This window comes from Scyliorhinus canicula, chromosome 7, assembly GCF_902713615.1.
Source record: "Scyliorhinus canicula chromosome 7, sScyCan1.1, whole genome shotgun sequence".
NCBI lineage: Eukaryota > Metazoa > Chordata > Chondrichthyes > Carcharhiniformes > Scyliorhinidae > Scyliorhinus > Scyliorhinus canicula.
The window spans coordinates 198,233,731-198,522,088 of NC_052152.1; the positions used below are offsets into that span (position 1 = coordinate 198,233,731).

At 50.2% G+C, this 288,358-nt stretch overlaps 1 protein-coding gene across 4 annotated transcripts; it reads right to left on the minus strand.

Moving 5' to 3' along the window:
- Positions 1-736: 736 nt before the first annotated feature.
- LOC119969688 (protein CBFA2T2-like) lies at positions 737-162,823 on the minus strand. Of its 4 annotated transcripts, none has more exons than XM_038803671.1 (11): positions 162,758-162,823; positions 46,917-47,060; positions 43,818-44,047; positions 37,236-37,325; positions 24,118-24,296; positions 19,695-19,921; positions 17,164-17,252; positions 14,662-14,851; positions 10,218-10,283; positions 6,227-6,417; positions 737-2,193 (listed from the first exon to the last, which is right to left on the minus strand). In XM_038803671.1, the coding sequence occupies exons 1-11, from the start codon at positions 162,783-162,785 to the stop codon at positions 1,921-1,923; spliced, it is 1,707 nt and encodes a 568-aa protein (XP_038659599.1). In that variant the 5' UTR covers positions 162,786-162,823; the 3' UTR covers positions 737-1,920. The 4 variants fall into 4 exon arrangements, with proteins under 4 accessions (XP_038659599.1, XP_038659600.1, XP_038659601.1 ...); XM_038803672.1 differs by lacking the exon at positions 162,758-162,823 and adding an exon at positions 104,701-104,970; XM_038803673.1 differs by lacking the exon at positions 162,758-162,823 and adding an exon at positions 56,143-56,155.
- Between the last annotated feature and the right edge of the window lie 125,535 nt (positions 162,824-288,358).

The following is a 288,358-nucleotide window of genomic DNA, read 5'->3' on the forward strand; positions in this document are numbered from 1 at the left end:
TGGTTGGGCGTTGCTGGACCATTCAGAAAGCAAGGAGGAGCTGTGTGTCTGCAGAGACACGAAACTTAAGTTTATAAATAGAAAAGTCCCACAATCAGACAATTGGAATTAGGCAGCATTAAATAAATTACACATGGCACTGAGGGAAAAAAACCAAGATGTGATCTTATGGAGTGCGACTCATGCATAGCAACAATGGAACTTGGAAAAGATTCCCAGGACACTTCAATTCCGAGTAGCAGATGAGGGCAGCAAGAGTTGCTTCGGAACAATCTAGAATATTCCATATGAACTGAGTTAACATTTCTTGGACTGGAGCTTTTCTTTCCCAAGTAAGCAAAACAAAAGCCTCCGGGTTTGAAGATTAATAGTTTGAATTATGGTTTCACATAAGCTGGACACCGTCTATCTCCCTTCATCCCATTTCCCAAATCTAAACAGAAATGGGCATCACTGTTTAAGGTGATGTGTTGTTAATTCTGCATTAATCTCATCATTGGCAGTCGGCTATGAGTTGGCCTCAACCAACATCATCAGACTCTTTGCTGAAGAGAAGGGGTGGGGGATCTGAAGAGTGGAGGGAGGGATCTTTTGGCGAACTTGAATAATTGAGGCGTCACCAATGTCCGAGGAACAATTGTTCTTAATCTCAGGCCTTGTGCTTCCTTTCGATCTTTGGGATCAGCAACTGCCCCCCCCCCCCCCCCCCCCCCCCCCCCCCCCCCCCCCCCCCCTGCCCCTACTAGCCCCCTAATTCATATGTACCAGAAGGTAGGTGTTATTTTTAGTTTGCCAAGGGAAACATTCTTTGGCCCAAGACGTTAACTTTGTCAGGTACTTGTCTAGCTCCGCCTTTAACCAGAGTGGAGATAACCAGATACGATGCGGACATCCAAATATCTAAACCCCTTGCGATGACACATTTTACCACTTCAGCTGTTAAAAAGTTATTTTTTAAATTAGATTGCGAAGCAACAACTGTGTGTCTGGAGCTGGCCATTGTTAGCGCACAACATGGGCTGGTCACTTCACCTTCAGGAGATCACAAGGGAGGTGCTGAATTACTTCACGAGAGGTCAGTCAGTACAAAATGTACAAAGAGCAGTTTTACACGCAAAGACCACCCCTTTCCCACCCTCCTTTTTCCCCCCATCAGAACACTGCCAGAACAGTCGCCTACAACGGCTTGGCCCTTGCGGGAGGAATGTAGTAGCACGAGGGAAGAGCAATCAGTGTTCAAATCTCTTGTGGGCACCTGGTAAGAGAGAGGAAGACAGGTGATTTCCTTTCATGCACTCGATACCAATCTGAAGGGAATGCGCAGGTCAAGAAACATTCCTTCGCCTCCCCTGCTCCCCGTTTTCAACACCAGCAAGGAGAAATCACGTTCCTTTGACATTTCTTTTTGAAGTCGAAAGTTCTAATCTCTTGAAAGAGTTCCATTTTTATCAAGAGGTAAAAAGAGTGTTTTGAATATGTAGAATTTGATTAGATACCCCACATCCATTTTGATTGCACAGGCAAATGTTTATCGTTTTTTTTTGGACTGCGGGGGGGGGGGGGGAAAGAGGTGTACAGGAGGCTTTTACTGTCCAGCTTCAAAATGTTCCTGCGACCAACACGTAAAATGGCATTATTTCTGGTGAATTGATTCAGCAGTCTGCCCCCTGCTTTGCCAGGAGTCTTGCTGTAGTTTATTTGTGATCCGCTGGCTTACATTACAGTCGAAGCACTCAAGAGGGTTCGATAAATCTTAAGCTTTATTTGTTCCCCCTCTTGGTCGGATATCAATTTCTTTTTTTTTAAATAAAAAAAAAATGTATCTTTGAAAGCAGAGGCCTCCATCTGATATCGAACCCTGCGGCCAGGACGGGAGCTTTGATTCCAGTGTCTCTGTCGGTGTGTGGGTCAGAGGTCACGTTACTGCACACTGGCATCCGGGGTAGCTGGGGTGGCGGATCTGGACGTCACGGTGGACGGGGGCACCTTCTCCAGAGCCGGGCTCTTCTCGCCTTTGGCAGCCTTCGGGACCGAGCCTCCTGCAGGCAAGGCCTTGGCCTGGGTCTGCAGGCTCTGTCCGCAGATGCGGTGGTGCTTCTCCCAGTCTTTGTGCTGGCAGAAGGAGCCGCAGTAACGGGCTGCATTGCAGCCGCTGCAGGTCTCGCTGGCTTTGCGTCCACAGTTCCAGCAGCTCTAAGAAGAGAAGAGAGAGATCAGGCCTGGGGTTAAAGGTCAAACTTTCTTTTCTCTTGAGAAACAAAACGCACCCGTCTCTAAACCACAAATATGGTCCTCCATCTACCTGCAGGACACACTATGCACTATATACCAGATCCACTGTAACAACTACCAAAGCTCCTACAACAGCAGCTGCAGAACTCAATACCTCCACCACCTAGAAGGACGAGGGAGGCAGGCAAATGGAAACACCACCAACTGCAAGTTCCCCACGCACTCGCTCATCATCCGGACTTGGAAATAGATCACCATTGTTGCTGGGTCAAAATCCTGGAACTCCCTCCCGAACAGCATAGTTGGTGTACCTACACTAAATGAACTGCATCGGTTCAAGAAGGAAGCTCATCGGAACTTCCATCAGTGCAGTCAGGCTGGACAATAAAACGTGGCCTTGCCAGCAACACTCACATTCCACTTCAGTTGAGGCCTAGAGTTGTAGTGTAATGGAGATCATCATAGACTAGCCAGGCCAGGGGCACAGTGGCTGGGGGTGGTTCAGTACACAGACGTTTCATGCCTGTATGGTTCAATTCTACATTGGGTAGTGTCACGGGAGTGTCCCTTTAAGAAAGGTTTCGTCTTATCACATGGCTTCAGTGATGTCATTTTGTGGGTGGAGCTGGGCTCTGGCTCTGTGAGGCGTTTTGGTTTTGCTTTCAATTTGACTGCTGTGGACTACAGATAGGAGCAAGAATTGTTTTGGCCCGCGTCTCTATTTTCATTTTGAATATCTGTTCCAGTAAAAATCACCTTGGTGGTGGCTTTGGAGATATAATTGCTTTTCGGAAGGAGTTTGAATCTACTGGCCGAAAACCGGATCAGAATCTTAGGCACTAAGACCACTCTTAGTCAAGTGAGAATGCAGTGTGCTGGGCCACGCCTTTGAATAGGGGTTTTTGGTTTGGTGGATTTTGCTTTTGAATTGGAACAGTTAAGGGGGAATTCATGAAGTGTAATGCATAGATTACTGTAGCTGGCTGGTGTCTTTATGTTTGTAATTGGTAAAAATTTTTGTGGTGCGTTTGTGTATATATGTATATATATATATATATATATATATATATGCTAAGTTCTGAGAATAAAGCTTGTTTTGATTAAAGTGTCTAGGAAGACTGTTGAATCACACCTGAAGGGAAGGTTCTTGTGCTCATCCTAGTCAAATTCTACATAAAGGTTGTAGGTCAGATGAACTCCAAAATATACTTTGGAGTTTCTAAAGCCTGGCCCATAACTGTAGAGAATGCAGTACTTGATCCACTGGACCAAAGAACAAACAAAGAACAAAGAAAAGTACAGCACAGGAACAGGCCCTTCGGCCCTCCAAGCCTACGCCGACCATGCTGCCTGTCCAAACTAAAATATTCTACACTTCCGGGGTCCGTATCCCTCTATTCCCATCCCATTCATATATTGGTCAAGATGCCCCTTAAACGTCACTATCGTCCCAACTTCCACCACCTCCTCCGGCAATGCTCCCCTACTGAAACTTCTACCACCTGGCCGGGCTCATTCCCCAATACCAGATCCAGTACAGCCCCTTCCCTAGTTGGACTATCTACATATTGCTTTATGAAGCCCTCCTGGATGCTCCTTACAAACTCTACCCCGTCCAAGCCCCGAGTACTAAGTGAGTCCCAGTCAATATTGGGGAAGTTAAAGTCTCCCATCACAACAACCCTGTTGCTTTTACTCCTTTCCAAAATCTGTCGACCTATCTGCTCCTCTATTTCCTGTTGGCTGTTGGGAGGCCTGTAGTAAATCCCCAACATTGTGACTGCACCCTTCTCATTCCTGATCTCTACCCATATAGCCTCGCTGCCCTCGGAGGTGTCCTCCCGTAGTACAGCTGTGATATTCTCCCGAACCAGTAACGCAACTCCGCCACCCCTTTTACCTCCCCCTCTATCCCGCCTGAAACATCTAAATCCTGGAATATTTAGCTGCCAATCCTGTCCTTCCCTCAACCAGGTCTCTGTAATGGCAACAACATCATAGTTCCAAGTACTAATCCAAGCTCTTAAGTTCATCTGCCTTACCTGTTATACTTCCTGCATTAAAATATATGCACTTCAGGCCACCAGACCTGCTGTTTTCAGCAACATCTGCCTGTCTGCTCTTCCTCAGAGCCATACTGGCCCTATTCCCTAGTTCCTCAGAGCCATACTGGCCCTATCCCCTAGTTCCTCAGAGCCATACTGGCCCTATTCCCTAGTTCCTCAGAGCCATACTGGCCCTATCCCCTAGTTCCTCAGAGCCATACTGGCCCTATTCCCTAGTTCTTCAGAGCCATACTGGCCCTATTCCCTAGTTCTCCCTGAATGTTTTGACCTTCTGACCTATTGCTCCGGTGCCCACCCCGCTGCCATACTAGATTAAACCCTCACGTGTGACACTAGCAAACCTCGCAGCCAGGATATTTATGCCTCTCCAGTTTAGATGCAACCTGCCCTTCTTATACAGGTCACACCTGCCCCGGAAGAGCTCGCAGTGGTCCAGATAACGGAAACCCTCCCTCCTACACCAGCTGTTTAGCCACGTGTTTAGCTGCTCTATCTTCCTATTTCTAGCCTCACTGGCACGTGGCACAGGGAGTAATCCCGAGATTACAACCCCAGAGGTCCTGTCTTTTAACTTTCTGCCTAGCTCCCTGAACTCCTGCTGCAGGACCTCATTCCCCTTCCTGCCTATGTCGTTAGTACCAATATGTACCACAACCTCTGCCTGTTTGCCCTCCCCCTTCAGGGTGCCCGCTACCTGTTCTGAGACATCCTGGACCCTGGCACCAGGGAGGCAACATACCATCCTGGAGTCTCTTTCACGTCCACAGAAGCGCCCATCTGTGCCCCTGACTATAGAGTCCCCCATGACTATTGCTCTTCTGCGCTTTGACCCTCCCTGCTGAACATTAGAGCCAACTGTGGTGCCACTGCTCTGGCTGCTGCTGTTTTCCCCTGATTGGATACTGTCGGGGGCAATAGCCTAAGGGGTATACCTGTTCAAGAGGGGGACAACCACAGGGGATTCCTGCACCGACTGCCTGCCCCTTCTGGTGGTCACCCATTTCTCTGCCAGCACCTTGGGTGTGACCACATTTATATAACTGCTATCTATGACGCTTTCCGCCACCTGCATGCTCCTAAGTGCATCTAACTGCTGCTCCAAACGAACCATGCGGTCTGTGAGGAGCTCCAGTTGGGTGCACTTTCTGCAGATGAAGCCATCTGGGACGCTGGAGGCCTCCCGGACCTGCCACATCTCACAGTCAGAGCACTGCAACCCTCTAATTAACAGTGTGTTAACTAATTAGTAAATTAAATTTAAATTTAAAAAAAAGTTACTGTTAACTATATGATTCCTGGCACTAGATTTCTACTATAAATGTAAAAGCTAAATACAGTACTCTCCGATCTCTGGCTTAGATACCCCTCTAAATTATGATCAAGTAATTAATTAATTATGTTTAATTAGTTTAACAATGTTTAATTTTTAAATTTAGTGCAGATTCCCTATCAGCCAATCAGGTCACAGCTTTCCTGTGACATCACTTTGCATTCGCTCCCCCCCCCCCCCCCCCCAGTTGGATCATTCACAATAGCAGAATATCTATCATTTACCTGTTCCCAAGCTGCTCCCTGGCTCTCACTCCCAAAAATGAAGGCCGCTGGAACCTGGGGGTAAGATTTTATATCACCTACCATCCCAGGGTGCTCCCTGGTTTTCTCTCTGCTTCCAGGAATGCACTCTGGATCTCTCCCTGCTGATTACCAGTTACAAAGCCAAACGAAGGAAACAAAAACAAAAAGGAAAACAGCACCTCCTCCCACTCCGCGCCGAATTACCACCATGCCCAAATTACCAAGTTCCAATTCCCACTCTGGCTGTGTCTCCTTCACCTGCGCAATCAGCCTTTTGTTAAAAGAGGGGTCATTAATGCTTCAGCGCGCCAAAGCTTGCGCGGTCCGAGGATATGGATGAAAAGGGAGCCTACCTCACTGGTGTCTTCCTGCTCATTGATGACGGTGAATGCGTCTTCGGCTGCTTGCCGTTTGGCGTCCGCTATCTTCTGCTCCATCTTGGCCCTCTCTGCCGTTATCATCTCGTAGGCTTTCTGCTCGGCCTCCGTCACTGCCTTCTGCAGCTGCGACACAGCCTGACGCTTGACCTCGTTCACTGCCTCCTCTATTTGCCAGTGAGAAACAGAAATACCGCTGAGAGACGGCAAGACACCAACCGGATACTCAAAACTACGAGAGGGTTTTGATAAGAGTGGATGGGGAGCAACTGTTCCTCCGGCTGGAGAGTTGATTCTTAATGGATGCAAGTGCAAGGCAATTGTCTCATAGAATACAGAGGGGGAGATGAAGAGATTCTTTTTTGGAGCATCGGGGGCAGGAGCAGGCCATTCGGCCCCTCGAGCAAGAACAGGGATTTGTTACAGTCTGCTTGCACTGCCCGAAAACGAGGTGGGAACAAATTCATGATAACTTTGATGAACATGCATGGATTACTCCTGTGCATTGCAATGTTCCTCACGTCATCAAAAGCTTGCGTGAGGCTTTGCCGATCTCCACATCAGCAGAGGTTGATAAAATGATACTTCACTTGACGCAGACAACTTGCATTTATATAGCGCCACTAGCCTAAACACGCGGGTCCCAAGGTGTTTCACGGAGGTACCCTGAGGGAAAGGGTCAGGCAGATTTATAGTCACTGAATTAAATGGACTGAAAGATTAGCCTTAGACAAAGTGGATGTTTGACTCTACACTTGGAACCTCACTCAAATGGACACAATTAGCAGGGTACATCCCGAGCATTGGGTTAATTTAATTCCATTTAAACCTCGCAAGTGTTAGAATCAGAAGAGAAATAAATAAATGACAGGTGCATGGCACCATTGTTATGTAATTGTCACTTGCAGATGGCACTGCCACACTCACGCACACAGACATGTTGCACACACTGACACACACATACATGTCACACACAAACATGTCATACAGACAGACACACATCACATACACAGTCTCACATACACAGACACATCACACACAGACATGCACACACACCTCACATACACACACAGGCATGCACACGGGCACGCATACACACCTCACACACACACACACACAATTGAAATGCCCTGTAGGTGCCAAGGGGCCAGGGCAGAGTCACACTTGGTTCCGCTCTCAGTTGGCAGATGGTGCATCTTCTGTGGGTGACGGTTTTCTTCTCTCTACCCTCTGCTCTTTTTCTCCTCGCCTCCTACCGCCCCCGCAAAATGGAACGCTGTGCCGAGCAGAAAATGCCAAATCCTGCTACCCAACCCACCAGCTGTCGAGCGAGCCAAACGCCAAAAGGAAATATCAAACTGCAAACTTACATTAACTTTTCTTTCCTCCTGCTGCCTTTCCCTCTTCCTGTGTTTGGTTCCCAGTTCTTGCTTCCTAATACCACATACCTTCCTTGAACTTAGACCACCTCTTTTCCCAGTGGGAGAGAGAGCTGTATAATGGGCTCCCAATGCACTGTCACCCACTTCACATCAAACCCCCCCCCCCCAAGGATAATTTCACCTCCAATGGATCGAGTGACAACTATGCCGACGTACCATTGCCTGGCGATACACAGGAGGAACCCAATTTATTTCTCACACACACACCAGTAAATGTGGTTTGTAAACACAGCACCTTCAGGCCAACCCTCAAACTCTGAAGTGCGTAATGCATCGAATTACTCAGAATGTAACAGGCCATTCAGCCCAGTTAGTCCGTGCTGGAAGTTGTGCTCCTCACAAGCCTCCTCTCACCCCTCCTTTATCAAGTTAACCTACCTCCTTTTCTATTGTGCATTTATCCAGCTTTCTCTTCAACGTATCCATTCTATTCTTCTCAACTCTCCGGATAAAGATGTTTCTCCTGAATTCCCTTTTGGATTTAATAGTGACTATGTTGTATTCATGGCTCTGGCTTTGCTTTTTCCTTTACATGGAAACATCTTCTCTATGATCCAAAGATGTGCGGGTTAGGTGCATTGGCCATGCTAAATTGCCCGTAGTGTCCTAAAAAGTAAGGTTAAGGGGGGTTGTTGGGTTACTGGTATAGGGTGGATACGTGGGTTTGAGTAGGGTGATCACGGCTCGGCACAACATCGAGGGCCGAAGGGCCTGTTCTGTGCTGTACTGTTCTATGTTCTATGTTCTATGTCTGCCCTACCAAACACTTTCAGAATCTTCAAGACCTCTATCCGGTCAGCACTCAGTTTTTCTTGTTTCTTGAAAAAAAAAGAGCCCCAGCCTTCAATCTTTCCTGGTCAACATCGGGTGCTGCGCCCGAAAAACAGCTCACCACGCGCAGCCCGGTGTGGCCGATAGAAGCCGGGAGGCCAGCTCGCAATGCCTCGCATGATCTAACGCGATCTCACGAGACGTCGCGATGTAAATTTCGGCCATGGTGGGCGGGATCACTTATTTTAGCAAATCTGCACATTAGAGCGAGATAGCTAATCCCACTTTAATGTGCAGATACCCGAGGTACCCGAGGTGTGCGATCTATTCCCTTTGCCTTAGAAACATTGGGTGAGCGGCGTTCAGTGCTGATCTCCACAAACGATCTCTCTTCTGCGCTTTGACCCTCCCTGCTGAACATCAGAGCCAGCCGTGGTACCACTGCTCTGGCTGCTGCTGTTTTCCCCTGATTGGATACTGTCGGGGGGGGAATAGCCTAAGGGGTATACCTGTTCGAGAGGGGGACAACCACAGGGGATTCCTGCACTGACTGCCTGCCTCTTCTGGTGGTCACCCATCTCTCTGCCAGCACCTTGGGTGTGACCACATTTATATAACTGCTACCTATGGCGCTTTCTGCCACCTGTATGCTCCGAAGTGCATCCAACTGCTCTAACCAAGGCGTCGTGAGGGTCTCCCAGGGGATCAGAGGGTCCCAGGTGCATACACTGTTGGTGCTACCCTGGTGCCCAGGTGACAGCCTGGCACTGCCTTAGTGCCTTGGGGCTGTCGGGGGTCACTTCGGGGGCTTTTAGAGAATGGAATGCCATTTAAAAATGGCGCGTGGAGCTCCTCGGTACACAAAACGGGGCTGTGTGTGGCCTCGGCCGCGCATGAGGCAAAACGTTTTCTCTCTGAGTGTTAAGAGTCTTTGGGCCTGAATAGGTGGTGGCAGCAAAGTCTTGGAATATCTTTGAGGCAGGGGTGGATAGATTCTCGGTAAGCAAGGGAGTGAAGGGTTATTATCAGGTGGAGGCAGTTTTGAGCTATGATCTGATAAATGGTGCAGCAGATTTGAAGGGCTGAATGGCCTAACCCTCCTCCTTGCTCGCATACTCAACAAGTTCTTAACAGTACAGCTATGCCAAGAGGCTCAATAACGTAATGTGGGCCTCGTCCACTGGAGTATCACTCATTGGGAAAGAGATTCAAGCACTGCCCAATATATTGTTCAAAGGAAAGGGAACTAAGGGTGGGATTTTCGGTCCCCCCCCCCGCCCGGAAGGTGCGGAGGATTCAGGGGCTAGGCTGGCGCCGCCGGGTCAACCGGCGCCGAAGGGCCTCCGCCGGCCGGCGCGAGTTGGCGCATGCACGGGAACGCCAGCGTGTACTGGCGTCATCCCAGCGCATGCGCAGGGGAAGTTCTTATCGGCGCCAGCCATGGCGGACTGTTACAGCGGGTGGCGCGGAGAGAAAGAGTGCCCCACGGCACAGGTCTACCCGCGGATCGGTGGGCCCCGATTGTGAGCCAGGCCACCAAGTCCCCCCCCCCCCCCTTCTGAATTGGGCATTCTGAATTCTCCCTCAGTGTACCCGAACAGGCGCCGGAATGTGGCGACTCGGGAATTTTCACAGTTACTGCATTGCAGTGTTAACGTGAGCCTACTGTGACGCTAATAAAGATTATTATTGCGTGCCCCGCACTTGCCGCTGCAGGAGAACATCCCTTGGGGGTTAGATTCAGCCTGGCTTACCTGCCTTTTTCCAGATCTCATCTGGAACATAGCCCGTTGGTCTGTGAGTGATCTCTCTTTGAAGCTCTGCGGAGATAGAATTAAACTTCAAGTAAATCTGTTATCCCTTTTCTCCGCAAGACACACTCAAGCCCCCCTACACAAAAGCAGGATACTCGGTCAAGGAAAGCCGCCACTAAACCATTCCCTTTCCAGTGAAGAGGAATGGCCCCAGCTCCTCCATCCCTTCAGGTCACCTATTCAGAACCCAACCGTACAATTCATTTCACTCAATGAAAGGGAACCTGGATCTGCGTCTGAAGTGCTCCAACCTGCAAAGCTGAGCACCAGATGCCGAAAAGTGGGATTCTTTCGGCCGACTGAGCCACGATGGGCTGAATGGCCTCTTGCTGTGCCGCAATTTTCTACGGTTCTAAATAGAGAAAAGGTTGATGCAGAATTGATGTGTCCCTGGTGGCACGGTGGTTAGCACTGCTGCCTGACAGTGCCAGGGACCCGGGTTCAATTCCAGCCTCGGGTGACTGCGTTAAGAGTTTGTACGCTCTCCCCGTGCTGGCGTGGGTTTCCTCCGAGTGCTCTGGTTTCCTCCCACGGTCCAAAGATGTGTGGGTTAGGTGGATAGGCCAGGGATGTGCAGGTTCGATAATGGGGTTAGGGCAGGGTGGACGGGTGGTTGAGCGAGTGCTCTTTTGAAGGGTTGGAGCAGACTCGATGGGCCGAATGGCCTCCTTCCGCACTGTGGGGATTTTATGGTGAATTCACGGCAATGGTTTATCCCATGTACTGCAAGGGTATTAAAGGCTACGCAACTAAAATGGGTAATTGAGTTAGGACATCAGCCATGACCTAATTAAATAGCGGAACAGGATCAAAACCCGATGGCCTCCTCCTGTTTCTATTACCTCAGGATAGGTGCTGCACTCCTATTGGAATTCCAGAGGGAGGCCTTTGGAATAGCAACAGGGACTTTCTTGCATCAGCAACCTGACTTTTCCAGGATTCCTAACCTTTCAACCTTAACAAGGCCAATGGAATTGCGGGAAGCCATGCTGACAGCATTGCCAAAGGAACAGGCTCCTTCCACTGCAAGGCCCTGGTTGCCATGGTGGCTAGGCCCTGCTCGCAGCCTGATGGTTCAGGTAGAGAACTCCAGCTGTATCACATGGGCCCCATGGTAGAGGGGGTGATCCAGACCCAGGGAGTGGACTCCTGCCTGAAGAGTTAAAAGTATCTCCTTTAGAAAAATTAAAGGGCAGGTTGATCCCTCACACAGGGGACCGCAAGGACATGGAAATGACTGTGATGCAGTGGTTAGCACATGTTGCCTCAAGGTGCCGAGGTCCCAGTTCAATCCCGGCCCTGGGTCATGTGGAGTTTGCACATTCTCCCCGTATTGTGTGGGTTTCACTCCCACAGCCCAAAGATATGTAGGCTAGATGGATTGGCCACGCTAAATTGCCCCTTAATTGGAAAAAATTAATTGGGAACTCTAAATTTATAAAAAGGAAATGACTGTGCGGGGTGGAGCTGTCAACTCTGGCCTCTGGGATATATTCCTAAATGTATCAACTGCTCCGCCCTACACTCCTGCCATTGGCTGCCGAACAAGATTGTGGCAATCCCATCTTCTCTCAATCAATTGGAAAGCAAGCTCATTACTTGATTGACTGACAATCAAAAGAATTGACAAACAGCCTTTAATCTCCATTAAAAAATTTTTTTTAGAGTACTCAATTCATTTAGCATGGCCAATCCGCCTAGCCTGCACGCACGGCTAAATCGCTGGCTTTGAAAGCAGACCAAGGCAGGCCAGCAGCACGGTTCAATTCCCGTACCAGCCTCCCCGAACAGGCGCCGGAATGTGGCGACTAGGGGCTTTTCACAGCAACTTCATTTGAAGCCTACTCGTGACAATAAGCGATTTCCATTTCATTTCATTTCATATTTGGGCTGTCGCTGTGGGAGTGCAAACTCCACACGGATAGTGACCCAGGGCCGGGATCGAACCTGGGACCTCAGCGCTGTGAGGCTGCAGTGCTAACCACTGCGCCATCATGCTGCCCTTATGTCCGCCATTTTTGTAACAAGTAAACAAATAGTTCAGAGAAAATGCTCTCGGAAGTGGCCGTTGACCATCCTGTGACATTATTTCGAAGAAGGGCAGGGGAGTTCCTCTCCGCGTCTGGATTAACATTGGTCCCTCGTTCCAGACCACAAAGAGAGTCTGATGATTTGCTCATTACCACGTTGACGTTTGTGGGAGCTTGCTGTGCACAAATTGGCTGCCATGTTTCCTACTTTACAACTTTGAAAATGACTGGCTTTGAAGTGCTTGGGACTATCCTGCGGTCATGAAAGGCTCTATACAAATGCAGACCTGTCTTTCTTTAGTTCAGGGCAGGCTGGGCTGCTGGGTAAAAGCAGCGAGTCAAACAGACACAGCAAGGGTTCCAATTTTGCGCCAAGTGAGCCTATTTCAGCCGGGGTGGCAATAGCAGTACAACAATCGGTCTCAGAGACTGTGGCCGGCAAGGTCACTGGTTGGGCAGCAGACCCTCTACCCGATTATTCTTCACCTGAACTGGGCTAGGAGAGGCCGAGAAGACTGTAGACTGGAACTGAAAAGGCTGCGGTTTTCCAGCACCAAGATTAGAGTTGGATAAAACGTATGAAGAAATTTAAAGAGGGTTGAAAGAAAATGGGTAAGACAGGTAGACGCCAAGCCTAGCCCTGATCTGCAGGTATGCAGACTTACAGAATACACAGTACATAGAACATACAGTGCAGAAGGAGGCCATCCGGCCCATCGAGTCTGCACCGACCCACTCAAGCCCTCACTTCCACCCTATCCCCGTAACCCAATAACCCCTCCTAACCTTTTTGGACACTAAGGGCAATTTATCATGGCCAATCCACCTAACCTGCACGTCTTTGGACTGTGGGAGGAAACCGGAGCACCCGGAGGAAACCCACGCAGACGCGGGGAGAACGTGCAGACTCCACACAGACAGTGACCCAGCGGGGAATCGAACCTGGGGCCGTGGCGCTGTGAAGCCGCAGTGTTATCCACTTGTGTTACTGTGCAGAAGTTTTGTTTGCACGTCAGGCCCCACGCTCCTGATCTATGGGCATCTGGCGGGGAGAAGGGCGGGTAAGGAGGAGGAGGACCTCATGAACCTGCTGCTGTTGGCCAAACTCGCCATCAACCGGTCCGAGAACCTCAGGCAACCGAGCTGTCGTCCAATCAGACTGCCTCCCCGTCTTCTGCGGCTACATTGGCCGGCTGAATGTCCCTGGAGAGGGAGCATGCAGTGTCCACTGACACCATCGAGGCCTCCCTGGGCACCGCAGGGCCTGCTGTGCCAAATTGACCCTTTTAAAACATCAAACCAAAGTGTGATTAAGTTTAATTTGATTAAGTTTAATTTGCTCTTTGTTTTTGTTTCTGGCAGTATCCCTTTAAGGGGCTGCCCCTTTTAATTTGCCCCTCAGTTTGTTTAGTTTAGTTGATTTGGTTCAGTCGAAATAGTTGGAGCTGACATTTACACAATGCGCTGAATGACCTTTTCATAGAATAAGAGCATTAAAGCCAAAGGAGCAGGATTGTTTGGGCAATTTATTATGGCCAATCCACCTAACCTGTATGTCTTTGGACTGTGGGAGGAAACCGGAGCACCCGGAGGAAACCCACGCACACACGGGGAGAAGTGCAGACAGTGACCTAGGCCGGGAATCGAACCTGGGACCCTGGAGATGTGAGGCAGCAGTTCTAACCACTGTGCCACCATGCCATCAGTTGATCCTCAGCCACAACATAGAAAATCGAACATACAGTGCAGAAGGAGGCCTTTTGGCCCATCGAGTCAGCACCGACCCACTTAAGCCCTCACTTCCACCCTATCCCCGTAACCCAATAATCCTTCCTAACCTTTTTGGTCACTAAGGGCAATTTATCATGGCCAATCCACTTAACCTGCATGTCTTTGGACTGTGGGAGGAAACCGGAGGAAACCCACGCACACACGGGGAGAACGTGCAGACTCCGCATAGACAGTGACCCAGCGGGTATCAAACCTGGAACCCTGGCGCTGTGAAGCCACAGTGTTATCCACTTGTGCTACCATCCTGCCCAATACTACACTGTCAATCCATGCTCCACTCCGGGGCATTTTGACTTCTGTGCGATAGTGTAAAATGGCCGATTTGGCAACCTGCTTTCCATTTAATCACCCATTTTACATCCGCTGTGATGTCCATTTCCGCTGATTTCACCGCCATCCATTTCACGCCATCTCGCACGGTGCAAATGGCCGCCTTTCATTTTCAGTACCTCTTTCCCTTTCTATCTTACACTACTAGTACCCCTACTACTACCTCTGCAGCAATTTAGTTAAATCCTCGTTAAAGCAGCCAATGAGGGCAGTGCAGCCTCTGCCCTACTCACCGGACTGAATGGTGTCCGTGCTCCCTGGACTGAGTCGGAGATGGCCGCTACCTCCCTTTCGCACATCCTCGGTGTCATTGTAACGTCTCATCCAGTAGTTCAGCTCCTCCCGGTCAGCCTCTTGGCACCTGCAGAGGACCGACAGCGAGCGGCGAGTCTTCTCCACCATGTCCATGATGCAATTCAGGAGCTGCAAGTAAAGCAAACGTTTTTGGTCTCTATCTGATATGGCTCCACTGCGGACAACAAAGGTACTGGCGGGATTGTGCTAAAACCCAACTCGCGTCAACAGTTTTGCCCCAGCCTGCTGACTGGAGACAGAAATATTGGCGGAGAAAGAAAATCTCGCTGCCGGCAAGTGTAGGCTAGGCCACATTGTTTCCCAACATCAGCGAGCGAGTAAACGCTAGGCAGGCAGTACTATCCCAGGATTCACTGCTTCAGGGAAAGCTTCCGGGGCGGGATTCTCCCATTTGGCGGCAGAGGGTCCACGCTGTCGGAAACGCATGGGCAGCTGGGAGTACCGATTCTGGCCCCTACAGGGGACCAGCACGGCGGTTCACGCCGCTCCAGCCTCCCATCCCAGTGCAAACTGCGCGCCGCGGGATTCGCGCATGCAGAGTGGCGCCGGCGCCAGCCTGTGCGGTGGCTTCCCTCAACACGCCGGCTCCGACGCAACATGGCACGGGAGTTCAGGGGTCGCTGCGGAATAGAATAGGCCCGAGGAGCGAGAGGCCGGCCCGCCGATCAGTGGGCCCCGATCGCGGGCCAGACCCCATCAGAGTCGGAGCACCCCCCCCCCCCCCCCCCCCCCCCCAACCACAGGCCGCCCCCCCCCCCCCCCCCCCCCACCACAGCCGCCCCCTCCACCCTGCACGCAGAGTTCCTGCCGGCTGCGACCAGGTGTGGGCGCCGCTGGTGGGACATTTTGGAGCGGCCGCTCGGCCCATCCCGGGGAATCGCGTGCCGGTGTCGGGGCGGCGTGGCCCGGTTGCAGGGATTCTCCGGCCCGGCCCCGGGCTGGGACAATCCCACCCCTAATCTTTCTGGATTTAGACAAGGCTCTCACTGTTACAATGTATGCAGAGTTTAAAATAAAATATTTGAAAAAAGTAGAATTTTTAAAAATCAAACTGAGTTTTAAATGAATTCAAAGTCCACCAGCTGCCATGGTGGGTTCTCTAATCAATGGGCAGGATTTTCCCAGCCCGGGGACGGGCCGGAGAATCCCCGCAACCGGGCCAAGCCGCCCAGTCGCTGGCACGCGTGAAGCGGAGAATCGGTGCCATTGGCGCCGGTGCGTTTGGATGGCCGAGCCCACTCTAAAAAGGCAGAGTCCCACCGTCGCCGTCCACACCTGGTCGCAGCCGGCGGGAACTCTGCGTGCAGGGTCGGCAGGGGGGCAGGGGAACTCTGACCCCTGGGGGGGGGGGGGTCCTACGATGTGGCCTGCCTGGCCCGCGATTGGGGCCCACCGATCAGCAGGCCGGCCTCTCGCTCCCCGGGCCTATTTTCTTCCGCGCCGGCCCCTGAACTCCTGCGCTACGCTGCGTCGGGCCGGCACATTGAGGGTGGCCACCGCGCATCCCACAGTGCACAGTTCACGCCGGGATCGGAGGCTGGAGCAGCGTGAACCGCTCCAGTGGTGTGCTGGCCCCCTGTAGGGGCCAGAATCGGTACTCCCAGCCACGGAGTTTCCAACGACGTGGACACTCTGCCGCTAAATGAGAGAATCCCGCCCCATGTTTCCAGGGCATCAGCCCGGATCTCTCGATTACCAATCCAGTGGGGTCACTGCCATCATCTCCCCCTAGTGAGCAGGGGACCCGTAGGGCAAGTTGATAAAGTGGCTATGAAAGCATTGGTGTTCCATGGGTTCATTCATGGGATAGAAGGGCACAGACATTGTACTGAACCAGCCCGTGCTTGCAAAGCTCAGAACATAGCGCCCTAATGTTAGAGAAAATTCTGCAATTGGGCAGCATTTGCTGAACAATCCTGAGTGTGCCCAGAATTACACTAACATCCAATGTAAGATTATCAGTCAGGCTCACAATGCACCTTACTGATGCTTGTTAGAAGCCAGGGCTCGGTCCTCTGCAGGCAAATGGACTATGCCCAGACATTGCACCTTGGGGGTGAGGCCACCTAATGTGGAAAGGAGACTCACGAGGGAGATATCACCAGCACTCCTGCCTGAGGCTCAAACAGGGTTATCTGCCACTCCTTCCCTTTGCCCCTGAACCCCTCCTGTCAGCCTCAAAATGGAGATTGGGTGGGAAGCAGACCTTATAAGCAGCCTGAACTGGGGTGAGGGCCGACGGCTCACCCTTGACCACCACATGTAAAATTACAGACAGGTTGGGGGCAGGCCAGAGGAGGGGCGAGAGGAAGGGCTCCTGGGGAATTTTCAAAGTTCCCTGCCTGCAAACCCTCCAGTGGGGATCTGGGAATCTCAACTCCCTGTATCAGTGAGAACGACAAGGAGGAGTCAGCACCTACATGATCCAAATGTTTCCATTCCTCAGCCCACTCCCGGTCTGTCAGTCGATGGTCGATCATCTCTTCCTGATATACTCCACGGGATCCTCCTGTGCAAATAAAGGAAGGAAAGAAAAATGAATGGCCTGGAAGTTGCATGTTGCATATATTCTTGTGTATGAAGGTCGTGTCAATCCTTTGAACTCTTTAAAAAAAATCTCTTTCCAAAGCTACACCCAATGTTCCGTGTATAATATGAGACGTCTGGGACGTTAAACGGTGGCCACCAAAAGCCCGGGAAAATCAACACAAGGACTGTGCCTACATTCTGTCTGAATTCAAAGTGGACACGTCACTTCGCCATGATAGGAGAACAGTTTGCAAGTGTGACCCTGCACTGACGAGAACTCTCAATACCATAGTGAAATTTCACCAGCAAAATACACCTTTTCCACGGTTGCTTCCCAACTCTTGTATGTCTAAAATGATAAGACAACTCTTAACTAGATCCCAAGTCAACTGATGGGCAGTAAAACTATAATGGCAATCCTTGATAATAGGTTTATTTACAGAATGCAACATTACAAATTTCTGCCTTCTACCTACTACCCAATAGTCTCTATTTATTAGTGCTCTTTGTACTTAAAACAATGCCCATCATCATATAATTAACAGCCACAAGACTGTTCTGTGCACCCCATATGATTCCATGCCTGCGACTGGTCACGCATGTGTACCTCCCCGGTAGCACGCACGCACGCACGCACGCACACACCCCCACCCCCAAACCTGGCTGATCCACATTTTCTCTCTCTCTTTCAAGCTAAGGGCATTGATGTCAAGTAGAACGCCCAATCCTCTCAGCCGTGACTTTGTTTTGTAGCATTCTTGCCTTTTAGTCAGAGGGTCGGGGGTTCTAGCCCCATTCCAAAGACCTGAGCACAAATGTTTATCTAAGCTGACCCTCTTGTTGCAGTAGTGATGGACTACTGCACTGTTGGAAGTTGCCTTTTTGGTGTTAAACCAAGGCATTGTCCCATCCCATCCAAAAACATTTGCTGTAGCTCAGCAGCAACATATTTGTCTCGGAGTCAGAAGGTTGTGGGTTCAACTCCCACCTGAGAGACTACAGCACAAAGTAGAGGCACTGTCAATGGGCTAGTAATCCAGAAACTCGGGGAAATGCTCTGGAATTCAAGCCACGACAGATGGTGCAATTTGAATGAAATTAAAATCTGGAATTAGAATTCTAATGATGACCATGAAACCATTGTTGATTGTTGTAACAACCTATCTAGTTCACTAATGTCCTTCAGGGAAGGAAATCGGTCATCCTTACCTGGTCTGGCCCACCTGTGACTCCAGACCCACAGCGATGTGGTTGACTCTTAAATGCCCCCTGTAATGACCGAGCAAGCCACTCAGTTCGAGGGCAATTAGGGATGGGCAATAAATGAATGAAATGAAAATGAAATGAAAATCGCTTATTGTCACAAGTAGGCTTCAAATGAAGTTACTGTGAAAAGCCCCTAGTCGCCACATTCCGCCGCCTGTTCGGGGAGGCTGGGACGGGAATTGAACCGTGCTGCTGGCCTGCCTTGGTCGGCTTTCAAAGCCAGCGATTTAGCCCAGTGAGCTAAACCAGCCGCTAAACGCTGGCCCAGTTGGCGATGTCCACATCACCATGAATTAATAGAAAAAACCAAAAGTCTAGGCTGACACCCGAGAGCAGTACTAAGAGAATGCAGTGCTGTCATTCAGATAAGACATTAAACAGAGCTCCTATCTGCCATCTTAGAAATGAAAGTATATTTGAAATGTACTTCATTGGACATAAAGTATTTGATGAGAGTCTGGATCGCTATATAAATGCAAGTCTTTCTGAGAGCAAACTATGCACCACATCATAGAAGAATGTGTAATCCACAGACTCAGTGTAGGCCTATCTGCTTTTGACACACAGCAGGACCAGAAGAAACTGCTTGGCTTAGGGATTTCGTATTCGTCAAATAAATAAAAGGTTAATGTTGTGTTCTGCTGCTTCGGATAACACAGGCTGCTACTTGATGCAGTCTCAACTAAAGGATGCTCCAGACTCTGAAATGAGTTCAACGTGTTTATTGAACTATGAACACAGTTCTCAAACGAGTTTGACTCTCTGCTAATCTAACTGTAGTAACTCAGTCTAACTGTACCAGCTTGCTCTAAGCCACGTGCTGGGGTGTGATGCTGCTGATCAACCCTGTCTGACTCTCTAGATGTCTGTCTGTGGAAAGAGGCAGGGTGTGAGTGCCTCATCCCTTTTATAGTGTTTATGTCGTGCCCCCTTGTGGTGATGCCACCTCTGAGTGTCCTGACTGCCCATTGGTTGTGTCCTATTCTGAGTGTTCAATGGTATCATAACAGTTAACTGACCCACAAAGCCAACCGTCTTTCTGTCTCCAATTGGCAAAATCATGCCACACCTTCCCTCTATGAAGACACAGCCCTGAATAATAACGGACATCACCATTGATCCCACTGCAACCTTTACCCTGTGCCAAATTACTCACCGTGATGCCTGTGTCGATCTCGGTATTCGGGGAGTCTTTGGGGGTCTCTGTACAGGTGGTTCATGGCCACGTCATCCAGGCTGTAGTGCTGTAGTGGAGGCGGCGTTGGGTGCAGCTGCCCGTTTGGTGGGTGAGGTAAGCCAATGTTCGGACTGTGTCGCTGGGCAGGGCTAATAGTGCACACCCGCTTTGCTGGAGGGTCTCGCTCAAAGCCGTTCTCTTTATTCCTGAGGAGAGGGGGGGAGATAACTTCAGACTCAATCAAAGCTTCTAAGGGGAAAAATCCCGAACGTGCAGGCTTAAAAATGAAATTGATGTATTGCTGAAAGGAGGGTCGATTTGCCGATTTCTCATCTTGCAGGCACCGTGATAAATGCAAGAATGCCAAATTTCAAACAATCACAACTATTTATACTACAGGGGAAAAGGGTGCTGATTGGTCGGCAAGTCGTCTCTGATTGGCTGAGGCGTTGCCATGGAAAAAGCAACGGGAATCTATTGGCTCCCAAGCTCTTGGGCAATTCAGAAAAAGTGCAAGGTTTGAATATATTCCTTTTGTTTGTGGAGAACGGGCTCCTGTGAACGGATGAAATTTGAAACGTTTGACATCTGACACTCTTGTATTCGTCCTGATGGGTGCAAGGTGAAAATATTTGGCAGCATGTTTCTCTTCTTGACCATACTGAGGTTTGGAATTATCAAGCGACTTTTTAAATTGATTTTATTTATGCCATCAAGATAGATACTGACCAGAGCACCAGGTAAAACTTTAGAATCGTGGCTTGGGATCCACCTGAAAAGGCCCAGGTTTCACGTTTCATCTGAAAGAACACACGTCCAACAATGCACCACTGAGCACTACACTGAAGTGTCAGCTTAGATTCTCTTCTCAATTCTCGAAACATTGAACACACGATCTTCTGGCTCAAAAGGTGAGAATACTACCGCTGAGCCACGGTCGATATGGTGGCGGCACGGTGGCACAGTGGTTAGCACTGCTGCCTCACAGTGCCTGGGACCTGGGTTCGATTCCGACCTCGGGCGAATGTCTGAGGAGTTTGCAAATTCTCCCCATGTCTGCGTGGGTTTCCTCCGGGTGCTCCGGTTTCCTCCCACAATCCAAAGATGTGCCGGTTAGGTGGATTGGATATGCTAAATGTTCCTGGGTGGGGTTGTAAGGATGGGTGGGGGATGGGGTCCAGCTTGGGGGTGCTCTTCCAGAGGGTCGGTACGGATCCCGAATGGCCTCTTTCTGCACTGTAGGGATTCTATGATACATTTGTAAAAAATAAATTTAGTTTACCCAATTCATTTTTCCAATTGAGGGGCAATTTAGCGTGGCCGATCCACCTACCCAGCACATCTTTGGGTTGTGGGGGTTGAAACCCACGCAGACACGGGGAGAATGTGCAAACCCCACATGGACAGTGACCCAGAGCCGGGATTCGAATCTGGGTCCTTGGTGCCGAGAGACAGCAGTGCTAACCACTGCGCCACTGTGCTGCCAACTCATTAACTAATTGTACAGCCAACCCATACATGACTGTTGTCAATACTAAATGTTTTTTGCAATTATGATACTATTTTCCGAGGTCAGCGAGCCATTGGAATCGCAGGGAAAATTGGTCTCAACTGGCTCACAAATTGTCCCATCGTCAAATTGAATTCCCGTGTTGCCCCCAACCCCCCAACTTAATTCTGGACAGTTTTCCTGACACCGTGAATCCGACTTGTTTGACCACTCCCATCTGATTCTCCCAGCAACCCCCCCCCCTTTGTCATGTCCGCTCCGGCAGGTTGGGCTAAATTTCCCAAGGCCCCTGTTATCTCTCAGATGGGCCAATAATATCCCATTGCACTATTTCAAAGATAGGGGAGTTGCCCCTGTGACCCTGGCCAATGAGATCACATAAAACCCACCAGATCCGATTTATAGAAATCCAGATTTTATATTTGATGGGGAGGGCATCAGCACAGTGCTGATGCGTTTGCAACTTGAGGTCTGTAAATGTTTTTTGTAAGTATGATGTGATATTTACTCCTCAAGCCCAAAATGTACATCAGTGCAACTCCAATAGTTACTGTTATGATTAAGATAGTCTGCCCAATTTCGGCAAGCTTCTGGTATTTCTGTTTACGCGTTAGTCATCCCATTGGAATGCCAATCTCTCCCGCATCATCCCCCTGCCTCCCACTCCATCCCTTGCTGGCACATGGCTAAATCTGCTTGGAATAGATCCAAACCCACTTCATTCTCTCACCACTTGAAGCAGTGGCAGGAGTTACACTAACAGATCATCCAAGGTCTCATTGGAGTGGCTTCACAAAAAGGATCTTTGCAGGATCACTGCAAAGCACACAACACTCCAGAAACTCGCCAAGGCTCCTCAGGCAGTACCTACCAAACCCACTACCATCTAGAAGATGTGGAGATGCCAGCGTTGGACTGGGGTGAGCACAGTAAGAGGTCTTACTACACCAGGTTAAAGTCCCAACAGGTTTGTTTCAAACACTAGCTTTCGGAGCGCAGCTCCTTCCTCAGGTGAATGGAAGGAGCAGTGCTCCGAAAGCTAGTGTTTGAAACAAACCTGTTGGACTTTAACCTGGTGTTGTAAGACTTCTTACTGTGCCCATCTAGAAGGACAAGGGCAGCGGATACCTGGGAACCCCACCACCTGGAGTTCCCCTCCAAGTCACTCACTTGAAAATTAATGAAGCAACATTTATTGATTTAGGTTTTTCTTTTTTAAAAACATTCTGGACCTTTGCTATTAGTGATAATCCAAGGGACAGCACGGTGGCGCAGTGGGTTAGCCCTGCTGCCTCACGGCGCCGAGGTCCCAGGTTCGATGCCGGCTCTGGGTCACTGTCCGTGTGGAGTTTGCACATTCTCCCCGTGTTTGCGTGGGTTTCACCCCCACAGGCCAAAGATGTGCAGGATAGGTGGATTGGCCATGCTAAATTGCCCCTTAATTGGAAAAATGAATTGGATACACCAGAACAGGCGCCGGAATGTGGTGACTAGGGACTTTTCACAGTAATTTCATTGAAGCCTACTTGTGACAATAAGCGATTATTATTGTTAATTTTTTTTATTTAAAAAAAAGTGATAATCCACGATAGTGAATGTTTATGAGAGAGAGAGCGAGATGCCCTTGGTTCATAGAAAGGAGCAATATAAATGAAAGCCTTCCTCTCTTTTTACGGGAAAATGCAACAGAAATGATGAGAAATTTGTTCATTATTACAGAACCTATCTTACTGCCATAGAATAGAATCACGGAATGGTTACAGTGCAGGAGGAGGTCATTTGGCCCATTAAACCCATGCTAGCTCTCTGCAAGAGCAGTTTAACTAGCCCCCGATACTTCCCCAGGGCACTGACGATTTAATTTCCCTCATGTGCTCATCTAACTTTTGAAAGTCATAAATGCGTCTGTCTCCATCATTGCTCACTGTCAGTGCATGCTAGATCCTAATCACTCACTGCTTAAAGAAACCATTCCTCATGTCGCCTCTGGCTTTTTACCAATCATCTTAAACCCGTACTCTCTCACTTTGCTACTTCCGTCAATGAGAGCAATTTCTCTCCATCCATTTTGTTTAGTCCCTTCACAATTTTGCACACCTCTATCAAACCTCCGCGCATTCTCCTCCTCTCGGAGGACAGCCGCAGCTTCTCTGATCTACCCTCGTAATCTGGAGCCCCTCGTCCCTCCAGCCACTCTTGTGAATCTTTTCTGCACCCTCTTGAAAGCCTTCAAACCTTTCTGAAAGTGTGGTGCCCAGGACTGGAGGATTGGGCAATGTACTCCAGTTGAGGTCGAACCATTGTCTGATAAAGCCCATTGCGGAGGTTTCATGAATAATTGTGCCACAGTAGAAGGCACGGTGGCGCAGTGGTTAGCACTGCTGCCTAATGGCGCCGGGTTTGGTCCCAGCCCGTGTGGAGTTTGCACATTCTCCCCCTGTCTGCGTGGGTCTCACCCCCACAATCCAAAGATGTGCAGTGTAAGGTCACACTAAACTGCCCCTTAATTGGAAAAAAATAATTGGGTACTCTAAATTTAAAACAAAACTTTTGCTGCCCTTTAAAACCTTGCACATTTGTTACCATTCCGCTCTGAGCGTCACACTTACTCCCCGTCACATTTTAAACGGTCACACTCCTGGAATTAAAAATGAAACGAAAATTGCTTATTGTCACGAGTAGGCTTCAAATGCAGTTACTGTGAAAAGCCCCTAGTCGCCACATTCCGGTGCCTGTTCGGGGGGGCTGGTACGGGAATCGAACCGTGCTGCTGGCCTGCCTTGGTCTGCTTTAAAAGCCAGCTATTTAGCCCTGTGCTGAACCAGCCCCCTGGCCCACTGCTCACAGTCGGATCTGCGGGGGATGGAGTAGCTTTTGTAGGTCGGGTTGTACCTTTCTGGGCTGCTTCGCTTTCCATTCTCGTTGACCTCCAGCAGGTCTGTTGAGTTGACGGGGGATGTGGCGTTGGCATTCAGCAGCAGGTGCTCATGCTGTGCCAGATACTGAGCCGGTGTTTGTTTCGCAGAGCGGGCACAGTGTAGCAGCTCCCTCTGCAGCAAGGGCAGGTTGGCCTGTGAAAACAAAAATCGCATGAGACCTCGTCACCATTTCCAAATATTCCGTTATTTCGACTGTTATCAACCACAACAACATGCACGGTGGCACAGTGGTTAGCACTGCATCCTCACATCGCTAGGGACCTGGGTTCAATTCCGGCCTCAGATGACTGTCTGTCTGGAGTTTGCACGTTCTCACCCTATCTGCGTGGGTTTCCTCCGGGTGCTCCGGTTTCCTCCCACAATCCAGAGATGTGTTGGTTAGGTGGATTGGCCAGGATAAATTGCCCCTTAAAGAGTCCAAAAATTGGATAGGTTAGGTTGGGTTCTGGGGATAGAGTGGGGAAAGTGGGCCTGGAGAGTGGGCCTGTTTCAGAGGGTCGATGGAGACTCGATGGGCCGAATGGCCTCCTTCTACACTGCAGCGATTCTATACATCATCTTTAACACAGTAAAATGATCCAAGGTACATCACCAAACACTGAACCACTTAAAGAAATACTAGGACTGGTGGTCACGGAGGCAGGTTTTAGAGAGCTTGTTGAAGGAGGGACTGCAGGTAGAGAGCTGAAGAGTTTTTGGGAACAAATTTCACAGCATAAGACCCGTGGCAACTGAAGGTGGAATAATGACTGAAGGAGATATATCAGAGGCCAGAATCAGAGATCCTAGAGGGCTGTAGGGCTGGAGGAGGTTATAAGAATAGAGAGGGATGGGGCCATTGAGGGATTTGAACACAAGGACGAGAATTTTCAAATTTGTCAAACTAGGAGCCAATGTAGAGTCACGAACAGAGGTCGAATGAATAAATGTGAATTTCAACTCAGAGGAAAGCAACATCTTCAGGTGAGGATTTAACATACTTTCTCCCTATTTTTGTATTTCTCTCGTGTCTTATCCTAATTGCACAGAATGTAGCTAGTGTATGTGGTGGGATAGTCTGGTGGTTACGTTTCTGGACAATAACCCAGTGTCTCGTGCAAATAATTCAAATCCCACTGTAGAAGTCGGATATCATGGAATTGTCATTGAAAACCCCCAACGTCCAGCGGCATGTGGCGTGGTGGTTAGCACTGGGACTGCAGAGCTGAGGACCCGGGTTCGAATCCCAGCCCTGGCTCACTGTCCCTGTGGAATTTGCACATTCTCCCTGTGTCTGCGTGGGTTTCGCCCCCACAACCCAAAGATGTGCGGGTTAGGTGGATTGGTCACACTAAATTGCCCCTTAACTGGGTACTCTAAATTTATTTATTCTAAACCTGCCATTCTTACCCGGTCTGGCCTATATGTGACTCCAGTCCCACACCAATGTGTTTGAATCTTAAATGCCCTTTTACATGGCCTAACAAGCCATAGCAAAGTGTTGCCAGAGGTTGAAGAAGGTCCACCACCACATTCCTAAAGTTATCTCAGGATGTGCAATCAATACATCGCTGGCTAGGCCACAGCTATAATATTATGCCCAGTTCTGGTCACCACACTTTAGGAAGGATGTGAAAGTCCTGGATAGCGGTTAGCACCTGCCACTTCACAGTGCCAGGGCCCCGGGTTCAATTCCAGCCTCGAGTGACTTTATGGAGTTTGCATATACTCCTCATGTCTGCATGGATTCCCTACGGGTGCTCCGGTTTCTTCCCACAGTCCAGGTGGGAGGACCCCTGGTGGATTGGCCATGCTAAATTGCCCCTCAAGTGTCCAAAGACGTACAGGTTAGGTGGGGGTCATAGGGATGGGGCAGGGGAGTGGGCCGAGGTAAGGTGATCTTTTGGAGAGTCAGTGCAGACTCGATGGGCCGAATGGCCTCCTTCTGCCCTGTACAGATTCTATGGAAAGCTGCAGAGGAGATTTACCAGAAATGGTTTCCAAGGCATTAGGGATTTGAGCAACCTGGAGCTTGCTGCCTACCAGTTGATGCAGCAATGATCAATAATTTCAAAAGAAAATTGAATGTGGAATTGAGCGAAGTGAAGTTGCAATACTCCTGGGATAGGGCAGTTCAATGGGACAGGTTGCATTGCTCTGCAGAAAGCCACCATAGGCTCACTGGTGTTCAATATGATCCCAGTTTTTGCCTCCGATGTTATATCTGGAAGTTAATTCCATGTACTAATTTCGCTATGTATGAAAAATCTCCTGCAGCCGCTCCTGGATTTACCCAGTTTTGGCTCAAAATTTGGAAACTAAATTTAAATCACTTTTCAGGAGCTGCAGCCGAGTGGCTTACCCCTAGAGCTGGAAGGCTGTGGGTCCCAGGTCCCATTTCAAAGACTTGGGTCTCTCAGGGGCTGGTTTAGCACACTGGGCTCAATCGCTGGCTTTTAAAGCAGGCCAACAGCACGGTTCAATTCCCGTACCAGCCCCCCCGAACAGGCGCCGGAATGTGGTGACTAGGGGTTTTTCACAATAACTTCATTGAAGCCTACTCGTGACAATAAGTCGTTTTTCATTTTCATTTTTTCATCCAAGCTGACATCCCAGTTACAGTACTGAGAATATGCACCGCTGTCGGAGGCGCTGTCTTTCAGGTGCAGCGTTAAAGTGACGCCGAACCGCCCTCTCGGGAGGACCCAAAAGATTCACGGCACTATTCCGAGGAGGAGCCTGGGAGCTGCTGCCAGCGTGCTGGCCAATATTTACCCCTCAACCAGTATCAATGAAACAGATTATCTGTTGCATCGTCATTTTGCTGCTTGTGGAATTTTGCCGTGTACAAATTGGCTGCTGCACTTCTGACATTACGGCACTTTTATTATCATAGAATTTACAGTGCAGAAGGAGGCCATTCGGCCCATTGTGTCCACACCGGCTCCTGGAAAGAGCACCCTACCCAAGGTCAACACATCCACCCTAACCCCACAACCCAGCAACCCCACCCAACACCAAGGGCAATTTTGGACACTAAGGGGCAATTTATCCTGGCCAATCCACCTAACCTGCACATCTTTGGACTGTGGGAGGAAACCGGAGCACCCGGAGGAAACCCACGCACACACGGGGAGGATGTGCAGACTCCGCACAGACAGTGACCCAAGCCGGAATCGAACCTGGGACCCTGGAGCTGTGAAGCAATTGTGCTATCCACAATGCTACCGTGCTGCTCTTAAAGTACTTCACTGGCTGCAAGTTATTTGAGGTTAAGAAAGGTGCCATACAAATGCAAGTCTTTCTTCCGTTCTTTTAGGCTTCCGAATTAATCACACCCATAATATCACCTGCCACATATCTCAGCAAGAAATTAGGAAAGCTAAAACAAGGTAATTTTTTTTTATTGTGAGGGGAATCGATTACAAAAAGTAGGGCATTGCCGAGTCCACATCTGGAGCACTGTGTCGAGTATTGGTCCTTATTTAAAAGAAAGGGCGTAAATGCTTCGGAAGCAGTTCAGAGAAGGTTTACCAGACCAATATCAGCAATGGGCGGGTTGTCTGAGGAGAAGGTTGGACAGGTTAGGTTCAGCATCCACTCGAGTTTAAAAGTGCAAGAGGCAATTTGATCAAACCCATTAAGGTCCTGAGGGGTATTGACAGGTGGGTGTGGGGAGAACGTTTCCTCATGTGGGAGAATCTAGAACTGGGGGGTGGGGGGCACCGTTTAAAAATAAGGGGGTCGCTCAATGAAGCCGGAAATTAGGAGAATTCTTTTCTCTCAGAGGGTTTTGAGTCTCTGGCATCATCTTCCTCAAAAAGGCAGTGGAAGCAGAGCCTTTGAATATTTTTAAGGCAGAGCTAGATAGATTCTCGGTTAACAAGGGGGAGGGGTGAAAGGTTATCGGGGGTCGGCAGGGTAGTGGGTTGGAGTTTACAATTAAATCGGCCGTGATCGTGCTGAATGCTGGAGCGGGCTTGAGGGGCCGAGTGGCCTCCTCCTGCCCGTAATCAGTGTGTTCGATATGGTCACCTTTCAGATTGCCTCTTCCTGAACCGGCAATGTGTGACATTATCCAACAACACTAAATTCCAGCTACGAGTCAGCCAACACGATAGCACAGTAATATTTTTTTTGGACCACAGCCTGTGTTGCCAAAGGTAGCCAGAAGAAAAAAAGAAAGATCTGGCTCGCTCGTGTCTTGTGATGACAGCGAAATCTGAAACACTAACACACTCCCAGTAACAAACCAATCGAGTGTGATAATGTGCAATAAAAATATCTTCCATTTCCTAGGCAACGGGGACCTAGTTCCCACCGCTGACTCATTAGGAAGGTTTGGGCTGCATTACATAGAATTCAATAGCGTGTGAAATGCAGAAGCCGCCCATTCGGCCCCCGTTTTTGTAGTCAAGCTTTTGGTCGCATGTCCTAACGTCGCCTTATGTGGGGGCAGCACGGTGGCTAGCACTGCTGCCTCAGGGCACCGAGGAGCCGGGTTCGATCCCAGCCCCGGGTCACTGTCCGTGTGGAGTTTGCATATTCTCCCTGTGTCTGTGTGGGGAAACCCAAAAAGATGTGCAGGGTAGGTGCATTGGCCATGCTAAATTGCCCCTTAATTGGGGAAAAAGAACAATCAGATACTCTAAATTTATTTTTTTTAAGCTCCTGTAGCTTGGCTTCTAACTTTGTTGATATTGGGACATTTCATCACATTAAAGGCGCTATATAAATGCAAGTAGTTATTCTGGCTCTACATTGGCCCTCTCTCACCCCTCTTCGTCTCACCCTAACAGAATATCCTTCTATTCTTTTCTCCCTCATATACTTATCCAGCTTGCCCTTAAATGCACCTATACTGTTCATCGCGACTACTCCCAGTGATAGCGACGTCCACATTCTCACCACTCTCTGGGTAAAGAGGTTTCTCCACAATTCCCTACTGAATGATTCAGTTTACTCAAGCGACTGCCATCGCACAGTGGGATCTTGGACTGCTGCACAGCGGAGCATCCGCTGCTGTGCCTGATCTTCCGTAGCACGGAGCCCTCCTCGCGCCTCGGTGGGCAAATGGAGTCTTACACGACGAGAAGCCTTACTTGACCTCAGGGCTGCAGTGAGCTCAGCAGGGGATGCTGCCACTGATTTCAATGCCCCCATACCAAAAAGAAGGGGTTAAAAAAAACACAAAGGCCTCTGCCGCAGAGGAGAATCTAATGGCTCTCTGTGCATGTATGACTGCTTTTTAAAAACGCGATTCAGTCGAGGGGGAATCTCTTGGGGGCTGGTGGGGGTTAACGGTAAATACAGCCCCCGGGGAGGAGGGGGGGGCATGCAGGACACTGCCCCCTGGCACAGGTTGGCACTTACAGATTGCCGAAAGGAGGGGGGGGCGTTAGGGCCATGGGGGGGGGGGGGGGGGGGGAGGTGCAGGCACAGGGCAGGGGGGAGCGGACATTGAGGGGGTGGGGAAATGCCATTGATATTTCTGTGGTGGATTAAGCCCATTGTTTGGGGGTGGGTGGAGTGGTGATTGAGGGGGGGGGGGGGATGTAGTATGCAGGAGAGAGATCCTCATGTTTGATGGTGGGGGGGGGGGGAAAAGAGAGAAAGTGCAGTTTTGATCAAGGCGTCCTTTAAAGATGGCTTCCGATCTCTATGGAGCCATCCTTGCCGTCTCTATATAATAATATAATCATCTTTATTGTCACAAGTAGGCTTACATTAACACCGCAATGAAGTTACTGTGAAAAGCCCCGAGTCGCCACATTCCGGCACCTGTTCGGGTACACGGAGGGAGAATTCAGAATGTCCAATTCACCTAACAGCACGTCTTTCGGGACTTTTGGGAGGAAACCAGACAGAGCAGGCTCGATGGGCTGAATGGCCTACGCCTGTTCCTATGCTAGGAGTTGATGGTGCAGAGAATGTCAGGGTGGGAGTGAGATAAAAACACACGCACACATAAACTTAACTCAAAATCCTATTTTAACAGCCAGACACACAGACACACAGTTGCAAATAACTGCACTCCGGTGAAAACTCCTTTCTCGTTGGCGAGATCCGAGACAATTAAAGCTGCGTATTGTCGATCAGAATGGGCCGCAAAGTCTTACTGGTGCTAATGTCAGCAGTGGACCCAGTAATTGAAATGGTTTCCATTATCTTTGCAGCGAGCAATTTGCCATACTGCAGATTGGAATGGGAGTCGGAGGGTTACATTAATGTAATGAAAGGCTGGCTGAAGTGAAGGCTGTTACAGCTGCTTCCCTTCATTGAGGATTCAGCTCAAATATCCAAACACATATGCTCCCTGTCATTTACTTTTCCCTCAGAGGGCGGATGCTATAGCATTGAGCGAAAAAAAAAAAAAATCCCGTTCGAATGATTGCCACTAAGTGATATGGTGCCCATATGGTGTGCGATACAAAAAAAAAGGGTTTGCAGCATGGCTTCACACTCATGCTCTGCAACAGACAACAGCCCCTACCATCCCCCCCACCCCCCTCCCCAACCCTAACACCACCGCCACTCCTCCCCTCACACCCCCTCCTCAGGAGAGCAACTCCCATGATAAACACCACTCGGTCAAGACGGCATCGAATTGCTAGACTGCAGGAATAACAGAGCATCCCCTGGCTAAGTAAATTCGAAGGCACTCGAAATAACGTCGTAAACACAAGGAATCGGAACAGCAAAGGGTAAAACGAGGCGGGTTTCTGAACGGTGAAGGAATAAAAGGTTACGGCGAGCGGGCGGGTCAGTTGAGCCGAGTCCACAAAAAGATCGGCCACGACCTTATTGAAATGCGGAGCAGGCCCCAGGGGCCAGATGGCCCACCCCTTCCTGCTCCTAGTTCTCATGAAATTGGTGGAAATATCTGGAAGCTTCTGAAGAGAGATTAGCGTTTTCAATCGATGGTGGGTTTTGAATCAAAGGTTTCTCTTTCTGACAGGTACATTATCGATTATCATCATTTTCCATACGTATTATAAAATAAGAGAATAGGAACAGGAGTAGACAATATGCCCCCCCCCCCTCCTAAGCCTTCTCCCCTGTTCAGTCAGATCATGGCCAGTCGTCTTCCTCACCTCCATTTTCCCACCCTATTCCCTGATCACCAGATTCCCTTAAGGGTCCAAGAATCGATTGATCTCAGTCTTGGATATAATCAAAGTTCTGAGCAGCCACTCTCGAGGAAGGGAATGCCAGTGGTTCACAAATCCCAGTGACTATTTTTTTCCCCATATCTCGGTCCAAAACGGCTGGCCCTTATTTTGAGGATGTGATACCCCGAGCCACAAGAAACCGGATTTCCAACAAATAGAAATGCGACGGCTGAGGATTTACCAGCCGTTAAGGGTCATTTGGGTTCCAAACTCGTTTCTAGAAGCTGCGAACGATTGCCCCTCAGGTTCCAGGTGTGTGGTGCGTTGCTGAGGGAGAGGCATAACCAGCACAATTGCAAGGCCTGAGCTCTTTGAGAAGGGCTACAGAGAAGTTCGTGCCAACGTGGGCTCAACAATTCTGGGTGGATGCATATTCCTAGATGTTTCATCGCCTTCAAACACCTAGAGTGGGCAAACAAGCTATCCTTACCCGCTCCGATACTTCCATCGAACAAAAAAAATACTCGAAAAGAAAATGAAACAAAAATACACATTTCTAAGGTTTTGCTGCTGGGTGCAGCTCACAGTGGTGTCCAGGGGATTAATCTTCAATTCTTGGTCACTCTGGGTCAATACAGAAAGATTGGCAACTCTAAACCCCACGGAGTCAATTCAAAGGCCCTGAGATTGAGCATAGCCAATCGTCAGTGCGATTTTTGAAAGAGGGGCTGAGAGGTGGAGGCCTGTATTGCACAGAAGGCTGAGAAGCAAAATGAAAGTCGAGGGGGAGAAATAGCAAATTTTCCTATCCCCCGTTCCTGCTATATGTTACAGACTGACTGCTGGGCTACTGATGAAGTGGCCAATTTTTTTTCCGACTGACCCTGGACAATGTGGCAGCAAATTGCGGAGGACTCCAATCCTCTCCTTGTGATGAATGTAGGAATTTCAGATGTATTTTGTTATCTGTATTTGGTGCTGTAGAGTTAAAAGCCTGGGTTGGTTGGTGTGTGTGTGTGTGTGTGTGTGTGTGTGTGTTGGGGGGGGGGGGGGGGTCTGCTGCTTAAGTGCTTTTAAAAATCCTGGTTTGCTAAACAGCTGGGCTTTTTAGAGCCAGATGTGCAATTAAAGCATCGTAAAAGTTTGGACGAATGGACTTTTATTTAGATTAAGAGGATTCCCTGGGGAACAGATAATTAGAGACACAGGGCGCGATTCGGTGGACTATGAGTTAAAGTCTGCTGAATGGCGTGTTTTGCAGGGTGTTTCCCGGCACCACCAGTGCCACAAAACACCCCACCACTATTCAACAGCACTTTTGCCATTTTTAATTGGCCTCCGGGTGATTCTCTGCCGAGGCCACATTTAAAGGGATTTCCTGCTGGCGAGTGGAAAGGCTCCTTCCGCCTCCGCTATTTTTGAACCCCCAACCTTGGAAGGTCCCCGGGAACCCCTCCCCTGCCCCGCCCCCCACTACCTGGCAAGGCTTCCCTGGGCCCGATCCCTGGAACTGCCAACCTGGCACCTGGCCAGCACCAGCCTGGCAGTGTCCATGACACCCTGCCATGCCACCTGGAAGTTCCAGGGTCGCACCGCCAGAGTACCAGGCTGGCAGAGCCAATGTGTCCGCTTCTGAGAGAATCGGGGCGACACCCTGCTGAGGTTTCTGAAATAATACAGCCACAGATTGTACATTATTCTGACCGGGTGTCCAGTCTTTTTCAACAGTGTCAAAAGGTCTCTCTTTCTCAAAGTGGAGTGTTCAAGATCTCTCTGTACAGCAAGTATTCCCCGAGTGCTAACTGCATTTAAAAGTGGATTGGAAGCGGATGGAGCAGTTTTGTGCAGGGGCACCAGTTTGGCAGCCCTGGTCACGGCTCCCCTACCGCTTTCGTCGGCCAGGCACTCCACCAGCCCGGTAGCGGGGGCGGCCCTGCGGATATGGGGCCAGTGGAGGAGGCATAGAACATAGAACAGTACAGCACAGAACAGGCCCTTCGGCCCTCGATGTTGTGCCGAGCCATGATCACCCTACTCAAACCCACGTATCCACCCTATACCCGTAACCCAACAACCCCCCCTTAACCTTACTTTTATTAGGACACTACGGGCAATTTAGCATGGCCAATCCACCTAACCCGCACATCTTTGGACTGTGGGAGGAAACCGGAGCACCCGGAGGAAACCCACGCACACAGGGGGAGGACGTGCAGACTCCACACAGACAGTGACCCAGCCGGGAATCGAACCTGGGACCCTGGAGCTGTGAAGCATTTATGCTAACCACCATGCTACCCTGCTGCCCTGTAGGGGAGGTGGGTGCGTCTGTCTGGGCTCCAATATGTGATAACCATCGATTTGCCCCCGGGAACATGGATGGAGGGTTCCAAACATGGTGGCTGGAGGGGGTGAGGAGGGTGGGCGATAAGTTCCCGGAGGGGAGCTTTGCGAGTCTGAGGGATTTGGAGGAGAAATTTGGGCTGGTAAGTGGAAATGACTTTTGGTACTTACAGATGCGGGACTTTGTCCGCAGACAGGTCCCATCCTTCCCACGCCTCCCGCCAATAGGGATCCAGGACAGAATAGTCTCTAGAGGAGAAGGAGGAGAGGGTAGAGTCTCGGATATTTATAAGGTGCTCATGAAGGGGGAAGAGTCCCAGACGGTGGAACTGAAACTCAAATGGGAGGAGGAGCTTGGCAGGGAGATGGAGGACAGGCTGTGGGCGGAAGCCCTGAGTAGGGTAAACTCAACCGCAACATGTGCCAGGCTCGGCCTGATTCAATTTAAGGTCGTTCACCGGGCCCACATGACGGTAGCTCGGATGAGCAAATTCTTTGGGGTAGAGGATAGCCCGGCAGCGAATACTGCTGGCATGGAGGACTCAAAACCCCCAAAGACCGAACTATGGCTTTCGGACATGTCATGGAAAAAAATCAAATTCGCCTTGGGGGGTTCGCCCGAAGATGGCAAGCATTCATCGACTTCTCCGCGGGAGAGTGAGCGTCAGCAGGGAGGAGTGGGGTGGGGGGGGGGGGGGGAGATTAGAGTAGAGTAGGAGGGATAAATAGGCGGGTAGCGTCAGTGGGTGAGGAGCGGGTATGTGCATTATAGTCTGGTTGAAATGTTGGTTTTTGGTTTATTGGTTGTTGTTTGCATATTTCTGTAATCTGTAACTGTTTACGATGCCAAAAAATACCTCAATAAAATTGTTTGTTAAAAAAAAAGTGGATTGGAGATGATTTTGTTGTTTGAGTGGAAATAAAGATAGCAGTTAAGGGTTATTGTGTCAAATGTATTGATTAGCATTATTTAAGGGGTAATTTTAAGCTATTTTCTTGTGTGATGTTAGAGATATTTTAATACGGTGTTAGTGATACAAGTTTGTTTTAATAAACCACATCCCTATTTTGTGTGAATCACTCCTGGAGCGAAGAATGTTTTCCTCACAGTCTTACAAAATTAAAATTAAATATTGGGGCTTCTCTCCGGTATCCTAGCCACTGACGGGATCTGGTCCAGGATCGTAATACCCGCAATCCGCAGGGGGAGCTCCTCTCAATTGTCACGTCGTGATATCAATTAGATTGAGCTCAGTGGACTCGTGCTTCATTAGATGTGCGGCTTGGGAGCTCCTGGGTAGAGTGGCTCAATGTCACACTGGCCAGCCCATCTAACCCATTGCACTGCTCAGCCTGTTGCGTGGAACGCGGACATTTAGGCAGATTGGCGGCCTTTAATGCATCATTTCCACCCAGGAGGGACTAATCAGATAGCCCCCAGAGAGAGCAAATCCTCCAACAGCTCTACTTATGCAGTAGTGAGAGTCACTGCCATACATTCATTTTCTGAGATCAACATATTAGACATGTTAAAGACTTAAGACCACGAAGAGCCTAATCCCCCAGTGGTTCCATTAAAAAGGAGCTCTGGCTGTCACAGTAGATCTCATACAATTGCCACTCCACATCACACTTTGCATCCACTGCCACAGCCACTGATGAACAAAAACGTCTGCCATTATAATGACCTTAATGTGAATTACAGCTCTGCAAAGGGAGGTCATTATTAACTTATATATAAATCTTTATTTTTAATTACTCTTTTTTTTTTAAATTTAGAGTACCCAGTTCATTTTTTTCCAATTGAGGTGCAATTTAGCATGATCAACCCACCTAGCCTGCACATCTTTTGGGTTGTGGGGGCGAAACCCACGCAAACACGGGGAGAATGTGCAAACTCCACACGGACAGTGACCCAGAGCCGGGATCGAACCTGGGACCTCGGCGCCGTGAGGCAGCAGTGCTAACCCACTGTGCCACCGTGCTGCCCTTTACATATAAATCTTAACATCCGTATGTCCAGACATCACACATTCCAACAGTTGTAACAGAATGTTGCTGAAACAAAAATGAGAAAGAAAGCCAATAACTAACCTGAAGATCAAAATTTACAGTTGAAATTGTCATTTGATGAATCTCAGCAGTGAACAGGCAGGAGGAGTTAGTTGGACTTGCCTGTTTAAGGCCCACAGCCTTGGGACAGCTTAGGGTTACCAGTTAAACATCCAACCTACTGAACAGCTGTGTAATAACACTGGATGCTGCAAATCTCTTTGCCCTTCCTCATTATTCTGCTTTACGTCTTCAAACCGGTGGATGGAGTCAACACGGAAAAAAAAGGTATTTTTTTTTGTGGAAAGAGAGCTGAGTAACAAGGGAGTACTAAGATACCAGTAAGCATTGGGTTTTCCTGCATAATTTATGTGGAAATTCAGGAAACCTCACTGTCCCTTTAAAAGAGAAGTTCCCTTCCTAAAGAGATCTCAAAAATGGAAATTGCCTCAAGATAAAATTGTTATCCCTCCAGGATTGGTCCAGCATCTCCAGGAATTAAAGATTAACTTTGCAGGGGAAAAAAACCAAAAGGAGACATTTTCTTCCATTCTGTTTGAGTACTTTCGTTTAATTAGTTATAAAATCATCAGAAAAGGGTTGAATTTGAATCAAAAAACAATTTTTGACAGTCAAAAATTGTCCAAGTGGGTAATGAAGATTCTGCAGGTTTTCCAATTGTGTGGGAACATGGGGCGGGATTCTCCGTTTTGCCGGCATCCGGGGGTTTCCCGACGGTGTGGGCCCATTGACCGGCCGGCGTAACGGAGAATCCCGCCAGCGGGTCGAGGCAGAAAAGTGGCGGGGCGGGGAATCCAGCCCATGGATGGATGCGCGAGGTGTGAGCAGGGAGACAGAGCAGTTAGGAGGCAAGAGGTCCGGTGATAAAACCTCCTGTAATACGCCTGGAGATGCCAGCCCTCCTTCACTCAGCCCCAGCCCCACACGCACTAGCTACCTGTGCATGAGTATCACGCAAAGAGCAGGAAACACAGTAGAAAATAATGTTTTTAATCAGTCTGGCCAACATGTCAAATCCAGGGTATCCAATTGGGTAATAATTATGGGAGTTCATAATGGTGCTTAAGTATTTTCTTTATAAATTTAGAGTTCCCAATTATTTTTTTTCCCAATCAGGGGGCAATTTAGCGTGCCCAATCCACCTGCCATGCACATATTTTTGGATTGTGGGGGTGAGACCCACGCAGTCATGGGGAGAAAGTGCAAATTCCACATGGAGAGTGACCCGGGCCCGGGATCGAACCCGGGGCCTTGGCGCCGTGAGGCAGCAGTTCTAACCGTGCCGCCCTCCATAGTCCTTATGTTGAGTGACAAATGACGATAGAAACAGAAAATGTTGGCAATACTCAGTAGGTCAGACAGCATCTGTGGAGAGAAATCCAAGGGTCATGGACCTGAAATTCTGCTGCGCATTTCCAGCATTTTCTGTTGTTATTTCAGATTTCCAGCATCTGCCCTTTTTTGCTTTAGTATCAATGACATGTCGGATTCCCCATTCCCTCCCCCTCACCAAAAATATTGGGCTCTCACAAGACAATGGACGTTAAACAGGAGGAGACTGAATTACCTTTAGAAATGGAATTACAAAGGGACGCAGTGGAAAGTTTGTTGCCTCTTGCAGCTTGGAGTGGAACTCTTCAATGGTCACAGTTGAGTTCTGGAAGGGTAGGTAAAAAAAAAAAATGTTTTAATGTCAGCCGGGTGTTTGCATGTGAAGCCATATCATCAGGTCAGGGAGGATTCACATTTTGGTGCAAAGCTCCCAATATCACCTCTCCCACTAAAGGACAATTTTATGTCCATCGAGAATTGGTGGCCTGGTTGACCTCAACATTTGGGATTCTGAGCTATCAGACAACGGGATGCACCTGCGAAATCAGCACTTTGAACCCAAACCGACAGGCAAGCCTTCAAAAACCAACCAGGTTAACGTTTGAAGTCTGTATGGAGAAGCTTTTAGGGGCTATTTTTAGTTCCAGATATGAAGAGTTGGGGGTGTTGTGTTACCGTTAAAGCAGCCCATAATCAGAAGCTGCAAAACGCCACTGAAATCGCTCGATTAATATAAAGGCAGCTGAAGAACCAATTTCCTTGTGTAGTGAAAGGTAATGCGAAACACTGAATCTTGGCGGGAGCATTTAACATTTATGTCAAATAACGATGAACTGGTTAACAATTCACAAAAAAATTTTTTAAACCTTGCCTGCGTTAACATAAGGGGTTGATACTGGCTGACCAGTTTTTTGGCTGTGACTGTTCCCCAGACGCGAGAGAATTCTTGCATAGTTATTTCTGGATCAGTTAAAAGTTCAATCAACCGAGGCCATATCTAAATTTATTTCAGAGCAATAATCCCATCATGTTAAAATCAACTAGGTTTAAGCTAGTTGATTGAAAATTTGGTGGAAAGAGAGACAATGAGGGGGTAGGCAATCAACCAGAAACCTTGCTTGACAATACATTAGAATCTGTGATGATTACTGTGGTTATGATTGTCAATGTGTCCAATGTATCTGGGGATGCAACAAGTGTAGCACATGCAGGATTAGCATCGATACATTGCTCCAACATTAAGCAAAAACAGATGGATAACTTATACCTTATGTAACGTTTTCGGAGGAGATATAAAACAACTGTCTCAAAAACGCAGTCTTTTCATTGCACCAAAATGCATCCGTTTCACATAAATTGCATCTGGGTACAATAAAAATGGACACAATTTAGATTTTGTGCTCACCGAAATGTCATCGCTCAAAGTGGAGCATTTTCCACAATCTTTATAGTTAGGGTCAGGACCAAGCATTCCGCATCTGCCTCAGTAAAGCCTAGAAGCTCTCTCTAACAACCCTGCCTTGGAAATGAAAATGAAAATCGCCTATTGTCACAAGTAGGCTTCAAATGAAGTTACTGTGAAAGGCCCCTAGTCGCCACATTCCGGCACCTGTTCGGGGAGGCTGGTACAGGCCTTAGCCCCCATCTCAGAATGTGACATTATACAATTGCACCATTCATTATCTTCTTTTCATTCGTTCATGGGATGTGGGTATTGCTGACAAGGCTAGCAGCTATTGCCCATCCTTAATTGCCCTTGAATGAGCTGCCTTCTTGAACTGCTGCAGTCCATGGGCTGGATTCTCTCACAATGGGACCAAGTCCACACGCCGGCGTAAAAATAGTGGTTTTTACTCTAGACATTCCTGCAAAAAAGGTGGAGCTAACTCAATGCCCTGTAGGGGGCCAGCAGGGACCCGGAGTAACTCAATACCCTGTAGGGGGCCAGCAGGGACCCGGAGTAATTCACGCAGCTGCAGATAAGGGCCCCGCACTTGCCGTTTTAAATCTGCGCATGTGCAAGGCAGCGGCATCCAGCGGCCAGGGCGAGCACCATGGTGGGACCCAGACCGTGGAGGCAGACTGAAAAATTAGACCCCCCCGCCCTCCGATCGGCCGCGCACCCAAGGATCTGACCACGCGGATCTTAACCCTGGTCGCTTATAAGGCCGCCCCCGGTGTCCGATCCCCCCCGCCCCCCCCACCAGGGCGGCCACGGACTGAGTCCGCGGCTGCCACGCCAGCATCCTGACCGACAATACCAAGTTAGTTCCACGCCGTCGGGAACTTGGCCGGTCGGAGGATCGCTGGGCTGGCCTCTGTCAAAGGGCCTCCAGCCGCGCGGCGTACTCCGCGATCACGCCGATTTTTGGATGCCGGAGAATCGACGGGCCGGCGCCGGGCCCGATTTCGGCTTGTAAAGTGGATTCTCCGCAGCCCCCTGCCGAAATTGCATTCGGCGATATAGTTCCAAGTCAGGATGTTGAGCGACTTGGAAGGGAAGCTGAAGCTGGTGCTGTTCCCATGCATCTGCTGCCCTCGTCTTTCTAGGTGGTGGAGATCACAGTTTGGAAGGTGCTGTCTAAGCAGTCTTGGCGAGTGGCTGCAGTGCATCTTGCAGCTGGTACACCCAGCTGCCACTGTTCGCTGGGGGAGGAGGGAGTGAATGTTTGCAGAGGGAGTGCCATTCAAGCGGGCTGCTTTGTTCTGGATGGTGTCAAGCTTCCCGAGTGTTGCTGGAGGTGCACTCACTGAGGCAAGTGGAGAGTTTGCCATCACACTCCTGACTTGAACCATGTAGATGGTGGACAGGCTTTGGGGTGTCAAGAGGGAGTTACGCAGGGCAGCACGGTGGCACAGTGGTTAGCACTGCAGTCTCACGCCACCGAGGTCCCAGGTTCGATCCCGGCTCTGGGTCACTGTCCGTGTGGAGTTTGCACATTCTCCCCGTGTTTGCGTGGGTTTCATCCCCACAACCCAAAGATGTGCACGGTACGTGGATTGAACAAGCTAAATTGCCCCTTAAATTGGAAAAAATGAATTGGGCACTCTAAAATTTATTTTTTTAAAAAGGGAGTTATGCTCCACAGAATGTTGAACCGCTGACCTGCTCTTGTAACCACAGTACTTAGAAGGGTGGTCCACTTAATTTTCTGGTCAATGGTAGTCCCCAGGACAGTGATAGCGGGGAAGCACAGACTGATGGCACTGTCGTGACAGTGTTGCTATTGATCTCATGGAGCAGTAATTGGCCAGGTTGGATTGGTCCTCGCTTTTGTGGCCAGGACATACCTGGGCAATTTTCCACGTTGTCAAGTAGATGCCAATTTTGTTCTGGAACAGCTTGGCTAGGGCATGGCTAGTTCTGGAGTACAAACCTTCAGCCCTATTGCCAGAATATTATCACGGCCCATAGCCGTTGCAGTATTCAGTGCTTTCAGCCATTTCTTGATATGACATGCACTCTCTCCATTGCGTCCCGAGTGTGCAGCCAAAATTGTGGTCTTGCCAAATACAGATTCACTATTCTATCTGTTTACTCCCAGATGTTAGTAAGGAGGACTTTGCAGTTCAAGGGCAATTAGGGATGGGTGACAAATGTTGGCCTTGCCCACGGTGCCCACTTTCCTCAAAGAATAAAGTCAAAAAACAGGGATGGGGTTGCCTAGGTCGATGCCAGATGTTCTGCCTGGTGGTTTGATCAAACTGAGTGGCTTCCTCAGCCCATTCAGAACCCAGTTAAGATTCAACCACATTGCTACAGATATGGAGTTACCTGTGGGCCACACCAGGTGGTGACAGCAGATTTCCTTCCGAAAGCTGCATTAGCGAACCAGATGGGTTTTACCACAATCAGCTCATTGGACTAACTTTTAACTCCAGGATTTTGAATTTAAACTTCTACCAGCTGCCATGATGAGACTTGAACCCATGTCTCCCCACAGCATTTTCCTGGGCCTTCTAGATTACTAGTTTATTGACATGACCACTATGCCACCACTTTCCTCAGCTGGGATAAGTTACCCCAGTGTTAGTATGTGCTAAATTTGTTCCCCATGAGAAGCACTTGACTCTTTTCAGATTGGGCCTTTATAGTCAGCACAGAGGGAAGACTTTGGTGTAATAATTGGTCCCTGTTGCACTGGTCCTTCAGACTTAAGACACAAGGAAGACCAATCCAGCAGTGCAATGGTCTGCACCCAATCTGTGCAGGCATTGGTCTCAACGCCAAATATGTGGGTCCATTTGTTTGACAACTGCAACAGGCATTCAGGGTGTCCACCCGAAACAGCTATTAGGCCCCTGGGACAGCTTGATGAATGGGCCTAACTCCCATGGAAGAAAATTGAGCCGTGAACAGAACAAATGCTTTTTTATCTTGAACACCGGAACATTCTCCAAATTTGCAGATGACACTAAGCTGGATGGCAGTGTGTGCTGTGAGGAGGATGCAGCAGGGTGACTGGGACAGGCTGGCTGAGTAGGCAAATGCAATATAATGTGGGTAAATGGGAGGTAGTCGACTGGTGGCAAAAACAGGAAGGCAGATTTTTATCTGAATGGTGGCTGTTGAGGAAAAAGGGAAATGCAGCAAGATCTGGGTGTCATGGTGGAACAGGTGTAGCAGGCGGTGAGGAAAGCTAATGGTATACTGGCCTTCATAGCGAGAGGATTTGAGTATAGGAGTAGGGATGTCTTGCTGCAGTTATACAGGGCCTTGGTGAGGCCACACCTTGAGTATTGTGTGCAGTTTTTGTCTCCTAGTTTGAGGAAGGACATTCTTGCTAATGCAGAGATTAAATTAAATAAGAATAGTTGCTTGGTAGTACAGAACTTGAGCATTGCTGGAAAAAAAAGAGACATGCAGTCAAAGCTTTTCATTGCCTGCTCATCAGGCTATAGGGAAAGAACCAGGGAATGGTTGTCCCTCAAATAACCAAAAACTCGGGGGCAGCCATTCCTTGGTGCATTGTCCATGGCAACACCTCTATACCAATTAGCACTCTTATTACCATGTGTGGTAAATTGTTGCTCACTTTAGAATTGGTATCCTTGCGGATATGTCCAGTTGAATGCAAGATGAAAAGCTTTGACAGCATGTCTAATTTTTCAGCAATAATCAAACAAAATAAGGTTCTAAGTGTCCATTGGTGAAGTCACTATGAGAAAATATCTCCGATTAATAAAAATCCACTCACTACATTTAAATTTCTTCAACCACTTAATCCCTTATAGCAGCAAGCGTTTTTAATTCAATACCCCACATCAAAGACTTCATAACCGCATGGAGCTGTCAATAAAACTATAAACTGACAAGCATCTGAATGTGCCAATGATAGTTTGCAAAATCTGTCATGTAGCACAATTCCTATAATGAAACCCCTCGGTCTTATGTCAAAAGATAGAGTCAAATAGAAAGCAATCTTTTTGTAACCTCCTGAATGTTTATTTTTCAATTTAAGGGCCAGGAGGTTTAAATCCCTTGACAACTCTAATGAGTTTCTCCACTTTATGTATATCCATGTGTATTTTTAGCAATGCAAAGGGATAATTGACCGAACCTAGAATCATAGAATTTACAGTGCAGAAGCAGGCTATTCGGTCCATCAGGTCTGTACCGGCCCTTACAAAGAGCACCACTGAAGCCCACAAATGTACCCTACCCCCGTAACCCAGTAACCCCACTTATCATTTTTTGGACACTAAAGGGACAATTTAGCATGGCCAATCCACCTAACCCGCACATCTTTGGGCTGTGGGAGGAAACCCACGCAGACACGGGGAGAACGTGCAGACTCCGCACAGACAGTGACCCAGTCGGAAATCGAACCTGGGACCCTGGAGCTGTGAAGCAACAATGCTACCATGCTGCCCCTGTCCCAAAGGCCAGCTGACCTCTCCTAAGTGTGTACCTGGACCGATCTAAAAGGGTACCCTACCTCTCCAAAGAACCCTACTAATTTAGTTTTTCTACTGATAAGTCTAAAGTGCACAGGTCGTGTTTTTGACATGCCGCTAGTGAAAGACGAATCTGACCGACTCCACTTTATTGCGCAGCTGCCTCGGGGAACGCCGGATGTGCAACCTACAATACACCCCCATTCCTTCTGCCGAAAATGGTGGGCACTGGGTTCGGAAACGGCACTTCCAGAATCGGGCCTCCAGCGCCATTTTGGATAAGGCAGACACCCTCTCCGTCCTTGAGAAAATTCAGGCCAGACTGTTTTAAGAATCTAGAAGCAGAGGTCACTGTTATGACGTTATGTTGAAGGGATTTGGGAGGGAGAATGAGAGAATCCCTTTTTACACGAGAGGCCCATGAGGTTGTGGAATGCACTCCTGGAGTTAGTCATTCGAGCGGAGAGCGTGCCAACCTGCAAGAGAAGGCGAGTTAAGTGATTGGAGGAAAGAGGGTGGAGAGCAATATCGAGTTAGAACTGCTGCATGTGATGGAGGGAAACCTGAAGTGAATGGCCTGCTGTTGTGTTTTAGCTTCAATAACTCCATACCAAGCGGTTTCTTTTTAAGACAAAAGGATCACAGAAAGCAGGGGAACAAATTCAGATGACCAAACTCAAATTCCATCTTTCAAGTTAACATTGAAACCTGTGTCCAACACAGGTGCTTAGTTTTTGTCAGGCAAGGGCTCTAAGTGGGACTCAAGGTGCTTTAATGGAATTAGGGCACAGAGGTCAGTCATGCCCACAGAGAACAGCGGAACAGGCACAAAAGGGGCCGACTCTTATATTCCTATTGCCTGTCGCGCTCCGTGCCTCACCCCACCCTTCCCACAATCCCCAAAGCAGATCTTACTCACCACCAGCGCCAGGACGAGGCTACGCACGCGCTCCCCAATCTCCGGCGAGATGTCGTTGCCGAACTGTTGCAGGGTGGTCAGGAAACGCTTCAACTTGCTGAGCTGGCGGGCGCCGCAGGTGGCAGGCAACTGCTGGCTGGCGAGGGAGGACGAAGGACCATTGGTGAATCGCTGCGGTGGGGATGGCATACCGTTCAGGGCAGGTGGAGAGTGGTCAACGCCATTAGGCACTGCAGCAAGGAGAGGGGGGGCGGGGGGGGGGGGGGGGGGGGGGGGAAGACAGAAAGCTCAAACCTGTTAAGATTCGCATTTCCATTTGGGCGTTTAATTAACCCATCAAAAGAATAGCAAAATGGTTCAGCACTTTGGGGATCCTGTGATGTCTCAGCCGGCGAGAGAAAAGACTTGCACGTATTTGCCACCCTTCACCATCTCAGAGGACTGTAAAGTTGGATCACAGAATGGTTGCAGCACAAAAGGGACACGATTCGGCCTGACCTATCTGGGCTGGCTCTCCAAAGGTGCAATACACCTAGTGCCACTTCCTTCGCCTTTTCATCAACCTGGTCAGCTCCGGGTGGTGGCCACCTACCCATCAGGTTGAGCGCCATTTCTGTGCAACCTGAGTTTTGGAGGCGGAGGGGTTTTTCGTAGCTTGAAATTTCACTCCAACAACAGCTGGAGTGCTGTGTTCAATTCCGAGCACCATACTTTGGGAAAGGTCATGAGGCCTTGGCACGAGAAATGGGACTACGGGTGAGGGACTTTAGACTGGAGAAACTGGTTCTGCTTGGGGCACAGAAGATTAAGAGGAGATTTGATAGACGTGCTTGTTAGGTGAAATGGGACATTCTGAATTCTCCCTCAGTGTACTCGAACAGGCGCCGGAGTGTGGCGACTAGGGGATTTTCACAGTAACTTCATTGCATTGTTAATGTAAGCCTACTTGTGACACTAATAAAGATTATTGTTATTATAACTTGCCGTTATTAGCCACGGCAAAGAATACAAGAGCAGGGAGGTCATGCTGGAACCGTATAAAATGCTGGTTAGCCCACAACTGGAGTACGCGTGCAGTACTGGTCACCCCATCATCGGAAGGATGTGATTGCACAGGAGAGGGTGCAGAGGAGATTTACCAGGATGCAGCCTGGGTGGAGGGTCTGAGCTATCAGGAAAGACTGAATAGGCTACGGGCAGCACGGTGACGCAGTGGGTTAGCACCGCTGCCTCACGGCGCCGAGGTCCCAGGTTCGATCCCGGCTCTGGGTCACTGTCTGTGTGGAGTTTGCACATTCTCCCCGAGTTTGCGTGGGTTTCGCCCCCACAACCCGAAGATGTGCAGGTTAGGTGGATTGGCCACGCTAAATTGAGCCTTAATTAGAAAATAAATAATTGGGTACTCTAAATTTTAAAAAAAAGATTGAATAGACTGGGGCTGTTTTCCCTGGAGCAGCAACGGTCGAGACCGGAGCTGATAAAGGTGTATAAAATAATGAGGGGCATAGATATGGTGGATAGGAAGGCACTCCTTCCATTAGTAGAGGGGCCAATAACTAGGGGGGGCATAGATGTACGGTATGAAGTAGAAGGACAGGGGGGAGTGGAGAACCTTTTTCGCCCAGAGGCTGGTGGGAATGTGGGACTCACTGCCCGTGAGGATGGTCAAGTCAGAAACTCTCGTAACATTTTAAAAATATTTAGATAATCACTTGTGCTGCTGTAACCTTCAGGGCTATGGGCCAAACGCTGGAAAGTGGGATTAGTGCAGTCAGATTTTTGTTAACCTGCATGGACACGATGGGCCGAATGGCCTCTTCCTGTGCTATACACATCCATCAATCTACTTGAAGGTAGTTGGGAAAGAGTAGGGGAATAGGACAAGTTGACCGCTCCACCAAAGAGTCACCACAGACTTGATGGGCCAAATGGCCTCCATCTGTGCTATCCCATAGTATGATCAATGTCTCCGTGTTCCTGGTTCAGGCATGGAGACAAAATATTAGTCAGGATTCCCACAATTGTCCTTGCAGAAACCTTGGGAGATATCAGAATCTCAGATTCTCACTCAATAGCAATGGCAAGTTTTCAATGAGACGATAAGTTATGAGGGAGAGAAAGTAACTATTTAAAAGAAGATATCTTGAACGCAATTGAAGTTTTCAAGATTATTTAAGGGAGGAGATAAAACTAAATGACCCACATATAAAATGGATAACTTAAAATTAAGAGTAGGAATGCAGGTGCCACTATTTCCTTTAGGGTTGTCAACCCTCCAGAATTGGCCTGGATTCATCAGGAATTAACAATCAATCCCCAGGAGGCTGCTGCGGAGCAACAGAAGCACAGCAAAAGGCCATTCAGCCCCTCCAGCCTGTTCCTCCATTCAGTGAGATCATGGCGAATGTGTGACCTAACTTCACCATCCCGTGATTCCTTTAGCTAAGGGAAGTCTATCAATCACAGATTCGAATTTAACAATTGATCCGGCTTCATTCAGTGTTCGCAGGGAAGAGTTCCAAATGGAGGACCACCATCACCGCCAGAATATTGGTCAGCGATGTTGAAAAGGAGGAGAGAAAAACCAAAAAAGAAACCTCATCGCTGACTGCTCCTTCACCAGGAAAACATTTACCCTGGAGTGAATGAAGGGGGATTTTGCCAAATTGGGTTTAAACGTTGGATGGAATTCTTTGGCCGTCGGGATTCTATTTTCCCGCTTGCAGTGCACCCCCGCCTGCAGGTTTCCTGGTGACTTGGGGTGGTACAATGGGAAATCCCATCGACAAGTGGCGGGAATGTAGAATCTTCCCGCCAGCGATCATCGACCGCCGAGAAACACGCAGCCGACCGACTCCGGAATCCCGCCCGTCGTCGATTATGGAGACAATTCAACAGCGGAACTACAAATTGGCCGCAAGTTATGAAGATTTGCTCTTGCCAAGTCTTCTGAGATCACTGCCCTATCGACTTGAACCTGTTCTGTCTTATCAAGCGTTTTAACAAAGCACGCGGATTAACGACGCAAAAGGTAGACAGATCCCAGAGCAGCTTTTAAGTTACGTTGCTGAGACGCTGGCCGTAACAAATGAAACCTACGTGATGTTGGGATGAAGGACGTCGGTCGTGGGCCCCCCTGGTTCCCCAAGGGCGGTGGAGGCATGGTCGGCGGGGTGGCCCTGGATTGTGCCTTCACGTCCACTGGTGACCCAGGCATGACGGAACGCTTCTTTTCTCCGTTGACTGTTTAAAAACAGAACAAAAGATTGTTTTTTTTTCCATAGCATGCCACTTTAGACATCAACATTTTAAATGGGAAAACCACAGAGACACCAAAGATCAGTTTGACCCATCCAGTTATTCTCTTTACCCCTCCCTCTGGATAAAAATGAATTTCGCCTGAAGGCATTCATTCTTCCAGGAACTATGAATCAATGGTATCAGTCACCTTCATCTGGCGTGACCGATGGCTATTTGACTTCAGGAAGCATCAAAGAAAGCCTGATCCTGTCCATACTTGGCATCCACACACATCCTGCTCCACACTGCTGGATAACAATCAGGAGCAGCAACCCGGGCTGATGTCCCTCTTTCAGGGAAGCGGAGCCCCCATGGGTCAGATTTTCACTGCTCCACTCAACTGAGATGAACTCATCGAGTGAAGATCATAACGTGCACGTCGAAACGTTTTTGGGCTTTATGGCTCAGGCAAAGAAAGTTTGTGGATTGTGTTGAAGTCCCACTCCAGGGGACTCGAGCGCAAAATCTAGGCTGATGCCCCAGTGAAGTGGGCGGGGGAAGCACATCACTGTCGGAGATGCCATCTTTTGGCTGACATTGTAAATCGAGGGGACAATCTCCCTTCTCAAGTGGATGTAAAAGATTCAGGCGTGGAGCTGTTGGGCCGAACAGCCTCCTCCTCTGCTGGAAGTGGTACGTTTTGATACTATTTTGAAAACAGCACAAGAGAACTATCCCTGGTATCCCGTCCAATATTAATTTCTCAACCCACGAAAGAGATGAAGTGGTCATTGTGACTTTGTCCACCGTACCCAAAATAGCTGCCCAATTTCCCACACAACAACAGCAAGTCAAAAAGTGTGTCATTGGATGTGAAGCACTCAGGACTTCCTGAAGTTGTGAAAGGCACCTCATCAACACAAGTGGTTTTTTTAACCTGATGTAACAGGGGATAGGATGCAGGGAAAAGCCCTTAAGCAACATTATCATTGGGTTGGTTGTTACAGATACTATCAATGACGCCTGCGCAATGTCGGGGTAAAGGAGGTAGTTCTGGCCTCACCTCGGCTCCTGGGGGGTGATGGAAACAGGGATTGCATCAACTTGGAAGGGCCTTGTTTTACTGGGTATCGAGCACCAGAGTGTGGCAAGTTTCAAAACTCCACTCGGAAACGATTCTCCAGTTTCAGTCTGACGAGGACGACAACAAGGACTTGCGTTTATATTGCACGTTTAAAGTAGTAAAACATCATGCTTTTCAGAAGCATCAGGAATCAAACGTTGACACCAAGCCACTTCAGGACATATTTTTATTCGTTCATGGGATGTGGGCGTCGCTGGGTGGGCCAGCATTTATTGCCCATCCCTAATTGCCCGGAGCCGAGTGACTCATTTGGCCATTTCAGAGGGCAGGTTAACCACCTTGCTTTGGGTCTGGAGTCACATGTAGGTCAGACCCGGTCAGGGTGGTAGATTTCCTTTCCTAAAGGACATGAGTGAACCAGATGGTTGTTTTTAAAAACAATAACCGGCAATGGTTTCATGGTCATCATTAGACTTTTAATTCCAGATTTTTACTGAATTAAATTTTCAACATCTACCCGGGTGGGATTTGAACCCAAGTCCCCGAGCCGCTGGATTACTAGCCCAGTGACAATACCACCACATCATTGCCTCCCCAAAAGCCGAGTCATGAAATGTTATGAAGAAGGAAAGCGAAGTGGAGAAGCAGAGAGGATTAGGGGTAGAATTTCAGAGCGAGAGCCCAGGTCACCAAAGATGGCAGAATTAAAATTGCGGCAAAATTGGAGGAGCACAGGGATTTCTAGAGGCTTGCAAGGAAGGGTGGCACGGCGGCGCAGTGGTTAGCACTGTTGCCTCATGGCACCAAGGACCCGGGTTCGATCCCGGGTCACTGTCCGCGTGGAGTTTGCACATTCTCCCCGTGTCTGTGTGGGTCTTACCCCCACAACCCAATGATGTGCAGGGTAGGTGGATTGACCATGCTAAATTACCCACGAATTGGAACAAAAAAAAAATCGGATACTCTAAATTCATATTACAAAAAGAGGGTTGTAAGTCCAAAGGAGATTACCGAGTTGGGGCGAGGTGAGGCAACGGAGGGATTTGAAAGCGAGGAGGAGAATTTTAAAACTGGAGGCGTGGCTGGGCAGGAAGCCAACGCAAGTCAGCGAGCACAGTGGCGATGGGTGAACAGGGCGTGGGGCGAGATAGGCTGTGGCAGCAGGGTAAATGGCAGGTTGGCCAAGGGGCTATTGGAATGGTCAAGTCGAGAGGTCATAATGGCATTGTAGAAGGTTCGACAGCAGAGGAGCCACATTGGAGGAAAGGGGAAAGAAGACGGCAAAGTACCTCCCAACACGGATGGTTTTATTCACTTCTTTTGATTTCTAGCTTTGCAAGTACTATAGCCAATGTGAAAATTGAATGGCATTCAATTTTATTCCTCCAAAATACTTTCGGATGTTATACTGCGTTAACTGGCGCTACATAAATGCAGGTTATTGTTATTGCTTCGTTCACAAACAATTTCTCTTTTTAAACTGCGGGTTGATTGGGGTGCGAGTTAATCTATGAAAGAACACATGGACCTTCCCTTCAAATGGAAGATTTCCCCCATTTGAAGATACTGGTTATAAAGAGCTCATCTCATCTTTAATGTACGCCAGCTGCTGCCAATTGAAATGAGGAAAATAATTTTCCCCCCTTAGCTACAAGAGCAGGAATATTGAAAATTTGCTTAATGCAGTTTAAATTTCTCTGGCGGATTCCTCAGAGCCTCCGAGGCCATTCCTGTGATGGATGGCAGTAATCTGCGAGGGACTCATTACTTATTCCGTATTGTGGGCACCGCATGTGAAAACGTGTGGAACGGGTCCAGGGAGTCCCCCGACATCAAACCAGCTCCCACTGACTGACAGCAGCTCAGGTTCAAGCCTTTATTACATTGCTGAGGGAAGGCAGAATCCAAATCGATAAAGAGAGAGCGATTCCTCACTCGGCTCTTAATTAGAAAGTTGGGGCGGATGATACCTCCCAAACCGTGGAGAATAGGGAGCTTTTCTTTGTTCAAAGTGAGAGACATAAATGTTGAATTGAATTCTTATTGTATTGGGTATCACCAGGTGATTTTTCACAGTAACTTCACTGCAGTGGAAATGTAAGCCGACTTGTGACACTGACAAAGATTATTATTAAATATATTTTCTAAACCAAATCAAGTAACACTCAGGGCAGGGGCACAACATCCACATAAACAATTGCTTGGCAGACAGAATTTGAATCTTGTTTGAAAGATGTTGTCGAAGCTTCTTGTCGTGCGCTCAGGAGGACAAACACAAGAATGTCAAATTTCAAACTGTCACAACAATTTATACTACAGGAGAAGAGGGTGCTAATTGGTTGGCAAGTCAACTCTGATTGGCCAATGTGATACCATGGAGAAAGCAACAGGGATAGGCTCCCCAAGCTCCCGGGTAATTTTTTGAAAGTCCTAATTCCAATTGTTGCAGAGATCGCAATACCTTGGCCAATCAGAGGTGATTGGCTCCTGTTTAGCTCCAGCCTGCAGTTCTCATTGGACTGAGGTACTGACGCTTGTCCATGCATTAACGTGCGCTCTATGTTTCCTGGTTTAACATCAGCACCACCATCACATCTCTCTCCTCTTTCTTCTGCTCCTCCTCTCTCTCTCTCTCCCTCTCCCTCTTCTCCACACACAAGCATGCGCAAACATACATGAACACACGCACACACATGAATTTGGGCTCTTTCTGAGACATTGTATGTCCTGGGACATGTTACCTCATCTTGGTGCAGTAACGGGTGTGTCTAGGTGCTCTTTACACTGGTTATTATGAGATCAGTAATCCAGAAACCTAGGGGGCGATTCTCCGAGCCCCGCGCCAGGCTGGAGAATTGGAGCAAACGCGCCATGACGCCCCGACGCCGGAGCGCGATTCTCCGAGGTGCACTTTGATGCGGGAGCTGGTTTGATGTTGGGGGGACTCCCTGGACTCGTTCCGCACGTTTTCACGTGCGGTGCCCACAAAACGGAATAAGTAATGAGTCCCTCGCAGATTAATGCCATCCATCACTGATTCTCCCTGGCCCGGATGGGCCGAGCGGTCGCTCCGACACGACAGAGTCCCATCGGCGCTGTTCATCCCTGGTCGCTGTCGGCGGGAACGCTCGGGGGGTGGGGGGCGCGCGGCCTGTTTGGGGGGGGGCCTCCGATGGTGTCTGGCCCGTGATCGGGGCCCACCGATCGGAGGGGCCGGCCTCTCTCCTCTCCTACCCCCCCCCCCTCCCCCCCCCCCCGAGCCTACTTTCCGCGTGGCCGGCCCCTGAACATCTACCCCATGTTGGGTCGGGGCCGGCGTGTGTAAGAAGTTCCCCGCGCACGTGCAGGATGGCGCGGCCCAACTGTGCATGCACAGAATTGAGCTGGCCCAACAGTGCATGCGCGGGTTGGTGTGGCGCCCATTTGGTGCCGCGTATGGAGGCTGGGGTGACGTGAACCGCTCCAGCACCGTGCTGGCCCCCTGTGGGGGCCTTAATAGGTCGTGCCCGGGCCCTGCTCGCGCTGTTGTGAAACGCAACGGCGTTCACGACGTGTAAAGCCGGTTCAGAAAGAGGTCCCACTAACACCATCGCAGGGTACCCAACGAGTGCCGGCCATGCCAATGACAAAACATCCCAAGATTCAGCCCAGAATTCTCTGGTCGATCACACTGGCGGCATTCCCTGGTCCCGCTGGCAGCACATTCCCGCCGCAGGTTTCCCAGCGATCAGGGGGTGGCTAGTGGGAATCGCCATGGACAGGGGCGGGACCAGGGAATCCCGGCGCCAGTGAAACGCGCGCCGCCTCCCGTCGCCGAGCAACTCATTTTGAAGTCCCAACCATTCCACCCTAATTTTATTCGGAAAAACCCCGTGAGCATCAAATACTTCCAGGTTGGGTTGAAGGTAACATTAGATGTAGAAATGAAGAATAACCATTCTCTCTATTCTGCCCGAATTCATTGCCCTAGCCTCACACTCAATAGTTTCTCCCTGCTTCCCACTTTGGCATTTTTCAATCTCTCTGCCTCACATTAGAGATTGTCAATAATGGGCATTTCTTTTTAAAAGACAAAAACATGATCAAGTGGGATCTGGGGAGGAGGAGAAAGGAAGTTAACAAAAGGAGATCATATTAGATTGCATCAAACGGTGCTGGACAAGTAACTCAGGAATCACAGGTTGGGGTTTGCCAAGATCCTCTGGGTCCCACCGTTTGAAAGTGGATGTTGCTTGTGAACTACCCAGCACACAATGCCAAAACACCAGGGGACCCAGCACACAATGCCAAAACACCAGGGGACCCAGCACACAATGCCAAAACACCAGGGGACCCAGCACACAATGCCAAAACACCAGGGGACCCAGCACACAATGCCAAAACACCAGGGGGCCCAGCACACAATGCCAAAACACCAGGGGGCCCAGCACACAATGCCAAAACACCAGGGGACCCAGCACACAATGCCAAAACACCAGGGGACCCAGCACACAATGCCAAAACACCAGGGGACCCAGCACACAATGCCGAAACACCAGAGGACCCAGCACACAATGCCAAAACACTAGGGGACCCAGCACACAATGCCAAAACACCAGGGGACCCAGCACACAATGTCAAAACACTAGGGGACCCAGCACACAATGCCAAAACACCAGGGGACCCAGCACACAATGCCAAAACACTAGGGGACCCAGCACACAATGCCAAAACACCAGGGGACCCAGCACACAATGCCAAAACACCAGGACACCCAGCACACAATGCCAAAACACCAGGACACCCAGCACACAATGCCAAAACACCAGGACACCCAGCACACAATGCCAAAACACCAGGGGACCCAGCACACAATGCCAAAACACCAGGGGACCCAGCACACAATGCCAAAACACCAGGGGACCCAGCACACAATGCCAAAACACCAGGACACCCAGCACACAATGCCAAAACACCAGGACACCCAGCACACAATGCCAAAACACCAGGACACCCAGCACACAATGCCAAAACACCAGGGGACCCAGCACACAATGCCAAAACACCAGGACACCCAGCACACAATGCCAAAACACCAGGGGACCCAGCACACAATGCCAAAACACCAGGGGACCCAGCACACAATGCCAAAACACCAGGGGACCCAGCACACAATGCCAAAACACCAGGGGACCCAGCACACAATGCCAAAACACCAGGGGACCCAGCACACAATGCCGAAACACCAGGGGATCCAGCACACAATGCCAAAACACCAGGGGACCCAGCACACAATGCCAAAACACCAGGGGACCCAGCACACAATGCCAAAACACCGGGGGACCCAGCACACAATGCCAAAACACCAGGGGACCCAGCACACAATGCCAAAACACCAGGAGAACCACGACACAATGCCAAAACACCAGGACACCCAGCACACAATGCCAAAACGCCGGGGGACCCAGCACACAATGCCAAAACACCAGGAGACCCAGCACACAATGCCAAAACACCAGGACACCCAGCACACAATGCCAAAACACCAGGAGACCCCGCACACAATGCCAAAACACCAGGGGACCCAGCACACAATGCCGAAACACCAGGGGACCCAGCACACAATGCCAAAACACCAGGGGACCCAGCACACAATGCCAAAACATCAGGGGACCCAGCACACAATGCCAAAACACCAGGACACCCAGCACACAATGCCAAAACACCAGGACACCCAGCACACAATGCCAAAACACCAGGAGAACCACGACACAATGCCGAAACACCAGGGGACCCAGCACACAATGCCAAAAGAAGATTAATGATCTACTTAGGCCAGGAATGACCTCCTTAGGCCAAGCATGCTGATAGGTCTGGTCCAGGTCCAGGTTAAAGGTAATATAGTCTGATTCCCGGATGCATAGGGCATCTATCGCAGCGCGGATGCACCCGTGTGCAGACGTTTGCGAGATCCCACCCAGGTCCCCACTCGAGCCCTGGAATGAGCCCGGGCCATAAATGTTCAGGTGACCATCACCTTGATGGCCACCGAGAGTGGGTGTCCTCCTCCAAATCCCCGCGGTGTCAGGTGAGCCACAGGTATGTGGTGGGGACGGTAATCTGCCTAAGAAGCTGGTGTACAGGCGTGTTCTGGAGATGGGGGTGAGCGAGGGAACTGAGCGTTTGCTGGGACCTTAGCTACAGGTGAGGTGGGGCCTGGGTGAAAAACACTTCCTGGCCGGGGGCAGGGTGGATGGGAGCAGGGATGCAGTGGACAGGGAGGATACGGAGAAGACAGCTCATGGTCCCGAGGGGTGGGCTACCTGATAGCGTCATTGGAGAGGTCCATGCCCACAACCCAATAGATAAGCAGGTAGGTGGATGGGCCTCGCTGAATTACCCCTCAATTGGAAACAATGAATTGGAAATGTTTAAAAAATAGTCGCCAGCTTTCTGCAAAACCTGATCCAGTCACTCCAGGTCCTTGGGGGAATGGAAGCTGGTACCTCTACCCAAACTGGTCTACATCTGACACTAGGCCCACACTCTGTGGCTGAAACTTAACAGCACCCAGGACAATGAGGGGTGGATATCACCCCCATCCCAAGGACCACCTAAGTAATTTAAAAAAACAGTTCCTAGAAGTGAGTGTGAATGTGTGCCTGTGTGAGAGAGCCCATGGCTGGGAGTTCCAGCCCAGAGGGGGAGGGAGGGGACGGGAGGGGGGGGTGGAAAATCCTGGCCCATGTACGCGAGAGTGCACACGTGTGTGTGTAAGTGCATGCATGACAGTGCGTGTGGAAGACAGCGTTCAGGTTCACGTGTGTGCATTAGAGCTCTGGCTACAAAATAGCACAAGCTGACCAAAGCAGAGAATGAAATGAAATGAAAATCGCTTATTAGAACATAGAACATAGAACAGTACAGCACAGAACAGGCCCTTCGGGCCTCGATGTTGTGCCGAGCAATGATCACCCTACTTAAACCCACGTAACCCGTATACCCGTAACCCAACAATCCCCCCATTAACCTTACACTACGGGCAATTTAGCATGGCCAATCCACCTAACCCGCACATCTTTGGACTGTGGGAGGAAACCGGAGCACCCGGAGGAAACCCACGCAGACACGGGGAGGACGTGCAGACTCCACACAGACAGTAACCCAGCTGGGAATCGAACCTGGGACCCTGGAGCTGTGAAGCATTGATGCTAACCACCATGCTACCGTGAGGCCTTATTGTCACGAGTAAGCTTCAATGGAGTTACTGTGAAAAGCCCCTAGTCGCCACATTCCGGCGCCTGTTCGGGGAGGCTGTTACGGGAATTGAACCGTGCTGCTGGCCTGCTTGGTCTGCTTTCAAAGCCAGCGATTTAGCCCTGAGCTAAACAGCCCCTGTCAAAATCATTGAATTTGCAGTGCAGAAGGAGGCCATTCGGCCAATCGTATCTGCACCGGCCCTTGTAAACAGCACCCCACTTAAGTCCACACCCCCACCCTATCCCCATAACCCAGTAACCCGACCTACCCTTACACCAAGGGGGCAATGTAGCATGGCCAATCCACCTAACCTGCACATCTTTGGGCTTGTGGGAGGAAACCGGAGCACCCGGAGGAAACCCACGCAGACACGGGGAGAACGTGCAGACTCCGCACAGTGACCCAATCCGGGAATCAAACCTGGGACCCTGGAGCTGTGAAGCAACTGTGCTAACCACTGTGCTAACATGCCGCCCCTTTCAAACTCACCTGGAATACTGACTGTGCCACTAGTTGGCATGGTGGAAGACGGTTGTGCTGATTTGCAAGGTGAAAGTGTATAGAAAGAGGATAAATAATGGCCAACTTCCAACTTACAGCCCCATACGAGACACCATTGAGCAACCAACATGAAGGAATCAGTGACTCAGACCATCCCCCACCTTTCATAAATGCCTCTGAATATCAGGGCCAAGTCAAACTTCAGAAACTAGCTGTGCCTGGCAGTGAGTAACGGTAGACGGCTTACTGAACAATACGAACCAGGCAGATTCCAACTTCAATCAATGGCTTGGACTCAGCAACTGAGCTCAGCTGGGCAAATGGTGTAAATACTCATGGGTTGAGAGTGGGTGTTAACAGTTATTTAATTGGGTGATCATTATATTCAGGTGGTGGGTATTAATTGATGACTCACCTGAACATACAGGGAGCAAGTTGAATGTTGGGTATTTGGTTGGAGGTGTTCAATATGCAATATGTATCTCTGCAAATTGAAGCTCGGAAGCGAATATAATCTGAGCTCTAGTGCTATCCTTCACTGCTTGGATATGAGTTTTGACATGGTGGGGAGGAGAAACCAGTCAGGTGTCTACGGTTGGTGATCTGGCCAGGACAAAGGGTTTGGTGACCAACTTGTTTCCCACACATTCATGGGGCAGGATTTTGCCTTTTGGCTCAATACTCTGGCATGTCCGGGATAATTGGGAGCTGGCTCCTGACAGTGATTGCCCCTTGACCTGCTCAATTATTGGCCAGGCCGTCGCTTCCCATCCAATTAAAGATGGTGGGCAGCCTCTTGATGCTGGGGGAGGGGGTCAATAGAAAGGCTGATTGGAAGGAGCTGTGACCTGCTCTTCCAGTTACGAGACACAGAGGGCTCCACCTTGAGGCAGCCTCTCGGCACTTTGCAAATCGTTGCACCATAAAATGGCCACAGCTGCTGGGCCACCATTGTGGAGCCTCACCACAGGGAGGCCTGTAGTGGAAGACATGCCACGTAAATGGGGAGGGCCTCAAACTCAGCCTTCCTCGTTCCTCGGCCTGGCACGGAGAGGCTGCTCCTGGGAGCAGGCCGCCTCCCTGACATCTTGTGGGCACTTAGGCCAACTGCAAAATGGCCTGTAATAAGTGGACTCTTGATAATCTAAATAAGGGCAGGTAGCCCTTCTTCCCGATCCCACGCCCAAGGAAATGAGCCCGGGGGGTGGAATGGTGTTGGCAAACAGTGCATGCAGGCCGGTAGTGTAAAATTACATGCTCGTCCACCTAGCTTCTTCTCCCCGTATCGACAAGGAAATTCAACCCATAAAAGCAGGCACTCACTAAAACACATTCATCTGGAATCTCATGTATGCACCCGTAACACAAACATACTCTTGTTCAGACGCCTTCACACGCACTCAAACACACTGGCTCTCTCGCACACAGGAAAATCCGGCAACGAAATGCGCTGGCCTGAGAATTCACTGTCCAACGACTAATCTTTGCTGGCTGCCTATAATCCCTTCAACACAATTGAATCTAAACCCCCCCCCCCCCCCCCCCCCCAGAGGGGGTTTCAACTCCCGCGCCACAAAGAAAAGCAGCAGGCATCTTAATCACCAGAACCAGCTGTGACCACAACATTCCAACTGCTGGCTTTCACAGAATCTCTTCACTATTTCATTACTGGCAGTCAGCGCGTATCACGCAATCGCCTAACCCACATCAGAGCTGGGCACCTCACTCAGCCAGTCTGAGTTAAGCGAGACTTTGCACCAATTACAGATTAGATCGATCAAAGCCCACCTGTAGAATTTTCCAGACGCGATTACCGCCCGGCATTTCTGGCTCGTTGTTTCGTGACTGGCGTCACGCCACACAGGGAGCGGGTTGAGCGGGCTGATCTCGGCCACACCACAGTCGACCTCAAAACGCCTCTAGGTCAAGGAAGGCAAATAAATAGCCAGGACCCGACCCTGACGCAAGTTGCTGTCTCACGACTCTTGCTGGAATGAGAGCATTCGTAGCCGTCGACTCAAGAGAACGATGCAGGAGGTTCTTCATACTGCCGCAACTTGGCTCGCTCACTCCAGTGAGATCCAAGATGGCTGCCGGTGCCCACTGAACCGCCATCAAGGGTTGAGTTGAAGAATATTAGAATGGTGGTAGAAAAATCTCAAATGAGGCTAAAATATGGCCCTCGGGTACATCCATAATGTACTCTCATGTTAATTGTAAGTGGCTTCTCTCCCGGTGTGAAGCCTGATCTGGCCTCGTGTGCCATGGTGGAGATATGGTGCAGTCTCTATCTTATGATCCCCACTCGCTGAAGTGAAGATGTTTCCCACTGCGAATGCAGCCTGAAAGTTGCCCCATTAAAGTGTTAAACTAGGGCAGCACGGTGGCGCAGTGGGTTAGCCCTGGGACCTCGGCGCCGAGGTCCCAGGTTCGATCCTAGCTCTGGGTCACTGTCTGTCTGGAGATTGCACGTTCTCCCAGTGATTGCATGGGTTTCGCCCCCCACAATCCAAAGATGTGCCGGGTAGGTGGATTGGCTGCGCTAAATTACCCCTCAATTGGAAAAAATGAATTGGTATTCTAAATTTTAAAAAAAAGTGTTAAACTATAAGAGCAGGTTTCATACACTGGGCTTTGTATTCCCTTAAGGTTGTGGGGTGATAGGGCAGCACGGTAGCGCAGTGGTTAGCACTGCTGCCTCAAGGCACCGAGGTCCCAGGTTCGATCCCGGCTCTGGGTCACTGTCTGTGTGGAGTTTGCACATTCTCCCCGTGTTTGCGTGGGTCTCGCCCCCACAACCCAAAGGTGTGCAGGGTAGGTTTAGCTGGTTTAGCTCACTGGGCTAAATCGCTGGCTTTTAAAGCAGACCAAGCAGGCCAGCAGCACGGTTCGATTCCCGTACCAGCCGCGCCGGAATGTGGCGACTAGGGGCTTTTCACAGTAACTTCCTTGAAGCCTACTCGTGACAATAAGCGATTTTCATTTTCAGGTGAATTGGCCACACTAAAACTGCTCAGGTTGAACTGGAATTCCTACAGTGCAAAAGGAGCCCATTGGGCCCATCGAATCCGCACTGACCCTCTACACTCTACCCTGGCCCACCCCCCCCCCCCCCCCCCCCCCCCCGCACCTATCCCCTCCTGACATGCACATCTTTGGACCTTGAGAGGAAACCGGAGCTCCCAGAGGAAACCCACGCAGACACAGGGAGAACGTGCAAACTCCACGCGGACAGCAAAGGCCGGAATTGAACCCGGGTCATTGGCCCTGTGAGGGAGCCGTGCTAACCACTAATCTTCGCGAGGTTTTTGTTAGGTCAAAGGGTATTACAGGTGATAGAACCCAAGGCAAGCAAATGGAATTAAGATACTAATCCACCATGACGTGACTGAATAGGTGGAACAGTATTCAAGGGGTTGAATGGCCTCCTCCTGTTTCAATAAGCACACAGTATGTATTGTGCTTTTAAATTATTTTAAGTGGACATTTAATGTTATTAAAGGCATTATATAAATGCCTTTATCTGTAGAACAATCTGGTTTGAATTGTCCAAGTGGCTCAGGTTTAACAGGAAATCCCCCAAAACCACCCAGATCACAGACTGCGCCCAGGTCTGTGACTCATCACCAATTTTGCCACAAGCGGTCCATCCTGAATGAAATGGGTTTCTGCGATGCTACATCAAGGCCTCACGGTAGCATGGTGGTTAGCATCAATGCTTCACAGCTCCAGGGTCCCAGGTTCGATTCCCGGCTGGGTCACTGTCTGTGTGGAGTCTGCACGTCCTCCCCGTGTGTGAGTGGGTTTCCTCCGGGTGCTCCGGTTTCCTCCCACAGTCCAAAGATGTGCGGGTTAGGTGGCTTGGCCATGCTAAATTGCCCGTAGTGTAAGGTTAATGGGGGGATTGTTGGGTTACGGGTATACGGGTTACGTGGGTTTAAGTAGGGTGATCATTGCTCGGCACAACATCGAGGGCCGAAGGGCCTGTTCTGTGCTGTACTGTTCTATCTATCTATCAACCACATGTTGTAATTAGTTTATTCACCCCATGGGAATTTGTCATCTACCCCTTGGGGGTCCACCCAATGCACAGAGGGCACCCCCAGGTTAGAAGTGTCACAGAATAATACAGTACAGTACAGTGCAGTACTCTTATTTATTGACTACAGCTCCGCCTTCACAATAATCCCAGCCAAGCTCATATCAAAGCTCCAAAACCTAGGACTTGGCTCTCCACTCTGCAACTGGATTCTCGATTTCCTGACCAACAGACCACAATCAGTAAGAATGAACAACAACACCTCCTCCTCAATAGTCCTCAATACCGGGGCCCCCCAAGGCTGCGTACCGAGCCCCCTACTCTATTCCCTGTACACACACGACTGCATGGCAAAACTTGGTTCCAACTCCATCTACAAGTTGCTGACGATACGACCATAGTGGGCCGGATCTCGAATAATGACGAGTCGGAATACGGGAGGGAGATAGAGAACCCAGTGGAGTGGTGTAACGACAACAATCTCTCCCTCAATGCCAGCAAAACTAAAGAGCTGGTCATTGACTTCAGGAAGCAAAGTACTGTGCACACCCCTGTCAGCATCAACGGGGCCCAGGTGGAGATGGTTAGCAGTTGCAAATTCCTAGGGGTGCACATCACCAAATATCTGTCCTGGTCCACTCACGTCGACGCTACCACCGAGAGAGCACAACAAGCCCGCTGTTTAGCCCACTGTGCTAAACCAGCCAAACTGTGTTAAACACCCTGGCACTGTCTCCTGTGGGGCAAAGCCAAGGGCAGTGCCAGGTTTGTTTACATTGAGGAGGTTCAGGGTGCAGGAGGTTCCCCGGGGTGGGGAAGACCTATGTCCGTTGGGTGGGGGGGGGGGGAGTCAGGGGAATAAGAGGGACTGTAGGAGGGAGGGGGGTTCCGTAGGATATTCGTTTATTTTTTATTAATTTCAGATCGGGATGCCCTTTTCTTCCAGGGGCTGGTGGGACCATCCCCACTCCAGCAGGATGCCATGGGACCCTCCCCGCCCAGCAGGATGCCATGGGACCCTCCCCGCCCAGCAGGATGCCATGGGACCCTCCCCATCCAGCCAGCAGGATGCCATGGGACCCTCCCCGCCCAGCAGGATGCCATGAGACCCTCCCCGCCCAGCAGGATGCCATGGGACCCTCCCCGCCCAGCAGGATGCCATGGGACCCTCCCCACCCAGCAGGATGCCATGGGACCCTCCCCGCCCAGTCAGCAGGACGCCATGGGACCCTCCCCGCCCAGCAGGATGCCATGGGACCCTCCCCGCCCAGCCAGCAGGACGCCATGGGACCCTCCCCGCCCAGCAGGATGCCATGGGACCCCCCACCCAGCCAGCAGGACATGGGACCCTCCCCACCCAGCCAGCAGGATGCCATGGGACCCTCCCCGCCCAGCAGGACGCCATGGGACCCTCCCCGCCCAGCAGGATGCCATGGGACCCTCCCCATCCAGCCAGCAGGATGCCATGGGACCCTCCCCACCCAGCAGGATGCCATGGGACCCTCCCCGCCCAGCAGGACGCCATGGAACCCTCCCCGCCCAGCTAGCAGGATGCCATGGGACCCTCCCCATCCAGCCAGCAGGATGCCATGGGACCCTCCCCGCCCAGCCAGCAGGATACCATGGGACCCTCCCCGCCCAGCCAGCAGGATGCCATGGGACCCTCCCCGCCCAGCCAGCAGGATGCCATGGGACCCTCCCCATCCAGCCAGCAGGACGCCATGGGACCCTCCCCATCCAGCCAGCAGGACGCCATGTGACCCTCCCCGCCCAGCCAGCAGGACGCCATGGGACCCTCCCCATCCAGCCAGCAGGACATGGTACCCTCTCCGCCCAGCCAGCAGGATGCCATGTGACCCTCCCCGCCCAGCAGGACGCCATGGGACCCTCCCCGTCCAGCAGGACGCCATGGGACCCTCCCCGTCCAGCAGGACGCCATGGGACCCTCCCCATCCAGCCAGCAGGTGCCATGGGACCCTCCCCGCCCAGCCAGCAGGATGCCATGGGACCCTCCCCACCCAGCCAGCAGGGTACCGCGGGAGCCTCCCCGCCCACCCAGCAGGATGCCATGGGACCCTCCCCACCCAGCAGGATGCCATGGGACCCTTCCCGTCCAGCAGGATGCCATTGGACCCTCCCCGCCCAGCAGGATGCCATGGGTCCCTCCCCTGCCCAGCCAGCAGGATGCCATGGGACCCTCCCCGCCCAGCAGGATGCCATGGGACCCTCCCCACCCAGCCAGCAGGACGCCATGGGACCCTCCCCGCCCAGCAGGATGCCATGGGACCCTCCCCGCCCACCCAGCAGGGTACCGCGGGACCCTCCCCACCCAGCAGGACGCCATGGGACCCTCCCCGCCCAGCAGGATGCCATGGGACCCTCCCCGCCCAGCAGGATGCCATGGGACCCTCCCCTGCCCAGCCAGCAGGATGCCATGGGACCCTCCCCGCCCAGCCAGCAGGATGCCATGGGACCCTCCCCATCCAGCCAGCAGGACGCCATGGGACCCTCCCCGCCCAGCCAGCAGGATGCCGTGGGACCCTCCCCGCCCAGCCAGCAGGATGCCATGGGACCCTCCCAACCCAGCAGGATGCCATGGGACCCTCCCAACCCAGCAGGATGCCATGGGACCCTCCCCACCCAGCAGGATGCCATGGGACCCTCCCCACCCAGCAGGATGCCGTGGGACCCTTCCCGCCCAGCAGGACGCCATGGGACCCTCCCCGCCCAGCCAGCAGGATGCCATGGGACCCTCCCCACCCAGCCAGCAGGATGCCGTGGGACCCTCCCCGCCCAGCCAGCAGGATGCCATGGGACCCTCCCAACCCAGCAGGATGCCATGGGACCCTCCCAACCCAGCAGGATGCCATGGGACCCTCCCCACCCAGCAGGATGCCATGGGACCCTCCCCACCCAGCAGGATGCCATGGGACCCTTCCCGTCCAGCAGGACGCCATGGGACCCTCCCCGCCCAGCCAGCAGGATGCCATGGGACCCTCCCCACCCAGCCAGCAGGACATGGGACCCTCTCCGCCCAGCCAGCAGGTGCCATGGGACCCTCCCCGCCCAGCCAGCAGGATGCCATGGGACCCTCCCCGCCCAGCCAGCAGGATACCATGGGACCCTCCCCGCCCAGCCAGCAGGATGCCATGGGACCCTCCCCGCCCAGCCAGCAGGATGCCATGGGACCCTCCCCATCCAGCCAGCAGGACGCCATGGGACCCTCCCCATCCAGCCAGCAGGACGCCATGTGACCCTCCCCGCCCAGCCAGCAGGACGCCATGGGACCCTCCCCATCCAGCCAGCAGGACATGGGACCCTCTCCGCCCAGCCAGCAGGATGCCATGTGACCCTCCCCGCCCAGCAGGACGCCATGGGACCCTCCCCGTCCAGCAGGACGCCATGGGACCCTCCCCGTCCAGCAGGATGCCATGGGACCCTCCCCATCCAGCCAGCAGGTGCCATGGGACCCTCCCCGCCCAGCCAGCAGGATGCCATGGGACCCTCCCCACCCAGCCAGCAGGGTACCGCGGGAGCCTCCCCGCCCACCCAGCAGGATGCCATGGGACCCTCCCCACCCAGCAGGATGCCATGGGACCCTTCCCGTCCAGCAGGATGCCATTGGACCCTCCCCGCCCAGCAGGATGCCATGGGTCCCTCCCCTGCCCAGCCAGCAGGATGCCATGGGACCCTCCCCGCCCAGCAGGATGCCATGGGACCCTCCCCACCCAGCCAGCAGGACGCCATGGGACCCTCCCCGTCCAGCAGGATGCCATGGGACCCTCCCCGCCCACCCAGCAGGGTACCGCGGGACCCTCCCCACCCAGCAGGACGCCATGGGACCCTCCCCGCCCAGCAGGATGCCATGGGACCCTCCCCGCCCAGCAGGATGCCATGGGACCCTCCCCGCCCAGCCAGCAGGATGCCATGGGACCCTCCCCGCCCAGCCAGCAGGATGCCATGGGACCCTCCCCATCCAGCCAGCAGGACGCCATGGGACCCTCCCCGCCCAGCCAGCAGGATGCCGTGGGACCCTCCCCGCCCAGCCAGCAGGATGCCATGGGACCCTCCCAACCCAGCAAGATGCCATGGGACCCTCCCAACCCAGCAGGATGCCATGGGACCCTCCCCACCCAGCAGGATGCCATGGGACCCTCCCCACCCAGCAGGATGCCGTGGGACCCTTCCCGTCCAGCAGGACGCCATGGGTCCCTCCCCGCCCAGCCAGCAGGATGCCATGGGACCCTCCCCACCCAGCCAGCAGGATGCCGTGGGACCCTCCCCGCCCAGCCAGCAGGATGCCATGGGACCCTCCCAACCCAGCAGGATGCCATGGGACCCTCCCAACCCAGCAGGATGCCATGGGACCCTCCCCACCCAGCAGGATGCCATGGGACCCTCCCCACCCAGCAGGATGCCATGGGACCCTTCCCGTCCAGCAGGACGCCATGGGACCCTCCCCGCCCAGCCAGCAGGATGCCATGGGACCCTCCCCACCCAGCCAGCAGGACATGGGACCCTCTCCGCCCAGCCAGCAGGTGCCATGGGACCCTCCCCGCCCAGCCAGCAGGGTACCGCGGGACCCTCCCCACCCAGCCAGCAGGACATGGGACCCTCTCCGCCCAGCCAGCAGGATGCCATGTGACCCTCCCCGCCCAGCCAGCAGGATGCCATGGGACCCTCCCCGCCCAGCAGGATGCCATGGGACCCTCCCCGCCCAGCCAGCAGGATGCCATGGGACCCGCCTGCTATATTTCTTTTGACTTATGTTTCAAACAACAGGGCAGGAAAACCCGGAAATCCTGACGGCTGGCTCTATCCCACATTTCCCACCTAGGTTAACACATTGGGCTGGATTCTCCTGCCCCACCCACTGCAACATCACCGCGGGAGGGAGGCGGACCGTGTAAAGGTGCATTGGCATCAGGCGGGAAATTCCAGTCACTGGCCGGGCTCGGCTGGAGAATCCCGCCCAGAGTCAAAAAAATGAGAAATTCCGCCCTCAAAGTGGAGCTGATGGGTGAGACGGTGCGCTTCAACCAATTCCCCAGCACTACTGCTGTTTGGAATCACTCCCCCTGCCCTCTTTCCCACAGGACACCGTGGAATCTCAGGACCGCCTTAAACGAAGCGGACATCCCGACCAGGGAACTGCCACATCAACGTAGCTCGTCTGCGGGGTAATGTCCCGGATGAGGCATGCGGCCTAATGTAGGATGGGACTGAGGCCTCAAGCATGGGTGGGGTGCATGCCTCCTCTTCCAGATCCCAGAACTGGCCCCCGGATGAGGCATGCGGCCTAATGTAGGATGGGACTGAGGCCTCAAGCATGGGTGGGGTGCATGCCTCCTCTTCCAGATCCCAGAACTGGCCCAACTGAGCTTCTATTCTTTGCGCATGTCAAAGTGGCAGCTTCTGATGACCAGGAGCGGGCGGCGGTAAAATTGTAAACTGTTAAAAAAGGTTTCCTGCTAAATTGCAAACAAGTGCCTGTTGGCGGCAAATTGTGGGGAGCTCTGAAGAGTCGAATTATCAAAGATGGCTGCTCTAAGCTGGCGGAGAGGACTGGAGAGAGAGATAATGGAATTAAGCCATTAGGATGTGACGGCTGAAGAAATATAGGAACTAATTTCAGTTTGCAGCTCAGGCACACAGATAAGTTCTTTTGCAAACGATTAGCTAAATATACTCAACGAAAGCGGAACGAAGAAGAAGAAATAATAGAGTGCATGCCTATGTGAGAGGTCGTTCCAGGTCAGACTCGAATCCATATGAATGCAAGGCGAAAATTACTCTGCTTCGTTGAGCTTTCCAGATGACAGTCAAGATGAAATGTGGCCCATTAAATAATTCACACTTTAACCGGTTCCAAATTATGAAACGCTTCATTATTGATACAGCAGCTTTTGTGAGGGGTGGTTAGTAGGCAAATGGTGACAGACAGGCAAGTGAAGGAACAAGGTTATGCTGACTTCACGTTTATCTATGAAGTGACAAAAAGTCTCCCCAAGGATTTCTTTCCCTGTCTGAAAAGCGTCTGTTTCTTCGCTGCCATATCACAGCACGAGCAAGTGGGCATGCTTCATGCAAGAATACCAGCAACTGAAGGCTGATTGCCTGACCTAATAGGGGTTTTAAAAAGCACGCCAGGGTCTGAATGGCACGGGACCCCAACTCTCAAGAAGCTCTTGCCAGTCTGCAGTGGGCATCTCGGACATCTGCTAAAGCCCAGGGGTTAAAATAATAATAATCTTTATTAGTGTCACAAGTAGGCTGACGTTAACACTACAATGAAGTTCCTGTGAAAATCCCCCAGTCCCCCACACTCCCACGACTGTTCGGGTACACGGAGGGAGAATTCAGAATGTCCAAATCGCATAACAAGCATGTCTTTCGGGAGTGGTGGGAGGAAACCGGAGCACCCGGAGGAAACCCACGCAGACACAGGGAGAACGTGCAGACTCGGCACAGAGAGTGACCCAGCCGGGAATCGAACCCAGGTCCCTGGGGCTGTGAAGCAACAGTGCTAGCCACTGTGCTACCGCGCCACCCCAGGGGCATGCACTGAAATATGAGGTATAGAATTCCACTCTTACTTTAACCTCATTCTTGTTGGGTGTTGGATATTCAGGTCACTGGGTTACTAGTGCAGTACAATATCCACGGCATTACCACGGGGTTGACCACTTACACAATCATTCAGCCCATCGTGCCTGTGGCAGCTCCTCAAAAGTGCTATCCAAGTAGTCCCGTGCCCACTGCTCTATTCCACATTCCTGCACATTTTTCCTTTCAGGAATTTATCTAACTCTCTTTTTGAAAGTTATCAATGATTCCTCTTTTCGTCACTCCTTTCAGACAGTGGATTCAAATCATAACGCCTCTCTTTGTAGAATTAATTTGCCTCATCTCGCCCCCTGACATTTTGCCAATTACCTTAAATCTGTCACCCGATCCTATCATCCACGACAAAGTTTCTCCTTATTGAACACCCAATTACCTTCTCTATTGTAAGAACACATCCAGCTTCTCTAATCTCTCTATAGCATGAGAATCTCTCAGCCCTTCTCTTTAATGCTATTATACAATGGGCTAAATGCTTTCCTTCATAGGAACAGGCGGAGGTCAGACGTCCCCTTGAGCCTGTTTCGCCATTTCACTTGGTCACGGCTGAACTTCTACCTCATAGATCATAGAATGTACAGTGTAGAAGGAGGCCACTCGGCCCATCGAGTCCGCACCGGCTCCCGGAAAGAGCACCCCACCCAAGGTCAACACCTCCACCATATCCCCATAACCCAGTAACCCCACCCAACACTAAGGGCAATTTTGGACACTGAGGGCAATTTAGCATGGCCAATCCACCTAACCTGCACATCTTTGGACTGTGAGAGGAAACCGGAGCACCCGGAGGAAACCCACGCACACACGGGGAAGACGTGCAGACTCCGCACAGACAGTGACCCAGGCCGGAATCGAACCTGGGACCCTAGAGCTGTGAAGCATTTGTGCTATCCACAATGCTACCATGCTGCCCCAATGTTACCGTGCTGCCTCAATTGCTATCTTCCTGCACTATACCCGAGTTTCATTCGTCCATGGAAACGTATCAATCTCTACTTTGAACTCACTCAATGTCTGAGCTCCATAGTCCTCTGGGGTCGTGAATTCCAAAGATTTACCCTCTGACGACCATGAATGGCTTTTAGTCCATAGAATGAAGATTGAATGCGTCCTACACCTGTGGTCTGACCCAACCAGGTCAGGGCTTTTTTGTTGCCTAGACCCCAAGCTCTGCAATTCACTCCCTAAACACATGAATTAGGAGCAGGGGGAGGCCATCCGGCCCATCGAGTCTGTACTGGCCCTTGGAAAGATCATCCCATTTAAACCCATGCCTCCACCCTATCCCCGTAACCCCACCTAATTTTGGACACTAAGGGCAATTTATCATGGCCAATCCACCTAACCTGCACATCTTTGGACTGTGGGAGGAAACCCACGCAAGACACGGGGAGAACGTGCAGACTCCGCACAGACAGTAACCCAAGCCTGGAATCGAGCCAGGGACCCTGAAGCTGTGAAGCAACTGTGCTAACCACTGTGCTACCGTGCTGCCCATGGCTGATCTGATTGTAACTTCAATCCCACACCCCTGCCTACCACCGATAACCTTTCACCCCTTTATTAATCAAGAATCTACCTAGTTCTGCCTTGAAAATATTCAAAGCCTCGGCTTCCGCTGCCTTTTTGAGGAAGAGAGTTCAAGAGACTCACGGCCCTCTGAGAAAAACAAATTCTCCCCATTTCTGTCTTAAATGAGCGACCCCTTATTCTTTTTTTAAATTTAGAGTTCCCAATTATTTTTTTTCCAATTAAGGAGCAATTTAGCATGGCCAATCCACTTAACCTGCCCATCTTTGGATTGTGGGGGTGAAACCCACGCAGACACGGGGAGAATGTGCAAACTCCACACGGACAGTGACCCAGGGCTGGGATCTTACCTGGGACCTCGGCGCCGTGAGGCAGCAGTGCTAACCATTGCGCAGCCGTGCTGCCCTGCAACCCCTTATCTTTAAACAGTGAACCCGAGTTCTAGATTCTCCGACATGAGGAAACATCCACCGTGTCAAGACGCGCCAGGATATTAAAGGTTTCGAACAAGTCGCCTCGTACTCTTCTAAACTCCAATGGACGTAAGCCTAACCTGTCCAATCTTTCCTCGGAAGACAACTCGCCAATTCCTGGAATTAAGTCTCGGCAGCTCTCTATCTCTCCTCCTTTAAGAAGCTCCATAAAATCGACCTGTTTGTCACCTGTCCTAACATCTCCTTCTTTGGCCCAGTGTTTTATTTTTTTTGTTTGGTATCACCACCCTCCCCCAACCCTGTCCTGTGAAATGCCTGGATTTATTCGGCAAAAAGTGCTACATAAATGCAAGTGATTGGTGAAGAAAGAAGTTTACACTGGTGGCTTTACTCTGAGCCACTTTGGGAAGCAAGCATGCTTTCTTTACCTCAATTTTGGTTAGTGTTCCTGCCCTGTTTTTGCATTGAAGGAGGCCCTCCATGCTGCGAGACAAGTGCTCTGCCTCTCCCACGCTGCTGGAGCAGAGGATCCTGAGCCACACAGAAAATATAAACTAAAATCCAGCCATGGAGGAAAGGCGGAACCAAACGCCAACCGAAGCGAGCCACTGAGGAACCCATTAATCTGCAAACAGCGTCCCACATTTCAGCCGCTTTTCCTCAAGAGGCACATCAAGTGCACCAGGTGATTTGAATCAAATCCATTTCCTGTTTCAGAGTGTGCCAGCACACAGCTGTGGGCCAACACAGGTGACTCACACAATAACCTGTCAGGGCCAATACTGTAGCACATTTACCCACCTACGCTTCAAAACATTTCCTGCTTTCTCTAATCAGGAGAATAACAAAATTGGTGGAGATTCTTTCCCCGCTCTTCCCCATCCCATTGCACTGGTCTCGGCAGTAGGCCTCTGGCCTGGAATTGCACACACACCTATCAGGATCTAGCTAAACAGTTAGCCTAAACCATCTTCTGTATGTACTTGGACTGCTGGCTCTTTTGGAGGTATTGTGGTACAATGGATATAATATAATAATAATCTTTATTAGTGTCACAAGTAGGCTTACATTAACACTGCAATGAAGTTACTGTGAAAAGCGCCTAGTCGCAACACTCCGGCGCCTGTTCGGGTACACAGAGAGAATTCAGAATGTCCAATTCACCTAACAGCACGTCTTTCGGGACTTGTGGGAGGAAACCGGAGCACTCGGAGGAAACCCACACAGACACGGGGAGAACGTGCAGACTCCGCACAGGCAGTGACCCAAGGCCGGAATCGAACTCGGAACCCTGAAGCAACAGTGCTAACCACTGTGCTACCGTGCCACCCAGGCTTCCCTGCCTCTGAGCCAGAGGTTCCAGGTTCTCGTCCTACTCCAGGGCCTGATGGCCAATCAATGAGTGTTCATACCACAGCCAAAAGAGGTTGAGTATCAACTTGTAAATTCCTGGGCAGCACGGTGGCGCAGTGGGTTAGCCCTGCTGCCTCACGGCGCCGAGGTCCCAGGTTCGATCCCGGCTCTGGGTCACTGTCCGTGTGGAGTTTGCACGTTCTCCCCGTGCTTGCGTGGGTTTCGCCCCCACAACCCAAAGATGTGCAGGCTAGGTGAATTGGCCACGCTAAATTGCCCCTTAATTGGAAAAAATGAATTGGGTACTCTAAATTTTTTTTTTAAAACTTTTAAATTCCTTCCAACCAGCCGATGGCAGATGGAATGAGTTGGAGAGATCCCTGGTCAGCCATTTGATGGAAAGGAAGTTGCAGCCTCTACCGTCACTATCCATACCTCCAGAATACAACGGGGCTGTAAAAGTGAAGGTCGCCATAGCAACTCTGACTCCTTGAGCAAACTATAACACACCACCACTGCATAACCTTTTCAACACAGCACGCAGATTAAAAACAATGTAAGTCTCATGTGATCAAAGGTATGCAAAGTTCCCCCCCCCCCCCCCCCCCCCCCCCCGTGTATATTGTTTCATTTAGGGTTGATGCACTTGGTCATAGCTTTAGATCCTTCTGACAGCTACCCTGGACTTCTACTCTACTCCTTGAATGTGCTTCATCACCTCATGACCTGGTGTAACTCAGGTGGGCTTAAATAATTCCGTGGTGCTAATCCCAGCCAATATGTATCCCCCAAAAAACACAGAATACCTGGGATCTTACTGTGTGCGAATTGGTTGCTGCATTTTCCACATTACAACAAATATATCCTGAAGTTGAAAAATAAGTTATAGCATTCTTTTTTTTTTAAAGGCTCATGAGGTGTGGGCGTTGCTGGCTAGGCCAGCATTTACAGCCATCCCCAATTGCCCCTCAAGATGGTGGTGATGATCCCTGTGGTGTAGGTACACCCACTGTGCTGTTAGAGAGGGTGTTCCAGGATTTTGACCCAGTGACAGAGAAGGAACAGCGATGTTTCCAAGGCGGGTCTTGGAGGAGCACTTGGACATGATGATGTTCCCATGTCCTTGTGCTCCCTTCTAGATGGTAGGGATCGTGAGTTTGCAAGGTGCTGTCAAAGGAGCCCTGGTGAGTTGCGGCAGTGCATCTTGGAGGTGGTACACACGGCTGCCATCAATAAAGCTGGAGGAAGGGAATGTTTTACAGTCGTGGGTGGGTTGCCAATCAAACGGCTGCTTTGTCCTGGAGGGTGTTGAGATTCTTGAGTGTCGTTTGAGCTGCACTCATCCAGGCAAGTGGGGAGTATTCCATTACACTCCTGACTTGCGCCTTGTAGACGGTAGATAGGATTTGGGGGGGTGAGTTACTCACCGCAGAATTCCCAGTCTCTGACCTGCTCTGGTAGCCACAGTATTAATATGGCTAGTCCAGTTCAGTTTCTGGTCAATGCTGACCCCAGGATGTTGATAGTGGGGGGCTGCAGCGATGGTAATGCCACTGAATGTCTTGGGGAGAGGGTTAGATTCTCTCTTGCTGGAGATGATCCACCTTGTCTGACGTAAACAGTACTTGCTATTTATCAGCCCAAGCCTTGAAATGCAATTCTTTCTCTTTTTAAAAATTGTATCGGTGGTGAGATTCCAAATACACAGACAGATCTCTCCTTCCCAACTTGAAGTCCTGCACAAATAATCCTGGCATTGATCTAAAACAGGGACAGAGTTTTTAACACCAGACTCCTGGGTCTGTGGTGACTGCAGAAATGTGAACTTGGAACAGTTTGAACTCCCCTGCAGCTCGAAGGAAGTGGATGGACCGGCCACTACGTCATTTCCCACCCGAGGAGGCAAGCGGATGTTTTTGGCCAAGGCCTCTACTGATGCTGTGCCGTAACTGGCCAGAAGGTGGAGCATAAGAGTGGCTTTCCTCCAGGATTTCCCTTGGAAGACCCCAGTTCCTGATGCAACCCCTGTCAAAAACCCAAAAATGTGTGTTTGCCGAGCCTGATTTGCAGTGTGAAGGCCTTTGGCGTAAGCGTCAGCTGGATGGGGCTCAGCTTCTCTGTCTGGTTGTGTATCATGTCCCACGCCAGGGACTTCAGCACATCAGCCAGGCTGGCACTCCACTGCGGTACTGAGGGAGTGCTGCACTGTTGGATGTACCATCTTTTGGATGGGATGTTAAACAGAGGCCCCATCTCCACTCATGGAATTTGCAGTGCGGAAGGAGGCCATTCGGCCCATCATGTCTGCACCGGCCCTTGGAAAGTGCACCCTACTCAAGCCCACACCTCCACCCTATCCCGCAACCCAGTAACCCAAATTAACCTTTTTGGGTGCTAAGGGTAATTTATCACGGCCAATCCACCTAACCTGCGCATCTTTGGACTGTGGGAGGAAACCGGAGCACCCACAGGAAACCCACGCACACACGGGGAGGACGTGCAGACTCCGCACAGATAGTGACCCAAGCCGGGAATCGAACCTGGGACCCTGGAGTTGCGAAGCAACTGTGCTAACCACTATGTTACTGTGCTGCCCACGGTAATTCTTAAAGTGAAGGTGAAATGACACGCATTCGAGGAAGAACACAGGTCAGTTCTCCTTAGTCTCCTGGTGAATATTCATCTCTCATGCAACATGGCTGAAGGAAAGCACAGTTTATCTGATCATTATCTGATTACTGCTTGTGGGACCTTTCTGTGCACAAACTGGCTGCCACATGTCCTACATGACAACAGTGACTGCATTTCAAAAAGATGGGTCAGCCCAACGTGGGGAACTGCATTATATAAATACAACATTCTTTCTTACTTGCACTGCCGTCTGGCTGTCAGTGTATCCCTGGCATCAGTTCAAAGAATTTGTCCCATTTTCCTTAAGGCCCTCTTGATGAAATTTAAACATCAAGAGCAAAAGATGTCAACTTGTGGTGCCCAAATCCCGTGTCTCTCAATGCGGAAGGGGCAAAGCAATCCCCTCTCAAGGGTTTAAACCAAGACAACTTGTATACCACAGGGACAGCGCAGGAATGGTTATGCAACTGGTGCAGGTGTGTCGACTGCCAAAAGCGAACATCTCCCTACCCCCACCTCTCTCTCTCTCTCTCACACACACACACAAACACAGGCTGCAGTTCACATGTTGGCACGTCTCCAGGATACGACAGCTGTGAATAAGGTTGGCACAAGCGTTCAATACAATAACAACTTGCCTGGATAAAAACTCCCTCTCATCTCGCTCTCTCGCTCTCTCTCACTCGTACACGCAGTCTGCCGTTTACCAATTGCTGGCGGGTATCCAAGTCAGGGCATCTGTGAGTTAATATTGGCACAGAAACCCACCCTGCTTCCCCCTACCCCCTAATAAAACAGGTCCAATAAAAGCCTCTCATTAACTTAATAGATTACAAAACCCAAACACTAACTAACATGCAATACAAACATACCGATGCATTCCACGCTTGCAAGTTGTGAGCAATGATCAAATACAATATTAAACCGGGGGGGGAGAGAGAGAGAGAGATATATAGCGTCTTGTCAATTTACACTCACTTGAATTATGCTACTGCAGAAAGTCGAATTTACCCCCCAGTGAATCAGATTGTTGAGGGACTGCAATGATGCTGTCATTTGGGCAGATGCAGCAGACATTCTGCACAAGCAACCTCACAACGAAGTGAATGACTGGTTAATCTGGTGGGGTTTATGGGTGGCATGTATGTTTTCAAGCTGCAGTTGGATATTGCATGTGGGGGGCTCAAAGGATATTGGGGGGGGGGAAAGCGGGATTTGGCGACTGAGTTAAATGATCAGCCATGATGATCATGAATGGTGGGGCAGGCTTGAAGGGCTGAATGGCCTCCTCCTGCTCCTATTTTTTATGTTCCTGCATGGTTCAGGGGAGAATGTTGGGGAAGGACAGTTTCCTTCTCTTGGGAGGTCTTTGATATGTATCAGGGTTAGTGGCACAGGCAGAGTGGGGCTTTGGTTTCAGGAACCATCGCCCATGAGAACAATGGCACACTCGGTCAAACCCTGATGTCAAGGGCAGTCTCTCACCTCACTCCTGGATTCCATGCTCATCTGCCCACGTGTGGACCAAGACAGCAATGATGACTGGCAGAACCCAAAAGGAGAGACTTAACCTTGACTCCTGCTGAATTGGAGAAGCGTCCTGAATTCCCAGTGCTCCCGAGTACGTGCGAGTGGGTTGTCTATCTCCAGACAGGCCACAAATGTTAGAAGATCTTTCCCAGCCTCTTACCTCTTCACTTAGTAAGATGGCAGAGAGGAGAGGCACTGTGCATCGCCAACTTCAGCTTGAGTGTCTTCAGTGGGTAGAATGTTCACCTCTGAGTCAGAAGGCTCTGGGTTCAAGGTTAACTGCTTTATGGTGTGGGCAGAGCATTATCATGGTAAATTGGGTTAGTAACAAGCCTAATTTAAAAAATAAATTAAATTTAGCGTACCCAATTATTTTTTTCCAATTTTAAGGGGCAATTTAGCGTGGCCAATCCACCTAACCTGCACATCTTTTGGGTTGTGGGGGTGAAACCCACGCAGGCACGGGGAGAACGTGCAAACTCCACACAGACAGTGACCCAGGGCCGGGATTCGAACCCGGGTCCTCAGGGCCGTAGGCAGGTAACAAGCCTAATTGACCTTTGATTACTGATTTAAATACAGTGGGTGGGCCTGGTTGAGCACAGGGCTAAACGGCTGGCTTTTAAAGCAGGCCAAGGCAGGCCCAGTAGCACGGTTCCCGTACCAGCCTCCCCGAACAGGCGCCGGAATGTGGCGACTAGGGGCTTTTCACAGTGACTTCATTTGAAGCCTACTTGTGACAATAAGCGATTTTCATTTTCATTTCACACACTCCCCATATTATGGGGGTGTGATTGGTCATCTTCACAGGAAATGAGCAGGCAAAAATACGCAGAACTACATCACAGAGTTAACACACAACAATTTGTATGGGACTAGCACCTTTGATGCAGCAAAGGCATTTCACAGGAATGATGATCAAACAGAATTTCGGTGCCGGACCGCAGGAGGAGATTTGAGGACAAGTGAACAAATCTAAATTTGAAAGTCAAGTAGCAAGTAAACAACGCATACATACACTGAGAGAGGCAGCAGTAAAGGGAATCAGAGAGCAAGTAACCCGCTGTAGAACAGAAACAAATGACAATGCACATCACAGATAAGGCCAGCAGCCGTCCCACATCTCAGATAACTCCCCAGCTTAATACCCACACAGTGATGACCTGGGGTGCCAATGGATATTTTTGTCGAAGGGGTGACTGTGATTTCCATGCCTATTTATTTATCGGGCATTTAAGCGGCATACCTGCGCATGTAATGCCACACAATAGTCATTCAGGGGGTTAAGACTCCCCACACTGCACTCCCTACCAACCATCGCCACTTTACCAAGTTCCCGATAACACCTTACTGTGGAAGGGTGGGGCGAGAGTGGCAGAAGCCAGTATATGTCTTTTTGATGAAGACTGACATTAAGCCCCCATTCCTCTGTTCTGCCTCAAGGTAATTGCGATCTGGGTGGGCGGGGGAGAGGTTTGGGGATGTGCCTGATCGACAGGTCTGTGGTCTCTTTTCTTCTGTGCGCATTTTGAGATTCTCTGGAAGAAGTGCTGGCTGATTCTGCCATGGGGCATTGTGCCAGCCACCAAGATTCCCAAGAGTCCCCAATTCAGGCTGGCGCTATGGAGGAAGCGACAGAATGGAAGGGTCAGCCATTGACCCCAATTTGCTCGAAGCCCAGGTACCTGTGTTTCAGCAGGCCACAGCGGTTTGTGTTTGAGGTAGCGGTTGCCAAGATTCTGATCCAGTGACCATAAAGGCACGGCCGATACCTGTCCCAATCCGGGATGGCGTGTGTGTGTGACTTGGGGGTGCTGGTGTCTGCCTGCACTCTGCTGCTATCACCAGATTGTGTGGTGGAGGTCGTAAGAGTTGGAGTGGGGAGGAAAATTGATTGATCATACCGGCGGAGCGGAGAGGAGGAAATGAGAGGAGGGAAGCAAGCCACAGTGGCATTCGTTCAAAGATCTGCATGCTGTGCCTACAAGGTGTGGCGGGTGACATTCTCTTGGCGTGGACTGTAAAAAACGTTACCGAGGGATGTGGCTGAGTTGAGTGCTTGATGTCAAAGTAGGAAAATATTGCCGACACTCCAGATATTAAAGGCAGATCACAGAGATAGTTTAATCTGGAATAAAAACTCAACTAGCATCCCTTTATTTTCCGATTCTTCATCAAATTGCGAACTCTTCATGTGTGATGTCTACATGGACAGAGTGACAGCATCCCGCAGCCAAACCCAATCCTCGTCTCTCTCCAAGTCCAAATACATGCAATGTCCAACAAAGCTTACGGTGAGCTGCAACGATAACAAAAGAATCTCCACCCAACTGCTGAACACAGGAGAACAGACTGGGGGCGGCATGGTGGCACAGTGGTTAGCACTGATGCCTTACAGCGCCAAGGAACCGGATTCCATTCCGGCCTTGGGTCACTGTCTGTGTGGAGTCTGCACGTTCTCCCCGTGTCTGCGTGGGTTTCCTCCGGGTGCTCCGGTTTCCTCCCACAGTCCAAAGATGTGCGGGTTAGGTGGGGTAACTGGGATAGGTAGGCGCTCTTTCAGAGGGTCGGTGCAGATTCAATGGGCCAAATAGCCTCTTTCTGCGCCGTAGCAATTCTATGGAAGTCACAGCGAGAGGACTGAGAAGCTTTCAGGCAGGTAATACACACGTCAGTAGTTTGCAGACCATTCCCCCTCCACAACTTAACCAATTTTCCTCCTTCCTCTCCCTGGTCCCCCGCTGAAGGTGATTTCTCCTTGCTGTGGTGCAGTCTCAGTGATATTCAGCATCGTGCCCGAGTGCTGATACTTCATCCACAAACAGTGAGCCTTCTCTGCACCTTTCTTTGTTCTTTACATCCACTTCACAGCAGGAAGCAGAAGCACAAATCCTTTGCTGATAATTCCCCCTCTTGTAATCAGCCACACTGTAGCCAATTTGAACACCTCCGTGCAGTCAGGGGAGATGAGAAAACGCAGTCCAGGTCAACTCCATGTAATCATACAAACGTAGGAAGCAACATTTTACCTGCACTGGCTCTGAATGAGCTATCGCGTTAAACCACGCCTCTATTCTTTCCCCGCTGCTCTGAAAAAAAATATCTTTTTTAAGCGTGTGTTTACTTTAGAAAGTTTCTATTGAACCTACTTCCATTCTGACAATGCATTCCAGTTCATAACTCGCTCTATGGGGAAGAAATTTTTATTTCCCCTTGGTATTTTTTCCAATGATCATTACTCTATATCCTTAACCCTCCTGCTACTCCTTATGCACCTCATCAAATCGCCTCAATTAAATCTCGTCTTAACCTTCTGCCTCGCTAAGGAGAACAATCGCAGCTTCTCGGGTCTCTCTACATAAGTGAAGTTCCTCCTTGCCAGTACCATGTTGGTAAAGCTCCTCTACTGCACCCACTCCAAAGGCCTTGGCATTCTTCCGAAAGTGTGGTCCCCAGAATTAGACACAGTACACCAGCTGGGACCCAACCAGTGATTTATGAAGCTTTTGCACTCTATTTATAAAGTCCAAGTTTTGTATGCTTCAATACATCAAACAAATGAATGATATACTCCTGGAGGAAATTTGTATAAGAGTTGTTCTTCCATAATGCTATCAGGGATAATCTTCCTCTGGACTTTTTTTTAAATTTAGAGTACCCAATCATTTTTTAAAAATTCAGGGCAATTTAGTGTGGCCAATCCACCTAACATAGAATCATAGAATTTACAGTGCAGAAGGAGGCCATTCGGCCCATTGAGTCTGCACTGGCTCTTGGAAAGAGCACCCTATCCCCATAACCCAGCAACCCCACCCAACACTAAGGGCAATTTTGGACACTAAGGGCAATTTATCATGGCCAATCCACCTAACCCGCACATCTTTGGACTGTGGGAGGAAACCGGAGCACCCGGAGGAAACCCACGCACACACGGGGAGGACGTGCAGACTCCGCACAGACAGTGACCCAAGCTGGAATCGAACCTGGGACCCTGGAGCTGTGAAGCAATTGTGCTAACCACAATGCTACCGTGCTGCCCCACGGTTGTGTGTGTGGGTGTGGGTTGTGGGTGTGAAACCCACGCAGACACGGGGAGAATGTGCAAACTCACATGGACAGTGGCCCGGAGCCGGGATTGAACCTGGGTCGTCAGCGTTGTAGGAAGCAGTGCTAACCACTGTGCCACCGTGCTGTCCTCTCCTCTCTGTATATAAAGGGGGCTAATGTAACAGTTAACTGTGTACTTATCCATGGCACATGCTTACTTGAACTTTGTTGCTAATCTCTTGTACATGTTTGCAGTTTAAAAACATAAGTAAACTGCCCTGTGGTGAAGCTTATAGCCACTTGATGAATTCTTTTTGAGATCATACAAAGGTGGCAGAGTTGATAAAAAAGAATTCAGGAGATTGATGACACACAGGGACCCCTACTGACCAGAGCTTTAAACTACACGTGACAGTTGACATGGAAGAATTGAATGGGAAAACGTTAATAATAATAATATAATGGAAAAAGCATGACATAAAATGTTAATTACAAGAAGCAAAGGTTTGGACAATTTCTGCAAGATTTTTAATAACTCAGGTTAATGTTCACAGTTCATTTACAGCTACGTGTGATGACAGTTAATCATTTTGTAAAATAGTGTCATGATCGCACTGTCTCGATGCATTTTATGACGGTGGGACAAGTTAAACAGAAAAGCGTTAAATACTTCACAGAAAGGTTCTGATTTACAAAAAAAAAGACTTATCAGCAGCTGGCAGTTCTGGGCCTATCGCTAAAGAGGCTCAGGGTGGCATTGAGAGGGCGGCATTGCTCTGAGTAATTTACTGGAAGCTTTAAACAGGACCTCAACCCTCCCTACCCTCCAGTCCTAGAATCCTCTGAGATCCCTGCACCCCTCCAATTTTGTACTATTGGTCACCCCCCCCCCATTTTAATCCCTCCAGTACTGGCACCGGTTGCCTCGGTCCCTAGTTCTGGAATTCCCTCCCGAAACCTCTCCCCACCTCTACCTCTCTCTCCACCTTTTAGGCATTCCTTAAGACCCACGTCGTTGACCCGGGCTTTTGTGGCTCGATATCTGGTCTGGCAATCGCTCCTGCGAGGCGCCTTTTTGGACATCAAGGGCGATATGTGAATGCAACTTGTCACTGTTGGCAAACTGACCCAGTGGTGCCTAACGATAAAGTGGGAAAGTTCAGCAGCATCGAGATTGGGAAGTGACAAATCACAAAAAGGAGGGCCAGGTTCTAAAAGGGTTTTGAGGGTTAATGCTTCAATGTCTTTTTTCTTTTAAATATATACAAAATCCAGCCCAGGTGGCTCACCAGAATGTTTGTGTTGTCAACACACCAGTTAGATGGGTGTCTCAGCAGACCTTCCAATTCTCGCCTGTCTCACGTGTACATCTTGTTCTCTTTTTCTCACACCGTTCGCACTCCCTCTCCCTCTCTCTCTCTCTCTCCCTGAGAGCTTCTCTTGCGTCCAAACTGTCTCGGAGCTGCAGCGACCTTCACTTTGCCAACTGTAACTCTTGCACACAGCTGTCAAACCGCCCTGGGCAGAGGTAAGAGCCTGTGCCCGATAAGCCTGCCCAACAGATTCGTCACAACATTCGTGTTCCAGCTCAAACTGAACCAACGGCTTTGACTGTATAAATGTTTGCCTTTAATATGAGGGGAAGGTCTGAGGGAAAGGGTGGGGGATGGGGGGTTGGGGGGGGGGGGGGGGGGTGCGTTGGTGGAAGATGACAGGAATGACTGCAGATGTCACTGTTGGCAATATGCCCATGAAATTAGTGTTGCTAATTCTTTTATATTTCAATTACCCAAACTGCTAAGATTATTTCAAACGAGCAAGCTTCAGTCAATGAACAGCTTCTTTGCATAATGAGCTCTGTTTGTACGAAGAGGTTTTTAATTTTTCTTCTTAAAAAGGGGAGAGAGAAAACGGCGACGGATAATAAAAGGGGCAAAAGCTGTTTTTGTCAGTCAGCTCTTACCCAAGTGTTCTTACGTGAACTGAATGAACAGCACCACCCCCCCCCCCCCCCCCCCCCTCCTCCTCTCAGCCAGGTCGGTGCAGGGTAAGGTTTCCATTACATTGCCCCAACAATGCATCAGAATCAACCTCAGAAATGCAATGTGATGTGACATTTACCCTTCCCACATCAGTCACTGTCAAGGTCTCTCTGAACAGTGCATTGGCCAATCCGATGGTAAGCACTGGGCAATTACATGCCATCAGTTCACTTCCCTGGGCAATGGTTTTTTTCAATCTATCTAAAATTGGTTTCACTTATTGGAACTTGTGAGATGGCAGTGACAGCAAGCTTGCAATCCATCAGTCTGGGCTCAATCCAAAACTGGGGGGGGGAGAAAAAAAAACCAATGCACTTATCAGCTGTACCAGCCCAATCAGCAATTCTTCGAGGCAGGACTAGCTCACTTATCAGTGGCACACAAACTGTACCACCAGCGGGAACTGATATCGAAGCAGAAAAGATTCAGCCTAAGTCCAAGAGACTGGAACATGCAACATTTGCTTCAGTCAGGGGTTGATTAGGGAGAATGTACGGAAACAGGCCCTTCAGCCCATCTGGTCCATGCCTGTGTCACTGTCCAGCACACACTCCTCCCACCCATCTCACTGTATCAGCGTAACCTTCTATTCCTTCATCCAATTCCCCATGAAGTTACATCGATACTACCTGCCCCAGCTGCTCCCTGCAGTAGTGACTTCCACATTCTCGCCGTTCTTTGGGTAAAGACGTTTCTCCTGGATAAATCCCTACTGGATTGATTTGTGATTATCTTATGCCCCGCCACCTTGCGTCTCTTTCCCCTCAAAATATATTGAGCATAATCAGGATTGCGAGAACAGTATTCACCTAAGGGCAGCCACCAGAGAAATCACCCATCAGGAAAACCTGTGAACTTGAGGTCATCCAAAATCCTTGTTTGCCCCAGCCCAGTTCCCCCATCGACCCCGTGCTCACTGAGCTACACTGAAAGCTGGTCAAGCAACGTCTTGATTTAAAAATCCTCATCCTGGTTTTCAAATTTCTCCATGGCCTCTTCCCTTTTCCCTCGGTGATTATCTCCAGCCCCCTAGCCCTCTGGGATATCTAATTCTGCCCCCCCCACCCCCCCCCCCCCCCCCCCCCCCCCCCTCTGCATCTCTGATTTTCTTTTTTTTTAAATCGCTGGTGGCCATGTCTCAGTGGCCCCGGCCTCATACTTTGGAATTCCTTCCCTAGACCCAAAAGCATTCCACAAAACCTACTTCTTCAGCCAAGCCCTTGGTCACCTACACACATATCTCCTCATGTGGCTCAGGGTCCAATTCTGTTTTGGGCTGCTTGTAGGTTTAAGGAGGCAGCTGACCACTGTTGAGTTAAGCACACTGAGATAACACGGGCTGCAACTGGATGCAGCTGTAACTGAAATAGACTCCAGACCTTGAAGTTAGATCAATTTGATTTATTGAACCTGCCACACAGTTAGCTCAGTTCTCTGTGAGTTCGACTCTCGGCTAACCTAAGTGTGATTGCTCTTAGCCACACGCTGTATGCGTTACGTGACATATACACCAGACTCACTCTGTAGATGTCCCCAGTGGAAAGAGGTGGAGTGTGAGTGCCTTGTGCCTTTCATAGTGGGAAACCACCCCCAAGTGTTCTGCCTGCTGATTGGTTCTGTCCTGTCCTCTGTGTTCATTAGCTGCCCGTCTGTATCTCATTAAGTGCATGTCTGCATATCATGACAACCGCCATCTTCTCAAGAGCAATTAGGGATGACAAGGTCAACAAATGCTGGCCTAGCCAGCGACACTCACACCCGGTGAAGGAAGAAGAAAATTCTCCCATGGAGCACACTACAACGCCTTATTAGACAAAAGGCACTGTGTAAATATGTTGCCGTTGTTTTTTTTGGCGAGCACCTCCCCCCCCCCCCCCCCCCCCCCCCCCAACGCCCTCTCCACCCTGTCCCGTTTGTGCATTGGATCCTGCTTCAATGTAGTAATTAACCCTATAATTAGCTCTGCTTTCAACATAGCTCGAAGAAATCCTCAGTCAGTGTGGAGGATGCCATTTGGCTGCTCGCCAGTTCAGTGTCTGTTCCTGGGAACAATGCCAGACGATGTTAACATTGCACCGCGTGCTGTGGATGTGGGTCCCAGTGAGTGCCGTCCATTGCAAACAATGGAACAAATGGAGACTGGGTAAAGTACGACGTGAGAGTAGGAAAGAGAGAGAGAGTGAGAGAGAGAGAGAGAGAGGGGGAGGGAGAGAAAGAGGAATTTGCAGATCAATCTACCTTTCACCTTATTTCTCAAGGGATCTTTAGTTGGTGTCGTTCTGACACTGCGTGACGCTGCCAGGAATCCTCGGGAAAAGGAAGCATTGCACTATTGGAAAATGCCTATGCAGCCATCAAGTGAGAACAGGATTGGATGTGAATGGAATATGGTCCCCTGTGATGGATCAGTCTTCTGCCACTCACCATAGCACATGGAAATTAGCCATGTGGACATGTTACCAGAGGGTGCCTATGAAACGGAGACTGATCCTAGATTCTCCACTGCTACAACTTGGCCCATGTGCTTCCCTGGACTGGTTTTCACTGCCTGTTGGGTGGAGAGTGGAATTTCCCTGGGGATTGTTTGTCTCTTATTTGCCCTGGGTTGCTCTCTGTGGTATTGTTTGCGTTTCGCAAGAGATGATGTGACTGTGGGTGTAAGAAGTATCCAATCACACCGCAGCAACTATTGTGGATGTGGGTCAGGCTTCCTGGAGGGTCTTGACCTTTCCTGTTGGGCAGTTTTGCATTTTCCCTTCAGTGCTGGCAAGCGACTCCAGAGGACGAGGAGACCTGCCCGCCTTCCATTTGTAGATTATGTCGGTTACTCTCAGGAACTCTGCCTTTCCATAGGAACTGCTGGGCAAGAAGAAAATAAACCCGAAGTGCACCTCGTTCACCTTCTATCGGTCTGGGAGTCGCATGACACAATCATAATGGAGTTGTCTGAATTCTCACAGCAATGAATCTATCAACTGAGTCTGCAACAGAGTCGAACACGGGGTGAGGAGGACGGCAGTGTTAGAGAGAGCTTCGGGACACTGAGGTTTGAAGTGATCAGTTCTACCTCACAAACGGAATTACTCAAATACTATTGTGTTAGGTACACTGGTATAACACTGGCTGCAACTGGATGCAGCTTAGATCAAAAAGATACTCCAAACCTTGAAGTTAGTTCAATCAGGTTTATTGAACTAATATCACAGGTAGCACAGTTATCTGTGAGTTCGACTCTCTGCTAGCCTAAGTGTGGTTACGCTGTCTGACTGAACCAGGCTAGCTCTGAGCCATGTGGTGGAGGTGTGAGATTGTAATAACACCCTTGACTGACTCTCTAGATCAGTGGTTCTCAACCGGGGTCCATTACCGGGGGTCCACACAAAAAGAAATCCTGAATTGGGGGGTCCACGGTGATATTTTAGTGGTCCATAGAGCACTGGAGAGATTATAATCTATCTAATTTACCTTGAGGGCTGAAGGTGCATTTGCTGTGGCCCTAATTGTCCCACTAATCTCCGTTGGGATTCATAAACTTATGGGTGAAGAGAATATACCTTGCTTTGCCTGGAACGCAGTTTTCATATGTTTAATAAAGTTCATAGTTCGATTCAAACTATTTTTCTTTCAGATTTTTCATCCTAACTCAAGTTATGAATAACATTTCTTTACAGGAGACCCTCATTGAATTACAAAGTGATGAAATATTGCACGCAAAATTCAAAGATGGGAAGCATAATATATGGAAAACAAATGACACTGCTAAAAAGTACCCACTACTCTGGGATAAAGCACAGCTCTACGTTATAGCTTTTCCATCATCTTACCTTGTTGAATCAGGATTTAGTCGTGTTTTTCACTTATTATCAAAAGCTCGTAATAGACTCGACATTGTGAAAAAGGGTGATCTTCGACTATCATTGACCTCGATGGAGCCGAATATAAAAAAACTCGCTGAGCAGCATCAACCACAGGGATCTCATTGAATAAATCTGCATTTATGGGGGTCCACAAAAAAAAATTAAGAGGAAAAGGGGTCCATGGGTTAAAAAAGGTTGAGAACCACTGCTCTAGATGGTCATCAGTGGAAAGAGGAGGAATGTCAGTGCCTCGTGTCTTTTATAGTCAGATCCCACCCCTGAGTGTGCTGCCTGCTTATTGGTCATGTCCTGTTCTCTGTGTCCATTAGCTGCTTGTCTGTGCCTGCCTGTATAGCCTTATGTGTGTGTCTGCATATCATGAAAAATACCACGTCCAAAAATCTTAGTCTGAACGGTTGCTAGGGACAAACACCTTCAGGACATTCAGGCCGAATGCGGAAGTGGGGAGAATTGGAGCACTGGAGAGAGGGCCGGAAGACCTGTGGCCTTTTCTGATCCTCCACCTTTCGCAGGACGAGTCAACGAGGCGCCCTGCCTTCAGGAGGAGGAGGTAGACACCTGGGTCATGGTTAAACATGTAGAACACATTCTTCGTGAAGTGGTGTGCCAAAATATTTTGGCACAGGTGCGGACGGCTGCTCAGCTTTATTGTTCCCGATGAACTCACTCACACAAACAAACCAACCAATCCCTAATTTTTTTTTTATCATGAGGGCAATTCCCACCAGTCAGCGTGAGTTGACACACAAGACGTGAAAGCAGAGATCCGGTCAGGACATCTAATGAAAAACATGTTTGTTCTGAACTACACATGTGTCTCCTTGGCTACACACAGCAACCAGAATTCATCATACCCATTGGTGATGCAATATTAGGCCGCTTTGAGTTATTTTTTAATAAAATTCATCCATCATATATGGGCGTTGAAGAGTAGTGGCTGCCAATATATGCACTGCAGGATCCCACAACCAGCAACAGCACGATGACCACCTCATTTGTTTCAGTAAATGTTGGCGAGGGGATATATATTGGTCAGGGCTCTGGGAGATCTCTTTCAAATAATGCCGCGGGGTCTTCCACATTCATCCGAGAGGACGGACTAGGCCTCAGCTGAACACCTCATCCCTCAGCACTGGGGCATTGCAGTGTCAGCTTGGATTATATATTTAAGTCTCTGGAATGGGCCTTAAAGCTTCAACTTTTATCATTAGAATGCTTTGTGCAGTTGTGTCAAATACCGCAGCACATTATTTTGGGGGAGAAGCCAGCCTGGTATAATCTCAACACTACGTTAGCGAACAAATAAATTTCATCTGAACACCCCCCCAGCATTTGTGCGATACAGTTCCAGTATCCTTTAGCCGTCAATCCAAAAACTGAACTTTTGAATCTCACTGACACTTTCGCCTAGGAAGTCAATTTGTTTGTCCGCACTTGTTTACCGTGCAATCTTTTGGGGTGTCGAAAGGATACTTTTCTGGGGACCCTATATTTATTATTCATGGGGCGGCACAGTGGCGCAGTGGTTAGCACTGCTCCCTCACAGCATTGAGGACCCGGGTTCGATCCCGGCCCTGGGTCACTGTCCATGTGGAGTTTGCACATTCTCCCCGTGTTTGCGTGGGTCCCACCCCTACAACCCAAAGGTGTGCAGGGTAGGTGGATTGGCCAGGCTAAATTGCCCCTTAATTGGAAAACAATAATTGGCTATACATATTTATTATTCAGTGATACATCTTGGGCTGGATTCTCCGCTGCCGGGATTCTCCGTTGCGCCTGCAGCGCACCCACGCCCGAGGATTTCCTGATGGCGTGGGGCTGGCCACAATGGGAAACCCCATTGGCCGGCTGGCGGGATGGAGAATCCCGCGGGTGAAGGGTCCTCGACCTGTAATATTCCCAAAGTGTCATTTCCTCACTTGTTACTCCTGCTGCGAACCATGCCACCTGTGCGCATCTCATTCTGTCCTTTTATTACCGTTTAGCTCAGGCATTGTCAAGCTCAGGGGCCCGACCCGCGGGTGGGACGCGGCTGGGTGTAGGGAGGGTCGCGGAGCTGCGCGCAACAGCCGCAACAGCCGGCTTTTAACTATGCCGGCTGCAAGCGGCCTTCAAAAAGGCCACAACCGTATGAAAAAAATTTGGCCGCACTGCGCATGCGCACCGATCATCAGGCACGCATGCGCAGTGCGGCCGAATTTTGTTCATACGGTCGCAGCCTTTTTTTTTTACAAATTCGGGGGGACCAAAATCATTTCCTCCATTTTTGTCAGTAACAAACAGGGTAAGAGAAAATGGTGGGTTGCGCAGGTCAGCCGGCATGGGCCGCTAAGGCCGGCCGGCGTGGATCGCGAATGTCGGCCGGCGTGGATCGCGAATGTCGGCCGGCGTGGGTCGCGAATGTCGGCTGACGTGGATCGCGAATGTCGGCCGGCGTGGGTCGCGAATGTCGGCCGGCGTGGATCGCGAATGTCGGCCGGCGTGGGTCGCGAATGTCGGCCGGCGTGGATCGCGAATGTCGGCCGGCGTGGGTCGCGAATGTTGGCTGACGTGGGTCGCGAAGGTGGCCGGATGGGTCCTGAAGGTTGGCCCGTTGGTAAAAATGGGTCCCCCAGAAAGAAAGTTTGAAAAACACTGGTTTAACTCAACTATTGGCACAATGTGCCATTTGGGGGCGGGTTTTTCTTTACTTTCTTTCAAAAGAATATAAGAAATAGGACAGCAGTAGGTCACTTGGGCTCTTGGGCCTGCTCCACTATCCAGTAAGATCATGGCAGATCTTTGACCTCACGTTCCCTGTCCCTTGATTCCCTACGTGTCCAGAAATCTGTTCATCTCAGTTTTGTATAGAATCAATGACTGAGCCTCCATAGCACTGAGGGATAGAGAATTCCAAAGACCCACTACCTCCCCCCCCCCCCCCCCCCCCCCCCCCCGAGTAAAGAAATGTCTTATCGTCTGAGTCCTAAATCGCCGACCCTGTATTCTGAGACTGTGACCTCGAGCTCTGGGCTCCCCAGCAAGGGGGGGGGGGGGGATATATTCCCCCTGTCAGGCCCCTTTTAAGAATGTTATGTGTTTCAATGACGTCAATCAAATCTCATTCTTCTAAACTCGAGGGAATGTGGGCCAAGGCGACTCGATCTCTCTTCATTTCTCCTTCAATGGGATAATTCTCTAACCTTTACTGTCAGGGCAGGGAATAACATGGGAACCATGGTAACGGTGTACACCATCATGAGGGCAATTTTCACCAGTCACTGCGCATGGAAACTTTGGAAGCAAAAATAGAAAAACTGTCCATTTAAGGCTTCGGTCCGATTTGAACTCCAGGGAATTTGGATTATTATTTTTTTTAAATAAATAAATCTTGGTGTACATAGAACAGTACAGCACAGAACAGGCCCTTCGGCCCTCGATGTTGTGCCGAGCAATGATCACCCTATACCAGTAACCCAACACCCCCCCCCCACCCCACCCCCCACAACCCCCCCCCCCCCCCCCCCCCCACCATGTCGTCAGTGTACTCCCAAGTTTCCTTCAGTTCTGGCTGTGTCAATTGCCCTGCAGCCCTCATGTTTCCTCCTGTGGGAGGAACCGGATCTAAGGGTCACGGTTGAAAAATAAGGGGTCGCTCATTTAAGACAGGGATGACGAGAATTGTTTTCCTCTCAGAGGGTTGAGAGTCTTTGGAACTCTTTTGCACAAAAGACAGTGGCAGCAGAGTCTTTGAATATTTTTAAGGCAGGGGTAGATGGATCCTTGATAATCAAAGGGGGTGAAAGGTTATCTGGAGTCAGGAGGAATCTCAAGTGGAGGTTGCACTCAGATTAGCCATGATCTTATTGAATGGCGAAGCAAATGGCCTACTCCAGCTCCAAATTCATACGTATATGTTCAGTGCAGGCTGATGCAAGAACAGTCCGAGCTTGCAGACTATGCAACTGCAGAGGCGTCACCCCCAAGCTCAATTCTGTCATCACCTACACACATACATCCATTGGTAGGGACCACGGCCGGGATTCTCCCCTACCCGGCGGGGCGGGGGGTCCCGGCGTGTTGGAGTGGCGTGAACCATTCCGGCGTTGGTGGCCCCAAAGGTGCGGAATTCTCCGCACCTTTAGGGGCCAAGCCCTCACATTGAGGGGCCAGGCCCACGCCGGAGTGGTTCCTGCTCCGCCGGCTGGCGTGAACGGCCTTTGGCACCACGCCAGCCGGGGCCGAAAGGACTTCGCCGGCCGGCGTAAGTCCACACATGCGCCAGAGCGTCAGCGGCTTCTGCGTCATACCCGCGCAAGCGCAGGGGAGGGGGTCTCTTCCGCCTCCACCATGGTGAAGACCATGGCGAAGGCGGAAGAAAAAGAGTGCCCCCATGGCACAGGTCTGCCCGCCGGGGTCAGATTTCCCCGTGCCCCCCCCCCCCAGGGCCCCGGAGCCCGCCCGTGCTGCCAATCCCGCCAGTAAAAGAGGTGGTTTAATCCACGCCAGCGGGAGAGGCTAGTCAGCGGCGGGGCTTCGGCCCATCACGGGCCGGAGAATCGCCGCCGGGGGCCCGCCAACCGGCGGGCCACGATTCCCGCCCCGCCAAATCTCAGGGGGCGGAGAATTCGGGACACGGCGGGGGCGGGATTGACGCTGACCCCGGGCGATTCTCCGACCTGGCGGGGGGTCGGAGAATCCCACCCCGCAACTGGGATCAGGATGTAATCCTAACTGTGTTTCGTCTCCGTGGCCGGGGTACACGGAAGCCGGTGGTGACGTGGTTTGCCTTCTGCTGTCTATCGCAACACAGGCAGGGGGAAAATCTCTGGCCCTCGTCATTCGGCTACACACCACCGTTGTCAACAAAGTCACTGAGGACGTATCGGGTAAAATATAAAATCGGAGAATGAAGCAACACAGGAAGCCATTCAGCCCTCCAGCCAGAGCTAGCTCTTTCGAGAAGAGCTGTTACTTCACTGTCGCTGGGGCAAAACCCTGGAAACCCCTCCCTAACAGCACAGTGGGTGCACCTACACCTCCGGGACTGCAGCGGTTCAAGAAGGCAGCTCGCCCACTACCTTCTGAAGGGCGACTAGGGATGAGCAATAAATGCTGGCCTAACCAGCCACGCCCACCTCCTGTAAGTGAATTTTTAAAAAATCCAATTAGTTCCATCCACCTGCCCTTTTCCCACAATGTTGCAAATCTTTCTTTTTCAGACCTTTATCAATTCATTTCGGGAACTTCCTACTAATTCTGCTTCACTGCCCTTTCAGGCAGTGCACTTCAGATCACAACAACTCGCTGTTAAATAAAATCTTTGCATCTCCCCTTGATTGTCAATTATTTGAGATCTGTGTTCGCTGGTTGCCAACTTTCTTACCAGTGGAAGCAATTACTCCCCCTCCTACTCTTATCAAGATGTTACACAATTTATTTGAATGTCTTATTAATAAATTAAAATATTGCCTTGAAGTGATGCGGTGAGATCGTGAGAGCTAATGTGTGATGAGTGATACTGGCTGAAATCCCCCTCCATCATTTTAGTTACGAAGTGAAAACAAAACAGCTGAAACCTCTGGCTAAAATAAAAGAGCAATTTCTGATGAATGCGTTAGTCGCTTGCATCAATCATCAGACACATCATCCCAGGGCCTCAAAGTGATAAAGACCAAGTGTCCAAAGGTGGTCTTGTGGGCTAAATATTCAGAAACCAATTCAAGTGCTGCTCTAGTCGGAGACTCCCTTCCCCAATGCACACTGCCTGGCTTTGGAATGAGTCTCCAGTGGCTGGTGTTTCGATGCAGAACGCCAAAGCAGATGCTCCTGTTCTTGGGGATTCAATTCTGCTCTCTTCATCTCCATCTATGGAAGGCAGTGGAGGTGAAGTACTATTTTAACAGTCTAACAAACAAACCCGCCTCTTGGCCAAGCCAATAATGATCAAGACAAAACTGTCACCTTCTACAGCACCACACCACCGGACCCCCCGCCGCCTCATGTTTGTAGCTTCCATTCTCTTCTCCTCGGACTCTGATATACTCCTGGAGATCCCCCTTCCTCCTGCCCCTGATCTATTGGACATCCCCCTTCCTCCTGCCCCTGATCTATTGGACATCCCCCTTCCTCCTGCCCCTGATCTATTGGACATCCCCCTTCCTCCTGCCCCTGATCTATTGGACATCCCCCTTCCTCCTGCCCCTGATCTATTGGACATCCCCCTTCCTCCTGCCCCTGATCTACGGGAGATCCCCCTTCCTCCTGCCCCTGATCTACTGGAGATCCCCCTTCCTCCTGCCCCTGATCTACTGGGGATATTCTTCTTGCAGCTGAACCATTAGCCATCACAAATTTACTGCTGCAAAATGCGCTTCATAATCATTCCTCAATTTCAAAAATCACCTCCAACAATTACCTATATGTACGCAGACATCCACAAATATCATATACATACTTGCACTTGTACAGACACACTTGAATATGTACATACACGAATATGCACACACACACACAATATTGTACGCACACGGATGTGTCCACACACACAATATTGTACGCACATGGATGTGTACACACACAAATATGTACACACAAAAAGGGCGTGATTCAGCTAATTGGGAACAAAGTCTCATAGGAACATGTTTACCCACGTTTCCCATTACTCACAGTGCTGAGAAACACATGGTTATACAACGCGATTCACATTGTATAAAGGACCTCAGTGGGGAACGAGCGGCCGAGGCATTTTTAAATCGTACCCCGATCTCCGAGGCCCCCGAAGCAATTCCTGACCCCACCCCCACCAGACCAATTTTTAAAAAAATAAATAGAGTACCCAATTTATTTTTTCCAATGAAGGGGCAATTTAGTGTGGCCAACCCACCTAACCTGCACATCTTTGGGTTGTGTGGGCGAAACCCACGCAGACACGGGGAGAATGTGCAAACTCCACACGGACAGTGACCTAGAGCCGGGATCGAACCTGGGACCTTGGCACCGTGAGGCAGCCGTGCTAATTACTGCGCCAACGTGCTGCCTCCGCACCCCAGACCAATATGTATATGTACGTACACACACTTTCCAATCTGTATACACACTCACCAATATGTATATACACACACTCCATTATCTATATATACACACACATGCTCTCCAATGTTTACACACACAAACACACTCCCCAATATGTATATATACACACACACTCCAATGTGTATATACACATACATACACACACACTCTCTCCAATATGTATACTGTATATACATACTCTCCAATATGTATATACACACTATCCAATATATATGTACACATACACACAGACTCTCTCCAATATGTATACATACACTCTCTCCAATATGTACACACTCTCACACATGTGCACATACACTCGTACATGCGCACACACACTTGCACATGCGCACACACTCGCACACTTCCAATCTTTCCAGTTCATAAGGACTATTTTGGGAAAGATTTATTACTGCCCCCACTTTACCCCGACAAATTAGATTTAAAAAGCATTTATTTAAAAGATGAATTTAGAGTACCCAATTCTTTTGTTTTCCAATAAAAAGGGCAATAAACATGGCCAATCCACCTAGCCTGCACTTCTTTTCGGTGTGCGGGTGGGACCCACGCAGACACAGGGAGAGTGACCCGGGGCCGGGATCGAACCCGGGTCCTCGGTGCCGTGAGGCCGCAGTGCTGACCACTGCGCCACCGTGCCGCCCAGATAAAAAAATATTGAAGCATGACAAAAAATTGGTTAAGTCAGGGCAGCACGCGGTGCAGTGGCTAGCACTGGGGCTGCGGCGCTGAGGACCCGGGTTCGAATCCTGGCCCTGGGTCACTGTCCGTGTGGAATTTGCACGTTCTTCCCGTGTCTGCGTGGGTTTCACCCCCACAACCCAAAGATGCGCAGAGTAGATGAAATTGCCACGTTATATTGCCCCTTAATCGGAGCAAGATAATAATTGGGTACTCTTAAAAAAAAATTTAAATTTAGTTAAGTCAAAAAATCTGTTTCTCCAACAACAGGCTCCCAGATATTGCATTTACGATATCAAAGATATAAGTGGCAGCACGGTGGCGCAGTGGGTTAGTCCGGCTGCCTCATGGCACCGAAGTCCCAGGTTCGATCCCGGCTCTGGGTCACTGTCCGTGTGGAGTTTGCACATTCTCCCCGTGTCTGCGTGGGTTTCGCCCCCACAACCCAAAGGCTAGGTGAATTGGCCACGCTAAATTGCCCCTTAATTGGAAAAAAAAATGAATTGGGTACTCTAAATTTTAAAAAAGAAATCAAAGATATAAGATCTTTTCCAGAGTAATAATGCCCCCTTTATTGTTCTCTGCTCCCCCTCCCCCCCCCCCCACCCCATCACCCTCCCCCCCTCCCATTTCCACTTTGCAGTTTAATATTGCTCACAAATTCCGCATTAATAATGGACGCGTGACAGTGAAAAAAATAAACATTTCTGAATGTCCCTGCTGCCCGGCATTGGAGCGAGCGACAGATGGTAAACAAGACCATACTTTACATTGAAAATGCAAATAGCAGCTCAACGCCTAAACAAAAACAGGACATCCTCACTCGCAATCTGTCGTGCTGCAATCACACTCAACGCAACAGCACACCTTCTGTCAATCAGCACGGCCTCACCTCACAGACACTGCCATAAATTTAATATATTCGACAATATTCTATTCTGCACAGCCGGTTCTGCCCAAACATTCCGTGTGATGTTCCCAAAACCCCCCCACCCCCAATATCTCCTGGAGACACTCACTGCCTTGGTGTGGAGCAGTTCCACCGGGGACTACCCGGTGCCTTCTGCAAATGGCTATTCGTCACCGAGTGCTGCTGGGTGGTCCCACCCCTGGAGAGGCCATGGACAAGAGACATTGGGTTGATGCTGGTCCCCATACATACAGGCGCTAACTCGCGCACAATATCTAGGGTGACACTCCCAGTGCCAGCGCTGAAGGAGGGCCGCACTGCCGCAGGTGTAATCTTTCAACAGCAACAACTTAGATTTAAATAGCACCTACAGTGTAATAAAACATCCCAAGGTGTTTTACTGGAGCATTATAAAACAAAGTCTAACACTGAGCCCCATAAGGGGATATTAAGGCAGACGAGCAAAAACTTGTTCAAAAGTGTAGATTTTAGGAAGTCTCTTAAAGGAAGAGAGTGAGGTAATAATAATAATCTCTATTATTGTCACAAGTATGTTTACATTAACACCGCAATGAAGTTACTGTGAAAAGCCCCTAGTCGCCACATTCCGGCGCCTGTTCGGGTACACAGAGGGAGAATTCAGAATGCCCAATTCACCTAACAAGCACATCTTTCGGGACTTGTGGGAGGAAACCGGAGCCCCCGGAGGAAACCCACGCAGACACGGGGAGAACGTGCAGACTCCGCACAGTGACCCAAGCCGGGAATCGAACCTGGGTCTCTGGCGCTGTGAAGCAACAGAGCTAACCACTGTGCTGCTGAGCCGCCCGTAGAGAAGCAGAGAGGTGTAGGGAGGGGATTCCTGTGCCTAGGCAGCTGAAAGAACAAGCACCAATGGTGGAGGGGCTAAAACTGGGCATGCACAAGTGGCCAGAATTTGAGGAGTGCAGAAACCTCCAAGGGGTGTGCGGCTGGAGGAGATTACAGAGATAGGGAGGGGCGAGGCGATCGAGAGATTTGAAAACAAGTGTGAGAATTTTAAAATCAAGATGTTGCTTGAGTGGGAGCCAGTGTCAGTCAGTGAGAACAAGGCTGATAGAGGAACAGAACCTGCAGCGAGTTAAGACATGGGCCGCAGAGTTTTGGATGACCTCATGTTTACAGGCAGTAGGTCTAGAGGCAATCGGGTGATGAATGGCGGCTTCGGTAGCAGATGCGCGGAGACAGGAGTGAGGTTAGACAATGTGACAGAGGCGGAAATAGGCAGTCTTAATGATGCCGTGAATAGGAGGGTGCACGCTCACGTCAGGGTCAAATGTGACACCAGGAATGAAACGTTTAAATAATAATAATCTTTATTAGTGTCACAAGTCGGCTTACTTTAACACTCCAATGAACCCGGACAGCACGGTGACGCAGTGGTTAGCACTGCTGCCTCTCGGCGCCGAGGTCCCAGGTTCGATCCCGGCCCTGGGTCACTGTCTGTGTGGAGTTTGTAGACTGGGACTGTTTAGCACTGGGGCTGTTTAGCACAGGGCTAAATTGCTGGCTTTGAAAGCAGACCAAGGCAGGCCAGCAGCACGGTTCAATTCTCGTATCAGCCTCCCCGAACAGGCGCCGGAATGTGGCGACTAGGGGCTTTTCACAGTAACTTCATTTGAAGCCTACTTCTGACAATAAGCGATTTTCATATTTCATTTAATTCTCCCCGTGTCTGCGTGGGTTTCGCCCCCACAACCCAAAAATGTGCAGGGTAGGTGGGTTGGCCACACTAAATCCCCTCAATTGGAAAAATGAATTGGGTACTCCAAGTTTATTTTTAAAAACACTGCAATAAAATTACTGTGAAAAACCCCTAGTCGCCACACTCCGGCGCCTATTTGGGTACACTGAGGGAGAATTCAGAACGTGCAGTTGGGGCTGTTCTAGTCAATAGAAATCAGGAAGGAAGCACCGGGTGATGTTCGCCTTCTGGACGTCTGGGGCCCGTGATTACATCTTTACTGCTTTCCCAGCTGAGATGTGCTATCAGAACACTGATCACTGAGTGCACTTGGAAGCCTTTCTGAGTGTATAACCGAGACAAACAAAAACCAATGGATTAGGTGCTGATGTCCCACTTAAGGGACTTGAGCACAAAATCTAGGCGTGGACGAAGAGTCACCCAGACTGGAAACGTTCGCTCCCTTTTCCCTCCACAGAGGCCGTCAGACCAGCTGAGATGATCCAGTATTTTCTGTTCTTGTTTCAGAGTCCAGCATCCCCAGTAATCGGCTTTGAACAAAATCTACGCTGTTGTCCAGTGCAGTGCAAAGAGAATGACACACCGTCGGCGGCACTCTCTCTCAGATCTTATACGGAGAGCAGCCTTGCTTTCGCAGATGGAGGGAAAAGATCCTCTGGCACTATTTCAGAGATGAACTGGAGGGTATCTCGGCCAATATTTATCTGTCAACCAACATTGTTAAAACAGATTAGCTAATCGTGATCACACTGCCGTTTGTGGGAGCTGGTTAATCGTGATCACACTGCCGTTTGTGGGAGCTGGTTAATCGTGATCACACTGCCGTTTGTGAGAGCTGGTTAATCGTGATCACACTGCCGTTTGTGAGAGCTGGTTAATCGTGATCACACTGCCGTTTGTGGGAGCTGGTTAATCGTGATCACACTGCCGTTTGTGAGAGCTGGTTAATCGTGATCACACTGCCGTTTGTGAGAGCTGGTTAATCGTGATCACACTGCCGTTTGTGAGAGCTGGTTAATCGTGATCACACTGCTGTTTGTGGGAGCTGGTTAATCGTGATCACACTGCCGTTTGTGAGAGCTGGTTAATCGTGATCACACTGCTGTTTGTGGGAGCTGGTTAATTGTGATCATACTGCTGTTTGTGAGAGCTGGTTAATCGTGATCACACTGCCGTTTGTGAGAGCTGGTTAATCGTGATCACACTGCCGTTTGTGAGAGCTAGTTAATCGTGATCACACTGCCGTTTGTGAGAGCTGGTTAATCGTGATCACACTGCTGTTTCTGAGAGCTGGTTAATCGTGATCACACTGCCGTTTGTGAGAGCTGGTTAATCGTGATCACACTGCTGTTTGTGAGAGCTGGTTAATCGTGATCACACTGCCGTTTGTGGGAGCTGGTTAATCGTGATCACACTGCCGTTTGTGAGAGCTGGTTAATCGTGATCACACTGCTGTTTGTGAGAGCTGGTTAATTGTGATCATACTGCTGTTTGTGAGAGCTGGTTAATCGTGATCACACTGCCGTTTGTGAGAGCTGGTTAATCGTGATCACACTGCCGTTTGTTGGAGCTGGTTATTCGTGATCACACTGCTGTTTGTGAGAGCTGGTTAATCGTGATCACACTGCTGTTTGTGAGAGCTGGTTAATCGTGATCACACTGCTGTTTCTGAGAGCTGGTTAATCGTGATCACACTGTTGTTTCTGAGAGCTGGTTGAGCTGAAACTGGCTGCCATTTTTCCTACATTGGAACAGTGACTGAATTTGAAAAGAACTTCCTTGGCTGGAGAGCGCTTTCTGACTTCCTCAGGTTGAAGAAGGCGCCATACAAATGCACGTTAGGGGTGACGGGAACCCTGAATAAATGTTCCCTCGCTGATCCAGTGAAATGTACAGTAAGAAGTCTTACAACACCAGGTTAAAGTCCAACATGTCCGTTTCAAACACTAGCTTTCGGAGCGCTGCTCCTTCCTCAGCTGAATGGAAGGAGCAGTGCTCCGAAAGCTAGTCTTTGAAACGAACGTGTTGGACTTTAACCTGGTGTTGTAAGACTTCTTACTGTGCTCACCCCAGTCCAACGCCGACATCTCCACACAAGTGAAATGTAACCTAAAGTAGCTCTTCTATACCATGCACCACCCACCCACATCCCCACCAAAATCCACCTGCTCACTGAAGTCAACTATTCCAACACTAGGGCAGCATGGTGGCGCAGTGGGTTAGCACTGCTGCCTTATGGCGCCGAGGTCCCAGGTTCAATCCCGGCTCTGCGTCACTGTCTGTGTGGAGATTGCACATTCTCCCCATTCTCTCCACAACCCAAAGATGTGCAGGGTAGGTGGATTGGCCATGCTAAATTGCCCCTTAATTGGAAAAAATGAATTGGGTACTCTAAATTTATAAAAAAAGCAAAACAAACTATCCCAGCACTGACTAGTTAGCTAACCTTCCAGCTCTATGTTTACAATGCCAGCCATGGCTCAGTTGGGAGCACTCTCACCTCGGACTCCCTGGCTCCAGGTTTAAGTCCTACACCGGGACTTACACTCAAAGGTCAATCTCCCTCTCCAGTGCAGTGCTGAAGGAGCGCGGCACGGTTGGAGGTGCCGGGGTTCCAAAGAGATGTTAAACCACGGCACCGTTTATCTACTGGGTGGGAGTACAAGATCCCATGTCATTGTTTCAAAGAAGAGCGGCGTAGTTATCCCCGATGTCTTGGCCCAATATTTATCCCTCAATCACCATCACCAAAAACAGATTATCTGGTTATTAGCTCATTGCTGTTCATAGGATCCTGTCATGCACAAGGTTGGTGCTGCATTTCCTACATGTTAAAAAAAAACCTTAATTGTCTGGAAAGCACTTTGAGATGGTTGGCGGTCATGAAAAGCACTATATAAGTGCAGGTCTTTCTTACATCGCACTGACGGTGGACGGAGGTATTTGGCATGACTTAACGGAAATGGAAGAGTCCCGTGTCGAGCGTGTTTAGCCGGAGGTTTCCTCATAAGGGACCTGGGCCTGATGTCCAGCATGGGCAAAATGTCACCTGGGCACCTTGGCAAAGCCTGGCAACCTGCCATGTTAGCAGTGCTGTCTGGGAACCCTGACAGTGCCAGGGTGGCACATGGGTGGCACTGCCAGGGTGACAGGCTGGCAGCACCAGTACCCAAGTGGCATTAGGGATGCCAGGGTATCACCCTGCCCAGAGTCGGTGGAGACCAGCGCTAAACGGCCCTCGCTTGAGGACTCTGATGCAAGTGGGTTAGTTCCCTTGGTAACTCCAGTGAGAGCCTATTCAAGTGAGCCTGACTGCACAATTAAATATGAAAATTTTTCGCACCCTCAACCCAAAGATGTGCAGGGTAGGTGGACTGGCCACGCTAAATTGCCCCTTAATTGGGTACTCTAACAAAAAAAAATATGAAAATTGAGGTCCCGCAATCACGACGCGCCACGAGAAGCCTCATCGCGCCCCGAATTGAACACGATGAGGCCGGTAGATCGCGGCCAATGTTTCACTCCTGTTTGTGAGTCTGTTTATCACCAAACATTGGGCGGGATTCTCCAGCCGCGTCCGCCCGGTGACCGGAGAATCCCGCCGGAGGTCAATGGACTTCTCTGTTGTCCGCGTCCCGCCCGTGGCGTTCTTGCAGCTGGTGAGATGGAATAATCCAGCTCAACGTATCTCAAAACTAACGGGCGGATATCAATGAAAATTGGTGCACAAGCAGGGTGTGATCCAAGGGAGGACTGATAGTGTTTGGCAAATACGTAAGTCCAGATTCAGATCCTGGATAGTTTTTAAAGGGCGTTGTCTACTTTGGGAGATGGGGCGAATTTACTTTTTCCTTTAAGAATTTGCGGAACTATATTTGGTTTAGAATGTTGTTGAATATTTTAGGGTGTTGGGGTTGTCTCAGCTGCTGTGGTGTAATTTGGCACGACTGTCAAAATTTGAGCAGAGTTTTCAGAGCAGGTTGTTGCATGTGGATTCACCTGAAGCCTCCTCAAGGAGACAAAGATAAAAAGGCAGGAAAAAACCTCGAGGAAGAGGTGCATAACTGTAAGAATATTTGAGCTGACATGGTGAGCTCCACTGAGTGCCGTCTCCACTTGTTTTCTTTCTGCGACTCATGGAAAAAGCAGAAGATGCAAGTTAGTTGGTGGTCAAGCTTTTGTTGTATTGAGCTCTTGTCAGACCCCATTCAGAGTATGGCATTCAGTTCTAGAAAACGCGCCTCAGAAAGAATGTACTGGTCTTATTTAAGGAAAGATGTATTCTCATTGGAGACAGCACAGAGGAGGTTTACCAGGATGATCCCGGGTATGGAAGGACTGCCATTTGTGTAAAGATTAAACAGGTTGGCTCTGTATGTTTTGGAGTTCAGAAGAATGAGAGGTGATATGATTGAAGCACACAGGATTCTTAGGGGGTTAGACAGGGTCGATTTTGGGAGGATGTTTCCACTCATGGGAGAGTCTAGGACATAGTCGCAGAATAAGGTGGTGCTCATTTAAGATGGATTTGAGGGAGAATTTCTTCTCTGAGTGGTGAATATTTGGAATTCTTCATCCCAGGAAGCTGTGGAAGTCGAGTCCTTGAACATTCTCACGGCCTAGATCAATAGGTCTTTAATCCGTGGGGGAATTGAGGGTTATGAAGAGAAGGCAGGAAAGTCGACTTAGTGAGTGTTAGATCAGCCATGACCTTATTAAATGGTGGAGCAGGCTCGAAGGGCTGAATGGTCCACTCCTGTTCCTATTTCTTATGGTCTTATGGAACAGATTCACCAGGATGATACCGGGTGTTAAAGAATTGAACTATCAGGGCAGGTTACACAAACTTGCCTTCTACCCTCTTGACTATGGAAGACTGAGGGCTGATCAGTTTAAAATGATAAAGGGATTTGATAAAGTAGATACTGGGTAAGTATTTCCTTTTATGGGAAATTTCAGTACGCGAACGATCCTGCTGGCAGGAGTGGCCGGGTGGATAGGTTCTTGGTAAACAAGGATGTGATATAGTATCGGAGGTTCGCGGGGTTGAAAATTGAGGTTACTATCAGGTTAGCCAGGACCTTATCAGCTGACAGAGCAGGTTCGAGGGGCTGAATGGCCTCCTCCTTCTCCTGGTTTGTATTTTTGTGTAACAACACAGACTTCTCTTCAGCAAAATAAAGAGAGAAAATATTAAAATGTTAAGGAAAGTAAACATGAAAAGTAATAGAGTAAAATGGCAACATCTGGAAAAAGTAAATAGATTTTATTAAAAGTACACTTGGCGTGCCTAGCATCCTGCCCAGAGATGTTGCAATCGTGGCTGGCATGTTCTCTACTGGACAATCAAACATCCAGGAAAATATTTCCATGGCTTCCATCAATCTTGCTTACTTCCCTTGCAGAACACAGCAATAAAAGGCAAAATGCAGCGAGGAGGGAGCATTCTTTCAGCTGTCACTCACAGGTGAGGCACTTTTACTCCTACATCTGGCAGGCATGCCTGTCATTAACCACCACTCAAGAATAGTCTTATCCAGATGACATGCTGGACAGATATGGGCTTGGACTTGGAAAGAAAGGCTCGCATTTACAGAGCAATGCCAGAGCACTTCTCAGCAAATTAATCATTTCTGAGTTATTTAGGTAAATCAGAGAATTCTACGGCACTCAAGGAGGTCACCGTGCCTGCAATGTGTCTTTTAAAAAGTAATTATTCAAGTGGTTCCACGCCCTTGTTTTTAGATTATCATAGATTTTACAGTGCAGAAGGAGGCCATTCGGCCCATCGAGTCTGCACCGACCCTTGAAAAGATCACCCAACCTAAGCCCACACCTCCACCCTATCCCTGTAACCCAGTAACCCCAACTAACCTTTTCAGACACTAGGGACAATTTAGCGTGGCCAATCCACCTAACCTGCACACTTTGGACTGTGCAGGAAACCGGAGCACCTGGAGGAAACCCACACAGACATGGGGAGAACGCACAGGCTCCGCACTAGACAGTGACCCAAGCCGGGAATCGAACCTGGGACCCTGGAGGTGTGAAGAAACTGTGCTAACCACTGTGCTACCGATTATGTGACTCCAGTCCCTCACCAACGTGATCAACACTTAACTGCTCTCTGAAGTGGCAAATTGCAGTAATGGAGTCCAAAACTGGGTTTTAATATAAGATAGGGATTAATAGAAAAGTTGCAAATAATTCCATTGCAAATTTGGAAGGTACTTTTGATTTACTTGAGAGTGGTTATAATGCAGAACTCATCAGCACAAGGAGTAATTGGTATTAACAGTGTATATCTGCCTTGGAAAGCACAGGAAGGAGAATGAGATAGAAGGCTATTACGACAGGGTTAAAGTTGGAGGAGGTTTATGTGCAGTATAAACACCAGCATGGGCAATCTGGGCCGAATGGCCTGTTTCTGTGCTGTACATTCAATGCAACCCCATGCACCAGGGTTACACAAAGGCAGCCACATTCTCAGGGCGGGTATGGATGGGCAATAGACGTTGCCGGTGCCCACATCCTGAGAATGAATTAAACAAAAACTTTGGCGTTTAAGGGCATTAACGGAGATTATTCCATTTCACGAGTCATGAAGATTATAGTCATACAGAGAAGTGTGCACCAACTCTTGCCAACTCATTTAATCAGAGCGTTATGGCTTGCAGGGTCATTGAAACATAGAAAATAGGAGCAGAAGGAGGCCATTCAGCCCCTCGAGCCTGCCCCGCCATTCATTATGATCATAGCTGATCAACTCGATAGCCTGATCCCGCTTTCTTCCCATGTCCTTTGATTCCCTTCGCCCCAAGTGGCTTTGCCCCAAGGGGCTGTTTAGCACAGGGCTAAATCGCTGGCTTTTAAAGCAGACCAAGGCAGGCCAGCAGCACGGCTCGATTCCCATAACAGCCTCCCCGAACAGGCGCCGGAATGTGGTGACTAGGGGCTTTTCACAGTAACTTCATTTGAAGCCTACTTGTGACAATAAGCCATTTTCATTTTCATTCAAGTGCTATATCTCACAGCTTTTTGAAAACATTCAATGTTTTGGTCTCAACTACTTCCTCTGGTAACAAATTCCACAGGATCACCGCTCTCTGGGTGAAAATAATTCGCCTCATCTCTGCCCTAAATGGTCTACCCCGTACCCTCAGACTGTGACATCCGGTTCTGGACACACCCACCGTAGGGAACATTCTTCTTGCGTCTACTCTTGTTAGAATTTTACATGTTTCTATGTAAGGCTCGAGTGATCTGATGTGATGCTCAAGGATGGATTTGGCCTGAAGGTGGTGAACAAGGAGCTATGGTAATGGTGACATAGAAGGATCACTTAACCAGCTACTTTTTTTTTTTTTAAATTTAGATTAGCCAATTATTTTTTCCAATTAAGGGGCAATTTAGCGTGGCCAATCCACCTACTCTGCACATTTTTGGGTTGTGGGGGCGAAACCCACGCAGACACGGGGAGAATGTGCAAACTCCACACGGACAGTGACCCAGAGCCGGGATCGAACCTGGGACCTCAGCGCCGTGAGGCGGTTGTGCTAACCACTAGGCCACCGTGCTGCCCCTTAACCAGCAACTTGATGTTCCTTGCAACACTGGAGCCTTCTTGCCACACTCCTCCAAGGCATCCTTACCAACAATGCCATATGGGTTGAAAATTATACAGGTACAACTACACTAGAACACTGTGGCATATATTGCAGAATCCTTTCTGACTTAACACAACAAGAATTTGTCCCCAAAAGCCCCCAATGGTCCTGTCAATGCCAACACTGTTAAGGACATTTGTCCCGTTATAATGCTCTTCTGCTGTTATCTGAGAAAGATCATTAACCCTGGCACCAAGCTTCATCATCCACTTGTCAACTCCTTCTTGAAGGGCTGGATCATGGCAAGTTCCAGCAAATCTGGTCTTGGCTGTGGAGAATGTTTCCATGTTAGCCACGCACGTTTGGAAAGATTTTCATTGGTTCATTCAAGAGGTCGAAGGCAAGAGCTTGCAAAGCAACATGGGACAGTGACGTATTGACCTCTTTGCACTGGGAAAGCCTCACAACATCACAAAACCTTCTGGGCATATCTCACTGCTGGTGTTCTTGAAATGAATTCTTCAGCTGAAGAAGATGCCTGGTGGACAGCAGCCTGACCACTGCTCTGGAGAAGATGTGTCCAAAGAAACTCCAGGCTGACAATCCAATTCAGAACTGTCAGAGTGCCCCTCTTTCAGATAAGGCCCTCAGCCAACATCAATAAAAACAGAACATCTGAGCACGATCACATTGTGGTTCATGGAAGCTTGCTGTGCACAAAAAGGATTCTGCCTTTCCGACATGATATTAGTGATAACACTTCGAAAAGGAGTTTGCTACGAAGCGCTATGGGCCATGCCGAGGTGATTGAAAGCTGCTTTGTGGTTGTTACATCGAAGATTCCCCCTCTTGTCCACTGCACATCCCAACCCAGAATCAACAGCATCGGGGGGCACCGAAGCCAAGGCTTTAGAAATGTGTTTTTGGGTTAATCATAGTATCATAGAATTTACAGTGCAGAAGGAGGCCATTCGGCCCATCGAGTCTGCACCGGCTCTTGGAAAGAGCACCCCACCCAAGGTCCACACCTCCACCTTATCCCCATAACCCAGTTACCCCACCCAACACTAAGGGCAATTTTGACACTGAGGGCAATTTATCATGGCCTATCCACCTAACCTGCACATCTTTGGACTTGTGGGAGGAAACCGGAGCACCCGGAGGAAACCCACGCACACACGGGGAGGATGTGCAGACTCCACACAGACAGTGACCCAAGCCGGGAATCGAACCTGGGACCCTGGAGCTGTGAAGCAATTGTGCTAACTGCAATGCTACCGTGCTGCCTGCCCACAATGCTACCGTGCTGCCCGCTCAATCCAGCTGCAATCCAGCTCAATCGATAAGAGGAGAACGTCTTCCACTCCCAAGGGTTGTCAGGATCTCAAATGCTGTCCTTGAAGAGCTGGTGGAAGATGACGCCGTAAATAATTTTAAACGGGAGTCGGACAAGCAAAGACGATGAGGAACTTCAGGGCTACGGATAAAAAGTGCAGACGTGGGACCGAATGCAACTTCTACCTTCAAGGTGCCACCATAGGTACAACAGAGTGAATGGCCTCTTCCGCTGCTGTACGTTTCTAAGAAGTGCAGATAGGTAATTTAGACATTCTGAATTCTCCCTCCGTGTACCCAAACAGGTGCCGGAATGTGGCGACTAGGGGATTTTCACAGTAACGTCATTGCAGTGTTAATGTGAGCCTACTTGTGACAATAATTCAGATTATTACTATGATGATGATCCTAGTTACAGTTGGGTGCATGCAGAGAGTTCCAGAATCCAGAACCCACCCCTGTACGGAAGAGGAATTGGAGTGCGATGCAACAGGGAGATCTCAGGCAGGGGTAGGAAAATCAAACAGGAAAGAAAAGCCCGTTCAGCCCATTGCCTCAGACTACCCCTACCACAATCAGTGTCACCGGCCTCTTAATGTCACACCGCTCAGAATGTGTGCTCTGCACAGAAGCCAACTCTGGAGGGGCAGAATTTGAAGGGGAGGTTCAAGTGGACATTGACACCGCCACCCCTTCACTGCCGTATCAATCTGCAACTATTTAAAAGAGAAAGTGAAATCCATGAATTGTGATACATTCCGTACGGTGGAACGTAGCACATTTTACTACCCCCCCCCACACCTCCAATAATCTCTTATCCTCCACTGAAGCAAAAGGTAGTCGTGAAAGGGGAGGAATAAGCCACTGTTTGACTATCTGGAGGGTTGCGGAGACAGTGGGGAGGTTTGACACACACAGAAGGCAGCTCCTTCTACCGCGCACTAAGCTCTCTGCACAATCACCTCGAGTTCAGCTCCTTCAGGCAGGGAGGGAGCTGCAGGGGGAAAAAAATCAAATCCTCACTCGGATCAAGCTTTCTTCTCCCCCCCCCCCCCCCCCCTCCCCCTTTGCATGTACCAAGTGATTAGAATACAGAGAGATTTAATTAGCATTCACAATACAGAGCTATACACACACACAAAAACAGCCCAGCAACAATGAATCATGTTGAATACTCTCACTGACAACCCTCCCCTTCCTTCCACCTTTACACACAAATTTGAGGCAACTCCTAATTCTGCGTCGTTATTATTCAAAGGCACCGGTGAGAATTATGCAATTTCTCTTGTGTCTAAAATCATTTCCCCACAGGCACAAGATAGTGCAGATTCCAGCAGCAAGCCCGCAAGACTTGAAAGCTTACCTTTTCCCCCCACCAGTCCGTCCAGGATTAGCTGCCTTGAAATGACAAGATATTCCCCTGAATATCTAGAGGTCTACGGATAGAGAGATAGTTCTTGTTCCTCATTGCCAGCAGCTTGCATTGCTCAATGCGGTCTTGTTGCCAGTTCCTCTCCTTTCTCCCTTACATATGCTGAGCATGTGTTCAGCCTCACATCTGTGAGCCATTGAGGAGCAAACAGCAGCCTTTTTTTTTATAATTCCTCTTTTCTTTACCACCCCCCCAACCCTTGCCCCCTCCTCCTTCCCTGTAAATATTAGGAAGCTTGGACCATGCAGTGCAGATGGAGCCCAGATGGATCCTGCCTGTAGACCAGTTTCATATACTCCAGTCTGCCTCGTCACAAATACAGATCATTCCAAGCCCTCGTTGACAAGTGATGTCACTAAACACATGCCCCCTTCCATAATACCTCGGCCAATCAGCCCTGGGAGTCTAGACGCTGATCCCCTTTAACATGTTAACCTCATTTACAGACAGCATCTTTCTCCTGGCTGCTTGTGAAGCTGGCTCAGCAACAAGAAAAAAAATGAATGAATTGCTCAAGTACTTTCTATTCTGTCTTGAGCGTTAAGAGTTCGCTTCGGGGCCCTTTGGCTAAGGAGATGAGCGTGAAAAGGCAGCACTTGGTGGCGCAGTGGTTAGCACTGCTGCCTCATGCCGCCGAGGTCCCGGGTTCGATCCCGGCTCTGGGTCACTGCCCGTGTGGAGTTTGCACATTCTCCCCGTGTTTGCGTGGGTTTCGCCCCCACAACACAAACGCTAAATTGCCCCTTAATTGTAAAAAATGAATTGGGTACTCTTAAAAAAAAATTTTAAAAGATGAGTGTGAGGTCAGGTGTAATGCCTTGGATCTGGCTATGTCTCTCTTGTGGGGACCATGAATTGGATTCAATTTGAATTGGTTTTTGGAGCAGGCAAGGAGCTGGATTAGGGGTTCGCCTCTGATCCACACTCTGAGCTCTGGCTTTCTAACTCTGATAAAGTAATAAAAAAAGTGAGTTTCCTTTGGAAAGCTACAATCCGCCCAGTCCAGCCGACTCCCTTAACAGCGGGCTCCAGGTTTTTGTAAGTATTTAGGCTTTGCAGATTTTCGCACCACCTTTAAAATATTAACGATAATTTACAGACTTTCCTTTTGGACAAGCAGCTAAGTGCCCCTGTGCTTAATGAGTAGCGAGCCGAAAAGGTTAAGGCAATCCCAGGCGCAATCCTGGCCTGCACCGAGTCAACAGCGTCAGCCAGAGCGATGAGGGAGGTACCACACTCAACCTCAATAACCGCCTGGACAATGACAGGAAGGGCACAGGAACTCTAAAGAAAATTGCTCAATGTCTCTGCACCCTGTGACATGGCCTTAAGGTTGGATGCACTGAAGGACATGTCCCAGTCCACAGGCCATTCAGCCTAACCAGCCCATACTGGTGTTCATGCTGTGCTCGAGTCTCCTCCTGTCTTTCCTCATCTAACTCTTTCAACCTTACCTTAGGGCAGGCAGTGGTATTGTTGCTGGACTAGTAATCCAGAGACCCAGAGTCATCCTCTGGGGACCCGAATTCGAATCCCACTTTGGCAGATGGTGAAACTTGAATTCAATAAAAATCTGGGATTTGAAGTCTAACGGTGACTGTGAAAACCATTGTCGATTGTCGTAAAAACCCGTCTGGTTCATGAATGTCCATTTAGGGAAGGAAATCTGTTGTCCTTACCTGGTCTGGCCCACATGTGACTCCAAACCCACAGCAATGTGGTGACTCTTAATTGCCCTCAGGGATGGGCAATAAACCCAGCGACACCCACATCCTATGGCCGAATAAAAAAGAACCCTTCTATTCCTTTGCCCTCACATTTGGCTCAATTGCTACCACTCTTTCCCCTGAATCACAAGATTCTGGGTTCAGATCTCACTCTGTGGTTTGAGCACCAAAATCAAGTCTGAGACTTTAGGAGGCACGCGGCGCAGTGGTTAGCACTGGGGCTACAGCGCTGAGGACCCGGGTTCGAATCCCGGCCCTGGGTCACTGCCCGTGTGGAGTTTGCACATTCTCCCCGTGTCTGCGTGGGTTTCGCCCCCACAACCCAAAAGATGTGCAGGGTAGGTGGATTGGCCACGCTAAATTGCCCCTTAATTGGAAAAAACTAATTGAGTACTCTAAATTTAAAAAAAATAATCAAGTCTGAGACTCCATGCGGCGCTGAGGGAGTGCCGCGCTGTCTTTTGGCTGGGATGTGAAACTAACCTCCTATCTGATGGAAGCGACCATTGAGATATTGCCCAAGAGAGCTATTCCTGGGGCCCTGGCCGATATTGATCCCTTAATGTCACCGTTAATCCACGTGCTGCCACCTCGCAGCCTCCAAACACCCGGTCTCCCAGCATCATCCTCAAACACCGCCCCCCCATTCCCCCATTCAACTGTGCGCCAGCCAGCTGCTGTGCCTCTGGACAAGTTCCTCCCTCAGCTGTTAGAGATGCGAAAGCTGAGCCGGGAAATCCAGGAGGGGTTGTCAGTGACATTCCTGCAACTGCAAGGTAGATTGGAGGAGCCCCAATACCTTCCGTCGCAGGAGATGTTGCCGGCGCTGTGTGGTACCCAGCCCAATACTGCGACCGCAGTGGAAAGCCTGGAGCAGGACGTCAGAGTCACCAGTGGTGGAGTCCAAGCCATGGATCTGAGGACCATGGCTGAGGGCCGTGAGAGCATGTCTCACACTGGGGGTTTCGACATCAGGGTGCAGACAATGGTGGGCCTCCAGGACTGGCAGCACCAGGTGACACAGAGGCTTCGGGAGCTTACCCCACTGTCCCATGGAGGCACCCAGAGGGAGGAGAGAGGATTGGAGACCATCCTGGGCCTTCCACAAAGGCGATTCTGGCAGTCTCCTGCCCTCCCTTTCTGACACCTCCGCTCTCAGGGGCAGCTGGACAACAAGTCTTCAAATGTGTGAAACTGAAGGTGATGATGGCATCCATGGTTCTCCTGCTCTGGTGCACCCTGGGTGCCACCTGTCATCCTTCTTCCGGGTCCTCCTCGAGCTTTGCCTCCACTCCCTCCTTCTGATCACAGGAAGTGGCACGTTCCTCCTCATCCTCCTCCACTTGTTGCCCCACTGCTGGTCCAAGTTGTAGAGGGCACAGCATTCCGCAACAATGCGGGTGACCCTCTGTGGGGCTGTACTGAAGTGCCCGCTGGAATGGTCGAGGTAGCCGAAGCACACCCCCAGATCCCCAATGCGCCCCTCGATAACTGACCGTGTGAGGAAACCTCCAGGAATGCACTCAATCACCGTTGGCAACCCTATTTCACTCTTGGATGGCCCAGCCCTAATCTTAAAACGTCGTGGATCCCTTCCGTCCGAGGAAGCTATTTCTTCATAGCTGACCAATCAAACCCTGCTAGCCACCTTAAGTCGATTGCCCCTCCACCTCCTGTGCTCCAGGGAACACGGACCCGGCTGTGAAACTGTACCTCAGGCAGTGGGCGAAAGGGGCGGCCAGTGGCTGAGAGCATTGCTGGCAGACACAGCTCCAGCACGGAGATGTGGCGGGACATGCTGATGTGCCTGCGAAATATCACACTGCTGAGTTTCTTAGCAAGTAGCTTGCGCTGTGTTCACTGTTTAATTTTACACAAGAGAGGCAGTCACTCTGGGGAGTTACAGAGAGGTAGCACTGTGGATTTTAACCTTTCTTTGGTGAAGGAACCCGATGATAGAGTGGAGCCCCACCCAACATTCTCCCCCAGCCCTCCCTCCCACCATCTATATATCATTGAAACAAAAATGGAAACAAAGTAAAGCACTATTGAACATTACAAAGATACAGGGCGGGATTCTCCGGAGAGCGGAGAATCGGTGCCATTGCCGCCGGCGCGATGCCATTGGCACCGGCGCGATGCCATTGCCGCCGGCGCGATGCCATTGGCACCGGCGATTCTCCGCCCGGGATGGGCCGAAAAAAAATCCGAGACCCGCCGGCACCGTCCACCCGTCTTACCCGGCGGGACCTCGGCGTGCATCCCTCTGGGGGCGGCATGGTGGCGGTGAGAGGGGAGGGGGGTCTGACCCCGGAGGGGGGGTCTCCGCTGTGGCCTGGCCCGCGATCGTGGCCTGCCAATCGGCGGGTCGGCCTCTCAGGCCGGGGGCCTTTTTTTGCTCTGCGCCGGCCCCTGTAGCCCTACGCCATGTTGCGTCGGAGCCGGCGCGGAGAAGGGAGCCACTGCGCATGCGCAGACCCGTGGCGCCCATTTGACGCTGGCATCGGCAGCTGGAGCGGCGTGGGTCGCTCCAGTGCCGTGCTGGCCTACTGAGGGGCTCGGAATTGCTGCTCCTGAAGGCCTGTGAAACGCGACGGCGTTTACAACGGCGTCAACATTTAGCCTCAGGATCAGAGAATCCCGCCCAATTTTTTTACAAAAGCTGTCAAAAAAGACAAATCCAGTTCTAGATGGAGATCCCATGAAGTCACATTCTCAGGCGCTGTTAAGTCATCTGCATTTCAATTCAAAGTCTTAGTGCCCCCTTGACGTATTCAAGGTGTTCAAAATTTTGAGGGAAGTTGATGGATAAGAGAAAACTTCCCACAGGCAGATCAGCTGGTAACCGGGGAGTACAGATTTAATATAATTAACAAGAGGACCATGGGAGAGGTACGGAGAATTTCTTTTAACATTACAACCTGCTTTTATCGGGAATTATACTGCCTGAGAAGTCAGGGGAAGCAGGTTCAAAAAGCAGGCCAGCAGCACGGTTCAATTCCCGTACCAGCCTCCCCGAACAGGCGCCGGAATGTGGCGACTAGGGGCTTTTCACAGTAACTTCATTGAAACCTACTCGTGACAATAAGCCATTTTAATTTCATTTCATTAGTTATAAATGGGAAATGGCAACAATTGCAAGTCTGCGTAGAAAAAATCAGGGGAGTGCGGCTAATTCAAATCCTCTTTCAAAGTGCTGGCAGTAGCCCGATGGGCTGAATGGCTATGATGTACCACCAGTTAGGCTCGTACAACAACATTGCCACCAGAGGCAACAAACGTAACACTTAAAAGCTGTCGGAGGCAGTAAATTCCTCTTTAATTGGGGCTTTGCACTCCCATGTTGTACTGTAAGCGCCAAAAGTGCTAGAGCAGTTTGTGTATAACCATGGGTGGTCAACCTGCCCCCCCCCCCCCCCCCCCCCCCCCGCCCCCGCCCCCCAACCCCCGAGTATGGACCAGCAAAGCCTAAATAGCTTCAGGAAAGATTGGGACTGGATGCTGGATGGACAATGATGCAAAAAGCACATGTACGATCAAGGCTTCAGCCCAACAGCGTACCTTGTATAAAGTTTGGTATCTGCTGTTGTGCAATGTACACTGCTCTGTAAACTCAACAGATTTCTCCCAATTATTATTTTCAACTGAGAAGATTCATTAGATCTAAAGATTTCACTCTCTCTTTCCGATGAAGTTTGAGGGTTCAAGCTCCTCTGAAGAATGTAGACTGAGACCCCCCCCCCCCCCCCAAGGCGGTACTGAAGGCGTGCGACACTATCAACCCCCTCAGCCAGGCGTACAAGATTCAATGGTGCTATTTGAAGCAGAGTGCAGATGTCCTGCCTAACATTAACCCTTAAATATCGCTGGAAAGAGGGACGTGTTGCCAAAGATTTTGACTTGCATTCACTGGGCCAAATGCAAGAACACCAAATTTCCAACAATCACTAAAATGTACACTGCAGGAGTGAAGGGTGCTGATTGGCTAGCAAGCCGACGGTGAGTGGCTGAGGCATTGCCATTGAGAAAGCAAAAGGAGCGATAGGCTCCCCCAAGGGTGATTCAAAAATGGTGCCAGACTTGAACATATCCCTCTTCTTGGGTCCCTGCGCCTCAGTGTATGTCATTTTTAGCAAGCGTAAATGAGCCATGTTACGAGCTTGATTATCCTGAATTGATTGTAAGTGTGGCTGTCAGGATTGTTCAAAAAGTGCTGCCTACTCGCTGAATCACATAATAATAATCTTTATTAGTGTCACAAGTAGGCTTACATCAACACTGCAATGAAGTTACTGTGAAAATCCCCTCGTGGCCACATTCCAGGGCCTGTTCGGGTACACAGAGGGAGAATTCAGAATGTCCAATTCACCTAATAAGCACGGCTTGCGGGACTTGTGGGTGGAAACCGGAGCACCCGGAGGAAACCTGTGCAGACTCCGCACGGACAGTGACCCAAGCTGGGAATCGAACCCGGGTCCCTGGCGCTGTGAAGCAACAGTGCTAACCGCTGTGCCGCCCTAACCGTAGACATTTTGCCTGGGGTTTTGCCACCCGAGGCTGGTTGAGTACGGTTTGTAACTTTGCCTCTTATGAAGAACTGAAAGAACAGGTTGTTTAATTTCAACCAACAACTGAAGCAGATTTGATTGATGATTGTGGGAGCTTGTTGAGCAAGGAAGGCTACTAGGTTTCCTGCATTACATCACTGTGATAGCTACTTGATTGGCTGTAAAAACTCTCTGGAACGTTGAGGGCACCGAAAGTGCTGTATAAATGTAAGTCTTTCTTTTGTTTTAATGGAGGCATTAATCCATGAATAGGCTCCAACTCTGGTTACAGCAGCATCCAAAGGAACTTGAGATGCCTGCAAAACGGTAATGACAATCATTTACATTTCTATACCGCATCTCACAGATCTCAGAGTGGAGATAAACAGGGCGAACAATGAGCAGTAAAAGCTGGGTATGTGCAGCACAGGGTGAGGGGTGAAAGAGCCCGAGGGGGAAAGCACTACATGCGGGTGCCTTTTGGAGCTCTCTGAATGCTCGCAGCATCATTTAAAGACCAGCCCTTCTTTTTCAAATGTAAACAAAAGTTAAACAGCAACGCTAAGCATGGTCTGCTGCAACACTTTGCCCCAGAGACAGTCACGCTTTTTCAAACTCCAATCGCTTCGACGTGGGTTGCATTTCATCTCAAATGTGTCTCTGTTGCTGCCGTTTGCCCCTTTCTGACAAGTCAGTGACTCAGTGTCAATGGCACGAAAATCTTTCTCTAAAACCCTTTCGGTTCTCCCGATCCAAGCGCAACACGTTAGGTCAGCCCATTTCCTTTCTGTTTTTATCCCGCCCGAGCTGGGTCCGTGAATCTAAGTGCGCTCAAACTCAGGGATTCTCCGGCCGCGTTCCCCTGGCGACCAGAGAATCCCGCCCGAGGTCAATGGATTTTTCCTTTGTCGGCGTCTCGCCCGTGGCATTATTGCGACGGGCGGAAGAATCCAGCAGAGTTTTTAAAAATAAATTTAGAGTACACAATTCATTTTTTCCAATTAAGGGGCAATTTAGCGTGGCCAAACCAACTACCCTGCACATCTTTGGGTTGTGGGGGCGAAACCCACGCAGACACGGGGAGAATGTGCAAACTCCTCACAACCAGTGTCCCAGAGCCGGCATCGAACCTGGGACCTCAGCGCCGTGAGGCAGCAGTGCTAACCCACTCTGTCACCGTGCCATCCAGCCCCAAGTTTTTAAACAAGGATTCTTACTTATCCCCCTCCTAAAGAATTTTTTAATAATGAAATGACTGGATATAAAAATGATGAGCTAGATATGGAGCTTTAAACCTCCTCGCCACTAATGTGTGAGAAAATTATCCAACGATAATTTTGACCCGATTTATTTTAAGTGCAAAGGTTGGGATTCACCGACCTCCCGGCCGTGTGTTTCTTGGCAACGGGAGGCGGCGTGCGCCATTCGCTGGCGGCAGGATACTGTGCTCCCGCGGCTGTCAATGGGATTTCCCACTGAAGTCACCCCGCGCCGATGGGGAACCCGGGGGTAGGGGTGGGCTGCCGGTGGGATCAGAGGATCCCGCAGCCAGCAAACGGCCAGAGGATTCTGCCCTAAATATTTCACAGAATTCCACAGAATGTACAGCAGGGAAACAGACTGTTTGGCCTCACTGCCAAAGTTTATGGGCTGGATTCTCTGTCGGCGTAATTCTCCGTTTTGCCGGGAGTGGGGGGGGTGGGGTTTCCAGACGGCGTGGGGCTGCCCCACATGGGAAACCCCATTGACCGGCCGGCGTAAAGGAGCATCCCGCCGGCGGGGTGAAACGGAAATCCACGTGGTGCGCCGGGGCGGAGAATCCAGCCCCATGTTCCTCGTGAGCCCCCTCCCGCCACTCCTTCACCAAATAGCAGCATTACTTTCTATTCCTCTCGCCCTCACGTATTTATCAAGTTGTCACTTATTGTGCATCTACGCCACTCGCCTCAACCAGTCCCCGTGGTGGCAGGTTCCACGTGCGTCTGTTCAATTCTTCTTGATAGGTATAACCTCTCATTATTCTATTCTTACTCTCTCTAAATTCAGCTTTGCACAGTTGGTAGTGAATGGAACACAGCAATCCCAACCTCGGGGGGGGGGGCAGTTCGCTTGAAGCACGGCATAAAACAAGTGAACTTCAGCTCGCCTTTTGTTAGGTTTTAAATTCACCTCTTAAAGTCGACGAGCCCATTTATTTAATCGAAAACACAAGCAAACATCTAATTTCAGATGTTCCTTGATGCCATGAATTTTCATTTACCCAGTATCCATGAAGAATGTGAATCACAGCACAGCGTGCTACGTGTGTTATAGTCAGCATGGTGTATGATTTCAGAATTGTTCTGCAGGATGTAGCAGAGGCAGTGGTGCATCAGAGGCTTCCTCTGCCCAGGGGTATACTTCATGGTTTCTCCATTAGCTGACAAAATGCGTGATTGCCAGTAGTGATGTAGCATTATGTGCGCTACATAAAGACACTGGTTTATCAGATTTGGTGGGGCAATAAAGACAAAGAATCCCTACAGTGCAGAAGGAGGCCATTCGGCCCATTGGGTCTGCACCGACCCTCTGAAAGAGCACCCTACCTAGGCTCATTCCCCTGCTCTATCCCTGTATCCCTACCTAATGTGCACATCCTGGACACATTGAGGGGCAATTTGGCATGCCCAATCCACCTCACCTGCACATCTTTGGACTCTGGGAGGAAACTGGGACACCCGGAGGAAGCCCACTCAGACACGGGGAGAACCTGGAAACTCCACACAGTCACCCAAGGCCGGGTCCCTGACACTGTGAGGCAGCAGTGCTAACCTCATCAGCAGTGTGCGGCACGGTAGCATAGTGGTTAGCACGGTTGCTTCACAGCACCAGGGTCCCAGGTCCGGTTCCCGGCTTGGGTCACTGTCTGCGCGGAGTCTGCACGTTCTCCCCGTGTCTGCGTGGGGTTTCCTCAGGGTGCTCCGGTTTCCTCCCGCAAGTCCCGAAAGACGTGCTGTTAGCTAATTTGGACATTTCTGAATTCTCCCTCTGTGTACCCGAACAGAAGCCGGAATGCAGCAACTGGGGCTTTTCACAGTAACTTCATTGCAGTGTTTTTTCCTTATAAATTTAGAGTACCCAATTCATTTTTTCCAATTAAGGGGCAATTTAGCGTGGCCAATCCACCTACCCTGCACATCTTTGGGTTGTGGGGGCGAAACCCACGCAAACACGGGGAGAATGTGCAAACTCCACACGGACAGTGACCCAGAGCCGGGATCGAACCTGGGGCCTCGGCGCCGTGGGGCAGCAGTGCTAACAACTGCGTCACCGTGCTACCCACTTCATTGCAGTGTTAATGGTGTGACAATAAAGATTATTAAACATTATTAAACCACTGTGCCACCCTGCAGCCCTAAGCTGGTGATATATTAAAGATGGTGAATTGCTAGGCTTCCTACATGACAACTGTGACTTCAAAAGTCCTTCATTGGCTGTAAAATGCTTTGGAACATCCTGTGGTCATGAAGGACGCTACACAAATGCAACTCTTTCTTCTTATGGGGGGACACGGTGGTATATTCAAGTTCCAGACATGTGCCCGTGATTTTCAAATCGGGGTTGGGAATCCAAAGCTCAGATAAAATGGATACTGACCCCCGCGCTGCAACTGTGTCGCTCGCCCAATACGATCTTTAAGTGTAAATGCCCTAATTGGGCTAGTGACAGACAGGCTTGGCAACCAGTTAGTGGCTCAGAGAGAATCCATGAGGTTGGAGCCGCCACAGCATGAGTTGCAAAGGCAGACTGCAGCCACGATGGGGGACTGCTGATACTCCGGTGTTGGCCAGAAATGCTAATCTTTGAGGCTGCCTGATAAGCGATGAAGTTGCTCCCTCACCGAGTGTCACACTGGTTTGTGCAGGGACTGAAGCGTGCCGGGGGAAGAGGCTATCTATGTGCGTCGTTGTGGAAAGTGGGGCCGACTTAAATAACAATCCGCACTGATTGTTGCCCCCTGCTTTAATGCAGAACCTTGTGTGAAGCTGGCTTGCCTGCATTCCAGTATCTAGGCCCCCCTCCTTCTGACAGTTTTTCATGCTTGGGTTCCCTGCACCAGTAGCTCCCCAAAGCAACATGTATCAGAGAACAAAAAGACTCGCATTTACGCACCTTTTGCAACCACAGGCTGCCTTGCAGCCAATGCATTACTTACAAATGCAGTCACTGCTGCAACATCGGAAATTCAGCTGCCAATTTGAACACAGGAAGACCCCACAAACAGCAATCTCATCATGATCAGCTGATCTGTTTGTGTGATGTTGACTGAGTGGTAATTACGGGCCAGGAGATCACAGAGACCTTGCCTGCAATGCTTCAAAATAGTAGCAACGGGATAGATCACATCCGTCCCAAGGGGGAAGAGTTCAAAGTATAATCCGGAAGACCATGGCCGGAATTCTCCGCTCGTTGGGATTCTCTGACCCGCCGGCAGTGCACCCCCACCCACGGGTTTCCCGGCGTCGTGGGGTGGCTGCAACGGAAAATCCCATTGACAGGTGGGGGGAGCAGAGAATCCCGCTCCCAGCGAAGGGAGCACGGCCGAGAAGCACGGAGCTGAGGGACTGGAGAATCCATCCATCAGGGAAGCACTTTCTCACTGGCCCGTTGGAGCATCAGTGGTGACTTTTTTTTTAAATGTAATTTAATTTTTTTATTTTTTCCAATTAAAGGACAATTTAGCGCGGCCAATCCACCTGCACATCTTTGAGTTGTGGGGGTGAGACCCACGCAGAAACGGGGAGAATGTGCAAACTCCTCACGGACAGTGATCCGCCGTCGGTGTGGACGTTTAAGTTCACGTCCTGGAGTGGGGCTTGAACCACACGCTCACAGTTCAGAGGCAACTGGGCTACCAAATGAGCCACATCTGACACACAAATTAACAACGCTGGTCATCCGGCAAAAGAACGAACGGGAGACCTTCCTGGTCTCTATGGCTCAATGTCACTCTAAGCAGCACACTCATCTTTAGGGGAATCTATCAAATCCTTTCATTGTCAAAGAAATGTAAAGTGCAGTGCAGCCTTGACTTAGCTGGGCTGTATGTGGAGACTCCTACCCCTGGTTATGTGCAATAATACTGAAACAGTCCCAGCATTATCCATCTCCACACCTGTGACTCTCAGCCATGCCTTTCCTCCAGATCAAACTCATTTCCAAGCTCTGAAGAAGGGTCACACTGACTCGAAACGTTGAGCGGAATTCTCCCATTTTGAGACTAAGGGAAGGGCACGATTCAACTAATTGGGAGCAAAGTTTCATAGCGAGCGCATTTAGCCGCGTGTTTCACGGTGCTTGCGTTGTATAATGGGCCTCAGCAGGGAACGTACAGCCAAGGCCTCACATAGCCACGGTTTATAAACTAGGGGGGATTCCTCTCGCCAGAACTCCCCAGTGTAGCGAGACATTGGGACGCCCTTTGTAAATGGAATCCCGATCACCGAGGACCCCAAAACAACCCTAGACCCACCCCCAGCGTGAATGCAGTATGAGAGGGTCCTTGGCAGCCCCCCCCCCTCACACACCCCCTACCCCCACGCAGGGTACCCCCAGCCCGATCACTCGCACACAAAAGATGCCAGCTTGGCACCTTGGCAGTGCCAACCTGGCACAATGCCAGCTGGCAGTGCCACCTGGGTGCCATCCTGGCACTACCAGGGTTCCCAGGTGGCACCAGCAGCACTCGGGTACCACCCTGCCCAAAGGGCATGCAGCTGGGGACCTCCGATCCCCTGGGAGACCCCCACTGCCGTCCTGCCTGGGCTCCGTTAGTGGAGACCAGTGCTGAACTCCGTTCACCCGAGACTCCGAGGCAAAGGGGATGAATCCCAAAGTCTCCGGTACCTCCGGAATCTGCACATTAGAGTGAGGTTTGTTGGCTGTCTCGCTCTAATGTGACGATTTGCCAAAAAAAATGGTCCTGCCCATAATGGACGGGATTTACATCGCAATGTCTTGTGAGATCGCGTTGGATCTCGCAAGGCGTTGTAAGCCAAGTAGATCCCGGGAGGGGATCTCTCGGCTGTTATCAGGCCTTCGCCTGCATCCTATGAACGGGAAGCAAATGAGGTTCACGTCATCTGCTGGCGGATTTTCAGACCCGTCATTGCGGGCGCCAGCCGAAGATCCCGCTGTAAATTCACGCCAACGTGAAATCCCATTTCTGGGCCTCCATCCATATTCTCCCCCCCCCCCCCCCCCCCCCCCCCCCGCCACGTTGAAACTGCCGGCGGGGGCTTGGGAGAATTACAGCCATTTCCCTCTCTACTGATGGTGCCAGACCTGAGTTTGTTTCCAGCAATTTGTGTTTTATTTCTGTGCTCTCCTGGCCGACCTTACAGCTCCTGTCCTCCATAACTCTCCCCTTCCAAACAGAGCTGTCTGTATCCTAACCGATGTCCAATCCTTTTCATTGGTTAACTCACTGGTCTACATCATGGCCCGGTCCGGCAACGTTGTCACTCAAAAATTGTCGTCCTCGTTTTCAAAGCCTCTCACAGCCGTGTAACCTCCTCCAACATCTCTGTGTTCCTCCAGTTCTGGCCTCTGCTTCATTGTAGCACTAGTGGCCATCACTTCAGCGGCTCAAGTCCCGAGCCCCTCCCTAAACCCCCTCAGCCTCTCTCTCCTCCTTCGCGCTGCACTTTGACCCAACTTCTTGATCATCTATCCTTACATCTCTAATCCTGGCTCAGTCTCAGTTTTTGCCCGAGGACCTGTCTGTGAAGCATCTAATAATAATAATAATCTTTATCGTCCCAAGTAGGCTTACGCTAACACTGCAATGAAGTTACTGGGGAAAGCCCCTAGTCGCCACATTCTGTCGCCTGTTCAGGTACACGGAGGGAGAATTCAGAATGTCCCATTCACTTAACAAGCACGTCTTTCGGGGCTTGTGTGAGGAAACCGGAGCACCCGGAGGAAACCCACGCAGGCACAGGTGCAGACTCCGCACAGACAGTGACCCAAGCCGGGAATCGAACCCGAGACCCTGGAGCTGTGAAGCCACAGTGCTACCCACTGTGTTACCGTGCTGCCCCTCTGAGGATGTTTTCACAGCGAAGATATGAATCCAAGTTGCTGTATTCACTAGAGATATCTTCCTATTGTTGCTCCAGTTTTGCAGGGAGGAAACTCAAACCTAGATTCCTGGCGCAATGGTCCTGCATTCACACCCTCACGATGCTGGTTATTGTAGCCCAGGACTCTGCAACCCAGAGGTCACGAGTTCAAATCCCAACAGGGAATGTTGTAAAACTGAATTTAATAAATCAGGCCATTTAACCTGGTGCATAGCCTTTGCAAGACTGGGGACCTTTCGCCCCTACCTGGTGTGGTCTACATGTGATTCTAAACAAGAGCCACACATCAAAGGCTTCAGACACATTGTCGCTCCTTAATGATCTTGAACCAATAATCAATGGATAATAAATGCTATCTTGCTAGAGTTGCCCATACCTGAAAAACAAATAAATCCAGAAATCTCTCCAACCACAATCTGGCGGTAGCTTACAAAAGCCATCGAGCTCATGATGGTGCAGAGGAGGCCATTCCGCCTATTGTCCAATGCTGACTCTCTGCACAGCAATCCAGTCAGTCCCACTGCTTTGTGGGCAAGGCGAAATGGTGGTGCAGTGGTAATTGTTCTTATAAATTTAGCGTACCCAATTCATTTTTTCCAAGTAAGGGGCAATTTAGCGTGGCCAATTCACCTGCCCTGCACATCTTTGGGTTGCGGGGGCGAAACCCACGCAAACACAGGGAGAATGTGCAAACTCCACACGGACAGTGACCCGGGGCCGGGATCGAACCTGGGACATCGGCACCGTGAGGCAGCAGTGCTAACCACTGTGCCACCGTGCTGCCCTGTGGCGCAGTGGTAACGTCACTGGATTAGTCATCCGTTACGCCTAGGTTAACGCCAGCAGACCGTGGGTTTGCATCCCACCACGGCAGAATTTTGAATGAAGTTAATTATTAAATTCAGAAATTGAAACAGAAAATACCGTGTAAACTCAGCTGGTCTGGCAGCATCTGTGGAGAGAAAAGAGTTAACGTTTACTCTGACTGACCCTTCCACACAACTGATTACGTTTGATTGATTAGTGAAAGGAACCTGACCTCCGTGAAGGTGACCATAAACCTATCATAGATGGTTGTAAAAACCCATCTGGTTCACCAATGTCCTTTAGGGAAGGAAATCTGCCGTCCTTACTTGGTCTGGCCCGCAGCCATGCGGTTGACTTTTAACTGCCCTCTGAAGTAAGCTACTTGTTATGCCCCCCCCCCCCCCCCACAAAGACCACAGGGATTGTTGATCGATCTCCCTGTGCGGAGTACGAGTTCCCACATTGAGCGGAGTTGAACTGCATCATCACGACCCAGGTGGCCCCAATAATGAAATGGCAACTCATGAATGGTTGGCCATTAGAGATGGAGGTCGACATGGGGGCTGCTGTCTATGTTATTGGAGAACAGACATTTAATCACCTCTGGACAAGTATGTTAGCTTTAAGTCTAAAGGATACCAGAGCTAGATTAGCCAATGACACAGGGGCACCTGAGCGGGTTATGGGAACCACAGCCATACTGATCCTAGAAGGAAGAACAGTAAGAAGTCTTCCAACACCAGGTTAAAGTCCAACAGGTTTGTTTCAAACACGAGCTTTTGGAGAGCAGCTCCTTCCTCAGGTGAATGGAGAGGTATACCTTTCCATTCTTCATACTGTGCTCACCCCAGTCCAACGCCGGCATCTCCACATCATGGCTAGAAGGAAGAAGTGAGTGTCGAGGACAGTATAATTGTGTGGGGTGCCCGGGTAATTGTTCCTCACCAAGGGCGGCGCCCAATCTCAATGGGACTGCACGGCGGCCACCCTGGTGTTCCAAAATGAAGATGCGCGCAAGCAGCTGAGTTTGGTGCCTTGAGCTCGGCACGGATATTGTGGTAATGGTAAAACAATGTGTACTTTCGACCAAGAGAACCAAAACCTCCCCACTTCAGCCTTCCTGATGTAGACTTTGCTGGTCCATTTCTAGGTTCTAGGGGCGGTATTCTCCCCCCCCCCCCCCAACGCCGGGTGGGAGAATCGCCGGGGCGCCGCTCGAGTCACGCCACGCCGTCCTGACACCTGCACGCGATTCTCTCCCCCCCCCGAAACCAGTGCCACGAGAATTGCGCCGGGCCGCTCGGAGAATTGCCGCAAACGGCGAGCGGCGATTCTCAGGCCTGGATGGGCCGAGCGGCCGGCGTAAGAAATGACAGTCCCGTCGGCGCCTGGTTGCTGCTGGCGGGAACTCTGCAGGAATGCTGGGGGGTGGCCTGTGGGGGTGGGGCGGGGGGCTCCTTCACGGGGGGGGGGGGATTCCGATGGGGTCTGGCCCGCGATCGGGGCCCACCGATCGGCGGGCCGGCCTCTCCCCCCCCCCCTCAGGCGCGGGTTGGCGCGGCAACCATTTGGCGATGGCATTCACGACGGCGCAAATACTTGGCCTCAATTTCGGAGAATCTCGCCCTATGTTCCTAATCTCGGTGGATGCCCATTCCAAATGGGTGGAAGAGGGGGAGCTAGTTTTTGGCGATCAGGACACCAAGGCCAGTCCATCAAAGTAGATTTTGCAGAAGTTCTGCCTGAACAATGGTGATTTACCTCTTCAATGATCAACTGCCCTCTGGTGTCAGTTTCGATGGAAAATTCTTTTATTTCAGTCACATAAGTGCCAAAACTAACGTAGATGTACATAGTTGTCAGTTTGCAGATGACGGCAATGTTGGTGCCCACAGGGCAGCACGGTGGCCTAGTGGTTAGCACAGCTGCCTCACGGCGCTGAGGTCCCAGGTTCGATCCCGGCTCTGGGTCACTGTCCGTGTGGAGTTTGCACATTCTCCCCGTGTCTGCGTGGGTTTCGCCCCCACAACCCAAAAATGTGCAGAGTAGGTGGATTGGCTGCACTAAATTGCCCCTTAATTGGAAAAAACAATTGGGTAATCTAAATTTATAATTTAAAAAAAAATGTTGGTGCCCACTCTGCATCAGGTCTGCGAGCCACTCTCAATCTCTTCAATTCTGCATACAAGAAACTCCTACTGTCTTTGAATGTTGCCAAAACAAAACTATATTCAACCCACAGCCAACAACCATAATCTTGCATTTCTCTATGAGATCGCTTCCCAATCTCCTTCGCTCCCAAGATAGAACAACCATAGATTCTCCAACCTGACCTTGCAGCTAAAATCACTTCTGCCTGGAACCGTTCTGGTGAATCCCTTCTGCACCCTCTCCCATGACCTTCACATCCATCCTAAAGTGTTGCGATCAGAACTGCACACAATACTTTAGCTGTGGTCTAACCAGAGTAAAGGCCCAGCCCAAATTCACTGCTTTTGTACTCTGGCCTCGGGCGGCACGGTAGCACAGTGGTTAGCACTGTTTCTTCACAGCGCCCGGGACCTGGGGTCAATTCCCGGCTTGGGTCACTGTCTGTGCGGAGTCTGTACATTCTCCCCGCTACTGCGCGGGTTTCCTCCGGATGCTCCGGTTTCCTCCCTCAAGACCCCAAAGATGTGCTGTTAGGTGAATTGGGCATTCTGAATTCTCCCTCCGTGTACCCGAACAGGTGCCGGAGTGTGGCGACTAGAGGCTTTTCACAGTAACTTCACTGCAGTGTTAATGTAAGCCTACTTGTGACAATAATAAAGATTATTTATTATTATTATTTATAAAGCCCAAGATCCCACATGTTTAGCTAGCCACTCTCTCAATATGTCTTGCCACCAAAGATCTGTGCACCTTAAGCCTCAGATCCCTTCGTTTCTGGACAAACTGTGCTATTTTGTCTCTGTCCCGCTCCCAAAATGTATCCGAGGAAATGGGACAACTGGGTTACGGAACAAAGTGAATCAAGCCATTGATATTTCAGAGCGCGGAAAACCCCCGTGTGCCGGCTTTTTTTGTTGTTTATTCGTTGGCTCACTGGCAGGGCCAGTGATTGTCCATCCCAATTTGCCTTTGGCATGGTTGCGTTGGTCGTGACCAGTTTCAGTCCATGCGGTGAAAGTGCATCCATTGTGCTGTTAGGGAGGGAGTTCCAAGGATTGTGACCCAGTGACAGTGAAGGTATGGCGATACAGTTCCAGGTCAGGATGGTGAGGGGCTCGGAGGGGAACTTGCAAGTGGTTGTGTTCCCCTGTATTTGCTGCCCATGATCTTCCAGGCAAGTTTGCGAAGCACTGTCGGACTCAACCTTGCTGAGTTGCAGCTTCCCATTATTGGCACACACTGCTGTCACTGTGTTACCCTGGTGGAGGGAGTGAATGCCAAGATGGTGGATGTCAGTAACTTCATTGCGGTGTTAACGTAAGCTTGCTTGTGGCAATAATAAAGATTTTTTTATATTATTATTTATAAAGCCAAGATCCCACATGTTTAGCTAACCACTCTCTCAATGCGTCTTGCCACCAAAGATCTGTTCACATTAAGCCTCAGATCCCTCCATTTCTGGAGGTTTGGGAGAGGTCAGTCAAACCGGCTTGCTTTGTCCTGGATGATGTTGAACTTCCTGCGTGTCACTGGAGCTGCACTCAACCAGGCCGGTGCAGTGTTTGCCATCACCCTCCCGATTTGTGCCCTGGGGACAGGTTTTGGGGAGTCAGGAGAGGTGTTACTGACTGCAAAACACCCATCTTAGATCCATCCAAATTTGTTCTGATTGTACTTTTTTGTCGCAGTTCGACACAACTGCATGGCTTACTCGGCCATTTCAGAGGCAGTTAAGAGACAGTCACGTTACTGTGGGAGTGGAGTCACATAGAGTGCAGACCAAGTTAGGGCAACAGATTTATTTCCCGACAGGGCACTAACGAGCGATACAGGCTTTCGGCCAATCCGATAGCCTCATGAGTCACCATGACCGATGCTAGATTGTAATTTCAGATTTATTTAATTAACTCAATTTAAATGTGGAAAGATTTGAATTTACAACTCTCGATTATCAGCCCAGGGCAATGTTCACTGAGCACTGCACACCCGCGCGGCTTCACCCTGCACACTTCACACCCGCGCGGCTGCACCCTGCACACTTCACACCCGCGCGGCTGCACCCTGCACACTTCACACCCGCGCGGCTGCACCCTGCACACTGCACACTTCACACCCGCACGGCTGCACCCTGCACACTTCACACCCGCGCGGCTGTGCTGCAAACTGGAAGGAGCCACCCAGGCAACTCACAGCTTGGTCGACTTTAAGTTAAAACATGCTCACAAAAAATATAAAAGGTGCCACACTGACAAGTGAGCAAGCCAAAGACAACGGAAATAAATTTCGGGGGGAGGAAAGAGGGACTTGCATTTATCTCGGACTTGTCACAGCCAATCAAGTACTTTTGCAGGGCAGCACGGTGGCCTAGTGGTTAGCACAACCGCCTCACGGCGCTGAGGTCCCAGGTTCGATCCCGGCTCTGGGTCACTCCCCGTGTGGAGTTTGCACATTCTCCCCGTGTCTGCGTGGGTTTCGTCCCCACAACCCAAAAATGTGCAGAGCAGGTGGATTGGCCATGCTAAATTGCCCCTTAATTGGAAAAAATAATTGGGTAATCTAAATTTATTAAAAAAAATAAAAAAATCAAGTACTTTTGTTTTGAAACGTAATCATTGTTGTAATCTAAGAAATTTGGCAACTAAAAGGTGCACAGCAAGCTCCCACAAGCAATGGCCAGGATTTTCCAGCCCTGGCCAAGGTAAAAATGCCGATAAAAATCGCTTATTGTCACGAGTAGGCTTCAAATGAAGTCACTGTGAAAAGCCCCTAGTCGCCACATTCCGGCGCCTGTTCGGGGAGGCTGGTACGGAAATGGACAATGGACTTCTGGCTGGCAGTCCAAAGTTTCCATTCTCGCCGGGGCCAAGTCCTGCCGTGGGAATCCCGGTGAAAATTACCAGATAATTTGTTTTTGTGACGTTGTTTGAGGGGCAAATATTAGCCAGGACACTGGGGAGAACGCCACTACCCCTGCCCCTCTTCAAAGTAGCACCATGGGACCCTTACACCCACCCATGCCGACACATGGGGCCTCAGTTGAACACATCACCTGAAAGACAGTGCAGCACTCCCTCAGCACTGCACTGGAGTGTCAGCCTTGAATTTAGTGCTGAAATCCTGACCCTGGATTGCCAACAGTAACAAGGCCAGACTTCCACGAGTTTCTCAAAATGGGGAATTGACTTCAGATACAACAGCGAGGAGCTACAAAAATCAATCTGGATCATCGTTCGTGGCAGAAACTGAGGAGACTGACATGTTTTCCTTGCGGTCTTCACTTTATTTTGCCAACTTTAGTTTTGTTTTCCAGGCTCCCATGATCCAGGAAATGTGGGTTTCCTTAATCTCTTTCCCATCCCTCCAGTTTAGAATTCTATTGCGATCTCAGATGCAGAAATTTAAAGAGATTTATGTACACACAAACCTCCCCCCCTTCCTTCAGTCTTGGCCACAAGCCCTCTGATGAAACCATCACTTGGAGAACAAATGGCTGGCAGGCAGGAAGAGAGGAAAGCACGGAGCAAGCTTCGACATTCCAATAACTTAGCCCTTGGCTCCGCAAAGTCTGGCTTCCCAGCACTGCTGGGAGCTATTAGTGTTTCACCAGTGTCGACCCTCCCCCCCCCCAACCCCCCCTCCCCGCCCACTCTCCCAGGCTGTATTGAAATCTGTTCCAGGACCTGAACACTCGCTGATTCTTCCTTCACGCCACAAGCATCCTTTAGACGACGCTCTTCGCAACTCCCCTACAAAAGTGGGCCGACACTGACATTTGGCCAGGTTATAAGAATCATTGGGGCAGCACGGTGGCGCAGTGGTTAGCACTGCAGCCTCACGGCGCTGAGGACCCAGGTTCGATCCCGGCTCTGGGTCACTCTCCGTGTGGAGTTTGCACATTCTCCCCGTGTCTGCGTGGGTTTCGCCCCCCCCCCCCCCCCCCCCCCCCCATAACCCAAAGATGTGCAGTGTAGGTGGATTGGCCACGCTAAATTGCCCTTTAATTGGAAAAATGAATTGGATACTCTAAATTTATTTTAAAAATAAAGGTTATAAGAATCGTCTTCGGAGGCTGCCTTCTTACTGTGTTTGGAATGGGAAATAAAAAGAGACTCACATTCTTACGCAGAGCATTTCACAACTTTAGGGCATCCAAAGCCTTTTCCAGCCAATGGCTACTTTGATGAGCTGGAGTTACTTATGTAAACAAGAAATGCAGCAGACAATGGGCTGGATTCTCCGATTCTCAGGCTATGTCCAGACACCGGTGCGTGGGAACGGTGGCTTCGTACGACCGAACATTTGGTGCAAAACGCACCCAATCTTCCGTTTGGTGGGGGGTAGCAGGCAGGCAGCCGAGAGCACCTGGCTCCAGCTGTCGATACGGCCGGCGAATTGCCGGCTGTGTGGCCGCGCAAGCGCACAGTGGCGGCCAGCAGCGGCCAGCAGCGGCCGCGCTGTGCAACATGGCGCCGGCCACGCGCGGATCGGCCTGCAAAATAGTGCTCCCCCCCTTTGGCCGGCGCGCAAGCCCCAGACCACCCCCCCCAGCAGTGCCCCTAGACCCGGCCAAAGTCCCCCCTGCCCGGCGGATCGGCTCTCCCCCAACTTGGGCAGCGCTGGACTGAGTCCGCAGCTGCCACCCCGGGTTCCCCGAAACAAAAACAACACACGCGACCGACGCCGTCGGGAACTCGGCCAGTCTGGGGCGGAGCATCGGGGGGGGGGGAGGGCCTCAGCCAACGCCCTGGGGCCGTCGATACGGTGTGCGCCGTACCCCTCAAGTACGCCGCTTTGGAGGGGGCAGGGCATCGCGAAAGCTGCATCAGAAACGGGGATTCTCCGGCCGATTGTCCTACGCGATTTTGGTGTCGGCCACCGGAAAATCCCACCCAATATGTGCACAGCAAGAGTCCACAAAGAGCAATGCGATATTTGACCAAATCATTTTTTTTTTTAAATAGTGATGTCAGACGATAAATATTGTCAGGACATGAGGGAGAACATCCCGTTTTTTTCTTCAACTGAGCGCCATTGGATTTTTCACTCCACCTAAGTGGGGACAGACAAAGCCTCAGATGAATACCTTGCCTGAATGAGCCATCGCTGACAGAGCAGCACTCCCTCCATGATGCCCTGGAGTGTCTGCCTAGACTATGTGCTGAGGTCCCGGGAGTGGGGGCTTGGAGTCCAAGCCTCAGATCGCGAGTGCTACCAATGGAGCCAACACTGACAACTACCAGTCACTGTGGGAATTCAGAGGTGTCAGTAATGGAGCCAGGGGCAGCGGCGTGTCACATCAGAAGCTGCGTCTAACCCCAATGGTGGCAGAATACGCAGGCTCAATAGACCATTATTTTGTTCAGTCAGCTCTTCATTGTGAGCCGTGACTGGCTGGGGAGTGCTCTTGCCTCTGAGGCAGGAAGCTCGGCGTTTAAGACCCACAACAAATCTAAGCTGACGCTCCCGAAATGCAGTTCCGAGGGAGTGCTGCAATGTCTATGGTGCTGCTGTCTGTTGGATCAGGCGTTAAACCAAGGCTCCATCTGCCCTCTCTGGTGGAGGCGGAAGATTCCATGCAGTTCTCCCCGGTGTCCTGGCCGATACCATCCCACAAACACAATCTCAAAATACAGACGACCTGCTCGATGTCACATTGCTGCTTGTGGGATCTTACTGTGTACAAATCGACTGTTGCGTTTCCTACATCCCGCCAGCGATTAGATTTCCAAAGTACTTCACTGGCTGAGATTTTGAAAGCTGCCATATAAATACATGTCTTTATTTTTACACTCGCTGCCGACTTTTCCACGTGGTGTACGTTAAATATTTATTTTAAAGTAAAAAGCCATCTGGAATTACTATGCTGGCTGCTGGCAATTGCAAGTCGTGGTATTCAGAAATGTTGTGGTCAACAAGTCGAGCAGAGAGATCAAAGGGGCTGCTTGGAGTGGTCACTGATATATTTTGGAAGAGGGAGAATTCTGTAACAAAGAACTTGCATTTGTATAGCGCCTTTCACAACCTCAGGATGTGTGTGTAATAGCCAATGAAATACTTTTAAAATGTAGCAACTTGTTGTTGTTCTAGATGAGCAGAAATTTCCTCCAATTGAATATTGGGAGGACCAAAGTCGCTGTCCGGGATTTTCCGGTCTTTCCTGCCTGTGGGATCTTCCCGGTCCAGCTGAAGGAAACGCCCCACGGTGGGTTCCCCGTTGGTGCGGCCTGCGAGCAATTAAAATGGCCATTGGCCTCCGCAGGACTGGAAGATGCGGTGGCACGGTAGTACAGTGATTAACTCTGCTGCCATCTCCCCGTGGCTGCGTGGATTCCACCCCCACAACCCAAAGATGTGCAGAGTAGGACCCTGTCCAAATGCAGGAAGACCTGGAAAATATCCAGGATTGGGCTGACAAGTGGCAAATTACATTCACAAGTGCCAGACAATGACCATCTCCTACAAGAGAGCATCTAACCATCTCCCCTTGACATTCAATGGCATTACCATCGCTGAATCCACCACAATCAACAACCTGGGGATTACCATTGATCAGAAACTGAACTGGACTAGCCATATTAATACTGTAGCAACCCCACACTGCCACCCATGCTAGCACAGGCCTCAATCTCACTGCTACCTAGGAAAGATAAAAACCCAACGGAATGTGGGTCATGCAGACCCATCTCACTGCTGAACGCAGATGCCAAAATACTGGCCAAGATTCTAGCCAAAAGGCTAGAAGACTGCGAGCCAGATGTGGTCGCAGAAGACCAGACGGGCTTTGTCAAAGGTAGACAGCTTACCTCCAACATCAGGCGCCTGCTGAACGTGATAATGACCCGCTCCGGGGAGAGAACACCAGAGGTGATCGTCTCCCTGGACGCAGAAAAGGCCTTCGACAGAGTCGAATGGAAATACCTCAGAGGTACTGGAGCGGTTCGGGCTTGGAAAAGGGTTCACCTCCTGGGTAAAGCTCCTATACAACGCTCCCATGACGAGCGTACGGACCAACAATACCAACTCCCGATACTTCCAGCTGCACAGGGGCACCAGACAAGGATGCCCACTGTCCCCGCTGCTGTTCGCCCTAGCGATCGAACCACTAGCAATTGCTCTCAGAGCAGCAAAAAGCTGGAGGGGGATCCGAAGGGGCAGAGAGCACAGAGTCTCACTCTATGCAGATGACCTGCTCCTCTACATTTCGGACAGCCCAGCGAATAAGGGGATGGATCAAGGAGCCAGAAGCCGAGTGGGTGCGTGCGGAGGAGGCCTCCTGTATGGGGACCTCCTTCTGGGCCCTCGCCACGGCAGCACTCCCACCCCCACCCAAAAAACACCCCAGCAGCCCGGTGGTGACAGCCACCCTCCACTCCTGGAACCAGCTACGGCAGCAATTTGGCCTGACCAAAATGTCAGACAAAGCTCCCATCTGCAACAACCATAGGTTCACACCAGCATTGACCGCGCCACCTTCAAAAGGTGGAGGCAGGACGAGGGGACTCTGATAGTCAGGGACCTGTACTCCGACGGCAGGGTTGCGACACTGGACGAACTGACGGAGAAATTCCAGCTGACCAGGGGGAAACGAGCTAAGGTACCTGCAGCTCAGAAACGTCCTACGAAAGGAGAAAAGGACTTGCCCACAACCGCCACGACTGGAAGAGTTACTGGATGCAAGCATATTAGAGGGAGGAAACTGTAGCGACATGTACGACCGACTGGTAGAAGGGGCCGACACTGTACTGGACGCAACAAGAAGGAAATGGGAGGAGGACCTGGGGATTGAGATAGGCTGGAGCGAAGCACTGCATAGGGTTAACTCCACCTCCACCTGGGTAAGGCTCAGCCTGACGGAGCTAAAAGTGATACATAGAGCCCACTTAACAAGAACCCGTATGAGTAGGTTCTTCCCGGAGGTGGAGGACAGATGTGAACAGATGGGGGGGGGGGGGGGGGGGGGGGGGGGGGGGGGGGGGCAGGGAAACGTTAACCAACCTGACATCCACCGGAACAGAGAAAAAGGAGAACACAGGCGGAGGACGGGAGGGACGGATGAAGTGGCAGCGTGCACGAGAAGACAACGGCAGCGAAATCTGACCAGGAGAAGCGAGGGGCAACACCAACATCAGACCCACTCGAGGATTGCCCTCCCGAAGTGCCTCGCCGGCACGAACGGATGCCTACTTACATATATATAGATACATCATATCCTGTGTACATAACGGCAAAATATACTCTGTGCAAAAATACAATCAAAAAATAAATAAATAAATAAATACTGTAGCAACCAGAGCAGGTCAAAGATTAGGAATCCTACGGAGTGTAACTCACCTGATGATCCCCAAAGCCTGTCCACCAAATCTACACTGCACAAGTCAGGAGTGTAATGGAATACTCTCCACTTGCCTGGATGAGCGCAGCTCCAACAACACTCAAGAAGCTCAACGCCATCCAGGACAAAGCAGCCCGCTTTACTGCTCCCCCTTCCACAAACATTCAAACCCTCGCCCACCGACAAACAGTGGCAGCCGTGTGTACCATCTATAAGATGCACTGCAGTAACTCACCAAGGTTCCTCAGACAGCACCTTCCAAACCCATAATCACTGCCATCTAGAAGGACAAGAGCAGCAGATACCGGAGAACTCCACCACCTGGAGGTTCCCCTCAAGTCACTCACGACCCTGACTTGTAAATATATTGCCGTTCCTTCACTGTCACTGGGGCAACATCCTGGAATTCCCTCCCTGACAGCACAGTGGGTGTACCTACACCTCAAGGACTGCAACGTTTCAAGAAGGCAACTCACCACCACCTTCTGAAGGGCAACTAGGGATGGGCAATAAATGCTGGCCTAACCAGCGACACCCACATCCCATAAATGAATAAAAATAAAGGTGGATTGGTGGATTGGCCATGCTGAATTGCCCCTTAATTGGAAAATGTTTAATTTTTTTTTAAATTTAAGAGCACTGCTACCTCACAGCGTCAGGGACTGTGGTTCAATTCCTCGAGTGACTGTGCGGAGTCTGCGCGTTCTCCCAGTGTCTGCGTGGGTTTCCTCCGGGTGCTCCAGTTTCCTCCCACAGTCAGGTTAGGTGGATTGGCCACACCCCTTAGTGTCCAAAGATGTCCAGGTTAGGTTGATTGGCCATACCCCTTAGTGTCCAAAGATGTCCAGGTTAGGTGGATTGGCCATACCCCTTAGTGTCCAAAGATGTCCGGGTTAGGTGGATTGGCCATACCCCTTAGTGTCCAAAGATGTCCGGGTTAGGTGGATTGGCCATACCCCTTAGTGTCCAAAGATGTCCAGGTTAGGTGGATTGGCCATACCCCTTAGTGTCCAAAGATGTCCGGGTTAGGTGGGGCTATGGGATTAAGGCGATAGGGCGATAAGTGGGAATGGGTTAGTGCTCTTTCAGGGAATTGGTGCAGACTCCAAGGGCTGAATGGCCTCCTTCTGCAATGTGAGGACTCTATGGATATCACCGGTGGCCAATGGCGAGCCGCTTCCACTGCCAGAAAACCTGCCGCGAGCGGGGTGGGTGGGGGGACGGCAGAATCCCGTCCGTTATCTTCCACACCTGCGTTAAACTCCATTCCCAATCAACCGGCTCCATCCCTCTCAGTGTAACCTTGGTGTCTAGCTGATCCTGTGATGAGCTCCTATTCTCAGATCCCTGTTGTCACAAAGACCACCCATTCCCATCCCGGGAACGTCGCCTGATTGTGCCCCCGCCTTGGCCCACCTGCTGCCGAGACCCTCACACACGCTTGTGCTTCCTTTCCACTTCACAATTCTAAAGCACGCCTGTCTGGCCTCCTGCATTCTACCCTCTTGTCGCTTTAGCGCCTCGATTTTAAAATTCTCATCCTTGTTTTCAAATCTGCCCCTGCCTTCTTCACTCCTCCTGAACTCTGCGAGTTCCTCCAGCCCCACGACCCTCCAAGATATCCACACTCCTAATTCCGGTCTCTCTCTCTCTCGAGTGTCACCCACAGGATTCAATTCACCGCTGGCGGCCGTACCTCCAGCTGCCTGGGTCCGAAGCTTCTGGCATTCCCTCCGTAAGGATCTCTGCCAAAGCTTTTGACCACCTGTTCTAATATTACCTCCATGGGGCTTGGTTTCAAATATAGCTGAAATGCTCCTGTGAAAAGCCTTGGAATATTCTATTACATTAACAATGTTCTACAAATACAAGTTGTTGTTGTGATATAGGTCGCACAGCAGCCAATTTGCACAGTCTCTCGTACAGCAGTGACAGTTAGAACATAGAACATAGAACGATACAGCGCAGTACAGGCCCTTCGGCCCTCGATGTTGCACCGACATGGAAAAAATCTAAAGGCCATCTAACCTACACTATGCCCTTATCATCCATATGCTTATCCAATAAACTTTTAAATGCCCTCAATGTTGGCGAGTTCACTACTGTTGCAGGTAGGGCATTCCACGGCCTCACCACTCTTTGCGTAAAAAACCCACCTCTGACCTCTGTCCTATATCTATTACCCCTCAATTTAAGGCTATGTCCCCTCGTGCTAGCCACCTCCATCCGCGGGAGAAGGCTCTCGCTGTCCACCCTATCTAACCCTCTGATCATTTTGTATGCCTCTATTAAGTCACCTCTTAATCTTCTTCTCTCTAACGAAAATCTGTTAATCTGTGAGGTAACTAATGGTGAGGATATGGAGGACTCCCCTGCTCTTCTTCAAAATAGCGCCAACATTCGCCAATGGGGGCAGATGGATTAACATCCACCGCATCTTCTTCATTCCAACTGTGCGGCACACTCTCAGTACTGCACTGAAGTGTCAGCCCTGCCTTTGGTGCTCTGGTCCCGGGGGGGAGGGAGGCCTGAGTCCTCAGGTTTCCGGCTCGAAAGCGGGCAGCGCTAGTACTCAACCGAGGCTGAGCTGCGCCATTGGGGTGCCTCAGTCCTTTTGAACGGACGCAATTCGGAGAACCCCAGCCGTGCAGAAGGAGGCCATTCAGCCCATCGAGTCTGCACCTACCTTCCGAAAGAGCACCCCACCCAGGTCCACTCCCCCCCATCCACCCCGCTCTATCCCCATAACCAAACCTGCACAGTCAGGGGCAGTTTAGCACGGCCAATCCACCTAACCTGCACATCCCTGGATACATGTGAGGAAGAGCTTCAAGATCTGTACTGACTTGCTTTGAAAGTTTTCATGTGGCTCAGCTATATCCTTTCTTAGATAAGCAGACCACGCAATATGTTTATGAAATGGGAGACAATGGGGAATACATTGGTGAATTATGGTGTTTCCCAGTTGCCGGATTCCGAGGAGCAGTAAATCGCAAGAGTGAAATCCAAACACTTCAATATCAGCAGGGTTGCCGAAATGAATTGCTGCCTTAAATTTGCGGCTGACTCTTTGTTGCTGCCTGTAATGTGCACCAAATTCTTTATCCTTTTTTGTACACAAAAGAAATGTCTCCTTCCTGTTCTTGTGTGGCCTGACGGGGAGCCCTACAGAGCCCTTCAATGCTGGGCACCTACAGCGAGGACACGGAGGTTTGATCTTAGGTTCCTGCAACGCATCACCACAGTTACAACGTCCATTCCTGTTGTGATCCCACAACAAAAGTACTTTGTTGGCTGGAAAGAGCTTTGGGGCATCCTGAGATTGTGAAAGGTATGGGGAAAATGCAAATGTTTTCACCCCTTCCAGCCATTCAGCTTCCTCAAGCGTTTCTGACGGTTGAGATTCAGCACCGAATCTAGGCTGATGCTCCGACGCGGTGCTGCACTGTCGGGAGGCGCTGTGTCTCGGATGAGTCTGCCTCGGGGCTGCACGCGCGGTGTCAGCCTGGAGCTTGAAGCTTAAGTGGTGCAGAGCTGAGAGCCCTGCCCACTGAGTCACATCTGAACGCCTATGGATGTGGGGAACTGGTTTTCTGTGTCCGCTGCTCAGCAGACTCTGCACAGACAGTGAGCCAAGCCGGGAATTGAACCTGGGACCCTGGAGCTGTGAAGCAACAATGCTAACCACTGTGCTACCGTGCCACCCATACACCGCCCTCTGATATAATCTAAGTGGTATCAAGAAGTGCACTTGCCTCATGGGGAAGAATTAATATACATTGGTACGCCAATGAAAGCAGAAAATGGTCGATGCAATGCCAAAGACAGAAGAATGCACCATAGAAAGCATCCTATCGGGCTGCATCACAGCCTGGTATGGCAACTGCTCGGCCCAAGACTGCAAGAAACTTCAGAGTCGTGAACACCGCCCAGTCCATCACACGAACCTGCCTCCCATCCATTGACTCCATCTACACCTCCCGCTGCCTGGGGAAAGCGGGCAGCATAATCAAAGATCCCTCCCACCCGGCTTACTCACTCTTCCAACTTCTTCCATCGGGCAGGTGATAAAAAAGTCTGAGAACACACACACACAGACTCAAAACAGCTTCTTCCCCGCTGTTATCAGACTCCTAAACGACCCTCTTATGGACTGACCTGATTAATACTACACCCCTGTATGCTTCACCCGATGCCGGTGTCTATGTATTTACATTGTGTACCTTGTGTTGTCCTAATATGTATTTTCTTTTCTTTTATTTTGGCAGGGCAGCACGGTAGCATGTTAGTTAGCACAATTGCTTCACAGCTCCAGGGTCCCAGGTTCAATTCCCGGCTTGGTTCACTGTCTGTGCGGAGTCTGCACGTCCTTCCCGTGTGTGCGTGGGTTTCCTCCGGGTGCTCCGGTTTCCTCCCACAGTCCAAAGATGTACAGGTTAGGTAGATTGGCCATGCTAAATTGTCCTTAGTGTTCAAAATTGCCCTTAATGTTGGGTGGGGTTACTGGGTTATGGGGATAGAATGGAGGTGTGGAGCTTGGGTAGGGTGCTCTTTCAAAGAGCCGGTGTGGACTCGATGGGCCGAATGGCCTCCTTCTGCACTGTAAATTCTATGTCTGTTTTATTTTCATGTACTTAATGATCTGTTTGAGCTGCTCGCAGAAAAATACTTTTCACTGTACTTCGGTACACGTAATAATAAACAAATCCAATCCAGATGGCTGCCTCCTGCTGCTGAGAATCCTGCCCAATCTGTAAAGATCTGTGTAAGAAAATCAAGGCCGTTGAAATGTGGATGCTAGGACATATGCTAAAAATTCCATATGCGGACCATAATACCATGTGAGAGGTGCCTGACAATACAAGAGCAAAAGAACTCGAAAAAGTGACTGCCGGATAAGAACAGGTCAGTATTTCTGACATTTGAAAAGCTACGGCAGATCCTTTCTCGAGGGCAAAGTAGAGGGCAGCAGATAGAGGGGTGCTGGGGGTAGTTGGATGATGGACATCACAGAGCAGTTGCAGACGAGGGGCAGTGGATGTGAGGATGACGCAAGGTGGATGGGTGTGACACACGTTGACAGCAGATTTCCTGGTAGTTGTGGCTACCAGCAGCCGCAGCAACAGGCAGAGTAGATGGGCATGTACATGTACAGGCATCGCTTCCACAGACAGCAGCCCAGATTATCCAAGACAAATAAGGAAACGCGACTGCCAAATAAAACAAATCAATTTGGTCATTACTACATTGCTGTTTGTGGGGTCTCACTGCGCAGAAATTGACTGCCACTTTTCCCACATTAGAACAGTATTTCATTGGGTGTAAAGCACTTTCGGCTGTCCCGAGATTGTAAAAGGCGCTATATAAATGAAATTATTTGTTTTTATTTTTCTACAATGGCAGAGAGAAACTGTGTACAGAACACCTACAAGTTATTTGCGTGCGAGCCTTGCATCCGTATGGGCAACATCGGATATCTCGCATGACAAGTATTTTTGTGATGCTGTTGCTCTTTTCTTCCAATAGATTTTATACCTGCTGTCATGAATTATGTACCTATTGAAGATTGTTAAAAGGTGTTACTGGTGAAAGCTAGCTGTGCACGAATTGGCTGTCAGGTTTCTTACATTGCAACAGTGACTAACACCGAGTAACCTTCAGAAAATGCTTTGTTGACAGTAAAGTGTCGAGGTTGTTAAAGATGCTGTAGAAATGTACAATCTCGACCTCTCGGAATCTCGGAGGGGGGAGAGACAGATAAACCTGAGGAAAGAACGGTGAACCGTGGAGGGGGGGGTGGAACAAGAGAGGAGAACCAGCGAGGTGGGGGGGGGGGGGGGAGGGTGGCAGGGAAATGGGAGCTGGAAGGAAGGCACGGGATACCAAAACGTGCATGACATCTCCAGGAGTGGGAATCGAGGAAAATAAAGACGGAGGACGGGAGGAGCAGCAGAAGCGGAGGCGAGCGCGAGACGGCAGCGAGATCCGTCCGGGAGAAGCAGGCGACAACAACACGAAACACAGCCAAGTATCGCCCACTGTAATTATCTCTCCGGCACCCAAATGTATATTTGCCTCCCCAATCCACCCCCCACCCCCCCCGCAAACAGTCGCCTACTTACGTGGTGTAAATAATTTTGCCAGGTGTACAGAGCTGCTGTTGTCGAGCTGGTGCACAATACCCTACCAGCTATTCTATTTCATATTTTATTGTATTTTTTTTTACTATGTACCATTTCCTTCTCCTTGGTATGTTGGGAGTGCCCTTCTCTTCTAGATACGTGTATATATATATATATATCTTATCCTGTGAACATAACGGTAATTATACCTTGTTCAAAAACCCAATAAAAAACATTTATATAAAAAAAAGAAATGTACAATCTATCTTTCCTGCTGCTGCCGTTCAGTTGGCGCCCGCCCTCCCAAGTGTTGGCCTGTTGGTCAGGAGCCCAGTCGGTGAGGTATCAGCAGGCTATTCGGCCACAAGAGGCATCACAACTGAGCCCAATCACTTCCAGTGACGCTGCACTGCCTGACCTGTGTATTTCCAGAATTTTTGTTTTTTATTCACGCTCCCCCCCCCGCCCCACTTTGTAATAGTTGGGTACCCAATTCATTTGTTTTTTAAATTAAGGGGCAATGCAGCGTGGCCAATCCACCTAGCTTGCTTGTCTTTTGGGTTGTGGGGGCGAAACCCACGCAGACACGGGGAGAATGTGCAAACTCCACACGGACGGTGACCCAGAGCCGGGATCGAACCTGGGACCTCGGCGCCGTGAGGCAGCAGTGCTGACCCACTGCGCCACCGTGCTGCCAGCCTACAATCCTGCAACACCATTAACCATCAGGGTTATCTACGTATAGCGCAGCGGGATGGGGAAGGGAAGGGTAAGATTGCAGATATTACTGATGACTGTTTAATTACAAAGAATATGTATTTTTTTTGACATGGACGGCCTGTTCAGATGTACCTTTACCTCTGCATCGCACACACCTGTCAGGGTTGCTGATGATTTCAAAGGTGCTCTCTCTCTCTGGAAGCTCAAAGCAGATTTTTCCCAGTGGCGCCAAGGAGTTTCACACCTGCTTCTGCAGATGTCACAGCTGCACAGCCCAGCGTCAACACCTGGTTCATCCTGACTGCTGTTTTTACCTTCCCTCTTTCTGCGGTGGAATAATAACAAAGAGCTGCTTTGACGGGGCTGCCACAAACAGCCAGGACATGTCACGGTCTGCCTTTCATACTCATCACATCAACAATGAGCAGGAATCTCACGAGTTCAACCTTTCCTTCGCCCCTCCTCTGCTCCAGAGCTATTTGACTCCGACTGCAATGAAAACACCAGGAACTCCGCTGAAAAGATTACAGAGCAGTGCACAGGGAGTAAAGTGGGTTACGCATCGAGTTAACTGAAACTCGGGCTGTTGGGAGTAGGACTTCTCTCCCCATCTCTCTTTCCCGCCAGCAAGAGCTCCCAGAGGCACTTGGGAATGCCAACATCCCACAAATGAATTTTAAAAATACTGTTCCCCTGGGTCCATTCTATCTGGCTTTGGGAAGTCTGCTACTCTGGTGTCAATCATGTCTCCTTGGGCCACCTCTGAGGCAGAAGGTTTTGGGTCCATGGTCGCACTCCAGAGACCCGACCACTTAACCTAGGCTGTCACTCCAGTGCAGCGCTGAGAGAGATGATATGTTAAACCGGGGCCCCTGTATGCCCTCTCGTAAACGATCCCATGACACTGTTTTGAACAGGAGCAGATGTGTTCTTCCCTGCGCCCTGTGGGCTGTTTTAAAACCCTCGACAAACATCACCAGAAAGCAGATTATCCAGTCATTGCCACGTTGCTCTTTGTGGGATCTTCCTGGGGACAAATCTGGATGCTGCGTTTGCTACATTGCAACACTTCCAAAAGAACAAAATGCACCTTTATTTATTTTATTTTTTTATAAAAATGATTTAGAGTACCCAATTAATTTTTTCTTATTAAGGGGTAATTTAGCGTGGCCAATCCACCTACTCTGCACATCTTTGGGTTGTGGGGGCGAAACCCACGCAGACACGGGGAGAATGTGCAAACTCCACACAATGATCCAGAGCCGGGATCGAACCTGGGACCTCAGCGCCGTGAGGCTGCAGTGCTAACCACTGCGCCACCGTGCTGCCCAAAATGCACCTTTATGAACTGTTAAGCATTTTGGGTTATCTAAGTCCTTCCTTTCTCTCTGTACCACACTTCCTAAGCTCTCGATGGTGGTCACTGGGTGGGAAGGCGGACACAACCGGGGGATTGGGCGGCACGGTGGAGTAGTGGTTAGCTTCACAGCTCCAGGGTCCCAGGTTTGATTCCCGGTTGGGTCACTGTCTGTGTGAAGTCTGCACGCTCTCCCCGTGTCTGCGTGGGTTTCCTCCGGGTGCTCCGGTTTCTCCCACAGTCCAAAGATATGCTAAATTGCCCCCTTAATGTCCAAGGAAAAAAACGGTTGGTCTGGGTTAGGGGGAATAGGGTAGGGGAGTGGGCCTAGGTAGGGTGCTCCTTTGGAGGGTTGGTGCAAACTCGATGGGCCGAATGGACTCCCCTGTACTGTCGGGATTCTCGGATTATAAAAGCCATTCATTCACCTCGTGCCAATGCCCAGACTATAGCCCAGCGAATTATTTCCTCCTGAGATAATGATCACTAAAAATGGATGGACTAAATAAACCTCCACTGGTGAACAGCAGTGCAGACCCAGGTTCACAGAATCACACACTACAGAACGAGGCCATTCAGCCCAATATGCCTGTGCCAGCTCTTTGAAAGAGTTGTCAAATTAGTCCAGCCCGGTTCTTTGCCCATAGCACTGCACATTTTTGTTTTGTAACTATACACCCAATTCCCTGTCGGAATTGAATCTGCTGCCAGGCCCACCCCCCCCCCCCCTCCTCCTCCTCCTCCCCCCCCACTCCTCTCCCCCCCCCCCCTCCTCTCTTTCCCCCCCCCCCCCCCCCCCCCACCATTTCAGCTAGGTACCCAGATCATATTTGACTGTGTCGCAAAACGCCTGAGGAGGATAAACCTGTCGGGTCATAGTAAATGAGCAGGCGATGGGCCGAATGGCCTCCTTCAGTGCTGTGTAATTGAATCCCCCCCCCCTCTCTGATAACTGAAGCTCCTCCCAGTGGAAAGCTTCTCACGATGAACAACATTCCCTCACAGAACCCAGCAAGGAATGGGGAGGGAGGGTTTCATCACCAACAGCCTCTGATGTGCTTCATTCTTTCTGTCTCTATTATTTATTTTAACGGCGCTGTGACATCTTTAACAATTTTAGTGTTAAAGCTGGCTCTGGTGTGGGACCCTGGCACCTCCAGCCACACACCCTCCCCACACCCCCACCGCCGCCCTCAGTATCTGACTTGATAAAGAGAAAAGACAGTTGTGAAAGTTCCCCGGGCTGACTCTCCAGCCTGTGCTGAGGGAAGGGGAACTCCCACATTTTTCCGTGAGTGAGCAAAACCATATGCTTACTGTCAGCTGCACTGCTAGTCAAACGCAAGCCAAATCAGTCTGGAACAGCATCAATTCTGCTGCACCTCGGCAAACAACCCCCCCACCCACCCATCACATAACTGCCTGCAACATGGCACAAATTGATACTTTTATTCAGAAAGACACAATTCAGATGACTGACCGGGGATCCCTCAATGGTTTTAGTGTGAATGCTTGGCATGGCCCTTGGCCAGAAGCCCAGGAAAGATCTCAGGTTTGATATCTGCAGAGCAAGCTGATCTCCACAGGGGGGGATATTGGTGGCCGTTGAAGCTGGGACACCCGGACTGATCCTGGCTGATTGTTCTCCCCCCCCCCCCCCCCACCCCATGCCTAGCCCAGACCAAGGGCACTGTGGGTGGCCACTTGAACCCTAACTCCACATACGCTGGGAGTCAAACCAAGGAACTGTCTTTCCCACAGATAATAACTGGATAAAAGCAAATTACTGCGGATGCTGGGATCTGAAACCAAAAAAAGAAAATGCTGGAAAATCTCAGCAGGTCTGGCAGCATCTGTGAGGAGAGAAAGGAGCTAACGTTTCGCGTCCAGGTGACCTTTTCTCAAAAGCACTGCCATTGTTCGGATATTATACCCAAAGTCATATCTACTTGCTGAGGTGGATGTAAAAGATTTCATGGCTCTATTTTGAAGAAGAGCAGGGAAGTTATCCCAGGTGTCCTTGCCAATATTAATTTCTCAGTCAGCAATGCAAAAGCAGATTATCTGGTTGTTATCACACTGCTGGTTGTGAGAGTTTACAGTGTGCACATTGGTTGCTGCATTTCAAGCATTACAACAATGACGACACTTTTAAAGTATTTGATTGGCAATTTGAGGTGCCCAGTAGTCACGAAAAGCACTATATAAAGGCAAGTCTTTCAATTTTTCCCCCCTAGCTTTTGAGTCCAGCTTTATTTATTAATTGAAGTTAAGTTTCCTCAGCTGCTGTGATGGGATCTGAGCCCATGTTTTCTCGGAATTACCAATCTAGTAACGGAAGGCCTAAGCTACCACCCCCATTAATGTTGGGGCTTCATCTGGGCACACCAAACGGGTCCCAAACATGGGCACAGGGCACCATTTTCACAGGGCCTATGTTCCACCCATAGCCTCAGGGTGGTTTCTGAAGTATGTCCAACATCATGTTGGCTCAGCCGATGTGCAGGAGTCCCTCACTGTCCCTGGCAACTGCCTGAAGCCAGGAATTAGGTGCTGTGCTTCTTCTAATGACACTTAATGCCTGCTTCATGATTCCCATCCAAAATTCAGCAGGCCTTGCAGATCACGCTGTAGGCACGTACTGTTTTGATTCCTGGGTTCATCTGCACACAAACCAGATGACAGAATCAAAGTGCAAGAATTTGAATTAAAAAAAAAAAATTTAGAGTACCCAATTCATTTTTTTTCCAAATAAGGGGCAATTTAGCGTGTTCAATTCACCTATCTTGCACATCTTTTTTTTTTGGGTTGTGGGGGCGAAACCCATGCAAACACGGGGAGAATGTGCAAACTCCACACGGACAGTGACCCAGAGCCGGGATCGAACCTGGGACCTCGGCGCCGTGAGGCAGCAGGGCTAACCTGCTGTGCCACCGTGCTGCCCCAAGAATTTGAATTTTAACTGACATTTTAAAATGGTGGAGCAAGACTTCATCCCCAGAGGGCAGGCTACAGTCAACTGTATTCAGCCACCTTCCAGTCCTCCTCTTCCCCCTCCAGAATCCCCTTCCACGAAAATAAAGGTTTGTATTTATATTGTACTTTTCACGACCACTGGATGACTCGAAGGCTGAAATGATTCAACCAAAGAATTTTGAAGTGTCTTTCTGGACGTGTTTGGCGGGATGTTTCTGATCAGCTTTTTGGGCGAGCTCCATACCACTGGTCATTTTTTTGGGCCTGGGGGAGTTTCTCCCCGGTCAAACCCACACTTCCAAATGTTTTCAACTCTGGGGAGCAGAACTCCTTGGCGAGACCAGCTCCTCAGGGATCAGGCCGCCATTTTGAAAGGGTTTTCCGATCTCCAAGTAAGCTTGAAGGCCCCCCACACCCCCGCACCCCCGCAACCCATGAGCAATATCATACCCCCTCCCCCGCGCACACATGGACATTACCCCACAACCCCCCAAGTGAGAACCCCCACTATGCGGTCACTGAGGGCCACCCCACTCTGCAGGCCTCCCCAACCCAATTTCAGAACCCCCGACCCTTAACCTCCCCCAACCTTTATGAGGCCCCTTTATACCTGCCCTTCACCTCCCCACACTTCATACTGCCCCCCCCCCATCCCCCCTTTTCATGGGCTTGACCCCCCCCCCCTCAGGCCCCGACCATTGACAGTGCCACCTGGGCGCTGGCAAGTTGCCCGAGAGCCAGAGGGCGATCCAGGGAGCCACCCCGCCCTGTCCCCAACCACCCAGAGGTTTCAGTGGCCTGGGAAACGCCCCAGATGCCATTAGGCCTGATCCATGTTTGTGTGGACCAGTGTTAAACAGCACCCGATCCAGGCCTCGCTGGGGAGGATGTAAGTTCCCGGATGCCAAGAGACTCTGGTGCAGACATATCAAAATGAGACGTACAGCTGGTTCATTTAAATATGTATGTCTGGATCTTGCCCAACATGGACGTGATCCAGATCCTAATGTCTTGCGAGGTTTGGGTGAATCTCGCAAGAGGTCTCAGGGGTTGCGAATATCTCAAGAGGCCTCTTGCGAGATTCACTGGCCTCGTTGCGTTAGCACGTCGGGCGAGCCGAGGCCGGTAAATCTCCCCCAAAGTGTTTTCCATGTAATGAAGTACTTTTGAAACTCATTGAAGGAAACACGGCAGCCAATTTACGCACAGCAAGCTCCCACACAAATAGTGATGTGATGACAACCAGGTAATTTGCTTTTGGAATGTCATGGGATCTTTTTACAACCATCAAGCAGGCCGCTGGGGCCTCAGTTTGACCTTTCATCCAAAAGACTGCACCTCCAACAGTGCGGCGCTCCCTCAGTACAGCACTGCCGTGTCTGCCTGGATTTGGTGCAAAGGCCTCAGTAGAGGGACGTGAAGCAACAAGCTCCTGCCTTAGGGGTGGGAGCACGCTACCGACTCAGTTATCTGACACGCTAGTACCCACCTGAGGGCGACTGCTGGCACTGCAGCCCCCAATCCACCCCCACACCCCACCCATTCCCCCCACAAACTCTCAAAACTGATGAGCTGAATCCAGGCACACAATTATCCACCCCTAGCTTCCTACAATGACGTTGACATAAGAACAAAGAACAAAGAAAAGTACAGCACAGGAAAAGGCCCTTCGGCCCTCCAAGCCTGTGCTGACCATGCTGCCCACATAAGAACTAGGAGCAGGAGTAGGCCATCTGGCCCTTCGAGCCTGCTCCGCCACTCAATGAGATCATGGCTGATCTTTTGTGGACTCAGCTCCACAAACTGACTGATGTGACCTTCGTGTCCGTTCATGGTGGATCAAGAAAGTCCTGGGATTAGTCCCTGTTTGTAGGCATTTACCGCCTGCAAGTGGCATTTATTTGCGCAGACAATGGTAGGGGGTGATGGGGCTCGAGCAGGATTGGGCTGTGGTCTCTGATGGGTCCTGTGGCAGACAGGCAGGCAAGGGACTTGGGGCGGGGGAAGGGGGAATGGAGGGGGGTGAGGGGGGGGGGGGGAAGAGGGGAGTCAGGTTGACTACTTGCTCTGAAATTGTACCTAAGCCCCGTTCTCCCCGCGTCTGCGTGGGTTTCCTCCGGGTGCTCCGGTTTCCTCCCACAGTCCAAAGACGTGCAGGTTAGGTGGATTGGCCACGATCAATTGCCCTTAGTGACCAAAAAGGTTACAGGGTTACAGGGATAGGGTGGAGGTGAGGGCTTAAGTGGGTCGGTGCGAGGGCAGCACGGTGGCACAGTGGGTTAGCCCCGCAGCCGCACGGCGCCGAGGTCCCAGGTTCGATCCCGGCTCTGGGTCACTGTCCGTGTGGAGTTTGCACATTCTCCCCGTATTTGCGTGGGTTTCGCCCCCACAACCCAAAAGATGTGCAGGGTAGGTGGATTGGCCACGCTAAATTGCCCCTTAATTGGAAAAAATGAATTGGGTACACTAAAAAAAAATGTCTTTTTAAATAAATAAATAAAGTGGGTCGGTGCAGACTCGATGGGCCGAATGGCCTCCTTCTGCACTGTATGTTCTATGTTCTATAAGCCCCCAAGAATTAGGGGGGGGGGGGGGGGGGGCGGAGACAGATGAATAAAAAGACAGGCAAGAAAAAAACAGAGGAAGTGAAAGATAAAGCACACCTTCGACTACTTACGGCGTGTGGGAAAGCCTTTCAATGAATGCAGCAAAACATCTTGACAATGTGAAGAGGAAGCTGCTACCATATCAGAGATGCTCAAGAGTCTTTTTAAAGTGTCTCACGCACAGCAGACGGGGGGTTTTTTTTTGTGTGTGTGGAGATGCTACTTTTGTGCAGCTGCGAGATAAAACTCGATTAGGGAGCAGCTCAGAACCAAAACAAGAAGTGCAGCTTCCTCCACCTGAAGGCTGGCTGGCCCGCGCCACACATGCTGAGGTTCTCTCACGTCCAATCGAAAGGAAAAGGCCGAGAGAAGTACAAGCGTTCGCCAACTACGCTGAAGCTGGGGCCAAACCACTTTGATGTTTTTTTTCTTGAAAAAGATGTGACTAAATAGGGACGTTTGGCGTCCCCTTTAACAAGTGGGCATGGTGGGGGGGGGGGGGGGGGGGGGGGGGTGAGGAAGTGGCAGGGGAGGGGAGGAAAATTAAACTTCCATCCATGTGAGAAAAAATTTGCAGTTCAACAATCCCAGATAAAGCTGTCACCTGCAGCTGTGCGAAGTACCAGACACAAATGTGGCGGTTCTGCAGGAAGTGAACATTTTCAAACATGTTTGGTTGAAACTGGGGTGGGGGAGGGAGTTGGGACAGTGTTCGAGCCGAATTAGAGATGATGAAAATCGGTTTGGATATCAGTCCTTCACAGGGCAAACGTTCAATCAATCATATAGCACAGGAGGAAGCCATTCGGCCCATTGTGATGGTGCTGGACCTTTGTTGGAGCTATCCTACTCATCTCACTCCCCCCCTTCCCCCACCGCCCTGTCCCCCATTGCCCTGAAGACTATTCCCCTTTGAGTGTCTATCCAATTCTCTTTTGAAAGTTACTATTGGATCAGCTTCCCGCAGGATATTCCAGATCGCAATTACTCCCGCCGCAAAAAAAAATGTTTCCTAGTGTCACCTCCGGTTCTTTTTGCCAATAATCTTGACCTCTGTCACTGGAAGAGTCTCTTCTCACCTACTCTCTCAAAATCACTCGCGGTTTTGAACAGCTCTCTCCAACCTTATCTTAACCTTTTCCACTTGAAGAAGAACTATTGTCGTCAATGAGGAGCCCTGAAAAGGTAAGTCAAAAGTAGTTTATTTCCGACTCACGGTTAGGAAATACAACACTCCCAAGTCCAAACTGGGACCATCCTGGGATGCCGGCTCCCTCTTGGGCTGGCCTTTATCTCGAAGAGTTAATGAGCCCCGCCGATGGGACTTCTCGCCTCCACGAGCCCCACGGGGAGATCGATCGCCCGCATGGGTCTCGTGGGGGTTACAACAAGAACAATACTGGGCTTCTCCAGTCTCTTTGACCTTTAGTGACTGAATACCACTTAGTACAGCAAACCTCTTTTGCATCCTCTCCAAGGTCCCGAAAGACGTGCTTGTTAGGTGAATTGGACATTCTGAATTCTCCCACTGTGTACCCGAACAGATGCTGGAATGTGGCGACGAGGGGATTTTCACAGTAACGTCATCGCGCTGTTAATGTAAGCCTACTTGTGGCAATAGCAATTATTATTAAACAACAATGCGATAATAACCAGGTTATTTGCTTCTTTAATAATACTGGTTGAGGGATTCTCCATTCTACTTCAAAGTTGCACCATGGGATCTTTTACCTTCACCTGAGAAGGAAGGCAGAGGCCTCAACTTTAACATCTTACTTGAAAGACAGAACTCTCAATGGTGCAACACTCCCTCGGCACCGTATCAGAATGTCAGCTGAGATTATGTGCTCAAGTCTCTGGAGTGGGACTTGAACCCACGACCTCCTGATCCCGAGAAGAGCACATCTGTTTTTCTACTGAATTTGTATTCGCTCTCAGGGTGTGATCAATGCTGGCAAACTGTGCCTCTTCCAAATCTCGAGGTGGGGCTGTCCTCTTGAAATGCTACAGGGCCTGTAGCAATGCTGCACCCATGACGACACATCCACTGAAAGGCTCGCTGATGTCTAAATGTCCGTGGCTTCAACCACACGCCTGTCGCAGCGGCATCCAAACCCAGTGATGGACGACCAATAAATTGCTAGATTGAATGCAGTTCCACCTATTTACCATGGTGGAATTTGAATTCAACAATTTGCATTTATACAGTGTCACGGACGCCTGGTCAGATCCCAACAGTGGCTAAGGTACTGGAAGAGAACCACAACTTTTAAAAAATATTTTAAAGATTATCACGGCGCCGAGGCCCCAGGTTCGATCCCGGCTCTGGGTCACTATCCTTGTGGAGTTTGCACATTCTCCCCGTGTTTGCGTGGGTTTCGCCCCCACAACCCAAAGATGTGCAGGCTAGGTGGATTGGCCACGCTAAATTGCCCCTTAATTGGAAAAAATGAATTGGGTACTCTAAATTTATTTTTAAATGTATTTATTTTTTAAGACTGTGCAGAAAGATCGATTTGCTCCAGGAGTGATTGCAGCACGGTAGCACAGTGGTTAGCACCATTTTGCTTCACAGCTCCTGGGTCCCAGGTTCGATTCCCGACTTGGGTCGCTGTCTGCGCGGAGTCTGCACGTTCTCCCCGCGTCTGCGTGGGTTTCCTCCGGGTGCTCCCGTTTCCTCCCACAGTCCAAAGATGTGCAGGTTAGGTGGATTGGCCATGATAAATTGCCCTTCGTGTCCAAAATTGCCCTTAGTTTTGGGTGGGGTTACTGGATTGTGGGGAGAGGGTGGAGGTGTGGGCTTGGGTAGGGTGCTCTTTCAAAGAGCCGGTGCAGACTCGATGGGCCAAATGGCCTCCTTCTGCACTGTAAATTCTATGAAATCTATGAAATAGGGCTTGGCAATTTTTACAAACAAAACGTCATTGAAATCGAAAGAAAAACAATATTTAAACTTTTGACTCAAACCAAACAGGAACAGATTCCATGTATCTCTTAATCCTAACTTAAGATTTCCCATTGAAAGCATGAAAAATGGACGTACAGCTCTCAGTTCCCCTTAGGCAGGCAGGCAACAATGATACTCGCATTTGTAGAATATATTCCCGTATCAGCCTCCCCGGACAGGTGCCGGAATGTGGCGACTAGGGGCTTTTCACAGTAACTTCATTGAAGCCTACTCTAACCATTAAGCGATTTTCATTTTCATTATAAGAGTAGCTCCTTCAGACCCCTTTTTGAAAGCCGGTCTCTGTGGCAGCTTTTCATGACCTCTCTTGATAATTTTCCAAACCTTTTCCTCCACCTGTTTGAACAGGATTCTTTTTTCTGGTCAGATCAGAGTGTCCCAGAGGACAATGGATCTTGAGTGAATTACCCTGCCTGATCAGAGGTAGCCTGTTTATTCCCATTAAGTCTGAATCGGACAATGTAACTCAGGCCAGGTGTGGGCGTATACATCTGACTCAGTGCTGGCAGTTTTACCCTCAGTCTGTTAACCCCTAAAATGCCCACTATGTCTTCGATCCCATTTCCGGATCTAATTTCCTAATATCTCCCTATCATAACAATAGCACCTCTAAAGCCAGTAAAACCACCCCATGCTGCTCCACAGGAGAGTCAGCAGGGACACATCCAGATTAGCAGCTCAGTATTGCTAACACACCCTATACTGACACTGCGTCAGATGCATGTCTAACTACAGGACAGAGGCCATTTGCCGAATTAAGGTCAGTGTTAATTCCCTTTATTCAGCATCTGGGATTGGAAAATCATCTTTGCACAGAGAAAGGGGCATCGCATCAATGCCATGAATGCCAGCAACACAGAACCTTAGCACATTTACCCCATTCAAAGTAAGAATGTACAACTATAGAATTCCTATTAGCGGAAAGGAAGGCCATTCGGCCCCTTGAGACTGCACTGATTCTCTGAAAGAGCACCTTACCAAGGCCCACTCCCCCGCCCCACCCCTGTAACCCCACCTAACCTACACATCGTTGGTCACTTAAGTGGCAATTTATCATGGCCAATCCACTTAACCTGCACAACTTTGGACTGTGGGAGGAAACCGGAGCACCCGGAGGAAACCCACGCAGACACGGGGAGAACGTGCAGACTCCACACAGATAGTCACACCCCCCCTCCCCTCCCCTCCCAAGGCTGGAATTGAACCCGGGTCCCTGCTGCTGTGAGGCAGCAGTGCTAACCACTGTGCCACCCATTCAGGAGAACAGCACATGGTGTATTGCTCACTCAGAGAGCTGGGCTAAATGACCTCCCGATTTGCGCTGTAACAATTCTGTGATTACCCCACCGCATCACCCTCCCCCCCCCCCCCCCCCCTCCCCTCCCTCATGGTTTCATATTTTTCCTCTCCAAAACTCTGGTTTGTGGTGTCAACAAGGGGCGAGTGGCAGACTCTGTAATCTGCGTTCAGTTTTTCTAAGTTAATTAACCCTGGGCTTAGCCACGGGAGCATTGCACCAAGGCACCTGGATTCTCACTCCTGCTCTGCTGCAGTGGGTGATACAGTCTCCTCTCGCAGCCAAGGCAGATGGGAACTCGATTTAATCTCTTATGCAGGGAACAGGTGGGATGTGCTTCGACTCAATTCCCCAAGCTGTTCCAGACCTCCCAACCTTCTGGTACAGAGAAGACAGTACAACGGCATAACAAAAGCCAGCTGACAGCTCACACAATTTCAGAAGTGAGAGAGTGAGAGAGCTCAGTCATCAGCTGGCCTGGCCTGGGCTGCCAAAATAGCTTTTCTCTCAAATGAAGGAAATGAGGGACAGACCAGGAATTATTATGCACCTTCCTCAACATCAGGAAGTGCCCGTTAAAGTGTTGCCACTTCCTTAATGTAGGAATTGTGGCGGCCAACTCGTGCACAGGAAGATGCCATTGACAGCGGCACGATAGTAAATCATCTGTTTCAGAGATGTTGATTGAGGGGGAAATATCGGCCAGGACACCAGGGATAACTCCCCCTGCTCTTCCTTGCATGTTGCCATGGGATCCCTTACCCCAGAGGGCAGACAGGGCCTTCGTTCAATGACTCAGCAAAGGAAGGCACCTCCAACAGTGCAGCACTCCCTCAGTATCACGGCATGAAAGGTGGAGACACGTGACATCCTTACAATTTCCCTGTGACATTCATTGAGCTCCCAATCGTTCTTTATACCCATTCGGGAGACTCCATTAATTTTCCCCGTTCAGGGCAGCACGGCGGCGCAGTGGGTTAGCACTGCTGCCTCACGGCGCCGAGGTCCCAGGTTCGATCCCAGCTCTGGGTCACTGTCCGTGTGAAGTTTGCACATTCTCCCCCGTGCTTGTGTGGGTTTCGCCCCCACAACCCAAAGATGTGCAGGGTCAGTGGATTGGCCGCGCTAAATTGCCCCTTAATTGGAAAAAATGTATTGGGTGCTCTAAATTTATAAAAGGAAAAAAAAAAAAAATCCCCGTTCTTCCTCCCTTAAGGTACCGTTGTGCGACAAGCACAATCTGCACCTTCCGAGTTCTTTGTACACACAGTCAACATGTTAAGTTGTGCTATAAGGCTCATGCTCATAGCCAATTCATAGGTCTTGGTCAGCTAATTGCATTGAGAAAGCTGTCTCCCCGGCAGAAGAGTCCCATGTACCAGGACGCAATCATTTAGCTGGAGTAGCTTCCAATAGACTAGGGGGAGAAGATAGCAAAACCCAGCAGGATCCAGCCCTCACCCCCCCCCCACCCACACCTCCCAGCAGAGATCACTAAGTAATACTAAAGAGCAGAAATCCTGGCGGGTTTCATCCCTGAACCCCGCCTGCCCAACGCCACTCAACAACGCCCGCAGTCTATGGTCAACAGTGGAGAGTTCTGAGAGCTATACCAGCTTACTACACACTCAATAGGAATTCAATCTAAGGCCCTTCCTTCAAAATATGGTTCAATACCCGGGCTCAGATTGTCCATGTTGAATGGGCACTGCTGCCTCACGGCACCCAGGTCCCAGGTTCGATGCCAGCTCTGAATTGGGTACTCCAAATTTATTTTCAAAAAAGTTCACTTTTGGTTGAAACATCATGAGAAAAGAAAAATACCACGAGTCGCCCCATGCAAGCCAACCCAGGCTGATTCCTGGGATGGCGGGACTGTCATATGAGGAGAGACTAAGACAGCTAGGATTATATTCATTGGAGTTTAGACGATTGAGAGGGGATCTCATAGAAGCTTACAAAATTCTAACATGGTTAGACAGGGTAGATTCAGACAGAATCCCCCCCCCCCCCGCTGTTGGGGGAGTCCAGAATTAGAGGTCACAGTTTGAGGATAAGGGGTAAACCTTTGAGGACTGAGGGGAGGAGACATTTCTTCACCCAGAGAGTGGAACCCTCGTTTTTGGAATGATTTTTGGAGGCTTCAAAGGTGAGTTAGACGCCATAATCTACTGTATGTGGTGAGCTGCTGTGATCGGGAAGGCGCAGCTTAAAATGGCATCGGAAAACAGATTCAATAGTAACTTTCAAAAGGCCATTGGCTAAGCACTTGAAGGGGAAAGCATTTGCAGGAGTACAGGGAAAGAGTAGGGGAGTGGGGTAGGTCCTTCAAAGATCTGGCACAAGAAGGATGGGCCTCCTTCTGTATTGTACAATTCTGTGACTCGCTTTACTCTTAGAGAGAGGTGTGACTGTGCCATTATGTCACTGAGCACATTCTGCAAATATTTAGCAGCTTCAAACTGAGAATTAAAGTGATCTTTGCAGATCTTCACCCTGTGTGTGGTGCAAACATCTGCTGCTTCCAGACCCATGCTAGACCCAGACCCCAGTGCACAGCCATGTAGTTATGCGTTTCTGTCTCTCATTCCCACCCTGCTCGAAGCCAGTCACGTTAGATTGTGATGGCCCTCATGACCAGTCCAGAGCACTCTGAAACCTTAACCGCTGCTCCTTTCAACATCCACAGACTGACGCCCTCCAGTCGTCCAGTAGGTACTATTAAATGGCAAATTAACTGCTTGCTTATTTTGTTTTCCAATTAAGGGGGTGATTTAGCGCGCCCAATCCACCTACCCTACACATCTTTGGGTTGTGGGGGTGAGATCTACGCAGACACGGGGGAGAATGTGCAAACTCCACACAGACAGTGACCCGGGGCCGGGATCGAAGCTGGGTCCTTGGCACCTTGAGGCTGCAGTGCTAACCACTGCGCCGCCCTAACTGCTTGCATTAATATAGTACCTTTAACACAGTAAAGAAAAAAAGGTCCCAGGACATTTCACAGGCGCTTAATCAGAAATAAAAATTTCTAAGCATTTAATACTCAAAGACGTAGCGTCTTAAAATCAAGGCAGAGGCAGAAAGGTTTAGCGAGGGAGTTCCTGAGCGTGGGGCGCTGGCAGCTGCCAGCTATTTCCCAACTACCTTCTCAACAGCTAGGTTAAGAGCTCGGACAAGACTGCACAGGCCAGTGGGAGCCAAGCCATGTCGCAGGCCTCTGCAGAATGAATCGGAGTGACTTAACATCGATCCTGCCAATGCTGAAAAAAACCCAGCAGCGGTAGCAATCAGGGTCCCTCACTGTCATAGTCCCACAGTAACCCGCGTTCTACTTCAGTTATGTAGTCGGTCGGACCTTAGGGTCAGTAGACCATGGTACTAATCTGAAGGAGCGCATGGGAGTTAGCCCCAGTGGCCTGGCCAATATTTTATTCCGCAATCAACATCACTAATAAACATTATCTGGTCATTACTGTCCCTGGGATCTTGCTGTGTGTAAATTGGCTGCTGTGTCTTCTACATTACAACAGTGACGGCACTTCAAACGTTCTTTCATTTTGGGAAGTCCTTAGGGGGCGGGATTCTCCGGCCGCGTTCGCCCGCCTATCGGAGAATCCCGCCTGAGGTCAATGGATTTTTCCATTGTCGGCCTCTCTCCCGCGGTGTTCTTGCGGCGGGCGGGGGCGGAAGTTTCCTTGTGTCGTGAACGATCACTATTTAAATACAAATTCATCCCAGCCTTCCATTTAAACTTGCCAGCTTGTTGGTGACTTTGAGACTGCTGCAGAGGCGAGTGAAGTATTTGCAGTACGAATCTTCACGTAGTTCAAAAAAAAATATTATCGGGGGAGGGGGGGGGGGGGGGGAAGCCTCTTGTTCATTGCAAACCAACATTATAACCACCAGTCGGAAAACATCTGCAAATGTTACACTCCTGCTGCCACTCACTGTGTGCAGGGTCAGACTGTGAGGCTATTGTCATTGCACCACCCAGCAGCCCAAGGTATTGGAGTACAGTAGAATCCTGTTTAACATGGAGAGCAACAGGAATATCTGCCGCAGGGGGCCATACAAGGGAACACTCATTCACAAGTGTGGTCAGCATGGGGCCCATAACTGTAGTATCAAGTGCCTGGGGGGAGGGAAGTGAGAGCATTCCCCCCCCCCCCCCGCCCCTCGCAGGCCACAAATTGAGACAGACGGCAAGTTATGATTGCAGGGCTGACTACAGCAAGACTATAAGAAATACTGTTTCGGAGAAGATGTGACACCACGAATGCAGCCACCTACCAGCGAGAGAGATAAATCAAGATGCATTTCTAAACGGTGAGGAACCGAGGACAGTACAGGAGCAGCGAGATTTGGGCAACCAAGCACACAAATCATTGAAAGCTAGTGGCCAGATACAAAAAAAAAACAATCAAAAAGGCCAATGGACTGTTGGTCTTTATCTCTGGGGGACTGAAATACAAGGGGGAGGAAGTTATGCTTCAGCTGCATAGAACTCTGTCCGTACCCCAACTGAGATACTGCCTTTAGTTCCAGCACCACTCTGCTGGAAGGATATATATCAGCATTGCAGGGGGTGGAACGTATATTTACCAGGATGATAACGGAGCTGAAACAATAAAGTTGAGGACAGATTGCAAAAGAAAACGCCTTCTATTCCCTTGAATATTGCGGATTGCGGGGCGATTCCATCCAACTGCTTTAAGTATTAAAAGGGATTTGACCGGGCAGATATGGTGAAACAATTTTCTCTAGTAGGAGGATCAGAAACCAGGGGATATGATCTAATATCAGAACTTAAGGATAAAATGAAGAAGCTCCGTTTCACACAAAAGGGTAATAAAAAGCTGGAACTCTCTGTCCTGAAAAACTGTGGATGCTGGAGTAAAGGAAATTTCAGGACTGGGAGATAAGAGCCGGGATTCTCCAATCCTGCGGCCAAGTTCTGACGCTGGCGTGAAAAGCGACGCCAACCACTCCGGCGTCAACGGTCCCCGATATTGAGGAATGCTCCCCTTCCAAGGGGGCTAGGTCGGCGCCGGAGAGGTCCCTGCAGCTCCAGCCGGCGCGGAACGGTTGGCGCGAGTTCAAGCATGCGCGCTACGGCTGTCGTGATTCCGCGGATGCGCAGAATGGCCGGTGTGATTCCGCGCATGCGCGTGGGTTCCCGTCTCCGCGCCGGCCCCCGGGCAATATGGCGGAGCCCTACAGGGGCCCCGGCGCGGAGGAACACAGGCCCCCACGGAACCAGCCCGCCGGCCGATCGGTAGGCCCCGATCGCGGGCCAGGCCACCGTGGGGTCCCCCCCCCCCGGTCCCCCCCCCCCCCCCCCCCCCCCCCCCCCTCCCTCCAGGACGGCCCTTGCAGACACACCTTCCAGGTCCCGCCATGTGGGACCTGAGTAACCCACGTCGGCGGGACTCAGCCGAACCTGGTGTCCACTCAGCCCGTTGGGGCCCGGAGAATCGCCGGTGGGGGGGGGGGGCGCTTTCATCAGCCCCCGATCGGCGCAGCAGCGACCAAACGTCCGAGAATCGGTGCCGGAGAATAGGTATGCCACCGTCGGGGCGCGATTCTCGCGTACCCCACTGGTATTCGCCGACCCGCCGCGGGGTCAGAGAATCCTGGCCACGACCTTTGTTAGATGCGGATATTAAGGGATGGAGCAAAGGCAGGTGAATGAAGTTCAGGTACTCAACAGCAATTATCTATTTGAACAGTTAAGCTGTTAAATGGCCTTTCCGTCCTCCTGCGTTCTTCTATGTATCAGTGGCTACATGCATAAATCAATCCATACAATTACTGACTGTCTATGTAACAGATACTGTTCATCACTGATATCTCGAGTCACCGGTTCTAACGGAACCCAACTGTTTGCAGGTTTGTGGCCACCTAAAATGTCCTCCCTCCTAAGGATGCTGGGAAAAGTGGCCAAGTTCAGGGACAGACAGGTTGCAGCTTGCAAATGCACAAAAAGCTGCAACACTTGCAGGCTGAGTGCACACCCCAAAATTGATGTCGCAGCCTCTGATTGGACTTGATCGATCTGGGTGATCGAGCCCTGATCAATTGATTGACATTGAACCAGAGGCCGCCCACCAAAGGGGCACGAAATCCAAGCAGGTTAAAAGGTGCTGCACGCATGGTGGCACAGTGGTTAGCATTGCTGCCTACGGCGCTGAGGACCCGGGTTCGAATCCCGGCCCTGGGTCACTGTCCGTGTGGAGTTTGCACATTCTCCCCGTGTCTGCGTGGGTTTCGCCCCCACAACCCAAAGATGTGCAGGTTAGGTGGATTGGCCACGCTAAATTGTCCCTTAATTGGAAAAAATAATTGGGTAATCTAAATTTATTTTTAAAATAGGTGCTGCACCACCTTAGAATCTCTGCAGCAGCATTTCAACAACGGTGACCATTCATGTCCGAAGAGAAAGACCATCACCCGACCAACTGTAGGAGGATCAGAGCCAGGAACAGACCTGACCAAGGGCTGAACATTGAGGTAATGAAATGGAATGAAAATCGCTTATTGTCACGAGTAGGCTTCAATGAAGTTACTGTGAAAAGCCCCTAGTCGCCAGAATCCAGCACAGCTAGTACAGGAATTGAACCGTGCTGCTGGCCTGCCTTGGTCTGCTTTAAAAGCCAGCAATTTAGCCCAGTGTGCTAAACCAGCCCCTACTACAAGATTAGAGATACAGATAAAGGCCAATATCTGTCTGGTACTTGCTAGTCACTCTGGAGTTAAGTTAAGGTCTTGTGTGTACTAGCTTTGTAGTTTGACTTAAGTGTGTGTGTGTGTGTGTGATCGACTAGCAGTAACAATTGCGTGTGTGAAATAAAGTGTTTTTATTGTACCAAACAAACTTGTGGTCATTTATTTATCGTATACAGGTTAAAGACACACCGTGGTGTAGGCACAACAATCCTGTTCAAACTGGAGTTGGGTTTTGCAATTCCCGCATCCGTTCGATCACCTACTTCTACCTCCTCCACACTGCCCATCTCAAGTCATCACGTCAGCTCACCCGTGGCTAAAACTCTCGTCTCGTGCCCTTGTCAAGTGTCTGCCACTGCACGTTGGGTAGCATCCTCGATTCTACATCAGAAAGCTGCGAGTTCAATCCCCTCTCCAGAGGCTTGGGCACATTATCAAGGCCGGGGGTGACAATCTTTCTGACCTAATTGGCCCTTTTTTTTTTAAGTAACTGCATAAAATAAAAACCAATTGGGAGCCTCAAGATGAAAATTCAGCATTTCCAAACCAAATACTTGGTTAATTGCCAAGTGTGCTTGGCATAAATGCATAAATTTGTGTATGCATTAAATAAAATACATGCACTGAATATATGCATCAATAGGAAAGAAATTAACATAGACCTAACTCTGAATTATCATGTTTTTTGACTTTCTTTTTCACTATAATTTTGACAGTAAAGTCACCTTTAAAACAAATTTTAACTTAGGGAAGAATTAACACAACCGTTGCAGCTATTCATGATTACAAAAAAATCTTCTGTCAGAACATTCAAGATAATCATTATCTCAGCTATATGGGAAATGATAATGTATGCAGCCAGTGGGCAGCACGGTGGCACAGTGGTTAGCATTGCTGCCTATGGCGCTGAGAACCCGGGTTCAAATTCCGGCCCTGGGTCGCTGTTTGTTTGGAGTTTGCACGTTCTCCCCGTGTTGGCGTGGGTTTCACCCCCACAACCCAAAGATGTGCAGGGTAGGTGGATTGGCCATGTTAAATTGCCCCTTAATTGGAAAAAATAATTGGGTACTCTAAATTTATTTTTTAAAATGTACGCAGCCAGACCTGTTCCTCGAATCAGAGGCATTGCGGAGAATCGATTCCGACGCCGACCACCACAACTGTGCTTTAATTTGCCTTAGCTCCAATTCATGATTTGCCTCTGTAAACCTCCCCAACACCACCCCCCTACAGCTTAAATGCCTCATCATAACACTCAGATTTACCAAACATTTGTCGATATCTCTTGTGCGATTACCCCATGTTATTCGGTGCCAACAAAAATTCAACTACACATAAAACCATGGCAGAATCCCGTCATGCTGTAAAGTATCAGAACTTCATAACTGGGTGAGGGAGCTAGCTTCATAGGAACGCTACCCTCCAACGTTAGGAAGACTAGGCAAGGGAGGAGAGTCCTGCTGGATCTACCGATAGAATCAGGTAAAACCCAACAGATCTGGCACCCTCTGTGGAGAGAGAAACAGAGTTAACATTCGAGTTGGTGTGACTCTACTACAGGGCCTGGTGCAGTGTAGAGCTGATGAAGGAGCAATGTGCCTTGGGCAAAGAGATAGATTGGGGCTATGAAATAAAGACAGGAAAAAGAAGCATGGCATTTGTCCAGACAGGCTCAGTGGCTCTCCACAGTTAAAAATAAGGCTAAAAATTTAAAGAGAGGAAATGAATGAGCAGAAATGCAAGAATGAATGCAAGAGCAGAGAAAGGCAGCAGTAAATTGGGAGTTGTTGCGTGTGAATCACTGAGTTTGGCACTAGCTTAGAGTCGAGACGGGAGATGGCTGAATGGCCAGAATTCGGGGTCACAGTCCCAAAATAAAGTGTTGGACGCTTAAGAATGAGATGAGGATACATTTCTTCATTCAAAGGCTTTTGGGCCTTTGGAATTCTTTATACTACAGAGAGTTGTGGATGTTCAGCTATTGAGCATATTCACGACAGAGGTCGATAATGATTTTGATATTAAGGTGAAGTCGTCATAGCCCCAGATGACCATAGGCTGCTTTCTCCTTTGAGGGGGAAGATTTAACCTGTGGGTCACCACACCTCAGGTGAGGGGCAAGGTTGAGAAGGCTGGGCCTTCATGAATAACGTGAGAAGGTGGAGTTGAGGTAGGAGATCAGCCATGAAGCAATTGAATAACAGAAAATGCTCAAAGTGCCGAATGGCCTATTCCTTATTTTATCACTGCCTGTACAATAATACCATTAAAAAAAAAAATAAGTTTAGCCTACCCAATTAATTATTTTTCCAATGAAGGGGCAATTTTAGTGTGGCCAATCCACCTAACCAGCACATATTTGGGTTGTGGGGGTGAAACCCATGCAGACATGGTGAGAATGTGCAAACTCCACACGGACAGTGACCCAGGGCTGAGATCGAACCCGGGTCTTCAGCACCGTAGGCAGCAGTGCTAACCATTGTGTTGCCGTGCCACCCTGCAATGACACCATTATTGACTGTGCATTTAATAGATATGGCAAAATGAAAGACCATTTTATACACTCCATTATCCACACCATCTCCATTACCACCCAACAAACATTGCAACACGACTGACCATTTGCTGAAAAAATCTGACCATTCCTTTTTTAAAAATAAATTTAGAATACCCAATTCATTTTTTTCCAATGAAGGGGCGATTTAGCGTGGCCAATCCACCTACTCTGCACATCTTTGGGTTGTGGGGGCGAAGCCCACGCAAACACGGGGAGAATGAGCAAACTCCACACGGACAGTGACCCAGAGCCGGGATCGAACCTGGGACCTCGGCGCCATGAGGCAGCAATGCTAACCACTGCGCCACAGTGCTGCCGTATCATCTGACCATTCCTGAGTGTGTACATAACAGATACAGGACCATTCCTGAGTGCATACATAAGATACAGGATCGTTCCTGCGTGCGTACATAACAGATACAGGACCATTCCTGAGTGCATACATAACACATACAGGACCATTCCTGAGTGCATACATAACACATACAGGACCATTCCTGAGTGCATACATAACACATACAGGACTATTCCTGAGTGCGTACATAACTGATACAGGACCGTTCCTGAGTGCATACATAACACATACAGGACCATTCCGGAGTGCATACATAACAGATGCAGGACCATTCCCGACTTTGTACATAACAGATACAGGACCATTCCCGACTGGGTATATAACAGATATAGGACAATTTGTTCTTGACTGTGTATAAAACAGATACAGGACTGTTCCTGCTTGTGTATATAAGATACAGGGCCGTTCCTGCCTATGTATATAACAGATACAGGACCATTCCGGAGTGCATACATTTTTTTTAAAATTTAGAATACCCAATTAATTTTTTCAAATTAAGGGGAAATTTAGCGTGTTCAATCCACCTATCCTGCACATCTTTGGGTTGTGGGGGCGAAACCCACACAAACACGGGGAGAATGTGCAAACTCCACACAGACAGTGACCCAGAGCCGGGATCGAACCTGGGACCTCAGCGCCGTGAGACTGCAGTGCTAACCACTGTGCCACCGTGCTGCCCCCGGAGTGCATACATAACAGGCGCAGGACCATTCCCAACTGTGTATACAACAGATACAGGACCGTTCCTGACTCTATATACAACAGATACATGACTGTTCCTCACTGTGTACATAACACAAACAGGACCGTTCCTGACTGTGTATATAAGATACAGGAATGTTCCTGACTGTGTATGTAACAGATACAGACAGGACCGTTCCCGACTGTGTATATAACAGATACAGAACCGTTCCTAACTGTGTATATCAGATACAGGACCGTTCCAGACTGTGTATATAACAGATACAGAACCATTCTTAACTGTGTATATCAGATACAGGACCATTCCCAACTGTGTATGTAACAGATTCGGGACCGTTCCTGACTGTATATAACACAAACAGGACCGTTTCTGATTGTATATAACACAAACAGGACCATTCCTGACTGAATATAACACAAACAGGACCGTTCCTGACTGTATATAACACAAACAGGACCGTTCCTGACTGTATATAACACAAACAGGACCGTTCCTGACTGTATATAACACAAACAGGACCGTTCCTGACTGTGTATATAACAGATACGGACAGGTCCATTCCCAACTGTATATAGGAAATGAAAATCGCTTATTGTCACGAGTAGGCTTCAATGAAGTTACTGTGAAAAGCCCCTAGTCGCCACATTCCGGCACTTGTTCGGGGAGGCTGGTACGGGAATCGAACCGTGCTGCTGGCCTGCTTGGTCAGCTTTAAAAGCCAGCGATTTAGCCAAGTGAGCTAAACCAGCCCCTATAACACAAACAGGACCGTTCCTGACTGTGTATATAACAGATACAGAACCATTCCCGACTGTGTATATAACAGATACAGAACCATTCCCGACTGTGTATATAACAGATACAGAACCATTCCCGACTGTGTATATAACAGATACAGAACCATTCCCGACTGTGTATATAACAGATACAGAACCGTTCCCGACTGTGTATATAACAGATACAGAACCGTTCCCGACTGTGTATATAACAGATACAGAACCGTTCCCGACTGTGTATATAACAGATACAGAACCGTTCCCGACTGTGTATATAACAGATACAGAACTGTTCCCGACTGTGTATATAACAGATACAGAACCATTCCCGACTGTGTATATAACAGATACAGAACCGTTCCCGACTGTGTATGTCAGATACAGGACCGTTCCTGACTGTGTATATAACAGATACAGAACCGTTCCCGACTGTGTATGTCAGATACAGGACCGTTCCTGACTGTGTATATAACAGATACAGAACCATTCCCGACTGTGTATATAACAGATACAGAACCATTCCCGACTGTGTATATAACAGATACAGGACCGTTCCTGACTGTGTATATAACAGATACAGAACCGTTCCCGACTGTGTATATAACAGATACAGGACCGTTCCGGACTGTGTATATAACAGATGCAGGACCGTTCCTGACTGTGTATATAACAGATACAGAACCGTTCCCGACTGTGTATATAACAGATACAGGACCGTTCCGGACTGTGTATATAACAGATACAGAACCATTCCCGATTGTGTATATAACAGATACAGAACCATTCCCGACTGAGTATATAACAGATACAGAACCGTTCCCGACTGTGTATATAACAGATACAGAACCATTCCCGACTGTGTATATAACAGATACAGAACCGTTCCCGACTGTGTATATAACAGATACAGAACCGTTCCCGACTGTGTATATAACAGATACAGAACCGTTCCCGACTGTGTATATAACAGATACAGAACCGTTCCCGACTGTGTATATAACAGATACAGAACCATTCCCGACTGTGTATATAACAGATACAGAACCGTTCCCGATTGTGTATGTCAGATACAGGACCGTTCCTGACTGTGTATATAACAGATACAGAACCGTTCCCGACTGTGTATGTCAGATACAGGACCGTTCCTAACTGTGTATATAACAGATACAGAACCATTCCCGACTGTGTATGTCAGATACAGGACCATTCCTTTTTTTTTAAATTATTTTTTTTTTATAAATTTAGATTACCCAATTATTTTTTCCAATGAAGGGGCTTTTTAGCGTGGCCAATCCACCTACTCTGCACATTTTTGGGTTGTGGGGGCGAAACCCACGCAGACACGGGGAAAATGTGCAAACTCCACACGGACAGTGACCCAGAGCCGGGATCGAACCTGGGACCTCAGCGCCGTGAGGCGGTTGTGCTAACCACTAGGCCACCATGCTGCCCTACAGGACCATTCCTGACTGTATATAACAGGTACAGGACCGTTCCTGACTGTGTATATAACAGGTACAGGACCGTTCCTGACTGTATATAACAGATACAGAACCGTTCCCGACTGTGTATATCAGATACAGGACCGTTCCTGATTGTGTATATCAGATACAGGACCGTTCCTGATTGTGTATATAACAGATACAGAACCGTTCCTAACTGTGTATATCAGATACAGGACCGTTCCTGACTGTGTCTATAACAGATACAGGACCGTTCCCGACTGTGTATATCAAATACAGAACCGTTCCTAACTGTGTATATCAGATACAGGACCATTCCTGACTGTGTCTATAACAGATACAGGACCGTTCCCGACTGTGTATATCAAATACAGAACCGTTCCTAACTGTGTATATCAGATACAGGACCATTCCTGACTGTGTCTATAACAGATACAGGACGGTTCCTGACTGTGTCTATAACAGATACAGGACGGTTCCTGACTGTGTGTCTAACAGATACAGGACCGTTCCCGACTGTGTATATCAGATACAGGACCGTTCCTGACTGTGTCTATAACAGACACAGGACGGTTCCTGACTGTGTATAACAGATACAGGACCGTTCCTGACTGTGTCTATAACAGATACAGGACGGTTCCTGACTGTGTATAACAGATACAGGACCGTTCCTTACTGTGTATATAATAGATAAAGAACCGTTCCTAACTGTGTATATCAGATACAGGACCGTTCCTGACTGTGTCTATAACAGATACAGGACGGTTCCTGACTGTGTCTATAACAGATACAGGACGGTAACTGACTGTGTCTATAACAGATACAGGACCGTTCCTGACTGTGTCTATAACAGATACAGGACGGTAACCGACTGTGTCTATAACAGATACAGGACGGTAACTGACTGTGTATATCAGATACAGGACCGTTCCTGACTGTGTCTATAACAGATACAGGACGGTTCCTGACTGTGTCTATAACAGATACAGGGCGGTTCCTGACTGTGTCTATAACAGATACAGGACGGTTCCTGACTGTGTGTATAACAGATACAGGACGGTTCCTGACTGTGTGTCTAACAGATACAGGACCGTTCCCGACTGTGTATATCAGATACAGGACCGTTCCTGACTGTGTCTATAACAGACACAGGACGGTTCCTGGCTGTGTATAACAGATACAGGACCGTTCCTGACTGTGTCTATAACAGATACAGGACGGTTCCTGACTGTGTATAACAGATACAGGACCGTTCCTTACTGTGTATATAATAGATAAAGAACCGTTCCTAACTGTGTATATCAGATACAGGACCGTTCCTGACTGTGTCTATAACAGATACAGGACGGTTTCTGACTGTGTCTATAACAGATACAGGACGGTAACTGACTGTGTCTATAACAGATACAGGACCGTTCCTGACTGTGTCTATAACAGATACAGGACGGTTCCTGACTGTGTCTATAACAGATACAGGACGGTAACTGACTGTGTCTATAACAGATACAGGACGGTTCCTGACTGTGTCTATAACAGATACAGGACGGTTCCTGACTGTGTCTATAACAGATACAGGGCGGTTCCTGACTGTGTCTATAACAGATACAGGACGGTTCCTGACTGTGTCTATAACAGATACAGGACGGTAACTGACGGTGTCTATAACAGATACAGGACGGTAACTGACTGTGTATATCAGATACAGGACGGTTCCTGACTGTGTCTGTAACAGATACAGGACGGTAACTGACTGTGTATATCAGATACAGGACCGTTCCTGACTGTGTCTATAACAGATACAGGACGGTTCCTGACTGTGTCTATAACAGATACAGGACGGTTCCTGACTGTGTGTATAACAGATACAGGACCGTTCCTTACTGTGTATATAATAGATAAAGAACTGTTCCTAACTGTGTATAACAGATACAGGACGGTTCCCGACTGTGTATAACACAGATAGAGAGCACTGTTAAGAACAGTCATGCAATTACATTTGGAAGAAATGTTTAATGTACGAGGCAAGAAAAGGCAATCACAAGACCAAAGCAAGGTCAAGATCGACTGTTACAGTCAACAATGGAACGGTGCAGAATAAACAAATATGTCTGTTCGTGCGTTTTAAACAGGCAAATACAGGAAAAACAATCCCGACCAGAGAATTCTGCTCGATTCACCTTCAAATTCATTTTCTCAGGAAGAGATTGAAATCAAACTGCAAACGGCGGCACCTTTTATTGTTTGGATCTGCACTCTACATCTTTTTGTTTTTTTACAAAACACAAGGATTATAAACCGGTCCTCGGAAAGGCAACATCAGCTAAAATGCACGGCCCCATCTGTCACATCGCCAAAGGACAGGAAAGGACAATGACCACGTTTGAAATCGACACACAGCAAGTCCCCAACGCCTCGCAGCAAAGTAGCGCCCCAGAGCAACATGTGAAAAGACCAATTTCTCTCTATTTTAAATCAACTATCTTTCAGGCATCTTTGAAAAAAACGTGGGGTGGGGGCTCCTGGCTGTAAACTCGCTGGAGAACATGTATTTTTGGAGGGTAAAGTTTACAATCTTTACCCTCCACCCCCCACTCACCCCCACACGCCTTTCCCATTCGAATGGAACAAAGACCCAGCAGCTTAACAAAGTGAAGCAGAAACTTTTACTCACCCTGGAAAGAGCCAGAAATTCCCACCATCTCCAAACGATCTCACTTGAGTTGAGGCGGGGGAGGGGGGGGGGGCGAGCAAAAAAAGTTTCGGGAGCGAGAGAGTGACGGAGGGTTCCCACCCCCAGCTGCAGGAGTTTAAAAAAAATAAAAGTCCGCTTCTCCCTGGCGGTGATTGAGCAAGTCCCTGTGTGTGTTTGTGTGGAGGAGCTCCTGTACAAGTCCCTCTGTGTGTGTGTGTGTGTGGAGGAGCCCCTGTACAAGTCCCTGTGTGTGTGTGTGTGTGTGGAGGAGCCCCTGTACAAGTCCCTGTGTGTGTGTGTGTGTGTGGAGGCGCTCCTGCACAAGTCCCTGTGTGTGTGTGTGGAGGAGCTCCTGTACAAGTCCCTGTGTGTGTGTGTGGAGGAGCCCCTGTACAAGTCCCTGTGTGTGTGTGTGTGTGTGGAGGAGCTCCTGTACAAGTCCCTGTGTGTGTGTGTGTGTGGAGGAGCTCCTGTACAAGTCCCTCTGTGTGTGTGTGTGTGTGGAGGAGCTCCTGTACAAGTCCCTGTGTGTGTGTGTGGAGGAGCTCCTGTACAAGTCCCTGTGTGTGTGTGTGTGTGTGTGTGGAGGAGCTCCTGTACAAGTCCCTGTGTGTGTGTGTGGAGGAGCTCCTGTACAAGTCCCTCTGTGTGTGTCTGTGTGTGTGGAGGAGCTCCTGTACAAGTCCCTGTGTGTGTGTGTGTGTGTGTGGAGGAGCTCCTGTACAAGTCCCTGTGTGTGTGTGTGTGTGTGTGGAGGAGCTCCTGTACAAGTCCCTGTGTGTGTGTGTGTGGAGGAGCCCCTGTACAAGTCCCTGTGTGTGTGTGTGTAGGAGCCCCTGTACAAGTCCCTGTGTGTGTGTGTGGAGGAGCCCCTGTACAAGTCCCTGTGTGTGTGTGTGGAGGAGCTCCTGTACAAGTCCCTGTGTGTGTGTGTGTGGAGGAGCTCCTGTACACGTCCCTGTGTCTGTGTGTGTGGAGGAGCTCCTGTACAAGTCCCTCTGTGTGTGTCTGTGTGTGTGGAGGAGCCCCTGTACAAGTCCCTCTGTGTGTGTGTGTGTGGAGGAGCCCCTGTACAAGTCCCTGTGTCTGTGTGTGTGGAGGAGCCCCTGTACAAGTCCCTCTGTGTGTCTGTGTCTGTGGAGGAGCTCCTGTACAAGTCCCTGTGTGTGTGGAGGAGCTCCTGTACAAGTCCTTGTGTGTGTGTGTGGAGGAGCCCCTGTACAAGTCCCTGTGTGTGTGGAGGAGCTCCTGTACAAGTCCCTCTGTGTGTGGAGGAGCTCCTGTACAAGTCCTTGTGTGTGTGTGTGGAGGAGCCCCTGTACAAGTCCCTGTGTGTGTGGAGGAGCTCCTGTACAAGTCCCTCTGTGTGTGGAGGAGCTCCTGTACAAGTCCCTCTGTGTGTGGAGGAGCTCCTGTACAAGTCCTTGTGTGTGTGTGTGGAGGAGCCCCTGTACAAGTCCCTGTGTCTGTGTGTGTGGAGGAGCTCCTGTACAAGTCCCTGTCTGTGTGTCTGTGTGTGTGTGTGTGACTAGAGGAGCTCCTGTCTGTCTGTGTGTGTGACTAGAGGAGCTCCTGTCTGTCTGTCTGTGTCTGTGTGTGTGACTAGAGGAACTCCTGTCTGTGTGTCTGTGTCTGTGTGTGTGACTAGAGGTACTCCTGCCTGTCTGTCTGTGTCTGCGTGTATGTGTGACTAGAGGAACTCCTGTCTGTCTGTCTGTGTCTGTGTGTGTGACTAGAGGAACTCCTGTCTGTGTGTGTGTCTGCGTGTGTGTGTGACTAGAGGAGCTCCTGTCTGTCTGTCTGTGTCTGTGTGTCTCTGTGTGTCTGTGTGTGTGTGACTAGAGGAGCTCCTGTCTGTCTGTGTGTGTGTGTGTGTGTGACTAGAGGAGCTCCTGTCTGTGTGTCTGTGTCTGTGTGTGTGACTAGAGGAGCTCCTGTCTGTGTGTCTGTGTCTGTGTGTGTGACTAGAGGTGCTCCTGTCTGTCTGTCTGTGTGTGTGACTAGAGGAACTCCTGTCTGTGTGTGTGACTAGAGGAGCTCCTGTCTGTGTGTCTGTATCTGTGTGTGTGACTAGAGGTGCTGCTGTCTGTGTGTCTGTGTCTGTGTGTGTGACTAGAGGAGCTCCTGTCTGTCTGTCTGTGTCTGTGTGTGTGACTAGAGGAGCTCCTGTCAGTGTGTTTGTGTGTCGGTATGTCTGTCTGTGACTGTGTGTCTCTGTGTGTCTGCGTGTGTGACTAGAGGAGCTCCTGTCTGTGTGTCTGTGTCTGTGTGTGTGACTAGAGGAACTCCTGTCTGTCTGTCTGTGTCTGTGTGTGTGACTAGAGGAGCTCCTGTCTGTCTGTCTGTGTCTGTGTGTGTGACTAGAGGAACTCCTGTCTGTCTGTCTGTGTCTGTGTGTGTGACTAGAGGAGCTCCTGTCTGTGTGTCTGTGTCTGTGTGTGTGACTAGAAGAGCTCCTGTCTGTCTGTCTGTGTCTGTGTGTGTGACTAGAGGAGCTTCTGTCTGTGTCTGTGTGTGTGACTAAAGGAGCTCCTGTCTGTGTGTCTGTGTCTGTGACTAGAGGAACTCCTGCATGTGTGTGTGACTAGTGGAGTTCTTGTCTGTCTGTCTGTGTGTGTGTGTGTGTGAGACTAGAGGAGCTCCTGTCTGTGTGTCTGTGTCTGTGTGTGTGACTAGAGGAACTCCTGTTTGTGTGTGTGACTAGTGGAGTTCCTGTCTGTCTGTCTGTGTCTGTGTGTGTGACTAGAGGAGCTCCTGCCTGTGTGTCTGTGTGTGTGACTAGAGGAATTCCTGTCTGTGTGTGTGACTAGAGGAACTCCTGTCTGTCTGTGTCTGTGTGTGTGACTAGAGGAACTCCTGTCTGTCTGTGTCTGTGTGTGTGACTATGGGAGCTCCTGTCTGTCTGTCTGTGTCTGTGTGTGTGACTAGGGGAACTCCTGTCTGTGTGTGTGACTAGAGGAACTCCTGTCTGTGTGTCTGTGTCTGTGTGTGTGACTAGAGGAACTCCTGTCTGTGTGTGTGACTAGTGGAGTTCCTGTCTGTCTGTCTGTCTGTGTGTGTGTGTGACTAGAGGAGCTCCTGTCTGTGTGTCTGTGTCTGTGTGTGTGACTAGAGGAGCTCCTGCCTGTGTGTCTGTGTCTGTGTGTGTGACTAGAGGAATTCCTGTCTGTGTGTGTGACTAGAGGAACTCCTGTCTGTCTGTCTGTGTCTGTGTGTGTGACTAGAGGACTCCTGTCTGTGTGTCTGTGTCTGTGTCTGTGACTAGAGGAACTCCTGTCTGTCTGTCTGTGTGTGTGACTAGGGGAACTCCTGTCTGTGTCTGTGTGTGTGACTAGAGGAACTCCTGTCTGTGTGTCTGTGTCTTTTTGTGTGACTAGAGGAACTCCTGTCTGTGTGTCTGTGTCTGTGTGTGTGACTAGAGGAACTCCTGTCTGTGTGTGTGACTAGAGGAGCTCCTGTCTGTGTCTGTGTGTGACTAGAGGAGCTCCTGTCAGTGTGTTTGTGTGTCGGTATGTCGGTCAGTGTCTGCGTGTGTGTGTGTGACTAGAGGAGCTCCTGTCAGTGTGTTTGTGTGTCGGTATGTCTGTCTGTGTCTGTGTGTCTCTGTGTGTCTGCGTGTGTGACTAGAGGAGCTCCTGTCTGTGTGTGTGTGTGTGTGTGACTAGAGGAGTTCCTGTCTGTCTGTGTGTGTGTGTGACTAGAGGAGTTCCTGTCTGTCTGTGTGTGTGTGTGACTTGAGGAGCTCCTGTCTGTGTGTGTGTGTGACTAGAGGAGCTCCTGTCTGTGTGTGTGTGACTAGAGGAGCTCCTGTCTGTGTGTGTGTGTGTGTGTGAGACTAGAGGAGTTCCTGTCTGTCTGTGTGTGTGTGTGACTTGAGGAGCTCCTGTCTGTGTCTGTGTGTGTGTGTGACTAGAGGAGCTCCTGTCTGTGTCTGTCTGTGTGTGTGACTAGAGGAGCTCCTGTCTGTGTCTGTGTATCTGTGTGTGTGTGTCTGTGTGTGTGTGAGTAGAGGAGCTCCTGTCTGTGTCTCTGTGTGTATGTGTGTGTCTGTGTGTCTCTGTGTGTCTGCATGTGTGTGTGACTAGAGGAGCTCCTGTCTGTGTCTGTGCGTCTGTGTGTGTGACTAGAGGAGCTCCTGTCTGTCTGTGTGTGTCTGTGTGTCTGTGTGTGTCTGTGTGTGTGTGACTAGAGGAGCTCCTGTCTGTCTGTGTGTGTCTGTGTGTCTGTGTGTGTCTGTGTGTGTGTGAGTAGAGGAGCTCCTGTCTGTGTCTCTGTGTGTCTGTGTGTGTCTGTGTGTGTCTGTGTCTCTGTGTGTCTCTGTGTGTGTCTGTGTGTGTCTGTGTGTCTCTGTGTGTCTCTGTGTGTCTGTGTGTGTGTGTGTTTCTGTGTGTCTGTGTCTCTGTGTGTCTGTGTCTCTGTGTGTCTCTGTGTGTCTCTGTGTGTGTCTGACTGATACTCCCAGCTCCTATGGGTGGAAACGAGCAAGAATTTGCCTTGAAAAGCACATGCTCGGCCAATGCACGGAGCCAGGGGCTGCGACTGCAGAAATCCCCCCTCAGCCACCAGTTGAACACACTGCAGAGTTAGCAGCCAGTACAGAGATGTGATTGTACTTTCTCTTCCAGCCCCCCCTCCACCCACCCACCCCACTTTCTGTCTAAACCTCACATCCCAGTGTACTGGAAGATTTCGTTCTTGAGGAATCCAGGACATTTATTTCCTCCCTCCACTCCTGGTCATTATAAAAAAACCCAAAAGGAGTCACTGACCCAGACAAGCAGACAAAAGAAATGGTGCCTCCCTCATCCCTCCACTGCCCAGGTCCCAGGGGTGAGTTTGCCCCTCGCACGGACTCGGATTAAAGGCTGCTCCTTTCGCATTGCCAGTGGGAGCCAGTAGCATGTCAGAAAATGTTCAACAAAGAACCTGCATTCAGATAGCGCCTTTAACAAATTCAGGACGTCGCAAAGCGCTTTACAGCCAATTAAGTGGGAGGTCACTGTTGTTGGCAGGAAGTGCAGCAGCCAATTTGTGCACAGGAAGCTCAATCCCACCACTGTGGAATATCATCATGGAGCGGATGGTTAACAGTGGTTAGCACTGTTGCTTCACAGCCCCAGGGTCCCGGGTGCTATTCCCAGCTTGGGGCACTGTCTGTGCGGAGTCTGCACGTTCTCCCCGTGTCTGCGTGGGTTTCCTCCGGGTGCTCCGGTTTCCTCCCACAAGTCCCGAAAGACGTGGGTCGGGATTCTCCGCCGGCGGGATTCTCCGTTTTGCCGGCAGCCCAGGGCTTTCCTGACGGCGTGGGGCTACCCCACAATGGGAAATCCCATTGACCGGCCGGCGTAACGGAGAATCCCGCCAGAGGGTCGGGGCAGAAATGTGGCGGGGCGGGGCTGAGAATCCAGCTCGGGCTGTTAGGTCATTTGGACATTCCGAATTCTCCCTCCATGTCCCCGAACAGGCGCCGGAGTGTGGTGATGAGGGACTTTTCACAGTAACTTCATTGTAAGCCTACTTGTGACAATAATAAAGATTATTATTGTTACTTTTGTGGGGCTGAATTTTGCAGGGCGCCCATGGCCACTGGGTATAGGGATGAGGGGTGGGGTAGTGCCCATCCCAGCCCACCATGGCTGCCCCACTGGAATTTAAAGCAAGGAACAGCGTTAATACATTCATAGAACATAGAACAGTACAGCACAGAACAGGCCCTTCGGCCCTCAATGTTGTGCCGAGCCATGATCACCCTACTCAAACCCACGTATCCACCCTATACCCGTAACCCAACAACCCCCCCTTAACCTTACTTTTATTAGGACACTACGGGCAATTTAGCATGGCCAATCCACCTAACCCGCACATCTTTGGACTCTGGGAGGAAACCGGAGCACCCGGAGGAAACCCATGCACACAGGGGGAGGACGTGCAGACTCCACACAGACAGTGACCCAGCCGGGAATCGAACCTGGGACCCTGGAGCTGTGAAGCATTTATGCTAACCACCATGCTACCATGCTGCCCCATTCGGGCTACATTTCTGTCCATTTATTGGAAGGAAGTCCCACCTTGTCCCAGCAATGCCAGACAGGAATGGTGGTCACCCCTGGAGTTGCAGGTAGCCCCGTCTCTCTGTGCAGCCTGGGGGGCATCCGGGGCCCGCCAGGGCCTCCCAACCTGCCCTGGTGAAGCGGGATGGAGGGGGCGGGGGTGTGGTCGGGTGGGCTGGGTTCAAGAGGCTATGGAGGAGGGTTTAAGGGGGAGGACCTTTGGGGGAGGTGCCTACAATAAACCCTGGGGACCCACAAAGGAGGACCTCCCCCCTCATTCACCTAACACCAGCCCGCGCGGCTAGAGTTACCAGGCTTGCCGCATGGTCAGGGTCCCCCCCCCCCCGGTGGGTAAAATATCGACTGAAGCGAGATGCGACCCATAAGTGGCCATTAAAGCCTCCCTGCCTGCCATAACATGCCCGGTTGGAAGATGTGCGTAGATGGAAGGAGGGACCACCCACTGGAATTTACATGTTCCCAGCCCACAAACCTCCCTGCTCTTCATCACAATGATGCCATGGGAACCTTTCTAGCACATGGAGCCTTGGTTTAGCCCTGTCACCTGAATGGCAGAACCTTTGAAAACAGTTCACCTCTTTTATTTGGCAATGGTGGTTGAGGGAGGGATGGAACTTGGGAACAGGAGCAGCACATTCAGCCCCTCCAATCACAGTATTTGGCAGTGGTTAGCACAGTTGCTTCACAGCTCTGTGTAAAAAACGTGCCTTGCACGTCTCCTCTAAACCTTGCCCCTCATACCTTAAACCTATTCCCCCTAGTAATTGGCCCCTCTACCCTGGGAAAAAGTCTCTGACTATCCACTCTGTCTATTCCCCTCATAATTTTGTAGACCTCAATCAGGCCGCCCCCTCAACCTTCTTCGTTCCAGTGAGAACAAACCAAGTTTATTCAACCTCTCCTCATAGCTAATACCCTCCACACCAGGCAACATCCTGGTAAATCTCTTCTGCATCCTCTCTAAAGCCTCCACATCCTTCTGGTAGTGTGGTGACCAGAATTGAACACTATACACCAAGTGTGGCCTAACTAAGGTTCTATACAGCTGCAACATGACTTGCCAATTTGTATACTCAATGCTCCGGCCAATGAAGGTAAGCATGCCGTATGCCTCCTTGACTACCTTCTCCACTTATGTTGCCCCTTTCAGTGACCTGTGGACCTGTACACCAAGATCTCTCTGACTGTCAATACTCTTGAGGGTTCTACCATTCACTGTATATTCCCTACCTGTATTAGACCTTCCAAAATGCATTACCTCACATTTGTCTGAATTAAACGCCATCTGCCATCTCACCGACAAGTCTCCAAACGATCTAAATCCTGCTGTATCCTCTGACAGTCCTCATCGCTATCCGCAATTCCACCAAACTTTGTGTCGTCCGCAAACGTTTTTTAAAATTTAGAGTACCCAATTCTTTTTTCCAATTAAGGGGCAATTTAACGTGGCAGAAATTCCTCACAGTTGCTCTTCAATTTTTTTTCTTAACTTTCTCTAATGTATGGTGCAAATGGCGTTTTTCCACCACACCTCCAATCAAGTTTTTAAAAAAAATCTAGAGTACCCAATTCATTTTTTTCCAATTAAGGGGCAATTTAGCGTGGCCAATCCACCTAGCCTGCACATCTTTTGGGTTGTGGGGGCGAAACCCACGTAAACACGGGGAGAATGTGCAAACTCCACACGGACAGTGACCCAGAGCCAGGATCGAACCTAGGACCTCGGCGCTGTGAGGCAGCAGGGCTAACCCACTACGCCACCGTGCTGCCCTACCTCCAATAAAGTTAAGGTTGTTGAACAAGAGCAGTCCAAGGTGGGCAGCACGGTGGCGCAGTGGGTTAGCCCCGCTGCCTCATGGCGCCGAGATCCCAGGTTCGATCCCGGCTCTGGGTCACTGTCCGTGTGGAGTTTACACATTCTCCCCGTGTCTGTGTGGGTTTCACCCCCACAACCCAAAGATGTGCAGGCTAGGTGGATTGGCCATTGTAAATTGCCCCTTAATTGGAAAAAATTAATTGGGTACTCTAAATTTTTTTTTAAAAGAGCAGTCCCAAGGAAACAGCGCCCCCGGGAATCTGAAATGACAGGAGAGTGAAATTGCTTTCCTTCCGAAGGGCTTTCAGTACTTGAAACTTAAATGTTTCCTCGAAAATAACCCTCAAAGGACCCCACCCCATCACTACACATAGAATTGATGTGAGCCAGGGCTTCTCGACAACAACAATTTACATTTCGACATCATCATTGACAAAGATGCCAAAGTGTTTCATTGCAATGGAAATTCATACTGAAAATCTCAGAGAGATATTGGGGCAGATGACCAAAACCTACGTCAAAGCAGTAGGTTTTAAGGGGTGTCCTGAAGGAGAGGGGGGGGGGGGGTAGAGAGGCAGCAAGGAGCTCCAGAGCTTTGGGCGCAGACAACTGAAAGTATGGCCACCAGTGATCCGGCAATAGCACAGTGGTTAGCACTGTTGCTTCACAGCGCCAGGGTCCCTGGTTCAAATCCCTGTCTCTGCATGGGTTTCCTCCGGGTCCGGTTTCCTCCCACAAGTCCCGAAAGACGTGCTTGTTAGGTGAATTGGACATTCTGAATTCTCCCTCCATGTGCGCGAACAGGCGCTGGAATGTGGCGATGAGGGGATTTTCACAGTAACTTCAGCAGTGTAAATGTAAGCCTACTCGTGACAATAATAAAGATTATTATTATTATTAAAAATTAAACATTGACCAGAATTGGGGCAGCGCAGGTAATCTTAGAGGGTTGTAAGGCTAGAGGAGGTCACCGAGATACAGAGGGGTGAGGCTGAATGAGTTATGGGCCTGCTGTGGGAGAATTAAAACCCAGGGAAAGATATATAAATAATTTACATTTATATAGCGCCTTTCACACCCCCAAATGCCTTATAGCCAACTGCGCACTTTTGAAGTACAGTCATATTCTGACACATATATATAATAGATATATATACATGTGTAATCACATGCAGACATTCAACCATTTTATTTTCACTTTTTTAAAATTTAAAACTGCATGTGGACATGTTGGATTAAGAATGATATTTTCACTGCAGGTTTAATTTTGTGGTTGAAGTTATTTAATTAACTGAATTCTTGGGTGCTAATACTGACAACTCCGAGTGTGGATTAGTAATTCACGGTGTGAAGCATTTTGAGATCTTTTGACAACTTTCTATAAATTAGATCACGGCGCCGAGGTCCCAGGTTCGATCCCGGCTCTGGGTCACTGTCCGTGTGGAGTTTGCACATTCTCCCCGTGTCTGCGCGGGTTTCGCCCCCACAACCCAAAAATGTCTTGGGTAGGTGAATTGGCCACGCTAAATTGTCCCTTACATGGAAAAAATGAATTGGCTACTCTAAATTTTTTTTAAAACTTTCTATAAATTACACGAATTTCACTTACCTCTTTTTAAAGGGATTCTCTCTTTCCTCAATCTCAGCTTCCACTCTCTGTCCAAACTTCAATTTTTAAATGCATGAATAAGTGCACCATTTATTTGGTTTACACGCAGAACATCTTATCTTCCCCACTGGGCAAATTGTTAAATGGCACAGTTCGTTCTTTTTATTCCAATTTTTGTTTATATTAAGCCAGTTCAGCCCCTTTCCACTCGCATTAATGTTGGGCCAGACTTCTGGGACTGTAGTAAGTGCCATCTGTCATCCAGAAAATCCTTGTCCCATCTGGGCACAGCTCCGCATTATAGAGGATTGTGGATAAACACACACAGCCTGTGCCGGGAAACAGGTCCTTGTACCTGTTGTGGTAAAGGCCCACGATGCTAAGCCCTCTCACCTCTGAGGTAGAGTGGACGTGGTTCAAACCTCGCTCCAGACTTTGAGCGCGTAATCAAGACTGACACCCCCAGTGTCGTACTGGGGGAGTGCTACGCAGCTGGAGGTCCCAGTCTTTCAGAGGAGATGTGAAACTGAGACACCATCTGCCCTCATAGACGACGTTAAAAAAAAATCCCACTATTTCAAGGAATCACGGAACTGTTCCTCGTGGTGCCCTGGCCAATATTGATCCCTTAACCAACATCAATAAAATAGAAAATCTGGGCATGAGCACATGGGTTTTATGAGACCAGTCTGTGCACAAATTGGCTGCCACATTTCCCACATTGCAACAGTGATTGTATAAAGTTATTAATTGGCTGTCAAACACGTTGGGATTAAAGTTGTGAAAGGCACGATATAAATGCAATGTTATTTCTTCCCACTGGCACATATCTCTCCTCATGTTTGGCAAGATTAGTATTTGGCAGTAGTTTGATCCAGCTTGAATAAGCACAGTAAATCAAGGTGACATCTTCGCTTGGGCGGTGGGGGAAACACCTCCTTTGGGACTTTCACACCCTTAGGATGTCCCAAAGCTCATTGCAGTGAATGAAATACTTGCAAAGTGTAGTCAATGTCCCGATGGTTGGAGTTTTTGTTGGGTTAGGACCCCACAACCAGTATCTCACAGAAAAGTACACAATGGGGCCGTGGCTAACCTTTGCCAGATTATATATATTTTTTTGTTTTATAAATTTAGAGTACCCAATTATTTTTTCCAATTAAGGGGCAATTTAGCATAGCCAATCCACCTAACCTGCACATCTTTGGGTTGTGGGGGTGAAACCCACGCAGACACGGGGAGAATGTGCAAACTCCTCACGGACAGTGACCCAGGGTCGGGATTCGAACCCGGGTCCTCAGCGCCGTAGGCAGCAATGCTAACCACTGTGCCACCGTGCCGCCCCACCTTTGCCAGATTAACTCACTATTCCCCGCCCAATCTTGCCATCCCGATTCGCAAAGAAAGGCTTGTGTGACGCCATCTTTCAAACAAGGTGGGGAGTGCAGTAACATTAGGACAAAAACGTGTTTTCTCGCTTTTTAAAAATAAAACAACTTACCTCAGGAGATGCAAGATGGGATCCTGTACCGAGAGTGCGATTATGTATTTTGGCAAACCCAGCACACTGCCTTATGAGAAAGATTTACAGAACGTCCCTGTGAAACAACTCAGAAGCTGAAACGTTCTACTAATATTAATGAGACAGAGCTTCCTTTGACTACAGGCATTAAGAAGTCATGAGGTCCATAAGTGCCTTCTGACTACAAGGGCTGCTCCTCCTCCACCCCTGTATCCACCCTTCCACAAGGTTGCCACCTGTCACCTTCACACCCCCCCCCCCCCCCCCCCCCCCCCCCCCCGCAATCACTTAAACAGTAGTGCAGACTGACCTGGTACACAGATGTTCACGAACAATAATAAATTAACAGCCACTTGAAAGAGTTATTATCTCAAGGCAGGCCAAAAGTAAACCTATGAACAAAGTTTACCTATTGACACCTGGCTTACGTACCGATCATGAGGTTGAGGGTGAACTCAGAGCTGAACTAAACCGTCGGCAACTGGGAGTGATGGGGAAAAAAACCGGAGTGCTTGAACTCGGCCGAGGATTAATTTGTTCTGGGTTTTCCAGCTCCGCCATTTCCTCATCTTCTCTTTCGGACCTAACCCTAACCCTAACCCTGCCTCAAATATTTAAATATTCATTCAACGCTTGTTTCTTTCATTTCCTTAAAGCTTCTTTCTGATACTTTTCTGAGGCGAAGAATGGATGCGTTGAATCATCCGACAATAATTCTAACACTACACCCTTATTGCCTCCTCTTTTTCACTCATTCTATTCTTAAACTTATTTATGTCTCACCCTACGGCGATGAGGACCCTGGGTCACTGTCCGTGTGGAGTTTGCACACTCTCCCCAAAGATGTGCAGGATAGATGGATTGGCCACGCTAAATTGCCCCATAATTGAACTTTTTAAAAAAAATCATGAAATTATGTCTCACTCTTCAGTTCTGGACAAATGTCGGGAGCGAACTACCGGCCGAGATGCGTGCGGCTCAGATCTGTGTGAGCCGGTTAGACAGCGGGAGAGGCCGAAATCGGGATCTGGGCCAGGTAATCGAGCTGTATAGAACTTTTGTTAGTCCACAGTTGGAGTATAGTGTTCAATTCTGGTTGCTACACTACCAGAAGGATGTGTAGGCTTTAGAGAGGGTGCAGAAGAGATTTACCAGGATGTTGCCTGGTATGGAGGGTGTTATAATATACATCTATGTATATAATGGAGTGCAGACAGGCAGTGATTGACACACAGGATGACCAGTGAGCACACAGCAGCCAATCACCAGACAGGACACTGCCACTATAAAGCCAGAGGGCACCAGTTTTCCCGCTCTCTCTGGACCCAGCCACTGAGACAGTCAGAGTCCGTGAGCTAGCCAGTGCAAACACCATGCGGTAGCTAGTAAGTCTGGTCAGGCTAGTACTAGGCCTCAAGTCAAGTCAGTATAGTGTCAACCCACAGCTGAGCATGTATATTAGTTCAGACATTAAATAAAATCGTGTTGGATCTTCTCCAGTGTTAGAGGTCTGTCTCTCGCTACACTGCATCAAGTGCAGTCCACGCCGACCCAGCCTGCCTAACACATCAGAGAGCATTAGCTATGAGGAGAGGTTGAATAAACTTGGTTTGTTCTCACTGGAACGACGGGAGTTGAGGGGCGACCTGATAGAGGTCTACAAAATTATGAGGGGCACAGACAGAGTGGATAGTCAGAGACTTCTTCCCAGGATAGAGGGGTCAATTACTAGGGGGCATAGGTCTAAGGTTCACGGGGCAAGTTTTAGAGTAGATGTACGAGGCAGGTTTTTTGCACAGTGGCTAGTGGGTGCGTAGAACCCGTTGCCGGAGGAGGTGGTGGAAGCAGAGACGATAGTGAAGTTTAAGGGGCATCTTGACAAATACATGAATAGGATGGGAATGGAGGGATTATGGACCCTGGAAGTGTCGAAGGTTTTAGTTTAGACGGGCAGCATGGTCGGCGCAGGCTTGGAGGGCCGAAGGGCCTTTTCTGGTGCTGTACCTTTCTTTGTTCTTTGTTCTTTGAGTAGCCATCTTCGGAATCGGGCATGCAGCCCAGGGGCACTGGAACTGCTGCCCCAGTGCTCGGGGAGTGGGGAGGTCCATGGGGTAGGGAACGGACCTGGTCGGGGGGCTGGGATCCGTTGGTGGGAAGGGTCGCCCCTGGGCGGGGGGAGTTGAGGGGCTCAGCGCCCGCAGTGCCTACAGGCCACCCCCAGATTGGTTGTACCCATAGCAGAGGGGAAACTTCAGCTGCTGTCTGTCTGTCCCATCAAACACTCCAGGGGCAGAGCCCTGTCTGTGGTAATATGGTGATGGTCACTTTAACTCCCTCTGGTGGTGAGCAGCCTCTGGCTGCACAGCTGAAGGCCACAGCTAATAGGGAATTGGCGTTGTTAATTATATAACCACTTCACAGCTCTCAAGTGGAAACCCGTGGGTACATGGACCATGTCACAGACGAGTGTTATTGCCTTGCATCCCGATCAAACTGTGAGACCTGGGCACCTTGCCTGAATCCCTGAATCCTTTGGATGGCATCGTGAGAGAATGTGGGGAACGTAAGCACGGTAGCCTTGTGGATAGCACAATCGCTTCACAGCTCCAGGGTCCCAGGTTCGATTCCGGCTTGGGTCACTGTCTGTGCGGAGTCTGCACATCCTCCCGTGTGTGCGTGGGTTTCCTCCGGGTGCTCCGGTTTCCTCCCACAGTCCAAAGATGTGCGAGTTAGGTGGATTAGCCATGATAAATTGCCCTTAGTATCCAAAATTGTCCTTAGTGTTGGGTGGGGTTACTGGGTAATGGGGATAGGGTGGAGGTGTTGACCTTGGATAGGGGGTAGGGTGCTCTTTCCAAGAGCTGGTGCAGACTCGATGGGCCGAATGGCCTCCTTCTGCACTGTAAATTCTATGATTCTATGTAAGAGTGGGGGAGGCTTGGGGGATTCCTGGGTCTCTGGATGGAAGCCAGAAGTGATTGTCGGTCTCTCACCCTCTCCAACTCCTACCAGATATCACATTATGGATGGTATTGTGGACCCTGCAACAGCTGTCCTCGAGGTATTGGTGGCAGCCCAGGTGGCCAGACACTTGAGAAGGCAGCGGCAGCAGCACTGACCCAGGCTCAAGGCAGCAGCCCATGTGCAGAGGTCCACTCCACACCCTGAGGACCCGGCCACCCATCACGCCAGGGATGGACCCAGAGGGGGAGGCCAGTGATGGCCCAAAATGTACAGGCGTCGTTGGTCGTTTGAGCAGATGTCGGGCAGCATGTGCCGCAGGAGGCTCCACCTGAACAAGGGGACAATGCGGCTCCTGTGCCATGTCCTTGTGGACTTTGAACAACGTGGAGAACGTGGAGAAGACGGATATCCACTCCCAATGGCCGTCAAGGTCACCGCAACCCTGGACATCTTTGCCATCGGATTATTCCAGGGCTCAAGCGGGGATCCGTGTCTCAGTACTCAAGCTACAGCCCACAAGTACATCCGCAAAGCCATGGATGCTCTGTTTACCCGGGCATCAGACTATATGAACATTGAGCTTGACCAAGCCCATGAAGATACCAGGCATCAGGATTCTCCATTCTCCGCCATTTCTTTTTAAAAATAAATTTAGAGTACCCAATTATTATTATTTTTTTCAATTAAGGAGCAATTTAGTGTGGCCAATCCACCTAACCTACACATCTTTGGGTTGTGGGGGTGAGACCCATGCAGACACGGAGAGAATGTGCAAACTCCACACGGACAGTGACCCAGGGCCAGGGTTCAAATCCGGGTCCTCAGTGCCGCAGTCCCAGTGCCATTTCCGCCGTGCAGCCCCCAGTGGATCACTTCCAGCTCTAATTGACATTAGATGCCAGTTGCCGTCTGGCCTGGTTAGTTGTCGGGAAGCACTCGGCAAGTTACACTTGTGACTGGACTTAGTGCTTCTGCAGTTAGATCGCACCGGTTGAATCTGATCACTTTGCAGGTGCCTTGTGCTCCCATATGTTTCTGCTTCAATAATGCCTTTAACAAAAAAGTGTAATAATAATAACAATCTTTATTGTCACAAGTAGGCTAGCATTAACACGGCAATGAAGTTACTGTGAAAATCCCCTCGTCGCCACACTCCGGCGCCTGTTCGGATACACAGAGGGAGAATTCAGAATGTCCAATTCACCTAACAGCACGTCTTTCGGGACTTGTGGGAGGAAACCGGAGCACCCGGAGGAAACCCACGCAGACACGGGGAGAACGTACAGACTCCGCACAGACAGTGACCCAAGCCGGGAATCGAACCTGGGACCCTGGAGCTGTGAAGCAACAGTGCTAACCACTGTGCTACCGTGTCTTCGGGGAGGCGCTGATATAGTGGTATTGTCTAGTAATTTGGGATTAATAATCCAGAGACTCTGGAGTCCTGGTTCCAATCCCACCATGGCAGACAGTGAAATTTGATTCCATTTAAATAAAACCTGGAATTAAAAGTCCTTGAAGCCATTGTTAATTGTGGTCATAAACCCATCTGGTTCATTAATGTCCTTCCGGGAAGCAAATCTGCCGTCCTTACCTGGTCTGGGCTACATGTGACTCCAGATCCAAAATAATGTGGTTGACTCTTAAATGCCCTCTGAAATGGCCTCGCAAGCCACTGAGGGCAATTAGGGATGGACAATAAATGCTGGTCCAGTCAGTGATGCCAACATCCCATGAATGAATAAAAAAAGGTCGCTTCTGAATATTGACTGCGTCATCACTTGTCCCAAGGCATCAGTAACGGTTCACTCAAACTGGGGACAAGGCTCGGACATCATCTGTTATCGCTATTTGTAATGTCACTGGATTAGCAGCAGCTGGAATATTAAATTCATTTATTTTAACACTGGTCTCAGTGACTATTAAACTTTGAAAATCCAGCAGGTTCACTCATGTCCTTTAAGGAGGTAAATGTGCCATTTTTACCGGCTCTGAAGAAGAGTGATATGGATTGAGAATGTTTGCCGGAATGTTGTACTCCTCTGATTGCTGCCCAGTGCTCTTTGCCTGAAGTTTCTTTTTATAAATTTAAATTACCCAATTATTTTTTCCAATTCAGGGGCAATTTAGCGTGGCCAATCCACCTACCCTGCACATCTTTTGGGTTGTGGGGGGCGAAACCCACGCAGACACGGGGAGAACGTGCAAACTCCTCACGGACAGTGACCCAGAGCCGGGATTGAACCTGGGACCTCAGCGCCATGAGGCAGCTGTGCTAACCACTAGGCCACCGTGCTGCCCCACAAATACATTCAAACACAAGCCCTACTCACTCTGCCACCACTGATATCCACCCTCCGTCCTCTCAAACCATTCCGCAGCTCCTGCACATGGTTCACGTCTGCCTCTCCTGGCCGGAGGAGAGCACAGAACAGTGGATAGAGAGTGATAGAGAACCAGAGGTGGCCCATTATGTATCTTCACCTTGACTGCTTTGGAGGCGGAGGAGATGGAGATAAGAAGGAGCCTGTCACGCCTGGCCATGGGGGCTGGAGAGGTGGGGTTCTCCCAGCTTCTCAGTGACTGAATTACCTGTAACACAGCCGCTTGGCGAATAACACTCACTCATGTTGATTCAGTGTCAGCAGCTACTGAAATATGATGATCTGCACAACGGTGATTTAGGACTCTGTCACCTTGTCAGTTCCGATTCACGTCCCTCGTCTCCCACAAGCTTCCTTGAGCAGGTGGTGCCAGAGAATGACTAAATGAAAGCTGCTGTTCTGCTCAAGGTGTTTCCTCTCCTGACCACCCGCCCCCACCTCCCAGCCAGAACCCCCCCCCACCTCCCAGCCAGAACCCCCCCACCTCCCAGCCAGAACCCCCTCCCCACCAGAACCCCCCCCACCTCCCAGCCAGAACCCCCCCCACCTCCCAGCCAGAACCCCCCCCACCTCCCAGACAGAAACCCCCCCAACGCTGAGCCAGAACCCCCCCACCTCCCAGCCAAAACCCGCCCCCACCACCTCCCAGCCAGAACCCCCCCCCACCTCCCAACCAGAACCCCCCCCACCTCCCAGCCAGAACCCACCCCCCACCTCCCAGCCAGAACCACCTCCCCACATCCCAGCCAGAACCCCCCCCGCCTCCCAGCCAGAACCCCCCCCCCCCACCTCCCAACCAGAACCCCCCCCCACCTCCCAGCCAGAACCCCCTCCCCACCTCCCAGCCAGAACCCCCCCCACCTCCCAGCCAGAACCCCCCCCACCTCCCAGCCAGAACCCCCCGCCTCCCAGCCAGAACCCCCCCACCTCCCAGCCAGAACCCCCCCCACCTCCCAGCCAGAACCACCTCCCCACATCCCAGCCAGAACCCCCTCCCCACCTCCCAGCCAGAACCCCCTCCCCACCTCCCAGCCAGAACCCCCCCCACCTCCCAGCCAGAACCCGCCCCCACCACCTCCCAGCCAGAACCCCCCCCACCTCCCAACCAGAACCCCCCCCCACCTCCCAGCCAGAACCCCCTCCCCACCTCCCAGCCAGAACCCCCCCCGACCTCCCAGACAGAAACCCCCCCAACGCTGAGCCAGAACCCCCCCACCTCCCAGCCAGAACCCCCCCACCTCCCAGCCAGAACCCGCCCCCACCACCTCCCAGCCAGAACCCCCCCACCTCCCAGCCAGAACCCGCCCCCACCACCTCCCAGCCAGAACCCCCCCACCTCCCAGCCAGAACCCGCCCCCACCACCTCCCAGCCAGAACCCACCCCCCACCTCCCAGCCAGAACCCCCCGCCTCCCAGCCAGAACCCCCCCACCTCCCAGCCAGAACCCCCCCACCTCCCAGCCAGAACCCCCCCACCTCCCATCCAGAACCCCCCCCCACCCACCTCCCAGTCAGAACCCCCCCCACCTCCCAGCCAGAACCCCCCCACCTCCCAGCCAGAACCCCCCCCCACCTCCCAGCCAGAACCCCCCCCCCCCCTCCCAGCCAGAACCCCCCCCCCACGTCCCAGCCAGAACCCCCCCCACCTCCCAGCCAGAACCCCCCCCCCACCTCCCAGCCAGAACCCCCCCCCCACCTCCCAGCCAGAACCCCCCCCCCCCACCTCCCATCCAGAACCCCCCCACCCACCTCCCAGTCAGAACCCCCTCTGCCAGTCATAACCCCCCCCCTCCAGGCAGAACCCCCCCAACATCCCATCCAGAACCCCACATGCTGCCCCCCCTGCCCCAATGGCAGTCTGGCCTCTGCTCGGGTGCAGACGGGACAATCTTTGCCTGGTCTCCCATGGACTCCAAACCCACAGGACATTGTCCGAGGGCAATCAGAACAGGGAAATAAGCAGTGTGCCCCCTACTCCGCTGAAGCCACGCGAATAGCACAGAGGACCTGTGGAGAACGGAAGGGCTATTGAGGTACGAGGGCATTCACATGGATGTTGAGCAATGGGTTAAAGTGCCGCTTTTCTGTTTCATGTTTCTCAACCGTAAACTTAATCTCAAAACTCCATTGTCCAACCTTGCCCAGTTCTTGCCTGGAGCTGCCAATTTGCATTTTTTGCCTTGTGAAGAATGTAAGACCAGGAATGGGTGACTGTGAAGAGGATGAATTGTTGTTTGTGGGATTGCCTCAAGCGAGGAGGGTAGCTGGGGGTGAGGTTTGGAGGTGGTAGAGGGTGTGGGGGTGACCACAGCAGATCCAGATTTAGTGTGCTAGATGGTTTGCACTGCCTCAGATTAACTGAAACTAGCCTAGATCAACCCACCCCGGCATCTTTGGCTCCTAATAAGGCTGCACGTGTCTTCTTCACCACATCAATCTCCACGTCCCCTTGTGTATTGTCGTGAAAGGCTCAGTAGAGCCTTACAATTCGGGAAACACTTGCTGATGCATTGCTGAGGGGCCATCCAGATCTTCAATGATAGTTCTTCTCTTCCGTTCATGAGAATGTTTCCAGGAATAAGGAACATCAGTTATGTAGATAGATTGGAGAGGAGAGGAGATTTGATTGGGGTGTTCAAAACCACGAGGAGTCTGGTCAGAGTAAATAGGGAGACACTGTTCCTGTCTGTGGAAGGATCGAGAACGAGAGGGCACGGATTTAAGGAAATTGGCAAAAGAAACAACGGAGACATGAGGAGAAATATTTTCACACAGCGAGTGGTGGGGGTCCGGTATGCGCTGCTTCCCCGTGTGGTGGAGGCAGGTCCAGTCGAGGCACCCAAGGGGGAATAGGATTATTATCTGAAAATGAGGAATGTGCACAAGATTACCGGGACAAGGCGGGGAAGCGGCATTCGGTGAATGGCTCATTCAGAGGTCTGGTACCGACACCGTGCTGGAAGCTTCCGTCCTCTTTTGCGGCCGGGACATTCCGGCTCCACTGGGAGTGAATGGAATTTTGGCTGGAAAGCCAAATTCTCCGTTCTCGCTCGCCACGGGTCCCGCCACGAACAAGACCGGATAATCCTGCCCCATTGGCTCCTCTGTGCCGTAACAATTCTGCGATTCTATCACCTTTGTAGATTCAGTTGCATTCCTGTATTCTGTGATAGGGCTCCTCCCGGATGGTCATCAGCCACATCCTTAGAGGGTTGCCCTTGTCTCCGAGGAGCCCCCCCTACTGGAACCGCTTTGAGATGCAAATATCTGTGGCAGCTTGGCTGGTGCAGGATGAAGGAGCCATGGATATCTTGCACAGGCATGTATGATGGTCTTCCACTGGTTGAATACCAGCTGAACATTAATGGAGTGGAACCCGTTTCAGCTGGTGAATACTCCTGGGCGAGCTGAGGCTGCTTGATGTGTACAATCTGTGGCTGACCGTAGCTATGGGGATGCAACCAGAACCCACAAATCCGAGAGCCTTCTCATTCTGCCTGGTCACATGAAATGAAAAAATGAAAATCACTTATTGTCACGAGTAGGCTTCAATGAAGTTACTGTGAAAAGTCCCTAGTCGCCACATTCCGGTGCCTATCCGGGGAGGCTGGTACGGGAATCGAACCGTGCTGCTGGCCTGCTTGGTCTGCTTTAAAAGCCAGCGATTTAGCCTTGTGAGCTAAACCAGCCCCTTGGTAAACATGGTTAACAAAGTGAACGTGAATGTTGACCCAGTCACATGGTGAGACCCTACAAATACCACCAGCAGAGCCCTGAAGGGAACTGGAGACGAAGATGCTCAGGGCTGTGTTGACCTTAATGGTCACTGGCAACGAATGGCCGCTTCGGGACGGCCTTCTTCCAGGAAGCTGTACGCGCCAGCAGCCACTTTGTGGGAAGGCCTGAGTCTCCTGTAGCAGCACTAGTCCTCAGTCACGTCGAGAAGGTGGATCCTTTCCCTGTATTCCCTGTGTCGGGGGTGCCACCCCCTGTGAGCTTGAACTGGAAGCTCACCCCCTCTGCCCTATGCAGTGGCAGGAGGTTGGAGGAGAGCTTTGCTGCTGCTCCTTGTGGTTTTGGTCGGCTCCACGTGTTCTTCACCAGAGGTCATAGAGGCGCCAGAGCAACTCCCACACTGCTGACAGAGGCGGAGTTATACTTTTGGGGGCGCCGCTCTCTCCCTCTCTGCCAGGCCCCTACTTGCTATAATTCGCGTGGCTTCAGCACAGCTGGGGGCAGGCTGCTACTTGAAGACCCTGGGGGTTGGGTCCTCCCTGCCGCTGCTCCCCTCGATGACCTAACCTGGCAGGTTGTGCTGGTGGTGGCTGCCTGGCAGCTGCTGTTGGCTACCTGGCCTGGTCTCTGCTCTCTCACCCTTGCCGCTTGGTCCAGTTGCCAAAAACCACGATGCCGACGCTTGCCTGGCTTTTGCAGCTCCCGGCAGCTCACCCTCTCGGCCCTCACTCGGAGGGCCGGGCCTCGAGCCTCGACCACCGCATGTGCTCCAGGCTGGGTGCCTGGCAGCTGCTGGGTGCTGGCTTCATTTGGCCTGGTCTCTGTCCTTTGGCTGGTTGTGCGTCACCTGCCCTCCGAAGCCCTGCCCTGGAGAGTCGCTCCGCTGCTCCCCTCAACAATCGTTGGCCAGCGCCTTCTCCTCGCCTGGCTGAAAGCTTCACAGCCTCACACCCTGATGCTGAATTGACTCTGTCACTTTAACCTCAGGCTGCCCACCAGACCGAATGGCAGACGCCCGCTGCCGCTTCACTCAGTGAAAGTTCAGAAATTCCGCACCAATTCAGGAGATCTGTCTGAACTGGTCGAAGTCTCCACCACATCTCAACATCTGGGAATCCACCAATCAGAGCCCGACGGTGCTCTGTGTTGCCTGCTGATAGGCTCAGTGACGGCCCGGCACCGTCAGATGGGGATCCTGCAGGTGAATGAATGTGTGGTCAGTGATAGGGAGGGGTCATTCTTCCTCTTCCTACTCAAATGTGACTGGTCATCTGAGTGGGGGGCAGTGGGTCCTCACCTCTGCGGCACAGACCTACTTCGACGTCGGCGATGTCATAATATACACCAGTATCTCATGGTGCAGACACACACACTGATGGACATACACTAGGACCAATCAACATGCACAAACACCGCAGCCAATCACCAGTTAGAGCACACTCACTATAAACACAGAGGACATCACCTTTCTCGCTGATTCGGGATGCAGCCTTTCAGAAGCACAAGAGCTCAGAGTTTACAGCACAGATCCTCACCATGTGCTGAGTGATTCGACTGGTTAGGACAGGCACAGGTCGTTAATTTAAAAAAAAAAAAATTTAGCGTACCCAATTATTTTTTTCAATGAAGGGGCAGCACGGTGGCGCAGTGGGTTAGCCCTGCAGCCTCACGGCGCCGAGGTCCCAGGTTCGATCCCGGCTCTGGGTCACTGTCTGTGTGGAGTTTGCACATTCTCCCCGTGTTTGCGTGGGTTTCGCCCCCACAACCCAAAGATGTGCAGGGTAGGTGGATTGGCCAAGCTAAATTGCCCCTTAATTGGAAAAAATGAATTGGATACTCTAAATTTATTTTTAAAAAAAGAAAAAAAAAAAAAAAATTTTTTTTCAATGAAGGGGCAATTTAGCGTGGCCAATCCACCTAGCCTGCACATCTTTTGGGTTGTGGGGGCGAAACCCACGCAGACACGGGGAGAATGTGCAAACTCCACACGGACAGTGACCCAGGGCCGGGATTCGAACCCGGGTCCTCAGCGCCGTGAGGCAGCAATGCTAACCACTGTGCCACCGTGTTGCCCCCAGGTCTTTAATTAATCAAATATCGTGTAACCCACAGTAATAGTATGTTCAGCAGTTTATAGTTTAATAAAATTAGTGTCGTACTATTTTAAGTGTTGGCGGCCTGTATGTATTTCACGGATCCAGAGCACCCAACACATCAGGCGACCGATCTGCCCCCATCCGCCCTCCCAACCTCCAGACCCAGTTCCTCGTAGCGGGTGGGAACTCTGATGCCCGGCCCTCTGCCGTCCGTCTGAGCCCTTTAAACGTCTGTTGTGGGCCAACCTCTCCTGCGGGGACAAAGAGAGGACACTGTGAGCCGAAAGCTTGGCGCATCAAGGGGGGTCTGTGGCAAGTGGCACGTGCAGGCACTGCTCCTGGGCATGGAAGGGTGGTACTGATGGGTGCCAGGGTGTGCTGGGGCACAGGTGCGGGACTGTGCTGGAGGTGGGGGGTTGCGGTGCGAGCTGCCGATGTATGCGGGGGGGGGGGGGGGTGGTGAGGGTCAAGACGGTGGCAGGCGGGGCTGATACCAGGAGGCCATTGTCAACTTGCCCATGTGGCCCGTTGGAGGTCGTTGAGCTTTTTGCTGCATTGCAGGGCAGGCTGCCCACCCTGGTGGCCGCTGCACCTGCCACCCAGGCAGTATTGGCGGCCCAGTTGCTGGTCCTCCGACCCCTCCTGGCCAGGTCGGCATCCCCAAAGCGTGGAGCTGTTGTACGCGGCGACATGGCTGTGTGGTGACTGCTGTGTGTTTGGCCGCAGTGTTTATTCCGCGCTCCTCCCCCTTGTTCGCCAGGAACTGCCGAGGGAGGGTCTAGGTGAATCGGCTGGCAGAACATCCGGTTCACGGAAAACCTTGTGGTGGATCATTTGCCGTCTTCATTAACATTAGATACGGGTCAGGGTCTCGCCAACACGACCGTCGAGGGGCTCGCCATAGTCCTTGCTTGATACGGCACTTAGAACTTTTCCCGTTACATCACGCGGGTTCCCGCGGCGTGATCCGCGCTACTTTACCGGTGAGGAAGCGGTGAAAACCGGAAATCCCGTTCTCGCTGGGGAGAGTCGCGTGTTTCGATTCTCTCCGGATTTCAGCCCGCGTCCAGTGTGGGCTCAAAATCGCCTCCAACGTACTTAACTCTCAGACTTGCCTGCCCCAAGGGAGTGTCTCGTGCGCTAATGAATGCGCTCGGGTTAAATGTGGAAGTCTAGAAAATCCCTGATGTGCCAGCAATTTCTAATCTTTTTACCCTGTTCGCTGAAGAGAAGCCAGCCAACTCTGCCAGGTTAAAATAAACCCCTGACTGGCCAACCTAATGCATGAAGAATTGTTAATTGAGTGACGACGTGACAGCAAAGTGCTATTGTACTGTTGCTGCGGTTGTAAAGAGATCTGGCCTGTCTCCATCTGCTGCACCGCACTCAGTTCTGGGCACCCACACTTCAGGAAGAATATATTGGTCTTGAGGGATGCAAGTTCACCAGCATGTTACTGGGGTGAAAGGGTTAAATAACGAGAAGCGGTCGCACAGACCCAGCTTGTATTCCCACAAGTACAAAAGGTTAAGGGGGTGATCTCATTGAGTTGTTTAAGATGATTAAAGGAATGAAAAGGGTGGACGGAGAACTATCTTCCTCTGAAGGGGGAGTCCAACACAAGGGAGCCTGATTTCAAAATGAGAGCTCGGCCGTTTAGGGGTGATGTGAGAAAGCACACTTTCACACAAAAGGTAGTGGTAATCTTGAACACTGGGCTGGATTCTCCGTTTTGGAGTCCCCACGCCGGCGTCAAATCAGTGGTGTTTTACGCTATCATAATATCCACTCATATACATCATGAGATGCAGACAGGCAGTGATTGACACACAGGATAACCAATGAACACACACGACACAGAACAACCAATCACCAGACAGGACACCCCCACTATAAAGCCCACAGGGCATTAAGGCTCTCCCTCTCTCACAGGACACGGCTAGGGAGATAGTCGCAGTGCACAGGCCAATGAACATCATCACCATGTGATAGAGAGCTAGTCTGGTCAAGCCAGTAGGAGATTATCAGTTAGGTTAATAGAGTGTCAACCCACAGCAGATTATGTACAGCAATCAACAGGTTCAATCAAACAATGTTGGACCATCTCCTGTGTCGGAAGCCTGTTACCCGTTTTACTGCATCCAGTTGCAGTCGATGTTTGACCAACACAGATAACACATCATACGCCAGGAAAACTGGCGCAAAACGGCCACCGATTCGCCATTTTGCTGGGGGCTCGCAGGGAGGCAGCGTAGAGCACCCGGCTCTAGCTGCCGATATGGCTCGGAGCATTGCTGGGTCCGTGGCCGCGCATGCGCAGGGCGGCGGCCTGCAGCGGCCGGGCAGGGGCTCCATGGCAGACTCGGCACGTGGACCCGGACCGCAAAAATAGTACCCCACTTTGGCCGCTCACACGCCCTAGACCGCCCGCCCACAGTGCCCCCAGCCCCGAATAAAGCCCCACACTCCCACAGATCGGCCATCCCCCAAGTGCGGCAGCACCGGACTTAGTCCGCAGCCGCTAAGTTCACGACGGGTGAGACCACACGTGTCCCACGCCATCGGGAACTCGGCCGGTCATCGCTGGGCGGGTCTCAGGCAATGGCCTGAGACCTTGAATACCTGGCGCCCGCCACTTTTCATAGCCGGAGCATCGTGAAACGCCGGAGCATCGCGAAACGCCAAGCGTGACTTCGGCGTCGGGGAGCAGAGAATCCAGCCCACTTTCTCCCCAAAGTAGCCGTTATGGCTGGAGAGGTAAACGCAAAATTTCGAAACTGAGATAGCCAGATTTTTGTCAGGCAGGGGGACCAGCGGGTTTAGAGAATGAAGAAGGGGGAAATTGAGTTAAGGTACACATCACCCACCATCTCAATAAAAAGTGGAACAGGTTCATGGGGCTGAATGGCCTTCTACTGTTTCATTGCCGAGAAAAGAAAATAGGTGATATTAACTTCCAGTCATGCTACTGTTCTACACAACAGAAATGACCCAAGTCTGATCCTAAGGTGCAACGTTGGCTGAACTCAGTTTAGACGCCAGTTCAAAGGGCCTCAGCAAAGATTAGGGAGGGAGAAAATTAGCCAGGGCTCCAGATCCTGATTGCTATCAGCAACTCACGGAACTGGGAAAAAATACGGCAAAATAAACAGAACTCACGGGTTTCAAATATTATTCTCCACTTATAGACAAACGGAAGGCTCCACGTACATCACAACTGTCACAGTGCATCCTGAATGGCCAAAATAGATTGCACTCTGGAACGTGGCGCTTATTGCCTGTGACATCTTTTGAGATAACGACACCAAGTATTGTCTTGTCCACCTCGGCAATAATATCATGTGTTTAATGCTGCTGTTTACTGAGCTCCTCCGCTACGCCAGGTGTGTTTAGTAGAGTAAATATGATAATTAACAAATGAAACGAAACACCCTTTCCAGATGGACTGCCATATGTCAGCTTTTGTCTCCTATTATCAGCCCAGATAGAGCCAGTTCATCTGCCGGCACACATTGCTATCATGACAGATCTTTATCCAGCCATCACCCCGCACTGTTCTTCCCCCCTCTCCCCCTGACCGTCCAAGAGTACAAAAGTAGGGCTCAGTGTATGTTCGTCGCCCTCCCACATTTTCCTCAAGGGGCTCATGATTATATCCCCGGTGAGCATTACAGCTGAGCTTGCAGCTGGCTATCCACACATGCATGCATACCCACACACATGCATGTACACGAGCAGGCACAACCACATGCTCACAAATGCACACATGTGTGCGCACATGCAGACATGTGCTTGCAAAGCCATACGGGCACGTATGCAGGCACACATTTGTAATCCCATGCGTGCAGGTACACATGTAGGCACAAGCACACACACCCACATTGATGTACACACATGCATGCAAATAAACCCATGCGTACATATACACTCACACACATATACAGGTGCACCCACTCATGCACACATACTTGGTGGTGGTAGCATAGTGGTTTCCAGACTTTTTTCTGAGAAATTTACAGTACCCAATTAATTTTTTCCAATTAAGGTGCAATTTAGCGTGGCCAATCCACCTACCCTGGACACCTTTGGGTTGTGGGGGCGAAACCCACTCAAACACGGGAAGAATGTGCAAACTCCACACGGACAGTGACGCAGAGCCGGGATCGAACCTGGGACCTCGGCGCCGTGAGGCAGCAATGCTAACCACTGTGCCACCATGCTGCCCGTGGTTTCCAGATTTAATGATCTGGAAAATAATGGGTTTTTAAAAAATTTAAAGTGCCCAATTCTTTTTTTTTCCCAATTAAGGAGTGATTTAGTGTGGCCAATTCACCTTTGGGTTGTGGGAGTGAGACCCACGCAAACACCGGGAGAATGTGCAAACTCCACACGGACAGTGTCCCCGGGCCGGGATCGAACCCGGGTCCTCGGCGCCGTGAGGTAGCAGTGCTAACCCACTGTGCCGCACTGGGAAAAATGAGCTTTAATCTGACCATGGCAGTTTGTGAATTGAATTGTCTAAATTAAATAGTTGTGGAATTAAAAGCTCGTACATCACAAATGGTCAACATGAAGCAACAGGATTGTGTAGAATCTCAATTGGTTCACTAATGTCCTTTAGTGCAGGAAGCTCTTGCATGACACAAAAGGCCTCCTCCCGTGCTGGAACAGTTCTATGATAAGCCTGCTGTCCTTACCCTTGATGGCCTATATGTGACTCCAGGCCATAGCATTGCAGCTAATCTTTACCTGTCCTCTGAGTTGGCCTGGCAAGCCACCAAGGTGAGCTCACTACCACCATCTTAGTTTTATTTATTGCAAAAATATACTTTATTCATATAATCTTTGAAAGATTAAAATAAAAAATTAGAGTACTCAGTTCTTTTTTATTTCCAATTAAAGGGCAATTTAGCATGTCCAATCCACCTGCCCTGCCCATCTTTGCATTGTGGGAGTAAGACCCATGCAGACACGGGGAGAATTTGCAAATTCCACATGGACTCTCCGAAAGAAGCATTACAAAAACATTTTAAATTGTCATAACAGTAAAGAAGAAAGATAATGACATTTTCTCCAGAGGTCAAGATGCACTCTGAAGTGCTTCAATTCAGTAAGGAGAACATTACAAACGTTTCAATATTTTTATTACAGGGAGTACAATTCTTTTCAAACTATACTCATCGGTCACGTTGAACTCTGCGGTGCTTCAATGACATATAATTGGGATGGGGCGGCAAGGTGGCGCAGTGGCTAGCACTGCTGCCTCACGTCACTGAGGACCCGGGTTTGATCCCGGCCCCGGGTCACTGTCCGTGTGGGGTTTGCACATTCTCCCCGTGTCTGCGTGGGTCTCACTCCCACAACCCAAAAAGATGTGCAGGGTAGGTGGATTGGCCGCGCTAAATTGCCCTTTAATTAAAAGAAGAATTGGGTACTCTAAATATATATTTAAAAATAATAATATAATACTAATAATCTTTATTGTCACAAGTAGGCCAACATTAACACTGCAATGAAGTTACTGTGAAAAGCCCCTAGTCGCCACATTCCGGGTACACTGAGGGGGAATTCAGAATGTCCAATTCATCTAACAAGCACGTCTTTCAGAACTTGTGGGAGAAAACCGGAGCACCCGGAGGAAACCCACGCAGACACAGGGGGCGCGATTCTCCGCTGCCCACGACGGGTCGGAGAATAGCGGGAGGGCCTTCCCGACATTTTGCCCGACCTCCCGCTATTCTCCCCCCCCCCCCCAACGGCCCGCCCCACGACACGAATCGCCGCTCGCCGTTTTTTGCGGCGAACAGCGATTCTCCCCAGGCCGATGGGCCGAGTTCCCAGGCCTTTACGGCCGTTTTCACGAACGCAAACACACCTGCTCTCACCGTTCGTGAAAACGGCCGCAAAGTGCCGTCCCGGACAACCATGGCACCGATTGGCACGGCCGCACCACGGCCATGCCAAGGGTGGCATGGGCCCGCGATCGGTGGGCACCGATCGCAGGCAGCGGGTCCGATACCCGTGCACTCTTTGTTCCTCCGCCGCCCCGCAGGATCAGTCCGCGGGGCGGCTGAGGGGCATGACGGCCCGCGGGGTTTGACGCATATGCGTTATGACGTCATCCGCGCATGCGCGGGTTGGAGCCGTCCAACCCACGCATGCGCGGCTGACATCATCGTGCGCGTCAGCCGCCGTGACGCTTGGCGCGCGGGCTTAGCGACGGTCGCTAAGCCTGCGATGCTGTTCTTCACGGGGCCGCGCTGCTATCCCCGACCGGGGGGGAGAATCGGGTCCCGGGAGGGGGCGCGGAGGCTGCCGTGAAACACGGCCAGTTTCACGGCAGCCTTTACGACTCTCCGCATTTGCGGAGAATCGTGCCCAGGGAGAACGTGCAGACTCCGCACAGACAGTGACCCAAGCCAGGAATCGAACCTGGGACCCTGGATCTGTGAAGCCATAACGTTAACCACTATGCCACCTTGCTGCCCAAAATACATACAGTTAGGATTAAGCACAAAGACACGGGGTTTTACAAGGTTACCAACCCCAGATCTACCTTTGCTGAAATCAGCGATTTTCCTCCATTGTGCCTTGGTGGCGGCTGCCCTAAGCTTTAATACACCCCTAAGCAAGTAATCCTGGGTCAGTCTGCAACACTTGGTCGGACAACTTTGCACCGGATGACCAACAGTTTCGGGCCCGCAATGGAGATGGAGTGTCAGTCCCACATGTCCAGTTTCTGCCTTACCTTGGCAATACATTCCTCCCAGGTTTTTTGTGCATGTCCCAGCTGCTTCAAACCATTGCCCCAGTACCTTCAGGTAATTCATAGAATAGAACAGTACAGCACAGAACAGGCCCTTCGGTCCTCGATGTTGTGCCGAGCAATGATCACCCTACTCAAACCCACGTATCCACCCCATACCCGTAACCCAACAACCCCCCCTTAACATTACTTTTTAGGACACTACGGGCAATTTAGCCTGGCCAATCCACCTAACCCGCACATCTTTGGACTGTAGGAGGAAACCGGAGCACCCGGAGGAAACCCACGCACACACGGGGAGGACGTGCAGACTCCGCACAGACAGTGACCCAGCGGGGAATCGAACCTGGGACCCTGGAGCTGTGAAGCATTTATGCTAACCACCATGCTACCGTGCAGCCCTTGACTGGACAATGAGGGGGACAAGGGATCGTTCAGCCCAGTTCCCAAAGAACATGGTCTCGTTCTTGCCTTGGTTTACCCTGGCTCCCGAAAACAGTTTGAATTGATCCAGAGCGTTCCAGAGCCTGTGCATTGACATCGGATCAGAGCAGAAGAAGACAATGTCGTTTATGTGCAGGGAGGCTTTGACCTGAATGTCCCCACTGCCTGGGATCGTCACTCCTCTTGTGCCTGGATCCTTCCTGACGGACTTAGCGAAAGATTCTATGCAACATACAAACAGGACAGAGAAGAGGCGGCAAGGTGACACAGTGGTTAGCACTGCTGCCTCACAGGAACCCGGGTTCAATTCCGACCTCGGGTAACTTTGAGTGGAGTTTGCTCTTTCTCCCCGTGTCTGCGTGGGTTTCCTCCGGGTGCTCCGGTTTCCTCCCACAGTCCAAAGATGTGCAGGTTAGGTGGATTGGCCATGTTAAGCAGCCCTTCGGTCCAAAGACGTGTCTAGGTTAGGTTAAGGTGTTATTGGGATATGGTGGGGGAGCATGCTTGGTAGAATGCTCCCTCACTGGGTCAGTGCAGACTCAATGGGAAATGGCCTCCTTCAGCACTATACGGATTCTTTGATTAAGAGGGGACAATCCTGCCTGACTCCAGATCTGATCTGGAAGCTTTCTGATTCCCATCGTGGATTGAAACTGTGCGACTGATATTTGTGTGCAGAGCAGTTGGATCCAATTGCGGGTTCCCTCCCCAAACCCCATTTTGGACAGCACATCCATCATGTACGATATTCTGTCAAATGCCTTCTCCTGCTCCAGGATGTTGAGACAGGTGTCCACCTTCCTGTCCTGCACATGGGCAGTCACTTTCCTGGGCAGCACAAGGCTCTCAGAGATCCTCCTGCTGTTTACAGCATAGGGCTGCTCAGGGCTGATCATTGACTCCAGAGCAAACTTGACCCGATTATCAGAATTTAGTAACAGGCAATAAATTTTAGCATTTACAGTAACACCCACATCATATGAATTAACAAAACATGCACACACCGTCTGGTAGAGCTAGCTAGATTTTTATCTTAACCTGGGAGCTCTTATACCAAACATAGGGTGTGATTTAATGGGACAGAAACAGAGTCCTGTTTTGGGTGCGTTTAGCGGAGTGTTTCTTGGTGCCTGACCGTTTTTTTTGCCCCAGCAGGGAACGCCCTGTCGAGGCCAAGCTTACATCATTTCCCGCTCTGACGAGCTCAGCTCCCCAGCGCAGGAAGAATATTCACGGATTGGAGCGCCATTTTTAAATGCCACCCTGATCTTTTGACCCCCCCCCCCCCCAACTCAGCCGTGCCACCGCAGCCTCCAGACCACCTCCACTGCACCCAACGTATCTCATCACCCACCTCTTAAGGACAAGAGACCCCCGGGCCCAACCCCTGGCATGGACAACCTGGCCCCGGGCACCTTGGCACTGCCCACCTGGCACCCTGCCAGTGCCCCAACCAGCCTGGCAGTGCCACCCAGGCAGAGTGCCAGGTACTGGCAGGGTGCCCAGGTGGCAGTGCCCAGGTGCCAGGCTGGCAGTGCCAAGCTGCCCAGGTAACAGCAGGAATGCGAGGTTACCACCCTGCCCAGAGCCCGACCATCCGAGGGTCTCTAATGTCCTGGGAGACCCCCTCCCACCCCCCGGTGCCATTACGCTTGGTCCACGTTTGTGGATACCAGTGCTGAACGTCGCCCTGGCATGGTCGTTAGTTCCCAGGCCCCGGGGTAACATGGCGTAAGATATATTGAAGTGAGCCGAACATTTAAATATGTTAATCTGGATCTCACCCAGCAAGGGCGAGATCTAGTTTGCGATGTCTTGCGAGGTTACATCTCCGTTACATCTCGCGAGATGCTATGAGCATCACGAATCTTGCAAGGGTTGAATGACCACGTTGCACCAAGTCAGGATGGACGAGGCCATTAAATCATGCCCAATCTCAGTTGAGATTTGTGAACACACTTGTATTAATATTGTGTCTTTTACGATCTCAGGACATCCAAAATTACTTTACAGCCAATGAAATGTGGTCACTGGTGCAACATGGGAAACATAGCAGCCAATTTGCACACAGCAAGACCCCACAAACAGCAATGTTAGTGATGTTGGCTGAGAGGTAAATACTGGCCTCACACCAGGGGGAAATCTACCGCTCAACTTCAAAGCGGTTAGGATATGGTGAGCAAGGGGCGGCATGTGGCGCAGTGGTTAGCACTGGGACTGCAGTGCTGAGGACCCGGGTTTGAATCCTGGCCCTGGGTCACTGTCCGTGTGGAGTTTGCACATTCTCCCCGTGTCTGCGTGGGTTTCACCCCCACAACCCAAAGATGTGCAGGGTAGGTGGATTAGTCGTGCTAAATTGTCCCTTAATTGGAGAAAAAATAATTTGGTACTCTAAATTTATTTTTAAAAGAATATTGTGAGCAGTTGTGGGCCCCAGTTTTGGGTCCCGCACCTAAGGGAGGATGTGCTGGGGCCTTGGAGAGGGTCCAGACGAGGTTCACAAGAATGATCCCGGGAATGAAGGACTTGTCATATGAGGAGTGGTTGAGGACTCTGGGTCTGTACTTGTTAGAGTTTAGAAGGATGAGGGCGGATCTTATTGAAACTTACAGAATACTGCGAGGCCGGGTTAGAGTGGACGTGGGGAGGATGTTTCTACTAATAGGCTAAACTAGAACCAGCGGGACAGCCTCAGGCTGAAGGGATGATCCTTTAAAACAGAGATGAGGAGGAAGGGTGACACGATGTCGCAGTGGTTAGCTCTGCTGCCTCACGGCGCTGAGGACCCGGGTTCGAATCCCGTCCCTGGGTCACTGTCTGTGTGGAGTTTGAACATTCTCCCAGTGTCTGCGAGCGTTTCACCCCCACAACCCAAAGATGTGCGGGTTAGCTGGATTGGCGACACTAAATTTTCCCTTAATTGGAACGAAATAATTGGGTGCTCTAAATTTATTTTTAAAAATGAGTGAGATTTAAAGTCTGAGGTTGCCGTTTACACTGACTTTCCTGCACTTTTTTAAAACACTAAACTCACACCTTTCCTGCAGTGATAGAGGCTTTGTTTTTTCAGATTTTGCTCTCAGCTCGTGGGGTCTCCTCCAGGCCCTGTTTCCAGGGATCAAACACTCACAGGCTTGTTGGAGAGAAAAAATTTGGCTGGATCTTTCCATGCCTTCATTTTCCTCTTCAGCTGGGTCTTTCGCCTCAGCTGCCAGAATTCAAACAGAAAGTAAAAATAGAATCGCATGGCTCTGAAGAACATTCCAGAAGTCAGAACCAGTCACCACCAGGTACCGGCAAAGCCCAGAATTTGGAGCCAGCTCATTGGCCGCCAGCCAAGTCCATCACTCGGAGTCATCACTGAGGTCAGTTAAATCTCTCTGGAATCTGCTGGTTGGAAGTACAGATAGCTTCATGCAGACTGCTTTGCCTTAGGGTCACAGGACAATGCTTCTGCTCACACAGGGGCAGCACGGTGGCACAGTGGGTTAGCCCTGCTGCCTTATGGCGCTGAGGTCCCAGGTTCGATCCCGGCTCTGGGTCACTGTCCGTGTGGAGTTTGCACATTCTCCCCGTGTTTGCGTGGGTTTCGCCCCTACAACCCAAAAATATGCAGCATAGGTGAATTGACCACACTAGATTGCCCCTTAATTGGAAAAATGAATTGGGTGCTCTAAATTTAAAAAATAAGAAATTTTTTTTTTTTTAAATGCTTCTGCTCGAATTAAAGGCAAGATCTGCATTAAACGCATAGGCCTAATAATCGTCCGTGAACAGAAATTGTAATAGCAAAAATAAAAGAAATGAGAAAATAGGGGGATCCTTACACTTTTGTTGGAAGGATTTTGTATGTTGATGCTCACCCTGTTTGGCCACATTAGTCCTGGGGTGGGGCTCGAACCCAGGGTTTCTGACTCAGAGGCAGGGATGGTACGCACTGCGCCACAAGACGTCCTTACTCCAGCCCTACTGCACTCCAATATTTTTTTTAAAATTTAGAGTACCCAATTGTGTTTTTTTTCCAATTAAGGGGCAATTTAGCGTGGCCAATCCACTTAACTTACACATCTTTTGGATTGTGGGGGTGAAACCCACGCAGACATGGGGAGAATGTGCAAACTCCACACGGACGGGCTGCACGGTGGCGCAGTGGGTTAGCCCTGCAGCCTCACGGACTGAGGTCCCAGGTTCGATCCCGGCTCTGGGTCACTGTCCGTGTGGAATTTGCACATTCTCCCCGTGCCTGCATGGGTTTCGCCCCCACCACCCAAAGATGTGCAGGGTAGGTGGATTGGCCACGCTAAATTGCCCCTTAATTGGAAAAAATTAATTGGGTTCTCTAAATTTAAAAAAAACTCCACACAGACAGACAGGAGCTTGTGTGCCAGAAGTCTAAATGCATAAAATTGCTCGATAGGCGCTTAATGAATGCTTAATGAATGCCAACCTACGTGAGCTTCTTAACATAATGCATTTACCTCTCTCAACTTTCCCAGTCCTGGAGTCCTGGGCCAAAACCTAATTCATCTGGAGCTGAGGTGAACCACTGCATATCCTGAGCTGGCTAATCATTTTGTCCTTCTGGGGGTGTCAGTTACAAGGGGTCACGATTTCAAGGTGAGAGGGGGAAGGTTTAAGGGAGATGTGCGTGGAAAGTTTTTTACGCAGAGGGTGGTGGGTGCTTGGAGCGCTTTGCCAGCGGAGGTGGTAGTGGCGGGCACGATAGCATCATTTATGATGCATCTGGACAGATATATGAACGGGCGGGGAGCAGAGGGAAGTAGATCCTTGGAAAATAGGCGACAGGTTTAGATAAAGGATCTGGATCGGCGCAGGTTGGGAGGTGCCGAAGGGCCTGTTCCTGTGCTGTAATTTTCTTTGTTCTTTGTTCTTATTCTTCTGGTCTATTTATTGCCTTTAGGGGCTGGTTTAGCACAGTGGGCTAAATAGCTGGCTTGCATAGCACACCAAGGCCAGCAGCGCGGGTTCAATTCCTGTACCAGCCTCCCCGAACAGGCGCCGGAATGTGGCGACTAGGGGCTTTTCACAGTAACTTCATTTGAAGCCTACTTGTGACAGTAAGCCATTTTCATTTCAAATCTCTTATGTCACTTTATCAAATCCAAGACCTGGCAGAGCACATTGGGTACTGATAGGAGCAGCAGGTGCACAATATAGTGAACTGGAACACATGAAAAGGAGGGATATATTTGGATTGGAAGCAGTTCAGAGGAGGTTCACTGGGTTGATTCCCGCGACAAAGGGATTGTCTTATGAGGAAAGGTTGAACAGGTTGGATCTATTGCTGTTGGAGTTTGGAAGGATGAGGGGCGATCTTATTGAAACATAAAAGTCCCAGAGAAGGCTTGACAGAGTAGACGTGGAGAGGAAGCTTCCCTCATGGTGGATCCAGAAATAGGGGGCATATTTCAGATTGAGGGATCACCCACGTAATGCGGAGATGAGGAGGAATTTCTTCTCTCAGAGAGTCCGGAATCTTTGGAATTCTCTGCCTCAGCAAGCACTGGATGCTGGGTCGTATTCAAGTCTCAATTAGATTGATTTTTGATCAACGTGGGGGAGGGTCATGGATTATGGGGAATGTTCACATGTTCTCATTGTAAGTACAGATATACCATGTACAAAATGGTGAGAGCTGTCAATTCTGAAATGGTTCATTGTCACTTCTTTAAAATCTAGCTCCCTTATTATTCCTCTCTACCTCTGCCTGATTCACCCTCTCCATGCCTCACATTCCCTTGAAATCTTACAACCTAATAGAACCATCAATTCACTAGACACGTGCTTTAAGATATGATCAGTGGTTTTAATCTACTTACAACAGAGCCAGCCTGTTCCACGTTGAACTCTCGATGAACTGAACGACTGGCTCTGAGCATTGGTATTTATACAGCAGTCCAGGGGGAGGAGTCGTGGGCGGAGCCAAGGGTGGAGCCCTGTACAAACTCCTAAGCATTCCCAGCGCTACTCCCCCTGGTGGTCGGGCAACGCAACTGCGCTTATCAATGCATGGTCTCATGTATATATAATGCAGTGTGAATTATGGAGTTACATTCACCACACAACCCATCCTTTCTGCTTTCTCATTCTTCACCTCCACGATCACTTCCACGATCTTCTGCTCATATCCCCTCGATTTCTTCTTCAATTTTCTCTATCCTCCCGTCAGTTTTTCCCAGGTTCTTTCCTTGTCTCCTTCCCTACTCACCCTTTTCCTCATTCTCTTCCCCTCACCTCACGCTCTCATTCCCTCTATCCCTCTAGATTTTCTCATTCCCTCGCTTCTGTCTCCTTTTCGACGGTTGCCTCCACCTTACCTTTCGCATGTTAATTCCAATGGCCTTCCTTTCTCAGCCACGTTCCGTTTGGCTCTCTCATTTCCTCTCGGCTCTTCCTCATTCTTTCTGTCCCCACTGTCCTTCCTCTTTTGTCCTTCTCCTTCTCTCAATCGCTTTCTCGCTCAATTTCTTTTTTTTATTAATTTAGAGTACCCAATTCATTTTTTCCAATTAAGGGGCAATTTAGTGTGGTCAATCCACCTAGCCTGCACATCTTTGGGTTGTGGGGCTAAACCCACGCAAACACGGGGAGAGTGTGCAAACTCCACACGGACAGTGACCCAGAGCGGGGATCGAACCTGAGATCTCGGCGCCGTGAGCCAGCAGTGCTAACCACTGCGCCGTGCTGCCCTTCTCCCTCAATTTTTGATCCTTTATATCCTTGCCTTTCAGTCGCACTGTCTCCATCCCTCTTATTCCATCTCTCTCACGAGCTGCTAACAGCTCCTTGTCTCTTACACCCACTACATATAACACCATCTGCCTTCTTTACTTCTGCGGAGGCTGGTGACATTCTGAACGTTTCAATTGTGGCAGTCATGGTCAAATCGCACCCTCTTGTTGCTTTGCAGTGCTCCCAGGATGATGTTTACTGCTCGCGCTGACTTTGGCACGTCCTGGCTAAGCTTAATAAGCTCGCATTGCAATTCAAATAATGCTGGCCAGCCAAGTTGGAACTCAAGGAAGTCTGTCGATTCCACTGTGGCTTATAGCGACCTGCGAGCTATTCTCTTCATTGCGATTAAATGCATCAACAAGCACGGAAACATCGATCTCAGACAAGACGCAAGGGTGCGTAGGTTAGCCACAGCTCAGCTGGCAGCACCTGTGCATCTCAGCCAGCAGGTTGGGGCTTTTTCTTACACCTGGGACTTCAACAGCAACTATTTATATAGCGCCTTGCTCATAATAGAATGTCCCGGGGTGCTCCACAGGAGCCTTCGAAAGCAAAATGTGGCACTGACTCACATCAGAAAATATTAGATCAGATGATCGAAAGCTTGGTCAAAGTGGCGGGCCTTAAGGAGTATCTTGGTGTAGGAAAGTGAGGTAGAAAGGCGAAGGGAGGGAAGGGTATTCCAGAGCCTGGGGCCTAAACAACTGGAGGCAAGGCCGCCAGGTAGAGAGGCGAAGGGAGGGGAGAGTCCTCCAGAGCCTGGGGCCTAAACAACCGGAGGCAAGGCCGCCAGGTAGAGAGGCGAAGGGAGGGGAGAGTCCTCCAGAGCCTGGGGCCTAAACAACCGGAGGCAAGGCCGCCAGTGCTCTGGATGGCAGAGAGGTCAGAATTAGAGCAGCGCAGATATCTCAGAGGGTTCTGGGGCTGAATGAGGCTGTAGAGATTGGGTTTGACAGGGCCTGAATGAGTTGATAACAAGGCTGAGAATTTTATTCTTCAGATGTTGCTTGAGAACAAAGAACAAAGAAAATTACAGCACAGGAACAGGCCCTTCGGCCCTCCCAGCCTGCGCCGATCCAGATCCTTTATCTAAACCTGTTGCCTATTTTCCAAGGGTCTACTTCCCTCTGTTTTCCGCCCGTTCGTATATCTGTCTAGATGCCTCTTAAATGATGCTATCGTGCCCGCCTCTACCACCTCCGCTGGCAAAGCGTTCCAGGCACCCATTACCCTCTGCGTACAAAACTTTCCACGCATATCTCCCTTAAACTTTCCCCCTCTCACCTTGAAATCGTGACCCCTTGTAATTGACACCCCACTCTTGGGAAAAGCTTGTTGCTATCCACCCTGTCCATACCTCTCATAATTTTGTAGACCTCAATCAGGTCCCCCCTCAACCTCCGTCTTTCCAACGAAAACAATCCTAATCTACTCAACCTTTCTTCATAGCTAGCACCCTCCATACCAGGCAACATCCTGGTGAACCTCCTCTGCACCCTCTCTAAAGCATCCACATCCTTCTGGTAATGTGGCAACCAGAACTGCACGCAGTATTCCAAATGTGGCCTAACCAAAGTCCTATGCAACTGTAACATGACCTGCCGACTCCTGTACTCAATACCCCGTCCGATGAAGGCAAGCATGCTGTATGCCTTCTTGACCACTCTATCGACCTGCGTTGCCACCTTCAGGGTACAATGGACCTGAACTCCCAGATCTCTCTGTACATCAATTTTCCTCAGGACTCTTCCATTGACCATATAGTTCGCTCTTAGCGGGGAGCCAAGGTAGGTCAGCGAGCTCAGGGGTGATAGGTGAACAGGAGTGGGTGCGAGCTGAGACACGAGCAGAAGTGTTTTGGATGACCTTAAATTTCTGGAGGTAGATTGTAGGAGACCAACCTAAAATGCATTATAGTCATTGTCCAGAGGGAATAATAGAATTTACACTGCAGAAGGAGGCCATTGGGCCCATCAAATCTGCCCCAGCCCTTGGAAAGAGCACCCTGCCCAAGCCCGCACCCTATCCCTGTAACCCAGTAACCCCCACCCAACCTTTTTGGACACTAAGGGGCAATTTATCACGGCCAATCCACCTAACCTGCACATCTTTGGACTGTGGGAGGAAACCGGAGCACCTGGAGGAAACCCACGCACACACGGGGAGAACGGAATGAACAGGATGGTGACCATGGCTGAGAGATTCAGCAGCAGATGACCTGAAACAGCTAGGAGTTGGGAGATGTTATGGAGGTGGAAATAGGGGGTCTTAGTGAGAGCGAAATATGTGGTAGGAATCTTACCTCAGGATCAACTATGACAACAAGGTTGCAAAAAGATTGGTTCAGTCCCATTCAATTTCCAGCGAAAGGGATAGAGTCGGCTGCCAGCGAATGGAGTTTGTAATAAGAACCAAAGATAATGGCTGTGATTTAGTTACCGTGGTAGCTACAGGCACAATTCCCGTAATGGCCGCTTAATCTCATGAAATTTGGAAAACGCGATTCTCGATGGTGAGGTTTCGGTTTGCGTGTTTCCCTGCCCCCCCCCTCCAATAATGCAATCAGGTTCCTGCCCAGGAAGCGCGCAAGCCTGATTTGCACGCATCACCAGCTCAGTCGCAGGCGTCATGGCGCATAGTCCACCCTCATTGTATCTTCCCACCCAGCCGATGTGACAGCATCACCGTCGCAAAATCACTGCTGCTCTTGAAAAACAGTGAAACTGGCATCATGACCTCCCAGAGGGAGGATGGAGGTGAGGACGAACGTCACCAATATCCACCGGGGAGTCCACGGGGAGAGAGGGAATCAGACAGCGCTGGGGGAGGAGGGCTCACCAAGAAGTGGGGGGTTCAGTGATTGACCTTGGGGGGAGGGGGGGGGGCAGTACATCCATTTGCAAGGTTCAGTGAGGTTAGGAGGAGGGTCAGTGAGGTTGGGAGGGGGTCAGTGAGGTTGGGAGGAGGGCCAGTGAGGTTGGGAGGGGGTCAGTGAGGTTGGGAGGGGGTCAGTGAGGGCTGGTGGACGAAAGGGACTCTTGTTATGTGCCATGCAGTCTGTCCAGCTGGGCTGGGTGGGTGGGTGGATGCCTACATGACAATGCTTGTTGGAGCGCCCTCCTTGGGGGCGGGGGGCCGGGGGGGGGGGGGGGGTCCCTGGCTGCAGCTGAGGTTTTACCGTCCAATGAATTTCATCATTCAGGAACAACAGCAATGAGCTCCCAGATTGCCTGCCGCTTGGGTTACCTGGGTGACTATTAGTCCAGCCTAGCACTGAGGGAGGAACCAATTATGACCAGTTAGTAAGCTGAGATTCACACTTTTGACACCGATTGGCCCTCGGGAATTAACCCTTTGCACCATCAGCTCCCCACAATGCTACATCCAAAGCTGAGCCTCAGCTTTCAGTGTGAAGGTTGACACATGCAGTGCATCGTCAACAAGGGCCAAGGGGTTCACCTCGCCCCAGGACCCCCCAGCCCCTGCATCGGTGGTCCCATTGGATTCCTCTCACCTTCCCAACTCCCACCTCACCGTCCAAATATCAGCGTCCAGATGCGACCAGGAAACCCAAGTTCCTCCTGAAAGAGCCTTTAGTGTTCCCAGGGGCATGGGCAGGAGGGCTAGAGATGCCCTCATGATGATTCAGTTCCAGGAGGTCCAGGATTAGGAAAGACACTTTGTTGACCCTTCTGACCGTGGCCCCTCCTATGCGCCCGGGGGATCGCGAGGGCTAACGGCTCAGGGAGCTGGTGACGGAGAGTCCCAGAATGCCCAGCTGCCCATTCAACACGGGAGGTCAATGGTGACTCACAGCGAGGATAGGGCTGGGATGCGCCTCAGAGATACTGGGGATGCCTGACGTCTGTGTCGCTGACGCCCTGTGGCTTGGGTCATTTCAGAGCGATGATGCGCAGAGTCACCCATCTCTCCTGATGCTGTTTCGAGGGGGGGGGGGGGATGCTGGGTGTTTTGGTTAGCGGATTCCATGTGTCAGTACTGTAGTGGGAGGGAACCACATGCACTGAGATGACACCACCGCACAGAGGGGATGGAGATGGCACTGTCAGCTCTGAAGGCAGCCCGAATCTTAGATGTGCCATTGCTGTCACCAATCAGTGGAGATCGGGCAGCCTAAAAGTGGTGGACAAAAGTGAGTTTTAAGACACAGTGACATCAAATATATACAAATGTCAGTGCTCCACATCACAATGTGCCTAACATCATCCATACCCACGCTGTTCAACGGCAGTTTCTCAACCTTCCTAACCCCACTGCCACGCCACACCTACTTGCAGGTGGCGCAGGTGTTGTGGTGCCACCCTGTTCTGCCCGCTGTGCAATAGGCACCTCGGTCTCTGAAAGGGGTCAGTCAGGTGGACTGGACTCTTCCACCTGCCTACCTGTGGGTAAATGGCTGCCCCCCCTCTCCTCCACAAGAGCTGTGGAGCCGTTCAAATGCAGAGCCCCCTTGACTGAACTGTCCGGAAACCCTGGGGCGGTCCATTCAGCCACTTTGCACCGTGAGTGCGGCATTATTCCCCAAAATTATTTTTATTTCAAGTGTCTAACAATTCCGGTCTAGACTGCGCCAATGGGGATGATGGGATTCACTAGCGCTGGGTCAGACAAGCTATCCGATTAGGTAGAGAATGGGAACAAGAGAGGTTTTGATGATGCAGAGTTGGGTGTTGTCAGTATACACGCAAAAACGAACACTGTTTTCAGATGTCATAACTGAGGGTCAGGGTACAGGTGAGTAACAGGAGGGGACTATGGATAGATCCTTGGGGAACACCAGGTATAATGACGCTGGAATGGAAAGGGAGTCATTGCAGGTGATTCTTTGGCTACAATTGATAACAATGGAACCAGGTATGTGCAGTCCCGCCCAGCTGGACAATAGGGGAGAGACATTGGGAGAGCTTTTGTCAAAGGCTACACACAGGTCCAGAAGGATAAGACAGGATAGTTTATCTTTCTCAGAGCCATAGAGGATGTAATTTGTCACATTGATAAGAGACTTGTAGAAGTAGGTTTAAAGGGGTTAAGAAAGTGAATAGAGTGGTGGGAAGGAGAAAGGGTTTGGAAAGAGGATTTGAAAAGCGCAGAAGGTGCTGCGGGGGAAGGGGGGGGGGTGCTCATGAGCAGTGAACAGAGCTGTAAGTAGAAGATCCGGCAGTCGGAAGAATATAGAAGGAATGGATCAATGGGCTGGAAGGGTTTGCACGAAGGATGGGGCCTTGGATGCGGAAGTCCCTTCCTCATGCGTTGTATCAATTAGGATCGCTTTTGCGTGTCTACATTTCCATCTTATCTCATGGCAGTCGGCTTCTTGTGGGTGCTGATTGAATGGGAAAATTGATCAGAGAAAAGGGTGACTTTAAGTTCATTATACAAAACTGCTGGAGCAGGAGAGGGAGCCGCAGGGCAGTGTGTGGAGCCATCTTGGAAAGTGACCCCCTGCAGTTACCCATATTGCATTTTCAATGGGAAATGTTTAATTGACCATGGCACCAAATGACTCTTCACTTAAAAACCCTCAGGCAGAAACATTAAGGGGTGCTTAAAACTAATTAAATGCCACATTCTGTAGATTAAGATAATCCATGTATGAACTTTGCCATTACTCCCTCCCCCTCACCGAAGATAGTTTCAAGATGTCACTTAAAGGGACACAGCAATTGACGATAGGATGGTGTAATCGCGCAGTTCAGCAGGTTCGTACAACACAATTTAAACCTGCAAGTCCACATTTTATAAATATGACGCAGATGCGGTGTTACGTCTTGTGGCTTAATGGGTAACATTTGCTCCTCTGAGACTGGAATGTTGAGGGGCCAGGTCGTGCTGTCCACATCCAGAAGCCAGGCTAACTCTCCACTGCAGTCGTGAAGATGTGCAGCATTGTCGGAGGTGCATCTTTCCGGCGAGACAATAAACTGCACGGATATTTGCCCTCCGAGGTGGACATGGAATATCCCACACCACTACTTTGAAGAAGAGCAGTGGAATTTTCATTGGTATCCTGGCCGGTATTTAGCCCTCATAGAACAACATTTCAAAAATATCAACTTCCAGGGCAGCACGGTGGCGCAGTGGGTTAGCACTGCTGCCTCACGGCGGCGAGGTCCCAGGTTCGATTCTGGGTCACTGTCCGTGTGGAGTTTGCACATTCTCCCTGTGTTTGCGTGGGTTTCGCCCCCACAACCCAAAGATGTGCAGGTTAGGTGGATTGGCCACGCTAAATTGCCCCTTAATTGGAAAAAGAAATGAATTGGGAACTCTAAATTTATTTTTAAAAAGTATCAACTTCCTGCTTATTATCTCATTACTGTTTGTGGGTGCTTGCTGAGCAATATTTAGCTGTCACATTTCCTGTATTACTACAGTAGCCACACTTCAAAGGTGTTATTAGATGTCCGGAGGTTGTGAAAGGTTCTATATAAATGCGGTACTTTAATAATTACTGTCATACCGTCAATTCACTGTGAGACCGTGAGAACGAGTGAACATTAGGCTTTATTATCCATGAACTCGCCTGCCAGTGTCGGCTGTACAAATAAATGCCACCCACAGGTGGCCGGACTATATATGGCCCCGGTGAGGGCGGAGCCAGAAGCGGAGCCCACCGGGGTTCCAGTACGGAACCTGGAAGTAGACCGTCTTATCATTTCCGGGTCATAGGTCACAGCACTATACGGACAGTTCATACTTAGGTGGATACATTCACCACAATTACCATCTTCCAATGACAGCTTGCACTGATATTGCCGACAACATAGCAAAACATCCCAAATGCAAATGTCCAAAATGTCTGCCATTGGCTTTAAAATACTTTAAGACTTCCTGAGGTTGTGAACGGCGCTATATAAATGCAACATCTTTCTTTTTTTATATACCCTCAGCGATGCAAGGTTTTTAGGACAGGAAAAATCAGCCTCTGTTCTATATAAAACAACCTTCACTGGTGATGCGTGTGAGAGAGAATGATGTGTGTGGACAGGGTCAAGATGGGCTACAATAACACCACAGTCAAATAACATTCACTGTCATGGCTCACAAAGAACGTCTCCGCGCCTGAGGGATTGAAGAATCTTTCCCCCCCCCCCCCAACCATCCATCAGCTCTTCCACTCTGTCTTTAAGGGAAGAATACTGACTTTTGGCTTCTCTCGTTTTACTCTGGGTCGCCAAGATGCTGGTAGATCTCCCTTCTCCGTCTCCTTCTGTCAGTCACTCGTTCCTCTTCCAGGCCCACTGCGTTTACCAACAAGGTGAAGACACACAAAAGCAGAACCCGTGCCCCGCCTTTACTGGGGCAGCCGCTCACTGATTAACGTTATTTGGTCAAAGAAGGGAAATATGTGGCAGGTGCTGGAAATCTGAAACAAGAACAGAAAATACTAGGAATATTCAGCAGGTCAAGAAGCATTTGCCGAGAGAGAAACAGAGTTAACATTTCAGGGTCATAGCCTTTCATCTTATGCACTCGATATTTGTGCACATTTCTCTCACATTCTGGGCGCGATTCTCCGCAACGGCCGACGCCGGCGTGAAACCCGGAGTGTTTCACGACGGCGTCGGAGGCCGCTCCTCCCCCTCTATTCTCCCCCCCCCCCCGGGGGTCTAGGAGCGGCGTTGTGGGGAACCCGGCCGCCGGGTCTTGACGCTGGCGTCAAGGCGGCGCGCCGATAATGACGCGGCCGGCGGCGCCTTAGTGACGTCACCGGCGCATGCGCGGTTGCCGTCTTCCCCTCCGCTGCCCCGCAAGACGTGGCGGCTTGATCTTGCGGGGCGACGGAGAGGAAACAGTGCGTCTCTTAGAGACACCGGCCCGACGATCGGTGGGCACCGATCACAGGCCAGTCCCCTGCCGAGCACGGCCGTGGTGCTCGATCCTCTCTCCGCCCCCCACAGGCCCCAGACTTACCATTCGTGCGATGTTCACGCCGGCAGCGACCAGGTGTGGTTGGCGCCGGCGTGAACAGGTCGGGAACGGCAGGCCGCTCGGCCCATTCGGGCCGGAGAATCGCAGGCCGCCGTGAAAAACGGCGTCCCACAATTCTCCGAGCGGCGTGTCACGTGGTGGGGGGTGGGAGAATCGCGGGTGGTGCCAGAGCGGCCCTCCCGCGATTCTCCCACCCGGCCTGGGGAGCGGAGAATCGCGCCCTCTATCTCTCACTATATACATGTCTCTGTGTGTGAATGTTTATGTCTGTATGTATATGTGTGTGTATGTGTGTATGTATGTGTGTGTGTATGTGTGTGCATGTATGTTTGTGTGTGTGTGTGTGCTTGTGTGTGTGGGTATGTGTGTGTGTGTATGTATGTGTATGTATATGTGTGTGTATGTACATGTCTGTGCATGTATGTGTATGCATGAGTGTATGTATGTGTGTGTGCATGTATGTGTGTATATGTACATGTGTGTATTTGTGTGTGTACATGTGTGTGTATGTATGTGTGTATGTGTGTGTGTGCATATATGTGTGAGTATGTATGTGTGTGTATGTACATGTGTGTCTATGTGTGTATGTAAATGTGTGTGTATGTATGTGCGTATGTATGTGTGTGTGTATGTATGTATGTGAGTATGTATTTGTGTGCATGTACATGTGTGCTGGTGTGCTGGCCTTTGTGTCCCTAGTAGCCCGGCGAAGGATCTTGCTACAATGGAAGGATGCGAGGCCCCCAAGCGTGGAGACCTGGATCAATGACATGGCGGGTTTCATTAAGCTAGAGAAGGTCAAATTCGCCCTGAGAGGGTCGGTACAAGGGTTCTTTAGGCGGTGGCAACCTTTTCTCGACTTTCTGGCTCAACGATAGGGCACGGGGACAGTAGAAGCTGCAACCCGGGGGGGAGGGGGGGAAAGAGGGAGGGAAAAGGGGGGGGGGACGGGGGGGGGGGACGATGACTATGTTTGTTTATTTAATTTAAATTTATTTTTAAGTTCTTTTGTTGTTCATGGGGGGGGGGGGGGTGGGGGGATGTGATACATGCGTCAATACAGTCTGGGGGGTGTTACAGTTATTATGGGTTATTTTGTTGCATTTCATTGTTTGTCGTTATGTTTTATATTTTCTGTAAAAAATTCCAATAAAAATTATTTTTTTTAAAAAAGTCCCACTCCAGAAATCCGACCATCATCTCAAATTAAAAAGGTAAAATTCCATCGGTAACTCATTCTTTCTGTCACCTTGGGCCAGATTTTTTGATTCGCAGTGGAGCGACGACATCAAATTGATCGAGCAGTGGGATTGTTGGTGCCTGAAAGAGGTATTCCCTCCCAGCGAGGCTGTGTTACACTGTCAGAGCTGTCATCTTTCAGGCACAATATCAGTCTAACGCTCTGTCTCTTCCCTCAGGTGGAAGTCAAATGTCCCATGGCATTTTGAAGAAGAACAAGTGGCTTCTTCCTCAGTTTTGTGGCTAACAGTTAACCCTCAACCATGGTCACCAAAATGGATGATCAGGCCATTATCTCCTTGCTGTGTGCAAATTAGCTGCTGTGCTTCCAACATCACAACAGTGACTGTGCTCCAGAAGCTCTTCCTTGACTGCAGGTTGGTTCGATGTGGACTGCACTCGATGCAGGGAAGTTAGAAACAGACGTCTAACACTGGAGAAGATCCAACACCGTTTTATTCAACTATAGAACTGCTATACATATTCAGCTGTGGGTCGAGGCTATACTGATCTGACTGGCGACCTTGTGGTAGCCTGACCAGACTTACTAGCTACCGCATGGTGTTTGCACTGGCTAGCTCGTGAACTCTGACTGTCTCAGAGGCTGGGTCCCGAGAGAGCGGGAAACCTAGCGCCCTCTGGCTTTATAGTGGTAGTGTCCTGTCTGGCGATTGGCTGTACTGTGTTGTATGCTTACTGGTCATCCTGTGTGTCAATCACTGCCTGTCTGCACTTCATTATATACATGAGGGCAGCACGGTAGCATTGTGGATAGCACAATGGCTTCACAGCTCCAGGGTCCCAGGTTCGATTCCGGCTTAGGTCACTGTCTGTGCGGAGTCTGCACATCCTCCCCGTGTGTGCGTGGGTTTCCTCCGGGTGCTCCGGTTTCCTCCCACAGTCCAAAGATGTGCAGGTTAGGTGGATTGGCCATGATAAATTGCTCTTAGTGTCCAAAATTGCCCTTAGTGTTGGGTGGGGTTACTGGGTTATGGGGATAGGGTGGAGGTGTTAACCTTGGGTAGGGTGCTCTTTCCAAGAGCCGGTGTAGACTCGATGGGCCGAATGGCCTCTTTCTGCACTGTAAATTCTATGAGTGGATATTATGACACCAAGTGCTGTAGGCCCTCAGGTTGTACGAGGCTCAATATAAATACAAGTGGGTGACATGGTGCTGCAGTGGTTAGCTCTACTACATCACAGAGCCCGGGTCCCAGGTCCGATTGCCGGTTTGGGTCCTGCCTGTGTGGAGTCTGCACGTTCTCCCCATGGGTTTCCTCCGGGTGCTCCAGTTTCCTCCCATAATTCCCGAAAGACATGCTGTTTAGTGAATTGGACATTCTGAATTCTCCCGAACAGGCGCCGGAATGTGGCGACTAGGGGATTTTCACACTAACTTCATTGCAGTGTTAATGTAAGCATACTTGTGACAATAATAAAGATTATCATTACAATTCCTTAAACCAGCCAACTGGCTGGGATTTTGCGTGCTGCGATGGAATTGGTTTTGAATTTCCAGAATACCATAGAATCCCTACAGAGCAGAAGGAGGCCATTGGGGGGGGGGGGGGGGGGGGGGGGGGGGGGGGGAGATTCAACCAGTATTCGCTTGACTCTTGCCAATAATCCTGTAGACATGTGGACATCTGGTGATGTCAGGGTTTGATTTAATTGGCATGCTTCCACACCCTGTCACCCTGGAATATTTTCATCCCCTACTGCCTGGTACAGGCAGGTTGTTTGAGAGATTAAAATCGGAATAGTATATCTATTGCCACATTGCGTGTACTTTCAGCCCAGCGCCCACTACTGCCTGCCTCACAGCACCAGGGACCCAGGTTCAAATCCAGCCTTGGGAGTCTGCCCATCTGAAGTTTGCACATTCTCCCCATGCCTGCATGGGTTTCCGCAGGGTGCATTGAGGCTCCTATAACAGGCAAGTGAGAACCTTTATATGCAGCACGGTAGCATTGTGGATAGCACAATGGCTTCACAGCTCCAGGGTCCCAGGTTCGATTCCGGCTTGGGTCACTATCTGTGCGGAGTCTGCACATCCTCCCAGTGTGTGCGTGGGTTTCCTCCGGGTGCTCCGGTTTCCTCCCACAGTCCAAAGATGTGCAGGTTAGGTGGATTGGCCATCAGCCCTTAGTGTCCAAAATTGCCCTTGATGTTGGGTGGGGTTACTGGGTTATGGGGATAGGGTGGAGGCGTTGACCTTGGGTAGGGTGCTCTTTCCAAGAGCCGGTGCAGACTCGATTGGCCAAATGGCCTCCTTCTGCACTGTAAACTCTATGATGATAATGTCAAACATATTGGGCTCCTTTGATATGGTGAGGGACAAAGGGATCTTTTTAAAAATAAATTTAACCTACCCAATTCTTTTCTTTTCCAATTAAGGGGCAATTTAACGTGGCCAATCCACCTACCCTGTGTCATGATATGCAAACATGCAACCAATGAACACTCAGAATAGGGCACAGCCAATGGGCAGTCAGGACACTCAGAGGTGGCATCACCACAAGGGGGCATGACATAAACACTATAAAGGGATGAGGCACTCACACCCTGCCTCTTTCCACAGACAGATAGCTAGAGAGTTAGACAGGGTTGATCAGCAGTATCACACCCCAGCACGTGGCTTAGAGCAAGCTGGTACAGTTAGACTGAGTTACTACAGTTAGATTAGCAGAGAGTCGAACTCATTTGAGAACTGTGTTCATAGTTCAATAAACACGTTGAACTAATTTCAGAGTCTGGAGCATCCTTTAGTTAAGACTGCATCAAATAGCAGCCTGTGTTATCCGAAGCAGCAGAACACAACACCCTGCACATGTGGGGGTGAGACCCACGCAGACACGGGGAGAATGTGCAAACTCTTCATGGACAGTGACCCGGGGCCAGTTCGACCCAGGGTCCTCGGCGCAGTGAAGCAGCAGCGCTAACCACAGCCGCCCTTGCTGGATGACACCTGTCCAGATGAACTCCAGACAGAACTGGAGTTTTAACAGCTTTCAGTAACCCCGTTTGAAACCATGACATCAGATCTTGCATCCAGCCCAGCGGTGGTAACCTGGGACCCATCTGGGTTGGGAGTGCGGGCCACAAGACATTCTATTGACCGTTGCCCACACGCAGGGTCGCCACATTCCGCTGATTTCCGTCCGTGTCGTTTTTTCCCCCCCCACCGGAACGACTGAAGTATCCGAACGGAAAGCGAGGGCGAGTGAAGTGAGGTGTGTGCAGATCGCTCACAACATTGACTGGGAGAGCCCTGCGCTCCCTCTGCCTCCAAAGCGTCAATATATCTTTGGTTTTTAACCATTTGAAGTGGATGACAGTTTTATTAGTGTATAAACGGTTAAGCATTTTCTGCAACTCGTTATGAAATATTCGGCTTGTATCAAATGTATTCAAACTTACTCATGGAGTGATGGTCAGTGAACAAACCCGATTTTCAATCTTGCTGCCCACTGAGATGACGGAGGGTCTCTCATGCAACCCGTTCACCAGCCCAGGTTTCCCATCACCCGTCTAGTCACTCAGGTCTGAGTAAAGCTTTTTAGAAATTGTTTTCTGAACTTTAATCATTATTGAACCCGCACTGCGAATTGGCGCCGTGTGCCAAATTAAAGGCGGTTTGTTTTCCCTCTCTTGCGATCCTTTGGAATCCCCTGGTGCCACGGCCCCAGCTTTCCGCGATGGCGTTCCCGCTGACGTCTCCCGGGACATGTCCAGCCAGGATTCGGCACCCCTGTGTGAGGCTCACCTCTGCGCCTGGGCAGTGCCTCTGAACAGGGGGAATGAGCAAGGGGGAAGCTTTAAACTGTCGCTTTGAGAAATAATGTCAAAGTCACCACCTGAGAACTCAGTGGTCAGATGCGGAAACACTTGACCAGATGGGTTGACTTGTCTGCTTGACCATGCGACCTCTGCCCAGCCCCCGAACCCTCCAACCCCCCCCCCCCCCCCCAACCCCCGCCACCACCACCCCACTGGTCATTTATCATTTCTAAAGCAGATTTCCCTCCAGGCAGCTGTAGACGATGAACACACGCACACACACAGACAGGCAGACGCACAGAGGGCAGAGAGACAAGTCAGGTCAGCTGGGGGTCTTCCCTGCAGACAGGCAGCCCATCTTCCATCTGACCATGTGGGACAGGTGGGGGCCAGAGGAATGAAATAAAAAAACTTGTACAACCATGCAACATGTTGCCTGGACTGGAACAGGTGCCGCACACAAAAGGGAAATCTCGGGTAAATGCAGGCTAGTTAAAAACCTGATGTTGCGACTCGGCGGAGACCAAGCAGGCTGCTGGATTCTGTCCATTGTACAGCAGCTCAGGCTGAGGCCTGTGCGCAGGACGGTAACAGGATCGACAGAAGGGAGTGGAATGAAAATATCTGTATCCATCTCGGGCTCCGTTTGCCTCGGAACCGTGACAGGGAAGGTGAAAGGTCGCCCGGCCTGCTGGCAGGATGAAACTGATATCCGACGTGCGATGAGAAAAATGTTTTATTATTATTTTAACAATACAGATGACACCGGTGCTGCCAGTGAATTTTCAAAGCGTGTTTTATTTTTCCTCGCGTGTAACGCAGTGAAAATTCCTACTGGGTTACTGTACGTGGAAACCCGAGGCCATTTGGCCCTGCTGACCTGTGCTGGTGCTTATGCTCCACAGGAGCCCCCCCTTCAGCTAACATCTCTTTGCACAACTATTTCTTAAGAATCCATTATGTCAGGCTGAGCTCAGCCTGACTGAATATGAGTGGGAGCCTTAGGGTCAAGCTTTAATTTTCTTGTTCCCCTCCCCCTCTCCCAGCCCCTCCCCCACCCCTCGTGCAGGCGCCTGTGACTCTATTTGGGTACAATTCCAACCAGTTCTTCCACCCCAGACAGTGAGCCTTTATTAGGCACAGAATATAAGAGCTGTATAAAACAGCAATTAAACCATAGCTGGAGTATAGCATGCAGTTCTGGTCATCGCGTTAAAAGGAAAGATGCAATGGTCCCAGCGAGAGTACAGAGGAGATTTACCAGGATTTCGCCTGGACTGGGCAATTTTAGTTGTGAGGAAGGAGCAGATAGGCTGGGGTTGTTTCCTTTGGAACCGAGGCGGCTGAGGGGGGGAATGAAGTGTGTAGAATATGAGGCGTTTGGTTAGAGTGGATTGCCTATTTGCCTTGGTTGATGGGTCCAGTGCCAGGGGCATGCATAGACTTAGAGTAAAAGGTAGGGGGCAGGATTCTCCAATAATGGGGCTATGTCCCCACTCCAGCGTCAAAACGCGGGAGTATCACTCTGAACGTTCCTGAAGAAATTCCCGAGTGATTCTCCTACCTGCAGGGGGCTAGCAGGGCCCCGGAGTGCTCCACGTAGCTCTGACTGCCGATACGGGGCCCTGCACATCCGGTCGGGAGGCTGCCCCGCATGACGTGGCGGACTCACACCGCGGAACGGCTCAGAAAATATAGTCCCCCCCCCCCCGAGATCGCGCCTGCCCGCGGATCGGTGGCCCTTGAACGCTAGCCTGGCCATCCATGAAGCCCCCCCCCATGAAGGTTTCCCCCCCGCCGGGGGCCGCAGACTGACTCCGCAGCCGCCTCCGGCCGTTCCCGACAGGCAAAACGTGGTTCGAACCACGCCGTCGGGAACGCGGCCAGCTGTCGTCGGTGAATCGCGGGGGGGTTAGGGTCCCACTGTCAATGGCCCCCTACACGCGCCGCGTAGACCGCCCGCGGATCGCGGGAGAGGCGTCGCGCCGATTTCCGGCATCAACGCCCATTCTCTGCCCCCACGTCGATCGCGATTTCGGCGCGGTGGCTCGAACAATTCCACCCAGGATGTCCAGAGGGGATTTGTGGGGAAATGTCTTCATCCAGAGGGTGGTGCGAATTTCAAATCCGCTGCCATAGAGGCAGAAACTCTCAAAACATTTAAGAAGGGGACAGCACGGCGGAGCAGTGGTTAGCACTGCTGCCTACGGCGCTGAGGACCCGAGTTCGAATCCCGGCCTTGGGTCACTGTCCGTGTGGAGTTTGCACATTCTCCCCGTGTTTGCGTGGGTCTCACCCCCACAATCCCAAGATGTGCAGGTTAGGTGGATTGGCCATGCTAAATTGCACCTTAATTGGAAAATTTATTGGGTACTCTAAATTGATACAAAAACAACATTTAAGAAGTACCTGAATATGCACGAGGTAACCTACAAGGCAACGGGTCAAGAGCTGGAAATGATCTGGTTCCTAGTCAGCTGGCATGGATTTGAGGGGCCGACTGGCCAGCGGTTGTTCTGGAAATTTGTCAGGCTCTTTGATTCCTTCTACGATTCTGTGTGATCGTTGACAAGTTATTCAACCATGAATACTAAGTGCATTCAAATGGTCATTGGATAGACATATGGACGATAAGGGAATAGTGTAGATGGGCTTTAGAGGGGTTTCACAGGTCGGCGCAACATCGAGGGCCGAAGGGCCTGTACTGCGCTGTAATGTTCTATGTTCTATGAGAACTGATCAGATATTCACACTTACATCCGGACTCAAAACAGTTAAGGGAGAGTAGTTACCTGAGGTGGGGGGTGAGTGGAAATAACCACCGCCCTATAAGGACATGAAGGAGGGAGCAGAAGGGTAGGGGAGTGGAATTAACTGGAAAGCTCGCTCACGGTGACAGCACAATCACGATGGGCTGAGTGGCCATCTCCCACGAATTTTATATTCTTTCCTGGGATGTGGCCATCTTATTTCTCATCCCAAATTTTCCTTGAGAAGGTGGTGGTGAGCTGCCTTCTTGAACCGTTGCAGTCCCTGTGGTGTAGGTACATCCATTGTGCTGTTAGGGAGGGAGTCCAGAATTTTGACCCAGCGACAGTGAAGGGATGGCGATATATTTCCAAGTCAGGATGGTGTGGGTGTGGCTTGGAGGGGAGCTTCCCACCCATCCGCAGTCCTTCTCCTTCTAGGTGCTAAAAGTCATGGGTTTTGAAGGTGTCGTCGAAAGAGCCGGTGAGTGAGTTTGTGACGTGCAGCTTGTAGATGGTACACACGGCTGCCACTGTGCGTCGGTGGTGGAGGACGTGAATGGTTAAGGTGGTGGATGGGGTGCCAATCAAACGGGCTGCTTTGTCCTGGATGGTGTCAAGATTCTTGTGATGAAATACTCCCCAGGCAAGTGGACAGCATTTCCTCACACTCCTGGCTTGTGCGTTGTAGAGGGCGGGCAGCCTTTGGGGAGGCAGGAGGTGAGTTACTCGTTGCAAGGCTCCCAACCTTTGACCTGCTCTTGTAGCCACAGTATTTACATTTTTTTCCAATGTTTTTTGGGGTTTTTTTTATACATATTACATTTACAGATGTAAACATAGAGAAACCCAGAAGAGATAACAAAAACACAACATAAATTAAAAGAAAACGAAGGGGTGGGAAATTAAAAACTGTGGAATTATATATACATAGAGGCAACGGCGATACAATTACGTTATACATGTCATTGTCATTGAGGGGGGGCTTTCTCCCTCTCTTTCATTTTTCATTCATTTCATTTTCTCTTCTTTTTTGTTTTTTTAAAAAAATAAAATACATCCAGAACAAGCAAAACAAAACAAAACTGGGTGGGGAGGCGCCTGTACAGCACCCCTGAGTTGCTTGCTTCTCCCGGTCGGCTTTGATTTGATTTATTATTGTCACATGTATTAGTATACAATGAAAAGTATTGTTTCTTGCATGCTGTATAAACAATGCAGACCGTACATAGGGAAGGAAGGAGAGACTGCAGAATATAATGTTACAGTTATAGCAAGGTGTAGAGAAAAGATCAACTTAATACGAGGTAGGTCCATTCAAAAGTCTGATGGCAGTGGGGAAGAAGCTGTTCTTCAGTCGGTTGGTACGTGACCTCCAACTTTGGTATCTTTTTCCTGACTGAAGAAGGTGGAAGAAGAGTATATCCGGGGTGCCTGGGGTCCTTAATTATGCTGGCTGCCTTTCCGAGGCAGCGGGAATTATAGAGTTGATGGATGGGAGGCTGGTTTGCGTGATGGATTGGGCTACATTCACAACCTTTTGTAATTTTCTGTGGTCTTGGGCAGAGCAGGATCCATACCAATGGGTTTTCACTGTTTTTGTGTGTTTGCCTCCGCCTCAGCCGCCCGTCGCTTCGTCCTCCTGTACTTTCTTACTCTCTGTTGCCCTGCTGTGTTCATTGTGGTCGTTGTCTTTCCCGTGCTCTACTTCCAGTACGTGTTCCCTCGTCTTTCCTCCCCTCCAGCTCCTCTCTATTATTCTTTGCCCCCGTCCTTCCTTCTTCCCTGTCTCCCCCCCCCCCCCCTTCCCTGCCCCTCCCCCCCCTTCCCTCCTCTCCCTCTCTGCATCTCCCCTTTCCCCTGGCTCTTGGCTATTTATTTGTTTGTTCGTTGACCACAAACATGTCCTGGAACAGTTGGGTGAATGGCTCCCATGTTCTGAGGAAGCCATCTTCCAACCCCCGGATGGCGAATTTGATTTTCTCCATTTGGAGAGATTCCGAGAGGTCGGACAGCCAGTCTGCAGCTCTGGGTGGTGCTGCTGACCGCCAGCCGAACAGGATTCGACGGCGGGTGATCAGGGAGGCAAAGGCAAGGGCGTCCGCCCTCCTCCCCATGAAGAGATCTGGCTGGTCTGATATTCCGAAGACCGCCACTTTCGGGCATGGCTCCACCCTCATCCCCACCACTTTGGACATTGCCTCGAAGAAGGCTGTCCAGTTCCCCGCAAGTCTGGGGCAAGACCAGAACATGTGGGCGTGGTTGGCCGGGCCTCCTTGGCACCGTTCACATCTATCCTCCACCTCCGGGAAGAACCTTTTCACAGTAACTTCTTTGAAGCCTACTCGTGACAATAAGCGATTTTCATTTCATTTCATTCGGTTTCTTGTTAAGTGGGCTCTGTGTAGCACCTTTAGTTGCGTTAGGTTGAGTTCTTGCGCACGTTGAGGTGGAGTTGCTACGAAGTGCTTTGCTCCAGGATCCCCACCCTATTTCCAGCTCCAGGTCTTCCTCCCATTGCTTCCTCATCGCGTCCAGTACAGTGTCGGCCCCTTCTACCAGTCGTTCATACATGTTACTACAGTTTCCTCTACCTAGAGTGTTTGCTTCCAGTAATTCCTCTAGTAGTATCTGTCACGGTGGGCATGGGTACGTCCTTCATTCCTCCCGTAGAAAATGTTTAAGCTGCAGGTATCTGAGTTTGTTGCCCTTAGCTAGTTGGAATCTCTCTGTCAGTTCATTTTGTGATCCTGCTGTCGGTGTATCGGTCCCGGGCTGTCAGTGTCTCCCCCCCCCCCCCCCCCCCCCCCCCCCCCCCCCCCCATCCTGTCTCCACCTTTTAAAGGTGGCGTCAGTGAGTGCTGGAGCAAAGCTATGGTTGTTGCAGATGGGGAGCTTTGTCGGACATTTGGGTCAGGCCGAATTGCTGCCGCAGTTGGTTCCAGGTCTGGAGGGTGGCTGTCACCACCGGGCCCCTGGAGCGTTTTTTGGGTGGGGGTGAGAGTGTCGCCGTGGCGAGGGCCCGGAGCGAGATCCCCATGCAGGAGGCCTTCTCCGCGCGCACCCACTCGGCTTCTGGCTCCTTGATCCATCCCATCTGCTGTCGCAGAATGAGTAATATTGTAGGTTTGGGAGGGCTATCCCTCCCCTGGACTTTGTTTTCTGTAGGACCTTCTTTGGGATCCTAGTGCCCCCCCCCCCCCCCCCCCCCCCCCCCCCCATACAAATGCCATGATTAACTTATCCAGTGAAAAAGGCCTTGGGGATGTAGATTGGAATGGATCTAAGTAGGAAGAGGTACCTGGGCAGTACGTTCATTTTGATCGTCTGCACTCCCCCCGCGAGGGAGAGTGGGAGTGTGTTCCATCTTTGCAGGTCCTTTTTGACTTCCTCTGCCAGACTGGTCAGGTTCCACTTGTGGACCCCCGTCCAGTGATGAGAGATTTGGATCCCCAGGTAGTGGAATTTTGGCTTGTTTAAACGGCAATCCCACCAGTGCTGCCCCCTCCCCCTTGCGGGTTCACTGGGAAAATCTCACTTTTGCTCTTGTTGAGTTTGCAGCCCGAGAAGGCGCCAATCTCTTTCAGGGGAGCAATGCTTCCGTCCATGCTGCTTTGTGGGTCCGAGATGTAGAGGAGCAGGTCATCTGCATAGAGCGAGACTCGGTGCTCTCTGCCTCCCCTTTGGATCCCGCTACAGTTTTTTGTTGTTCTGAAAGTGATTACTAGTGGCTCGATCGCTAGAGTGAATAGCAGGGGGGACAGTGGGCATCCCTGCCTGGTGCCCCTGTGCAGTTGGAAGTACTGGGAGTTTTTTTTTATAAATTTAGATTAGCCAATTATTTTTTCTAATTAAGGGGCAATTTAGCGTGGCCAATCCACCTACTCTGCACATTTTTGGGTTGTGGGGGCGAAACCCACGCAGACACGGGGAGAATGTGCAAACTCCACACAGACACTGACCCAGAGCCGGGATCAAACCTGGGACCTCAGCGCCGTGAGGCGGTTGTGCTAACCACTAGGCCACCGTGCTGCCCGAAGTACTGGGAGTTGGTGTTGTTTGTCCGCACACCCACCATGGGAGCGTTGTATAGGAGCTTCACCCAGGAGGTGAACCCTGATCCGAGCCCGAACTGCTCCAGTACCACTATGAGGTACTTCCACTCAACTCTGTCAAAAGCCTTTTCTGCGTCCAGGGAGACGATCACCTCTGGTGTTCTCTCCCAGGAAGGGGTCATGATCATCTTCAGCAGGCGCCTGATGTTCAATGCCAGCTGTCTACCTTTTACAAAGCACGTCTGGCCCTCTGCGACCAGCTCTGGATCGCAGTTTTGGCTAGGACCTTGGCCAGTATTTTGGCGTCTATGTTTAGTAATGAGATGGGTCGAGGGCGGCATGTGGTGCAGTGGTTAGCACTGGGTCTATGCGGCAGCACGGTGGTGCAGTGGGTTAGCCCTTCAGCCTCAGGGCGCCGAGGTCCCAGGTTCGATCCCGGCTCTGGGTCACTGTCCATGTGGAGTTTGCACATTCTCCCCGTGTCTGCGTGGGTTTCACCCCCACAAACCAAAGATGTGTAGGGTAGGTGGATTGGCCATGCTAAATTGCCCCTTAATTGGAAAAAAAAATTGGGTACTCTAAATTTATAAAAAATAGAAAAAAGTAATGAGATGTTTCTGTATGACCTGCATTCCGTTGGGCCTTTGTCTTTTTTAAGTGTTAGTGAAATTGCGGCCTGTGCTCGTGAGGTGGCCGTGTGCCCCTGGCCAGCGAGTCTGTGAACATCTCCTGTAGGTGCGGGGCCAGTGCTGTCGCAAATTCTTTGTGGAAGTCCACCAGGAACCGGTCCGGTCCCAGAGCCTTACCGCCTGCATGGAGCTAATACACTCCATGGTCTCTCCGATTTCTAGTGGTGTTTCCAAGCCCCGTTTACTGTCCTCCCCCACAACTGGCATGTCCAGTCCATCAAGGAAACGTTTCATCCCCAAATCCCCTAATGGGAGCTCCGAGATGTACAGATGTAAAAGGTCTCGAAGGTTTTGTTGACCTTTTCTGGATCTGTTTCCAATAGGCCTCTGTTGTCTCTAATTTGCGCGATCTCTCTAGTGGCTGCCTGCTTTCTCAGCTGGTGTGCCAGCAGGCGGCTGACTTTGTCTCCGTGTTCGTACAGGGTCCCCCTTGCCTGGTGGAGTTGGTGCACTGCTTTCCTGGTGGAGAGCAGGTCAAAGTCCATTTGTAGCTTTTTCCTCTCCGCCAGGAGCTCTACAGTCAGGACCTCGGAGAATTTTCAGTCTGCCTCCAGTATGGAGTGGATGAACTGCTGCCTAGCCGCCCTTTCCTCCTTGTCTCTTCGCTCATTGAAGCCGATAATTTCTCCTCTAATCACGGCCTTCAGTGAGTTCTCCCCGTTTTGGTTGTTCTCCGTTTACTCCGCTATGGCCTGTGATACCCTTTCGCTGAAAGCCGTGTTGGCTAGTAGGGCAGTGTCCAACCTCCAGCCGGGCATTGGGCCCTGCCCGTCTCTAACCTCACATCCATGTAATGTGGAGCGAGGTCGGACATTACATTTGCGGAGTATTCCGCTTTGACTAATCCTGGAAGCACCGATTTCCCCACCAGAAAGACGTCAATCCTGGTACATACGTTGTGCACTGGGGAGAAGAAGGAGAACTCTTTCTCTGCTGGGTGGGTGAACCTCCAAGGGTCCACCGTCCCCATCTGCTCCAGAAACCGACCGAGTTCCTTTGCCATATTTGAGGGCTTCCCTGTTTTGGGGTTTGACCCATTGTCCGTAGGTCCTGTACACATTAAAGTCGCCTTCCCATGATCGGTTGGTGCGTCATTTTGTCAGGGATTTCCGCCATGCTCTTTAAAAAAAAAAAAATTTAGAATATCCAATTCACGTTTTCCAATTAAGGGCAATTTAGCGTGGCCAATCCACCTACCCTGCACATCTTTTTTGGGTTGTGGGGGCAAAACTCACGCAAACATGGGGAGAATGTGCAAACGCCACACGGACAGTGACCCAGGGCCGGGATCGAACCTGGGACCTCAGCGCCATGAGGCAACCGTGCTAACCACTAGGCCACCGTGCTGCCCCGCCATGGTCTTTTTAATAAATGTAGTGTCGTCCCAGTTGCGAGTGTACATGTTAACAAGTACTACCGTCTGGGGCTCCCCTGGGTCCGGAACCGTCCTCGTCGCTTTAAACATCGTCCTCTTATTGATCAGTATTGCCACCCCCCCCCCCAGCCCTCATCCTGTACAGGAATGGTAGGTCTGTCCCACCCAGCCTTCCTTACCCGCAGTCGGTCCTGCTCTCTTAGGTGTGTCTCTTGGAGGAAGACAATGCCGGCTTTCATGTTTCTTAGGTGGTTGAAGGCTCTGGATCTTTTCACTGGGCCGTTGAGTCCCCTTACGTTCCAGGTGACTATCCTGGTGGGGGGTTTCTGTCCCTCCATTCCTATGGGACTAACCATACTGACCTGGTGGATGCGCTCCTGCCCTCCGGGGTTTCCCTTTGTTAGGGGGCTGTCCAAAATGGCCGCTGTCACTGCTCTCCCTGTGCACCGGGTCCCTGCACTCCGGGGTTTCCTTTTGACCAGGGGGTACCCAACATGGCCGCCAACTGTGCGTCCGCCACGTGGGTAGGCCCCCGCACTCCGGGGTCTCCCTTCACCCAGAGACCGTACTTGGTGGTGTTTTGCAGTGCTTCTTTGCTCCGGGCCCCTGGTTGCGGTACTTTGTAGCTGTATTGCCGCTCTCACTCTGGTCCTATTTTTACTCCCCTCCTATGTCACCCCCCCCATCCCCCAGTCCCCCCTCCCCCCCTTATCCTCCCTTCCCCCAGCTCCTATCCCCCATCCTCGTTGTGTGTTCCCTCCCCCATGTCGGGGATGCGCAGCGGCGTTGCTCTGTTGCATACTCCTGACGCTAGCTTTCCCGCTAGGTGACCCCCCCCGGGAGTTACTGTCTCGTTTCTCCCTCGCCTACCCCCCACAGTATTTACATAGCTCATCCAGTTCAGTTGGTGGTCCGTGGTAACCCCCGGGATGTTGACAGTGTTGACAGTAATCTGTTGTAATGTTCTATGACGTGGGACGGTTGAGTTGAGAGCAGTTTGACTTGGATGCTTTTAAAGCGCTCCTGAAATAGCTCTGCTTCATGCACAAGGCTTTTGAATGGGAGCAGGATGAAGAGAGTGTGTAAGAGTACGGAGGGAGCGATATAAGCCTTGGATTGACTGCCATTGCTTAAAGAACAGCTTGCACCGCTGGGAAGAGCTGATCAGACAATGCCCACGTTGGGTCTTAGCATAGCCATGAGGTTCCACATGCCCACTGGTGTTTTCCAGCTCTAACCCTCCACCGCCCCTGTGTTAAATGTACGGCAAAGATACAGGAGCATTGGCCACTGCTTATCCAACTTCCAGCCCTGGATGAACAGCTGTTTTCCTCCGGTTGAATATTGGGAAGACTGAAACCATTGTTTTCAGTCCCCACTTCAAACTGCATTTCCCAGCTACCGACTCCATCCTCTCCCTGGCAAATGTCAGAGACTAAATGATGATTCCATCAATTCACTTGGAACACGATTGGAAGTAAACGTGGTTTTAATAGTCTTACAACTGAGCCTGCCTGCGACCAGAAGAACTGAGAGCAGGCTCACGGCTACAGCACTTTATACCTCCGGTAGTGGGAGGGGCCATGGGCAGAGCCATGGGCGGAGCCAAGGGTGGAGCCCTGTACAAGCTCCTCATCTCCCCCTATGGGCAGAGCCGCGCAACGGCTCACAGACAGAGCCCACAAGGACATAATACTATGCAATACAATACAGTGTGAATTACAATACGGTATGAATTCACCACACTAAACCAGTCAGTTCACAACCTTTGTGTCATATTTGACCCTAAACAAAGTTTCCGACCCACGTATTCTTGTCCTAAGACCTCCTATTTATCTTTCAGTAGCTTCACCCGGCAATAAAACCATGCCGCAGTTTATCTGTTGCTGAAACCCTCATTCATGCCTCTGTGACCTCGTGAGCTTTTCAACTAATTCAACAGACTCCTGGCTGGTCCACCTTCTATAGGTTTGAGATCATCCAAAACTCTGGGAGGTCTTGTGATGCAGCATATTGTTGTTAAATCTAGAATCCTGATTGCGGTCAGCTTTATTTTCAATGCTTGACTGTCAGTGAGTGCCCCAGCCTCTGAGCCCCACCCCAGGACCTGACGGCCAAGGAAGGTGCGTTCATAACGTGGTCAAACTGGTTGAGTGTGTCAACCTGCAAATCCTTCCCAGTAGGCCAATGGCTGGCGGTCAGAGCTGGGGAGACTCCTGGTCAGCCATGAGGTGGAGTGGTGCCCTCAAGCCGTAAGCCCCTGATGACAGACTGGAGACCTGTTCCGGGAATTACTAGCTCCGGAAACAGATGAAAGTCTGCCTTAGTGCCCCACTAGGTGCGGGAAGAGAATTGGAATTGTAATCCAAACTTTTGCTGCCTGTGTCTTAATTTGCACCCACTGCTTGTTCACCCATTAGCCAGGTCCTCGCTGGCCTACACGAGCTCCCGGTTAAATGACGTCTCAGTTTTAGAATTCTCAATTTGTTTTCAAATTCCTTCACGGCCTCATCCTTTCCGATCTCTGTAACCCCCTCCATACTCACAACCTTCTGGGATACCTGTGTTTCTCTAATTGTGGCTTCTTGAGAATTCCGAATTATAATTGCTGCACCATCGATATCCGTGCCATCAGTTGCCTGGGCCTCAACCTCTGGAATTCCTTCCCTAAACCTCTCCGCCTCTCAACTCACTCTCCACCTTTAAGATGCTCCTTAAAACCATCCTTTTCGACCAAGCTCATTGTTCCAATATCTCCTTATGTGGTTGTGGTGGTATGAATGGGAGCACTGCCATTGGTGCAGAGCACTGGTTTCCCATTGGCTCTGGCTGGTCATGTCCCTCTCGTCTGATTGGCTGGGACTAGTCATGTGACTATTCACCAATTGGTCGAGAGGCAAGTAGACCCCGCCTCCGAGGCAGGGTATAAGTACCCAGAGTTCCCGGCGGTCGGCCTTTCACTGTAGTCGACCACCGGGCTAACATCTAGCTGATTAAAGCCTAAGTTTGGACCTTCATCGTGCCTCGCGTCCAATTGATGGTACACCAGTGGTTTGGCCTCATATTTTGTTTTATCAGTGAAGCGCCGCAGGACGTTTTACTATTTTAAGGACACTATGTAAATGTAAGTTTGTTGTTGTTGGTATGCAGTCAGGTGACTCACTCTCCAGGCTGCCTTTGGCAAGGTAATCACAGCTTCGTACCCCAGCTACATCTCCAGGAGTGGGAAAGGCAAAATCTGCAGGGGACGAACAAACAGAATGAAAAGCCTCTCTGAAGTATTCCATTTTACAATTAAATACCTCAAAGAAAACAACAGCTCGCCAACAGTCAAGTATTGAAAAGCAAAGCTGACCGCAATCAGGATTCTAGATTTAACAAGGATATCCTGTACACATAAAATTATTAAACAAATACATAACAGATCCGAGTCAGCGACCGTTGAAAGATCCCTGTATTCACATCTGGCCCCGGGGGCTGGGGGTTAGTTATTGAAGATGGCGGTGCAAACAAAAACCACAGCCCCGCCTTACCAAGTCAAGCCGTCTCTCTATGATTCGTTGCTTCTGAATAGGCTAATGTAAGTCTATTGAGAAATAGGCTGCAGGTGTTTGAACTCACACCAAGTCCCACTCACCCATAATCCTGTGCTTGGCTCCCTGTTAAGCAACATCTTGCTTTTAAAATTCTCACCCTTGTTTGGTAATCGCTCCATGGACTTCCCCCCTCCCTATAACTCCGACTCCCCCCCCCCAATCTTCACAACAATCTGAGATATCCACACTCCTCCAATTGTGACCCCCCCCCCCCCCCCCCCCCCGAACATCCTTAATTTTAATTGCTGCGACTGTGGCTCTTTGAGAATTGGTGACGGTGCCTTAGGCTGCCTGGGCGCTAAACTCCGGAATTCCTTCCCTACACCTCCCGCCTCGCTCTCCTACATTAAAGCCTACCTCTTCGATCTCTTCAGCCATTGAACGCACTGGGCGCGGAAATGAAACAGAGTCCCGTTTTGGCCACATTTTTCTAACATTCGTTCCTGGGATGTGGGTGCGGCTGGGCTGGGCTGGGCCAGCATTTGTTGCCCATCCCTAATTGCCCTTGAACTGACGAGGCCATTTCAGTGGGGGCACTTAAGGGTCAACCACATCGCTGTGGGTCTGGAGTCACATGTAGGCCAGACTGGGTAAGGACGGCAGATTTCCTTCCCTGAAGGACATTAGTGAACCAGATGGGTTTAACATTTAACGTTTGAGAACTCTGGGTCTGTACTCGGAGTTTGGAAGGATGAGAGGGGATCTTATTGAAACTTACAGGATACTGCGAGGCCTGGATAGAGTGAACTTGGAGAGGATGTTTCCACTTGTAGGAAAAACTAGAACCAGAGGATACACCATCTCAGACTAAAGGGACCATCCTTTAAAACAGAGATGAGGAGGAATTTCTCCAGCCAGAGGGTGGTGAATCTGTGGAACTCTTTGCCGCAGAAGGCTGTGGAGGCCAATTCATTGAGTGTCTTTAAGACAGAGATAGATAGGTTCATGATTAATAAGGGGATCAGGGGTTAAGGGGAGAAGGCAGGACAATGGGGATGAGAAAATATCAGCCATGATTGAATGGCGGAGCAGTCTCAATGGGCCGAGTGGCCTAATTCTGCTCCTATGTCTTATGGTTTTTACAACCATCGGCAATGGTTTCATGGTCATTATTAGACTTTGAATTCCCGATTTTTATTGAATTCAAATTTCACCATCTGCCGTAGTGGGATTCGAACCAAGGACCCCAGAGCATTAGCCCGGGTCGCTGGATTACTAACCCAGTGACAGTATCACTGCACCACCGCCTCCTGCTGGTAACGCTGAGAATGACCTCGCTATTAAACGGGACTCTGTTTCAATTTTGGGCTCCTCTGCGGCCACACATAAGCTAATTTCCTGAGCTCAGCTCACCTGTGCAGGAATGGCACCCCGATCTCTGTAACCCCCACCGCAGCCTCCGGACACCCCCCATGCCCCAATCGACCAATTAGGGGGTCCTTGAGCCACCGCACCCCACCTTATAAGGGCAGGGCGCCCACAGGCTCGCTTCTCGGCATGGATATTACCACCTGGACATGCTGGCAATACCCCTGCAGGGTGCCAGTCTGTCAGTGCTATAGTGCCCAGATGGCATCGGGAGTACCAGGGTACCAGCCTGCCCAGAGCCCAACCACCCAACGGACCCTGGTCACCTAGGAGGAGGAGGAGGAGTACTAATGCTTGTTATTATTGTGAGGGTAAGTGTGAATCGAGAAGGAGCTGCCTGAGTGGCTCACTTCACCATGATACCTCCGGGTCTGATCTGTGCCCAGGGATGTTACAAGAGGAAGGCCACGGGCAGCATGGTGGCCTAGTGGTAGCACAACCGCCTCAAGGCGCTGAGGTCCCAGGTTCGATCCCGGCTCTGGGTCACTGTCCGTGTGGAGTTTGCACATTCTCCCCGTGTCTGCGTGGGTTTCGCCCCCACAACCCAAAAATGTGCAGAGTAGGTGGATTGGCCACGCTAAATTGCCCCTTAATAGAAAAAATAATTGGGTAATCTAAATTTAAAAAAAAAAAACAAGAGGAAGGCCAAAGTGGCAGCACGTTGGAGCAGAAGGGTTGTGCTCACAAAGTCTGCCTTCGTCCTGTGGATCAGCATCGTGAATACTGCAGCCCCCGCAGGAAGGCCACGGAAGGTGGCGTGGGGGCCACTCGCTGTCGGTGTATTTTAGAATTCAAATTCAACCGTCCGTCGTGGTGGGATTCGAACCTGGAACCCCAGAGGGCCGCTATTAGGGGCTGGTTTAGCCCAGTGGGCTAAGACAGCTGGCTTGTAATGCAGGACAAGACCAGCAGCGCAGGAGTTCAGCCTCCCCTTTCCAGCCTCCCCGAACAGGCGCCGGGATGTGGCGACTAGGGGCTTTTCACAGGAACTTCATTGAAACCTACTTGTGACAATAAGTTATTATTATCCAATCTGGAAATTAGTCTCGGAGTGCCGCGGGCAGGAATGGAGCCCTAATGGTTGGGTAATCCGCCAAGACCTGCTGCCTTGGCTCACACACACACGCACAGAGCTGGCAAGGCACCCCAGCAGGAGTTAAAAAGGTGGAGGGGGAAGTGAGGGGCAAAAGGGAACAGGGGAGAATAAATAAAAGCCTTACGCCGTGTCGATAAAATTAATTATAATTCAGCTAACAATAACACACTCCTTTCTATTCACATTCAGCAGCGATCCTGACAGTGAAGTGTCTCCTCAGATAAGTCTCAGCTAATACCTGGGAGAGATGCCATCTGATTCGGCGCTAATTAATTGTACTGCATGCTAAGCACCTTCCTTCTCCTCTGTTACCTAAACAATGCTGCATCTTAAATGCTATCACCTGCAACTGTCTGGTTTCCATAGCAATTGCAGATCTGTGAGGTCTCACTTGAGTATGAGGCCAGCTGCTAGTTATTTTGGAATTCACATACATGAGAGGATCCCATGCTGCCTTAAAGGGGTTTGTTTTTTACCCCTCAAAATAAAAAGCCTTTTTATTATTATCCCTGCTATTTAAAACGAAAGCCTCACTTACCAGGCCCTGAAATCTTGCGTTGCTAATACAGTGGGCAAAGAGCACACTGTGCATTATGTGCCAGGCACGGTTCAACGGTAATTTGTTTGATTATAATGAAGGTGGGACTGCCTCTCGGTGTCAGCTGTGACTCTCTGGGTAGCACTCTCATCAGTGAATCAGAAAGATGTGGGTTCTGATCCCACTCCAGAGATTTGAGTGTCGCAATCTGGACCAACACTCCAGTTGGGCGCCGTGGGAGTGCTGTACTATCAGAGGTGTCTGCCCTTTGGAGGAGACGTTAAAGCGAGGCACCAGCCAGCCTCTCAGTTGATGCGCGCGCGATCAAACTGTGATTGTGGGAGCTTGCTGTGCAAACATTTGCTGCTGCGTTCCCCTACATTACGACAGTGGCCGTCCATCAGAAATAAACAATCGCTTGGTGGTACAGACCTTAAATACTGCTGAAAAGAGAGAGATGTTGCCGAAGCTTTTCGTCTTGCACTCACAGGATAAGTGCAAGAATACCAAATTTCAAATGATCACAAACGACCATGTGGTACAAATTGTTGTGACTGTTTGAAATTTTTGCATTTGTCCTGATCAGCAGGATTCAAAAATGCTTCATTTTCTGTAAAGGGCTTTGGGATTATGAAATGTACGATGTAATACGAGGCTATCTTTAAATCGATTGACCTCTGGATCAAGATTTGGTTCTGTAGCCTCTGAGATGGTAACATTCTGCTCAATCCAGTTCTACCCCTGCAGCACTGCGCAACTCTTGGGCTAACTTTGGCATGCGTGCACGCGCACACCACGCGCACAAATACACATCACTTCTGTCTGCCCTGACTCATTCCCTGGCCATTTGCAGGGGTCAGAAACGATGGCACCTGATTTTCCTGACCTTTGCCCTCAGAGGACCTCCCACATTACAGAGGAAAACCTCAGGAATTGGGGGTGGAGATCCAACAAGCTGGGTCTTTATATTAGCACAGAATTACTTTGTGAGTTTGGGGAAGATTACTTGTGAAGGTGGTAAGGGAGGTCAAGCTTGCCCTGGTTCTGTGATAAATGCAGGTCCACCATTGTTGGGCTAATGGAGCAGGAGGAGGCATTCTGAGGTGTCTGCTGCTGTTTCCCACAGTAATGTGAGTGGGCGTGAGCAATATTCTCTGTAAGCAGAAAGCATGTCCGGCCACCTCGCACCTGGAAGATGTTGCGTTCTTCTGTTTCGAGGTGGCACTGCCACCTCACGGCGCTAGGGTTCGATTCCGGCCTTGGGTCACTGTCAGCGCGGAGTCTGCATATTCTCCCCGTGTCAGCGTGGGCTTCCTCTGGGTACTCCAGTTTCCTCCCACAATCCAAAAATATGCAGGTTAGCTGGATTGGCCATGATTAATGCTCGGGGTTTCGGGGATAGGGCGGGTGAGTGGGCCTCGTTCGGAAGGGTCAGTGAAGACTCGATGGGCCGAATGGCCTCCTTCTGCACTGTAGGGATTCCAAACATACCAATCGTATGACAAGGATTGGTAAAACAATAATGTGGGTTCTTTATTTGAAGATAAGACTATTTAAAGACAATGTGAACTGGAAGGTTGTATAGACATATCTGACCGGTTGTGTTCTGTCGACAGAGTCTTGGGATTGTGCATCATATCCTGTCGCACAGTGGATAGTGATGGACAGAAAGGTAATATGCAAGAAAGAGGTAGTTTTTTTTTTAGATTTTAACCACATCAAGGAGTGTGGGGAGAAAGCGGGAATATGCCATTGAGATAGAAGATCAGCCATCATCATATTGAATAGAGGAAATAGTCTCTAAGGTCCGAATGGCCTGCTCTTGCCCCTAGTTACAACCCCGGTAACTACAGACCAGTGAGCCTTACTTCTGTTGTGGGCAAAGTCTTGGAAAGGATTATAAGAGATGGGATTTATAATCATCTGGAAAAGAATAATTTGATCAGGGATAGTCAACACGGTTTTGTGACGGGCAGGTCGTGCCTCACAAACCTTATTGAATTCTTTGGGAAGGTGACCAAACAGGTGGATGAGGGTAAAGCAGTTGATGTGGTGTATATGGATTTCAGTAAAGTGTTTGATAAGGTTCCCCACGGTAGGCTATTGCAGAAAATGTGGAGGCATGGGATTGAGGGTGATTTAACAGTTTGGATCAGAAATTGGCTAGCTGTAAGAAGACAGAGGGTGGTAGTTGATGGGAAATGTTCAGCCTGGAGTTCAGTTACTAGTGGTGTACCACAAGGATCTATTTTGGGGCCACTGCTGTTTGTTATTTTTATAAATGACCTGGAGGAGAGCGTAGAAGGATGGATGAGTAAATGTGCGGATGACACTAAAGTCGGTGGAGTTGTGGATAGTGCAGAAGGATGTTGCAGGTTACAGAGGGACATAGATAAGCTGCAGAGCTGGGCTGAGAAGTGGCAAATAGAGTTTAATGCAGAAAAGTGTGAGGTGATTCATTTCAGAAGGAGTAACAGGAAGACAGCGTACTGGGCTAATGGTAAGATTCTTGGTAGTGTGGATGAGCAGAGAGATCTCGATGTCCATGTACATAGAGCCCTGAAAGTTGCCACCCAGGTTGATAGGGTTGTTAAGAAGGCATCGGGTGTGTTAGCTTTTATTGGTAGAGGGATTGAGTTTCGGAGCCATGAGGTCATGTTGCAGCTGTACAAAACTCTGGTGCAGCTGCATTTGGAGTATTGCGTACAGTTCTGGTCACCGCTTTACAGGAAGGATGTGGAAGCATTGGAAAGGGTGCAGAGGAGATTTACCAGGATGTTTCCTGGTATGGAGGGAAGATCTTATGAGAAAGGCTGAGGGACTTGAGGCTGTTTTCGTTAGAGAAGGTTAAGAGGTGACTTAATAGAGGCTTACAAGATGATCAGAGGATTAGATAGGGTGGACAGTGAGAGCCTTTTTCCTTGGATGGTGATGGCTAGCACGAGGGGACATAGCTTTAAATTGAGGGGAGATAGATATAGGACAGATGTCAGAGGGAGGTTCTTTACTCAGAGAGTAGTAAGGGCGTGGAATGCCCTGCCTGCAACAGTAGTGGACTCGCCAACATTAAGGGCATTCAAATGGTCATTGGATAAACATATGGATGATAAGGGAATAGTGTAGATGGGCTTGAGATTGGTTTCACAGGTTGGCGCAACATCGAGGGCCGAAGGGCCTGTACTGCGCTGTAATGTTCTATTCTATTCTAGTTTCTATGTTTCTATGTATTGTGGAGACCAGGTTGAGGTTGGCGGGAAGGTGGTGGGCCAGCAACTCAACACCCAACGCAGGACCGTTAAATCCAGCCCCATGTCATCAAATGAACAGATCGCAAAATATATTCAAGGGGTTATTGGCACTGAGGGATCACCGGGAAACTGGGTGCGGGCTTGTTCCATCTCTGATGAGAATTTGGCAGGAACCTATAGCAGGCGGTTGGGGTACAACAGAGATCAGTTAGGTAAGTGGAAAGTAAGACGTACATTTACGTAGCACCTTTCACAACATCCCAAAGCACTCTACAGCCAATGAAATTGTTTTGAATTGCACTTGAGTACTGCGCACAGCTCTGACTCCACATTGCAGAAATGATATGGGGCGGGGATTCTCCATCACGGCACACCCCTGTTCTCTGGTGCCTCGGCCACCCCGCCGGCAGCAGAATTCTCCGTCCCGCCAGTCGGCCAATGGGCTTTCCCACTGTGGGCGGCCCCACGCCGTCGGGAAATCCCCGAGTGTGGGCGCGCTGCCGGCGCAACGGAGAATCCCGTCAGCGGGGAATCCGGCCCTTGGAATCATCCCAGCGCCCTCCCAATATTGGCTGCCCAATAATAAGCGAGCAGATTGGGTAACGCCAGGCCCCCAAACTGCCGGTGCCTCTGAAGGAATACCCTGCGTATTTGTGGTGACTTACCCACCCAAATAAAAGAGGTGATTAAATTGTTAACCTTCCACAGTACTTTGTCTTTGTCGAATGAGCACTCGCCAGCTAAGTTTTTTTTAATTGATAAGACACAGTCTCAAAATCAGTCACTGTTGTTTCTGAGTATTCTTCCCATTAATTGTTTTTTGAGTGGGCCATGTACCTTCCCTTCTGGTGTAGATGAGAAAACACTTTGGCTGCTGATAGTTTTAGCAAAGAAAGAAAGATTCTCCCATTTCTGCTGGCTTGGACATCTGTTGTCACCTGTAGTCTGAGGAAACCACAGTCAGTTTGTTAGTTGTTGTTTATCCTCCATACGTTCCATGCCTCACATCCAAGAACTTTCTGTTTGCTGCCAGGAAGGACGGTTAAGTAACCTGCGCCGAAAGCAAGTGCCTTGTTGTAGCTATTTAAAGGCGGCAGTGGATGCGGTTTTAAAAAACGAAAATGGGTGGACGTCCGGTGACGGTGGGCGGGAGGCGGCCGCACAATGGAGGGCTCCCGATCGGGAACGGATTTTCCGGGGCTTTAAGCCCGGTCCCAGGGTCCACGGAGGCGTCACAGGCAGGGAGAAGGCACAGTAGAAGATGTCCAGGATCAGCAAGAAAATGGCCGGTAAAAGAACAGCTGAGGGCCCGTCGGGGAGTGGAAAGGTCACCGCGGGGTCACCAGGGAAAATGGAGGCTGGAGCACCAGGGGAGGCCGCATTGCTTACGGCTGAAGAAATAACTAAGGTGATGGCTGCGGAATTCGAAAGGCAGTTTACAAAATACATGGAGACAATGAGGAAGGAGATGAGGGAGGTTTTGAGTGTGCTGGTGGAGGAGGCGATTTCCCCGGTGACGACGGCGTTGGCGAGCGCAGTGGCGGAGATGCGGGAGCAAGGGGAGGCACTGAAGGAAGTGGAAGAGACATTATTCCAGCACGGTGATCAACTTACCTCGATGGGGAAGGGGATGCGGAAGGCGATGGAGGTGAACAAGGATCGGCGAGGAAAATTGGAAGACCTGGAAAACAGGTCCAGGCGACAGAATTTGAGGATTGTAGGGCTGCCCGAAGGAGTTGAAGGGCCGAGGCTGACGGAGTATTTTGCCGCTATTGGGGGAGAGGGAGGATCCCTCCCGATATGAACTGGATCGGGCTCATCGGTCGCGGAGGCCTGTACCAAAGGCGGGTGAGCCGCCAAGGGTAGTGACTCTGTGCTTCCGTAGGTACAGTGTGAAGGAGAAGGTCCTGTGCTGGGCCAAGCAGAAGCGGGTGGTGCAGTGGGCTGGAGCTGGTATACATGTATACCAGGACTTTACAGTGGAGCTGGTGAGGAGGCAGGCTGCGTTCAACCGGGTGAAGAGGGCACTGTACATTAGCCAGGTGCAGTGCGGCATTGTATATCCAGCGAAGCTGAGGGCGACTTACAAGCTCAAGGACTTTTATTTTGGAATGGCGAAGGCAGCGGAGGAGTTTGCGAAGGCAGAAGGACTGTGGCAGAACTGAGAAATTGAGAAATGGCCATGTGCCGATGTAACCTCAGGACTGTATTATTTTTTTTTTTTTGTCTTTTTTTTGTTTCACTGCGGGCGGGTGTATGGGCTAGAGGAGCCAATGTTGTATATATTTGGACAAGGGAAGGGATGGGATTTGCACTCGAAGCGAGGGCTCTTTGGGATGTAGGTGGATATGCGGGGTGTGTGTGCTAAAAGAGGATTTCTGGGCTTTCCTTGGGCCGGGCAAGGGGGAAAGGGACCCGGGTGGGGGCCTCCGCGCTGGTCGGTTTAAACCGGCCAGTGAACGGGAGTGAGGTGGGGGGAGGGGCTGTGGCCATCGGAGCCTGGCAGAACAGGGTCCGAGTGGTCTAGCCGGAGTGGAAAGTTGGGGGGAAGGAACCGAGGTTGGGGGAAGGAGTTTTACAAGAGGCAGTGGGCGTGAGGAATTGGGCGGGGGGGGGGGGGGATTTACAACTCCTGGGTATCACATACGGTACTCTTTCGGAGGTTGGACGGCATTGAGTGTGGGGGGGGGAGTGGATTCTAGGGTGACCAGGGGCGGGGGGAGGGGGGGAGTGGACGCTAGGGTGACCATGTGCGGTCCCGGACTCCTTTCTTTTTTCTCCTTGTTTCCACCGTGGGAGGGTTTGTTTTATTGAAATGAAATGAAATGAAAATCGCTTATTGTCACGAGTAGGCTTCAATGAAGTTACTGTGAAAAGTCCCTAGTCGCCACATTCCGCCGCCTGTCCGGGGAGGCTGGTACGGGAATCGAACCGTGCTGCTGGCCTGCTTGGTCTGCTTTAAAAGCCAGCGATTTAGCTCGGTGAGCTAAACCAGCCCTTGGTTGCATATATTGGATGCATATATTGACAGGTGGGCCGTTGTTTGGGGTGGTGGGAGGATGGGATATTGTTAAGGGGATTGACTTTGTATTTGTTACCGTTTACTGTTTGGGGGGGGGGGGGGGGGGGGGGGGAATTTTGGAGGGAATTGTGAAAATGGAGAATAAAAACTTTTTTAAAAAAAACAAAAATGGGTAAATTCTTGTTCCTGCTCTGAATTTTATTTCCCTTCTTGGACAGGACAGGCTTGAGTTTAGAAAAATAAAAGATGAAAATGTTTTTAAAAAAAACTTGTGACCAGGACTTGATGGTCTGAGCTATAAGGAGAGGCTGGATAGGCTGGGACATTTTTCCCTGGAGCGTAGGAGGCTTAGGGGTGATCTTACAGAGGTCTATAAAATAATGAGAGGCATCGATGAGGTAGATAGTCAACATTGTTTCCCAAAGGCAGAGGAGCCTAGAACGAGAAGGCGTAGGTTTACGGTGAGGGGCAGCACGGTGGCGCAGTGGCTTAGCCATGTAGCCTCACGGCACCGAAGTCCCAGGTTCGATCCCGGCTCTGGGTCACTGTCCGTGTGGAGTTTGCACATTCTCCCCGTGTCTGCGTGGGCCTCACCCCCACAACCCAAAGATGTGCAAGGTAGGTGGATTGGCCACACTAAATTGCCCCTTAATTGGAAAAAAATAATTGGGTACACTAAATTTATTTTTAAAAAGGTTTAATGTGAGAGGGTAGAGATACAAGAGAGACCAGAGGGGAAATTTCTTCACACAGAGGGTGTGGGCATCTGGAACGGGCTGCCAGAGGCAGTGGTAGAGGCGGGTACAATTTTATCCTTTGTAAAGCAGTTAGACAGTTACACGGGCAGGGTGGGTATAGAGGGAAATGGGCCAAATGCGGGCAAGTGGGACTAGCTTAGTGATAGAAACTGGGCGGCACGAACAAGCTGGGCCGAAGGGCCTGTTTCCATGCTGTAAACATCTAAGACTCTATCTAAAAAACCTTGTTCGGGGCAGCACGGTGGCGCAGTGGGTTAGCCATGTAGCCTCACAGCGCCGAGGTCCCAAGTTCGATCCCGGCTCTGGGTCACTGTTCATGTGGAGTTTGCACATTCTCCCCGTGTTTGCGTGGGTTTCGCCCCCACAAACCAAAGGATGTGCAGAGTAGGTGGATTGGTCACACTAAGTTGCCCCTCAATTGAAAAAAAAATGAATTGGGTACTCTAAATTTATTTTTAAAAAATCTTGTTCATCTTGGCAAATCAAGGAAAATAGGAAGACATTGAAACAGAAACCCAAACATTGGGAGAACGTTCGTCTTAACAGTCTGGACTCTGGTCGCCAAGGTCAGCGGAAGGTTCTGTAAATCGGACCTCACTGTCCTCACCAGACCTGTATCATTTAACCTATGAAACGTGGGCCAATCATGGGCCACTCGGCTACCCAGATACCGGAAGCTGCCTCTGGCAAGCTGAAAACGCATCATCCCCAAATTGGCTCCTCTCCCCGGGATTAACCGGAAAATATTCACTCCTCTCCAGCTTCAATTTATAGCCAAAAAGGAGCCACAGCTCCTCAGTAACTTTGTAATTTTGTCCATAGAGGAGGCTGGAGCCGGAACATACACAAGCAGGTCACCAGCACACGGAGACATGCGTCCCCGCACCCCGCCCATCCCACCTTATCCCCCTTCATTCACCCGAAGACCTCAGTGCTATGGCCAAAGGTTCTATTGCTAACGCAAACAGGAGCGGCGACAAAGGACACCCCCGCCCCGCACTCCCACTCAATAGAAAATACCCCAAACTCATCGCGTTAGTGCCGAAGGGGCTCTATACAATAGCCAAACACATGAAATTAACTTCTGCCCAAATTCAAATCCCTCATGCACCTCAAAAAGGTACTCCCACTCCACCCTGTCGAACACTTGCTCAGCATCCACAGATATCATCACCTCTGGTTCGGGGGCTGGAGAGGGGGAGAGGACGACATTCGGCCCACACCGTGTGTTAGCCGACCACTGCCGCCCCTTAACAAGGCCTGTCTGGTTTTCTGCAATTGCTTCTGGGACACAGGCCTCCAATCGCAGCACCAGCACCTTGGCCAGTAATTTGGAGCCCACCTTCAAAGGATAGATGGCCCTTTCTGATCTACATTCCATAAGGTCATCATCCTTCTTCAAGGTGAGGGAGATAGAGGCCCGTGAAAGTGTATTGGGCAATGAACCCCAAGCTAAAGAATCATTGAACATACCTACTATCAACGCCACTAACTGGCCCGTAAACATCTCACAAGATTCAATGGAAACCCAGCAGGCCAGGAACCTTACCTGTTTGCATCAGCCCAATGCTCTTCGCTACATTCTCTCTTTTTAAAAAAAATAAATTTAGTGTATCCAATTATTTTTTTCCAATTAAGGGGCAATTCAGCATGGCCAATTCACCTAACCTGCACATCTTTGGGTTGTGGGGGTGAAACGTGCAAACTCCACATGGACAGTGACCCAGGGCTGGGATCCGAACCCGGGTCCTCAGCGCCATAGGCAGCAATGCTAAACATTGTGCCACCGTGCTGCCCTCTTCGCTACATTCTCAGGGCTTAACGGGGCCTCCAACTCCTCCTCCTTCTCTCTCTCTCTGTCCACCAGAAAGGACAACCTATCTTGGAATTCAACATGTCTGATCCACTCCCCAGAGACTCTGATCTACAGAGATCCCTGTTAAAAAACCTCAAATGCTGCACTGACTTCGCTCATGGCGTGCACCAAGTTCCGCCTGAGTCCCTAATCCGTACGATTAGTCGGGAAGCCAGCTGCCACCTCAGCTGGTGAGCCAAAAGACGGCCTGTCCGGCCTTCTCCCCGTACTCATAAACCACCCCCCCTCGAGCGCCGCAGCTGATCCACCGCCTTTCACATGGACACCAGATCAAACCACATTCGCAGCTGTTTCCTCGTTGCCAGCAACTCCAGAGTAGGGTCCTCCGAATAGCCGCCTCCAAAATCGCACCCGCCAGTCACTGCCAATATTCCCCCCCTCACAATCGTATCAAAATGCGACTTATAGGAGATTACCTCCCCTCTTACACCGGTTTAAGGACGTCCCGCAGTATGGAGGGAGAGACAGAGTCCTTCCTGTTAAACTTAATATATTTCACGATGGGCGCAGACACGCGCTTGTAAAACCCTTCTCCGCTAGTAACGTCACATCAAATCTCCAAGGGGAGCGCCGAATGGGATCCATCTCCAGCACCAGGTCCACAAAGTGTGGAGCGTGCCCACAGATTACTATTGCTGGGCAGCACGGTGGCACAGTGATTAGCATTGCTGCCTACGATGCTGAGGACCCGGGTTCGTATCACAGCCCTGGGTCACTGTCTGTGTGGGGTTTGCACATTCTCCTGTGTCTGCGTGGGTTTCACCCCCACAACCCAAAGATGTGCAGGTTAGGTGGATTAGCCACGCTAAATTGCCCCTTAATTGGAAAAGAACAATTGGGTACTTTTTAAACTATTGCTTTAAAAACTATTGCTGAATATTCTACCCTTTTTATGCACGGGAGCGGGGACCTGCCCAGTAGAGAGGAGTCAATCCTGAAATAGACCTTATGGGAACATGGTAGATGGGAAAAGAACAAAACTCCTTATCACTTCGGTGCGGAAATCTCTCCAGCCCTTCCATCAAACCCGAGTGAAACACATGTCCCATCCACTCCATTCTTCAGATGACCAATCAAATTGGGTGTCTCCCCCCAACCCATGTCCCGTCCCATCCCGCCCCATCCCATCCTTCGGAATCAGCCATTTCCACTGTCAGGGACGACTAAGCATAAACTCGAAAGGAGATAGTGGGGATGGTGGGATGGAGCATAGGGTGTCTCTGCCTGCAGATGATCTGCTGCTATACATTTCAGACAGGGCTCATCGGTGAGGGACATAATGGGGTTGCTAGAGAAAGTTCGGGTGTTTTCAGGGTATAAATTGAATTGCGGGAAGAGTGAGTATTTTGTGGTGTCTTCTCCAGGTGCAGGGGTGGGAATGGAAGGGCTGCCATTTAGGGTAGTGACAACTCACTTTAGGTGCTTGGGGTGCAGGTAGTGCGGGACTGGACACGAGCCTGGGGGGGGAGGGTAAAGGAGGATTTGGGGAGATGGGACAGTCTCCCTTTGTTGTTGGCTGGCCGGGTGCAAGGAGTCAAAATGAATATTCTGCCACGGTTTCTGTTTTTGTTCCAGTGTCTGTCGGTCTTTTTGCCAAAGTCATTCTTTCGAGTGTTGGACAAGCTGGTCTCGCCGTTTATCCAGGCAGGGAAGGTGGCCGGGATAAGGAAGGCCGTGCTCCAAAGGGGCAGCCTGGTCCTTCTGAACTTGATGCACTATTACCGGGCAGTGAATGCGGAGAAGGTGCGGGGCTGGAGTAAGGAGACAGAGGCTCTGTGGGTTCGGACGGAGGCGGGTTCTTGTAAAGGGTCGGGATTGCGGGTGCTGGCAACTGTGCCGCTACCGTTCACCCCGGGACATATTACGGTAGCCACGCTGAAGATTTGGGAGCAATTCCAACAGGACTTCAAGTTGAGGGGAGGGTTGAGGGTGATGCCGATAAGAGGGAATCACGGCTTCGAGCCAGGGAGGATGGATGCAGGGTTTCAGGGATGGGAGGAGAAAGGGATGAAGGAAATTAAGGATTTGTTTCTGGAGGGGCAACTTGCAAGTTTGGAGGAGTTAAGGGGGTGACGTATCCGCTCCAACGTGAGGAGGGCTTCAGGTTTATGCAGGTGTGGAATTTTGCAAGAAAGGTTTTTCCGAGCTTCCCGGTGGCACCATCCTCCTCGTTGTTGGAGGAGGTACTGTTGGTTGGGGGGGGGGGGGGGGGGGGGGTCATCTCAGCCATCAGATGGACTATGGAGGAGGATAATGGATTCAGGCCAAGTGGGAGGAAGAGTTGGGGATGGGGCTCGATGAAGGATAATGGTGCGAGGTGCTACGAAGGGTCAATGCCTTGAACTCGTGTGCAAGGCTTGGGTTGCTCCAGTTAAAGGTGCTGTATAGGGCACACTTAATGAAGGCAAGGGTGAGCCGGCTGTTTGAGGGGGTAAAGGAGAGTTTGCGAGCGGTGTGGCAGGGGCCCAGCCAATCATGTCGCTCTGTTCTGGGACTACCCTAAGTTGGAGGAATATTGGGAGTCGTTTCTCAGCTCCATATCCAAGGTTTTGCTCGTGGATTTGGTGCTGGGTCCCCTGGAGGCCATATTCAGGGTGTCAGACCTGCTGGAGCTGCAGACGGGGGCGGGGGTAGACATTTTAGCCTTCGCCCCGCTGATTGCTCGCAGGTGGGTTATGTTGGGCTGGAGGTCAGCTTCTCCCCCCAGTCCCTCGGCCTGGCTGGGGGGGGGGGGGGGGGGGGGGGGGTCTAGTGGAATTCCTGTATTTGGAGAAGTGAAATTTGCTGCAGAGAGGTGGATGAGGGTTTCCACCAAATATGGGACTTGTTTGTAATACATCAAGGTTTTGGTGCTGTCAAGTAGTAAGTGTGGTGATATGCATCACTGTAAATACACAAGGGGTTAATGTAAATACATGTAGGCGAGCTAGACACTAGCGGGAGCACCAGAGACATGACACACAGACAGTAAACCAATAGGTCAGTTAGATAGGACACGACCAATGGGCATTCATGATACACACAGAGGTGACACCACCACAGGGGGGCATTACATCAACCCATATAAAAAGGACACAACACACGTGATCTTCCTCTTTCCAGTGGAGACACTCAGTGAGTACAGACACAGGGTTGATTCAATATCACACCCACCGCGTGGATTGTAGCAGACTGGTTTGTCAGTCTGAGTAGCTATAGAAGGATTAACAGTAGAGGCGAACCCGAGTAGGAGAATTGTAAATAGTTCAATAAATGTGTTGAAGTTACCTCCACGTCAGAACCTTCCTTTGTCAGAGTGAACATCAAGGAAGCCGCTTATGCAATGCCAAGAGCATAACAAGACAGTAAGTGGGGGTGGGGGGGGGGGGGGGGGGGGGGGAGATGTTGGGGGGGTGTGGTTTGTATATTGTTGCAAAAATGTTAAATGTTGACTGAGGAGCTGAAGCGTAGGTGGGAGGAGGAGCTAAGTGGTGAGATGGAGGATGGCTTATGGGCGGACGCATTGAGCAGAGTCAACGCGACCACAACATGCGCCAGGCTCAGCTTGATCCAATTCAAGGTGGTTCACTGGGCTCACATGACAGCGACCCGGATGAGTAGATTCTTTGGGGTGGATGACAGATGTGTAAAATGTACGGGAGGACCTGCGAACCATGTCCACATGTTCTGGGCATGTCCAAAACTTTAGGGGCTATTGGCAGGAGTTTGCGGACGTCATGTCCAGAGTTTTGAAAACAAGGGTGGTAATGAGTCCAGAGGTGGCGATTTTCGGAGTGTCGGAAGACCCGGGAATCCAGGATGAGAAAGAGGCAGATGTTCTGGCCTTTGCTTCCCTGGTAGCCCGGAGACGGATACTGCTCGCTTGGAGGGACTCAAAGCCCCCGAAGTCGGAGACCTGGCTAACTGACATGGCCAGCTTTCTCGGTCTAGAGAAGATTAAGTTCGCCTTGAGATGGTCACTGTTAGGGTTCGCCCGGAGGTGGCAACCATTCGTCGACTTCTTCATGGAGAATTAATCGTCAGCAAGGGGGGGTGCGGTAGGAGGGGGGGTTAGGGTAGTGTAGAATAGGGGCTCAATCAGGCGGGTCTTGGCGGGATGGGAGTCGGTGATTACACTGTTTCTTGTCCTTTGTACATTGTTTTTATACTGTTGTTGTTTGTAATGCCAAAAATACCTCATTAAAATTGTTTATTAAAAAAAAAATGTTAAATGTTGAAAATTTGATTAAAATAGTTTTCAAAAAACAATGGCGCCCCCTTCCTCACCAGTTCAGCCCCCATGTCCTGGTAAATCCTCACAAGGTTTCCTCCCACTTCGAGTCACAGTGCTCTTTGGCCAACTGCAGGACCCTCTCCTTCTCCCTCAAGCTGTGGAATTGAATGATGGTCCTTCGAGGTGGCTCATTCGGCCGAGGCTTCTGCCAAAGTGCCCGCTGGGCCCTGTCCAGCTCTGGAGGAGATGCGAGACCATCCTCGTCCATCACCTTCCCAAACATCTGTGATAGATATTCCGTGGGACTCGGGTCCTCCATCCTCTCAGGCAACACCACAACTCTGAGGTTCCGCCTCATTGACTGATTCAACCGTCAGCACACTATGGCGATGCTGGGCACTTTCCGTATCCCCTTTCTCCCCTCAGCAGCCACGGTGTCTGCTCCATGATATTTGAAAGCACAAGTGAACCTCATTGGCAAATTTAGCGTTGCCAATGCACATTGTGGTAGTATGACTAGTGGTACTACGGTATCTGGGAATGTGAGCTACCATTGGTGGAGAAGGCTCGCTGCTCATTGGCCCAAGTGTTTGCCGTGTCATTGGCCAAGACGTAAGGTAGCTCCGCCCAATGAGGCGGGGTATAAGAGCCCGTGTCTCCCAGCAGCCATCCTTCTTTCTGTACTCGAGCTGCTGGGGAAACATCTTGTAGATTAAAGCCTTCAATTTGGACTACTCCTTCGTTTCAGTAGTTATTGATTGCGCATCACACATCTTTGGGTTGTGGGGGTGGAACCCACGCAGACACGGGGAGAATGTGCAAACTCCACACAGACAGTGACCCAAGGCCGGGATCGAAGCTGATACCTCGGCGCTGGGAAGCAGGGGGCGGTGTGTTCCTGCACAGTCTTAAAACAAACTAAAAGATCGGGTTTTCGGGTTCAGTACCCTGGTCAGTGTTGGGGTCTGGTCTGGGATCATAATAGATGGGATGAAGGTTGTTTGCAGCATTAACACGGCATAGGTGGTGGGGCTGAATGGCCTATTTCATTGTGTATGCTCCAGGTAGCCACTTTACACATAGCATAAACAGCAATGAGATAATGAGCAGGTAATCCGGTTTAGTGATGATAATTGAGGGATAAGAGATTGGACAGGACACCAGGGATCACTCTTCTGCTCCTCTTCAAAGTAGTGCCGTGGGATCTATGACACCTGGGAAGTCAGTTCAGGCCTCTGCTTAACAGCCCACCTGAACAATTGCTGATAGTGTGTGTAATAACTCCATGAGCCCCAGAGGGATGACCGAATTGGTCTCCCTGGGGGGGTTATGGAAAACCAACCCCCCCCCCCCCCCCCCCCCGCCCCGCCTCGATGTTGTGCCGAGCAATGATCACCCTACTCAAGTCAACGTATCCACCCTATACCAGTAACCCAACAACCCCCCCCATTAACCTTATTTTTTAGGACACTAAGGGCAATTTAGCATAGCCAATCCACCAAACCCGCACATCTTTGGACTGTGGGAGGAAACCGGAGCACCCGGAGGAAACCCACGCACACACGGGGAGGACGTGCAGACTCCGCACAGACAGTGACCCAGCCGGGAATCGAACCTGGGACCCTGGAGCTGTGAAGCATTTATGCTAACCACCATGCTACCCTGCTGCCCCGTGAACCAGGTACTGAAAGGCCGGCCAGGATTGAGACTGACATGATCGGTGGTCCCGGCCGGCTGGCACTCCTGTGCCGCACGCTGCGGTGCGGCCTTTACTTTCCTTTGCTTGAACAAACCTTTGTCGTTTAACCTTCTCGGGCCAGCTGAAGGTACGATAGTGCGGCACCCCTTCGGTACTGCACCCAGGTGCCCCAGCCTCTGGAGTGGGACTGGATACCACAACAACCTGATTCAGAGGTGAGAGTGCGGGCCCAGCAGATCACGGCTGGTTTGTAAATGTTTGGCAGGCTCCCGGCTGATCTCCCATCTGTGGCGATGGGATTTTATTTGAACTTTGTTCAGTGTCAACTGAGTGCTGAGAATAAATGTAAAGTTATAGCTCATCCTTGCTGGCGGTGTAGTTTTGCTGTTTACCTTCATTCAAATGTTTACAGAGTTATAATTGTGTGTGGAGAGCTGCAATTTTATTGAAGGGGGGGGGGGGGGGGGGGGGGGTGCACATTTAGTGTGTGGAAAGTCATCCTTGAATAAAAAGCTCTGTTTGCGAATGCATTTAAGCTCATGAAATAGCGGCACCCAATTAAGCTCTCACAAAATGATGGACACGTTTACAGTTTCGTGTTCCGCCTGCTTAAAATATGTTTTACTGTAAGATTAGTTTAATATTGTGAATAACACAGGGCATTGCCATGGTTACAGCGGCTGGTGGTAATGGTGACGATATAATCATCGTTCTTCATCACATAGGTGTCCATGGCAACGCAAGGTTTTTAGGAACAGCATGGGGACAGGGTGGGGAGAATGGGGAGGGGGTATGTGGCGGGGGCGGGGGGGGGGGGGGGGAGCTTTAATCTGTGTCACTGAGGCTTCAAAACTTGAGACTGGGCCCCTATCAAGTAATCAGAGGAAGGCTAGGGATTAACTTGTCCTGACAAGCAAAGCTGGGAGCAAGGTGGGCATGGATGGGAGTGGGCCTGTGAAATAAGGTGGAAGAGGTCGTAATGGAACAACTGAAGAAGGTTGGCAAAAGGTGACAACCAGAGGTGACACAAGTGGGGAGGGAGGGAAATGCAGTGTGTTGAGATAATATTGATAGGGTGGAAGAAACTGAATTAATAATAAAAAAAGAAATTGGACAAAGAGGAAAGATTTGGATGGGCTGCAGGGAATGAGCAGAGAAGTGGGGCAAATAGATTAGCTGTTCTGAAGTGCAGGATGGGTCAAATGGCCTTTTTTCCGTGCTGTCATTTTAAGTTTCCATGCTTCTAACTGTTTGTTAAATGAAAGTAAAGGGTGTACACCACGGAAAATAATATTGTTATCTATTCTAATGAGGGAGACTAGGAAGCTCACCTTTCCCAAATCTTCAGTAGGTTAGTACAAAGAATAAAGCAGGGGTTCATTGCCACTTTTGTGATGCAGAGTGAGGCCAACCACATGGGTTCAATTCCCGGACCGGGTGTACACCCTTTACTTTCATTTAACAAACAGTTAGAAGCATGGAAACTTAAAATGACAGCACAGAAAAAGGCCATTTGACCCATCCTGCACTCAGAACAGCTAATCTATTTGCCCCACTTCTCTGCTCATTCCCTGCAGCCCATCCAAATCTTTCCTTTGTCCAATTTCTTTTTTATTATTAATGGTCATCTGGGTCTATAGTCACCTGGGATTATGGTCATCTTGGCCTATGGTCACCTGGGTCTATGGTCAGATGGGAGTATGGTAATCTGGGCCTATGGTCAGATGGGAGTATGGTAATCTGGGTCTATGGTCAGCTGGGACTATGGTCACCTGGGAGTATGGTAATCTGGGCCTATGGTCAGCTGGGAGTATGGTAACCTGGGACTATGGTCACCTGGGAGTATGGTAACCTGGGACTATGGTCACCTGGGTCTATGGTCAGCTGGGAGTATGGTCACCTGGGTCTATGATCAGCTGGGATTATGGCAACTTTACGTTATTTGTTTTACCATGTTGGGTATTTTGATGTTTTCACTGATGTCACGACTGCACAGTGCTCAGCCATCATTAGCAGAGTTACGAATTCCATAATTTCAGGAATAATTACTCCTTAAGTTATGTTTAGCTGGTTCCCTTTTTAACCAAGAGATATTTCTTGTCACTGTTTCCTCACTGACTCTGTACAATATACTTCAATGTACACTGTATCAACGATCTCTGTGACGATTATCTTCCTTACCTGCCTTTTCCTCCTGAGAGAGAAAGCACATACATTTATATAGTATCTTTCATGTCAACAGGATGTCCCAATGAGTCACTGTTCTGTCGGCAAATACGGCAGCAAATCGTGCACAGCAAGCTCCCATAAAACACCAATGATCAATTACTTTCTCTGCGGAGGGACGTTGGGTCAGGGATTAAATGTTGGCCAGGACATCTGGAGAACTCCCCTGCTCTTCTTCAAACTTCTATAACTGACTGAGAAAGCAAGCGAGATCTCAGTGTAACATCTTACCCAGACTGCGCAGCATTCTCTCAGCACTGGCGGCAACCTGGAGATTCCAGAGTGTGGTTTCAACCTGCAACCGTCTGTTACAGAGGCAAGAATGTTGGCATTAAGACAAGGGACCTTAAACAGAGCTGTCTATCTGATGTTCCAAGGCCCAAAACCATCTTGTACAGAAGGGATGGAAGTGACACAGGTTTCACAATTTCTTGGTTTGTGTCCAGAGCAAGCTCCATTGAACGTCTATGAGAAAATTGTTAAAAACTGATAATTGCATGTCACATGTTTGTAAATGAGCAGGGCAATGGTGCAGGAACCTTAGTCCAGCCCGTGAATTAGAAAGATCTGGAAGGGTTTGTGTGTCTAGCCCACCATATTGCACCCCCCCCCCCCCCCACTCCGAGCTGTTCCCAATATTACTGCGGGCGGGTAAGGCATCAGCCAACCCTTAGGCTGATTGAGGACTTTGGGGCCGGGATTCTCCCCTACCCGGCGGGGCGGGGGGTCCCGGCGGGATGGAGTGGCGTGAACCACTCCGGCGTTGGGCCGCCCCCAAAGGTGCGGATTTCTCCGCAACTTTAGGGGCCAAGCCCTGACCTTGAGGGGCTAGGCCCGCGCCGGAGTGGTTGCCGCCCCGCCCCCAGGACCCCGGAACCCGCCTGCGCCGCTAGTCCGGCGGTAAGGGAGGTGTTTTGATTCCCGCCGGCGGGACCGGCATGACAGCAGTGGGACTTCGGCCCATCGCGGGCCGGAGAATCACCGGGGGGGGGGGGTCCAGCCGACCGGCGCGGCGCGATTCCCGCCCCCGCCGAATCTCTGGTGCCGGGGACTTCGGGAGACGGCGGGGGCGGGATTCACGCCGGCCCCCGGCAATTCTCCGACCCAGCGGGGGGGTCGGAGAATCCCACCCAAGGTTTCCAATTATAGGCCAGCTAAGGGACTATTCCCACCTCTGTCATTATATAATGGATGGGAGAAGGTGGAAGGTATCCTTTACTGTACCAGCGCAGGGTAAAAGGTAGGAAAGGAGGGAGCATGCCTTCCCTTGGGGAGGCTGTGCCCATCAGGGGCATTCCCTTTCTTCCCATGTACTTAATGATCTATTGAGCCGCTCGCAGAAAAGTACTTTTCTCTGCACTTCGGTACACGCGAGAAAATCCAAAATACAATCCCTTCAAGTTGGTATCCCGCAATCATTGCGCCTCCCTCTGGCCTCTCAAACCGAGACCCCCCCCCCCCCCCCCCCCCACCCCACCCCACCCCACCCACCCTTCCGAGGGTCCCCAATTCCTCCCTGACCAAAAGCCCAGGAGTTACCTTGCAGTCCGGCATCCATCGATGTTCTTTTCAGGACCGCTTGTCGTCCCAGCAGCGGCCACTACAGCGTTCTGGCGCTGTTCAAGATACACTCCAGCACTTTTCCTGGGCAGGACTTCCTTTGGCTGAAGTGCCACACTTACCTTATTAAGGCCATTTCCAGCATACTATCACAGGGGATCAGTGGGCGTTGGGGGTGGGGGTTGGGGGTGGGGGCACATCCCTCCTTAAAGTCAGCGAGCTGCCACCTGGCTTTTCTACTGAAGCACAGGGGGAAGCGAAACATTCACCCCACAATCTGGAGACATCTTGATTTTAAAATTCTCATCCTCGTTTTTAAATCCCACGATGGTGTCCTCCCTCCCTATCTCTTTATCCCTCTGCTCGTACATCCTGACGAGAAATTTGCACCCTTCCAATTCTTTTTTTTTTTTAATTTAGAGTACCCAATTATTTTTTCCAATTAAGGGGCAATTTAGCGCAGCCAATCCACCTAGCCTGCACATCTTTGGGTTGTGGGGGCGAAACCCACGCAAACACGGGGAGAATGTGCAAACTCCTCACGGACAGTGACCCAGGGCCGGGATTCGAACCCGGGTCCTCAGTGCCGTAGGCAGCAATGCTAACCACTGTGCCACCGTGCTGCCCCCTTCCAATTCTTTATTGTAAATGAAATTTAGAGTGCCCAATTCTGTTTTTTCCAACTAAGGGGCTAAATTGCATGGCCAATCCACCTACCCTGCACATCTTTGGGTTGTGGGGGCGAAACCCACACAAACACGGGGAGGATGTGCAAACTCCACACGGACAGTGACCCAGAGCCGGGATCGAACCTGGGTCCCCCCCCCCCCCCCCCCCCCCGCCTCCTTTAAGACGTTCCTTAAAACCCACCTCTTTGAAAGGGCCTTTTGGTCATCTGCACTAATAGCTCCTTATGTGGCCTGGTGTCAAATTTTGTTTGGCAAAGTTCCTGTAAAGTACCTGAGAGATGTTTGACTAAACTGAAGGTGCTTCATAAATGCAAATTGTCTTTGTAGTTTGAGATGATCATCCAGGGAGACTGAGTGCCGTTCTAAATGCTACATAGACTCTGGTACGGAGTCTGTTCCAATGAGCTGTAAAGATCAGGAAACCTTCCAGCTTTGTCGATATGGCTAATCCGGGTTCAATCTGCCTGGTGCTGAAGCCTCAGTTGGGTTCATCAAGAGCTGGTTTGGTTTTACAGTCTTGACTGCTCTCCCTCAAATCCATGGAGAGTTTGACATGGACAAGACCCATCAGCTGCTTGATTTAAAACGCTGGAAAATGTCAGCTGGGCCGGCAGTATTTGCGGAGAGGAGAACAGAGCTGGAACAGAGCTAACGTTTTCAAGCCCAACGTGACTCTTCTTTCGACCTATATGTCATAATGTACATCTATGTATATAATGGAGTGCAGGCAGGCAGTGATTGACACACAGCATGACCAGTAAGCACACAGAACACAGCAGCCAATCACCAGACAGGACACGACCACTATAAAGCCAGAGGGCACCAGTTTTCCCGCTCTCTCAGGACCCAGCCACGGAGACAGTCAGAGTTTGTGAGCAGCAGCCAGTGCAAACACCATGTGGTAGTCAGTTAGTCTGGTCAGGCTAGCCTCAGGTCTCCAGTCAAGTCAGCATAGTGTCAGCCCACAGTTGAACATGTATAGTAGTTCAGACGTTGAATAAAATCGTGTTGGATCTTCTCCAGTGTTAGAGGTCTGTCTCTCGCTACACTGCATCAAGTGCAATCCACATCGACCCAGCCTGCCCAACACATCATGGTACCAGTGAGTGATGCTGAAATTTGACAGACCTACCTTGAGGTAATCAGCGTTGACCAGCAAACAGCCATCCGGTAACATGGACAGGGTCCGCCCTCCTCTGCAGCCCCGCATCGCCGGCAACCTCGGTGCAAATTGGAAGATTTTCAAACAGAAGTTCCAACTCTATATTGAAGCCACCGACCTCGAGGCCACATCGGATGCCAGGAAGATCGCTCTCTTCCTTTCTACAGCCGGGGACCACGCTATCCACATCCACAACTCCCTTATATTCGCTGAAGGCGAAGACAAGACAAAATTTAAAACAGTCCTGCTGAAGTTCGACAGCCACTGAGCGACATTGAGGTGAATGAGAGCTTTGAACGGTACGTTTTCCAGCAGAGGCTTCTGATGTGTTGGGTAAGCTGGGTCTGCGAGGACTGCATTTACTGCAGTGGTGAGAGAGACAGGCTTCCAACACTTGAAGAAATGCAACTCGATTTTATTGAACTCTTAACTATCATACATGCTTTAACTGTGGGCTGACACTATGCTGAGTTGACTGGAGACCTGAGGCTAACCTGACCAGACTAACTGACTACCACATGGTGTATGTTCTAGTTGCTGCTCACGGGCTCTGACTGTCTCAGAGGCTGGATCCCGAGAGAGCGGGAAAACTGGTGCCCTCTGGCTTTATAGTGGCCGTGTCCTGTCTGGTGATTGGCTGCTGTGTTCTGTGTGTTCATTGGTCATCCTGTGTGTCAATTACTGCCTGTCATATACCTGGATGTATATTATGACATCTCCCCCCCCTTTTAAAAAAAAAATGTGTTCAGGTCAATAAATAGTGAGTGTGTGTGTACAGGAGCCTGACTATATACAAAATATGCTAACGTATTTACATGGGAAGGTGTCTAGTGCAGATATTGGGCAGATAACACATTAGAAAAAACCCAATATGTACAGACGTGTAAACGATAACAAGGAAATGCAACATTCAGTCTATAATTTCAGTCTCTGTGGCGGGCGACAAATTCTGGTTGACCGAACGAGCATTTGGCCCTGTTGAGTCGGAGGCGTGCGCACTTGCGCGGTTTGGTCGTCGGCCTCGCCGTCCCCTTGGTCGTGGCATGCATGCGGAGGAACCCGGGAAAAGTGCGCGAAATGGCCGCCCTCATCCAGACTCAGGCCCTGCATTTGTTTGATGGCCTGGACCATTTCTGCATCGTGGGGGTTTTGCCGTGCCGTTTCTGCCGCCTTGATATGGGAGTACCGGTCGTTAGCGTGCTCGTGGAGGACGCAGGTCTCGATGGCGATGGCGAGGGTGAGCTGCCTAACTTTAAGGAGCTGCCGGCGAAGGGGATCGGAGTGGACCCCAAAAATGATCTGATCCCGGATCATGGAATCGGAAGTGGAGCCATAGTTACATGACTGCGCGAGGATGCAGAGATGGGTCAAAAAGGACTGAAAAGTTTCATCCTTACTCTGAAGCCTCTGCTGGAAAACGTACCTTTCAAAGCTCTCATTGACCTCGATGTCACAGTGGCTGTCGGACTTCAGCAGGGCTGTTTTAAACTTCGTCTTGTCCTCGCCTTCTGCAAAGATGAGGGAGTTGAAGATGTGGATAGCGTGGTCCCCGGCTGTAGAAAGGAATAGTGCGATCTTCCTGGCATCTGATGCGGCCTCGAGGCCGGTGGCTTCGAGATACAGCTGGAACTTCTGCTTGAAAATCTTCCAGTTAGCACCGAGGTTGCCGGCAATGCGGAGCTGCGGAGGAGGGCGGACCCTGTCCATGTTACCGGATGGCTGATCGCTGGTCAAAGGCAGATTATCTCAAGGTAGGTCCGTCAAACCCGAGCATAACTCACTGGTACCATGATGTGTTGGGTAAGCTGGGTCTGCGAGGACTGCATTTACTGCAGCAGTGAGAGAGACAGGCTTCCAACATTTGAAGAAATGCAACTCGATTTTATTGAACTCTTAACTATAATACATGCTTTAACTGTGGGTTGACACAATGCTGACTTGACTGGAGACCTGAGACTAACCTGACCAGGGCCAGGATTCTCCCGTATCCGGCGGGGCGGGGGGTCCCGGCGGGACGGAGTGGCGTGAACCACTCTGGCGTCGGGCCTCCCCTAAGGTGCGGAATTCTCTGCACTTTTAGGGAGCAAGCCCTCACATTGAGGGGCTAGGCCCGTGCCGGCCGGTGGAGCGGGAGCCACTCCGGAGCGGGCCTAGCCCCTCAATGTGAGGGCTTGGCCCCTAAAGGTGCGGGGCCGAAAGGCCTTCTCCGGCCGGCGGAAGTCCACGCATGCGCCGGTGCGTCAGCGGCTGCTGATGTCATACCAGCGCATGCGCAGGGAGGGGGTCTCTTCCGCCCCTTCCATGAAGGCCATGGCGGGGCGGAAGAAAAAGAGCACCCCCACGGCGAAGGCCCGCCCGCCAATCGGTGGGCCCCGATCGCGGGCCAGGCCACCGTGGGGGCTCCCCCCAGGGTCCCCCCAGGACCGCCAGTCCCGCCGGTCAGGTAGGTGTTTTGATTCCCGCCGGCGGGAGAGGCCTGTCAGCGGCGGGACTTCAGCCCATCGCGGGCCGGAGAATCGCCGGGGGGGGGCCCACCGACCGGCGCGGGGGGGGCCGCCGTCCGGCGCGGCACGATTCCCGTCCCCGCCGAATCTCGGGGGGCGGAGAATTCGGGACACAGGGGGAGCTGGATTGACACTTGCCCCGGGAGATTCTCCGACCCCCTGGGTGTATATGATGACAGCTTCAAGGTAAGGATGAACCTTTTCAATCCTTTCTGACCCATCTCCACATCCTCGCGCAGTCAGGTAACTCTGACTCGACAACTGATTCCATGATCCGGGATCAGGTCGTTTTCGGGGTCCGCTCCGATTCCCTTCGCCAGCATCTCCTGAAAGTCAAGCAGCTCACCCTCACCATCGCCATCGAAATGTGCGTTGTCCACGAACATGCTAACAATCGGTACTCCCACATCAGGGCGGCAGAAACTGCAAAGCTAGCCTCCCACGAGGCGGAAGGGGTGCAGGCTACCGCACAAATGCAAGGCCTAAGCATCTTTGAGAGTGGCCATTTTGCGCGCTTTTCCCGGGCCCCTGCGCATGCGCGCCACGACTGAGGGGGCGGCGAGACAGACGACCAGACTGCGCAGATGCGTACGTCGTTCGACCGCACTGCGCATACGCGATGGCGCACGGAACGCGCTGACGTTGGCGTCATGACGTGTCCGAATTGTGGCTCCGCCCATTTAAAGCGGCAATGTCTGGCAAAACCACGACGGTGTCTACAGTGTGGCAAGCTTGGCCACTACGCAGCCCTTTGCAGATCTGCTCCACTGCCCAGTAGCTGCCGATCCCAGCCACGGCGCAGAAGCGTTCATTCAATACAGCAGGGCATGCCAGATTCCAGCCCCGACAGCCCAACAGATCCTGATGCTGAGTGCCTCAAATCCCTATACCGGGTAGGCATCTTACGAAGCATGCGTTGCCACATCACCATACTGATAAACAGAAAGCTGTCAGAAGCTGGCCTGTGAGACGTAGCCTATTCTGAATAGTTCACACCAGCGTGACTCCAAATGAGCACAAAATGGGATGAGGTGAGATTGGAAATTTGTATGTGATCACCAACAGGCATTGGAGACATCCAGCCCCCTCTGGTGGTGGGGTAGCCTGGTTACAAGCAACCCTGTTATTTGCAACACCTTATCCTCCCTAATTTGCTCTCTCCTTTTTCTGGGGAATGGTTTCATGGCCAAGTGCGATCAGCTCGGTTAGCCTGTGAATGAACCTACGCAGTCACCGTCAGCAAGCTATTTAACCATGGGAGTTTCACGGCCAGACCTTCTCCTGACCACTTCCAGCAGGGGCCACTTTATCGTATTCTCCTGTGGGGGCGGTGGAAGCAGTGATTGGTTTGAAAAGAATGCTGGGCGAGCATTTGAGGAACAGGGCTATGGGGATAGAGCAGAGGACTGAATGGGTTGAATGGCCTTCTCTGTGCCTTAATGAAGCTCTATGTGCTCCATAGCCTAGGCGTTCTCAGGTCAGTTTGAACTGATTCAGGACAGATTAGAAAACAAATCCAGGCCCCTTTCTGCTCTATATTGTTCTGCTGCTTCACGGCGTCAGTAACCCGGGTTCGATTCCCGGCTTGGGTCACTGTCTGTGTGGAGTCTGCATGTTCTCCCCGTGTCTCCGTGGGTTTTCTCCGGGTGCTCCGGTTTCCTCCCACAAGTCCCGAAAGACGTGCTTCTCAGGTAATTTGGATATTCTGAATTATCCCTCTGTGTGCCTGACCAGGCGCCGGAATATGGCAACTAGGGGCTTTTCAAGGTAACTTCATTGCAGCGTCAATGTAAGCCTACTTGTGACAATAATAAAGATTATTATTATATAAAAGAAACTAAAAATACTTTGGATAATGGAAATCTGAAGAAAAATCGAAGAATGGCGGGCAAACCCTCAGCACTCTGAAGAAGTGGCAGCATGGTAGCATTGTGGATAGCACAATTGCTTCACAGCTCCAGGGTCTCAGGTTCGATTCCGGCGTGGGTCACTGTCTGTGCGGAGTCTGCACATCCTCCCCGTGTGTGCGTGGGTTTCCTCCGGGTGCTCCGGTTTCCTCCCACAGTCCAAAGATGTGCAGGTTAGGTGGATTGGCCGTGATAAATTGCCCTTAGTGTCCAAAATTGCCCTTAGTGTTGGGTGGGGTTACTGGGTTATGGGGATAGGGTGGAGGTGTTGACCTTGGGTGGGCCGAATGGCCTCCTTCTGCACTGTAATTTCTATGATAAACGTGTGGTACTGGACTCGAAACGTTAACTCTCTTCCCCCCTCCACAGATGCTGCCCAACCCGCTGAGATTATCCTGAATTTTCTGTTTTCATTGTTGTATTGATGCACAATGGGCTGAGCAATTGAGCGGCCACACGTGATGCTGCCAACCACCAGGTGAAAAGGGTTGTGTAAGAGGAGTTCCAGTGGGATACAGCCCTGACACCCTGCCTCCATCACAAGCACCCTTCACCTCCCCGCAGTTTTCCCCCTCAAGGTGCCGGCTCCTGCTGGAGTTCGGGACACGGGATGTCAATTGGCCTGGCTATTCAACCACAAGAGGCGTCAGTGGCTGAGTCTGTCGTCACGTGGCTGAGTTGTTAGTGGAGTCAGGAAGGGATCACTGGAGAGTGATTAGAATGTTATTTTATTTTATTCCTGCATGCAAGGACTTTGGAGCCGGCTACCATTTAAAAAATAATATTAATAATGTTTATTAGTGTCATAAGTAGGCTCACATTAACACTGCAATGAAGTTACTGTGAAAAGCCCCTAGTCGCCACATTCCGGCGCCTGTTCGGGTACACAGAGGGAGAATTCAGAATGTCCAATTCACCTAACAGCACGTCCTTCGGGACTTGTGGGAGGAAACCGGAGCACCCGGAGGAAACCACGCAGACACGGGGAGAACGTGCAGACTCCGCACAGGCAGTGACCCAAGCCGGGAATCGAACCCGGGTCCCTGATGCTGTGAAGCAGCAGTGCTAACCACTGTGCTACTGTGCTGCCCTAAAGATTTACATTTAGACAGCATTTTTCATGACTATTTGGTGCCTCAAAAGTGCTCTAAAGCCAATGAAGTACTTTTTGAAGTGGTCACAGTTGTCATGTAGGAAACACGATGGCCAATTAGCACCCACCAAGGTGTCACAGCGATGCGCCAAGACCACATAATCTGTTTTCATGATGTGTTTGAGGTATAAATATTGACACAGGACACCAGGGATCACTCTACTGCTCTTCTTCCATGCTGTGCCAAGGGACCTTTTACTGATACCGAGCAGGGGGTTCAATTTAATGTTTCATCCAAGAGGCAGCTCCTCCAATAGTGCCGCACTCCCTCAGTACTGCACTGGGAGTTCCAGCCGCGTTTACTGTACTCAAGCCCTGGAGTGGGGCTTGAACCAGAAGATGGGGTTGCTCCTGACTGAGGCACTGGTGACATCATAGAATCACTACAGTGCAGAAGGAGGCCATTCGGCCGATCAAATCTGCACTGACCCTCTGAAAGAGCACCCTACCCAAGCCAAATCCCCTTCCCTATCCCCATAACCCCATTTAGGGACAATTTTAGCATGGCCAATCCACCTAACCTATACATCGTTGCACTGTGGGAGGAAACCGGAGCACCCGGAGGAGAACGGGCAAACTCCACACAGACAGTCACCCAAGGTCGGAATCGAACCTGGAACCCTGGCGCTGTGAGGCAGCAGTGCTGACCACTGTGCTACTGTGTCGACATGCTCTCTGAAACCAGCGAATTCCCATAACTGTCCAAATCTAGGAGCTTGTCTGCTCTGTATAGATAAGCACTGGGCACAAACAGTGAAACCATCAAGTCATAATAGCAAGTCATAATATTCTTTGCATTTGACCAAAATTAACAATCAGGGTCATTAACAAGAAAACATGCAAGAGAGTGAAGGATTCACCCAGTTGACCTGTGCCATCTGCTGCTCACTGTCAAGATTTTCCATCAGGGTGGAGTTTATTTTCTGAATGATTGAGGGGCTTTGAAGCAGCTGCTTGTCAGCTCTTGTACAACGTGATGAGTGGGCGGTTTCTAGCCTCTTGCTTCAAGTCTTCAGTGTTGTCCTCTAATGATGAGGATGGAATTCTGACTGACTAATTAAATATTCAGCTCATTATTCGTGCAGAAAAGATCACAGAATTTCCAGTTTGCTGTGGCAGGCTTTAACCCTTTCCGCGACTTTGTCAAACTGCGATCACAGGCTGCCGCCCATCTTGTGGGACAAAAGCGGTTCGGCTTCGAACGAGGAATCACCGAACTAGTCAAAGGAAACTGCCCCGTCTCGACTTGTTGCAGTGGCAGAAAGTCGTGGGTTCAAGCCCCACTTCAGAGATTTAAAAAAAATAAATTTAGAGTACCCAATTAATCTTTTTCCAATTAAGGGGCAATTTAGCCTGGCCAATCCACCTACTCTGCGCATCTTTGGGTTGTGGGGGTGAGACCCATGGGGACACGGGGAGAATGTGCAAACGCCACACGGACAGTGACCCGGGGCCGGGATTCGAACCAGGGTCCTCGGTGCCGTGAGGCAGCAGTGCTAACCAACTACATCATCGTGCTGCCCTCACTTCACAGACTTCAGCAGATAATCTAGGCCGGCAGTCCAGTGTGGCACTGAAGGAGTCCCTTGAGATCGACAATCACTTGCTTCTGCTCCGGTTCAGTAGGCTCTGAGATGGCTGATGAGTCCGCCGTGCGATCTGCCTGCTCTGTCACACAAGGGTCTTATGATGCATGAAGGGGCGGTGGATGCTTTGTTGGGCGGTTTATGCGCTCTCTCGATCCAATGCCTTGACTTTATCTCAGCATGTTCAGTGTCTTTCAAAATGGCTCCTCTCCATTTTGATCGTCACAAGTCAATCATTCCCAGGAGTTTTTTTTTGAGGCTATCCCTAAAGCGTTTCAATTGTCCTCCTTAGAATCTCCTGCCATGGCTGAGTTCCAAGAGCTGCATTATTGGAGGTGAGATGTATTTGGATGAGGCGTTTAGGTGAGGCCCGTTTTTCAAAACAATGATTTTCAAGAAGAGGAATGATAGGAGAACACGGGACACATATATAGGAAGAAGAGGTATTTAACAGTAGAATCCAAATGATCGGTGACAACAACCATACCATAAAGTATATACAGGCTACCCCATTGTATTTAAGCATACTCGGGGTGTGATCGAGGCAACAGAAACATAACACATTAGTCGCCATGGCAGCGTAAATAGGTTTTTCCCTTCCCTCAACCCCACTTTAACCGCCCTGTGTTTGTTTCCCCTGTATTCGGGGAGGCCCACCGAGTCTGCACTGGCCCTCTGAAAGGGTTGCACAGTGGTTAGCACTGCTGCCTCACAGCGCTGAGGACCCGGGTTCGATGCCAGCCCCGGGTCCGTGTGGAGTTTGCACATTCTCCCCGTGTCCGAGTGGGTCTCACCCCCACAACCCAAAAAAGATGTGCAGGGTAGGCGGAATGGCTATACTAAATTGCCCCTTAATTGGAAAAAAATATTTGAGTACCCTAAATTTTTATTTTTTTTAAAGTTAACACGGGCAGTTTAAAATATCATATTCATCAACCTCAACCCCCCCCTGCATCAAGTGGCATTGACTGCCAGTGATTTTTCAGTAGCTACCTAAGTGTCAGAAGACGCGGCATGGTGGCACAGTGGTTAGCACTGCTGCCTCACAGCGCCAAGGATCCGGGATCGCTTCCGGCTTCAGGAGACTGTGTGTAGAATGCATGTTCTCCCTGTGTCTGCGTGGGTTTCCTCCGGGTGCTCCGGTTTCCTCCCACAGTCCAGTGCTGGTTAGGTTGGTGGCCATGCTAAATTGCTCCTTAGATTCCAAAAGATGTGCTGGTCAGGTGGGTTTATGGGGTTACAGGGGATTGGGCCTAGGGAGAATGCTCTTTCATAGAATTTACAGTACAGAAGGAGGCCATTCAGCCCATCGAGTCTGCACCGGCTCCTGGAAAGAGCACCCTACCCAAGGTTAGCACCTCCACCCTACCCCCATAACCCAGTCACCCCACCCAACACTAAGGGCAATTTTGGACACTAAGGGCAATTTAGCATGGCCAATCCATCTAACCTGCACATCTTTGGACTGTGGGAGGAAACCGGAGCACCCGGAGGAAACCCACGCATACACGGGAGGATGTGCAGACTCCGCACAAACAGTGACCCAAGCCGGGAATCGAACCTGGGACCCTGGAGCTGTGAAGCGATTGTGCTATCCACAATGCTACCGTGCTGCCCTTTCAGAGGGTCGCTGCAGACTCGAATGGCCTCCTTCTGCACTGTAAGGAGTCGATGATTCTATGAGAATGGAAACGGTACCTAGGTTTCACAAGCCTGTAAAGAGCATCCAATCAGTTAATGTGTGCTCAAAGCATTGGCACTGGTTCAGGTGCCCTCCCTGCGTTTCCCAAACACACTCTGTTAAGCAACTGGCACACAGCTGCAAATGCCATCTGCCAGGGAGTGCACTGGACAGTAAGACACCGCACAGATCGCACACACCAAAGCTGCTTTGACTAAGTACCAGATGCATCCTGTCCAATATTTTACGTCAATCAATACTGGGTTTGAGGAGGTTATACACACATACGCACACGCAGTGTCCGAATTGCTCAACAATTTCCAACAAGTGTTTCGCTTCTGAAATTAGGTGATGCAAAATATAACGGTTTAAAAATCTGATCCTCATCCTCTCACCCTGAGGGTGATCTGAAGTTCCCCCGAGTACACGGGTTGGAGCTTTGATGAGCCTCCTATTCAATCCCATCCACTGAGATTCCAGAACTCCTCACTCGTTTTGCTTTTATCCCTTTGTTTCCTTTAAGTGCCAAAAGGCAGCAATCCACACCAAGTCAGGGTCTGCCTGACCTTTGACCTTACTCAAGTGTGCCACTTTCGGCAGTGTGGGCAGGCCGTAAAACCAGAGGCCATCAGAGCTGATAACAATCCTTCTTTTAAAATAAATTTAGAGTACCCAATTATTTTTTCCAATTAAGGGACAATTTAGCTTGGCCAATCCACCTACCCTGCACATAGAACATAGAACATAGAACAGTACAGCACAGAACAGGCCCTTCGGCCCTCAATGTTGTGCCGAGCCATGATCACCCTACTCAAACCCACGTATCCACCCTATACCCGTAACCCAACAACCCCCCCTTAACCTTATTTTTTAGGACACTACGGGCAATTTAGCACGGCTAATCCACCTAACCCGCACATCTTTGGACTGTGGGAGGAAACCGGAGCACCCGGAGGAAACCCACGCACACAGGGGGAGGACGTGCAGACTCCACACAGACAGTGACCCAGCCGGGAATCGAACCTGGGACCCTGGAGCTGTGAAGCATTTATGCTAACCACCATGCTACCCTGCTGCCCCACAATCTTTGGGTTGTGGGGGTGAAACCCACGCAGACACGGGGAGAATGTGCAAACTCCACGCGGACAGTGACCCAGGGCCGGGATTCGAACCCGGGTCCTCAGCGCCGTGAGGCAGCAGTGCTAACCATTGTGCCACCGTGCTGCCCCATGCCGCCCTAGTTGATAACAATCCTGCACTTTCCCAGGATGATGTGCAGGAAGGTTATCAGCAGCAGAACAGTGGCGTTTTTAAAAAAAATCCGTTTCTGGGATGGTGGAGTCACTTACTCGGCCAGGATTTATTGCCCCCATCCCTAACTGCCCTTGAGAAGGTGGTGGTGAGCCCCCTCCTTGAACCGCTGCAGTCCATTTGGTGCAGGTGCATCCTCAGCGCTGATCTTGCCGTCGCAGCCGAACGTCTTGCCATTTCAGAGGGCAGTTAAGAATCAACCCCATTGCTGTGAGTCGGGAACCACATGTAGGCCAGACCGGGTGAGGACAACAGATTTCCTTCCCCAAAGGCCGTGAGCTGCAACAATTTGGTCAGCCTGGCACTTGGGAGAGTCGAGTTTCTTCATGCCAAATCTCTATTAAAAAATTGCATTTAAATTCCACCATCCGCAATGATGGGACTTGAATTGGTCCTGGCCCCGGGCTCACTGGTCCAGCCACACTACACTATCCACTACACTATCTCGCTACACTATCCCTCCCACGTCATGTCCGCCTCTACAGGCCCACGGTGGTGGTGTATCCATTATGTGGCAAAGTCATCACAGACTGAGACTCAAACCTGAAACTTTCAGGCCTGCCGATCTCAGTTAGGTGTTGGTTTCAGCAATAGACACCAGGCTCAGGGTGGGATTGGGGGGTGGGGGGAGTGGAGGAACAGAGAAAGCCTCAAACACCTGCAACTGAAGAAAATAAACCACAAATGGGCCCGTTTCTGTGGATCCAGCCATCGCCAGCCGCCAGTCAGCGTGCGGGCTACAGGATACTGTAGCTCTTGTTGACTTGGCTGCAGTGTTTGAGGGGGGTTGGGGGGGGGGGGGGGGGTTTGCAATTGGCCCCAGGGCCCAGGGCTGAGTAGGAGAGAAAACAAATCAGGCAGGATTTCCTTTATGCAAACCATCAGGTTAAATGACTGAGAAAACCGAAAGCGGATTTGAAAACGTGTGAGAAATAGCCATGAGTGACAGCAGCAATTTACCACTGGTTCATTCCCCCCGCCTTCCAAAGTAAGGAGCAAACGAGAACGTGGTCCAAACTAGTTCCAACAGAATGACTCATCTGGAATTTTGCAAACGCGAAGGACAAACGCGGTCATGATCCAACTCAGCTGTGACACTGCCCCCATAACTGAACGGTATTCAAATTACTCAGTGAGCACATTGCATAAGTACCAGGTGCCCGGGGAACTGCAACTCAGAGTGAGTCAGCACCTGTGAGTGAGGATAAAACAAAAACTTGTTAAAGTTTTAAGGTAACTTTTTTAAAGTTGATTAGCTGGCAAGCAGATGTTTTAGTGAGCACAATGGGTAGGCTAACAGCCTACGAGCCAAAGGCCTGCACTACTAAGGCAATGACGCGAGTTCAAATTGCAGCCTTGCAACGAGGGAATTTAAATTCCCGTACCAGCCTCCCCGAACAGGCGCCGGAATGTGGCGACTAGGGGCTTTTCACAGTAACATCATTTGAAGCCTACTTGTGACAATAAGCGATTTTCATTTCATTTCATTTCAAATTAAGTCTATTCTTTAAGGGCGGCACAGTGGTGTAGTGGTTAGCACTGCTGCCTATGGCCCGGCCCTGGGTCGCTGTCCGTGTGGAGTTTGCACATTCTCCCCGTGTCTGCGTGGGTTTTGCCCCCACAACCCAAAGATGTTCAGGGTACATCTAAATTGCCCCTTAATTGGAAAAAAATAATTGGTACTCTAAATTTAGAAGGGAAAGAAAATGTGGTTGATCCTCAGTAAAAATAGCCTAGCCAGCTACTTAGATACATAGAAGGTAGGAGCAGGAGGAGGCCTTTTGGCCCTTCGAGCCTGCTCCGCCATTCATCACGATCATGGCTGATCATCCAACTCAATGGTCTAATCCTGCTTTCTCCCCATAGCCTTTGATCCCATTCTCCCCAAGTCTAGCTGCTTCTTGAATATATTCAAAGTTTTAGCATCAATTACTTCCTGTGATAATGAATGCCACAGGCTCACCACTCTTTGGGTGAAGAAGTGCCTCCTTATCTCTGTCCGAAATGGTTTACCCTGAATCCTCAGGCTGTGACCCCTGGTTCTGGACACATGCATCATTGATAACATCTTCCCTGCATCTAACCTGTCTGTTCCCGTTAGAATTTTATTCATAGAATTATAGAATTTACAGTGCAGAAGGAGGCCATTCGGCCCATCGAGTCTGCACCGGCACTTGGAAAGAGCACCCTTCCCAACTGCACGCCTCCACCCTATCCCCATAACCCTGTAACCCCACCCAACACTAAGGGTAATTTTGGACACTAAGGGCAATTTAGCGTAGCCAATCCACCTAACTTGCACATCTTTGGACTGTGGGAGGAAACAGGAGCACCCGGAGGAAACCCACACACACACAGGGAGAACGTGCAGACTCCGCACAGACAGTGACCCAAGCCGGGAATCGAACCTGGGACCCTGGAGCTGTGAAGCAATTGTGCTAATCATTATGCTACCATGCATAGTCTCTATGAGATCCCCCCTCATTCTTCTAAACTCTAGCGAGAACAATCCCAGCCTAGTCAATCTCTCCTCATATGACAGTCCCGCCATCCCTGGAATCAGTCTGGTAAACCTTCGCTGCTCTCCCTAGAGAGCAAGAGCATCCTTCCTCAGCTGTGTCAAAGCCCTCGCCAGCGTCATCTCACAATGGTCCAGGAATGTGGCTCAGTGATTGGCACCTTCTCAAAGGGAATTAGTGATGGGCAATAGATGCCAGCCTTGCCATTGATGCCCATAAAAAGTGAATGACTGAATGAAAGCATCAGAAGGGGAGGTGAGAAGATTTATTTTTACCAGCAGTGAGTTCTTGGTCAAAAAGAAAGGCTGACTGGGGAACTGTGTATGTAAGCCACGTTGGCTGGGTTTGGTTGGTGGTTGGGTGGCACGGTAGCACAGTGGTTAGCACTGTCGCTTCACAGCTCCAGGGTCCCAGGTTCGATTCCCGGCTTGGGTCACTGTCTGTGTGGAGTCTGCACGTTCTCCCCATGTCTGCGTGGGTTTCCTCCGGAAGCTCCGGTTTCCTCCCACAGTCCAAAGACGTGCAGGTTAGCTGGATTGGCCATGAGAGATTGCCCTTAGTGTCCAAACGGGTTGGGTTGGGTTGCTGGGTGTGGGGCGGAGGTGTGGGCTTGGGTAGGGTGCTCTTTCCGGGGGCCTGTGCAGACTCGATGGGCCGAATGGCCTCCTTCTGCACTGTAAATTCTATGGGTGGGTGTTATTTGTTCTGTTGTTTTTTTTCCTCTTGAAAATTGTTGTTACAAATTATATATGCCTTAATAAAATATTTTTTTTTAAAAGAAAAGCTGTAAAGAGCATCTTAAAGGAGGAGAAAGGCAGAAAGCTTAAAACTTCATCAGCTGAAGGTTTGAGGGTTTCTTCCATAAAGTAACAGACAAATTTATATTTTTGTAGCGGCTTACATGACCACATGTTTTCCCAAAGAGCTTTACTGGTAACTAGTAGAGTTGACCAGGGAGAACCAGTGGATGTGGTTTATTTAGACTTTCAGAAGGCCTTCAACAAGGTCTCGCATAGCAGATTGCTATGTAAAGTTGAAATGCATGGAAATACAGGTTGTGTCTTGAGATGGATACAAAGCTGGTCAGCAGATAAGAAGTAAAGAGTTGGAATAAATGGGTATTTTTCTGATTAGCAGGCAGTAACTAGTGGGGTACCACATGGATCACTGCTAGGACCTCAACTGTTCACATTATATATCAATGATTTGAACGAGGGAACTAAGTGTGTTATCTCAATTTTTGCAGATGATACAAAGTTGGGTGGGAGGATGAGCTGTGAGGAGGCTGCAGAGATGCTTCAGCGGGATTTGGACAGGCTGAGTGAGTGGGCATACGTACTCAAAGAGAACAGGCGTCAATAGATTCCAAAACAGCTTCTTTCCCGCTGTCACCAGACCCCTGAATGGCTCTCTTATGGACTGAACTGATCTTTCGAAGCATCTTCTCCACAGTTGTAGCACTATATTTCACATGCTTCACCTGGGGTGGGATTCTCCGACCCCCCGCCGGGTCGGAGAATCGCCGGGGGGCAGCGTGAATCCTGCCCCCGCCGGCTACCAAATTCTCCAGCACCGGAGATTCGGCGGGGGTGGGAATCTCGCCGCGCTGGTCGGCGGGACCCCCCCCCGCGATGGGCCGAAGTCCCGCTGCTGTAATGCCGGTCCCGCCGGCATTAATTAAACCACCTCCCTTACCGGCGGGACCAGGCAGCGCAGACGGGCTCCGGGGTCCTGGGGGGCACGTGGCGATCTGGCCCCGGGACATGCCCCCACGGTGGCCTGACCCGCGGTCGGGGCCCACCGATCCGCGGGCGGGCCTGTGCCGTGGGGGCACTCTTTCCCCTCCGCGTCGGCTGTGTCAGCCTCCACGATGGCCGATGCAGAGGTGACCCCCCCCCCGCGCACATGCCGCCGGCAGAGTCCCTTCGGACCCGGCTGGCATGGCGCCAAATGCCTTCCACGCCAGCCTGTGGGGCCCAAACCACTCTGGCGGTGTCCTAGCCCCTAAGGAGGATTCCGCACCTTTGGGGCGGCCCGACACCGGAGTGGTTCACGCCACTCCATCCTGCCGGGAACCCCCACCCCGCCGGGTAGGGGAGAATCCCGCCCCTGATGTCTATGTTTAAGTATTTACATTGTGCATGGTGTGATCTGTCTGGACTGTATGCAAAACAATACTTTTCGCTCTACCTCGGTACACGTGACAACAAAACTAAATATAAATATAAATATGTATGGCAGATGCATTATGTTGTGGATAAATATGAGGTTATCCACTTCAGTAGCAAAAATAGGAAGCCAGATTATTACTTGAATGGGTGCACATTGGGTGCTGGGCGGAGGTGTGGGCTTGGGTAGGGTGCTCTTTCCCACTTGGCTCACTGTCTGTGCAGAGTCTGCTTGGTTTTCGTCCGGGTGCTCCCGTTTCATCCCACCAGTCCCGAAAGACGTGCTTGTTAGGTGAATTGGACATTCTGAATTCTCCCTCCGTGCACCCGAACAGACGCCCGAATATGGTGACTGGGGGATATTCACAGTAATTTCATTGCAGTATTAATGTAAGCCTACTTGTAACAATAATAAGAATTATTATTATTAATTGAGAGGTGGATACTCAGCGAGACCTTGGTGTCCTAATGCATCAGTCGCTGAAAGTAAGTGTGCAGGTACAGCAAGCAGTAAAGAAGGCAAGTAGTGTGTTGGCCTTCATAACGAGAGGATTTGAGTGCAGGAATAGGGATATTTTGCTACACTTGTATAGAGCATTGTTGGGGCTACATCTGGAATATTGTGTGTAATTTTGCTGTCATTATCTGATGAAGGATGTTCTTGCTCTGGAGTTCGTGCAGCGAAGGTTTACCTGGCTGATTCCTGGGATGGCGGGACTGTCATATGAGGAGAGACTAAGTCGGTTAGGATTATATTCATTGGCGTTTAGAAAAATGAGAAGGGATCGCATAGAAATTCATAAAACTCTAACAGGATTCAGTCAGAGGTCTCCCAACACCAGGATAATGTCCAACAGGTTTATTGAAATCACAAGCTGTCGGAGCGCTGCTCCTTCATCAGGTAAAGTCTAACAGGATTATAACGGGTAGATTCAGGAAGAATGTTCCCGATGGTGGGGGTGGGTCCATAACTAGGGTGTCATAGTTCGCAGCACGGGAGCACAGTGGTTAGCACTGTTGCTTCACAGCACCAGGGACCCCGGGTTCGATTCCCGGCTTGGGTCACCGTCTGTGTGGGGTTTGCACATTCTCCCCGTGTCTGCGTGGGTTTCCTCCGGGTGCTCCGGTTTCCTCCCACAGTCCAAAGATGTGCAGGTTAGGTGGATTGGCCGTGTTAAATTGCCCTGTTGTGTCTAATAGTTAGGTGGGGTTGCTGGGTTATGGGGATAGAGTGGGGGTGCGGGCTTGGGTAGGGCGCTCTTTCATGGGCCAGTATAGACTCAATGGGCCGAATGGCCTCCTTCTGCACTGTAAATTCTATGATCCTATGATAAGACGTAAACCTTTTAGGACTGATGCTTTCACTGAGAGCCGCGAATCTGTGGAATTCGCTGCCACAGAGAGTAGTTGAGGCCAAAATGTTGTGTAATTTCAAGAGGGAGTTGGCTGTAGCTCTTGGGGCTAAAAGGGTCAAGGGATATGGGGGGGAAGGCAGGGTCAGGGTATTGAACTTGATGATCAGTCACGATCATAATGAATGGCGGAGCAGGCTCGAGGGGCCAAAGGGCCTCCTCCTGCTTCTATTTACTGTGTATGTTTGCAGCCAATTAAGCACTTTTGAAGTGTAAGTATAGTGTAAAACATCATAATGTATGCAAGTCTGACAGCCAATTTGCAACTTGTTATTTTACATAACCCGTGGAAAGATCAGTAAAAATAGCCTCAGCACGTTTGACACGTGCTTGAGGGACCGGTTGTGGAGGTTGGTATTTGAGGAAAATTAAGAGAAAAGACTTGATATGACCTGAGCATGCCCCTCAGCGCTTGACGTCAGAATAAATAGGTGAACATTTAGGGTGGATCCCCTTCTCTGGAACTGTTCCCAGTTCTAACAAAGGCTTTCTGTCCAAGATGCTGACTCCGTCCGCCTCACACGGACAGACTTGTATTTCCAGAAACCGGTCCCGTGTGAAACGTGATGAGACTATCTTTTGCTGCCTGAGCTCATCGTTTCCACAGTTGGTAGGCAACAAAATAAAATTTGCCTTCATAAAGCGCCTTTAAATGCGGTAAAGCTTCTGCAAGGTGCTTGGCTGAAAGAAAATTAACGCTGGCCCACTTTAGGTATTCGGGGGGAAAGAAAAAGCTTCGTCGAAGAGGTGGGCTTTAAGGAAATGAAAGCAAAATGCTGCAGATGCTGGAAGTCTGAAATAAAAAAGGGAAAAATGCCGGATAAGGAACTTGTTAAAGAGGGAGAGAGAGGCAGAGAGGTTTTAGTGAAGGAGTTTCAGAGATTGGGGTTCAGACAGCTGAAGACATGACAGTCAACAGTGGAGCAGTGCCAACCCAAGAGGAGGAGGCAGTGGCGGAGGGCTATTGTTACTAGACTAATAATCCAGAGACCCAGGGTGATGCTCTGGGGTCCCGGGTTTGGAATCCCGCCAGGGCAGAAGGTGGAATTTGAATTCAATATAAAAAAGAAATCTGAACTAAAAGTCGAAAGATGACCATGAAACCATTCTCGATTGTAGTTTCAACCTACCTGGTTCACTAATGCCCTTTAATGTCCTTACCTGGTCTGGCCTACATGTGACTCCAGATCTACAGCAATATGGTTGACTCTTAAATGCCCTCAGGGATGGATAATAGGCAGTACAGAGACACAGTGGTTAGCACTGCTGCCTCACGTCGCCGAGGTCCCAGGTTCGATCCCGGCTCTGGGTCACTGTCCGTGTGGAGTTTGCACGTTCTCCCCGTGTTTGCGTGGGTTCTGCCCCACAACCCAAAGATCATAGAATTTACAGTGCAGAAGGAGGCCATTCGGCCCATCGAGTCTGCACCGGCTCTTTGAAAGAGCAACCTACCCAAGCCCACACCTCCACCCTATCCCCATAACTCAGTAACCCCACCCAACACTGAGGGCAATTTTGGACACTAAGGGCAATTTAGCATGGCCAATCCACCTAACCTGCACATCTTTGGACTGTGGGAGGAAATGGAGCTCCCGGAGAAAACCCACACACACACACGGGGAGAATGTGCAGACTCCGCTCAGACATGACCCAAGCCGGGAATTGAACTTGGGATCTGGAGCTGTGAAGCAATTGTGCTAACCACTATGCTACCGTGCTGCCCAAAGATAGGGGCTGGTTTAGCTCACTCGGCTAAATCGCTGCCTGTTAAGGCAGACCAAGCAGGCCAGCAGCACGGTTCGATTCCCGTACCAGCCTCCCCGGACAGGCGCCGGAATGTGGCGACTAGGGGCTTTTCACAGTAACTTCATTGAAGCCTACTCGTGACAATAAGCGATTTTCATTTTTTTCATTTTTCATTTCATTTTTTCATACGCAGGCCAGGTGGATTGGCCAGGTTAAATTGCCCCTTAACTGGAAAAAATGAATTGGGTATTCTAAATTCATTTTTTAAAAAAAGGGATGGATAATAAATGCTGGTCCAGCTGGCGACATCCACATCCCATGAACAAGTTTTTAAAAAGATGCACAAGAGGCCAGAGAGTGGAGAACTCGGGCAGATGCATGGTTTTGGGAAGGGTTGTGTAGGATTGTAGAGTGCTGGACATTCCAGAGATCCACGTGGTTTACTTTTGCAAAGGGGCAGGGCGAATGGCTGAAAGTGCCATTCTTTCGGGTTGCACTTAGCCTGAAAGGACGGTGTAGGCATAGTCATTGGCAACTTCCAGAAGAGAGTTGGACGTACCGTTCAAAAAAAAGGAAACATGTACGGTGGCGCAGTGGTTAGCACTGGGACTGCGGCGCTGAGGACCCGGGTTCGAATCGCAGCCCTGGGTCAGTGTCCGTGTGGAGTTTGCACATTCTCCCCGTGCCTGCGTGGGTTTTGCCTGCAGAACCCAAAGATGTGCTGGTCAGATGTATTGGCCACGCCAAATTGCCCCTTAATTGGAAAGAAAATAATTGGGTACTCTAAATTTAAAAAAAATCATTCAAAAAAAGGAAAAATTTTCAGCTGGGGAAGAGCTGAAAGTAGGACTTGTTGGAGAACAAGAAGAGACAGCACGACACAATTGGCTGAATGGCCTCACTCATGTACTGTATGATTCGCAGATTCTAAAAGAGAGAAAAGAAAAAAAATCTTGAGTGCTATTCCCTGCAGAAGATTTGCAAGCACGTTGCGAGTGTGCAGGAGGTTTTAAAATGTTCTCCTGCATGAATCTTTTACCTGCTTTGTGCGTGGGGATTTAACACGATCCGCTTTTATCAGTGGCGCGTTTGGGAAGAACACGTTGGGGATTCTATTGACACACATTAAGGAAAACCTGTCAGAAAGCAGCGGCAGGAGACACTGGCAGATGGATGTTTTAACACTTCAACGTGCCAGAACAGAGGCCCCTTTAGAGAAAGTCACACTCACTCCCTCTGTGAAATCTTGAACTACGGTCTTTATTGAGAATACCAATTTCTTGAGAAATGCTTTCATGGACGTATGGAATCCTGAAGGAGGCCATTCAGCCCAATGTATCGGTGCTGGATCTCTGAAAGAGCTATCCAGTCAATACCTGCTCCTTCCCCATATCAAATCAGCTGGCTGCTTAAAACATTCTCCTGCTTTCCCTTGACTTTTTTTGCCAATTACGCTAAATCTCTGTCCTCTGCTTAGGGGCTGGTTTAGCTCACAAGGCTAATCTCTGGCTTTGAAAGCCGACCAAGCATGCCAGCAGCATGGTTCGATTCCCGTACCAGCCTCCCCGGACAGGCGCCGGAATGTGGTGACTAGGGGCTTTTCACAGTAACTTCATTGAAACCTACACATGACAATAAGCGATTTTCATTTCTTTACGTGCAACCAATTTCTCCCTATTTATTTTTACCAAAGCCCTTAATTATTTGGAACATTATGATTAAATAAACCCTTGAACCTCCCCTGCCCTAAGCTCCGTGGGTCTTGGCAGAGAGGGGCGTCAGGGACCTGGGTTCAATTCCAGCCTCGGATGACTGTCTGTGCGGAGTCTGCATGTTCTCCCCGTGTCTGCGCGGGTTTCCTCCGGGTGCTCCGGTTTCCTCCCACAGTCCAAAGAGGTGAAGGTTAGGTGGATTGGCCATGATAAATTGCCCCTTAGTGTCCAATAGGTTGGGCGGAGTTATGGGGTTAGGGTGGGGAAGTGGGCCTAGGTGAGGTGCTCTTTCGGAGGGTCGCTGCAGACTTGATGGGCTGAATGGCCTCCTTCTGCACTGTAGGGATTCTATGATTCTGTAACTGAACTCCTTCATCTAAGCTAACACCAGAAAGCCTTGAGGCAAACATAAACACCCTTAGACAAAAGCAACAGACTTGGACAACTAAGGAAGAAAGAAATTGTATTTATAAATCGTATCTAATGATGACAGGATGTCTCAAAGCATTTTCCAGTCAATGAAATTCTTTGGAAGTATAGTCACTGCTGTAATTTAGCCAATATGCGCACAGCAGCAATGTGATAATGACCCGATCATCTGTTTAACTAATATTGCCGAAGGAATAGATATTCACCATGAAACTAATTAAAACATCCTCTGCACTAAAAATAGTGCACTGGGTCATTTCACATTCACCGGACAGGACAAATAGAGCCTCAATTTGACATCTCAACCTAACGATGGTACCGTCGACTGTGCAGCACTACCTCAGTAATTCTCTGCTCAAGTCTCTGGGCTGGGAATTGAACCCACGACCAACTGACTCAGAGATGAGAAGACCAGCTGCATCGCAGCTGAGGCCTGACTGAAAGTCATCAGTGCGCCGTGGGAAGTTGGTCAGCTGCTCACAGCTAGAAACGCTTCCATTTGCAGTAACTCCTCAGCAGGGGCAGCACAGCGACGCAGCGGTTAGCACTGCAGTCTCACAGCGCTGAGGTCCCAGGTTCGATCCCGGCTCTGGGTCACTGTCCGTGTGGGGTTTGCACATTCTCCCCGTGTCTGCGTGGGTTTCGCCCCCACAACCCAAAGATGTGCAGGGTAGGTGGATTGGCCATGCTAAATTGCCCCTTAATTGGAAAAAATGAATTGGATACGCTGAATTTAAAAATAAGAACTCCTCAGCACTTTTTAACCTCCTGGGGCGGGATTCTCCAACCCCCCCGCCGGGCCGGAGAATCACCGGGGGGTGGGGGGGGCATGGATCCCGCCCCGCCGCCCTGAGGCCAGCTGCCGGATTCTCCGGCGCCGGTTTTTCGACGGGGCCGGGAACCGCGTTGAGCCGGTCGGGTGCCGTTGGCAGTGCCCCCCCCCCCCGGCATTCTCCACTCCGCGATGGGCTGAGCGGCCGCCTGTTTTCGGCCTGTCCCGCTGGTGTAAATTACACAAGGTTCTTACCAGCGGCACTTGGCTCTGGGGGAGGCCTGCGGAATCCTCGGGGGGGGGGGGGGCGCAGGGGGATCTGGCCCCGAGGGGGCCCCCACCGTGGCCTGGCACGCGATCGGGGCCACCGATCTGGGGGTGGGCCTGTGCAGTGGGGGCACTCTTTCCCTCCGCTTCGGCCGCTGTAACGGTCTGTCATGGCCGGCGCGAAGAAGAACCCCCCCTGCGCATGCGCTGGGATCAACCCAGAAGACGCTGGTGCTCCCGCGCATGGGCCAACTCGTGCCAGCCGGCGGAGGCCCTGCGGCGCCGGTAACCCCACCGGCATCGGCCTAGCCCCGGAAGGTGCGGAGGATTCCACACCTTCCAGGCGGCCCGACACCGGAGTGGTTCACGCCACTCCTTGTAGCCGGTACGGCCAGCCCCGCCAGATAGCGGAGAATCACGGCCCTGATGTTTGAAGAACAATGGGGTGAATTTTACATTTCCCCAGAGGGTGGGGGGGGGGGGGGCAGCTGTACCCATCCCACCACCTTCCCACCTGCCCTCAAGCTCACCCCCACAGTATGGGGTGGAGGAAGGGTACTGAAATCGCCATATTTAAATGAAGGGCCAATTAGGTTCGTTATGAAGGGAATAGAGAGGATAGATGCGGGCAGGTTGTTTCCACTGGCGGGTGAAAGCAGAACTACGGGGCATAGCCTCAAAATAAGGGGAAGTAGATTTCGGACTGAGTTTAGGAGGAACTTCTTCACCCAAAGGGTTGTGAATCTATGAAATTCCTTGCCCAGTGAAGCAGTTGAGGCTCCTTCATTAAATGCTTTCAAGATAAAGATAGATAGTTTTTTGAAGAATAAAGGGATTAAGGGTTATGGTGTTCGGGCGGGAAAGTGGAGCTGAGTCCACAAAAGATCAGCCACGATCTCATTGAATGGCGGAGCAGGCTCGAGGGGCCAGATGGCCTACTAGTTCTTATGTTCTTATGTTATCAAGTCAATGAACACTGATAATACACTGCCCATGCCATAATACATTCCGCAGGGACAGCAGGGCAGGGGCGAGAAACTTAATTTTTAAAATCTCAACTGATTAAAGGGGTTGAATGGGTAAAGAGATCGCTCATCGGGCAGCTGCCCTTTGCCAATGGCGGGGCAGCCTGCACTTAGATGAAGAGCTAACATCCTTCCTACCCGATCTCTACCTTAAATCCCACCCCTCACTGCCCCACTCCCTAACCTATCCAAACACTCCCACTCAAGACCCTGGACTTATCTGCTCTGGGGTTCCAAGGCCTTAGGGTTCTTTATTCACCAGCAGTCCTGGCAGCAGTCACTAATGCCTTCCTGACGCTGCCAGTGCTAATGGAGCTGCCAGCCAATCTGATTAACCATCAGCTTCAAAGGGTGGGCATCCACCCCAGGGAGGGGGCGGAGGTCGCACCACTTGCCCCTCATCAGTCTGCCACACGGCAACGTAGAGCTCCCAGGCGGGTCAGGGTGGAGAGTGTCAGTCCCACAATTCCCCCCCCCCTTATTATTTCAGCCCAATGTGTGAGAAGACACATGGGCAGCATGGTAGCACAGTGGTTAGCACAGTTGATTCACAGCTCCAGGGTCCCAGGTTCGATTCCCAGCTTGGGTCACTGTCTGTGCGGAGTCTGCACGTCCTCCCCATGTCTGCGTGGGTTTCCTCCAGTTTCCTCCCACAGTCCAAACATGTGCAGGTTAGGTGGATTGGGATTGGCTATGCTAAATTGCCCTTCGTGTCCAAAAAAAAGGTTGGGGGGGGGGGTTACGGGGATAGGGTGGAGGTGTGGGGATAGGGTGGATGTATGGGCTTAGGTAAGGTGCTCTTTCCAAGGGCCGGTGCAGACTCGATGGGCCGAATGGCCTCCTTCTGTACTGTAAATTCTATGAATCTATGAAGACACGGCTCTCTTTAGTGCAGAGTCAAAGGCGTCCGACACCAAACGACATTTTCTCCCCTGTCCAATGTTCTGACCCTGTCCCTGTTGTAGATCAGTGTCTTCTACACTCACTCTCTCGGCTGACACACCAGCACTTCTGGTGAGGTGGTCAAATGAGCAATGTGTAAGGGAAGAGGGAACCAGGGGGCATGGGATGACGGGTAGGTGGGTTTAGGGTGGCATGGGATCTGTGGAGGATGGGATACTTGGAGGAGAGACTATACGGAGGAGAGGGAATGGAAGGACAGCAAACAGACCTATTGAGTAGTCACCCCTACAGAGGATGACGGGTTTGAGCATTGAAACGCTGCTGCAGAGCTGGAGCTGGGCAGTGTTGCAGAGGTGAAAGCAGATAGAGCGGGGGGGTTTAAATCTCAGTTCAGCGTCACACAGGAGAACTAGTCGAGTTCATCCTGAGATAGAGGAGGGGAATAAATGAGAATCCACAAAGCAGATAAACACTTTAATCTTCCTGGTACTGAACTGAGGAAAGTTGAAGCTCATCCAGTGTGGAGGCGGTTGTGGTTTGAGAGATGTGGGAGGGAGGTAGAGGTCAGATTCTTCAGTGCACACGTGGGGCCTGGGCCACGGGCCTGCAGGTGATTTCACCAAAGGCAACAAACAGTTAAAGAAGAGATGGACAAGGCAGCCCGCTTGATTGGCACCCCGTCCACCACATTCACTCCCCCACCCTTGACGCACAGTGACAGCCGTGTGTACCATCCACAAGATCCACTGCAGCAACTCACCAAGGCTCCTTCGACAGCACCTTCCAACTCGCGACTTCTACCATCTGGAAGGACAAGGGCAGCAAACACATGGGAACACCGCCCCCTGCAAGTTCCCTATCAAGCCACACACCATCCTGACTGCAAATGTAGCGGCCGTTCCTTCACTGTCACTGGGTCAAAAACCTGGAACTCCCTCCCTAACAGCACTGTGAGTGTACCTACACCACATGTACTGCAGCGGCTCAAGAAGGCGGATCATGGGCACCTTCTCCAGGGCGATTAGGGATGAGCAGTAAACGCTGACAAGGCCACTAACTCCCACATCCAATGAACAAATCAATGTTACAAAGTGGCCTGAAGGCAGATACACCTCAGAGGTGACAGTGCCAGAGAGGCAATGGACACAATTGCTAGAAAATGTGCTTTGACAGAACGGGGGAAACTCAAAGTATAGACAATAGAGATGGATGCTGGAGGGGAGACACTGGAGGAGGTTGATGTGACCGACAGTATTAAATACGGTGCAGTGTTGAGGAGGACACATGAGATTGTGAAGCACCGTCGCAGCCTTTGAGGATAGGGCTGCCGTCAGCCAGGATTGCTTGAGTTTGAGAGAAAGTTGGCAGCTGAATCTGAACAGGGAGGATCGGACTGGAACTGGCTGAAGAAATGGAGGTGGTGGGGGGATAAATGGGTCGGGGTGGGGAATGGGAGGGATGGGTACAGTTAGTGGTGGGGGGAGGGGCTCAGTAGGGAACAGGCAAAAACTGGAGATAATTAAGAGCTCAGTTAAACAACCAACCCTTTAACTATTGACAGCGGCTGAAAGAATGATTCTTATTAATTGTTGACCAAATTCTTACAGGTCTGGAAAAACCTGCCGTTTGGAGAAATATTGTTCAAGGAGAGACGCCTTCTGATCAAGTGTGTCACAAACATTTCTTCATAAAAAGAGGTACCCATGCAGATGGGTAGGTAGCAGAGAGGGGTAAATTTTGCAATCCTGCCCACGGCGAGAACCATAACGCGCAGGATGGAAAATCTGACAGACCATCGAAAGGTCCGTTGACCTTGGATGGGTGTTTCTGGTTTCTGGGTGGACACGACTGGAAAATCCCACCCATAATACCTGTGATGTCAGAGCTAAAGAAGCACGACAACAAAGCATTTTGGAGGGGCAGCAGGGTGGCGCAGTGGGTTAGCCCCGCTGCCTCACGGCGCCGAGGTCCCAGGTTCGATCCCGGCTCTGGGTCACTGTCCGTGTGGAGTTTGCACATTCTCCCCGTGTTTGCGTGGGTTTCGCCCCCCACAACCCAAAGTTGATGTGGAGATGCCGGCGTTGGACTGGGGTGGGCACAGTAAGAAGTCTGACAACACCAGGTTAAAGTCCAACAGGTTTGTTTCGAACACTAGTAAGACTCCTTACTGAACCCAAAGATGTGCAGGGTAGGTGGATTGGCCACATTAAATTGACCCTTCATTGGAAAAAATGAATTGGGTACTCTAAATTTATTTTTTAAAAACACAAAGAGCGAGATTCTCCCCACTCCCGACAGTGCGGAGAATAGCGTGGCTCGTAAAATTTTACGGCCACGCTGTTCCGACGCCCTCCTGCTATTTCCCCCCCCCCCCCCCCCCCACGCCCGACTCCCGATACGAATCGCTGCCGCCGTTTTTTTACGGCCGGCAGCGATTCTCAGCTGATGGATGGGCCGAGTTCCCAGCCCTTTACGGCTGTTTTTACGAACGGCAAACACACCTGGTCTGGCCGTTCGTAAAAACGGCCGCAAACTGTCGATTTTTAAAACCATGGCACCGATTGGCACGGCAGTACCACGGCCGTGCCAAGGGTGCCATGGGCCAGCGATCGGTGGGCACCGATCGCGGGCAGCGGGCCCGATGCCCGCGCACTCTTTGTCCTTCCGCCGCCCCGCAGTATCCATTCGCGGGGCGGCTGAGGGGCATCCCGGCCCGCGCATGCGCGGGTTTCGCGCAAATGCGCGATGACGTCATCCGCGTATGCGCGGGTTGGAGTCTTCCAATCCGCGCATGCGCGGCTGACGTCATATGACGCGTCAGCCGGCGCTAACTCTGGCAAGCGGGCTTAACGAAATTCGTTAAGCCTGCGATGCCGGAGTTTACGGCGGCGGCATGCTAGCCCCGACCGGGGACCAGAATCGGTTCCCGGTCGGGGAGGGGGGGGGGCTGGCGTCAAACCCGCCCGGATTTGACGCCAGCCTTACGATTTCTCCCCATATGGGAGAATCGCGCCCAAAGCGTTTTGGGGGGAAAATACCGGGGCCTCACGGTAGCATGGTGGTTAGCATCAATGCTTCACAGCTCCAGGGTCCCAGGTTCGATTCCCGGCTGGGTCACTGTCTGTGTGGAGTCTGCACGTCCTCCCCGTGTGTGCGTGGGTTTCCTCCGGGTGCTCCGGTTTCCTCCCACAGTCCAAAGATGTGCAGGTTAGGTGGATTGGCCATGCTAAATTGCCCGTAGTGTAAGGTTAATGGGGGGGATTGTTGGGTTACGGGTATACTGGTTATGTGGGTTTAAGTAGGGTGATCATTGCTCGGCACAACATCGAGGGCCGAAGGGCCTGTTCTGTGCTGTACTGTTCTATGTCTATGTCTATGTCTATATGGTGCAGCGACGCAACATGAATAGGGTTAGCACCCCTTCGGGATTTTCCGGGAGGATTCTGGGATTGAAGATTAAGCTGCAGGACACTGTTGTGAGCTTTTTCTCATCTTTATTCTATGAATGTCTATGTTTATTATTGGAGGTGGGAAAACAGTCTCTTCAACCAACAGCCGGGAATCATCCAGAAGAGTCTGTCCATTTTCCAGTTAATGGGGGTAAGTGAAGCTCCATAGGGAGGGATGTGTCGGAGGACCAATGATGGAAGCATGGGGGGTGGGGCAATTGGAGGCAGGAGGTCAGGTGATGAAGCCTCCAGTCAGCCACTCAGTTCAATTAGGGATGGGCAATAAATGCTGGTCCAGCCAGCAACGCCCACAACCCAAGAATGAGTTTTCAAGAAAAAAGCTTAGTGCTGGTCAGGTTCAATGACTTTCGCTTTCGGTCAGGTAATTCATCTCTGGAAACCTTCCCAACTGAAACCCAGGTCTGGGGATTTCCCTTCCCATCATGCAGGTCTTGACGGGGAACTTCCCCACCCCCATTGTCGGTGGGAAGTTTCAGAATTTATCTCTCTGTGTTGGCGGCGGCTGTGGGAAATTTTGTTTCCATGTCAAAACTGGGAAACTGAACAAATGTTTCCATTCCTGGCAAGTGCCGGCATTAACCATATAATTGGACTGGATTATGTGTCTGTAATGGGTCTTGAACCCACAACCTTCGAAATGAGTTACAATAATGCACTGTGTTCAGTTCTGGCCACCACCCTTTAGGAAGGATGTGAGGGTCCTCGAGATGACACGAAGGATATTTCCCCGAATGGTTGAAGGAATGAGGAGTTTTAGTTACAGGGTTAGGTTGGAGAAGTTGGGATTGTTCTCATGGGAGCAAAAGAGATTGAGGGGAGACTTGACAGAGGCGTACAAGATCAAATGATAGGCTTAAATGATTGGGCAGCACGGTCGCATAGTGGTTAGCACAATTGCTTCACAGCTCCAGAGTCCCAGGTTCGATTCCCGGCTTGGGTCACTGCCTGTGCAGAGTCTGCACGTTCTCCTCGTGTCTGCGTGGGTTTCCTCCGGGTGCTCTGGTTTCCTCCCACAGTCCAAAGATGTGCAGGTTAGGTGGATTGCCCATGCTAAATTGCCCTTAGTGTCCAAAATTGCCCTTAGTGTTGGATGGGGTTACTGGGTTATGGGGTTAGGGTGGGGGGAGGGGGTGGGGGGGGGGGGGGGCTTGGGTAGGGTGCTCTTTCCAAGAGCCGGTGCAGACTCGATGGGCCGCATGGCCTCCTTCTGCACTGTAAATTCTATGATCTTAGACAAGGTAAACAAATATAAGCTGATTGTACAATGACTAGGGGGGCACAGATTTACGGTTTCGGGCGAGATATGCAGGGGGTATGTGAGGAAAATGTTTTGTGTGCAGTGAGTGGTAACAACCTGGGGTTTGCGGCCTGCGAGGGTGGTGAAAGCAGAGACAATAAATGGTTTCAATAGGAAGTTAGATAGGCACTTGGGAAAATCAACTTTTAGGGTTGCGTTGTTGCAGTAATGGGACTGACTGGATTGCTCTACAGACAGCTGGTATAGAATGGATGGGCTGAATGGTCTCCTTCTGTGTCATTATAACTCTGTGACTTGCTGAGAAATGATAAAGGGGTGTGATAGGGTTGACTTGGAAAAAATGTTTCCACTTATGGGTGAGTCCAGGACAAGGGGACAAGATTATAAAATAACCCCCACCATATTGAATAAGACATTTTGGGGGAGTTTCTTCATACAGAGTGGAGTGTTTGAAGCAAATGGCATTTAAGGCCCTCCTTACCCACATTAATCCTGAATCAATCTGGACCAACAAATTGACCCCGTGTCTGCGTGGGTTCCGCCCCCACAACCCCAAAGATGTGCAGGTTAGGTGGATTGGCCACGCTAAATTGCCCCTTAATTGGAAAAAATAATTGGGTACTCTAAATTTAAAAAAAATTGACACATAATTTTAGAGGCATGGTTTTAAATCCAACCCAGAATAAGTGTCAAACACCGCAAAGCTGTTGGAACCCGGAGCCTTCCCCGGGTGCATAGACCCAATGCAGTCCATTATCTCCTGCCATCCCAATGGTGCCTCCAATCCCTATCCCCTCCCTCTCTCACCACTGGGAAGTCCAGCCCATCTAAGAAATGCTCCATCTCCGAGCCCTCCGCCAAGGACTAAGACCCATGCAGTCCCCGATAAAATGCTTTGTTGATTTTATCCGGTGCCGTCACCAGCCCTCCCCCCTTGCCCGTAACCTGAGCTACCTCCCGTGTAGTCACCTGTCGTCTCACCTGGTGAGCTAACAGATGCCTTGCCTTGGGACCTGCAAATCGTTAAAGACCAACAATAAATTGTTTACGGTTAAAAATTCAAGACTCATTCTTATCATTGAGCCGCCACCTTACTACAACACCATCCCTCTCACAGGCTTCAAACATTCCATTGTCCCTGTTTCAAAGGAGAGCAAGTGAGTCCTCCTCATCAATGTTGTAGCTAATAATTATTCCTCGGGGCAGCATGGTGGCACAGTGCTGCCTACGGCGCTGAGGACCCGGGTTCGAATCCCGGCCCTGGATCACTGTCCGTGTGGAGTTTACACGTTCTCCCCGTGTCTGCGTGGGTTTCACCCCCACAACCCAAAAGATGTGCAAGTTAGGTGGATTGGCCATGCTAAATTGCCCCTTAATTGGAAAAAATAATTGGGTACTCTAAATTTATATATAAATAACACAGTATAAAATAATTATTCCTCAACTGATAAAAAGGGCAGTATCTTGCTGTTTGTGGGATCTTACTGTGTGTAAATTGGCAGCAATGTTTTCCGTATTTTTAGGGTCAATGCTGTTCAAAAGTCCTTCATTAGCTGAAAAGCACACCATGACAACCTGAGGTTACGAAATGACCGATGGTGGATCTGGCCGTAATAATTCTTTCTTAAGCTGATGAGTACAGCACAGCAGAGGGCAGCATTCTGTCTCGGAGAACAATGGTTTGCACGTGTCGGAGTGCTCGACTCTGTTTAAGTATTGCTGGGTGTCACAACAGAAGCAGAAAGTGGTTCCTCCGGTTCCCCGAGTTAAACACACACTTTAATTCCACTGCGTTGATGTACCCGTTCATCCAGAAAGCATCAGCTGAGGAATAATGCTTGTGGTTCGAAGGCAGAAACACCCAAGTGACCCTCTGGCTAGCAAGGGAAGGGCGAGCTTCTCTCAAACAGCTTACAAACTGGTGTTCTGAAACATTCACCTTCAGCAGGGAACAAACAGTTTGATTGTTCTGAATACTTCATTCTAATCACAGTCAGATACAAACAGCACAAAACACCTCAAAATAAAGATGTTACACACAGTTTGTCAATTTCCCCCCTTTTTCACCCCTAAACCCACCACAAAATCTCCCCCCCCCCCCCCCCCCCCCACCCATTGGTGATGCTGCAAAAAGTCCTCAAACACAGACAGAAATGGCCTCGACCATACATAAAACCTTGGGATCGAGGATGACTTACTTTTACTCTGGTTTGATGGGTTCTGAGATGTTCAATGCACAATCTGCAGACTCTGCCACTTACATGGCAGGTGACATCAGAAGGGTTGGGTTGTGGGGCAGCACGGTGGCGCAGTGGGTTAGCACTGTTGCCTTCCGGCGCCGAGGTCCCAGGTTCGATCCCGGCCCTGGGTCACTGTCCGTGTGGAGTTTGCACATTCTCCCCGTGTCTGCGTGGGTCTCACCTCCACAACCCAAAAACATGTGCAGGGTAGGTGGATGGCCATGCTAAATTGCCCCTTAATTGGAAAAAATGAATTGGACACTCTAAATTTAAAAAAAAGGCTTGGGTTGTTGGGAGGTTTGTGCGCTCTCTTTCTCATGCCTCTACCTCAGCCTTGGCGCCCTATTGATGAAGTCTCTCATTGAGTTGGTGCCTTTCGGGGTGGCACGGTAGCACAATGGTTAGCACTGTTGCTTCACAGCACCAAGGTCCCAGGTTCGATTCCTGCTTGGTCAATGTCTGTGTGGAGTCTGCACGTTCTCCCCGTGTCGCCGTGGGTTTCCTCCGGGTGCTCCGGTTTCCTCCCACGTCCTGAAAGTTGTGCTTGTTAGGTGAATTGGACATTCTGAATTCTCCCTCAGTGTACCTGAACAGGTGTCGAATGTGGCGACTAGGGGATTTTCACAGTAACTTCATTGCGGTGTTAATGTGAGCCGACTTGTGACACTAATAAAGATTACAGAATAGGATTTCCCATGAGTCGGTGGGAATGCTTGACCTCCTAGAACATAGAACAGTAGAACAGTACAGCACAGAACAGGCCCTTCGGCCCTCAATGTTGTGCCGAGCCATGATCACCCTACTCAAACCCACGTATCCACCCTATACCCATAACCCAACAACCCCCCCTTAACCTTACTTTTTTTATTAGGACACTACGGGCAATTTAGCATGGGCAATCCACCTAACCCGCACATCTTTGGACTGTGGGAGGAAACCGGAGCACCCGGAGGAAACCCACGCACACAGGGGGAGGACGTGCAGACTCCACACAGACAGTGACCCAGCCGGGAATCGAACCTGGGACCCTGGAGCTGTGAAGCATTTATGCTAACCACCATGCTACCCTGCTGCCCCTAATGCATCGTCATGATGCTTTGAGGATATCCCTAAAGCTTTTCTGTTGTGGGCAGCACGGTGACGCATTAGTTTAGCCCTGTTGCTTCACGGTGCCAAGGTCCCAAGTTCGATCCTGGCTCTGGGTCACTGCCCTTGTGGAGTTTGCACATTCTCCCCGTGTTTGCGTGGGTTTCGCCCCCACAACCTCAAAGATGTGCAGGGTAGGGGGATTGGCCACGCTAAAATGCCTCTCAATTGGAAAAGAAGTGAATTGGGTACTCTAAATTTATTTTTAAAAAAAGCTTTTCTGTTGTCCAGCTGGGATCCTCTGGCTTTGGCAGAGTTACGAGTAGATCAGTTGCTTTGGGAGTCAGGTGTATGAACAATACGCCCTGTGCAGCGAAGATGATTTTGAATACTTAGCACCTTGATGCTGGATTCGCAATCCAGTGTGTTATTTTCCAACTTTGCACGGCGCGGATTACTGAAACCTTCCAGCAACAATGGTCTTACTTGCGAAGACAAAGTTTTGTTGAGAGTCAACTTCTGCGTCTGTTGCGGCTGCCAAGAGAGCAAAGGTAAAGCAGATATCACTCAAATTGAGAGGACCGCAATGCCTGTGTGATGCCTGCACAGATACCTGCCGATCACATGCTCCCTCTGCTGGCAGTGCACTGAATGCAGAATTAAGCAACTCACATGGAAGTTTTCGTGGAAAAAGAAATTCAGATCCAACTGATTTTTAAATTGGAGATAATTTCTTTCAATGGTCTTGATTGTTGCAACATTGGCACAATTTTACAAGGTGTGTTGAAGGAACTATGGCAAAATTATCAAGTCTGGGTTGAATTCAAATCCTTTTTTAAAATAAAAAAAATTATTCTGTACACAGTCAGAGGCAAACAGCAAAATAACACCTCAAGATACAGATGTTAGGAGAATTGGACATTCTGAATTCTCCCTCAGTGTACCTGTAATTTTTCTATGGTGGAACCTTCCATGATTCGGGACCAGATTGTGTTTGGTGTGAAGGAAAATAAACTGAGGGAACGGTTGCTGAGGGAACTGGAGCTATCTTTGGAACAAACAGTAAAGACTTGTCAGGCTCACGAGCTAGTACCACAGCATTCTATAATGTTTCTCAGTAGCGATGGTGTCTTCTTGGAGGAAAAAACTCTGGTTGCTGCCCTTTTTCCAAAAAGGCAAGAAACGTCCAAAAAAGGCGGGAAAGATCATTCTCTGGGTGATGACCTTTCTCCTCACCTGAGTCCGAAAAGATTTACCCCTTGTCCTCAAACTATGCCCCCTAGTTCTGGATTCTTTCTGAATCGACACTGTCTAATCCTGTTCAAAGTTTGTGAGTTTCTATGAGATCCCCCTCTCACTCTTCTAAACTCCAATGAATATCATCCCAGCTATAATAATAATCTTTATTATTGTCACAAGTAGGCTTGCATTAACACTGCAATGCAGTTACTGTGAAAAGCCCCTAGTCACCACATTCGGCACCTGTTTGGGTACATGGAGGGAGAATTCAGAATGATCAATTCACCTAACAGCACGTCTTTTGGGACTTGTGGAGAAACCGGAGCGCCCGGAGGAAACCCACGCAGACACAGGGAGAGCGTGCAGACTCCGCATAGTGACCCAAGCGGGAATCGTCAGTGCTAACCACTGTGCTACGCTGACTTAGTCCCTCCTCATATGACACCTAACCCTCGCCTAAACCAAACCCTCTCTGTCCTCTCACGAACTTGGGCCCGCCCGAATTGGCCACCCCTCCATCCTCACCTGAGCCCAACCAAAAAACCAACTATGTGACCAGTCCACTCCCCTCCCCCCAACCCCTCCAACCCCTCCCCCTGAAACTCCTTATTTATTTTTTACAACAAATTTAGAATACCCAATTCATTTTTTACAATTAAGGGGCAATTTAGCGTGGCCAATCCACCTACCCTGCACATCTTTGGGTTGTGGGGGTGAAACCCACGCAGACACGGGGAGAATGTGCAAACTCCACACGGACAGTGACCCAGAGCCGGGATCGAACCTGGGACCTCGGCGCCGTGAGGCAGCAGGGCTAACCCACTGCGCCACCGTGCTGCCCTCCCAAACTCCTTATTATGCATGAACATAATAAGTCATAAACTTTCCAAATTCCCAACATTAGCCCTCCCCCAACCCATGTTCCTTGATGAACCATTCACCTCTGGTATCAAATAGAAATGTTTCCTGCCCTCGAAAGTCACCTAAAGTTTGCCCGGGTTCAGCACCCCAACCGAACCTACTCCAAAAGAGCGCCGCCTTGACCTTATTGAGCCCTGCCCGTCATTTGGCCAGGTCAGCCCCAATGCCTTGGTAAATCCGGATCCGATTCCCCACCCAGCTACGGTCTTGGATTTCCTTGGTCCACCTCAAAAATATTTACATGTCCTGGGATTTGTGCATACGCACAATTACCACCCGAAGCAGCTCCCCGGCCCGGACAGTGACCCGGGGTCGGGATTGAACCCGGGTCCTCAACGTCGTGAGGCAGCAGTGCTAACCACAAGTCCACTACAACACGCTTTTGAAGCATAGTGAGCACTGTAATGGAGGTAAATACAGGAGCCAATTTGCACACAGCAAGCTCTCCCAAACATCCATGAGATAAATGATCAGTTCACCAGATATTTGTTCAGTGGTGTTGGTCAAAGGATAAATATTGGCCAGGCCCCGAGGGATAACTACCCTGCTCTTCTTCAAAACAGGCGAGAGGAATCATTTACATCCACCTGAGAGGGCAGAAAAGGTCTAATTTATTTATTTACTTTTTTAAGTTTAGAGTACCCAATTCATTTTTTCCAATAAAGGGGCAATTTGGCATGTTCAATCCACCTACCTTGCACATCTTTGGCTTGTGGGGTGAAACCCACGCAGACACAGGGAGAATCTGCAAACTCCACACGGACAGTGACCCAGAGCCGGGATCGAACCTGGGACCCCGGCGCCGTGAGACTGCAGTGCTAACCCACTGCACCACCGTGCAGCCCTACCCTGCACATCCTTTGGGTTGTGGGGGCAAAATCCACACAAACACGGGGAGAATGTGCAAACTCCACACGGACAGTGACCCAGAGCCGGGATCGAACCTGGGACGTCGGCGTCGTGAGGCAGCAGTGCTAACCCACTGCGCCACCGTGCTGCTCTGAAAAGGACTAATTTTAACATCTGACCCAAAAGATAGTGCCCCAGAGCATGCAGCACTCCCTCAGTACACCCCTCAGCATATATATGCCAATGGGGCTGGTTTAGCACAGGGCTAAATCACTGGCTTTGAAAGCAGACCAAGGCAGGACAGCAGCACGGTTCGATTCCTGTACCAGCCTCCCCGAACAGGCGCCGGAGTGTGGCGACTAGGGGATTTTCACAGTAACTTCATTTGAAGCCTACTTGTGACAATAAGCGCTTTTCATTTTTCATATATGGTGCACTTCAAACTACCAGACATCTCAAAGTGGTTCCCAGCCAATCAAGTAATTTTGAAGCTTCGTTTCTGCTGTCATGTAGGAAACACCAATTTGAGCACAAGCTCCCACAAACTGCAACGTGACAATGACCAAGTAATCTGCTTTTGTGACATTGATTGAGGGATAAATATTGGACGGGGCATCAGCGGATAACTCCCCTGCTCCTCTTTGTAAGTGTACCTTGGGACCTTTTACATCCAGCGAACAGGGCAGAGGGGATCTCGTTTTCACATCTCCTTTGAAAGACATTGCTTGGCAACGATACAGCACACCCACAATATTGCACCAAGCCGGTCTGCCTTGTATTTGTGCTCAAGCCGTGGAGCGGGACTTGAACCCACAACTTTCCGACTCTGAGGAAAGATTGCCAACCAGTGAGTGCTGGCTGACATTCCCAGTTTCAGCATGTTCCAACGCTCTGATCCAAACAACTCTCTTAAAATAAAAGAAGCAGCCAGTACCAACTGTGGATTGACTCTGAGCCGAGACTCTCGCCCTTAATGTGCAAGAGGAGATGGAATTCACACTGGAGTCAGAGGCTGTGCTTCTGCTCATTGTGGAAGTCACCCATTTACGTGCGGTTTTGGAGCCAGTAGATCTAATGAAAATACTCCTCTCACCCAACTGTTTTAGCTGGCCACTAGCCCAATGCAGACACTGGCTTAAGAATCCCTGACTTCACAGAGATAGTCGAGGCATTAGTTATGATGTTCCAAAATTCCTTCGATTCTATAAGGGTCCCAGCAGATTAGAAAATAACAAATGTAACACCTTTATTCAAGAAAGGAGGGAGATAAAAAGCAGCAAGCTACAATTAGCCTAAGAAAAAAGGGTGGCACGGTAGCACAGTGGTTAGCACTGTTGCTTCACAGAGCCAGGGTCACAGGTTCGATTCCCGGCTGGATCACTGTCTGTGTGAAATCTGCACATTCTCCCCGTGTCTGCGTGGGTTTCCTCCGGGTACTCCGGTTTCCTCCCACAAGTCCCGAAAGACGTGCTGTTAGGTAATTTGGACATTCTGAATTCTCCATCCGTGTATCCAAACAGGCGCCGGAATGTGGTGACGAGGGGCTTTTCATAGTGACTTCATTGCCGTGTTAATGTAAGCCTACTTGTGACAATAAAGATTATTATTACATCTGTCATTGGGAAATTGTTAGAAATCATTATTAAGAAAATAAAGCAAGATACTTAGAAAATCATGATGTGAGCAGGCAGAATCACAATGGTTTTGTGCAAGGGAAATTATGTATACCTAATTTATTAGTGTTTTGAGGATGTGACAAGATGGATAAAGGGGAACCTGTAGATGTGGTGTAATTGGATTTCCAAAAGACATTCGATAAAGTTCCACATCAAAGGTTACGACAGAAACTAACAGTTCATGATGCAGTGGGAAAATTGTTAGCGAATTGGTTCAGAGAGTAGCGATAAATGGAAAGTTTTCAGGATGGCAAATTGTAACTAGTGCAGTGTCTGTAGCGATCTAACATACGGATCTAGTGGCACTTGCGAACAATAAAACTCAGTAGAAATTTGAGTTAACACTTCTCGGATGCAAATAAGAATCGTTTTATTTGTCTCTATCGAATACAATTGAGAATCGCTTAAATCTTTTTCTCTAATATGTCCGGCATGCAAAAAGACTCAAAGAGAAGCAATTTCGTAGACAATTCAACTTTCAAACAATACAGAAATTATTTTCCTGCTTCCGGCAAAACAGCTTTCATTTACTTCAAGAGTCAGAGTTGGAAAGTGAAAGTATGAAAGATAGAGAGACAGCGGGTAAGTTAGATCAAAGTATAGATGATTCATGAAAGGAAAATGGCCGTACGATCTATTACGGTTATACTAAATCATATCTGCCTTTCGCCATCTAGCTACACCCCTATGTAATCCTAATTGGTTTGGGTTAGAATCAAATAAGTTTGATTTGACAGTTAGTTGTCTGTCTTTAATGTGCAACATTAACTTGAAATATTTCATAAATGAATTCTTGTATGTGTTCTGGAATGCGATTCTGTGCCGTTATCGCAAGCTGCTTTAACTGGATTCTTGCTGAGGACATTAGCGCCTTTAGGTTACTGTGCCGTTGTCATGGAGCCTGCCCTGTCCTTGGACACTGTCTTGAGAAATGTATTCACTCGCTTGGTTAAACGTGTTTGTTTTATCATGGTTTTTGAGTTTCTGTTAAATTGTGTATCTTAATGTTGTGCTGTCTTGAAACGAATTATGCTGTGTCATGCTGAATATGTGATTTGAAATTACCTGAGGTTTTGAGTGAGCTTTAAAATGGGTATTTAATAGACTAGGGGCTTAATGCTAAATAGCTATCTTTTACCGATAGAATATAGCTGTCTTCTACAGTGTGACAGGGAACAGTGTTGGGACCTTAACTATTTACAATCCAAATCAATGATTCATGTTACCAATCCCAAATTCATGGTTCATTCTAATATTATAGAGGTAAATGTTGATCCTGGGAAGATTAATGTTTAACTGTATAAAATGGGATGAATACAACTAAAGCAGCTTGAAAACTATTAGGTTAAGGCTGGGGCTATGTTAATCTAAGCAGTTAACTGCTAGAAAGGTCAGATCATGAAACAGCAGGTGGGTTTATTTAGCTGGAAAAGTGAAGATGAAGTGTCCACACCACTTGCAAAGAAATGCAGTCCACAGAATTGTTTTGTTTTGGGAGTTAGAGATACAATTAGTTTAAAAGCATTCAGTAAACCCTGCAAGGCTATATCATTATGGAGCGGGGTTGAGCATTAGAAACCTCTAGGGTTTCAATTTATTGCTGGAGTAGAACGTATTTAGGAGCAAGTGAAAAGGTTATACTGAAAAGATGCTGCTGTTAGCAGACTCCAGGATGCAAAAGTATTGCTGTTATCTGGCTCTACATAGTTGGGTCTCAGACGAAGTCCCATGTGATAGCTCCATGCAGTTAGGGCTCAGGAGAACAAAGAACAAAGAAAATTACAGCACAGGCCCTTCGGCCCTCCCAGCCTGCACCGATCCAGATCCTTTATCTAAACCTGTCGCCTATTTTCCAAGGATCTACTTCCCTCTGTTCCCCGCCCGTTCATATATCTGTCTAGTTCACCTTATATGATGCTATCATGCCCGCCTCTACCACCTCCGCTGGCAAAGCGTTCCAGGAACCCACCACCCTCTGCGTAAAAGACTTCCCGCGCACATCTCCCTTAAACTTTCCCCCTCTCACCGTGAAATCGTGACCCCTTGTAATTGACACCCCCACTCTTTGAAAAAGCTTGTTGCTATCCCTCCTGTCCATACCTCTCATAATTTTGTAGACCTCAATCAGGTCCCCCCCTCAACCTCCGTCTTTTCAACAAAAACAATCCTAATCTACTCAACCTTTCTTCATAGCTACCACCCTCCATACCAGGCAACATCCTAGTGAACCTCCTCTGCATCCTCTCTAAAGCATCCACATCCTTCTGGTAATGTGGCAACCAGAACTGCAGGAAGTCCTGAGGAACTGAAAGGTTCAGAAGAAGTCCGGGGAACCATTTGTAGCTTGGTGTAGCTGGGGAGATTGGAGCTTGATGACGTTAGCCAGATATTAAAAATCTGAAATTGTGCTATTAATTAGAGGTTGGAGTGCATCTTGGAAATCCAGGGAACAGAATCTTGGGGTGTGAGACTGAAACCCTGCGAGGTGTGCAGTCGTTTAGGCAATCTGGTTTGGGAGTGGCTTTGAGGGAATCCAGAGGCTTGATCTTAGAAAATTAATAGTTTCGAGGCTCATGTGGGAGATGGAGTTTCAATGAGATTAGTTGACTCAGCGTTTGCTGATGTCTGAGTGGGTTTGCTGAGAAATCCACGTGATATGTCTTGGTCACATTTGCTATTTATCATGCAGTTTGCGTCTTAATTCATATGTATCACATATTAACCCTAAATGTTGGAATACAAGATAGAACGGGTCATTTTCCGATTTAAAGGTGCTGTATAAATTTAAGTTGGTATTGTTTTGAAGGCAGGGAAGGAGGCAATATTTCAAAGATGCTTGAACTCAGGAATTAGGAGCAGAAGTAGGCAATTCAGCCCCTCGAGCCTGCTCCACCAGCACGGTGGCACAGTGGGTTAGCACTGCTGCCTCACGGCGCCAAAGTCCCAGGTTTGATCCCGGCTCTGGGTCACTGTCCGTGTGGAGTTTGCATATTCTCCCCGTGTTTGCGTGTGTTTCGCCCCCACAACCCAAAGATGTGCAGGGTAGGTGGATTGGCCATGCTAAATTGCCCCTTAATTGGAAAAATGAATTGGGTACTCTAAATTTATATTTTAAAAAATCCATCTCCCTACCTGTTCTCCATATCCCTTTAACATGTTCTTTAAATGAGAAATATCCTCTTGAAATCATTTAATAACTCAGATTCCATCGAACTGTGGGGCAGCGAGTTCCACAAATTCCGCTGTGAGTAGTTCCTCCTCATCTCAGTTTTAAATCTACCGCCTCTCAACCTATATCGGTGACCTCTCATTCTAGATTGCCCCAAAAGGGGGAACATTTGGTCTACGTTTACTTTGTCAATCTCTTTTAGTATTTTATACACCTCAATCAGATCCCCTCTCATCCTTCTAAACTCCAGTGAGTATAAGCCCAAACTGTTTAATCTCTCCACATACATCAACCCTTTCATCCCCGGAATCAATCTGGTGAGCCTCCTCTGACCTGCCTTCAATGCCACCACATCACTTCCTCAAATAAGGAGACCAAAACTGGACACAATACTCCAGATGTGGTCTCACCAACACCCTATACAATTGCAACAACACTTCTCTACTTTTATACTCCAGTCCTTTTGGGGCAGCAAGTTGGTGCAGTGGTTAACACTACTGCCTCACGGCGCCGAGGTCCCAGGTTCGATCCCGGCTCTGGGTCACTGTCTGTGTAGGGTTTGCACATTCTCCCAGTGTCTGTGTGGGTATCACCCCCACAACCCAAAGATGTGCAGGGCAGGTGGATTGGCCACGCTAAATTGCCCCTTAATTGGAAAAAAAGGAATTGGGTCTCTAAATTTATTTTAAAAAAAATATTCCAGTCCTTTTGCAATAAACGCTAACATTCCATTTGCCTATTTAATTACATGTTGTATTAATTACATTCTGGAAGCAAATATCCCAGCAGGTAAATACGTGCGGGCGGGATTCTCTGATTCTGAGGCTAAGTGTGGACACCGTTGTAAACACTGTCGCGTTTTACGATGGCGTCAACAAGCCCCCAGGATCAGCGATCCTGCACCTCACAGGGGGCCAGCAAAACACTGGAGCGACTCACACAGCTCCAGCTGCCGATGTCAGAACCGCGGGTCTGCAAATGCGCGCTACGGTCGGCGCAAATTTGCTCATGCGCGCTCTGACCTGCGCGCTAGTTGCCTTCTCCGTGCCGGTCCCCACACAACATGGAGGAGAGCTACAGGGACGCAGCACGTAGGAACATAGGCCCCCAGCGGGAGAAGCCTGCCCGCCGATCGGTAGGCTCCGATCGCGGGCCAGGCTAAGGTGGAGGCCCCCCTTCCCCCCCAGCAGGCAGCCCCCCCCCCCCCCCCCCCCCCCCCCAAGGATGAACACCGAGGTCCCGACGGGTAGGACCACTTGTGAACCCGCCGGCGGGACTCGGCCTATCTTGGCGGCCACTCGGCCCATCGCTTGTGGAGAGTCGCCGGGAGGCACGTAGAGCGGCCCCCGACTGACCCCGTGCCGATGCCAATGGCGCCGATTCCCGGGTGACCGGAGAATCGGCGGACCGGCATCAGAGTGGCGTCGCGTGTATTGCGCCGCCCCCCGGTGGTTCTCCGACCCGGCCTGGGGTTGGAGGATTCTGCCCATGGTAGCTGTACAAGTAAATCTGGGGGAGTCGAAAGCATC

Coding starts and splice junctions, on each gene's coding strand:
- LOC119969688 (XM_038803671.1), bottom strand. CDS start 162,785: ATGGTGGGAATTTCTGGCTCTTTCCAGG. Junction 37,326..43,817: donor GCCTCGTCCTGGCGCTGGTG/GTGAGTAAGATC, acceptor CTACCCTTCCAG/AACTCAACTGTGACCATTGA. Junction 17,253..19,694: donor AGATCGACACAGGCATCACG/GTGAGTAATTTG, acceptor TTATTTGCACAG/GAGGATCCCGTGGAGTATAT.